Source organism: Dreissena polymorpha, unplaced genomic scaffold, assembly GCF_020536995.1.
Source record: "Dreissena polymorpha isolate Duluth1 unplaced genomic scaffold, UMN_Dpol_1.0 chrUn007, whole genome shotgun sequence".
In the NCBI taxonomy this organism is placed as follows: Eukaryota; Metazoa; Mollusca; class Bivalvia; order Myida; family Dreissenidae; genus Dreissena; species Dreissena polymorpha.
This window is the reverse complement of record NW_026273321.1, coordinates 420,387-708,744: the sequence shown is the minus strand read 5'-3', so window position 1 is coordinate 708,744 and position 288,358 is coordinate 420,387. Positions and strand designations below refer to the sequence as shown.

Sequence of the window (288,358 nt, the reverse complement as noted above, 5' to 3'; positions counted from 1 at the left end):
TTTAAATAAATGTATATAGTGAATTTTTCACGTCCTGTTAACAAGAGTGAAAGTACACGATAAAACATTGTGCATCCTAAGTTCTCCAAACTTCCAGTGAGGACAAGGAAAGGAAACCTATCACTACAAGTTCGATTTAGGACCAAAATCATTCTTCTTTAGAAATGCCCAAAACCATGTGATTCAAACGGTAATATGACATTTTCTTCGCGAAGCACACACACAAATGAATGTTTTTTTCTACATGCTACATCAACAAAACAAAAATAAGTATTGATGTGTCTAGGATATCAACAGATAGACTATGTCATCTTTAGACCTCTGAAACGACTGCGACTGGTCATACAAAAAATTAAAAAATGACCTCCAAAAAGCATTTTAACTGCATATCAGCTTACCTGTGTGTCCAATCCATATGCAATGGCTGCTGCTGTGGGCTCATTTATGATGCGCAGTATATTCAAACCAGAAATGGTACCAGCATCTTTAGTAGATTGTCTCTGAGAGTTATTGAAGCAAGCAGGTACAGTAATGACAGCATTTGTGACAGTCTGAAAAATGCAACAAGGCATTCACAAATACAAGCAAATTATCAAATATGCCACCTGAAAAATGACCTCATTTACATTCTATAAGTTAACCATTTTCAGAGTATTTCATGAACATTAAGAAAACAACATTTGGAACTATTTAAGATATCAAAGAAAGGAAGGTCTAAGCCATATTCAGGTCTTCTGCGGCGACTTCGAATGTGGATGACAATTTCCTAATAAATAAATTTAATATAAGGAAAACCAAAATGTTCAATATTAGTGATTGATTTATTTTTAAAAAGCTCAGACTCAAAAAATAACATCAATTCAGATCTGTTCATTTTTTTCTAATATTAATTGCAGCAATCATTTGATTTTGGTTAATTATTTCTGCATACCTTGCCAAGGAAACTCTCTGCAGTTTCCTTCATTTTGCTCAAGACCATTGAAGATATTTCTTCTGGAAAAAATGACCTCTTTTGACCCTTGTAATCAACTCTCAGCATAGGTTTGCCACCGTCGCTTACAACTTTAAATGGCCAGTGCTTTATATCAGACTGGACAGTGGGATCGTCAAATTGTCTTCCTATCAATCTTTTTGCGTCTGTAACAGAAACATTTAGTATAATTTCCCAATGTTAAATTAGTCATCTTTTATTAAACAGTAAGTGGTGAATATTGGCAATCAAGTTTGGCAAACATAGTATACACAACAGCTCTTTCAAGGCCTGAACCTAATTCATTATAATGTAAAATATTCACTCAAAATCACATTCAAATTACAAAAATGCAGGTCATTGGTATAAATAAGAACAATTGTTACACATACCAAATATAGTGTTGTTTGGGTTAACTGCAACCTGGTTTTTAGCTGCATTTCCAACGAGCCTTCCAGTGTCTGTGAAGGCAACATAGCTGGGGGTTGTTCTATTGCCCTGATCATTGGCAATAATTTCTACCTTGCCATGTTGGAACACGCCTACGCAGGAATATGTTGTGCCCAGATCAATTCCAATGGCTGGAGCCGCTGTCATTCTGAAATTTATTTAATTTTATTCAATAAAACTATTAAGAGGCCAATAAAGAAAAACATAAAGAGTTCTTTAACATAAACAAACTGCGGTTGTCTCAGTGGTTTTATAGCATAATCAACATAACAACTATAGTACTGTCAGTTTCTCACAAGTTACAAAACTATAATTGTGTGGTTTGTCTATGGTCTGTAGTACAGGGACATTATAACATTCTGTTAGAATGTAAACTTGTCTTTCCATAATACGAGGAACTTCAGCTAACATGTCCTTTAGTACTTACTAAACCTGTTTGTATGTGCAAAGCCAGAAAATATAAGAAGCGATATTCAAAGTTATGGTAGCCAGAACTTATCTTTCTATTGTTTACGAAGTATGATTTTCAAATATTTCCATCATTCGACATCATAAAGCAGTCTATTTATAAATATTCCACATACATTTAAAAAATAAACGGTGATTTTGATTCAAAAATAAAAAAATAGGCAACATATGAAGACTGTTTTGGTTGGTGGATTTATCAAATAATTAATCTCCAGAAACTCTGTCATTAGAGAAAAGACTTTTGTTATCCACTACTTTAATGAAAGGACATTAAATATAAAAACGATATGAATGAAAATAGAATAACCGCATTGAACCGGTCAATGAAAAGCATACATGATTTAAACCGGGTTCAGGCCATGTGGAATCTCACACTTAACCCAGAATTAATTACAAACTTAACGAACACCTAATACTATTTTACTCAAATGCACCTTTGGTAGAGTTTAATGATAATCGGTTTGCACACGCATTCCAACTCCTTCTGTTTGTGTTCATATTCCTCCTTATCAGCCAGCTGGTTGCTGTCCAGCCAAGCCACGATCGCGTTACAGTTGTCCAAGATGGTGTTCTTGTCATCCTCGCTTAACTTTCCCTTCATGTTCTCGTCCTCTACGGTGGTCTTCATGTTAAATGAATAGCTCTCCAGCTGGTTCTTTGCTGTGATGCGCTCCTTCTCTTGTTTGTCCTCTTGCTTGTATTTCTTGGCATCATTCACCATGCGGGCAATGTCCTTCTTGCTAAGTCGACCTGAATGAATTCAATAAAGAAAGGATAGTTTATAAGTATTATTTTAAATACAGTATTGTTTAGTGAAAGTTGTGGAGTAGATCAATTGTGTCTCAATCATTTAAAGGAAGGATTGTGATACCTTTTTGATCATGTGTTCTTCTGTTTAGACTTCGAATGTGGTTACATTACTTGAATAATCAACACGTGTCTTTTTTAGTTAGTGAACATTCAGTTAAAATCTTAGCTGTTTCAGTCGATTTTTACTCTTATTTATTACAAGTAAAACTATTGTGTAAACATATTGTTGAACATTCAAAAAACAAGAGCTGTGTTTGTGAAGCACAATGCCCCCTACTGCGCTTTGAAGCCGCACGGCAGCTATTTAAGAAGAAAAAAAACTTTGACCTTGAAGGATGACCTTGACCGTTTACCATTCAAAATGTGCAGCTCTATGAGATACACATGCATGCCAAATATCAAGTTGCTATCTTCAATATTGCAAAAGTTATGACCAACCTTAAGTTTTGGGACAGACACACACATACAATGACAGGCAGACAGACAGGCCAAAAACAATATACCACCGATCATTCGATCCGGGGGCATAATATTGCCACTTAGTAACTACCCTTGTCATTAGTGATGGTAATCTTGGTCTTATTGTCAGAGCTCTTGTCCGCTGCGGTGACATTGAGAATACCGTTGACATCAATGTCAAAGGTCACCTCAATTTGTGGAACACCCTTGGGTGCCGGTGGGATTCCGACAAGTACGAACTTTCCAAGCAGGTTGTTGTCTTTGGCCATGGCTCTTTCACCTTCGTACACCTGGATTAGAACATCAGGCTGGTTGTCTGAATAAGTGGTAAATATATGCGTGCTCATGATCGGAGTACGAGTATTTCTTTTTATTAGCGCGGTCATCACACCTCCAGCGGTCTCGATACCCAACGACCATGTGGCAACATCCACCAGAAGGATGTTAGGAACCCCTTCAGACTTGTCACCATGGAGGATGGCAGCCTGCACCGCTTCAAACAAACATACAAGTAAAATGTATGCAACGGTGTTGATTTATTTGCTGGGTATCCACCTAACAATTAACGCTTATCATATTTTAGCAGACTGATTGGTTTGGTAATAATAGGCACATAATTAATTGATATTATCTGAAGCAGGTTTCAGTCACGTAAAAGGGTATATACCTGCACCATAGGCAACAGCCTCATCGGGGTTGATGCTCTTGTTAAGTTCCTTTCCATTGAAGAAGTCCTGCAGGAGTTTCTGGACCTTTGGAATTCTGGTGGAGCCACCGACCAAGACGATGTCCTGGATACCAGCCTTGTCCATTCTAGCATCACGTAAAGCTTTTTCAACCGGTTCCAGTGTGCCTCTGAAGAGATCGGCATTCAGCACTTCAAATCTGGCTCTGGTTATGCTTGTGTAGAAATCAACTCCTGCAAACACAAAACCATTTCGTTTTATGCCATTTCATAAACCGTCAATAAAGGACCTTAACAGTATTCCAAGTTTTAAAATAACATATTGTGATATTTAGAAGTATTCAAGACACAAAGGGAAGGTCTAAGCCATTTTCAGGCAGTAACGCCTTCTGAAACGACTGCGAATGTGGGTTATTCATCAGCAAATACTTCTGATAAAAGCAAAACACAACATAAATTCAAAGGTTAACATCGTGAATTTAGCAGATTTTGTAAACACCTTTTATGCGCACCCTAAACCCTCTGAAATAAATAACAGCAAAGAGATAAAGCCTTTCATAGTTAACCAACCATCATATAGGGAATCAAGCTCAATGCTGGCCTGTGTACTGGATGATATAGTTCTCTTTGCCTTCTCACAAGCTGAACGGAGGCGACATACGGCACGCTTGTTGTCTCTGATATCCTTCTTGTGTTTTCGCTTGAACTCCTGGATGAAGTGGTCCACCATTCGGTTGTCGAAATCCTCACCCCCCAAATGAGAATCACCAGCTGTGGACTTCACGTTTAAAACGCCGTCTTCAATGGTCGCTATGGTCACATTGAAGGTTCCACCACCCAAGTCGACGATGAGCACATTTCTTTCACTTCCGTCCTAAAACAAGTAATTGCATATATTGTATGAGTATTAATGTTTCTACGACATCCAAGAAGGAATAAGCCATCTTTACACACACAAAAAGCGTTATGAAATGACTGCGAATGTCGATACTAATAATAATCTTTAACCACTAGCATCTTAACTACACACAAGCGTACATTTTTGCCCCATCCATACGTAATGGCAGCTGCTGTAGGTTCATTGATGATACGGAGCACATTCAAACCGGAAATGGTACAAGCATCTTTAGTAGCCTGTCTCTGAGAGTCGTTGAAGCAGGAAGGTACAGTAATCACTGCATTTGTTACAGTCTGAAATATTCAACAATATTCTATCGCTATATAAGCAAAGTATAAAATGTGAAACGTGCCGACAAAGACTCACATTTAAATTGCATTTATAAAAACTTTACAGAGTTTTATAAAAAGCAAATATTATACACCATGTTCACAAGTATTTCAGACATCCAAGGAAAGAGTAAGCCATCCTAAGGCAGAGGAACATTCCGAACCGACTGCGAATGTGGATAAATTCCTTATCATTTCCTCTGCTAAAAGCCTAACAAACATGCTCAATAAGTATAACTGATGTATTAAAGAATCTCAGGCTTAAAAAATAAGTGAGACTTGAAATTATTGTCTTACATAAATTTTATTGCAGCAATTATTATATATTGTTTGATTATATTAACATACCTTGCCAAGAAACGCCTCTGCAGTTTCCTTCATTTTGCTCAAAACCATTGAAGAAATTTCTTCTGGGAAAAAATACTTCTTTACTCCCTTATAATCAACTCTCAGCTTAGGTTTGCCACCATCGCTAACTACTTCAAATGGCCAGTGCTTCATATCAGACTGGACATAAGGATCGTCGAATTTTCTTCATATCAATCTCTTTACGTCTGCAACATTAAAATCATGTTTTATTTTCAACATATCATTTGTAAAACAGGGCGTAAATATTGTAACAAGCCAGCTTTACATACAGAGTATATTTTAAAGCTCTTCTAAGACATTTACCAACTAAATTCTGATATAAAGTATACACTCAAATTCACATTATTATTACTTAAAAGGAAAGTTTAATCTATAAAAAGAACAATGTTCTCACGTACGAAATAAGGTGTTTGTTGGATTCATCGCAACCTGGTTCTTAGCTGTATCTCCAACAAGCCTTTCAGTGTCTGTGAAGGCAACATAGCTGGCGGTAGTTTTGTTACCATGCTCGTTTTCAATGATTTTTACTTTGCCATGTTGGAACACGGCCACACAGGAAAAAGATGTGCCCAGATCTATACCAATGACTGGAGTCTTTGCCATGTTTCTGAAATTTTATGAAATTGTTTGTAAAGATAGTTATTAGGTTATTAAAAACATTAAAACAACATGCATAGTTCTTTATATAGACAAAGTAGTTAAATAGCATATAATACAGAATATTTGTTGTACTGGCTTTGTTCAGCAGTTTTACAATTGTGTGCTTTGTCTATTGCGTGATAACACATGTTTATGGAAATTTCAGGACTATGCATAAATTAAAAGTGTTTTACCATATCTGAAAAAGGTTCAGCGAACATGATTTACAATACTGACGAAACTTATTCTTCATGTCGCGCTAAGTAAGAAAATATAAAAAGCGGTCCCATAATGTTTCTCTTCCATATCAACTCAATCGAAGACCATAGAACCCTGCAAGAAGACTTTGACAATATAAACACGTGGCCACGGAAAGAAGTTATATCAACTCAGTACCAAATCCAAATCTACATTTCTCTACACTGTTGACAATGCAATGGTAAAAAAACGTAAAGGAAAACCCATACTTAAGAATTATTTTATTTAATGAGCTGATATGGAAGACCCATATTACAAACATCACAAAACGACCAACTATACAAAATGCTTCTTGGGACGTAACCTACTGCCACCAAAGCTACCGGAAAACCGCCCATCTTATTAAAGCTCGAGTACGAAAGTGTCTTTTGTGACCCATACCAGAAATGCGACAAGCTAAAATGTGTCCAACGATCTGCGACCCGCTTATTAACGTAGGATTACAATTCAGGACAAGATTGATGCATATCAGCCATGCTAGAGGATGTCAACCTCCCGACGTTACAAGAAAGACGCCACCACCAGAGTCTGACGTTCCTGTACAAGGTGGAGGAAAAGCAAGTGCGAGCTATCAATATTGAACATTATTTAAAACGTCTTAGACAGAAACACACTATGAGGTCTACCAATGGTCACACCAATGCGAGGAATTTATCCACCAACATATTTTCATAACATTAGTGAAAAATAACTCAAAGGGCTACCGTCGTCCCGATTTGATAAGATTTGTCCCGACACGCTTGAAAACGATTTAAGTTGTATGATTTACAATAACATCTGTAATTCAAACTATGTCAAGCTAAAACTTACCACCGCTTATCCCTTTTTCGCCCCCTAACAGCTCGCTTCTACAAATCGCATCATTCGCATGTTCCAGTTTTGTTTTGACCACTTATAAGCGATTTATCGGCAAATTATTGATTGTATCAGACATTTACACCGTTTTATGATAAGGGTTGCGCATTGACATCAATAGATATCCTGTGTATCAATCCACCTGAGGTTTAAACATGCATGCATAATCTTTTAAACGAGCTTTTTTATATCAAACAAATTGAATTCAACACAAATAAAAGTTGATTTTTCAAACATTTTTTCTTTCTGGTTTTCAGATAATAGTTTGTATCTAAATATAAATCGTGAGGCGACATGTCAACTAAGAAGTGTGATTAAATGTGAATAACATTGTCTCGATTTGATGTCAATAGAGACATACACTACCTTTCACTTTACGACGACACGCGCATGATGCACCTGTATTTATTTTCGGCAAAAGGAGAACGTTTTTTATGCCCCCGGATCGAATGATCGGGGGTATATTGTATTTTGCCTGTCTATCTGTAAGTCATTCATTCATTCATTCATTCATTGTGTGTCCCTAAACTTTAACCTTGGTCATAACTTTTGCAATTTTGAAGATAGCAACTTGATATTTGGCATGCATGTGTATCTCATGGAGCCGCACATTTTAAGTGGTGAAAGGTCAAGGTCATCCTTCAAGGTCAAAGGTCAAACATATGGCTTCAAAGCGGCCCAATAGAGGGCATTGTGTTTCTGACAAACACATCTCTTGTTTAATAAAATTATTAAACATATTTTTTGTTAATTTTGGTCCCTGTATTTATTTTCGGCAAATGGAAAACGCTTTTGTTCATGACATTTTTAGACACTTTTATCGTCAAAAAATCCGATTTTTTATAAGTATTTTAATCGTAAGAATTGCGTTTAGTGTGCATCAGGGACAAAATTACTTACAGCTTCGCGTTTATCAAACGTTGATCATAAACACCATATGGACCGCCGAAACTAGTCGGTATACGGTCGATCTGTACTTACAACAACGCTGTTGAAGGTTGACATAACCTAAATCGCAGATGGAGAGTAAGTTGGTTCCTTTTTCCTAGTTCCTTATTCCTTATTCGAATAAGGAATAAGGAACAGTTCCTTATTCCTTATTCACGATTCCTTATTCGAATAAGGAATAAACAACGGTTCCTTATTCCTTATTCACGCTTAACATATTTGACTAAGCTTTTTAAGAAAAATAATGCAAACAATTCTCAATTAAATCAAAGCTAAATAACAAGAATACATTTAATTTGTGTATAACGATACATATTCATGTTTCTTCTCAGCGTTTTAATAGGATTTTTTTAATAACCCGAGCCGGCATTATGTACTTCGAATTCTAACTTCAAATCAACCAAACCTTAAGCCTGTATACTTATTTAACATTTATGTGATATAAAAATGCAATCTAGTACATTTCCTAATTTTTGTTTTCATTTAAACTCAATTTCCTTTTTCGCGGCCGAATAAGGAAACGGGAACCAGTTCCTTATTCCGTATTCAAGCCGGATAAGGAACCTGCATTTTTTTACTTAAACATCAATGAAAATGATAAAAATTGTTCAACATATAAATGAACATCATTATATACATGTGTATACATAGGTTGGATATTTAAAATACGCATTGCAATACATTTCTACTAAGTTTTAAGTAATGATAAACCAGTTCCTTATTCAGTTTGAATAAGGTATAAGGAGCTGGTTCCTTATTCCTTATTGAAATCGAATAAGGAACTGGAATGTACTTACTATAAATAATAAATCAAAATCGAATAAGGAACGGCATTTTCTTACTTAAACATCAATGAAAATGATCAAAAGTGTTCAACATATAAATGAATATCATTATATACATGTGTATACATAGGTTGGATATTTAAAATACGCATTGCAATACATTTCTACTAAGTTTTAAGTAATGATAAACCAGTTCCTTATTCAGTTTGAATAAGGAATAAGGAACTGGTTCCTTATTCCTTATTGAAATCGAATAAGGAACTGGAATGTACTTACTATAAATAATAAATCAAAATCGAATAAGGAACGGCATTTTCTTACTTAAACATCAATGAAAATGATCAAAATTGTTCAACATAAAAATGAATATCATTATATACATGTGTATACATAGGTTGGATATTTAAAATACGCATTGCAATACATTTCTACTAAGTTTTAAGTAATGATAAACCAGTTCCTTATTCAGTTTGAATAAGGAATAAGGAACTGGTTCCTTATTCCTTATTGAAATCGAATAAGGAATTGGAATGTACTTACTATAAATAATAAATCAAAATCGAAAAAGGAACGGCATTTTCTTACTTAAACATCAATGAAAATGATCAAAATTGTTCAACATAAAAATGAATAACATTATATACATGTGTATACATAGGTTGGATATTTAAAATACGCATTGCAATACATTTCTACTAAGTTTTAAGTAATGATAAACCAGTTCCTTATTCAGTTTGAATAAGGAATAAGGAACTGGTTCCTTATTCCTTATTGAAATCGAATAAGGAACTGGAATGTTTTTACTATAAATAATAAATCAAAATCGAATAAGGAACGGCATTTTCTTTCTTAAACATCAATGAAAATGATCAAAATTGTTCAACATATAAATGAATATCATTATATACATGTGTATACATAGGTTGGATATTTAAAATACGCATTGCAATACATTTCTACTAAGTTTTAAGTAATGATAAACCAGTTCCTTATTCAGTTTGAATAAGGAATAAGGAACTGGTTCCTTATTCCTTATTGAAATCGAATAAGGAATTGGAATGTACTTACTATAAATAATAAATCAAAATCGAATAAGGAACGGCATTTTCTTATTTAAACATCAATGAAAATGATCAAAATTGTTCAACATAAAAATTAATATCATTATATACATGTGTATACATAGGTTGGATATTTAAAATACGCATTGCAATACATTTCTACTAAGTTTTAAGTAATGATAAACCAGTTCCTTATTCAGTTTGAATAAGGAATAAGGAACTGGTTCCTTATTCCTTATTGAAATCAAATAAGGAACTGGAATGTTTTTACTATAAATAATAAATCAAAATCGAATAAGGAACGGCATTTTCTTACTTAAACATCAATGAAAATGATCAAAATTGTTCAACATAAAAATGAATATCATTATATACATGTGTATACATAGGTTGGATATTTAAAATACGCATTGCAATACATTTCTACTAAGTTTTAAGTAATGATAAACCAGTTCCTTATTCAGTTTGAATAAGGAATAAGGAACTGGTTCCTTATTCCTTATTGAAATCGAATAAGGAACTGGAATGTAATTACTATAAATAATAAATGAAAAACGAATAAGGAACGGCATTTTCTTACTTAAACATCAATGAAAATGATCAAAATTGTTCAACATATAAATGAATATCATTATATACATGTGTATACATAGGTTGGATATTTAAAATACGCATTGCAATACATTTCTACTAAGTTTTAAGTAATGATAAACCAGTTCCTTATTCAGTTTGAATAAGGAATAAGGAACTGGTTCCTTATTCCTTATTGAAATCGAATAAGGAACTGGAATGTACTTACTATAAATAATAATTCAAAATCGAATAAGGAATGGCATTTTCTTACTTAAACATCTATGAAAATGATCAAAATTGTTCAACATAAAAATGAATATCATTATATACATGTGTATACATAGGTTGGATATTTAAAATACGCATTGCAATACATTTCTACTAAGTTTTAAGTAATGATAAACCAGTTCATTATTCAGTATTGTTTAGTTTACTTTTTCGCGGCATTATAAAAATTAATCACATGCATATTCAAACCGATCGGAGTATGCTTACTTTAACAGTTAACATATACCAAATCTGTTTTGGAATCATTTTATTTGCTTTCACCTTTTTAGTATGATTCTCTTTTTTTCACGTTAGTTCTTCCGTTAACTTCAGAGATTAAATAAACAACTCTTAATCAGTTATTTCTTAACATGAACAAGGGACAAAGTCCATGTCAATGACCGTAACCATTTCGACTCTTTATTTATAGCTGGCTTAGGTATCGACCATCCGAATGTGTGTTTCTGGAATACAGAAGTGGTATCAAATACGCAAGTAGTAAATGAAGTTTAGTTCTCAGGTGTGAAAGCAAAGCAGAGACGAGCCAAATTCTAGGTTGTTCGAGGTGGTTAATAAGTTATTACCTAGTATCTGCCAATTACAGTTAGAATATTAAAACGAAACATATTTTAATAACGTCTATTGATTTGCTTATATAACCAACTAACAAAATGTCAATTTACTTTCACAACGATGTACTGTGTGATTGACACTGTGACGTACCCATTTTAAATTATATTTTCCAATAAACAACAGTAAAATATAAAGGAAAATGATTGGTCACAAACAAAAATGTTTAATTGTTTCGGATGAAGTGTGGATAGCAAAATAATGATTTTTTTTCTTTAACTAATCAAAATTGTGTCGCATTTTATTACGTACTAAATATTCCCCAGATCAAGTGTTTAATTAAGTTTGTACGAACCTAGGCACACGATTATTAACCGAAGGATCTACAAAACGGAAATGGCCTCGATGGTGAACAGTTTTTCGCCGTTCTTAGCGTAACAGTTGCACTCTGTATTCGAACCGAGTAAGCAGATGGGTTATCATTAAATTAAACTTAGTAGAAATGTACTGCAATTAATGATTTTGATACCAAACCTACATTTTAAATGCTTTTCATTGATTTATTGGCTTCTTTGGTTCATTTATTTGTATTTTTTATTTAAAAAATGCCACTTCCTTTATTATTCGATTTGAATAAGGAAAAAGGAGCCATTTCCTTATTCATTATTCAAACTGAATAATGAACTAGGCTATCATTAAATAAAACTCAGTAGCAATTAATTGCAATAAATATATATTTTTTTATTTCCAACGTTCATCTTTATACCTTGATTTTCTTTGACAATTAGTATTCTTTGGTTTATTTTGATTTATGTTTGAGTAAGACGATGCCATTTCCTTATTATCGTCTTCATAATACTTGTTTTCAGTATCGTCAAATAGAATATAAAATAGAAATGTGACAGAATACATCCATATTACATAAGCAAGCTTAAATTACACACACAGCATCTAAAAAAATAAATATCCGAAAGTGACCGTTCGGAATATAGGCTTCCGAATAAGGAACTAACTTATTACTCAATTCCTTATTCAGATGCTTTAACTTCGGATAATTACATTCGGATCATTCCTGCAGAGCGCAGCTTTATGTTCGTTATTATTGGCTATGTTTATTGTAAGATTTTTTCTTCTATCTCTGATACAGTTCTTGAAGTTTTATGTGACCCCTTCCTTTTGCCAAGACTATACGGTATCTCATTACAAGGCATGTTTTAGACATCCCATTCTGTTCTCATACGTAAACGAATACGAAGGGATATTATTAAGGATGCAAAGAGATTTCAACACGTCACCATACAAGCAAGACTGCACCGGAAGCAGCGGTCCAGGTGTCTCTAGTAGACTGGAAAGTTCAATCGAGATGCCTCAACATTTTATTTTATTTAACATTCAAACACCTGCGCGCAAACTTGCTGTTATAGTGTTTTTTCTTCATAGATTTGTTTAAATGCGAATACGCGTTTTCTCGCTCGTGCAAACCAACGGTAAATACGGCGACCTTCAACCTCGGCACACGATTATTGACCGTGGTATCTAAAGAACGGCGATAGTCTCAATGGTTGAGAGTCCTTCGCCGTTTTTAGCTTTACAGTTGCGCTCTGTATTCGAACAGAATGCCAAAATTGCGAACAGCGTTGTCGTCAGTGCGACATCACTGACGTCACCATAAAAAATGTCTGCACCGGAAGGAGCGGCCCAAATGCCTCTTGTAGTCTGGAAAGTTTCGTAGGAATGCCTCCGTTTTTTTTATTCAATTTAAAGACAAATGCGTTCTCAAGCTCTTATTGAGTGTTTTTCTAATTAAATAGATTTTCTATCACTGAAAACGCGTTATCTCGATCTTGAAGCCAACGGTATATCCGGTGACCTTAAACATTGGCGCGGAAAATAAAGGTTGCGAGAACCAAAAAAAAATGGCGCTCGTCTATTTGATAACCAGTCCTATTTTTCCGATGTTAGTCCAACTGGTTACTTTTCCTTACTCGGAAGCAAAAAAAGGAACTGGCTTATCATTTAACAAAAACCGAAGAAGAAATGTTCTGTAATACATATTTTGATACGCGACCTATATTTACAATGATTTTCATTGATTAATTGGTCTCTTTGGTTCATTTTAATTGGTTTGTTTAGCAAGGAAATGCCAGTTCCTTATTCGATTTGAATAAGGAACAAGGAACCAGTTCCTTATTCCCTATTCAAACCGAATAAGGAACTGGGATATCATTATATAAAACTAAGTACAGATGTTCTGCAATTCAAGTTTTTGATACCCAACCTAAATGTAAAATGCTTTTCATTGATTTATTGGTTTCTTTGGTTCATTTAAATTAAGTTGTTAAATAAGAAAATGCCAGTTCCTTATTCGATTTGAAAAAGAAACAAGGAACCAGGGGACCGTTTCTTAAAACCACGTACGTTCAAAAATCATGCGTAAGTGCAAAACGTTCAGTTAGTAGCGTTTCTATAAACTTCGTAAAGTTACGTTTACCGTATTTTTGCACGTAAAGTTACGGGTGCTCAAAGGCTCACGTAACTCAGTAATTTAGCGTAAATATGGCGGCGTATGCACCGATATTTCGGAGAACCGAACGGAGACTACGAAATCTACGAGCGCAACATCATTTTAGTTAATTTAAACCTTTATCTATATTAAGATCTTGGTAGGGCATGGGAAGATACTGTAACGGAAATCCTGCGTTGATTGTGCAGGATCTATTGTGTACGATTGTGGATTGGAGTTTTGCTAAAAGAGAAAATTTTACATGTTCGAATCGATTGTTGTTATGATTTGTTCGATTTTCCTTTTGACAATTCATTCAACTTTCGTTTTAAACAAGGCTTTATCCAACACAAGACGCCAAGTTGAACTCAACGAATGTGGCGTTTGCTGAGTGATAGAATTGATTCCGGGATAAGTCTATTGCCATCGGTTTGCCATCGAAGTATTCGCATTACCAGCGTGAATAAGCGATCGCTTCGCTCACGTGACCAAGATATTAGAAAACCACTAGCAGACGACGCGCTGTATATTTTCCTTAAGTTGTGAAATATCGCTGCGTATTTACACAGTTTTAAAAGCACACATATTATATAAACCAAAATCGTATTAGCCTCAATAAACACGACTATAGAGTACGAATTAAGATTAAGCGTACATGTCAGGCTTCGAAATATGTTGACTATAGAGAAATCGAGCGTGAATCACGTTACTGTTACATATAATTAAATAATTTTTCGTATTAACAAGAGTCAAATTTTAATTTATAAAATATAAATAAAAACAATAGCAAATTAACCCGCGTTTTGTTGCATTGCCATAATAGTTCCGATATGCATTTAAGATTTTAATAAAGTGAACAGTATATTCTAATCCATGAATGAAAGTTAGATATACAGAATACCTTTCTAATATTTATATAATAGCGTAAATCGTACCTCTAGTTTCACTGCTAATATGATTTTCAATTTCTCCCGAGCTACCTTAACTTGCGATTTGGATCAATAATAAAACACACACGTAACTGGCTAAAGGTAAAACTGCGATTCATGCGATTTGCCAATCCAAAGTTTGCCAATACATAATGTATTGAATTGTAACATAATGGTCTTATTGTGTGCAAATATGCGTAGGCATTCACAATAAGTTGAAAGGATTGAAAAGAAATAGTGTTGAATTTCAAGGATCTAAATGCAGCTCTTTTATACGATGAATACAAAAAGCTGGCGGAAATAAACTGCAAGATATTACAACGTTGTAGATTCAAATATAAGGGAACATACCTTAACAAAGTATTGTTCATTGAACTATGAGATTGTATTCCCTTCGTAACAGCACAGTATAATTTGTATCTGAGGACTTCGCGATTTATTATTTTAATTTCAACATCAAGTTTAACTACTTAATACCAGCAGTATAATATAAATGCAACTATTTACAAAAACGTAGATTACTGTATACAATTTTAATTGATATGTCAACAGCGCTTCTTATAAATGTGTATACGGTTGTCACTTGATTGTTGAATTTGGCACATTTACAGTTTTAGGAGAAGTTCTGCATCAAGATCCATTTCATTGGAAATAGTATCATGCATAAATCATTTTGTCAAAACTGCGTAAAATAAAATATACTGCAGAGACTATGAGATACAACCTGTCGACATGTTAGCTAAGTTGAGTTAGATTGGTCTTTGTCAGCTCTGGTGCTACTTGAAAGTTCCCTGGGTACTATTATGTATGCTACAATATACCCTGGGTACAGAAAATATACTTAAACATACCCAGGAATACTAAGGCTAAATCTGCTGTTGTTGGCTCTATTTTCAAATTAAAAATGTTTCTGTTTACATTCTGTGAAATGGCCTCCGCGATGATATTATCGAAACTCGTACTCAAAAAAGCATATTGAGTTAGGTTTTGTTCAAAGAGGATTTTGTTTCGTATTTGGAAGTGCGTTTGATGACATCAGATTTTAGGCAGGAGTACAACTCTGTACCCAGGGTACATTGAAGTGTACTTAAGAGTACCCCGGGTACTTTTAAGTAGTACGGGGCCAACAATGACCAATCAAGCTTCAGTTGTTTAAGCGCTGCAATTATTAACTGGAAGTAAAGGTCAAGGCTCACACACTTGGCTAACTTTGCGCAATGGTTATTGTAACAACTTAAACTTAAGTTATCTGAATATTAATAATGGCTAATTTTAAAGTAGGTTTGAAAAGTTTTCACTGTATAAGTAAATTTACTGAAAACATGTATTGAAATGTACCAAATATGTCATTTTATACAAAAACTGTCAAAACACTATGACTTTTAAACCAATTAGGTTTGTTTTTGGTAAGTTACAGTTGTAATATGCTCAAAGTTGTTTTTTTAGCGAGGCTGTTTTCGGAGAGAGAAAACCCGAGCTATTGTCATAACCAGCTAGTTGTCCAACGTCTGCCCGTCCGCTGTAGGCAATGTGCTAAAACCTTAACATTTGGTTCTAAACTCAAAGTGCTTCCACCTTCAACTTTGAAACTTCATATGTTGATGCACTTTGATGAGTTCTAAACGCCACACCTATTTTGGGTCACTAGGTTATAGGTCAATGCCACTGTGACCTCTACAAAAATATAAAATTCTGACAAGCTTTCACAGCACAGCGTGGCACCAGATATGCGGTGTTCTTGTTTATTATCAGATGTCATCGGTAATCAATCATATTAATATCATATTGATGGCAAAACTTTGTTGTTGCTGTATGCTTTACAATCATTTTTTCTGAGTTTTTAGGTTTTTTACAAAGAAATTTTAGAACACAAACCATGGGGACAATACAAAATCATTTCATTTTGTTTTATATATGGTATATCAACATTCAAAACCTTTAATATTGTTATTATAAATGCAGTTGCCACGAAGAAGAAGTGTCACATTTTAACTAAGGTCATTGTTAATCTTTACTGTCTGAATTATTTAATTACTAATTTTAAGATTATTTTTTTAGTTTCCTATAAACCATATGGACACATTAAATGCAGTTTCATTGATATGTTCAAATAAAATTGTTATGTCCTAAGAAGTTATTTAGAACCTTTTTCTTTATAGGTGGTCACACAGATTGACAATCAGTTTTTTTTTCCAATATCTTTGAACACATTTCTTTAAACTCTTTACTGTGTTTTTGTACATACTGTAATGTCCATTTATACCATTTAAATTTCTATAATAATGCTGTAAACATTGCAAAACCCACTTCATTTTATCTTATATTGTGAAAAGCAATGCTGCAAATTTTCTTTTTTTTTACATTCAGTTATTATATACCTTTTTTGTTGGGAAATATTAGAATAAGGTATACTGTCTTTGTTATAATAAGTAAATGTATTTTTTTAATGTTTTAAAACCATTAACTTGTACAAATAAATAAGAAACATAAAATAGACAATGTTTGTGTTGTGAAGAGCATTTACTACCATTGCAATCAAATAATTTAAATAATACCATTTTGTTTCTTCACTTTTAACACCATAGTTATGCATAATATTCACATTAAGTTATTTGTCAAAAACATAACTTATAAGACAATATAAATTCAAAAGAAGTTGTTTGTTTTGCACTAAATAAAGCTTTTTGCGGACATGTATGGTGTCAGTGTATGTGTTCAAAAATCAATTGAAAAAAAAACCATCAAAGATTTGAACTGAATAAAACAACATATTTAACATATTCTCATAATTATGTATCTTTCCCAAACACATGAAAAAACACTTGAATAGCACATTTTTTACTGATTTAAAAAAAAATGTAATAGAAATTTAATATCAAGTATAGGGACACATATTTTTTAATAGCATAATTATTAGGAACTTGCAAGAATAAATTTTGTCATCCTGACATGATTCAACCAGTAAAATTTAACTTCATAAAAATAGGAATATTTAAAAATGGTTTGCTTTCTCCCTGTGTTTTGTTCATATGTACATTAAGCCAGATGTGTAAAACTTGTCCATGAATTTAAATTGATGCATTAGTTTCCATTAGTGAATGGCATTATGTTTAAGTATATTATGAGTGACTGAACTTTTTCACAAATATTTCAGTCATTGTGTTGGTAAAGCATGTAAAGTGATTCAGGTTTACGCAAGTGCCCGCTTGTCATACCAATTACCCCATACCAATGACCCAGGATGGATCCCAATTTCTCAAATTTTGTATTTAGAACTAATCACAACTGGTACATACCCTGACATATATTTTACCAATCCATGCATGTTTTTTAAATATTGAACAAAAAATATAATATAATTATATATGTGAAGAAGCATACTTTATGATAATTGCAAATGCCTATTGTCTCAAATTAATAGAAGCATTCATGGACAATGTTAATTTATCACAGAAAAAAGATTCTCATTTTAAATGAATTTATGAGTAAAAATCTGTTGTTTTTTTTAAATATTTTGCACACAAGTATAAATATAAACATGGTAAAAACATGATGTTGATTGTTATAAAAATATCTAGAAGTGCGACAAGTAAATACAAGCTACAGAGTTTGTTAATTCTTCTAAAACCATACTGTACTACTGTACATTATCATTGATCATTAAATGAAAATTAAAAAAATACTACCTTCTTTACAGAGGCCATTGCTGATGTTCTTCTTATTATAGGACATTCCATTTGTAATTCAGTGACGCACTAAACATAATCAAAGATACCCTTCCAGTAAATTGAATTCCTGTCAGGAAACTCCTTGATTATGTTTCTGTAAATTCAGATGTGTAAGCTACAATACACATGCCTGTCTTCTCAGTATTATCCATCCATTTTTTCCAGTGTGCTCCAGCGATTTCAGTTTGAAATATATCTGACTAACCTTCGTAAAAGATTTGCTTCAGAAAGAATCATCACTTCTGTTTTAACAAAGAGCATATCCAGCACAACAAAGAATGGCCACACTTAATTTTAAAAGAATCAACAGATTGAACTTTTTTTTACAGTTGACCCCTTTTTTCGTCGCAATTTCGCAAACAAGGGAAAGAATTTTGCTCTTTATAATGTACTTCTTAATGATAAATGTATAAATATTTAGTCTACCGAAAGTTTGTTCGAGAAAGCAAATTAAATCTACTTTATGAATTTCTTCAAATATTCTCTATAAGGTCCGCGCAATCACCAGACTTCTGTTTAGAGATTATTCAAACATAGCAACTAAGTTTTACGCTACGTTCGGTTTATAGAAACGCACTTACGCATTCAGAAAAGCGTACGTAACTTTATACGTACGTACATTTTCGTCCGTAAAGTTACGCATTGTACCAGAAACGGCCCCCTGTTCCTTATTCCTTATTCAAACCGAATAAGGAACTGGGTTTTCATTAAATGAAACTCAGTAACGATGTATTGCAATAAATATGTTTAATTTCGAACCTACATATACCATGATTTTCATTGACATTTAGTATTCTTTGGTTAATTTTAATTTATCTTTGAGTAAGACAATTCTATTTCCTAATTATCGTGTTCATAATACATGTTTTCAGCGTGTATCGTCAAAAATAATAAACAATAGAAATGTGACAGATTACATCCATATAACATAATCAAGTTTAAATAACACACACAGCATCTATAAAATAAAATACCCGAAAGTGATTATCCGAAATCGCTCTTCTGAATAAGGAACTAACTTATTACTCAATTCCTTATTCAGACGCTATACTTTCGGATACTTACATTCGGATCATTCTCGCATAGCGCAGCTTTATTTTCGTTATTATTGGCTATGTTTAATGTAAGATTTTTTATTTATATCTCTGATACAGTTCTTAAAGTTTTGTCTGACCCTTACCTTTGGCCAAGACTACACGAAATCTCTTTTCTAAGCATGTTTTAGATATCTCATTCCGTTCTCATACGTTAACGGTTACGAAGGGATATGATTAAGGATGTTAAGAGATTTCAACACGTCACCATAAAAGCAAGACTGCACCAGAAGCATCGGTCTCTTGTAGACTGGAAAGTTCCATCGAGATGCCTCAACATTTTATTTATTATTCAATAGCCTGCGCGCAAACTAGCTGTACAAGTTTTTTTCTTCAGAGATTTGTTTGAGTGCGAATACACGTTTTCTCGCTCATGCAGACCAACGGTACATACGAGGACCTTCAAACTCGGCACACGATTATTGACCAGGGTTCCTAAAAAACGGCGATGGTCTCGATGGTTAATAGTCCTTCGCCGTTTTAAGCGTCATAATTGCGCTCTGTATTTGAACCGAATGCCAATAGGTTGTACAGCGTTGTCGTCAGTGCGACGTCACTGACGTCACCATAAAAGCGGGACTGCACCGGAAGCAGCGGCCCAGGTGACTCTAGATGTCTGTTTAGTTTCGTCGAGATGCCTCTGTATTTTGTTTTTCAATAAAAAAAAGCGTACTCAAGCTGTTATTGAGTGTTTCTTTTTAAATAGACTAACTATCACTGAAAACGCGTTATCTCAATCTTGGATGCCAGCGGTATATCCGGTGACATTAAACATTAGCGCACGATTAAAGGTCGCGAGAACCAAAAGAATGGCGCTGGTCTTTTTGAAAACCAGTCCTATTTTTGCGATGTAAGTCCAACTGGTTACTTTTTCCTTATTCGGTAGCAAAAAAAGATCTGGGTTATCATTTAACAAAAACCGAAGAAGAAATGTAATGCCTTACATATTTTGATACCCAACCTATATAAACAATGATTTTCATTGATAAATTTGTCTCTTTGGTTCGTTTTAATTGATTCAATAAGCAAGGAAATGCTAGTTCCTTATTCGATTTGAATAAGGAATAAGGGACCAGTTTCTTATTCCCTATTCAAACCGAATAAGGAACCGGGATATCATTATAAAAACGAAGAACAGATGTACTGCAATTACAGTTTTTGATACCCAACCTACATTTAAATACTTTTCATTGATTTATTAGTTTCTTTGGGTCATTTGAATTAAGATGTTTAATAAGAAAATGCCAGTTCCTTATTCGATTTGAATAAGGAACAAGGAACCAGTTCCTTATTCCTTATTCAAACCGAATAAGGAACTGGGTTTTTATTAAATAAAACTCAGTGGCAATATATTGCAATAAATATTTTTATTTTCGAACCAACATATACCATGTTTTTTTTATCACATTTAGTATTCTTTGGTTAATTTCAATTTATGTTTGAGTAAGACAATTCCATTTCTTTATTACAGTCTTCATAATAATTGTTTTCAGCGTGTATCGTCAAATATAATATACAATAGAAATGTGACAGAATCCATCCATATAACATAATCAAGCTTAAATAACACACACAACATCTAAAAAATAAAAAATCCTAAAGTGATCGTCTGAAATACAGGCTTCCGAATAAGGAACTAACTTATTACTCAATTCCTTATTCGGAGGCTATACTTTCGGATACTTACATTCGGATCATTCTCGCATACCGCATCCTTTATATTCGTTATTATTGTCTATGTTTAATGTAAGATTTGTATTTATGTCTCTGATACAGTTCTTTAAGTTCTATCTGACCCTTACCTTGGGCCAAGACTATACGATATCTCATTACTATGCATGTTTTAGATAGCTCATTCCGTTCTCATACGTTAACGGTTACGAAGGGATATGATTAAGGATTTAAAGAGATTTCAACACGTCACCATTAAAGCAAGACTGCACCGGAAGCACTAGTCGACTGTTAAGTTTAATTGAGAGGCCTGAATATTTTATTTTATTTAATATTCAAACACCTGCGCGAATACTAGCTGTACTAGTGTTTTCTTCGTAGATTTGTTTTAGTGCGAATACGCGTTTTCTCGCTCATGCAGACCAACGATACATCCGGCGACTTTCAACCTCGTCACACGATTAATGGCCGTGGGATCTACAAAACGGCCGTGGGATCTACAAAACGGCGATGGCCTCGATGGTAAACAGTCCCTCGCAGATCTTAGCGTCACAGTTGCGCTCTGTATTCGTACCGAATGCCAATGTTTCGTACATCGTTGTCGTCTTTTCGACGTCTCTGACGTCAACATACAGGCGATAATGCACCGGAAGCAGCGGCCAGGTGCCTCTAGTAGTATGGAAAGTTTCATCGAGATGCCTACGTATTTTGTTTTTCCATAAAAAAAACAAATGCGTATACATGGTATACGAGTGTTTATATATTAAAATGCATTTTATATCTCCGAAAACGCGTCTTCCCGATCTTGGATGCATCCGTACATCCGGCGACCTTCAATAATGGCACACAATAAAAGATCGTGGGACGCGACAAAATGGCGCTGGTATCGGTGGTTACCAGTCCTATTTTTCCGAGTTAGTGCAGCTGGTTACTTTGTCATTTTTCACCCGCGAAAAAGGAACTGGTCATCATTACACATAAAAACTAGGTAGAAATGTACAAGAATACATATGTGCGATACTCAACCTACATTTACAATGATTTTTATTGATTTATTGTTGTTGTTTTTTGTAAGAAAATGGCAGTTCCTTATTCGATTTGAATAAGGAATAAGGAACCAGTTCCTTATTCCTTATTGAAATCGAATAAGGAACTGGGTTATAATGAAATAAATAAAAAGTAGAAATGTACTGCAGTTAATGTTTTGGATACACAACGTAAAAAACAATGATTGCCATTGATTTATTGGTCTCTTTGGTTCATTTTCATTTATTTTTTTATTAAGAAATCGCCAGTTCCTTATTTGATTTGAATAAGGAATAAGGAGCCAGTTCCTTATTCCTATATCAAACCGAATAAGGAACTGGATTCTCATTAAATAAAACTAAGCAGCAATGTATTTCAATAAATATTTTTTTACATGTACCATCATTTCATTGACATTTAGTATTCTTTGGTAACTTTTAATTTATGTTTGAGTAGAACAATGCCATTTCCTTAATATCGTCTTAATAATATTTGTTTTCAGCGTATTTCGTCAAATAGAATATACAATAGAAATGTGACAGAATACATCCATATAACATAATCAAGCTTAAATAACACACACACACATCTAAAAAATAAAATATCTGAAAGTGATTGTCCGAAATACGGGCTTCCGAATAAGGAACTAACTTATTACTAATTCCTTATTCAGAGGGCATAATTTCGGATACTTTAATTCGGATCATTCTATCATAGCGCAGCTTTATATTCGTAATTATTGGCTATGTTAAATGTGAATTTTTTTTTAAATTTATATCTCTGATACATTTTTTGAAGTTTTATCTGGACCTTACCTTTGGCCAAGACTATCCGATAGCTGAGTATCGAATAAGGAACTGGGTTATAATTAAATGAAACTAAGTAGAAATGTACTTCAATAGCTATTTTGTTATACCCAACCTACATTAACAGTGGTTTTCATGATTTATTGATCTCAGTGATTCATTTTCACTTATTTTTAATGAAGAAATCGCCAGTTCCTTATTCGATTTGAATAAGGAATAAGGAATCAGTTCCTTATTCCTTATTCAAACCGAATAAGGAACTAGGCTATAATTAAACAAAAAAAAGAAGACATGTACTATAATACATATTTGTGATGCCCAATCTACATTAATAATGATTTTCATTGATGTATTGAGCTCTTTGGTTCACTTTAATTTATCTTTTTTGGCAAGAAAATGGCAGTTCCTTATTCGATTTGAATAAGGAATAAGGAATCAGTTCCTTATTCCTCATTGAAAACGAATAAGGAACTGGGTTATAAGTAAACTAAAATAAGTAGAAATGTACCTCAGTAAATATGTGTTATACCCAACCTATATTTACAGTGATTTTCATTGATTTATTGATCTCTTTGATTCCTATTTATGTTTTTGTTTAGTAAGAAAATGCCGTTCCTTATTCGATTTTGATTTCTAATTTTTAGTAAGAACATTCCAGTTCCTTATTCGATTTCAATAAGGAATAGGGAAGCAGTTCCTTATTCCTTATTCAAACTGAAAAGGGACCTGGTTTATCATTACTTAAAACTTAGTAGAAATGTATTGATATATGTATTTTAAATATCCAACCTATGTATATACATGTATATAATGATGTTCATGTATATGTTGAACAATTTTTATCAATGTCATTGATGTTTAAGTAAGAAAATGCAGGCTCCATATAAGGAATGAATAAGGAATAAGGAACTGGTTCCCTTTTCCGTATTCGGCCGCGAAAAAGGAAATGGAGTTTAAATGAAAACATATATTAGGAAATGTACTAGATTGCATTTTTATATCACATAAACGTTAAATAAGTATACAGGCTTAAGGTTTGGTTGATTTGAAGCTAGAATTCGAAGTAGATAATGCCGGCTCGGGTTATACAAGAAATCCTATTAAAACGCTAAGAAGAAACATGAATATGTATCGTTATACACAAATTAAATGTATTCTTGTTATTTAGTTTTGATTTAATTAAGAATTGATTGCATTATTTTTCTTAAAAAGCTTAGTCAAATATGTTAAGCGTGAATAAGGAATAAGGAACTGTTACTTATTCCTTATTCGAATAAGAAATCGTGAATAAGGAATAAGGAACTGTTCCTTATTCCTTATTCGAATAAGGAATAAGGAACTAGGAAAAAGGAACCAACTTACTCTCCATTAATCGCAGGGCATAAATAGTATCAAACAAGTATACAAATAATAAAGGAATTTTCAAACGTGTGGTTATCCATATCGCGTAAGTAAACAATGCAATAACTTATAAATAGGATGTGTATTTATTACATATTCAATATTTTATTACATCTATGAAAACTATATTGAATGAACATATTATTTCAGACATGGTCCGTGTGGTCCGCAAATCTGCGTCGTTTTGAAAAAAAAACACTTGTGACATTAAACGACGCAATTACGTAAAAATATGTCGTGTTTTTGCAGCAACGTTGAATTATTATAATAATTATAAAATTTATGAATGCAATATTGAATGAACATGAAATAAATATACTTTCAGACATTTTTCGTATGGTCCGAACATGTGATCCGTACAGTCTGAAAATTTGGTCCGTATCGTCTGGTCCTCATGGTCCGTATCGTCTAGTCCTCATGGTCCGTATCTTCTGGTCCTCAGGGTCTGTATCGTCTGATTCTCATGGTCCATATCGCTTGGTCCCCATGATCCGTATCGTCTGGTCCTCATGGACTGTATCGTCTGGTTCTCATGGTCCGTATCGTCTGGCCCTCATGGTCCGTATCGTCTGGTTTTCATTGTCCGTATCGTCTGGTCCCCATGGTCCGTATCGTCTGGTCATCATGGTCCGTATCGTCTGGTCTTCATTGTCCGTATCGTCTGGTACCCATGGTCCGTATCGTCTGGTCATCATGGTCCGTATCGTCTGGTCCCCATGGTCCGTATCGTCTGGTCTTCATTGTCCGTATCGTCTAGTCTCCATGGTCCGTATCATCTGGTCATCATGGTCCTTATCGTCTGGTCCTCGTGGTCCGTATCTTCTGGTCCTCGTGGTCCGTATCGTCTGGTCCCCATGGTCCGTATCGTCTGGTTCTCATGGTCCGTATCGTCTGGTCCTTATTGTCTGTATCGTCTGGTCCTCATGGTCCGTATCGTCTGGTCCCCATGGTCCGTATCTTCTGGTCCTCATGGTCTGTATCGTCTGGTCCTCATGGTCCGTATCGTCTGGTCCCCATGGTCCGTATCGTCTGGTTCTCATGGTCCGTATCGTCTGGTCCTCATTGTCTGTATCTTCTTGTCCCTATGGTCTGTATAGTCTGGTTCTTATGGTCCGTATCGTCTGGTCCTCATGGTCTGTATCTTCTAGTCCTCATGGTCCATATAGTCTGGTCCTCATGGTCCGTATAGTCTGGTCCTCAAGGTCCGTATCTTCTGGTCCTCATGGTCCGTATCGTCTGGTTCTCATGGTCTGTATCTTCTAGTCCTCATGGTCTGTATAGTCTGGTCCTCATGGTCCGTATCGTCTGGTCCTCATTGTCTGTATCTTCTCGTTCCATGGTCTGTATAGTCTGGTCCTCGTGGTCCGTATCGTCTGGTCCTCATGGTCTGTATCTTCTAGTCCTCATGGTCCATAAAGTCAGGTCCTCATGGTCCGTATAGTCTGGTCCTCAAGGTCCGTATCGTTTGGTCCTCATGTTCTGTATCGTCTGGTTCTCATGGTCTGTATCGTCTGGTTTTCATGGTCCGTATGGTCTGGTCTTCATGATCCGTATCTTCTGGTCCTCATGGTCTGTATCGTCTGGTCCTCATGGTCCGTATCGTCTGGTCCCCGTGGTCCGTATCGTCTGGTTCTCATGGTCCGTATCGTCTGGTCCTCATTGTCTGTATCTTCTTGTCCCTATGGTCTGTATAGTCTGGTCCTTATGGTCCGTATCGTCTGGTCCTCATGGTCTGTATCTTCTAGTCCTCATGGTCCATATAGTCTGGTCCTCATGGTCCGTATAGTCTGGTCCTCAAGGTCCGTATCTTCTGGTCCTCATGGTCTGTATCGTCTGGTTCTCATGGTCTGTATCTTCTAGTCCTCATGGTCTGTATAGTCTGGTCCTCATGGTCCGTATCGTCTGGTCCTCATTGTCTGTATCTTCTCGTTCCATGGTCTGTATAGTCTGGTCCTCGTGGTCCGTATCGTCTGGTCAGACCATGAGGACCAGACGATACGGACCACGAGGACCAGACTATGGTCCTCATGGTCTGTATCGTCTGGTCCTCATGGTCCGTATCGTCTGGTCCCCGTGGTCCGTATCGTCTGGTTCTCATGGTCCGTATCGTCTGGTCCTCATTGTCTGTATCTTCTTGTCCCTATGGTCTGTATAGTCTGGTCCTTATGGTCCGTATCGTCTGGTCCTCATGGTCTGTATCTTCTAGTCCTCATGGTCCATATAGTCAGGGTCTCATGGTCCGTATAGTCTGGTCCTCAAGGTCCGTATCTTTTGGTCCTCATGTTCTGTATCGTCTGGTTCTCATGGTCTGTATCGTCTGGTTCTCATGGTCCGTATGGTCTGGTCTTCATGATCCGTATCGTATGGTCCTCATGGTCTGTATATTCTAGTTCTCATGGTCTGTATAGTCTGGTCCTCAAGGTCCGTATCTTTTGGTCCTCATGTTCTGTATCGTCTGGTTCTCATGGTCCGTATGGTCTGGTCTTCATGATCCGTATCGTCTGGTCCTCATGGTCTGTATATTCTAGTTCTCATGGTCTGTATAGTCTGGCCCTCATGGTCCGTATCGCCTGGTCCTTATGGTCAGTATCTTCTAGTCCTCATGGTCCATATAGTCTTGTCCTCATGGTCTGTATAGTCTGGTCATCATGGTCCGTATCTTCTGGTCCTCATGTTCTGTATCGTCTGGTCCTTATGGTCCGTATCGTCTGTTCTTCATTGTCTGTATCGTCTGGGCCTCATGGTCCGTATCGCCTGGTCCTCATGGTCCGTATCGCCTGGTCCTCGTGGTCCCTATAGCCTTGTCCCAATGGTCCGTATCGTCTGGTCCTCATGGTCCGTATCGTCTGATCCTAATTTTCCGTATCGTCTGATCCTAATGGTCTGTATCGTCTGGTCCTCATGGTCCGTATCGTCAGGTTCTCATGGTCCATATCGTCTGGTCCTCACGGTCCGTATCGTCTGGTCCTCGTGGTCCGTATCGTCTGGTCATCATGGTCCGTATCGTCTGGTCCTTATGGTCCATATCGTCTGGTCCTCGTGGTCCGTATCGTCTGGCCCTCGTGGTCCGTATCGTCTGATCCTCGGGGTCCGTATCGTTTGGTCCTCGTGGTCCGTATCGTCTGGTCCTCATGGTCCGTATCGTCTAGTTCTCATGGTTAGTATCGTCTATTCTTCATTGTCCCTATCGTCTGGTTCCATGGTCCATATAGTCTGGTCCTCATGGTCCGTATCGTCTGGTCCTCGTGGTCCGTATTGTCTTGTCCTCATGGACTGTATCGTCTGGTCCTCGTGGACTGTATCGTCTGGTCCTCGTGGTCCGTATAGTCTGGTCCTCATTGTCCGTATCGTCTGGTCCTCATGGTCCGTTTCGTCTGGTCCTCATGGTCCGTATTGTCTGGTCCTCATGGCCCGTATTGTCTGGTCCTCATGGTCCGTATCGTCTGGTCCTCGTGGTCCGTATCGTCTGGTCCTTGTGGTCCGTATCGTCTGGTCCTCGAGGTCCGTATCGTCTGGTCCTCATGGTCCGTATTGTTTGGTCCTCATGGTCCATATCGTCTGGTCCTCATGGACTGTATAATCTGGTCCTCATGGTCCGTATAGTCTGGTCCTCATGGTGCGTATCGTCTGGTCCTGGTGGTCCGTATCGTCTGGTCCGCATGGACTGTATCGTCTGGTCCTCATGGTCTGTATAGTCTGGTCCTCGTGACCCGTATCGTCTGGTCCTCATTGTGCGTATCGTCTAACCCTCATGGTCCGTATCGTCTGGTCCTCATGGTCTGTATTGTCGGGTCCTCGTGGTCCGTATCGTCTGGTCCGCATAGTCCGTATAATTACTAATTTTGCGGGACAGCCATACTTTGACGTGTTCCGACACTTTTTCTTTCCAGTGATTTGGAATATGCCTTTTTATTTGAAATTGTCAAAAATAAATCATGCATATTTGAATAGGTTTTATAGATGAAATGTGAACTGTAAATTAGAATTAGAATGAAATCAATAATAACTGGTTATATTCCTGTATTTAATGTATAACATTTTATTTTCAAGCACTTTACAAATAGCTTTGAATCACTCATTTAACCATAAAGCCTATTAAGTACTAGAAGAACTGTGTACCACTTAAAACCAGGGGAGGAATTTTCTGTTAAATGTAGATACGCTTATCTTTCAATGAAGGGGTCAAAGATACGCTAACTGTCCTGGGTACCGGTAATCTTTATACACATCTGTAAAATCGATGTAATGCCCATTTGTAATTAAAGAATGCAGAAAGGACGGTAACAACTAACATCATCAATTTTTCCTTAAGATTGTCCTGCTTTTATTGTTCAACAGAGTTTCTAGTTGACACATTACCAGCCATAAACTACCCATATAACAGTAAGTGAATGTGTCATGCTACGTAATACACTTGGATACGATCCAGGCACAAAGTTAACTTGGTGGCTAGAGTGCCATGCTAGTGTTCCGGCAGTCATAGCTTCGAGCTCACACAATCCGCACTTTTAATTCTAGGTTTACATTAATTTTGTCTGAGATTAACACCAGGAGTGTCTTGTGGTCGGCCTAAACATTAAACGGAGGATTGTTGTTTGACTGGGCAAAAAGATCAAATGGTAGATCACTGTTCCAATGTCGTGGGTTCGACCGCCGGACTGGGTGAACATTTCGTCCATGTTTTAGTTTATTTGCAATGATCCTTATACCGGTATTCTTTAGTATGTATTTATATGAATAATTGTCAAGTCAACGTTCTGAAAAATTGAGACTTGTAAATGACACCAACTGGTCCATTTTAATAATGTTCTAGAGACTCTGCTGTTACGTACTAGTCGCTATAGTTAGACTTTACTACAGTGACTATCATCATCAGAGACGTCAATGCCGAGACAGGTATTTTTCGTCGCTTTATATCATTCATTATTTGTGTTTAATTTTTAAACGCAGTGCAGCTTGCAACGTATATAAGTGGCCGCGTAAGGCTGGTCCTCACAATTGCCGATCTTCTACAGTCCAAGTTCGTGCGCTGTTCTCAATTTAATAATGCTTCCCTGCAAAGAAGAAACCAACTAAGTATACGAAGATCAAGGCCAATGCCCCAGCTGAGGATGAGGCTCTTCAAGCCACACAGGCCCATGTAACAGTCCATGCCCAGGCCGTGGTCTATGTTCCTCCTGCTGATGCTGCCAGTCTAGACCCTGGCTCTTAGGCTGATACTGACCATGTTGCTACTAGAGATGCGGAGGCTGCTGTTGATAATCAGTACATTTTATTTTAATCAATTCACTGTGTTTGTTACTTTCAAATATATGTTACAAATTTATATTAAGAAACCAAAATAAGGAACCAATAACTAAAAAAAATGTCACTTAATAAACTTATTTCTCATATTCAGGTGCTACCCCTGTCGCCATCCCTGCTCCTACCCCTCTTGCCACCACCATGACCTCATAGATTTCTCGCACAACCAGACTTATAGGGTTGTGGTGGACCCTCCAGTCATATTGCATCTCACGGTACTTGGAGCTAGATGCAAGGTGCTTCGAGGTGATAGCTACATTGAGTCCTGGTGCAAGGGGTGCTCTCCAGTTGGAGGTCTTCTAAGTTAGGGCTGGTGTCAGTCTCTGCACAATTCCACCGTACATCGCAGGATGCATCCTTATAAAGTTCTGAAATGGTCTTGTATTTTCGTATCGCAGCTCGAGCATGAGACAGTCGTAAAGCCCTAGATGAGGTCTCCTCGCCATGAATTCCCGTTATTCTATACCACCCTCATCATCCTCCTCCTTCTTCTTCTCTTAGAAGAATATCATGGCGTTGAAGGTTCATGATCACCCCTTGACATCTAGACTGAGAGTACAAACGCCTAAGAAAATTGGTTCTAATCACTGTAGGAACACGAATTATCACGTGTGTTTCACGCGTATTGCACGTCCTTTCCACGTGTATCCTCCGTTCTTGTGCGCGGTACAAAGTTTTGAGCAGTTCAAAGCTTTTTTTCCGCGTTCAACGCCGTTCCGAATTTTCCCCGCGTCCTGCCACGTCTGAACATCGACTTTAGTTCGTCGAAAACTCGACATCAACGCGAACAACATCGTCTGCTTCACGGATCAATATTTGAGAAGTTGTGGTCGTGATTAAGTCGTACATTGCTGTGTGACCGGGCCTTAAAGTCGAGTTATAGAGCGAATTTTATTTACACGAAATAAACTTACTTTATTGCTGAAAAGTGATCGGCATTAAAAAAATAATACAAGTGAGAAAAGGTATAAAACGGAAAAATATATGTATCGGAATGATCTTAACTATCACGTGATTACCCCCTCTGTTGATATAACCCAAAAATGCAATCTTTATCAGCATTAAAAGCGGTACATATCCTCCGCATAAGCAATGCCTATATTTCGGTTTAATTACAGTTTATTATGATTGCTTGCATATTAAAATTTACAGATTCTGATAAATAATATTTTTCGCGAAAAAGGAGCTATAACATGTCGAAGTTACGTCTAGAAGAGAAGATCCGTGAAGTCTTTGTTGATTGTGACATAAATTAACAATATACACTGTAGATAAATTACAGTTGGTTCCGTTGATTGTTGACTCTTTGTTGGACATCTCAAGTAACGAGTATTAAACATTATTTAATAGTACTTTTTTCTCATGTGGCGGTGTTCTCTATAATAGCGGTTTTCAATGCATACGTTAATTTACCCCGTTTTACATGATTATATCGATCAATGCCGTGGTTCAAGTTTTTACCCACCTTTAATATCAAATCTATATATCCACTGTGTTATTTTCTTTCTACTTATTTGTAGCTGAAAACGTTCTGCTGATAATTGGCTAAAACAGTCGCCGTCCAGTGAGTATTGTAATTCATCCAGTCACTTTCCGTCTCGCCGACCTGGGTCCGGTTTAATGAAAAACTACAAAACCCGACTGTAGTCGGTTTCGTGTGGTCGACCGACGCTCGTCGGCCACCAACTGACCACTCGTCGCGTTCAAGGAGCAAGTTGCCGGGACTGTGGTCGCACGACGGTGTGGTCAGTCGACTGCGGTCGTGGTAGTCGCTATTTTTAGGAAATATACCACTTGCACCATCAACATCCGACGGCGAAAATACACGCGAAAAATGAAAGACGAAGACATCAACGATTCGAGTCAGTGCCATTTGTGGTCCAAAAATAGATATCCTTTTAGAGCTTGTTATCGAGAACAAGAACCTGCTGCAAGGAAAGCACGGGCCATTGTTGACCGAGGCAGACGGAAAAAGTGGCAGGAGATTGTGGCAGCCATAAACGAGTGTGGGATGGCGTTGAGGACAGTAGACAAATGTAAAAATAAGCTACGGGGCATAAAGAGGAATACACTAGACTGACAACTCGTCGCGTTCAATGTACCAGCAGGAGACTCCCAGACAGTCGGAGACGCTGCCAAGACCGCCTTAACACCTGCAGGAGACTCCAAGACAGTATGCGACGGTGCAAGACAGTTTCCCAGACCGGAGGAGCATAAGCAGGAGACTCCCAGACAGTCTACGACGGTGTCAATACCGTCTGGGTACCTGCACTAGACTTCCATACAGTCTGCGACGGTGCCAGACAGTCTCTCAGACCAGAGGGGCACCTGCAGGAGACTCCCAGACAGTCTGCGACGGTGTCAATACCGTAAGAACACATGCAGGAGATTCTCGGACTGTCTGCGATGGTGCCAGACAGTCTCCCAGACCGGAGGGGCATATGCAAGAGACTCCCATATATTATTCGACGTGCTAAGACCGTCTGGGCAACTTCGGGAGACTCCCAGACAGTCTGTAACAGTGCCACACAGTCTCTCACTCCGTCGAAAACTGTTTGGGAATCTCCTTCAGGTGCCCAGACGGTCTTTGCACCGTCGCAGACTGTCTGTGAGTCTCTTGCAGCTGCCCCGATGGTCTGGGAAACTGTCTGACACCGTCTCTGGGAGTCTCCTGCAGGTGCCCGGACGGTTTTGGCACCGTCGCAGACTGTCTGGAAATCTATTACAGGTGCTCAGACGTACTTGGCATCATCGCAGACTGTCTGGGAGTCTCCTGCAGCTGCCCAGACGGCATTGGCACCGTCGCAGACTGTCTTGGAGTCCCTGCAGGTGCCCCATCGGTCTGGGAGACTGTCTTGGAGTCTAACGGCTGGTGCCCAGACAGTCTTGGCATCGTCGCAGACTGTCTGAGAGTCTCTTGCAGGTGCCCCGACGGTCTGGGAGGATTTCTTGCATCGTCTGGGAGTCTCCTGCAGGTGGCCTGACGGTCTTGGCACCGTCGCAGACTGTCTGGGAGTCTCCTGCTTGTGCCCCGACGTTCTGGTATATTGTTTGACACTGTGTGCGAGTCTCCTGCCGGCGCCAAGACGGTCTTTCCACCGTCACAGACTGTCTGGGAGTCTCCTACCGGTGCCCCGACGGTCTGGGAGACCGTCTGGCACCGTCTTGGAGTCTCCTGCAGGTACCAAGACGGTCTTGGCATCGTCGCCGACTGTCTGAGAGTCTCTTGCAGGTGCCCTGGAGGTCTGGGAGACTGTCTGGCACAGTCTGGGATTCTCCTGTTGGTGCCCAGACGGTCTTGCCACCATCGTAGACTGTCTGGGAATGTCCTGCAGGTGCGCCGCCGGTCTTGGAGACTGGCACCGTCGCACACTGTCTGGGAGTCTCCTTCAGGTGCCGCGCCGGTCCTTAAGATTCTCTGGCACCGTCGCAGACTGTCTGGAAGTCTTCTGCAGGTGCCCAGACGGTCTTGGCACCGTCGCAGACTGTATTGGAGTCTCCTGCAGGTGTCCAGCTGGTCTAGAAGACCTTCTGAATCCGTCGCAGACTGTCTGGGATTGTCCTACAGGTGCCCAGACGATCTTGGTACCGTCGCAGATTGTCTGGGAGTCTCCTGGCACGAGATTTGGGTGCCGACAAAGCGTCAAGCGACGAGAAGCCGTGGTGTGAGGGGTGGACTGCGGTCGCTCGACAGTATGTCGAACAACGCGCGGTCGACTGACGAGCGTCGCTCTCTATTAAACCCGATCATCATCGCACGACGATTATTCGCTGGTACAACCATAGTCGCCCGACCATGGTCGCTCTCATTAAACCGGACCCTGGGTGCAATCCCGACTACCGGCGCATCAGAGTTGTTTTTGTATTCACCATACTGGGTAGGTGGAGACTCCCACGGGTACCCCGGTTACCCCCACAACATGAGCCCACGCCAAATATCTTTTGCACGTATAATTCAAAATTCGCAACAGCATTTAAGAAGTCTAATAAATTAATTAGGTTTGAGTTCTTGAAACACTCCGGGTCCTCAACAATGAAGCCTCAGTGCGAAAAGAACCTCATAAACCTCAAAATACATGTACATTTCACGCACAAAACAAACAATGCCCAATCGGTTCTTTTTTTCCGACATTATTATTCAACACCTGTGCGATTTTCTTATAATACACAAGAAAAAGATATGTTATCACATTTATTACAAAATATATTAACTTAAGTAAACAAATCAATTAATACGATCATTCTTGTCTGTTTAATATACAGGTATCGTGTAAGCTATTACGTTTCGTAACATGTGTGTGCTAATTTGTTCAATGCGACGTCAACGTCAAGCATTGTGAAACGCTGTGATGTAAATTATGACAGTATCCAATACGCCTGACCGTTTGATGTAGCAATTGTGCTTTGTTTTCACGATAAAGTTCAAATGGTTACTTTGACATTCAACTTTTGTAGGAATACATTCTAATAAATAATGCCCTTTTTAAAGTTCAGATGAAGATGCAAAATGTATAATTATAAAACAAGCATGCGACTTATTCCTCGAGTGTGCGTGGATTTTAAGAACATTTGTGTATTCTTATGTATCATACTTTTGAAATATCTGTTCAGATCTTGTTTCGATTTATACTCGCTAATTTTTACAGATTTAATTTTATTTAAAACATGTGCAAGAGGTCTGATTATTCTTTAAATCGCTGTCGTTGTTATTTACTTCCCAAATTGTGCAATCCTCATCATGTTAAGTGTTTTTTATTATTAAACGTTATTTTATTTCAAAATCGCTCTAAACATGTTGAGTCCATATACTAAATTGCTGAGAATTAGTGCATATATCACGTTATATGTTTCCATATTAAATTCACGAACATTTCTTCCGAGCATTAACGGTTGAAAATAATACATGGAAATTCGGTATCAAAGTATTCAAAATGATAGAGTGTCCATCTAAAGAAACTAATGCTAGTACGTTTACAACGTCCTTAAAAACATTATTGCATCATTGTTTTATCATACCACATTTAAACATAATGGTGTCGTCTTCAATGTGAATATAAAACAACACGCCATAAATATTGGTATATATTCATGGAGCAAAATTAAAATGTCGATATCTTTTAAACATGTAAACATTTTCTTAAAACAGACTTCCATCACAATTATTATAAGTATACAATATGCAATATTATATATTACTACTATTATGTCTTACGAAGAATAATTTCATTTTATTTTATGCTTTCCGGTGGTTTATAGAGAAATATCAGTGAATTAAAACTGATAATTTCACTGTTTCAAACAATGAAAATTATCAGTGAAAATTATCGATAATTTTCACTGTTTATGTTAAATGACGTCATTTTTTTGACGAAATGACGTTATTTTTCCAGCGAAATTCTTTAGTTAAACTCTTTAACAATGTATATAAACTGTGAAAAAAGCATAAAATAAAAAGAAAATTTGTTGGGTTCGGTGGATTATCGATTTTAATTCACTCGTGATCGTATAAAATATATTTTTTCACTCGTGGCTGCGCCACTCGTGAAAACATTATTTTCTATGATCACTCGTGAATTAAAATCGATAATCCACCAAATTCCAGCAAATATCCTCTATATATTGTATTACTCGTGCAAATCTAGAAGACAGTATGTCAAGACAAATGAGTTTTCTGAGAAAAGCGCAATCAATAACACGTAGAATTTGTTACAATATTTGAATCTGGGCAATGCTTTACACATTTACAGTATAAAAACCTAGAAACACAAAACAACAAGAAGGGCCAACTTTCTTGCAGTTCATTTATTAAAATAATCGATATCGATATCAATAGATATGTTATCATATTCAAATATTTCAAAAGTGGAAAAAAAATTGAACGTCCATTATAACTATTCATCAAAAGCAGTGGGTCGAATGCATTGACACCTAACAAATCGCCCAACGAATGCTTTCACACTCTTTATAACGCGTCGAGGGCGCTTGAAATTCTGGGAAACGATTGAAACAAAGCTGGAAACGCTGCTTACGCCACCGTCAACGCAATTGGCCTCGTCGTGTGAAGCGTGAACGCATCTGTCGCAAATAGAGTATGGGTCCTCGTGGGGCTGGTAATAAAATATGAGATCATGTATCGTGATTGATCTATGTTATTGTTATACGAGTGTTTTCTTGAAAAAGGTGCGAAAATGGAGTGTACGGGTAACAAATGACGAGTTTCGAGGGCAAAGATCAGAGTTACAGTACAGGACTGTCACAAAATGAAGATGGCTTGGAATATGATAAGCATCCATAATACATGTAGAGGCTAATGCGTAAAAACAAACTTTTTTCTTTTAAAGTTACTGAATGACTGTGAGCATTTTAAGTTGGTACGGTTTGTTTTAACAAGCCAAAATAATATTCAATCGAAATTCAAAAGAAGCAATAGATTGTTTCATCCTTTACTTGTTTGTAAAGTTGGACAAGCTTATTACCTTAGTATTTTTACAAACGCGACAATACCAGTTATTCATTAGGACTTATTGGCCATTATGTTGGGAAATGTTAGTGGCTGTTGATAAATGCGAATAAATTTCAAAAACTAGATTAGATGGCTACGCAAAAAAATGTATATTTAGCATAAAGTATGAATGACTATGACCCTCTGTTCCATGTTAAAGTAAAAAGTACGATGTCCCCGCTGCATGCACGTGTCTTATGACTTTTGGCACGAGTAAACATTATTGCCGTGATTGATGTTTTACCTCGCTGACTTCGTTGTTGTCGCTGCCGTTGAATACGCCGTTATCAGTAACATGAGCGTCATTTTCGTTAGTCGACATACTGCTTTCGTCGGCGTCGTCCGCGTCAACGTCGTCGGCTGACGACCAGCCAGTGTCGTATTGGCGGGCCATGTCTTCACCGCTACCCCCGCTACGCATCATTTTATCCACATTTAAGTGTCTGCCACTTTCGTCGATATATCGATGCCAGCGCCCTGCGATAGAAAACAACAATGGCAATGCTTTTACAAATGTTGGTATTGAAACAATATTATATTGGCACTATTAAATCAAGTAAAATGTAGATTAAATGACATTTTACAGTAAAATGTTTTTATGTTTCTTATATAACAATCGTTATCCCAAAAAATATGTATAAGTACATAACGGTTTAATAGATTTGCAAGTCGAAAAAAATGTTTCCCCAAGTACCTGGTCGATACGCATTGAGAGTGGCTCGGTTGGAGACGCTGGAATGGTTGCCATTGTGACCATGGTTGTAAAGTTGTGCGCGCACGAACTCGTAGGTTAGGATTCTCCGAATGTCATCCCCGGTCTGGTGCGCGTTGCGACTGACAATCTCGTGCAGTTGACGGACTGTACGCGAGACTGACAAAATAAAATAATGATTATTGGTAAAACGACGAAAATATCCCAGCCAGTAAGTATTTAAATAATAAAAATAAACACAACTGATGTTGTGTAAGATAGCTTATACTTAATAAGTGTAATCTTTTAACACGACTCGTAGTTTATTGTGGCTGTTAAGGACCGATATCACATGGTTAGACAATTATGCAAATTAATATAAAAGGGACCTAGATTAATTAATTGCCTATACATAAGTTCGGACAAACTCTCTCCGCCATGTTTTAACACTCCACATATTTACGATGCAATTGTTGCATATTTTGCAGTGTTGTTTCGGTTCCATTTCTATTCTAAAAAGTGTATATATTTAACAATATTTAAACCGTTACAGTTATAAAGTCAAATCGTCGTATCGTCATTTTTTTCAATTTAGTATATTTATTAGAAAAATGTGTACAAGCCTTTTTATATGTGTTACCATTTTATGAAACGCTTTTTAATAGATGTTCCTATTTTTTTAATTTACTACAGTAAAGCGGTCGATAAGCCACACTGATCACATACAAAATGTATGTACAGTATGCACGCATTTGAATTCCGTTAAAACCGTATTACTAGTATCATACAAACATAAGCAAATCATCCAAAGCATAAACAATGTAAAGTTGATAGGCCTCACTGATTCTGTTCCTTTCTTCCGGGTCCGGAAAGTGAGATGCCGCTCGACGCAGCTGACGACGGTGAATTGAGTCCGGGTCATACTGCCCCTGCTCTTCTGGCACGTCGCTTAGCATGGCACTTAACCAATGTTGAAGACGATCTCGGTCAAATACTTGGTGGTGACTCATTACATTTTGCTGGCAGCGTTGCTACGGGATTTATAAATCGAAACAAAATAATTATGTACGAAAGTTGTTCAAGTATCATCCTAATCCAGGCTGGCATATGCGACTATGTACACAACACCCATTGATTTTATATATTTATTTAATGTAACAGTAAGTCAAAATTGTGCTGAAAAGCTGAGAGCCTTAGGTATGAAAATCCCACATCTCTAAATCACGACATTAAATTCGTTCTGATATAAACGTTAAGTATACGCTAGACTAAGCCGTAGCTAGCTCATGAATTTAAGACTGACACGAATCAAGTCGTCTTATGCGTGTTAAATAATTATATTAATACAATTTCAACGCTATGTTATTAAAAAAACTTACCAAAGCGAAAAGTGAATGAACGCTGATAATTCCTATATTTAGTGACGTTATGTTACCAATGGTTATAACGTTGAGGAATAGCTGTGACGTCGGGAAAAGCAAAATGTCGCGGCGTCGTTAAACGGGAGGCGGAAAACTACAACGGGCGAGGCATGGTCAGGGGTGATAACCCCCAAAAAGGGTTAGGGTAAGGGTTAGGGGTCGGGTTAGGGTTAGGGTTGGGTTTAGGCTAACCCAAACCCTAACCCGGCCCCTAACACTAACCCAAACCCTAACCCAAACCCTCTAACCCCCCCGCAATACCATACCATGCCTCGCCCGTTGTCGTTTTCCGCCTCCCTCGTTAAACGGCGTTGCGTATCGTTTTCAAACCTGTTTCCGCGTGTAAATCTTAACTCTTAGTAAGAAAGGGATGACATGGTTTAGTTTTCCATCTTCAATTCCATAAGTTTACGTGTGTCGATTTGAACAAATAAATGCTCATCTACCGTCTAGTGGAAAATGTACCATACATGGATGTAAACCGTTCCGATATTTCAATTTCTGACATTGTTCAAGACATATTTCAGTTTAACATCAAAACTGTGGTATGTCACATTCCTTATATGATGGGCATGGACCCGCACACAAGGCAGCATAAGCTTGATTGTTTAGCCTATTTGCGTCATATGCCAAATTGCAAAACAATAATTCCAAAACCAAGTAAAAAATACCAAACTGATTGTTGATGTTCACTCAAAGAGACGAAATGCCTAGAAATATAAATGTTTTGATGGCACAATATCCATTTTCCATATGTAAGTTTTATCATCAATATTTAAAATGCCCAATTTCATATGTCATATTACCAAAATGATAAGAAAAAGCCCTGCAGTCGGTTTTTATAGAAACAGATACAGATGTCCTTCTTTTAATGAAACAAAATGTTCCGTTGATTGAAGATGAAATTTTCTGTACCATATATGATGTTAACAAAACGAAAAATTTCTATTTTGGGACCAATTTCTTTTTTGTACAACTCTTCTACAGCTCAATACTTCAGACATATCAACACGCATATTCATGAATAAAATAGTTAAATCAGTTCACACATGATATTCTGACAATCTGCTTCATATTTTAAGTGCTTGATTCCATGCATATTAACTGCCAGCATTTTAGATCGATAAAATTTGAGCAACGTTAGATTGCGTATTTTCGACGTAAGGATATTTCCGAAGATCACACATTTCTGATATAAACACGCGTTTTGTGCATCCTCGGCAGAAGTCGTGTGTTATTTAATATGCATAAATAGTACATTCGGTAGATCTCGTAACTTAAAGGGACTGTCCAATGGATTATTTTCCTGAATTTAGCAGGCTATTATTTTGATATTAATTAATAACATTCGTTAATTTAAACCATATCCAACTCAACCTTTTGCTAAAAACTACAAAACTAAAGAGCAACAGCCAAATTGTATTACGACTTTTGCGTCTACCTTGGGAAATCCCTTTCTATTTGTATTTCGCGCTTCGTGTCACGTGATTCACACACAAACAAACAAAATGGCGGAGGCTTCGAAATCTACAATGAGCGTACCAGTAAGAAAATATGTTTTTTTGATTTAATCAAATATAATATATTAAGATTCCGATCTTATTTTATTTAATTCAACAAGATGAGTTTATCTGCCGTTGAATGTTAGCGGATTGTTGGTCTTTACCTTGCAATTCGACGCTAAATGTCGCTGGTTTACAAATTAGACGATAGTAGACGACTCCAATGCATGAAAATGAGAATCAATATAACGTATTTTGATTTTATGATTTTCTCGTTTTGACTTTTGAATTTTGTGTTGTTTATTTTGCAATGTACGTTTTACATTAACTTTTAAATTTTGCTAATAGAAGCCAGTGGATTCTTCCACAGTAAATTCGTGCCCAGATCCTAGAGCACAAATAAGTCAGTGTATTATTTATGTTTTTTTATTTAGGCCAAAACAGAGGGAGAGATGAGAAGAAGTAAATGCGTGAGACAGCCATCTAAGAGAATGTTGTTGTATTCTCAGGACACAGATTCAGTAAGTTTATTTTAATGCTCTTGTGTGTACACATTTTAATTATGTGCCAGTTATTCGATAAATTCTCCCACCTGGTCAACCGGAGGGGTATAGTGAATTATGTATATCTATTTGTGACCAGACGAACTAAGAAGAAATAATAATATCACCCTTGTCCGCTCTGTGTTGATAAATGCAGGTTTGACTATAACCCATTATGATTTACAAGTTAGAACTATTATTGTAAAGGCCTGAGAGTTGAACAGTCACCTTGGCTAAGAATAGTAGGACTTTTTGCTTTTTTTTTCACAATATTTAGGTCCGAAATCTGTGGATGTAGGCTGTGGTTGCAAATAACATGTAGTAAATCAAGAAATGCACTATAACTCATGTGATTAGGTCATGACATTGACATCATGATTTTGTCATTTTAGGGTTACTCTTTTTGCTATTATTTATTAGATTTTCTGCATTACTTGGTTTTTTATCAAATGCATGATGTTTTATTTGTTACACTCAGGATTCAAGTCTACAGAAGAGTTAAGGAAAACGTCCTGCCAGAAAGATCCAGAAAGTTGATACATTAGCAACAATAACTAAGTGGTGCTCTTGTCACAGATGCCCACAATACGAGAGAGTGGAAGATCGAGTTTGCTGTGGGATGGTCCCAGAATTATGCTCAAGTCACAGACCTGTGAGTAAGATTCATGTATTATGAGTTTCTGTAACTGAATATCTTAAGTTTTGCAGCGTCATATTGTGTTATAACAAGGACTAAGAAATGGGTCAATAATGTTCTACCATGCAAACCTATTAAATATCCCATCTTAAAAAATTAATCCTGCTATAAAGGCAATTTTGTCATGTGGGAAAATCATTTACTGAATCATTATTGGCTTATTAAAATGAATTTCAGCTAATGCCAACAAAGATGCTAAGTTCTAAGACATTGTGTAGTTGTTTGTCATCTTGCTAATTTATTCAATGCAATTTATGTTTTTACATGAGTAAAGAAAGGATTACTCTTTTTTTGCTTAAAAATTGTTAAGTTTGCATACCATTTCAATATTTTGTACTCCATTGATCCATTGCATTGATACCATAAACACCTTTCCACCCCTTTATATGAGTCGCGTCCTTAGAAAATTGGGCATAATGCATGTGCGTTAAGTGTCGTCCCAGCTTAGCCTGTGCAGTCTGTACAGGCTAATCAGGGATGACACTTTCCGCCTAAATTGGATTTTTGCTAAGAAGAGACATTTTAACGAAAAATGTCATAAAAGCGGAAGGTGTTGCCCCTGATGAGCCCGTGTGGACTGCACAGGCTAATCTGGGACGACACTTTACGCACATGCATTATGTCCAGTTTTCTCAGAACAAGGCTCATATAATCTAGTGTGCTGTCTCACTGACTGCTGATTGGAGTTACATTTGCAAGAAGTTTATTGTAAAATCTGTTACAATTTCTTTGTAGGAGATGACTCTTTCGGTGCTGGATAGGATGACCCTCTACAGTCAGCAGCAGTATCAACAAGATGTGTTTTCCTTTTATGCAGAGACACTAGAAGATGTCAATAAATCTTTTAGACATGCTGCATACAGACAATTTACCATCTTAATGCATGAGAATAACTGTCCCAGCATGTTGTGTTAAATTAATAAGGGAGAAGTTTCCTAGTCCTTAAGGCCAGTATACAGGCTTCGTACCAGGTGAAGGCCCAGTGTTCTAATAATTTTGCATATTTATGCCCCCCTTCGAAGAAGAGGGGGTATATAGTTTTGCACATGTCAGTCCGTCCACCAGATGGTTTCGGGATGATAACTTAAGAACGCTTAGGCCTAGGATCATGAAACTTCATAGGTACATTGATCATGACTGGCAAATAACCCCTATTGATTTTCAGGTCACTAGGTCAAAGGTCAGTGACTCGAAACAGTAAAGCGGTTTCCGGATGATAACTCAAGAATGCATACGCCTAGGATCTTGAAACTTCATAGGTACATTGATCACGACTGGCAGAGGACCCCTTTAGATTTTCCGGTCACAAGGTCAAGGTCACAGTGACTCAAAACAATCAAATGGTTTCCAGCTGATAACTCAAGAATGCTTACGCCTTTTGATCATGAAACTTCATAGCTACATTGATAATGACTGGCAGATGACCCCTTTTGATTTTCAGGTCACTAGGTCAAGGTCACAGTGACTCGAAATAGTAAAATGGTTTCCTGATGATAACTCAAGAATAATTAGGCCTAGGATCAGGAAACTTCATAGGTACATTGATCATGACTGACAGATGACCCCTATTAATTTTCAGGTCACTATGTCAAAGGTCAAGGTCACAGTGACAAAAAACGTATTCACACAATAGCTGCCACTACAACTGACAGCCCATATGGGGGGCATGCATGTTTTACAAACAGCCCTTGTTGCTATTCTTTTTCATTTATCAGACATAGAACTTTTCTTAGTTTTGATTATTTTTTGTTCTGGCTCCTTTTTTGAAACATTTATATTTATGCAAATCATTTGAGTTATGCTTAATCATTTGGATTTTTCAGTTCTATGCATTTTGTTTTGAAAAATCAATTTGTGTGAAATGTGCTAGTTTATTATTAAAACTTGCACAGCAGTTTTTACATTTGTATGCTTACTTTGGTGTCATTTGAATGAAATGCCACGAGTACTCTGGATTGTAAGATGAAAGAAATAAAAGAAGCAATGACATATTTCTTAAGAATACTATGTAAATAAACTAATTGAAAATCAAAATTCATTTCTTGTATACTTATTTTATTTTCTTGTTTGAACTTAATAGTTTGATTTTTACACTTTTTAGCTCACCTGAACACAATGTGCTCATGGTGAGCTTTTGTGATCGCCTTTTGTCCGTCGTGCGGCGTCTACATTTGCCTTGTTAACACTCTACAGCCGTAAAATAAAGATTGGTCTCAAGGATATTTTGGATGAGTTCAAAAATGGTAACGTTTGCTTGAAAAGACCGTTCATAAAAAAACAGTCAATAGTGTATTACCTGTTTTTATTTTTATTTTTTATATCTTTTGCTTTTATTCAATTTTAAGTTTGCATTTTGATTTTTTTATTATGCCCCCCTTCGAAGAAGAGGAGGTATGTTGTTCGCTCATGTCGGTCAGTCGGTCCGTCCTTCCACCGAATGGTTTCCGGATTATAACTCAAGAGCACTTACGCCTAGGATCATGAAACTTCATAGGTACATTGATCATGACTGGCAGATGACCCCTATTGATTTTAAGGTCACTAGGTCAAAGGTCAAGGTTACGGTGACTCGCACAGAAAAATGGTTTCCGGATGATAACTCAAGAACGCTTAAGCCTAGGATCATGAAACTTCATAGGTACATTGATCATGACTTGCAGATGACCCCTATTGATTTTCAGGTCACTAGGTCAAAGGTCAAGGTGACTCGACACAGTAAAATAGTTTCCGGATGATAACTCAAGAAAGCTTACGCCTAGGATCATGAAACTTCATAAGTTCATTGATCACGACTCGCAGATGACCCCTATTGATTTTCAGGTGACTAGGTCAAAGGTCAATGTCACAGTGACAAAAAACGTATTCACACAATGGCTGCCACTACAACTGACAGCCCATATGGGGGGCATGCATGTTTTACAAACAGCCCTTGTTTATTTTTATTTGGAGTCATTTTGTTTCACACTTGATATTTGTTAGATTAGGTTTCTTAAAATACATTTTAAACATGACATATGCTAATGCATGATTAAACATTTCGAAATCAATAAAAAAGCAACAAGTTGCTGTTGAAATTAAAAAAAATAGTATCTTATTATTGTTCAACCATGTTTTGTATATTGTGTGCTTTCTTTATGTAGTAACCTGTGCAGACCGTCTACATTTTAGCTCAGCCGATTTTTTCCTATCTATTAAATTGATATACAATTGAGGTATTTTATTCAGTGTGATATGAACTTGATCCATGCATTGAAGTTTGATTTTTTTTTTACAAATTTTGTATTATATTCATCTGGTGTCAGAAAATGGATCGAACTCAATACATGCACATAGAAATGTGACAGGAGTTGAGAACTCATTGAAGTTGGTTCGAGTGTATGATGCTGGCATTTAATTATGTAGGTGATTTGCATTTCAAATGAGTATGGCCATTAAAAAGTATTAAATGTTGATGTGTAAATAGAACACTGATGCATATCTGGATACACTATCACATTCATAGTATCGATAATTAAAGAGGAAACTACTCTCGAGGTCAATTATAAGAGGCTTAGAGACATTGACTACAATGGTTTATTAAATACAGGTAATAAAGAAGGCAATGAAAAACACATATCGATAATCAAACAAAAAACTAAACATTTTGTAAGAAAAATTGTGTTTTTTACATGTGTAACAAGAAACCGGTGTAGACTGGTGATGCTCCCCAAAAGTGTTTTTTTGTCACAATATTGTACTATATATTCAGATAAAAGGAAACGTCTTAAGGGGCATAACTGTGGACAAAATTATACGATGGATGGATTAAAGCTTCATTGAATTCCGGTCAGTAGTTGGGGAGAAATAGCCTGGACAAGAATTGCACTATATGTACAGTTTATAGAAAATTTCAAAGGGCCATAACTCTGTGAAAAATCATCCGACCAGAACCGGCTGATAATATGCACATCTCCTGTTGGTAGTGAAGCTTCCCATCAAGTTTCATTGAATTACTGTAATAAGTTGCTGAGAAATAGCTCGGACAAGCATTGCACTATATGTGCAATGGAAAATTTCAAAGGGCCATAACTCTGTGAAAAATCATCGGATGAGAACCGGCTGATAATATGCACATCTCCTCTTGGTAGTGAAGCTTCCCATAAAGTTTCATAGAATTCCAGTCATTAGTTGCTGAGAAATAGCCCGGACAAGAATTGCACTATATGTTCAATGGAAAATTTCAAAGGGCCATAACTCTGTGAAAAATCATCTGAAGAGAACCGGCTGATAATATGCACATCTCCTCTTGGTAGTGAAGCTTCCCATAAAGTTTCATTGAATTCCGGTCATTACTTTCTGAGAAATAGCCTGGACAAAAATTGTGCACAGACTGACACACGGACGGACAGACGAAGCGGCAACTATATGCTCCCCCCAAAATAAATTTTGGGGGAGCATAAAAATGTATTGATAAAAAACCCACAAAATATAACATAAAAAAAATATATTATGCTTAATTCAATATTAAAACTTCCTAAAAAATGTAATTGCATTGTACAACCAAGAGCATTCATTATTTATAACATAATGTAAGATTGTACATTTTCAAAACACTTCTAAAATTATATTTACACTAAAGATGTGAAACTTAATAGTTATCTAACAAAGATAACTTCTGCGTCAACTTCAAATGAATATCAAACACGTCTTGGGCAACAATTCATTTTTTCGCTTTTCTCAATCTAGAGACATGCTGATCTCCAAGTATTGATGTAGGTGGAGGGGTGACGGGGGCTATAGTTGACCTAATTCTTTTGGAGTCTTCAGGCAGCTGTTCACATTTGCCACTTATTCTTTTCTTGCCTATGGTGAATTCATTTATAACTTCAGTGATCAAACCGGTTATGTATGTTTTTTTCACAGGCCTTGTGCTCCAATTACAAGCAGCTTTTGAGTACACCTTTTTTCTCCTGAAAGATTGTTTTATAACTGACATGATGTTTGAAAAAATGAAATGACAATTGCTAAAACAAAACAAAAGAATAAAGATCTATAGACAATATATATGCCATAATATAAATTTACTGATTCAGTGCATACTTTGCTTCAGTAGTTCTTTTATGACAGGAGCATTGTTTGCAAAATGTATACTTATTATTCATATCACATGAATGTGTCAAATTTGAGCTTAAATACATCATGTTTGTAAATTTAATTTAATTATTAATAATAAAAACTTTCAATAAGTAATCATAAATCTGTAAATTGATCCTTACAATTCAAAATTTAATAAAAACAGGAAATGTGTTTGTCAGAAACACTATCTCCCCTACTGCGCCACTTTGATTTTTTTTTTTTATCATTTGGTAGATTCAGATGAACTCTTTAAAGCTTATTACTTCTCTTGAATTTGTTTTTTTTTACCTTGACCTTGAAGGATTATCTTGACCTTTCACCACTCAAAATGTGCAGCTCCATGAGATACACATGCATGCCAAATATGAAGTTACTATCTTCAATATTGCAAAAGTTATGGCAAAATGTTAAAGTTTGACGCAAACAAACACACAAACTAACATACAGGGCGAAAACAATAATATAAATACCTCTCATTTCCTTCTTTGTCCAACAAAATAGGACGATTCAAGTGTTTTGAATAATCTATTGCTGCTAACTGACACCTGCACAGCTGAAAAAAATAATTTTAGAAATGAAACTCAGAAAATATCATGCAACTCATCATGTGAAAATCTGCCTTTAGGACTTTGATGATGTTACACTAGATATGAACTAATTCAACACCAATGACTTGACATATTCATAATCAGAATTCATTTCTTGATTAACTACTAGTTGTTTAAACATCCTGTGAACAAAAATACAAAAATCCTGTTCATAAATAATTTTACTATCACATGATGAAACAAGAGCACCGCGTTACGGGTGCCACGCTAGGCTTCGAAAGCTTGTCATAATTTTTTTTTAGAGGTCACAGGGACATTGACCTTTGACCTTGTGACTGAAAAATGGGTGTGGCGTGTAGAACTCATCAAGGTGAATCCACATTTGAAGTTTCAAAGATGTAGGTGGAATCACTTTGATTGTAGAGCAAAATGTAAAAGTTTTAGCACGACGCCGGCGGACAACACGACAACGAGCAGCTGGCTGACGACACAACAACGACGAGCTGGCTATGACAATACCTCGGGTTTTCTCCGAAAACAGCCGAGCTAAAAATATATTCATATTTTAGTCATTCAGGCAGTTTATTACGAGACTTGTCACAAAGGGTACATCATTTTTACACTATTAAAATGTAAATTCTCAAAAAGAAAGAGCATAAATTCCTTTGTTCAATGACTGAGCATGTGTTCATAAAAAAAGAAACACTTTAACAAGTGTATTTTTTAAACATTTAACTTTTTATTTACCTAAAAGCATTTCGCTTTGGTTTGGAGCGTATCAAAAGATGATTGTTGAAGCTCTCTAGTTCAGAAGTAGTTCTGAAATTTAAAAGCATTGTACATTTCTAAAACACATCTTTTATACTTATAAGGGTGTGTGTGTGTGTAAGTCAAATCGTGTTCATTATATAGCAAAATAATTAAGGGAATTTATAGAAAAGTAGCTATGAAACACAAACTGAAAATGAAGAAGACTTACGCATCGATCAATATTTCCATCATTTTCTCGTCCTTTTCAATCCCAGTAGCTTCTTTAACTCTTCTCCATCGATCACACTGAATACCAATGTCTATTATCCTTTCCCTTTTATTACGCCTGTACCTTGCATCTCTTGTTTTTTTTAGTCTTAGCGCTAGCACTTGTTTTTGTCCGAACCATCTTGAATTCTTTTCGACCGCATATTCGTATTTGTAAAAAGTGATTTTCCAATAAAAATATTGATTTAAATATGAAGTATATTTTATTGGTTTATCAAAAATATTCAATGAAAATCAATTATTTGCTCAACAAGCTAAATCTCTTTCTTTAGAAATAATGTAATTTCTATGCCAAAAATAAATGACAGTACCATGTACCACGTGACTTGTCAGCTGATTTTCAGCTACATTTATTTTTAGGTCAAAAACGTCGAGCGGCGTTTTTGAAATATAATATGGAATTCCCATCCGCTTGGGCTTATGTGTTGGTTTGTGTTATACTTCCTTTAGTCTGCTTTGAGTTTTTATATCCTTAAATCAAAGGCGATAATCGTTTTTAATATCTAAAACAATAATTTTATATTTTGTTCAGACCATAATCCATTGGACAGTCCCTTTAAGTGTGCATGGCAATAAAAAAGATAAATAAATACACTCACATTTGTACACAATACTTTCCCTCAATTTCATATTGATTAGCATGTGAAAACATAATTCAAAACCTATTTATTTTAGCTCGATTGCATCGTAAGCATAGATAGGGCTTATTGAAACGCTCACGAATCCGTTTCCTTTTTTTCGAGGTGTGTGTGTGTCTGTGTGTGCGGGGGTCTAAAGAATGCTTCCGCCGTTAAGATCGAATTCATAACCTCCTGATCGCTGGTCGGGCACCGTATCCACTACGCCACGGCAAATTCAAATTTGAATCATTATTTATGGAATCCGAATGTTGTCATTTTGTCTGTTTTACACACAGAGAACATTCCAGAATAGTCACGAGATGCTTGTGTTTTAAGATTGTGTAGGAACATACAGTAATACGTATCCAGCGAAAAAGAAACAAGTGTTCGTACTGAAAGTCAAATACTAAACAGATATTAAACACTTGCAAGCCGTTCTATATGCCAAGGACCTATACTGATCAATATTCTATTTAATTTAAAAAAACACGATATTACATATTGTTACATAATTATTGATGAGTGCATAAGGCATTTTTTCAACAACCATTGCTATAGGTTTGCGTGATACATTCTTCTGTCCATTATGCTCTTCATAAAAACATATTAAATGATCATTGGAGGGCAATACACATGGGTATTATCGGCATCACTCTACACAGTTTTTAAGTAATATCGAGTTTCCAGTTCAATTTGTATAACATAGCGTTCTATAAAATTTTAAGAGGTGTGCTTGACTTGTTTGTTTGGTACAATAGAGTAAAGTTTGAAAGTCGAACGTATCCAAGATGACGTGAAAAACATGCGTATTCAGTGTTCTTTGTTTTGTTAAAATGTAAACACACTTTAACAATATTGTTTCTCGAACGTGTATTGTTTTTATCAAGCATTCGTTTTATTTATTTATTTTGCATTTATATATGCATTTATATATGCATATATATTTATATACTAGAAGTTTCACACTGTCGAAAATATCCATCGTGAGGATACCCTTTTCGCTTGAACCAACTACTGTACCATTTCATTATCTGTTTTCCTTTACAAACAAAATAATAATTATTCTATGGTATTTTGCAAATCATTCCATCCATGTACTAATTGACAATAACACTGACCCGTTTGAATAGCTGTATTAAATTTCAAATACGTTTGATACCATCCCTGGTTTACTTCATTTGTGTTCCGGAACGTACCTGAGATCATTGGCTTCGTGACTGTTTCGCATATTAAATCTACAATTTGATTAAAATGTACATGTCTAGTTGTTTTAGTAGCTTTCTGACTCTCTGATAAATATATGCAAATCATTGATAACGATTAAAAGCTTGTCATTCTATCGTAGAGGGATAATTGAATTGCTGAAAAATTTGCTTATGGATCGTGAATACTTTTTACAGCTCAGATAAGAGGTTTACACATTGACTCAGACATGTTTGTTAATAAGAGAGCGGTAAGAAAAAATATGAGTAGTTAGTAATTATATTGTTCTGCTATTTGAGGAATTTTCGCAAATAGTGATTCGACTTTACCATAAAAATACCGGATACATTGATAAACCATATAACAAGTTTGTAAAATTCCAATAGGTTTTGATAATCTTAAAACATCAACAATATTGTGGTACATTAAACACCAAATCACATTATAACATAAAAATTAAATCATCCTCAAGCAAAGATAAATAAGATTAGATTCTTATAATTAACATGTATTTACAATATGCCCATGGCCCATGTGGACCCTATTTTAGAACATGCAATATGATAACAACATAAATAACCATACCGGTACATATTTATGACAAGTACATTAATTATGATTAAGCGATTTTGTTTAAACATTATCAATTATACATACATAAGTAATATCAATCAATAATTACCAGCAGTGTATGCATATTTACGTAAGGGTACATAATATTAAAGAGGAGCAGGCAATACGTGTGATCATTCATTAATGCAGAAATTCACTCGTCGCACAAAACCATGATGAGGCGATAACAATAATACCACCAAGGTGCTGAAAATACAGGAGCTGCTGGACAACTCAAATCACATAGTGCACTTGTTAACAAATTAACAAATGGACATCTTCAGATGAGATTTATGATGAACGTGTTAGATTCTAACCACAGAAAAAATATATACAGTAAGCGTGTATTTCCCTTTAGAAAAAAAAAAGATGATTTGTGATTTGGTAGCTCTAATGTAGAATGTATGTTTCATATTTAATGCTTCTTGATAATGGATATGCAATAAAAATGTGGCATTTGTTTTATAAATAAGCAACGAATGTGGCGAGTCGTTATTCTTAATGTGGGAATGTCGAGAATTATCGAAATTCAAAAAAACGCTTATGTCGATAACAACTTAAATATTCGTATTGAAACAGGTGCTTTTACTGTTGCCCGGCTTTATAAAATGTGCTGTGATAATTTGTGTGCAACCAATATACAAATGATTTTTAACGTTTTAATCTAGTCTTAAGTACAACATTAAAATGTAATATTTAAAATTTTGCTCTTGATTTTCATGCAGATTACTAGTAATACAATTGCATTATTCACACTTAGAGTACCATCCCATCACCTGGCAGCAAATATAACAATATGGCGTCGAACGCTAGTGTTTAGTTTTACAATAGTATTGCGGTATGTATATATTTGATCACAGTTCCTGTAACAATCCAGTGAACTTTTGCTTTATTTGTTTAAGCTTTGAAACACTTAATCGCGTCTCTTGCGGGAAAAGTGCATCTCGTTGGGGATTGAACCCGAGAATGTCGCTGAACAACTTTACGTTATTCGTTGCAGTGTTTCTATAACACGCATTTTTTTGTATGCAAACAACTTATTCCATTTAGGCTTAGCAAATACTTAGATACCTCTCATCATTATCATTTTGTTAAAATTCGCATGATGATGGGTAAACAGAAGAACAATCTTATCAATATTGCCTTATTGGAACTAAATTATTCTAATTATGAAGGGTAACTGGGTATTCACTAGAACATATATCCTCCAATTACCTTGAGTCGAGCATGACCCAAATTCAATCACTTTGTTTACATTAAGAACACGGCTCTCGTGATGACGTCACACACATGCGCTCCGAATATTTGTTTTACTAACATTACTACGCTTGAAAATAATTACAGATACGACTAATATAAGGAAAAACCCAAATTAATTGTATTAAAAAAATCTTACTTCAACTAAAATAGTCCAAATTAATGACCATTTCTTGCATTTGTTTCTTGCACATAAATTGCAGACCACTGCCCTAGTTTAAACACAAAAAATAAATGTATATGATTTATTTGAATGAAAATTCTTTAATTTTATCAAGATTCCCAGAAAATGTTGCATGGAACAATCTCATTATCTGTGAACGCACATCACGAAAATAGGTTACATGACGATTTACACACTTTCAGTGGGTAAACCTTGTCCCGATTGGGTGATAATTTTATCAAATCTTTTAATAGTAACTTATATATGCCAAAATTTTATTTGAACAACTTGCAAACGTTATTTCTTTTTGAACTCTTGAGCACTTTTTCGTGTCAATGTTGCTCAAAAGAAGATCGACCGATCCAACAGAAACTTATTAAATTAAATGGTTAATAGAAGATATGGAAAAAATTAAATTAATCTTTCAGTTTTTCTAAATTTGTTCAGTAAATCTACTTTTCAAAGTTTTGTTGACCTTCTGCCTATTGCAATCAAGTACTCTCGCTTTTTGGATGTGACCTCTCAACTCAAGGTAAACAACGCACGTAGTGTATGTCATTTGCGGGTGTGTATGGAACTATCGGCTTTGCGTGCTTAAACACGCTGTAAATAAACAATTTTGACATTGGTTGAACGGGATTGAAATAAATCTTTAAAGGTACATCATTTATTGCGACATTGTTTGAATTAATTCAGAAATTATTTTAGTTGTTTTCTTAACTGCTCAACTCAAGGTAATTGGAGGATTAATGTACATATGCACCCTTTCATAAACACAATGGCAGTTCTGCACACAGATTTCATGCACATCACTAAACAGACGTTGTTCGTTACCAATTAAGGAAAGCGATGGATAACTTCAAAAACACATTAAATTTACCTGAATGATAGCCTACAGAGGTTATCCTTTGCATGCAACCTTAAAAACACATGACAATGTTTCAACACACTATTCTTGCTGACATTTACATTTAAAATTTGGAACAGTGTAAATATTCGACATCTGTTCAACATTGTAATCAACTTCGGTTTAATACTGGAAAATACACTAATCGGTAAATTACAAACGCCCTGCGGACTCTGACTTTGAAATTCAAGCGCCCAGGCGAGGGGCTGATATTAAAATGGCCTGTGGAAAGCATTGTCATTGACATAATGTGAATATCTCGGGAAAATTTTCCAGATGTTTTCTCTTTTTTTGATAAAATTAAATAGAACTTCATAAAATACCGTAATTGAGACTGTTATGCCCTAGCAATTATACCATGAATATTGCAGATCAAACAAATGTTCTGTATGAGGCAATTTTAATATCCTTCTTTCCTATAGTTTTATCCATTTATGCAGAATAATGTAAAGTGATTAAAAAACTAAAACATTCATAATCACAGACTATTAGAGTTGTTTCCTACTATAAAAATTTGGCATTGTGCAAAAGTTGTGGAATTCTAACATCAGAAATGGTAATTTCATATTTTACATTTGGATACCCAATTTTTAGCTTGGTTGTTTGCGGAGAAAACCTGTGGTATTGTCATATCCAGCTCGTCGTGTCGTGTCGTCCACTGTCTGCATCGTGCTAAAACCTTAACATTTTAACTTTTTGAACATTGGCTCAAAAATCAAAGTGCTTCCACCTACAACTTTGAAACTTCATTTGTACCTGCACCTTGATGAGTTCAACACGCCACACCCATTTTTGGGTCTCTAGGTCAAAGGTCAAGTTCATTGTGACCTCTCTCTCTCTCTATATATATATATATATGAACAACACCATATTTAAATGACCCTTGCCAAAAAACTATCAATTAGTAAAATATTTAAACTATTTTGTATTGTCAATACTAGCGAAGGTAGAAATTAATCTTGCGCAGTTTACTGTACTTTTCAATATAAAATGTTTAGATCTCTTGCGATGATGTTATTGAGTTAAGATGGTCAATAGCTATTGCCGTGAATCAACTAATCTGTGCAATATTACTTGACATTGTGGAACTTTCACCATCATTTGATACTGTATAAATCATGAGTGTAAAAGAAAAAAATATTTATATAGAAGTAGGTTCAGTGTGGCTGCTGATTATTATATAGGATTTATGATGTCTATCAAAGATAGTACTATATACATACAAGACGTCCCGATCACGGCGGGACAGTCCCGCTTTTGGGCCCTTTGTCCCGGCGTCCCGATATGAGACGATCTGTCCCGACATTCGTAAAAAACGATGTAAGGTCTATAGGTTCCCAATAAAATTCGCTATTCAAGCCCTGTTTCGCTAACACTTACCACCACTAATCCATTTATTGACCCCAATTAACAATCCAATTCTACTTCTCGTGTGTACCAGTGTTGTTTATGACACCTTATCAGCGATTTATTTGCTAATTATTGATTTTATCAGGCATTCACACCATGGTGGTCTTCAAGATAGTGGTCGCTTATTGCTATCGATAGTTGTATTAAAATGAAATAAATGTTGAAAATGTGTTTGTTTTTGTCTTTGTTTGAAACGGTTTACAAAACAATTGTTTTGTAAACATTAACTCTACGTCATTAATGGGTCTTTTACATTCACACATGTTTAGTTCCAAAATAGCGGGATAATCCGAATGTGCAATATACCAAAATCGCAACAAACAGTCCAATAAGTGATACCCATCCTGTCTAGTGTAATTGGGTGTAATTGTAATAAAAACAACGAGGTGCTATGCATGACAGTTTGACCCTACTCCAATTAAGCTAAAAACAACGAGGTGCTATGCAGGACAGTTTGACCCTACTCCAATTAAGCCGCGACAATTGACAAGTACTAGTAACAAACTGCGCATGGATAAATGCTTAAAAAGCATTCCGTGTCAAGCTGATGTAACTGTTCGGTAGATAGTTTACTGTAACGCGTATTTTCAGTGTACTGGATAGCCTCCCCTGCGTTAATGTTTGCCATTGAAAGTAATATAATGAGTATTGTTGTCGTAATGTTCCAGATTTTGTACTCTAAAAAGATGAATATTATCTTCATTGTTTGCTATTGTCATATTTAATAAAACTGTTATTGTAATGTTTTAGGTTTCATGCTTCATATCAGATGGTTTTTGTCTTGAATAAAAGTATCAAGAGTTTTTGTTAGTACTATACTGACTACAGTAAAGGTGGAATGATAGATCGTTTTAGGTGTCCTGCTTTTTGGTCAAATGTCCCGACAATTTTTTATGGAATGTTCCGCTTTGGACCTAAAAAATTCTGGCATGTATGAGTACTATGTGTGATAAAAGCATTCAAACATCATCTTTTGTAGTGCTGCATGATATGAAGAGTAGAATCCAGACATAATCAGTGTACATATCAGCCATGGATGACCGTTTGAAGTGGCTGGAGACGAGGATTAGCTCCTCTCTCAGACCACGAAATGAGGAGCTCAAAAACATGTTCCTCAACGATGAAAACAGGTAAACATTGCTCTTAATTTATTAAAATACCATTGTTTGCACATTGAGCCATTTTTAACTTGATTCAATGTATTTTGTTTTGAAAATAATTAGTATGCACTTCATTTAATGCCATTTCTTTCATATACTGATACAGTAGACTCTCTGTAAACCGGACGGTCTGGGGACCGGCCTGATCATCCGGTTTTCAGAGAGTTCCGGTTTACCAAGAGTATGCATATTGCCGAAATATACATTGTATGCATCGTGTACAAAATCATATAAGAATAAAGCAAACCAAATACATTTACATGTACCATGTGATAACTGTACTTATGTAAGGTTTATGTTTAAAGCATTCTTCAAAAAATGTGTTTTTATTCGATTAATAGCTAAAAACATTCCATACTGACTTGTTTTGATTAATCCCAAAGTGAGTGTGGTGCTTTATACATGTACATACGTGACATTTGTCATATAGGCGAGTGAGTTGTGTTCGAGTTCGCTATAAATAGCTCTGAATTAATTTAACCTTAAAGACAATTTTGAGGAATAACGATTTGAGAAGACTTGTAGATTTGAGACTATTAATGCTGAAGATGCATTTGAAATTAAGAAAAGGCAATGAATGAATTTGCAGACAGATGGATGCATATTTAACGGTCAAATTTCTCACAGTTTTATCTGACAAACAAACAAACAACCATTTAAGCATTAAAAACATGGCTATAAGATGTTTTAAACTACCCGAGAAGATAACAAGAAAGTGATCGTCGCAACGGCATGCATTAATTTTTGTAATTAAATTGTTTATCATAAGCTTAATAAAACGATTGAGTCAATCACTTTTTGGTGTAACTGCATGTCTATTGTAGACATTCACAGTTTGTTTTACATTATTTAATCGGACTTCTTTAGCGCGGTAACAACTTGACACCTTTATGGTTTGTTTAATCCGATTATCGATGATTGCGCGAGCAAAATGTTTGACACCGCTCGCGCTGTGCTGACTAGGTATTGTAATTTTCACGCCTCAGGCATGTTGAGAATTTGGACCGTCCGGTGTACTCAATGTATTTTACGTTGAAAATGACCAAATTCACGGAGATATCCGTTCGGTTTCCGGTTTTGAGAGAGTTCGGTTTATTCAACATTTTTTAACAAAGAAATAGAAGGAGAAAATACGGGACTGCCCGACCGTTCGGAATCGGGAGAGTTCCGGTATTCAGAGCGTCCGGTATTGGCAGAGTCTACTGTACAACGTATTTTGTCTTAGAACATCGTTAATATTATTTTAACCTGATAGCGTCAAATAGTGTTCGTCATAAACAAATGTAAGAATACATACATTTAGGGGTTTATTCATATTGCTTTTACTTTCAGGCTGGCATTTTATGAGTTCATCAACAATGAGGATGTACGAAGAATGTTTGTCTACATAAGACCTCCCAAACAGTTAATAGCATCCCTTCAGCCGCCACATGATTTAAAATACAAGTCTATATTCTTCCTAAAGTCAAACACTGGAACAAAGATTACAAAGGACAACATAAGTATGTTTAAAATTTGCTTACAACAAATGTAATAATATTTAGCTCACCGGAGCGTATAAATATCATAGGGAGCTTTAAGGATACCAAATTGTCATTAATTAACAAAGCGCTTATTTCAAAGGCATATTATTAATATGTTTGATACTTTGTTTTAGAAATTATACATACCATAAACCTTGGTTGCATAAAGCAGAATAATTATCAGTTGCAGCCATTGTTTATTACCGATGCTTATTAACCCTAATTGTGCAAATGCTATGGTCCACTGACTTCTGGAATACATCTGCTAGGTTTTTTGACCGTCACATGGTTGTAAAAACAAGTCTGACATGTGAACAGAATAATTCAAATGCATGAAAGTTTAAATCTGATAACATGCAACTGTCTGCAAATTGAGTGTCATTAAACTATTATTTTTGCTAAATAAGAGGTTGCCTGGAAACTTAGTTCGTCCAAAAACTAAAGTAATAAGTTACAGCCTTTAAGGTGTTTACAAACTTGTAAATCCAGTACAGACTGGATAAAAATTCTTAAAATGTATGGCACCAAACTGTTGTTATTGACACTAAAGTTGCATGAAAATTATTATTACAGATAATGAAAATGTATACACATTTGTATACATACATGCGCTTTTATTTAATGTTACCATTTTACTAGGGTTAGAATAGACTTCATTTAATAAAAACTACAATAAAATCAGAAAGTGTCATCTCTGATTAGCCTGTGCAGACATCACAGCTTAATCTTGGAGGACACTTCATGCCCAAACATTAAAGACCTTTTCACAAAGCAAGGCTGAATTAATAATTCATATTTCCCTCTTTGCAGTGGATGAGGTGTTCTACATTGACTGCACTAATGTGCCCCTAGAGCACCTGGAGCTGGTGGTACGGGAGGTGTACCTGCCCCTGATGTGCACCAACCAGTCAGTGATGAGCAGCACGGGGGGTGACAAGGTGTTGGACGTGCTGCACCGCCTCATGTCCTCTGTGGAGATCACACAGGGTCATGTAGAGGTCAGTGCCACTGGCCCATATCATGTGATGTACCAATTTGAGCTGGTACAATTTCAAAACTGTGTTGAGTGTAAGTAATGTAAAAAGTAAACCAGTGGTTGTAATCTATGATTGCCTGATGTTGCTGGTTTGTGGATTAAAAATGGATTTGCTGACTGTTGTGTGCTTTGGGTACTGGTAACATGGCGTTGATGTGACTTTGATCACTTTTAATATGGGTTTCGTGTAATATGTAAATAACAGGATATTTATCATTCAAATAAATAGGATTATAATTCTCAGGATAAATAGATATTTGTACAACCATTACAAGTTTTTAGTACTGGTCTTGATCAGGTTCACTTAATAATCACATCTACCCACGTTAACGAAATAACACTCAGTAAATTGATGTCATTTTGTTTATTATCATGATGTCATTTTATAATTAGGTATTGGTTTTTGTTTTGTTTAATTTTGAAACGAAGAGATTTTTTCACAAATTAATGATAGGGTAAAGAGAATACTCAGTCAGCGAATGTTTGCTGGTTTGTTCTAGGGAAGGATCATTCTTAGTTTGCCGTCCATTGAGGTGTTGGCGGAGGCAGCTGCTGCCCCAAACAGGCGGGGAGCTGTGCTTCATGTGCTTGAAACAACTGTGCTTGGATGGATCAAGCAGATTAAGGTATGCTTATGTCAATATTCATTAAAAATAATTAGTCTTCGCCTGAAGAACACATTAATGGAACAAATAATTTAAATTCAAAGAAACATTACGGGTTGTTGGTATTTATTTATCATTGATAATAGTTATGATACTAACATGTAAAAAAATTAGGGATTCAACAGGTTAACCAATAAACCTAACAGAACAATCAGTAAACAGATTATTTTTTGTGTAAAAGGTTAACCTGATTTTTGATTTATGTGTTTTGCATCGAATTACTCGTATCATTTTACTTAGTGCGTGTGACATACGGCCAACGCAGTCATCAGGTCTTGCTTAGGTTAAGTACCGGCACTGTATGTTTTTAAAAGAACTTAAAATTACATGCCCATTTTTGTTGTCTGAGATATAAAGAAATGATGCTTAATTGGTAAATAAGATTTTAAATAGCTTTTATAATCATTTGTCCTGTTAAATATGTTATATGTACTTCTTAAAACCCATTTTTTAAATGATTACCAAAGTGATCAAAACAAAATTAAAGCTACTCTTATAATCATTAATCTTTTAAACCATAAGATTGATGGAAAATCAACCTGTTATACATATTTATTCAGATAGAGGTTTTTGTTGTATTTAAGTTTTTTCCCCTATCTCTGTGAAAACAATGAATTGGGAACATTGCACAATTTTGGAAAATTGAGTTGCAAACTGTTTAAAATTGTGGAAGACAATGCTCAATTGTGAACTTTAGTGTTTGTGCAGAAGTATGGTGCAGAAGTATATAATAATATTTAACTTAATACGTATTAAAAGCAATATTAACATTTGCCATATATCAAAATGTCTTTTAATAAGGCAATAAAATCATATTTTTTTATTGTCTTGACACTTTTTATAAAAAAACATCTACATTCACATAATCTTTTTTTTTAAATTCAATATTACACATACAATGTATACATGTATATGATCATGCAACAAAGTGAAACCATGTAGCAGCAATAATGTTCAAAACATGTTATACAAGATATGCTAAGATATATTGTGGTTTTCTTTTGGTTTAAAAAAAGGTTAATATGTATTATTTTTCTTTGGTTGTTTGTGTTAGGTGTTTAAAAAAAAGAAAAACAACAGGATAGTTATGAATAAGGATGTGTTGCATAAAGAGGGTAGAAAGCATACTGGACTTGTTTAGGAAAGTTTAATGTGTTTCCATTTTTGTTTAAATATATAAAGTGTATCATTGTTTAGGGCAATTTCTTTTTCAATTGGAATCTTCAGTTTTAAATAATTGATTAACAGTTCATTGTGGGAATTTGTTTTCTGTTTTTCATGCTGAATATAAAATATTTCATTAATATAATTATGTAATTCACAGCATTATAAATATCTTGAATTTTGAAGGTATTTACTCCTAAACTGATGTCTAAGAGAGATAGTTTAAAACTTAATTGTTGTTTCTCTAGAAAGGTTGTCAATTGATTCCATAGAGATTGAGTGTGTTTACACTCCCAGAAAATGTGTTCAATTGTTTCAATATGTTCACTACACATATCACATAGATTTATGTTGGATAGGTTGCATTTAAAAAGATATTTATTCGTAGCTATTATTCTCTGGATGTGTTTATATTGAAAATTTCTTAGTGTGCTATCAGTAGTTGATTTGTATGGCATGACAAATATTTGTTTCCAATTCAATTCTTTTTCTCCATGAAGGTTTTGCCATTTAGTTTGAGCTTTAGAGCTTTCGGCTTGGTTTTTAATTTGAAGTGTGTAAAAAAAAATAATTTTTTTTTGCAATTATATTTTCTACGAATGTTTTTTGAGTGCATGGTGTGTTATTTGTATTGGTAACAGCTTTAATATGTATGGGTATACTTTTGATCAATGCGTCGTACATCAGGAAATTACTTGTAGGTAATCCAAATATGTAGCATAAGTTATCAAAAGAATAGAAGTCGTTTATTCTGTAGTCGTACAATTGATCTACATATTTTATGTTTCGTTCGAACCAATGTTTATAGAAAAACGTTTTATTGTTAGAAGTTATGTCTCTATTATTCCATATAATGACTACTGTTTATTTTGGTTTCTAAATTATGAGTGACTTTACACCATGCCGATAGAACATTCAATAGAAATATGCTTTTGGTTGAAATTTCATCTAAGATATTATTGTCGATATAACATTCAAAAAGTAAGGAGTCACCATATTTTTTAAGAATTTTCTGGTAGAATAATTTCCATTTACTCGTGTTGGTATTATCTAAATATCTTTTGACCCAACTGCATTTGATTGCATTCAAGAATGAATCTATATCCGTTAGTTTGATTCCTCCATATTCTACTGATTGAATTAATTGAGTTCGCTTAATTTTGTCAGGTTTACCGTCCCATATGAAATTAAATATTTCTGATTTTATATCTTCAATGATATCATTTGGTGGGTTTGGGAGAACTGTTAGTGTATAAATTAATTTGGGGAGTGCAAACGTTTTCAACACTGTGTTTTTACCGATTAGTGTAAGTTTACGATGCTGCCATGATTTTAAACAATTTAAAAAAAATTGTAGTTTAGGCAATATTTTTTTTAGAACTGTTTCATGTTCATTGTTTGTAAAGGTTATTCCTAACGTTGTTGCTTCATCTGATGTCCAATTGAATTTCATTTCTTTTTTAAGATGAATATTACTTTGTTTTAATTTACCTACTCGAAGCACAGTGCATTTACTCTTGTTTAATTTAAGACTTGATGTCCTTCCAAAAAGGGTTAGCGATTCTATAAGATTATTGAATGAGTCACTACTGTCATTTAAAAAATAAGTTGCATCGACAGCAAATAGGGACTGTTTAATTTCTTCGTCAGGTTCTAGTGATATTCACTTTATATGTTTTTGTGATTGGATATATTGTGATAGATACTCGATGCATATAATAAAAAGCGAGGATGAAAGTGGACATCCTTGTCTCACTCCTCGTTCGATGTTAAAACTGTTTGAAAAAAATTGTTAATAATTATACTGTTAATATCGGTATAAAATAGTTTAACCCATTTAATAAGACTTTCACTGAAATTCATATTTTTTAAGCAAGAGAACATAAACGAATGGTCTATTGAGTCGAAAGCCTTTTCGAAGTCTGCAAAGAAAATGAGGCCAGAATTGTTTGGTTGGTTGAAATAATTTATGCATTCTTGGATCAGACGTACGTTTTCACCAATGTAACGTCCTTTAATGAAACCTGATTGAGATCTTGAAATGATTTAACATTTTGTAATATTTTTTTAATTCTGTTTGATATACTTTTAGTTGCAATTTTATAATCATTGTTCAGTAAACTAATCGGGCGCCAGTTAGATAAGGATTCTAAGTTTTTCCCAGGTTTTGGAATGAGTGATATAATACCTTGTTTTTGTAGCGTAGTTAAGTTTTCGTTGTTAAATGAATAGTTAAGTGAATTAATTAAATATGTTTTAATATCATGCCAGAAAATTTTAAAAATTTGATTGTGTTGCCATCAGATCCTGGACTTTTGTTATTTTGCATTTCCTTCAGTGCCACATTCATATTCATTAAGTAATCCGTCGCACAGTAGTTTTTCCTCTTGATTTAAAGCATGATGTGTATTTTTAAAAAGGGTGTTATTTTCTACATGTTTTCGTTTATAGAGGGTTTGAAGAATAATCGTTGTTCTTCTAATATTTGAGTTCTGTTTGTTATATCTTTGCCATTGACTACTAATTTGTGTACAGTTTTTTTGTTCACTTCTATGTTTTTCGATGTTTGCGAAGTATTTTGTATTTTTTTCATTGTGTTCAACATGCTGTGCACGTGCTCGTAGTATAATTCCATTGAGATGTGTATGGTAAATTCCTTCTAATACTTGTTTGTTTGATGTTATTTCATCTTCAATGTTTTTGGTATCATTTGTGTTTGTTTCATTCACATAATCTTACCAACAAAATTCTCACAAGTTAATGCTATCTCTAATCATAGGAAAGTGTAATGAATGTTAATACCCAGTCTAGCTTATATGAACATAAACAATTTTGTCTATGTGTTGCCATTTGGTTTGAAACGTTACGTATACACAGAATAACAGTACTGTCGTGAGAAATGTAAGCCATTTATATTTCCGAGCTTAAAACCTTTGTCATCAATACTTTAAATAATAAATATTTACAAAGTTTGAACCTTTTATGCATTTTATGGGAATGCATTTAAATAAATTGTAAAACAAACAGATCACACTTGAAACAATATTTTAACAAATAAGAATAATAGGTCGACTCCACATTGGTTCAGTCACTACATTACTCGTGTGTTTTCACTGTCATCAAATGATTATTTGTAATTCAGTCCATGTCTGTTTAATAGTGCATGATTTAAAAGCAACTATGATTTCTTTAAAAGTTAGTCAAAATTAAAACAAATCATAATCCCTGTCATTTGCTTATTTTCATTTTATATATTTTTTAACATAGAGTTTTGCGACACTTTTTAATTATTTTCTAATAGAATGGTGTTTTTTATTTGTCGAGCCCAAACACCTATTTCACCTGTTTTAAAATTTTATGTGGATTAACAATTATGATCATTTAAATCAAGCATAACCTGTTCAATGAGTAGATAAATAGGTGAGATAAATCTGAATGAAAAAACAGTAAAATGAATAAACTTGAAACGTAAGTGTTGGTTTTTGACAGTTTTGAGCCCAAATAGTTTGTTTTTTACAGTTTACATGTGCTGTTTTCGTAGAATATTGTGGCCGTTTAAGATTTGTGAAATGTCAGTGTCAAAATTGTGAATATCCTTTCACGACCACTCTTAAAGAAGAAAAAAAAGCTGTGCCATGAAGATTTAAAGTTGCATAAATAGTCATTTATGCTGAATGGATTAACAATTATCAAACTATAAAACAATACAACTGAATCACGCTCTGTGAAAAGGAAGTTTAATGCATATGCATACAGTTTCTCCCCAGATTAGCCTGTGCAGTCCAAACAGGCAAATTAGGGACAACACTTTCAACCCAGATTGGATTGTTGTTTAGAAGAGGCTTCTTTCAACAAGAAATTCCATTAAAGCAGAAAGTGTAGTCAGGCTAATCTGGGACAGCACTTAACGCACATGCATTAAACCACCTTTTCATAGAAGGAGACAAAAAAAAATAAAACTTATTGCTACTCTACTGCAGGGTGTGTTGCGTCACGACCCGATCCAGGACCTGTTCCAACACTTCGGCCCGGAGCCAGGACCGCTGGACGAGATTCGTATGTGGGAGCGTCAGCTGGGCAGGCTACACTCCATCCTGCGCCAGTTGGAGTCTGCAGTGGCTAAGGACATCTTGAACAACCTGGAGCAGGCGCAGAGCCAGTATGCGCACTCCTTCAGTCATGTGAGGAAGGACGTGAATAAGGTGATACAAAGTGTTCTGTTTTGCTTTCTTATTAGCTCTAAACATTCCATTTAATTGAGAAAGGATGTGAACAAGGTGAAACAAATTACTCTCCCTTGCTTTCGTTTGGGCTTCTAGTGTCACATTGATTTAACTGAAGTGAAGTGGATATGGTTCCTCCCCTAGGGATCAGAAGGTCATGGGCTCAGTTCTCATTATGGGAGAGTTTTCATTCATTTTCCTTTAAAGTGGATATGCTGTCTGCCTATCAGTGAGGATGGCCCAAATTTAATCCCCATTCTTGAAACGATGTTAATACTTTGTAAAAATATACTAAGTTCTGGTCTTACCCAGGAAATGGACTTGAGTGTCTTATAAATCTTTGCTTTTGATAAAGTCAGGCTTAAAATAAAAGGTTTTATCTTAATGACACATTATTTCTTGCTGGCTTTCTTTCTTTTGATACCTAAGGGTCGCATTATTTGATGTATTTGACTTATTTCTCTGCTTTCTATCTCTTGAGCTTTTAATATAGATTTACTTTTGACTGTCAGTCCTTCCGTAAACACAAATAGAAATTTAGGTGTCTACATAAGTCACATTTGTTTGTGGAAGAAAATTTGAAGACTTGTGCAACTCCATGTTTTGGTTAGAATGATTTATAAACATAGCAGGAGTTATGTACCTTTTCATACCCCTGGCATCTGCTGGTGCCATAAAGCATGTAGTGATTGACCTGTATGTGAATCTGTCTGTACATAACTGGTTAACCCAAAATAATGCATTTTGTCGAACTTCAATAGTGCTTCTTCTAGAACGTTGGTACCTGCATATATGTTTTCTATTTACACTCTCAAAATACCCACATCACTTGACCTCATTTTGTCGTAGACATTGACCTACTTTTGGACTTAGACTTAATCAGAAAGTCCAAATTCTTGGTAAATTCAAAATGACTTATTTTGTCTAATATCAATACTGTTCATTACGAAGGATTCATACTAGCAAGAATGTTACATGTGACTTTCAACAAACCAACACCACCTGACCTCATTTTCACCATGACATTGACCTGCTTTTGGACTATATTCAGAAGGTCCCAATTCGTGGTGAACCCAAAATGATATGTTTTGCCTATCAAAATCACATAATGGTACAAAGTTTTGATACTTACTTGAATCGTATCTATAAGCGCTTTCAAAACATCCATGTCACCTGATATCATTTGTAATGACCATGAAAGTGATCTACTTTTAGACATTTTGTTTATTATCTATGAAGACTATCAACACACCTCTAAATCTCTTACCTCATTTTGACCTTCACATTGACCTATTTTTTTTACTTAAGACCAATTAAGAATTCCAAAATTCATAGTTATCCCTTAGTGATCTCTTTGAGCACTATTAACAATTCACATCACATAGCCTTATTTTGACATTGACATTAAGCTACTCTTGAATATAAACTAATTAAGAAATTCAGAACTCTTGGTTAACCGAAAATCTCGCAGATCATCTGATATTTTTAGTGCAACTGTAAAGCTTTGAAACTTGCATGGACGTTATCTAGCGACACTCAACACACCCACATCACCTGACCTTATTTTGGCTGTGACATGGACTTACTTTTAGACTTGAACTGATTCAGAAGGCAAGCCCAGCTGTGTAAACTTACTTTAGCTTGTCTAAAATATTCAAGTACACAAACACACAAACCTAATATTCTCATGTCTGCATAAATCTTTCTTATGATTGCTTAAGTTTAATCACTTGTTTATTGTCAGGCTGTGCGTGAGACCAACAGAATTCTCAGTTTCTTGAGCACAATGCGCTGGCTGCTCAATGAACTGCACTCTGCAGTAGAGCCCCTTGAGATGCTGCGACTGTTCAAACCACTCATGCAGGTGCTCTTCCTCGTCTGGTCCAACTCAACGTAAGTTATAAGCAGAGTTAAGCAGAGTTAATCATGCATTCATACATATTAACTGATGGTCATATGCAAGTAAGTTACACACAGAGTATATAATGTATTAATACATGTATATATATATCAATCAATGTTGTATCCACGTAAGTTGCACAGAGAGCCAATCATGCATTAGTACATTCAAATGATGGTCATATCCTTCGCATTAGTTACTCACACAGTAAATCATGCATTCATACATAATTACCAATTATCATATGCTCATAAGTTGCACACAAACTCATTATGTCTACCGATTGTCCTACCCATAGAATTTACACACAGAGTGAATCAAGCTTTCCTACATTCAACGGATGGTTTTATCCACGCAAGTTACACACAGAGTGATTCTTGCATTCCTACATTCAACTGATGGTTGCATCCATGTAAGTTACACACAGGGTCAATCATGCATTCATACATTCAACAGATGGGAATTTCCTCCACTTAAATTACACACAGAGTTGATCATGCATTCAACCAATTGTTGTATCCACATAAATTACACACAATCAATTATGAACTTGTACATATCAATCAATATAGGTATCCACAAGACTTCTATCAAAAAAGTTTAACCTTAGTTTAACTTAAGCAAACTTCAATTTTATTTTATTTTCTGATTTTTTTTTCATCTTCAATTATATCACCTTAGGAAACATTTGATTTATCCTTTGTGGGAATAATACTGCTTAAGACAAAATACCTTAAAAAAAACTATTATTTGACCATTCAATCTCTCGTATTTCAGGTACTACCACCAGATGGACAAGTTCCAGAATATTCTACGCCTCCTCTCTAATGAGGTGGTCCACAGAGCCATTGCCCTGGTCGGAGAGGACATTCTCAGGGAACCTTTGGAGGTAATACAGCAGTCCAGCATCCAAACCATTTTCAGCAACCCATACTTTGCTAAACCTATTCATTTTGGCTTGATTGCATCAAAAGCCTTAAGCTTATTGAAACACATTTGAGTCTGTTAAAAGGATAGAACGATTAGTTTGTGGACAATTGAAAGAACGATCAAACAGCAGGAATCAAACACATGACCTCCTGGTTGCAAGGAAAACACCATAGCCACTATGCCACGATGACCTTATTATTAGATTTAGATTTAAGGGGAATTTACTTAAGTTGAATTTAAAATGACAGATGAACAAATTATCAAGTGTTTGAAAAAACGACTAGTTCTTAAATGTTTGTCAAGAACAAATTGTCAAACGTAAACAAATATTTTTTTTGAGTGAGAAGGTACCAAGTTGCATAATGTAAGGACTGTAGGAATAGAATTCATTTTACTGGTTTATATGGAGTTTTGATGAAAGATGCCCGTGTTTTAGTTAATATTTTTAAATTAATTTTATACAGATATTTCATTGACATTTGGGAACCACTAGTATCATGTTTTTTTCCAATGTCAAGAGGGTAACATTATGAACTGTTACAGCCTTCCGCAACAGTTAAAAAACTTTGTTCATGAGGGAAAATTATTTGACAGACTATTTGCTTATGTCAATTTATAACAATGATATTATAATTATATAACCAGTTTGTTCCAGTCAATAAAACAAATTGGTTTTACAGTTTCAGCACTTAGCTACACATAGTTAATCTCCTAATTGATTCTAATGACAATAACCATAAACCCAGTGTCAAAACAAACATTTACAGAGGACACTTACCTGCAGTCGACAATTGATCTCTAATCCTCAAGAAGATAATACCATCCAATCCATGATAAGCTTTAAGGTTGCTTTAATGAGCAGCTTTTTTACATGCTGTCAAACGATAGGAAAACAGGAATATTTGAATATGATTTCATGACTTGTTCCCATCCCATCCCTAATTTAGGTAAATCCATATCCATCCCTAATGTATTTACATTGAACATTGTTTCACACCTATGGAAGAAAATATGCAATTCTTATTTGTGTTAAACTGTAATTTCACGTTCACATATATCAAACTGAAATCATGATGTTCCATGTAAGAGTTACCGCTCTTGTCCTGCAGTCCTATTCCAAGCTGAAGGAGGCACTGCGTGTGTGTGCTGGTTTCCGTGGCACCTACCTGGACTTCAAGGACAAGGCTGATGACCAAAACGCCAGAAATATTGCAGAGAATGCAGAGAGACTGTATGTACCAGTAGTGCTTCCTTGCTTAATCTTGCACGCCTAAATCACAACCATGGAGCATTGACGAGTTAAGTCTTAGACTGAATCTTAATTTTTAACCTATTGAAATAAATGCTTAAAAGTTATACCTATTTTCATTGGTCAATATTGTGAGTGAAGACAAAGTTTGAAACTGAGAGTATTCATAGTGGAGGCCCAGTTGTAAATTGTAATAATGGCAGATACAAATTGTCTGAATTTAATGCTATGAGTATATGATGGGTTTATTATAATTTAGTTTTGTATATTAGTTTGTCCCCGAAATAAATCATTGACAAGGGCACAACACAATTGATCTACACGTAGCATAAGAACTCAGATATGTCACATAAGAATGGCATGATGTTATTTTCTGCCCTACAACAGTTCTTCAATACTTACTATGTGATTAATTTTTGTGAAAAGAAATGAGAAGGGAGCATCATACACATTTATAAATAATACATAAATGAGCCTTGTTCTAGGAAAGCTGGGCTTAATGGCTGTGCATAAAGTGTCATGATAATCACAGGCCATGTTTTCCACTTGTATGGTATTTTTCATTTGAAGGAAGTCTCTTCTTAGTAAAAATTGAGCTTAGGCAGAGAGTGTTGTCCCTGATAAGTCTGTGCTGACTGCACAAGCTTATATGAGACATCTCTGCATTTACATGCATTAGGCCAAGTTTTCCCAGAACAAGGCTCAAATTATGACATAAATCTCAAGCGTACAAAGCCTATATTGTTTTATTGCTAGGGCATCGCGACCTCAAGCTGGCACCATATTTTTAACAAAGATGTACGGCCCCCATTCATTCACTCCGCGTTACGGACTGAGACACAGTGACAAGGACTCCAGCAATGGCTCCTTAAATGAAGATGAGTTGTGGACTGACAGTCCATGGCCACCTAGGAACGCACCATGTTTTGATTTGCTCAATGCATTCATGGAGAGGTAACTTGCTGCAGCTTTTACTTAATTAGATTAATTTGTATTGCTTACTATAATATATTTATTAGTCCCCTACCGGTTTCACCGGAGGGGACTTATGGTTTGCGCTCTGTGTGTCCGTCAGTCCGTCAGTCTGTGAGTCTGTCACACTTTTCTGGATCCTGCGGTAACCTTTAAAGTTCTTAATATTTTTTCATGAAACTTGAAACATGGATAGATGGCAATATGGACATTATGCACGTCATTTCAATTTGTTCCTACGTCAAAAATTCTGGTTGCTATGGCAACAAATAGACTAGAAATACTGCTGGAAATGGTGGTTTTCTGGATCCTGCGATAACTTTAAAAGTTCTTCATATTTATTCATCAAACTTGAAATATGGATAGATGGCAATATAGACATAATGCAAGTCATTTCATTTGTTCCTACGTCAAAAATTCTGGTTGCTATGGCAACAAATAGACTAGAAATACTGCTGAAAATGGTGGTTTTCTGAAACCTGAGATAACTTTAAAAGTTCGTCATATTTTTTCATGAAACTTGAAACATGGATAGATGGCAATATGGACATTATGCATGTCATTTCATTTTTTTCATACGTAAAAAATTATGGTTGCTTTGGCAACAAATAGACTAGAAATACTGCTGAAAATGGTGGTTTTCTAGATCCTGTGATAACTTTAAAAGTTCTTTTTTTTCATTAAACTTGAAACATGTATAGATGGCAATATGGACATTATGCACATCATTTCATTTTGTTCCTACGTCAAAAATTATTGTTAATATGGCAACAAATAGACTAGAAATACTGCTGAAAATGGTGGTTTTCTGGATCCTGCGATAACTTTAAAAGTTCTTCATATTTTTTAATGAAACTTCCAACATGGATAGATGGCAATATGGACATTATGCACGTCATTTCATTTTGTTCCTACGTCAAAATTCTGGTTGCTATGGCAACAACAAAAAATATTCTGACAATGGTGGAATTTCTGACAATGGTGGAGCCGGTAGGGGACTTTTATTGCTTGGCAATAGTCTTGTTTTTTATGGTATGTTCATTTTTCAGTCTCAGCATATCAAAACTTTTCTGTTAATACTTGAAATTTCAATTAAACGTTATTTAGATGAATTTTCACCTTAAATTAAGTTTGCTTAAGGACATTTAAAAATAAAAATGAATGTATTAAACAAACTTAAAAAATATTAAAATTTGTGTTTACTTTATTTATTTTTATTTATTGTCATTTATTATGCATTTGTTACCAAGATACATTTGAAAAGAAGATTTGTCTCCTTGGTATGTGCTTGTCTAGTTCAGTTGAAGGTTTTCAAAACAGGCTGTTTATTATGACCCTTGCTTCTTGAGTGTTTTTATACAAAATCACATCAGATCCTCATAGGTATGAGTGTGTGTGTGTGGATGTCCATCAATATTCATATCCAACCCCAGACATGTTAAGCAGAGGATTGACAATCAATATTTGTCTTCTATGACTATTTTGTCGCTAACGTATTCAGCATTATATGACTGCATTACCTCCAATGAATTCACAGCTATGTATTTCAGGTGCAATGACGTCCTGGAGCTGGTTGAGACCACACGCCACTTCCGCCTTCTGGCAGGCGCCGCAGAGATAGGGGGCGCTGGCAACATGAGTCTTGACGCACTGGTCAAGGAGATACATGAGAAGTACACACAGTCCATGGCAGACTTCTTTGCTGTTGTCAACAACGTGCTCAGCATTGATGGCTCACAGAACTTTGAGAGGGCATTCTTCCAGTTTAGGACAATTGTCAAGGTAGTTTAGGAGCATAAGGAAATGCTTGATGCACTTGTGTTGAATAATCATATTCATTAAAGACATGTTTTATATTACTTAATTGCTTTTAACTAACTTTGTATACCCCTAGCATCTGCAGATGCCTTGATGCAGATAGTGACTGGCCTGTCCATTTGTTCTTTTGTCTGTGTGAGGTTGAACAAATATGACATGTTTGGTATAAAATCATTTATGCTTCCCAGAAAGCTTTTATGGATGATTTCTTTCAACACACCCACATTACTTAACCTCATTTTTACTTTGACATTGAACTATTTTTGTACTTTTATAGAGTTATTCAGTAAGTCTGAAATCTTGGTTAATCGAAAATGATGCATTGAATTTAACATCAATATTGCTTTCTACAAACCTTTGATGACTAGATGTTATCAATCAATACTCTTAACACAACAACTTCACCTTACCTATTTTTAGCTCGCCTGAGCACAACGTGCTCATGGTGAGCTTTTGTGATGGCCTTTTGTCCGTCGTGCGTTGTCCGTCGTGCGCCGTCAACATTTGCCTTGTTAACTCTCTAGAGGCCACATTTATTGTTTAATCTTCATGAAATTTGGTCAGAAGATTGGTCTCAATGATATCTTGAATGAGTTTGAAAATGGTAACGTTTGCTTAAAAAACATGGCTGCCAAGGGGCGGGGCATTTTTCCCTATATGGCTATATATGGCTATATTAAAATCTTGTTAACACTCTAAAGGCCACATTTATAGTCTGATCTTCATGAAACTTGATCAGAAGATTCATCCCAATAATATCTTGGACGAGTTTGAAAATGATGCCAGTTGGTTGAAAAACATGGCCGCCAGGGGGCGGGGCATTTTTCCTTATATGGCTATAGTAAAACCTTGTTAACACTCTAGAGAGCACATTTATTTTCCAATCTTCATGAAACTTGGTTAGAAAATTTGTCCCAATGATATCTTGGATGAGTTAAAAAATGGTAACCTTTGCTTGAAAAACATGGCTGCCAAGGGGTGGGGCATTTTTCCTTATATGACTGTAGTAAAAACTTGTTAACACTCTAGAGGGCACATTTGTTTTCCGATCTTCATGAAACTTGGCCAGAAGATTTGTCCTAATGATATCTTGTATGAGTTAAAAAATGGTAACCTTTGCTTGAAAAACATGGCTGCCAAGGGGCGGGGCATTTTTCCTTATATGGCTATAGTAAAATTTGTTTTACACTCTAGAGGCCACATTTATTGTCTAATCTTCATGAAACTTGGTCAGAAGATTCATCCCAATAATATCTTGGAAGACTTTGAAAATGATGCCGGTTGGTTAAAAACATGGCTGCCAGGGGGCGGAGCATTTTTCCTTATATGGCTATAGTAAAACCTTGTTAACACTCTAGAGGCCACATTTATTTTCCGATCTTTATGAATCTTGGTCAGAAGATTTGTCCCAATAATATCTTGTTATCTCAGATGAGCGACTTTGGGTCTTTCAGGCCCTCTTGTTACCTTAATATTGGCCTGCTTTTGGACTTTGACTTATTCAGAAGGTCCCAATTCTACATGTATGTTAATCCAAAATAATGTGTTTAGATTATTATTAACACTGCAACCCAAAATGACGGGTTTAGTCTTGCTTGACACTTGTCTATTTTGAACTTCAGACTAATTTAGATGGTCTAAATTCTTTGTTAACCCGAAGTGATGCGTTTCCTCTTTTATCAAGACAGCTGAGTGCAAATCTTTGATTCTTGCATGGATGTTACCTATGCACACTCTCAACACACCCACAAGACATGAGCCCATTGATTTTGACCTGATTTGGACTTATTCAAAAAGTCAATTAATCTATATTGATTAGGCTTCCTCTTAGGGCATATGTTTGTTGAACACAGACTATTGTTTTAAATTACAATTGTTACAGACAGAATAAACATTTTGTATTAAAATATCAGTGATGTTTTGTATATGCATGATTAAAAAAAGTGCATATTATGGGAATGACCTGAGGCACATGGAAAATTGGGGTCCAGGAAAACAGCGGCATCCTGAAAATGACGTCTTCTCAATATTTCAAAGAGATTTAATTGGAACATCATGACACTCCATAATAATGTTTGTGGACATAATATCTAAGCCAAGTTTTATAATCAGCCGTATTGTGAGAAGTTTTTCACAATTACTCTTGAACGAAAAAAAAATGCAAATTAAACATTGTCTGCTTTCTGTCTCTAATAGCTTTAATTGTATCATCTCCAAACTGGGTGAAAATATTAATGGGCATATTATCTTGAGTAAGGTCCATAACGAGCTAGATTTCCTTATGAACTTCTTAATTATAGCCCTTTTATGGTCCCAAATTTGCCAAATTAATGTTTTTTGCTTTCTTATTAACCGTTTCTGTTCAATAAATAGTAAATATGAATAGACTGTTATTTTGAGATTATATTTGCGTGTTCTTATTTCTGCCCTCAGTCCCTAGAGAAGCGTCTTGCTGAGATACTGCGGCTTGCCTACAACCAGTGCCCTAATAATAATTTCTTATTTTTGCCCTCAGTCCCTAGAGAAGCGTCTTGCTGAGATACTGCGGCTTGCCTACAACCAGTGCCCTAATAATAATTTCTTATTTCTGCCCTCAGTCCCTAGAGAAGCGTCTTGCTGAGATACTGCGGCTTGCCTACAACCAGTGCCCTAATAATATTTTCTTATTTCTGCCCTCAGTCCCTAGAGAAGCGTCTTGCTGAGATACTGCGCCTTGCCTACAACCAGTGCCCTACAGTAGAGGCACAGTTGAGGCTGCTAGAGGTGTTTGAAGGGGTCAGTGGCAGAGAACTTGTGCAGGTAGAGAAAGAGGAGTCTTTTATTTTAACTTCACCATAGAAATAAGTTTTTTTGGAAAACTTATGTGCCTATTGAGACATTTTAGAGTTCCTTTTTGGGTAAAGGAGATTTTAAGTTGTTGTTCTTGTTGAACTAAATGTGTGACTATCTTAATTCATACCAAAATCACCACTGAAATAACATTTACTAACTTTTGAATTTTACCTGAAGGATTAGAAGCTTACAACATGCAATATCAGAAATGTTTTTCAATCCTTGGCTGGATAAAACTGACTCAATATGCAGATGGTTTAAATTAAACCTTTTTTACTTAGACAGGCACCTTGAAGTGTGTGTAGTCCCTTAGAAAATCAAATTAGATTTAAGACTTTTCTTAATAGATTCCAGTGTTTAAGGCTTCATTTCCAACCCTTAGATACTGATGATCAGCAAATGGCATCAAACCTTAGCAGACAGCGAGTTACTCGCATGCTGTTCTAGTTTTATGCTGGTTGCATTTAGCCATTTCACTTAGCTTCTGAGCCAGAAAGGGTTAAAATTGTCTAGCCATGCACTCATACTTGTTACAGACTCACCTAGAGGACAAGGACCGTGCTCTCGTGCTGGCGTTCAATGGGGAGCTGAATGACGTCCGTCAGATGTACGCCACAGGTCATCTGGACCCTCCCCCTCATGCCAACATGCCCCCCATAGTCTCCAAACTCATGTGGATACATGCTCTCAAAGAGAGGATCTCAGTGAGTAAACAGGGTTTTTATTTGCTAAAAGGATATAATGTTTGATTTATTGTATACATATTAAATTAACAAGGGTTTAAATACTTTTCATTTAAGCTATTAAACTTATCACGTTAAAGTATTTAAGTTTTTTTTTTCAGTCAGTTAACTGACATTAAATAGCAATAGTTTATCAAAAAAGACGTGCCAATGAGTGCCAGTACGGGATCTTGGACCGTAGATGTTTCTTTCCATGTATCCAATCCATCAGGGCTGGCAATTTCAGTTTGTAGATCACTTAACTACAAAGCTGATGATGAGAGGTTCGATCCCTGAAAATACTTGTACGGTCATTCTCCTTGTGCGTCTGATTCAGATAGGGGAGTTGTCAGTAGGTGCATTAGTTTATGCCCTTATAACTGATAAAACATGCATACTCAAGAAAAGTGGTAGAACTTCTAGAAGGTTAACTGACCGCCGTGAGATGACTGAAATACTGTTGAAACAGTGAAAAAGCCTAATAATCCAACACACTATATTAATATGTGTGGAGTTCTGGAAAAACTTGGCTAATGCAGGTGGGCAAAGTGTAGTTTCTTGGTAAGACTATGCAGTTCGCACAGGCTAATCAGGGATGACACTTTCTGTTTTTATGGTATTTTTTGTTTGAAGGAAGTCACTTCTTAGCAAAGCTCTAGTTTAGGTGGAAAGTGCCATCCCTGATTAGCCTGTGCAGACTGCACAGGCATATCTGTGATGACGCTTTATGCACATGCATGAAGCCTAGTTTTCTCAGAACAAGTCTCATATGATTTATTTGCATTCCCCTCCAGCGTCCCATGGAGAAGATGAAGCGTGTGAGCCCGCACTCCTTGGACGGGGACGCAGGCTGGCAGATGAAGACCAACTACCAGGAGGTGTACAAGGAGCTGGAGGAGTATGAGGGCATAGTCACCCAGGAGTGGCAGAGGAACATCACAGAGGAGCTCACCCTCAGGCTCAAACAGCCATTATTGGTGAGTTATAAGTGCAGTTGGCAATGCTTAAAAACTTATGCTCCATCCTATCTCATATTTGCCTGTGGTCTGGTTTTACCATCTTCCTTAAGGCGTCTAGGTTCTGAGCGAATCTGTCCAGTTGTCCGCACCTCTTGCCCTTAAATGCTTGGCAATGGACTATTTGTCTCACATAGTTGAATATTGGCATGCATTAATTAGATAGTATAACTCCATAGGTATAGCTTGATACAAGATCACTTGGAGGTATATTTGGACATTTTTATGCTCCCCCAAAATTTATTATAGGGATAGCATATAGTTGCCGCTTCGTCTGTCCGTGTGTCCGTCCGTGCACAATTTTTGTCCGGGCTATTTCTCAGCAACTAATCACCGGAATTCAATTAAACTTTATGGGAAGCTTCACTACCAAGAGGAGATGTGCATATTATCAGCGGGTTTTGGTCGGATGATTTTTCACAGAGTTATGGCCCTTTGAAATTTTCCATTAACTGTACATATAGTGCAATTCTTGTCTGGGCTATTTTTCAACAACTAATGACCGGAATTCGATGAAACTTTATGGGAAGCTTCACTACCAACAGGAAATGTGCATATTATCAGCTGGTTCTGGTCGGATGATTTTTCCATTTGAAATTTTGTATTAAAAAATTCTTGTCCCCCCAACTACTGTGCCCTCAAGACGTTTCCTTGTATCTGAATATATAGTGCAATATTGTGACAAAAAAAAAACTTTGGGGAGCATCACCCGTCTCCGACGGTTTCTTGTTTATATTTAATTGTCATGCATTGTAGAAACCAATCCAATATTAGACATTATTGGAAATATGATGTTTTATCACCACTCAAGCAGTGTTTCCAAGATCTTTTCAATGAACCCAAGTAATGGTTCATCTTACAAAAGGGGTCCAAAAACCTTAGGCTTTTGATATTTTAATGCCTTCAGGCTGAGATGAATTGAGTCACATTCTAGGAAACAGAGCCTGATATATTTGCAAACTGCACAGGCTAATCTGTGATGACACTACTCATACGCATTAAGCCCAGTTTTCTTGGCTCAATTTGATTGATGACATTTGTTTCTTGCTCACAGATAGCTGAGGAGTATGATGAGGATATTGAGGTGCGACCTCAGGTGGTGCACGTGAACCTTGACCCACAGCTACTGCTGCTGCTCAAGGAGACTCACTATCTGAGACAGGAGCCTTTCAGCATCAAACTGCCGGGTAGAGTACACTTCAGTGGTTGATTCTTCTTTCTATAACCCTTTACCACTCAGATATACACTTTGATGCATTTGTAGTCCGTTAGGAAATTAATTAAATTTAATACCTCTCTTGCTAGATACAAGTTTTAAAGACTTTATTTGCTACCCTGTACATACTGATGAGCAGCAAACGTCGTTAAATATGAACAGCCTGTTTTGGTTTTATGCTGGTTATGTACAGCCATTTTTACTTTGCTTCTGAATGGTAAAGGGTTCATCTGGTTCCTTCCCTTCTAATGTTTAGATGGCTTTATAAGTAGTTTAAAAATGGTTTGTTGTATTTTAAAGTGAAGAGGTTTGATGAGTTGTGTGCAAGTGAAAAATAGCATATATTCCTCTCATGGATGTATGTTACATAACACAGCTGTTACATGAAAGAGGTTTTCTGTCACATCTATGTTTTATGCTATAGTGGATGGATTGTTTTTATTTCAGTTTTTATAAATATGATGAGGTTGTATATCATTTTTTCTTTAAGAAATCAATTTTATTCTCATGTCCAAATGTCTACTGCATTTTTGTCAAACAGAATTATTTAACTTATTGCATTTAAATTTGGGCAATTTATTTGAACCTATTTGGCAAGAATGAACTCCTGTGCAGCAGATTTTCTTCAGTAACAATTCATTCATTTTTCCAGAGTCAGCAAAAGAGCTGCTGAGGAACAGTAACCCGTTTGAGTTGCGTGTAACCGCCACTCGCCTGGAGACCATCGTCTCCAAGTACAACACAATCATGAGGACTATGACACAGTTTGAAAAACCACTGTTTGAGAGGAAGCTCTCCAAAATTGACATTGTATGTTTAGTTAATAAGTCTTTTTTGGGGACAATTGGACTTAACGCATGTGTGTTGAGTGTTATCCCAGATTAGCCCATGCAGTTGGTGCAGGCTAATCAGGGATGGCAATTTTTGCCAAAGCTGGATTTTTGCTTAAAAGAGACCTATATATGAAACATTTCATAAAAGTGTTTGACATTTTACTCTTATGCACAAGACTAATATTGGCAGAGTTGTGCGTCGGTAGATAGATTGTAATGTAGTAATCAGTATTTGTTGAAGTTATTGTCTGTATGAATTTCAACTATTGGTATTGTAAAAACAATTTAATTACCTATTGTTATAAATGGTCAATAGTGCTGCAACAATACGCCAAAACGCATTTTGCAATATATTGTCAGTTCAAAAACCCTAATTGCAATATATCGCAATATATTGCTAACTTGTACCAGAATTATAACTTGCCAATTACCCGATAATCCTGTATATTCCAGTTTTAAAGCAAATTCTGGTAAATATCTACTATAAAAGTGCTCAAGAATTACAAGAAACACAAACATTCGCCAATTTTCTTAAGCATCAAATACATTTTGGCATTTGTTACTATTTAAAGATGTGATGAAATAACGTCCAATCGGGGCGTTTTTATTTCACTGAACACGCGTATGTTCCCGTTTGTATACAACACAAAATACACCCACACTTTCCATGCGACGTTCTACATGTCTGCATAATTTTCGCGCGCTTTTTATTGAGACAAAGGATAAAGCACTTTTTATTTCATGCTATAATTTTTTATTGTCGCGTTAGCATTGAAATTCGGAAGCGTGTTTCCGAAATTCGGATTACAAATTTAATAATGCTCATTTCATAATCAAACGAAACAATTCCAGTTGTGTGTAATTAATTCAACAATAATTTGTTCAAAAGCATCGAACGAATGCTCCCATGTAACAACGCTACTCCGTATAATAGACTTTTTATAATGCTATTTTTACGTAACAATTTAGTTTTACTAAACACCGCTTTTTTTTGTTTACCTTGATATCATTATTTCGGATGGCTTTTCTGGGCGAAATGTGGATGCATTTTTGTAAAATTTTCGTACCGGTATGATGAAAATCGTATCGCAATACAATATGCGGATTGCGTATTGCGATATATACCGATATACCGGTATATTTTTGCAGCACTAATGGTCAATATAGCAACACAGTATTTGTATAATAAATAAAGCTTTATTCTTATAAGTGTTTCAATATTTTTTTTTATCATTTAATGACTAACCTGAAATTGGCAATCTCATTACAAGAATCGCACAAGAAAGGTTTCCCCACTTTAACTCTTTTCATTTCAGAAGCAAATAAATTAATGGTTATATGCAACCAGCATAAAACCAGAACAGCCTGCAAGTAACTTGCAGTCTTTTCAGGTTTTATGCTGTTTTCTTCTCGTCAGTATCTTATGGTTGGAAATCAAGCTTTTAAAACTTGAATCTAGTAAACAAGATTTGTAATTTTATTTTATTTTTTAATCAGGCTTCCAGGTAATATTATTTTATTGTAATTTAATTTGATTTTAAATGTTTCAAAATGTGTATCTGAGTGGTAAATGGTTCAATATTTTCAGTTGTTTGAGCAAGGCCTCCAGGAGTTCACATGGAAGATGAAGGAGTCAGCAGACTTCATTGAGCAGGCGATGGCCCTCGTCTGTGTGGATGTACACCAGAACCTGGACATTGTGCAGACCAACTCTCACGAGATTGCTGAGATCACTATCTCCTGGTCCAAGGGCACCCTGGATGTGTTCTCAGGGAGAGACGCGGGCATGTCCTACTCCATGGAGGAACTGCTTGGCATGCAGGCGTATGTTGAGAACCATTTGGTTACTGTAGTTAATATCATGGCATCATAAATTCAGTAATATTATTATATTTATTACACTTTTTTAGTCATAAATAGCACATACTTAGCATACTCTTTTTATGCCCCCAGTAGGGCGGCATTTAGCAGTTGAACTGTCCGTCAGTCCGTCTGTCAGTCTGTGCGTCCATCCGAAAACTTTAACATTGGCCATAACTTTTGCAATATTGGAGATAGCAACTTGATATTTGGCATGCATGTGTATCTCATGAAGCTGCACATTTTGAGTGGTGAAAGGTCAAGGTCATCCTTCAAGGTTAAAAGTAAAAAATACAATCTAAGGGAAGTAATTAGCTTTAAAAGGGAGATAATTTCTAAACCTGCCAAATGAAATATAGAAATTGTATTTCAAGGCGCAATAGGGGGCCTTGTGTTTCTGACAAACACATCTCTTGTTTTAATTTTATTTTTATCTCTTTTTCAATAAGCAACTAGGATCAGAAATATTTTTTGGTCTTGTTTTTATCTTTTTCTGTGTGTATAGTGTCATACAACTTGAAAGTAATGTTTATTTGATTATACAAGCATTACATATGAGCCTTAAAGTACAACACTACGATTTTATTTTGTTTTGTACTACATTTCCCATATGACCTACATGTATTTCCCAATCACAGGCGGCTGACAGATGAGCATGAGAGCCATGTGGTGCCGTCAGGTAACAAGATCCATGCGCTGGTGCTGAACTCGTTTGAGGCGGTGCAGATCTCCCAGGCCTCGCCTGCCTGGCAGGACTTCATTGATTACATTGATGCCATCGTCCTTGATGGACTCAAGCAGGCTACCCTGACCAGCCTCAAGACCATGCTCAATAACCTCGTACAGGCCAACATGGCGGAGGTACAGTGTTTGGTGCATTGAATTTGACCAATTGTTAGGTTTCTAAATGACTTATTTTTTGTATTAGATATTTATTTGAAATATTTATTTGGGAAAATGGAGCTTAATGCATAGGTGCAAAGTGTCATTCCAGATTACCTTAAGCAGTTTGCTAATCAGAGAAAATACTTTCTGCCTTAACTAGATATCTGCTGAGAAGAGACTTTCTGTGAACGACAAATAATATAAAAGAAGAAAGTGCAGACTGCTCTCGCTAATTGTGGACAACTCTATGCATATGCATTTAGCCCTGTTTTCACAGAGTACTGCTCATATACAAAAGTATCTCAGTGACAAGTCTGTGCATCTGCACTAAATACTTGTCAAAGTCCATTATGTTCAATTTTGAGTGTAATAAGCTTTGAATGGCCCATGATAATTTGTTACAAGGAAAATTTATACAAGAACAGGAAACTTTTGTATCGTACATAAGAATGTTGAGCATATACCACTGTTTACCACTTGTACTACAATATGCTCTTATCATGATTGCGATGCTACCATTATTGCAGTCTTTACAATGCGACTCATAGTGTTAATGGTGATTCAGTGTGAAACAATTGTAAATATTTTCACTCCTTTTACAATATTTACAATGTCAACCATTATATATTTGCCTCACTCTAGGCAAACAGATCTCAAAGCATGAGTGTAGCGTCATCCAAGATTTAGGACAATGCTCTCCTTCAAGATTTGATTTCTGTTTAGAAGAAACTTTGTTTAAACAAATAATTCCATGAACGTGAAAAGCATTGTCCCTGATCAGCCTGTGCAGACTGCATAGACTAATCAGGGACAACACTTCAGGCACTAATCAGGGACAACACTTCAGGCACTAATCAGGGACAACACTTCAGGCACTAATCAGGGACAACACTTCAGGCACTAATCAGGGACAACACATCAGGCACTAATCATGGACAACACTTCAGGCACTAATCATGGACAACACTTGAGGCACTAATCAGGGACAACACTTGAGGCACTAATCAGGGACAACACTTCAGGCACTAATCAGGGACAACACTTCAGGCACTAATCAGGGACAACACTTCAGGCACTAATCAGGGACAACACTTGAGGCACTAATCAGGGACAACACTTGAGGCACTAATCAGGGACAACACTTCAGGCACTAATCAGGGACAACACTTGAGGCACTAATCAGGGACAACAATTGAGGCACTAATCAGGGACAACACTTGAGGCACTAATCAGGGACAACACTTCAGGCACTAATCAGGGACAACAATTGAGGCACTAATCAGGGACAACACTTGAGGCACTAATCAGGGACAACACTTGAGGCACTAATCAGGGACAACACTTGAGGCACTAATCAGTGACAACACTTCAGGCACATGCATTAAGCCTTGTTTTTCCAGAGCTTGGCTCATATTCTTTATAATCTGTAGGATGACGACTCCCTAATTCCGATATTGACAATTCGACTGGAGCTGATTGACCACCGTGTAGCATTCCGACCCCCGCTTGACCAGACAACGTCCGTGATCAGTGTACAGGAGCTAGTGTTGCAGTGGCTGGATGGATTCCTGGCAAGGGGAAGACTTGTCAAAATGCTGGGACCAAAGGTTTGCTAATCAAAGTATTAATTATTTGAGCTAAGAAAACTCAAATTGCTTTGATTAGGATTTTAACAGTTTTTCAGAAGTGGACCAAAAGCGTGCACTGATCGATTTTGATATTATTATTGCAAATGACAAAAGTTATGGGTTGATAATACATGTATTATGAATGTTACCTACCTCCTTGTACAGGGTACCTACCAGGACTACATCTCTGCAGATGAGGAGGTGAAACAGCTACTTATAGACATCAACAAACTGGTGGAGGAAAACAGTGAGGAATGCAAGGTAATTTATACTGTATTGCCAGGCTATACTCGATTATTTTTATTCTCTATGTTCTTATATTAATTGCATTTAAATGATTTTAGATCTTGAAATTGTAGTTATAATTAAGGAAATGTATGCCTTTGTCAAATGAAATTGATTATTTTATTAAATTTTTATTTCATCTGTTTAATTTTTTTTTGTGGAAATAAATTTTGTTCAGTTATCAATATGAAAAAACAGCTTCAAATAAGTTTGAGACATTTTTTTGTTTGCAATGTCAGTATTTATAGGTTTGTTAACTTGTATGACTATTTGATGCTTAACACTCAATTCATGTTTTTATTTAATTTGATTGAAAATATTTTAATTTATAAGGCTTTACATTCATTCATTATGTCCATATCTTACACAATCTGAAACCATGCCAAATACCCATGTGTTTTGTTTCTCTCTCACTTTCAGAAGCTGCTAGAGATCTTCAGTGACTATGCATTCCTGTGGCTACAAGACGTGAACATCACATTTGAGGAGTTCCTGCGGGGCAACCTGACCCCTAACCCCCTGCGCAGTCCCAACAGGGCACTGGCTGGTAGCATACGCCAGCAGATGGCTGAGAGGTCTCGCTCAGCATCAAGGTTAGCTTGTTGTTTGAATGAACTTATTATATTACTGGTATTATATTTTGAACAGCTCAGCATCAAGGTTAGAAGAATATGAATAATTTTTCTTTTATATGATTTTGCAAAAGAACTCATAAAAGCTTTTGAATAAAGTTATTTATTTGCATTGGGTTAATAGATATGTTGTTCACCTAGCAATCTGGAGGTCCTGGGTAGACCTTCTCTCTGTGGCATTTTCAGGATTTCTCAGTTAAGGCAGTAAGAACTACATCTACCCGCAAAGCAGACTCGAGAGTGTCTCAATAAGTAGGCAATCAAACTAAAATAAATATACTTAAAATAAATGAATAATGCATACTGAATCATGGTGCCATGTAATACTGTCCTGTCTCTCCTGTATTAGAGCCTCCACTGCCAGCAGTGTGAGGTCGGCAGCAGCCATGGGTACCGCTGAGCGGACGTTCCTCACCCCTAAACATGCGCAGGCTAACATGCCCTCCAATGTACCATCCCTGGATGAGTTTGATGCTGAGATTGAGATATATAGGGTATGAACATCACCTTGATACCATAGGTTGTCTTTGTTTTCAAAATAAGCAGTGCTATAGGAAAACGGGGTTTAATGCATGTGCTTAAAGGGTCTTTCCAGATTAGAGTGTGCAGTTCAAACAGGCTAATCAGGGACGTTTTTTATGACATTTTTGTGTAAAGGAATTCTCATCTCAACAATAATCAAGTCTACTCCAGACTGCACAGGCTAGTCTGTAATAAAACTTTACGCACTTGCAATAAACCCAGTTTTCCAGAGATTATTTTCTGCAGACAAGATTGGAAGATAGTATAGTAAATTTTCCTTATTTGATTAAGTCTGAAATAAATTATTATTTTTTCTTGTTATTTAATCAGTCAAAGGTTCTTTGAAGTGTGTGTTCACTGTATGTGATAGTGTCTATGTGTCACTCAGTGTGTCAGCCTGTGTTTCAGACTGCGCGAGATGAGATTCAGAGCCTGGAGGACTTCCACAACGTGGGCTGGCTGCGTGTCGACCTGCAGCCCATCAAGCAGGTCCTCACAACGTATGCCGCCAAGTGGATGTGGACATTCACCAAGTACCTCTCCGACCAGGTAACTCTAAATGATCTTTGCTCTTAATTTCAATTTTATGGTGTCAATAAAATGTGAATACTCACCAAGTATCTGTCTAACCAGATCACTTTGAATTTGTAGAACTTCATTTTGGCATATTTATAATGGACAGTCAGCAAGCCGCTCTCTTCTTTTCAAAATAAATCTTGTAAGCCCCCTCCAAAGGCATAGGAATATAGAATTGGTGTTGTCTGTCCGTCATTCCGTCCCCTTGTCTGTCTGTCACAAAAATTTTAAATAGAGGGATATTAATGCAACAAATTTGCTTGTTTATATAAAAAGCTTTGCTTTAGTACAAGTTTATTAAATATTTTATTTTCTTGTATGTATCATTACATAAATACAAGCATATGTACATAAATTAGCATATCTTTAAACATATTCATGTGTTTTATTTATATTGTCTTGTATTACACTGATGAAACATAAATGAAATTGCATTACATGTTAATAATTGCATATACAGTGAAAACTCGCTATTAAGACCACCTGTGGGACTTTTGAAAAGTGGTCATAATACCGAAGTGGTCGTAAAGAGAGTTTTTACTGTCTAACCAAGCAAAAGGCTGTATTTTCCTTACAATCAGTGACCTATTTGTTGTGTACCAATATTCATGTACTGCAGTTAAATTCACATGAGCCTTGCTGTGGGAAAACAGGGCTTAATGCATGTGCGTAAAGTGTCATCTGAGATTAGCCTGTGAAGTTCACACAAGCTAATCAGGGAGAACACTTTCCACTTTTATGGAATTTGTGTTTAAAGGAAGTATCTTCTTAATGAAAATCAAGTCTAGAGGGAAAGTGTTGCCCCTGATCAGCCTGTTCAGATTGCACAGGCTAATCTGGGACGACGATTTGTGCACATGAAATAAGACCCCATTTTCCCAGAGTGCAACTTACATTTGTTTGTCAGGTGACCCACATGTTGGAGAGACTGGATGACTTCTTGAAGCGTATTGAGCCGGAGATAGAGAGCATCACGGGAGAGGAGAGGGACACTGCCTCCTTCATGAAGATGATGAGGCTCTTCAATGAGGTATACTTAAACCCTTACCTTTCAATTACACACTTTGACTAGTTTGAAGTCCCTTAAAACAATCAAAGTAAATTAAAAACCATACCTTCAACTCCAGCCCTAAGATATTCATGAGCAGAAAACAGCATACAACCTGAACAGACTGCAGTTTACTTGAAGGCTGTTCTTGTTTTATGCTGGTTGCATATAGCCATTTTCACTTTGATTCTCTGCAGAAAAGGGTTAAGAGTCAGAAATAAAATTTTATTTTATTGAAAATTCAAATATTTCATCACCATGAAGTTTGTTGATGCCCAAAACAGATGCCCGATGGAGATACTCTACACATTCCTGAGTTTTGAGCACTTTAACATTGCTGACAATGCAGTGATTGGTATGAGCCTCCTTTTGGAAAAAGCTGGAAAATTTGACGTATATTTTATGGATATCAGCCAGGTACTGAGAACACTAGGCTTAATGCATGCTTGCAAAATGTTGTCGCACATTAGCCTGTGCATTCCACTTTTATGGAATTTATGGGTTTAAGAAGGTCTCTTCTAAGCAAAAATCCAGCCCACTGCACAGGCTAATCTGGGATGACACTTAACACACACACATTAAGCAAAGTTTTGGCAGAACCAGGCTCATGAAATGCCTGAATTGCTGCCTCCATCAGGTCTCAGCCCAGCAGTCCGAGATGGATGGGAAGTTTGCAGCAATGCACCGCACGGTGCTACTGTTGAAGAAGTACGGACAAAAGCTGCCAGACAAGACCCAGCAGCTGTTCAATGCTGCCCCAAGCCGTTGGAATAACCTGAAGACCAAGGTGTCCCTGGCCAAACAGAGGCTTGGACCCAGGATCCAGGAGGAGTCGGTCAGAATTACACAGGTATGAGAAGGGTTGACTTAGTATAACACAGGTATGGGAAGGGTTGACTTAGGATTACACAGGTATAGGAAGGGTTGACCCAAGATTACTCAGGTATGGGAAGGGTTGACTCAGGATTACACAGGTATGGGAAGGGTTGACTCAGGACTGCACAGGTATGGGAAGGGTTGACTTAGGATTACACAGGTATGGGAACAGTTGACTCAGGATTACACAGGTATGGAAAGGGTTGACATCGGATTACACAGGGATGGGAAGGGTTGACTCAGGATTACACAGGGATGAGAAGGGAAGACTCAGGATTACCCAGGTATGGGAAGGGTTGACTCAGGATTACCCAGGTATGGGAAGGGTTGACTCAGGACTTCACAGGTATGGGAAGGGTTGATTCAGGACTTCAAAGGTATGGGAAGGGTTGACTCAGGATTACACAGGTATGGGAAGGGTTGACTCAGAATTACACAGATATGGGAAGGGTTTACTCAGGATTACACAGGTATGGGAAGGGTTGACTCAGGATTACCCAGGTATGGGAAGGGTTGACTCTGGACTTCACAGGTATGGGAAGTGTTGACTCAGGATTACACAGGGATGGGAAGGGTTGACTCAGAATTACACAGGTATGGGAAGGGTTGACTTAGGATTTCACAGGTATGGGAAGGGTTGACTAAGGATTACTCAGGTATGGGAAGGGTTGACTTAGGATTACACAGGTATGGGAAGGGTTGACTCAGGATTTCACAGGTATAGGAAGGGTTGACTAAGGATTACTCAGGTATGGGAAGGGTTTACTCAGGATTACACAGGTATGGGGAGGGTTGACTTAGGATTACACAGGGATGGGAAGGGTTTACTCAGGATTGCACAGGTATAGGAAGGGTTGACTAAGGATTACTCAGGTATGGGAAGGGTTTACTAAGTATTACACAGGTATGGGAAGGGTTGACTTAGGATTACACAGGGATGGGAAGGGTTTACTCAGGATTACACAGGTATAGGAAGGGTTGACTAAGGATTACACAGGGATGGGAAGGGTTGGCTTAGGATTACACAGGGATGGGAAGGGTTGACTCAGGATTTCACAGGGATGGGAAGGGGGGACTCAGGATTACCCAGGTATAGGAAGGGTTGACTCAGGATTACTCAGGTATGGGAATGGTGGACTCAGGATTACACAGGTATGGGAAGGGTTGACTTAGGATTACACAGGGATAGGAAGGGTTGACTCAGGATTACACAGGGATGGGAAGGATTTACTAAGGATTACACAGGTATGGAAAGGGTTGACTTAGGATTAAATAGGGATGGGAAGGGTTTACTCAGGATTACACAGAGATGGGAAGGGTTTACTTAGGATTACACATGTATGGGAAGGGTTGACTTAGGATTACACAGGAATGGGAAGGGTTGACTCAGGATTACTCAGGTATGGGAAGTGTTGACATAGGATTACACAGGTATGGGAAGGGTTGAAAGGGGATGTAAGGGCTCATGTTTTGAAGGTTAATCATTATATGATTCAAAATGCTAAAATTATTTAGCTCATATAATGTTTGTCTCTGTGTCCGATCGGAGAATCATTAACATATTAATCAATGGTTTTGTAATTTAAAGACAAGCTTAATAACTCATTAGGCAAGAATATCACACTATTTTATCAAATGAATCCATTTATCTATAGTATTAATGAATTATCTAAAAAAAATCATTTACAAAATTCATTGAAACGTGTCGAAATATTCATATATTGTTGCCACATTGTTAAGACTTCTTTATTCGTATCTTCTACAATGCAGGATCTGGAGGCGTTTGGTCGCCGTGTGATTGCCATCAGCAAAGAGCTAGAGAATTCAGAGGTGTACAACCGCGAGTGCCTCATTGATGACGCCTGGAACAAGATAGACAGCTTCTCTAAGCGGCTCACCGTACTGGAGAATGAGGCTCAGGTTGGTACTGCGTGTCAAAATATTATCACCTCTTGGTCTGTATTAACCCTGCTGCCAAGCTTGTTACCACTCAGATTCCCATTTTGACGCTTTTGTATTTGTATAAAAACAAGTTAGATTTTAGACCTTCCTTACAAGATTCCAGTTGTAAAGGCTTTATTTCCAACCTTTAGGTACTGATGAACAGCAAACAGCATAAAACCTGAATGGTTTTATGCTGGTTGCATATAGCCATTTTCACTTTGCCTCTGAGGGGAAAAAGGTTAAGAGCAAAATTGCTTTAATATCATAAAATAAAACAATTTCAACTTGTGTTGAGCACTAGCAGTGAAGTACTGTGACGACTAGCAAACAATCTTACATACAAACTTACTTATATTGAAGGTTTTCTCTTCTTATGTATAGGATGAAATAAATGAGCTCTGGTAAAACAGGGCCTCATGCATGTTTGTGTATTATTATACCAGATTAGCCTGTGCAGCCCACATGGGCTTATCAGGGATTTCACTTTTTGCTTAGACTGGATTTTTGTTAAGTTATGAAGAGACTCCCTTTAAAAAAAATCTATAAAGCAGAAAGTCTTGTCCCTGAGCAACCTGTGTGGACTGCACAGGCTAATCTCGGACGTTATTTTTACCAACATGCGTTAAGCCCAGTTTACCAGAGCATTTTATTTTTTTCATTTCAGGACCTGATTGAGCTACAAGAATTGTTAGAGGCTTCAGTGGTGGACTTTAATACACTGCCAACGTGAGAAATGTTTCATTCTTTGCTGCAAAATGATCTCCACAAATTTTGCTTCATAAATTAATAATGTTGATAGTCATTATAAACCTCAAATACTGAACAATTGATAGCTTCCTACCTGTTTCTATAGTACAGATTAGTCACCAGATTTTCCATCTGTATATTTGTCCATCCGTCTGTCTATCCAAAAATAACATAGTAGTTTAGCTAGATTGATGACACTAGTGATATGGATGACATAGTAGTTTAGCTAGATTGATGACACTAGTGATATGGATAGAGGGCCACATGGAGAATAAGCTTGTTATTTCAGTTTTTTGGTCAGACACAAATTGTGGTTTCTATATTTACAGATATGTTTTTAAAATAAAAACTTTTCCCTGCGCTCTTCAAATAGTACTTAAGCTATGTTGATAAAACTTGGTAGGCCATGGAATAGAGGGCCATAGTAGGAATAAGGTTGTTATTTAGTTTTTAGTCAGACCAAAATAGTGGTTGCTATATTTATAGAAATAATTTAACTAAAATCTTGATCCTGCGATTACTCAAAAAGTACTTAGTGCTGGTCAAAATAGGATTATGTACAAAATTTAAGTTTTTTTTTTAAACAAAAATCTGGAACCTGCGATTGCTAAAAAAGAGCTTAAGCCAGGTTAATGAAAGCTAGTGTGAATAGAGGGCCATATGGAGATTATGCTGGTTATTTCAGTTTATTTTGTAAGACTAAAATTGTGGTTACTACAGTTTTGGAAATAAGTGAAAACTAAAATCTGGATCATGCAAAAGTTCAAAAAGTACATAAACTTGGGGATCCTGTTTTGACTCAAAAACATTATCTGGTAGGGACTGCTGTTTATAACTTCTTGCGTGTTGGTAAAAAAATTGTGCTTATTATATGATTTATATGTAAAATGCATACTTTTGTTACGGTTAACATTCCTGCTAATGTTTACAGATGCAGACATGAATTGAACAATCTGAAGCAAGTGTGGGAAACTGTCAGGTAAAATTCTATTCTATTGAATAACCTATAATACATATACAATGCTCATTCATGTATATTCAAATTAAACTTTTGATTTGAAGACTATGATATTTTTGGCTTGGGCTTAGTTGATATTGTGTGGCTCTTGCAACCGAGAGGGTGGGGGTTTCATCTCCAATCTGGGAGCAGTTCTCAAGATCTTTCCAAAGACATCAAGTACTGGCTCTTCCTGGGGAAGAGACTTGAGAGTGAACATACATTATTACTTTATTTATTTGAGCTCGATTGCATAGAAAGCCTAAGGCTTATTTGAAATGCTCTCGAGTCAGTTTCCTGAGACTAGATCAGTACTTGGTGTCTATTGGGGAAATCTAAAGAACGCTCCCACAGTGGGGATCGAGCCCATGACCTCCTGATTGCTAGGTGGACACCATATCCACTACGCCACTGCGACCTCAAGGGGAAGGCTTTTGATGCAAGCAAGCTGAAATTTGTAGTTTTATCTCAATTACTCAGAGATTGATGAAAATCACAAAAGAAGTTTACGAATGCCTAAGCAGTAAAAATGATTGCTTAAAGCAAAATATATTCTATAATGACTTAATATTATTCATCATGTAGAGCATATAGTTGAGATGCATTCTTGGAAAATTTCACGTAATGCATGTGCATAAAGTGTTGTCCCACATTAGCCAGTGCACTCTTCACAGGCTTATCATGAACATCACTGGGCTTTTATAGATTTTTTTGTTTAAACTAGTCTCTTCTAAAAGAAAATCCAGTCTAGGCAGAAAATGTTGTCCCAAAATAGCCAGTGCAGACTGCACAGGCTAATCTTTAGCAACACTTGACACACTCCCAGAACAAGACTTAGTTGTCCTTCTTATCATGGATATTAAGCGCATTTCTTACATACCTATGACATGCGTTGCAGAGTGATTGACGACCAGCAGGATGAGTGGAAGCGCAATCGCTGGCAGAAGATGAACACCAAGTTCCTGCGTGAGGAGACCAACAAGCAGCTGGAGATCGTACGTGGCCTGCCAGAGGATGTGTTCACCTGGGACATCTACATGGGCCTGCATGAGAGCATCACCAACATACAGGTAGGCTAAACTTATTCTTGAATGTTGAAGTCACACTGACAGAAGTCAATCAACACGAATGGGTTTTGCAGAGAAAATTCACAACTGTTTTTCAAAGATTAATGCACACACAGTATTGATCTAAAATCACCTACATTACTGCAAGCATTTTGCAGATCACTGGCAAAATGAATGTATTATTTTGTACAGTTGTTTCACTTGATAACCATGTTTCATCAATGTGCAGTCTAATTTCAATATAATTGACGTATGTGGAAGCATTTATTGACCACAAACATCCAGTTGATGTGGTAGTTTACTGGATAAACTACAGATTCTATGCACATTTTGCTCTTTTTATCCCATGTCCATCCGTCACAAAACTTTTTCGGCTATATCTCAGAAACTATGTACGATATCAATCAACATGAAACTTCAAGGGTGTATAGATATCAATGAGGACAAGTGCCATACACAAGAACAATAACCCTTCACTTCCTTCAGTAAGAGTTATTGTCCTTTGTTTTTTATATGATGTAACTTTTTAAGGCTATAAGTCAGATGCCATACAAGACTTCAACTTGAATTTTCATTGGTCTATTGTTATCAATGAGGTGATGTGCCATGCTTAAGAACCATAACCCTTCACTTTTTTAATTATGACTTATTGCCCTTTTTTGGTAAGATGTAACTTTTCAGGACTATATCTCAGATACAATGTAAGATTTTAATATGAAACGTCATAGGTGTGTAGAAATCAATGGGAAGAAGTGCCATATACAAGAACCACAACACTACACTTTCTTAAAAAAGAGTTATCCCCCTTTGTTGTTTTGGTATGATGTAACTTTTCATGGCTATATCTCAGCCACGCTATAAGATTTTAACCTGAAACTTCATGGGTGTATAAATATAAATGAGGAGAATTGCAATGCATAACAACCATTGCCCTACACTTCATTAATTTTTGAGGATTATACTGCATATCAAGAGATTTTCATCCATCCATAAACAAAATTTAATTTGCGGGGGATATCATTCAACAAATTTGCTTGTTAAACAGGCTTTCTATTTGTTATATATTATAATTATTCAATTTTCTATAAAAAAAATCTGTTATGAAACATCAAATCCTAGATTAAAGAATAAGAAATGCCTTTCATTGACATTATAAATATGATATTCAAATATCATGTCTTAAAGTACAAGATTATATCACTTGTAAAACATTTTATTTTATTCATCCAACACACTCAGCACTGTTTCAGGCTTGTCTGCCCCTGATTGACGACCTCAGTAACCCTGCCATGAGAACGCGCCACTGGAAGCAGCTTGTGAGGGTCACGGGAGAGGTCGTGCAGATAGACAATGACACGCTGAAGAGAATGACCCTTGGGGAACTGCTCAGTCTGGGCCTTCAACGTATGTGCTTTATTTTTCTTAACATATAACTTTTATAGCAATAATTAGGCCAGGTGCTGATAGAAGTTGTGTTCTGGGAAAACTGGGCTTAATTCATGTGCGTAAAGTGTCAGCCTGTGAAGGCCACAAAAGGCTTATTAGGCTAGCAAATATCCACTTTAGGTGGAGAGTATTGTCCCTGATTAGCCTATGCAGACTGCATGTGGATGTTCACAGGCATTAGACCCCGTTTTCCCAGAGGGTGGCTCAAGTATAAGTTTCACGGTTTAGTTACTTGCCATGATTTAAGTCAAGAGCCTTGTGATGATAATATGAGTTCTCTTTTGGTTGAAAAGTTTGAGTTTGAATTTTCGTACATTTTTGAGTGTGAAACTATTGGGTATGATTGGGAAATGCAAAGCAGATATACAAATTTCACACTTTGATATAATCAGTTTATTTTTGCTCTAGACAATTCTCTTATGCAACAATATCACACTGGACAATCATCTGTTGTGTAAGAAAATAAATATTTGGTTATAAATTTTACGTATTGTTGGAGTCAGTAGAAGGGAGATCTTAATTGTTTCATTGCACATTAAAGTCTTGCTCTTGGAAAACGGGGTTTAATGCATGTGTGTAAAGTTTTGTCTCAGATAAGCCTGTGAAGTCTACACAAGCTAATCTGGGATGCTACTTTTTGCTTACACTGGAAGAGACTGCCTTTAAGCAAAAACACTTTTACAAGTGGAAAATGTCATAATATATGAGTAGCGTTCTGAGCAAACTGGGCTACATTTATGTGCATAAAGTGTTATTCATGATTAGTCTATGCAGACAACTTGTAATGCACATGGATTAAACTCTGTGTTCCCAATGCAAGGTTAATATTTTATGCTCAATTTAAATTAGTTAAAAAGCTAGCGATCGCCAATTTGTATGCACTCGCACTGGCTGTCTTCAGAGCATGTGGATGATGTGCGTGCCATAGTGCAGCGCGCTGTGAAGGACCTGTCTATAGAGCAGTCCCTGAAGAACTATGAGGAGGTCTGGCTTAGCAAGGTGTTTAAGTTCCAGGTCCACATCCGCAGCAAGATTGAAAACTCTGGTGATGTCACTGTACATGTAGGTGGATATTGATCATCATGGACTTGACTGTCCTTAGCAAAGATAAATCTATATTTATGTCTACTAAATTTGAATAAAATATTTAATCAAACTTATATATTTAATTTTTGTATTGCTTTTTTATTGCAGTGCACTAGTGGTCATAGTGAAAAGTACACTGGAATAAGTGTTTTTAATTTCTAAATAACTTAGAAAAAAACTTGTGACCAAAATAATTGTTGTGTTTCAAATCTTCTGGAATTGGTAAGAATTGTTGTTTTATTACTTTTTTTCCAAACACTGACATTTACTAAAATTTCAATAATATAATCATCACTATCATGTGCAGGACAATCAGAGCGAGGTATCCCAGAGTGAGGCTGAAGGTCAAGGTCACCGGGCTGCTCCAAGCAGGAGTCAGGCCCGCACAACCAGTCGGGTCTCAAACCAGAGCTCCCATAGCAAGAACAAACGTAGCAGCATGGCCTCTTTACCCGCCTCACTTCTTAACCTGGGAGATGTAAGTGGAGGATTCTAGTTTATATCTAGCAAGCATTGACCTGATTCTGACCTCTATGCCTGCATATAGTTAAATAATGTTGTGATGTATTGTCCTTGCTCTACAAAAACAGGGCGTGATGCATATGAGTAAAGTATTTGTTCAGATCAGCCTGTGCAGGCTTATATGGGACAACACTTTCTTCTTATACTGGATTTATGTTTAGAACAGACTTTCTTTAAACTTATAATTCCATCTCGTGGAAAGTGTTGTCCTTGATCTGGGACAACACTTTACCAACATGTATTAAGCCCCATTTTCCCAGAGAGAGGCTCATTTAAATGCTTGTGTGATGCTTATACTAGTTTTTGTATTGCAATTAGTAATTTAGAAAGTAGATTAAAACAACAAGCTACAATACTATCATGGTGCAATTGTTCTTGTGAAAACATGCAAACTGACAAAAAAACTTTTCAATGAATATGAGGAACATTTCTAGAAAGTAATTCATGCTGATAGAGTTCAGAGCATCAGGTTACTGGTTGCGATCTATATGTCATATGTTTATGTCATTAGAGAACCCAATGATCCTATCAATAAGAATGTGTTCATTTAAGTAAGTGCCAGCTGTAAGCTCCTTTCGGATCATTAGAAACACATTTTGTACATTTTATGGGGGCTAGTATGTAAGTAGACAGCACAGTTGGTTTGCTGTTGTTAAAATGTTAAAAAACAATTTTCTTAACATTAAAACAAAATATTTGAAGAATTTCAAATGTGGTTTAATTGGGTAAAAATAATCAGCACTATGACCAACATTTATTTACTATTTAAACTTCTTAGTTGTTTTCATCTGCTCATAGACATGATATCCACTGGAATCTGATCTGAAAAATAAGACTTTGCCTCACATATACGAGATTAAGTACCATTGCAAATGACTCTTCTAGAACATTGGAATGCTCTACAGCCAAGTATATGCAATCTGTTTAAAGCTTTAAGTAAGCTTTCAGATTATGATTAGTTTGATATCTTGTTGCATAATATACATGTTTATATTGTCCTTATATAGTTGCAACATTTGTTCCAGACCAAAGCTTTACTGCAGGTAATTTATCACAAAGATTTGTATGCAGTTTCTTACTTCCCCTCCCTATTTTGTATTTTCATGTATATTTTTCTTGTAAGTATAGGGTTCATTTTCCTTATGTATAATTTAGTATTTTGTTGTGTAAACATACATATACTAATTATTATATATATGTTGACATTTATATAGAAGTAGCCACATAAACTCTTTTACTTCTTTATTTGTAATAACTCGCGCTTGGTAATTGTCATTTCGGGTACTACTTAAAGGTACCCCAGGTACTCTTAAGTAGACTTAAATGTACCCCAGGTACAGAAAATATACTTACATGTACCCAGTCAATTTAGCCTGTATCCCAGTTTTTATTCCGCCCATAATCTGATGTTGTAAGATGCGCTGCCTAATACGAAACACAATTTTCTTTGAACAAAACCTGTCTCATTATGCTTTTTTTCAGTAGGTGTTTTGATAATATAGAGGCAATTTTACAGAATATTTACATAAATATGAACATAGTTAATTTGAAAAATTAGCTGACAACAACCACATTAGCATTATAATTCCAGATACATTTCAGTATGTTTTCCATTCTTGGGGTACATTTAAGTATACTTAAGAGTACCAGGGGTTCATTTAAGTAGTACCCGAGCCAACAATGACCAATCGAGGGGTAATAAATAACCCAATGGATTTCAACTAATTATAATGGTTATACAAATTCAATCTTGTATAGTAAGAAAAACAATCCAGCAAGTGTGCAACTTAAAAGTTATTCATTCTATGGCTTTGAGTATTCTATTATATATAACAGTATTTAATATTGCATTAATCCAGTGTCTTATGCTAATCTATGTAGGTGAGGAAATTTACTGTCCACAACATGGAGCTTGTGTCAGACTTTAATGACAAGTGTTGACAGATGTTAAAAGTATCATGCCTCCCATGATTGAGTTTCAAAGTATTCTATCTATAACTCACATTGAATTTCATAAATGGGCACCTTTGATTAATAAGTTGATAAAACCTACATTTTGTGTACATCTTAGATGTATGTTTTATATACTTAAGTGTAGTGTTATAGCAAACACTCAGCATTAAATTATTGGTCAATGTCTGTATTTTGTTCCACAAATATCCTTTTATGGTATTTTATAATCATCCCTTTTGAAGAATGCATTATCATTTAGCCGTGCAACAAAAGGCACCTATACCAATACTGGTTTGATCATTAGGCTAGTGATATGTGATATTCTTGTTGTGTACTGACCAAACCTGCCTTGCATGCCCTTGGTATTAGTTAGCCAGTTGGAATCCTGGATTTGAAAGTAGAAAAAACACCATAGGAAGTATTAATGAATTTAATTTTTAGTCTACACCTTGAGGAGACAATACCTTACGTGTCACAAACATAATTATTTGGCTGGGGCGCTTTTTCATTTAATATTTCAACCAGTTTCTTTGAGTATTCTCTTTTCATCTCTTAAATGAGTTAAATCTCTTTCCTCTTTGTTTGTTTTGTGCACAGAAAATAATCTTATTTATGTGTTACAAGCAATTGCACAATTAAACGATAAGTTTTTAATTCATTCAATTGAGCCTTGTTCTGGAAAAACTGGGCTTAATGCACATACGTAGATCATCCCAGATTGGCCTGTGCAGCCTATACAGGCTTATCTGGGACAACACTTTCCACCTTAACTCAATGTAGTCTAAGAACAGACTTCTTTTAAATAAAAAAAAACATACACAGGGAAAGTGTTGTCCCTGATTAGCCTGTGAAGATTGCACAGGCTTATCTGGGGTGACACTTGACAAACATGGATTAAGCCCAGTTTTCCCAGAACAAGGCTCAATGATTTAATCATTGTCATTCCCACAAAATCTTTAATAACATAATTTACCCATAATTCCAACTTTACAGGAAACTGGTCACCATGTGCTTCTGGCCTACACAGATCCCATCTTTGAGGAGCTTGAAGGTCACCAGGTGACACTGCAGGCCTTGCAGGGCAACACCGCCGCAGGCAATTTCGTAGATGAAGTGGTTAAGTGGCAGAAACGACTGCAGACCATTGAGGCAGTGCTGTCAACTTGGCTGGAAGTACAAGAGAAATGGGTGGAGCTAGAGGAGGTGGGTGGGGAAATGGACACAAAATATTATTGCTTTTTGGAACTTTTGTATGGTCTTTGAATTTTTTTAAACTTAAATCAGGGAAAAAAAACAGGAATTTTCTCAATTATAACTCCTCCTCCCTGTTACAGTGAAGAGGGGAGTATACTGGAATCTCTATGGACTCAATCTGTAAGTTTGTCTATCTCTCTTCAGACATGAACTTGTCTGCAGGTGTTCTCATACAATTAACAATGTACAACAATAAAAATTGCAGGGTTTGTTCAGTATAATATGAAGTTGTTTCTGTGCATTTTTAACTGTCGGGCATCAAAAATAATAAAAGTGTTCCACTTTATATTTATGTACTATTATTTGATTATATTGTGCTATTGTTGCTGCTGTAGACATTTTTAGCAAAAATATATCTCAGGAACTAGAACATCCAAATGTGTTATATTTGGTAAGCAACATTGTGTATTGGCCCTCTACTTAGTTTCAACAAATCATGACTCTGAAATAATTTTCGCTGCAATAACAAAGAACAACAGATTAATATTAAAAATGTTACTGATTCTCTACAAAAATTGTTCTACAATGCCCCTGTTGTCAAAACTAGCCATGCCCTAGTGTCTTAAATATTTAGTGTTTTAATTTGCTACATGTTACTACATGCCGGCTTGGGTTATTCATCATAACTGTGAAAAGATGTAGTAGAACTTGTAAAAATATAAATAAACCTACTTGAAATAATTTATTGTAAACAAAAAAATTATCAGCGCAGCTGGTATAACATCTTTCATAAATTGTCTTTTATACTTCTCTGAACACCTTTGACTTTTACCTCTGACCCAACCCCACAGCTATCATATCAGTGGAATAAAGAAAATAAAGAATGTGACACAAATTAGTAATCTTCCCTGATCAACTGAAGCTCTCTGTTGACACATTTCATGTTATGTGATCATAATTTCATTTTATCGTCACATTTATATACACTAGTGCTGGGATTGCAGAGTGAAGCTTAAGTAATTCATTGACAATGATCACAATCCACATGATATTCATAAAGGGTAATGATAAACACCACATGCCTTGAAAATAAATGTAGATTTTTTGCAAGATTTTAAATGAGCTGCGCTCTGGGTAAACAAGACTTAATGCATATGCCTAAAGCATCATCCCAGATTAGCCTGTGCTGTCCGCAAAAGCTTATCAGGGACAACACATTCGACTCTTATTGTATTTTCTATTTAAAGGAAGACTCATCTTAGCAAATATCCAGTAAAAGCCTAAAGTGTTGTCCCTGATTAGCCTGTGCTAGCCTTTGTGGACTGTACAGGCTGATCTGGGACAACACTTTACGAACATTCATAAAACCCTGTTTTCCTAGAGCAAGGCTGAAATAAGTTTCATCCACTCTCAGGTGTACTCTAGTGCCGATGTCAGAACTGCCTTGCCCCACGATGCCAACCGGTTTGCGGTGGCCAACAGGGACTTCAAACTGCTGATGAGGGCCACAGAGAAAAACCCAAATGTCCTTCAGTGCTGCTCAAGGAAAAGTATGTGAATTCTGGTGGTCTGTCCATCCTGTTTTCTGTTTTCCAGATTTTTTAATGCAATGCTTTCAGATATTGAACTGATTTTTGGTATGTAAGTCTACCTACATGATCTACAAATGAATTGTTAGTTTCGTTCCAGTCCACTAATTTTTGGCAAAGTTATTGACCTTGGACTTAGAAATTTTCTCCAGAACAACCGTTTTTCAAAGAAATTGTACGCAAAGCTTCAGATATTGAGCTTATTTTTTATATGTGAGTGTACTTTCATGACATACAGATAATATGCGAGTTTCTTTCTGGTCCATTATTTTTTGGCAAAGTTATGGGTCTTGGACTTTTTTTGCTCTATAATAAAATTATTCCGGAGGTTTTTTACGCATCAATTTCAAATGTTTAGCTGATTTTTGGTATGTTAGTTTACCTAAATGACTTATAAGATGAAGTGTGAGTTTAGTTTCGGTCCATTGACTTTAAGCGAAGTTATGGGTATTTGACTTAAAAAATTTTCTCTAAAATAGCTGCTGTTTGGCTTCAAAGTGCAATAGGAGCATTGTGTTTCACAAATACAGGTCTTGTTTGTTTATAGGAAGTCTCTTCTTAATAAAAATCCAGTTTAGGCAGAAAGTGTCGTCCTAGATTCCCTTCAGAAAGTGTCGTCCTAGATTCCCTTCAGAAAGTGTCGTCCTAGATTTATGCATGTGCATTAATCCCCTTTTTTGCAGAATGCGGCCAAAACATACATTTAACCAACCATGACCACTATATTACATCATGTTTGCTGCAGATATCTTGACGATCCTTGAGCACATGAACCACAGCCTGGAGCACTGCCGCAAGTCCCTGCTGAACCACCTGGAGCGCCGCAGGCAGATCTTCCCAAGATTCTACTTCCTGTCCATGGAGGATGTTCTACATATTGTCTGCAATGGTGAGATATAAACCTTGTTATTATTTTTCTTTTTTTAATGTTTTTTAAAGCACTATTTTAGAGAATTTCTTTCTTTAATTTTCAGGGTTAGTATCCAAAATATTAGTTTGTGAAAAATTGGTATAAGATTATATGAACCTTGATTACAACTGCAATAAATTGAAACCATGAATAGGTGCTTAATATCTTTAATTTTAAAACAAAACAAAGCTTTGCGAGGAATTACAGATGGTCATTTTAAAGAGAAAAATGTTTCATCACATTGTTACAACCACTGGTTAGACATTATTTACACATATGTTCCTTGTTCAAGGAAAAATGGCCCTAATGCATGTGTGTAAAGAGTCGTTCACAATTAGCCTGTGCAGTCTGCACAGGCTAATCAGTTTAATCACTTTTCCATGTTTGAGAATCTTCTAAATAATACTCCTATTTCTTCAGGGTACGACCTGAGTCAGGTGAACATGTACATCAGCAAGCTGTTTGAGAACATCGGCAGTCTGATCTATGAGGAAGCAGAGGATTATGAGCGCTGCAACTTCATCATCACCGGTGTCAACAGCGCCCTTGGGGAGAGACTGGACTTCCAACAGGTAGCAACATGTTCTATATGAGCCTCATTCTGGGAAAACAGGGCTTAATGCATTTGTTGTCTTCATAGGCTAATCAGGAACAACACTTTATGTCTATACTGGATTTTTGTTTAGAAGAGAGTTCCTTTAAAGGAACAATTCCATAAAAGCCGAAACTGTTGCTCTTGATTCTGGGACGCCACTTTACACAATGCATTTAGCCAAGATTTCCTAGAACCAGGCTCATACGATAAGCACATTACCAGGCTCATATGATACATAGACAATAATAGGTTGGTGACGTGGATGGAGAATGGTTAGCTGGCAAGTCGGAGGAACGGCTCACCCGATAAGATCCTCCCACGAGCCAGATAACCATTCTCCATCCACGTCACCAACCTATTATTCTATTTATCCTGTCACATTTACAACATTCGTTGAAATGTTTCTAAAATATCTAGTTTTCGAGTATTTTGTGTTTAAATATTTAATAATTGTAAACATCACGCGCGAAAAAAACATGGTGACGTCATGTCAGGCAAAGCGCTTAGGCTAGCTTCCATCTTGTTAAGACACACAGAAATCGAGTTACTCGTTATTAATTCAATACACAAAGATGAAATTATGCTGTTTAAATAATAATGTTTAAACAAACAGTTCTTTACATGTATTTGGCATTTTATTAATAGAAAAAAAGTATATTTTATTAATAGAAAATAGTAAATGCATGCGCATGCGCGGATAGCAACTGACGGATATTTGAGGTCATGTGGTCATCTAGCCCAATATCTTTTGGGATATTAGGTTACCTGGTTATCGGGCTGATTTAAAGGCATGTGACAGGATAAGCACATTTATTAATGCAATACTATTGTCTGTGAATTTGAACATGTTGTGCAGATATAACATTTTCACACTTGATCTTTAGAGAGTGTAGTAGAATGAAAAAGAATGAACCGAGTAGAATTAGGTCATGGTCATTTTTGCAGTGAAAGGCTACAAAATGGCATACAGGGTATATTGTTAACCCTGTCCCTGTGTTCGTGTTTTTGCTATGTTTGTGTTTGAATGGGGGGCAATATTAAGTGTGTAGTTTCTATGTTGTATTTACATCATGTCTGTCACACAGCATCCATTTCCGTTCTGTATCACTGACATAAACTGTGGGCACATTTCTATTTTCTACCAGTAAACCAATAGTTTCTGTTTTTTTTTGACATTCCATATTCTTAAACACACCAACAATATCCCCAATTGCTTGATTGCAGCCTGTGGCGTGTGATGGTCAGATTGAGACATGGCTAACTAGTTTCCTTCAAGGCCTGAAGGGGGCACTGCAGTTTCAAATGGCCACAGCGATGGGCGTCGAGAAACCCACACAGAAAACTCGCACAATTCGCAGTGCTGGGTCGAGGAAAGTCACTGTGCCTGTCCAGGAATCCAAGTCTGCTACAAGAAGAGGTTTACCATCTTTTTCTGACATATAGCAAATATACATGTACACATTGTGCTCATAGAAACAGGAATCAATTGATCAATTTTGACAAGTTAATTTAAGGATTATGTTGACTAATTGTGGGTTCATATTTCTGTAGTAAATAATAGCTTATGATTACAAAATCATTATTTATTTTTTTAGACAAAACCCACAACAAACAAACACGAGAGCAATCTATGTTCATCTACTGGTTAATAGTGTGATCATTGCTATCTTTATGTGTGGTATTGCTTGCAGTGTACCATCCAGTAATTTTCAAGTTATTACCAACAGTCTGTAATTTTTTTTCCACACACAGGTCGAAACAGCAGAACAGGCAGCCTTGGGGGAAGTTTAGCAGGCAGCCTGGACAGTAAGGGTCTCCCAAAGGCCAAGGAGCCCAGGGACACTAGCCGCCCCGCATCTGTTGCCGAGCAACTGTTTGCCAATGACCCTGATGCTGACCCTCGTAGGTCGTGGACCCTAGATCATGTGACTGAGATTGTGTACCTGGCAACGCATGTACAGATGTTGGAGCAGGTGGAGACAGCCCTGCAGGAGTTTGGACAGGGGAAAGATGAGCCTTTGAGGGTACAGAGAAATTAATTGATGTCCATTTTTACATTCAAATCGCAACACATGCTGTTTTAAATGTTGGATATGCTGGTTTAAACCTATTTATTTAAAATTAGTGGTATCAAAAGCCTTGGGCTCATACAGGCACTCTTTAGTCCATTTTCTGGGACAAGACCTCCTGTGTACAAGGCCGACACAATATTTACTACATTATTGTTGTCTTGGATAAGGTATTATGTTTAAGTAAAAAAAAACCTAATACTTTTAACTTAATATTGGTTATAGCGTTTGTTAAAAAATAAGCTTCTTTTATTATCAGCAGTTCATCCATTGCATAATAATGCACAAGCATTTTCGCCAAGAAAACAAACAAATAGGCACTTTTGGTACCTAATAAATTAAAATTTAGATGGTATATTATTGCGTGACAAGAATGGCTATACTTCAGACTCGACTCTGCATTTCAGGGTGTTCTCAAGAAGATTAACGACAGTATCAAGGCTACAACAATCCTGCTGAAAGGTATGGAGGGTGACAAGGAAAAGAAAGCCAAAAAGAAAAAGAAGAAAGATGGGGAGTCTGACCTCCTGGAAGACACCAACTCCCTGGCGGGGGCGGGTACAGGCGTGAGAAGCAGTAATGCCCCCTCCCTGGGCGCCTCTAGGAAGGACTCCATGTTTGATATTGCTGGACTGGACACCACTCACTCACCCATCCCAGAGGAGGGCGGGCCTGGCAATGAATGTGAGTACTAAGTCTTCACCAACCCATTAGACTTTGACGCCATAAAAATGCTTCAGAGTTGAAAATATATTAGCTATAAATTGTCGGTATATTATTAAAATATTGTTTTTAACAAAGAATTAAATATTATAGGTGTTAACTGCCATACTTTACTTGATTTTCAGTCAGTTTTAGTACATGACAGTTTTAAGAAAAAAATTATATTAAGACTTTAATTGGTGAATACTAGGACCGGTTTCATTGATTTGACTTAATTAGAGAATGGCTGATTTTTAATGCATTATTGGAGAATAAGGCCTTTGCAGACAACTGGATAGAACAGTGACAATGTTGGATCAGTATGATGCTTTTATCCAATCTTGTCTGGACTGTTGTTTGAAAAGTAACGATAAGAGGTGAATTGTCAAAGATGACAATAAAGTGGTTATTTAGAAAATAAAGTGGTTATTTAGAAAAGCAGTGTGTAATTTAACATTCAATTAATATTTATTGAATGGGTTGAAAGCAAGATTTAGGGATTTGTGCTTCAAATGTGAAAATCATATGCAAAAGTTTTCACCGCCAAAGGTCAATTTTCCTATCTTTCTTCCAGCCCTCATTGAGCCCACGACTATGGAGCCAATAGACACCATGAATCTGGCAGCCATGTCGATGCCTACCATGAAGAAGGAGGGAGAGCTTGCTGCACTAGAGGTGGAAGCAGCGGCCGCCAAGTTGGAGGTCAGCGAGATGAGGCTCATGTTGTTCCCGAGCCAGATCCACAAGCTGTCCTGCCTTCTGGCACTACTGGCCCACTTGAGAGACTATGTGGAGATGTTGCTGTCACTCGAGTCCCCTTCTCCCATCACCAGCCTCGAGTGGAGATCACACCTGCAGTATCGCTTCAACAAGGAGACCAGGGCCGTAAAGATAAAGGTATGGTGCGGTTTGATTTTTGCTTGTTTTTATCCCCGCCGAAAGAATTTTCGGAGGGGATATAGTAATTGGTCCCGTCTGTCCGTCCGTCCGTCCGAAACTTTGTCCAGAGCATAACTCCAAATCTATTCGATGGATTTACTTTAAACTTAGAATATAAACAGATGGCAATTAGAAGTGCAGTGACCAAGAACTATAACTCTATCTACCTTAGCCATAACTCTATCTACCTTAGTTTTTGAATTATCTCCCTTTATTTAATTTCAAAGTAAATTTTTGTCCGGAGCATAACTCTAAATCTACTGAAGGGATTTACTTGAAACCTGAAATATAAACAGATGGCAATTTTTGTCTGGAGCATAACTCTAAATCTACTGAAGGGATTTACTTGAAACTTAAAATCTAAACACATGGCAAGTAGGAGAAGTGCAGTGACTACTAAGAACCATAACTCTATCTACCTTAGTTTTTGAATGATCTCCCTTTATTTAATTTCAAAGTAAATTTTTGTCCGGAGCATAACTCAAAATCTATTGAAGGGATTTACTTGAAACTTGAAATATAAACAGATGGCAACTAGAGGTGCAGTGAACATGAACCATAACTCTTTCGGCCGTAGTTTTTTAATTATCTCCCTTTATTTATTTATTATTATTTTATTTTTTATAATTATTTATTATATTTAATTTAATTTCATAGTAACTTTTTTAGCTTTTCAATTTTTAATATCTTCCTTTATCTACTTTTACAATAATTTTTTAATTTGAAAACTGAAGTATTCACTGTAAAATGAGTAGATGAGTTTAAGGAAAAATACAGTGATCAAGAACAGTAACTGTTTATAGCCTTTTTTAATTACCACCCTTTCTTTCAATTCCATATCTTTTATTCTCCACATCATAACTCCAACACTATAGAACTAATTGATCCTTGAAATATAAATTTATGACACAGGTGCCGTGTTTTACAAATATTATTCTACTCTGTAAAACAAATGTTGTCATACAAGCAAACACATTTCAGCGGGGATTTGGCACTACTGTGACAAGCTCTTGTTTTGTTTCTGTTTAGATTTATGTATAAGGATCTATCTTTGCACCTTAAAGACTTGGGTCTTAAAAGTGAACTGTATTCCTTTCAGATATTCTAGGAATATTATCATCATCAGAAAACTACTTTTGTTTACCCTTAAGAGTTCGCGTTTTGCACTTGTTTACATTATAATTTTAATATTAATATGAGTTTTGTTCTTGGTAAAAACTGCCCTTTATACATGTGCGTAGTGTCATCCTTTATTAGTCTGTGCAATAAGCACAGGCTAACAGGAACAACACCATCCACTTTAAAGAATTTTTTATCTTAAGAAAGTCTTGTCGAAACAGAAATCTAGTGTAGGCGGAAAGTGTTGTCCCTGATTGGCCTGTGCAGACAGCACATGCTAATCTGGGCCGTAACTTTTTGCACATGCATTTAGCCCCATTTTCCAAGGGTGTTGCTCATACATATGATCTTGCAGTGCCTGGATGTAGACATGGAGTATGGCTATGAGTACCTGGGCTCCAGCTCAAGGGAGGTAATCACACCACTCACTGAGCGCTCCTTTGTGGCTCTCATGCAGGCTGTCAACTCATACATGGGAACACTATGTGTTGGACCTATTGTAAGTTGAATTTGTCATTTATTGTTATCAGATTTTTTAATAAATATGTTTCATTGATGTTGTGAAACTTGTATTATGCTCTGACAGAATGGGAGGCATTACACATAACACCTTTCAATCTGTTTGTCCTTATGTTAATACTGAAGCTTGTGTTTTAAACTGCATTAATTTCTGGGTGGATCTTCCTCAAATTTTCTTTTTATACTTTGTAGAAAATATCATGGTCCCCTGAAGCTTGTGTTTAAAACTCTTAATTACAGAACAGAACTGAACTGACAGTTTGATCATGATCAACATTTCACAGTTTAATTTAATTTATGTTAAGAAATGTTTAGATTGTTAAGAAAGGAGTTTTGACTACTATGAGTGTTTGCAGAATTAGGCACTTGGCTTGCCTGTTTTTCCACTATAAAATATATAGTCCCAATTTTTTAGTTTTCAACTGCTCTTTAACTATTGGGTAGATCTTGCTCAAAGTTCACACTTAAATGAGCTTAAATGAGCTTAATTTGTAGATGATTGTAAAGATTGGAATTTGGGCTTCTTCTAGTTTTGGCAGCCTGAAGCTTCAAACCCTCTTTGAATATTGATTGGATTTCACTCACACTTTTACAGTTCAAAGCCCTTCATGTGTAAATGATCCTTAAGAGAGGAATTACAACTGCAACATGCTTTGACAGAATTTTGGCCCTTTGTCTGTTATTCCAGTATAGAATATATAAACCCAAAACTTTGTGTTTTTAACTTCCCTTTAACTACTTGGCAAATCTTTCTATATCTTTAAACATTTAATAACCTTCATGATTGTAAATAAAAGGACTTTGACTGCAACCAGTTTTGTCTGAATTAAGGCCTTTTGTCTTTCTGTACACTGTAGAATATATTGTTGATTGTCTTCATGCTAATATAAGTTGTGGCAGGCATCAGTGTCTGATACATTTCTAGTTACATTGCTAGTTCTTTTGAATCGTTTTTAGCTCATCTAATTTTTGAAATTTTTTTAAAAATTAAGAGCTATTGTCATCACCTTGGTGTTGGCGTCGGCATCCGGTTAAGTTTTGCGTTTAGGTCCACTTTTCTCATAAAGTATCAATGCTATTGCATTCAAACTTGGTACACTTACTAACTATCATGAGGGGACTGGGCAGGCAAAGTTAGATAACTCTGGCTTGCATTTTGACAGAATTATGTGCCCTTTTTATACTTAGAAAATTGAAAATTTTGGTTAAGTTTTGTGTTTAGGTCCATTTTATTCCTTAAGTATCAAAGCTATTGCTTTCATACTTGCAACACTTACTAACTACCATAAGGGGACTGTGCAGGCAAAGTTATGTAACTCTGACTGGCATTTTGACAGAATTATGTGCCCTTTTTATACTTAGAAAATTGAAAATTTTGTTAAGTTTTGTGTTTAGGTACACTTTTTTCCTAAAGTATTAAAGCTATTGTTTTCATACTTGCAACACTTACTAACTATCGTAAGGGGACTGTGAAGGCAAAGTTATGTAACTCTGACTGGCATTTTGACGGAATTATGGACCCTTTATACTTGAAAATTTGTTTAAGTTTTGTGTTTTGGTCCACTTTACCCCTAAAGTACCGTAAATACTCTATGTTTTCGGACACTCTAAGTTTTCGGACACCCCTTTTTTTAGCAAAAAATAATTATTTTCGTGACTCTTAATTTTCGGACACACGAGTTTTCGTCCATAATTAATGTCTCTAAGTTTTCGGACAGTATATTTTACAGCGCTATTTTACTAAATTTCAGTCTTGTTTTCGATATCTTATGACACTTCGATCATGGGGTTTTACAACTAGATTAACATCATCAAACATGGCAGGTGCATGCCTGAGGGCAACGGACCATTACATGTGCGTTATTGGGTAGTAAATAACCTTGTAAACCGGTATTAAACAATGGTTTCGCCGGATAGCATAAGCGTTATGACAATAACCAGGGGTAGTGTCAATTAACAGTTCAATTATCTACCGCAATGTTACTACCCCTTCTCAGTAAAATAACTTTGACAAATACTAAACGCTTCAAAGTGTGATGCACCCTATTGCATGTTTTACGAACAATGGAAGGTATTAGACAACAACTATCGGAAATAAACAAACGAATAATTCATAGTTTGCTTTTTTTATTGCGTTAATTACAGGTTCATACTAGCGAGTATCGGTACATCACATGCTCATTTCTGAACTTGTTGGTCAAAGTACAACCTTTTAGTAACTTTCTGTTAAATAAATTAAGCATTTAAAATTATTTAAAATGCAGTGCAAACATATATAACTGTAATTTTTACTATACGGCATGGTATTTTACAAGCGCGTTCTATTACCGGTAGTCATTGATACAATTGACGCTATTTTCGGACACTTTAATTTTCGACTCTAAGTTTTTGGACACCTGTATTTTGTGAATATTTTTCGTATCTAAGTTTTCGGACAAGAAAAAAATTAATTATTTTTAAGTGTCCGAAAACATAGAGTTATTACGGTATCATAGATATTGCTTTCATACTTGGAATACTCGCAAACTATCATATGGGGACAGTAAAGGACAAGTTGCATAACTCAGGATGTCATTTTTATGGAATTATGGCCCTTTTTTGACTTAGTAACTTTGAATATATGGTTACATTTTGTGTTTAGATCCACTTTACTTCTAAAGTATCAAGGCCATTGCTTTCAAACTTCAAATACTTTCATGCTATCATGAGGGTACTGTACCTGGCAAGTTGAATTTTACCTTGACCTTTGAATGACCTTGACTCTCAAGGTCAAATTATTAAATTTTGCTAAAATAGCCATAACTTCCTTATTTATGATTAGATTTGATTGATACTTTGACAAAACAACTCTTACCTGACATACCACAATAGACTCCACCCAAACCATCCCCCACGCCCCCCCCAATCCCCCCTCAATCCCCCCCAATATTTTTTTTAAAGATCATCTAATAAATGACCACCACACCCTCACACGATACCCCCCCCCCCCACCCCCACCCCAAAAAAATAATGTTTATGCCCCCGGTAGGGTGGCATATAGCAGTTGAACTGTCCGTCAGTATGTCAGTCAGTCTGTCCGTCCGTCCGAAAAAAACTTTAACATTGGCCATAACTTTTTCACTATTGAAGATAGCAACTTGATATTTGGCATGCATGTGTATCTCCTGGAGCTGCACATTTTGAGTGGTGAAAGGTCAAGGTAAAGGTCATCCTTCAAGGTCAAATGTCAAATTTATGGCGTCTGTCCGTCCGAAAACTTTAACATTGGCCATAACTTTTTCAATATATTGAAATTAGCAACTTGATAATTGGCATGCATGTGTATCTCATGGAGCTGAACATTTTGAGTGGTGGAAGTTCAAGGTCAAGGTCATCCTTCAAGGTCAAGGTCATCCTTCAAGGTCAAAGGTCAAACGATATTTTTTTTCAAAGTGGCGTTATGATGAAGCTGCACATTTTGAGTGGTGGAAGTTCAAGGTCAAGGTCATCCTTCAAGGTCAAGGTCATCCTTCAAGGTCAAAGGTCAAAAAAATAATAATTTCAAAGCGGCGTTCTCATAAAGCTGCACATTTTGAGTGGTAGAAGTTCATGGTCAAGGTCATCCTTCAAGGTCAAAGGTAAAAAAAACACAATTTTTTTTTTCAAAGCGGCGCAATAGGGGGCATTGTGTTTCTGACGAACACATCTCTTGTTTTTTTCAAACATTGTTAAAAAACACAAATATTTATTTTTATTGTTTTATTTTTTAAATACCGTCCAACCTTCCCACCCAAGAATCTCCCCCCCCCCCCAATTTTTTTTTATTTTTTTGCATTTTTTTTTTGCATTTTTGGAAGTTAATGTAATAAATGACCACACCCCACACTATACACCCCTCTCCACTCCACCCCTCCATCCTTTGTGATTGAAATTGAGATAGGTCCCTACACCTTTAAAAAGAAAAATAGATGAGCAGTCTGCACCTGCAAGGCGGTGCTCTTGTTTTACCATTTGTTTCCATGTACTTGCATTAACCCTTTCCCACTCAAAAGCAAAGTGAAAATGGCTATGCGCAAACAGCATAATACCAGAACAGCCTGCAAGTAACTCGCAGTCTGTTCAGGTTTTATGCTGTTTGCTGCTAATCAGTATTTTAGGGTTGGAAATGAAGCCTTTAAAACTTGAATCTAGTAAGAAAGGTCTTTTATTGAATTTAACTTTCTAAAGGGACTACAAATGGGTAAAAATAATATAAGCCAGGACAATTGTTTAGGATTATGAGACTGAGTACATTTATCAGGATGTGCTGCCTTTTTTCTTTTGGTAAAGGCCTTCTGTCCTTCTGCAAAAAAAGATATGTGTTGACATTTTGAAACTTTTACATATTAAAAGTGATGAGAGGATTATTCATAAACCTTCATTTCTGCAAATTACAAATTATTTGTTTGCTGTTCTAAAAATAGAATTTCACAAAATATTAGATTTTTTCTTTACTTTCAGAAATTACAATAATGAAATTTAGCATGCGCATGAATTACAATGTTACAGTAAACACATTTTTTTGTAATCCATTAATCAGGTGAATATTAAGAACAAATCTTAAAATTGCTGAGCTTAATGAACATTTTATATCATTATGGAACATAACAAGTGTACAGGTAAATGGCCATCTTCTGGTTAATGCATATTTATAATCGGTGTATGTTTCACCCAACCGGTAGGGGGTCCGGATTGGGTGCAATACTGTCAAAGCCTTTTTGTATTTGGTTGTATATCGATATGCACTGTTTTCATTGTCCCAGGACTGCGGTAAGTTTGAGTTGGTCCAAGAGCTAAGTCACAGTTTCGGACATGCAATGTACAAGTTCAACTGCACCAAGTCCATAGACTACTGCGGACTGCAAGATATTTTCCGTGGCATGGCCTCTACTGGATGCTGGGTGACCTTCAACAACCTCAACTGCCTGGATCCCTCAGTGCTCAGCGTGTTTGCTCAGCTCATGACCACTGTCATGGAGGCACTCAGGGCAGGAAAGGCTGCCGTACATCTGCAGGCGGACGATATTCAGCTGAATTCCTTGGGAGCCTGCTTCGCTCTGGTAGATAGCTCTATGCCCGTCATGGCAACCAACCCTGACAAGCTGATGATATTCCCGTCAGTGACTGCCACCCTGCCAGACTATGTTATCAGTCAGTTTAGGGTGGTGTCTGTAGCTAGACCAGACCTGAGAATGTGCCTCGAAGTCATGCTGTTTAGCCAAGGTGAGATCTTAGACTCTTCACAAAGTGAAGAATTTAGCCATGCTCTTGGAAAAACAAAACTTATATGGGTAAAGTGTTGTCCCAGATAAGCCTGTGCAGTCCACATAGGCTAATCAGGGACAACACTTTACGCCATTTTGGTATCTTTTGTATAATGCATAAGTTGAATCAGAAATGTTGTCCCTGATTAGTCTGTACAGACTGCACTGGCTAATCTGAGAAACTATTTGCACACATCAATTAAGCCCAGTGTTCCTAGAGCGAGGCTGAATTTTATTTGTTTGTGTATTATTTATAATATGTTTGAATGCTATTAATGCTTGATGCAGTTAGGTTGATCAGTGGTTTGTTGTTATGCATAACACTTCCTTAATAAGTCATTGAAGGTTTGCAATATCAGAATTTATGTATGGAATATCATATGTTCAGGGAGTTTTGTATTCTTTAATCGATGCATACGCACAACTTTGCAACATTGTGCAGAAAGCGTGTGATTTTAACTTCTCCTTGCAAAATTCAAAAAGCACATGGTGTTAGCAATTGTTTTTTTTTAATGTATTTATCAAACGTGCTGAGACTTAACTTGATGTCCGAATCTTACTTTACATTTTAGGTCTTTTAATTGAAACAAGGTATAATCCATGTTCATATGTTTCAGGTTTTATCAATGGAACAGAACTTGCAGAGAAGACCATGGTTCTGAAAGAGTTATCCTGCAAACTGCTTGGAACCAACACCTTTATTACTGAGAACCTTTCACTTGGTATGGCAGACGTCTCACAATAAAAATTTGAGCTTCGTTCTAGAAAAACTGGACTAAATGCATGTGATATCCCAGATTAGCCTGTGCTGTCAAATTAGGGATGACACTTTCCTCTTAAATGGTATTTTTTGTTTAAAGGAAGTCTTTCAGCAAAACTCAAGTTAAGGCAGAAAGTTTCATCCTCTATTAGTCTGTGTGAACTGCACCAGCTAATTTGGGACAATACTTTAAGCACATGCATTAAACCCTGTTTTTCAGAGCAAGGGAAAAAAAATCAGATTTAAAGAAATGGTCCTGCTGTCGTCTCCTGCTACATGATGTAAAATTATTCAAACATTAGCAAACTTGTAGGTCATTTAACATAATATTTAAGTATTTAGATTTTCACAATTATCCTCGTTCATTTTGACAATTTCAACACTGTTACATGTGTGTTTTAAATTGATATGCAATATTTTTCATTTATATTTTCATTCATGCAAGTTCATGTTGTAAACTTCCATCCACAGAAAAGGCTTGGACCGGTAAATTACAAGTTTTGTTTTTTCCCATATTCCAGTTGTGTTATATGTTGGAACCAATCTCAAATTCTCATAAAGGTTATATCTGCACATGCAAACTGACTAGATTTTTTTTAACATAAAATCCCAAATTTAACTAGTAACCTTTTTGTTGTCTTTTCATGCATTTAATTAGAACATTTGATGCAGATATGACCTTTGCAGAAAAGATGAAACAAGAGTTTTGAATGGTTCAAAAGTTGTGTTAACATGTCACTCAATAATGATACATTTATGTGTACATTTAATGTTAGTCTCTGTTTGTATCCATCTGATAACATTTTTTTTTTTTTTTTTTTTTTTTTTTTTTTTTTTTTTTTTTTTTTTTTTTTTTTTTTTTTTTTGAATTTATAGCGTTTATTCACCTCCATACATTTACGTTACAAAGTGTATCGTTAGTTTACATGTTATTTTGTTAGTATACATTAATATAGGATTTTAACAATTGAACGAGGTAAATAAAATCTATGCATTTCATTATATAGACACAATCATACAGTTCACACACACACACGCACACACAGACACATACACAAATGAATGCCATGTTATGATACAAAAAGGAAAAGTATTTGGACTTCAGAAAAACATAATCTTTAATCAAACATTTGGACTTCAGACAATTAAAAACATTTATCAAACGACCATGGTATTACATATTTTAAGCAAACAACGCAATTTACAATAACACTATTCTATTGATCTACAAAAAGTTTTACAATTGACCAATTAAGTAGTTCCTTTTCTTTAAATTTAGTATTAAATTGAATCTCCCATGCTACGCACAGATAATTATTCAGCCCTCTTACTGAAGGTAATGTACCCTTTCTCTTGCATACAAAGATATACTTTTTAATTTCAAGAATAAGAATATTAATATCAGTCATGTTAATACTTGTACAACCAAATAACATTGTTTGACATGAAATATCAGTACATTTTTGCACATTATGGGATCTTAAAAAATCTACAACATAATTAACAATTCTCTTTGTGAAAATGCAGTCCCAGAATAAATGTAATAGGGTTTCTTCATTTTCATTACAGAAGGAACATAAATTGTCATGAACAATGTTCATTTTAAATAACAAAGATTTGGTTCCTAGGATTCTGTGAACAATTCTTGTCTGGAACCACTGAGTGTATGTGTCTTTAGATATAATAAAAACAAGTGCGTGCACTTTTGTCCATTCAACGTTATTAAAAAGTGTATTCCATTTTAAATGGCAAGTTGGTATATCTGTATTATTGCTAAAACAGTTATAAACAAGTTTGTTTTGTTTATACCCTAATACTATGTTATTCAAGTAAAAAGATATAAATGCACATTGTGTATTTGGCTTTTTTATAAATTGAAGTCCTGATAATCTGATAAATGCATTCACAGTTCTAATTAAACCTTCATAAAAAAGGAAGTTTATTTTAACGCCAATGAGATTTTCTAATACAGATTGTTTTAGAAATTCTCCAGAAGTGCACATTATATCTCTTACATATCTAATTCCCCTGTCATACATATTTGTATTATATATAATATTCATACCTATCTTAAAATTGTGGTTATAAAATAACGGCATATCAAGAATATCTTCACACTTACTGACATTTTGTTTATTAATATACTCAATGTAACATGTAAGGACATCTCTCCAAAAACAATTTTTTAAACTTATCATAATTTTTTCTATGTAATTTTTTCCTAAATTAAACATTTTTTTCACATCAAACATAGAATATACTAGTTGGAAACATTTTCCGTTACTTGATACAATTTTCCTTAACCATGTCATTTTCATAGTTTTTTCAAAAGCATATATATCAGTCATGGCAACTCCTCCATCATTATATGATTTAATAGCAATAGTTTGTTTAATTTTTGATGGTCCATCCCATATAAAATTGGAAAAAAGGCTATTTATTTGTTTTAAAACTTTTTCTCCTGGGCTAGGGAGAGATATAAACAGGTGTGTAAAAAGGGGAAGTAGTAGTGATTTAACAACAGTTATCTTTCCTAGGGGTGTTAAAGTTCTCCTTTTCCAAAAATTTATGATATTGCGCAGCTTTTCAACTTTACTCGAGAAGTTTATTTCTATCATTTTCTTTAAATCAACATCAAATAATATTCCTAAAACTTTAAAGTTTGTTGTGCCCCAGACTAGTTTATATTTAGTTTTTATCGAGTGTATGCTATACTTTTTGGAGCCAATCCATATAAGATTTGTTTTGTCATAATTTATTTTTAATCCGGAACATAATGCAAAGTTATTTAAAAGATCAAGGGTAGCATTTAGGGAAACATCGGTGCCATCCAGTAAGAGAGATGTATCATCAGCAAACTGAGAAATTTTATATTCAATATTGTCTATCACTATACCTTTAATTGCATTACAATTTCTTATTTTAATTGCCAAAATTTCAGCACAAAGAATAAAAACATAAGAACTAATTGGATCTCCTTGTCGGCAGCCTCTTTCAATTGTAATAAATTCTGATAAAAAACCATTAATTTGAATTGCCGTCAAGGTATTATGTAGGAAAAGTGAAATCCATTTTTTCATTGTTGTACCAAAATTAAAATAATCTAATGTTTTTTCTATAAAATCGAACTCAAGGGTATCGAACGCCTTTTCAAAGTCTATGGTCATCAATAGTCCAGGGATATTGTTATCTTCTGTATATTTCATAATGTCATATAAAAGTCTGGTATTCTCACCAATATATCTGCCTTTAATAAATCCTGTCTGGTCTTTAGAAATAAGGGTATCAAGGATAGTTTTTAATCTGTTAGCAATAGTCCCAGATGCAAGCTTGTAAATTACATTTAAAAGCGTTAGTGGCCTTAGGTTTTTCAGAAAATGTCTGGGTTTATTATCTTTAGGTATACATGTGATTATACCTTGTTTTTGAGTAACTGACATGGTTCCAGAGGTAAAACCATAGTTGAGGCTTCTCACTATGAAGTGACCTAAATCTTTCCAAAATACTTTGAAAAATTCTGCTGTAAAACCATCTGATCCTGGGCTTTTGTCATGTTTCATGTTTTTTAAAGTAATTGATATTTCCTTAAGTGTTAGAAGACCTTCTAACGATTGGGATTGTTCAGTGTTTAATTTAATTGTGTTTATGCCTTTAAGGTCATCCTGTATATTGTAAGAGTCATTAATAACAGTCTTTGTATACAATGTTTTGTAAAATTTGGCAGTTTCTTTTAAAATACTATGATTGTCGAAAAGCCGTTGACCTTCATCGTTTTCAATAAAAGGGATGTTTTTACTAGATGCATAATGTGTTTCTAAATTACAAAAATATTTTGAGGGTTTTTCGCCTTCATCAATCCATTTTGCCTTGGCTCTAATAAAAGCGCCTTTCATTTTAATATTCCGTATGCCTGAGAGTTCGTGATGCAATAGATTGAGCTCTTCAATGTTTTCATTAGTTAATTGTTTTTCAATGTCTTCAATTGCTTTTAAAATATAATATTCTCTTTCTTTTCTCTTTTTGGATTTGAAGCTTGAATATGATATGGTTTTACCTCTGATTTCCATTAATAAAGTTTCTAAAAACAGTTGATCATTTATGGTAAACTGTATTAAATCATTTTCTATAGTATTAAGATATTCAATGTTATACACAGGTAAGACATATTGCTGCTTAATTTCTTCGATTTTTTGTTTCATACATTGAATATATTCTAGGTCATGAAGTAACGAATTATTAAATTTCCACAGTCCCTTTCCATGTTCTAGTTTGCTGAAATTCAATTCCAAAGTAATAGGGGAGTGATCTGATTTGTAACTTGCATGTATTTCCGATTTCCTGATAAACTGACTAAAATCATTAGTTGTTAAAAAGAAGTCCAGTCTGGCTTGTTGGACAGTGTTAGGCTTTCGCCAAGTGAAACATTTTGCATCACCGTTTATGGCTCTAAAAGTGTCTACTAGGTTTTTATCATTGATTACAGAAGATAACAATTCCCTTGACTTCTTATTATTATTCAATGTTTTATAGTTGGCATAATCAATGTTGACATCAAGAACTAAATTAAAATCTCCACATAAAATATAAGACTCATTTCCTATGGTCTCTATTACATTAAACAGTTTACTATAAAACAAAGGAGTATCATTATTTGGTCCATAAAGAGTACACAAAGTAAATCTATGGTCATCTATTGTTAAGTCAAGAATTAATAAATTTCCCTTTGTATCTTTTTCTTGATTGTGCACTTTAACATTCAGATTTGCCAAACATTTATTAAATAAAATGCATACTCCTCTTGAATTAGAAGTGCCAAAACTAAAATAGCATTCACCATCCCAATTTGAGTAGATTTGTTTTTTCCATTGAAGAAGTGAAATGGCAATCCTGTAAACAATATATATGGGCATTTAGACTTTTCAGATATTTAAAAACATCAGCTCTTTTCGAAACATCATTAAGACCACGACAGTTGTATGATACAATCTTTAAATTACTCATTTTCAATACAAAAGAGTACAGTTTTGTTAACATACCATAGACAACACAAGCCATTATCAATTACCGCAGTCAATACATAATACATAATCTCAGTCAATACACAATACAAAGTCGCAGTCAATGCACAATACATGGTCGCAGTCAATGTACAATACAATTTATCTTCGTCCAAACAAACAAAAAGGCAATAAAAATATGATAAAGTTCTGAAAACTTTCCTTAACCTAACACACAGCATGGCAAACATAAACATATTAACAGAAAAGGATAAAGAGAATGACAAGAAAAGTGAGAAATAAAACATATTCAGTGTACAAACGGTGCACGAAAATTGCCCTAAATATAAAACAGTGATGTTCGGTACATCAGGTAAAAAAAAACATGCTATAGATAAATATTCAATTTCTCAAACTGATCATTCAATTGTTTACCCACTAATTGTCTAATCCAATATTATTATAGGCAGCAATATTTAGACAACACACAAAAAGTCATAGCAAACATCGATAAATTATACAGTTATGTAGGCTGAGCAATAGTTCAATTAATTGGAGCAAACACGGGGTGTTTGTATCAACAAAAAGCTTAAATAGTTATTGTGTTTATTTAGATCTTTTCATTTTGTGGGTCGTCTCCAAAGCTTGTGCAGACGATGCAAATTGTAAAAACACTACAACAAGCGATATAACAAACAATTTCAACACGGCAACATGTTTTTTTTCCCATTATCTTTATGTGTTAGTAATATCTACTAATCTCATTTAGTATATTGTATGTTATGTCTTAAAAATCTATATTTTTTTGAATGAGTATTATTTTATGGTAGAAAACATGTTATATAAATTACCCTGATAACATTTTGTCTTCAGTGTATATTATTGCAGTTTGACAATATGTCCCACTTAAATTGACTGTAATGTAAGTTCTCCTTGTGAATTCCTTAACCTTAGTATCTAAGATACTATTAAAATTTTGTTTTCTTTGTCAAATTGTTCCTTTTTACTCGTTCTTGATAGGCAAATAAAATGGCACTTTAATAGCTACACATCTAAACTCATAATTGTTTATTGGCAAAAAGACGATAATTAAAAAAAAAATTTATTTACCAAATTTTTTTACCAATTTAAATAATACATTTTGTATTCGACCATACTAAACTTATGACAATGACTTCTTGTAATATTGTATATAAGGTTGTTGAATATGAAAAGTGTTGGTCTTTATATTCAGAAAAAGCAGTTAATATCATGTTAAAATTGGCTTTAAAAATGTGCCCTCTAAATCAATCATCCATTAAAAATTTGTTATTTGTGTACCATACACAGTTGATGAATGCTCTATAGATATAAGAAAGCAGTACTTCCATAGACAATAACTGAAATGAAATAAAAGAAAATATAATTATATACATACATTTGCAATACTCAGGTTATATTCTTTCAGAGCTTGGCTTTTCATTATCCAAATGAACAAAATTTTCTGAACAAAAGTCTTGTTTCGTCAGTTTTGTTTCATTAAAAAAAATTGCATGCTGCCTTATGCAAGAAAAGACATCTCAGAATATGACATACCTGTGCATGCTGCTGATGGTGGAAGTTGTTGTGCATTATGAATGTTGTTGGGGATAGTTGTTGATTTATATGTCATATGCATAATATACAGCCAATAGTTGTGTAAAGGTAAATCAATTATGTTTGTTACATCCTTGCTTTTATCAGTAAGTAACTACATGAACATAGTAAGGTCACTGCCAGACATAAACTAAGCTCATATCTCTATGAAACCTGCACTTGGCAAATATTTACAAAACGCATAAAGCATATCTTTAACATTAAAAAGCACTGATTTAAAACCGAATTTCAGACAATATTTATAGGTGAAATTGAACATTTTTTGCAAGGAAAAATGTAAACATCTCAGTAATATATGTTAATGAAAGAAAATCTATCATACAGTCCAAGACTTAAAATTTCATTTTTAAGATTTGCTTAATGTATTTATTAAGTTTTCCAGACATATCTTTGTCAATTCGGACAGGTATGTGTGTTCCAGCTTAAACACAGACCATTACTTACTGAATTTTATTACTTCTAACTTAAAGTTAGTACGGTTGTACCTACAAGTGACATGACAAGAATGAAATTAAAAAATGCTTTACTCCTAGAAGACCTGTATATTTTTTACCATGTATAGAACATCGAAAAAATTTAGGTGAGGAAGAGATGAACATTTTTTTAGAATAATGATGTTCTGTATATAAACAGTATTTACATGTATCTTTATTGATTTGTCCATCCATTTATAATACTTTTCACTTGACCCAACCCAATGTTGTTTTTAGATATGTTTGATAATTGCAAATTTCTAGTTTGTAGAGTAAATTGTAAGAAACCCATAAATATATATAAAATGGTCCAATATTATTGAAAATGAGGAATATTTTTGTTGAAATGTACAGCGTTTGAAAAGCAGTAGGGACTTGAGAGCTTCTTTGCATGTAAGCAGGTGACACCATCTAGTTTTAAACTGAATGTCATTTTTGCTATTCAAACACTAATGGAAACAAAATTATTATGCCAAACTAGTACATGTAACGGGTCAATATGGCAAGGTATGAGACAGTGGTCTGCTTGTTTCAGGGGTGGACATATCTGCTGGCTTCAATGGGTGGAGCCTGAAGACCCTTAAAGGAGTCGTGGCAGAGGCAGGGGCCCACCTGGAACAGCTCAACTCTGAGATGAGTGAGGATGGTAAGTGTGGCAGTGTGGGAGTTCAAGCACTTCTTTGGTATATATGAGCCACGTTCTGAGAAACTGGGCTTAATTCATGTGCGTAAAGCTTTGTCCCAGATAAACCTGTGCAGTCCACACAGGCTTATCAGGGACAACACTTTTCGCTTAAACTGGATTTTTGTTTAATATAGACTTCCTTTAAACGAAAAATACCATAAAACCAGAAAGATTCATCCCTGATTGGCCTATGCGATTTGCAAAGGTTAACCTGGGATGACACTTTAAGCACATGCATTTAACCCAGTTTAAGTGAGGCTCATATTGGTGTGAACAGGGCATTGCTAGTGATCAGTATGGTACAGTATGTTGCCCAATTAGTTTATCAAATACTTTTTGTAAATGGATAAATAAAATGTATTTTTTTCTTTGCCTGTATGTTAGGACATAGAGGAGGGGTGAATATTGGAGAGTTTTATCAGAAATACACATTATTCAAAATGTTTTCCCGTATCACGGGGTTCAACAATTGATAATAATAATAGATTGTAACAACCAATTGACTGAAATCTGTATTATTGCAACAGCACACTTCCTTGCACTATAACATGGTGAATGTTGTCTAACACTGTTTTCTCCTCCTGTTGTTTTCCCACCACCTTCACATTTGTACCTGAACACACAATAGGGGACACAGACCAGACAAATGATGGTGATGATGAGGAGGAGGATGAGGAGGAACAAGAAGTGGAGAAAAATAATTCAGAGCCAGGTAGTTGTCCCTTGTAAGATTTGGTTGTTTGTGATCCAGAGTAGAAATAAATGTAAAGTTTTTTTTTTAAAGAAAGATAGATTGGATAAACCTCAGTCTTTATTACACTAAATGGTGTTTCATGCAGTGAAACCTAAGAAGGAATCGTTTATAAGTTCCACAGTGTATTGTCAATTGTTAATGCTATTATATTGTGATTTTTAAAATTGATAACACACATTTGTTTACTGATTTAAAGAGTGATTAATTATGAAAGCAAAAGTTTTGCTGCTTAATCTTGTCAAAACAAGGACATTTTCACTTGTTTAAACAAATCAATATGTCGGTATTATTTAATAATAATTTACTAATTAGAAAGTAAACGTATTTCCACAAAAAAAGTGTTGGACATGTGATGTGTTTAATATTTTAATATTGTATATGGGCTTATATTCCTTTGCAATTGTAATGAATAAGAACACATTTATTTGTATTACATTATAATATAACTTCAAGATAATTAATTAGATAAGTATTGTAGATACTGCTGGAATGGGAAGCACAATCACCATATTTCACACGTGTTCCTTGTGTGTTTGTTTTTCACCTTAATATTGCACATGTGTCCTTTATTTAAATAATATTTGTTTGTCAATTAAGCCTCCTTCCTTACTTTTCACATTCTAAATGTTTACCTTTGAACAATATATATTATAAAAATGTCTCCTCCTTTGTGGTATTTCCTCAGTTTGAGCATCAATCTAAATAAACAAATCAGACTTACTTTCTTGATTTTGTTGGGATACAATAAGCTTAAGAGAACCCTTGGAGATTAAGTTCTCAGTTATTGATCAAAATCAGTGAGCACATGTGTATTCAAAGTGCAGCTTTTGAACTACATTATCAACTCAGCAAGTGTATGTTCAGGGTCTAGTTTGAGACAGTTGTGTCTGCTTACTACTAGAATATCAGATAAAATAGTTTCAAAATCACTTCTTCATGTTAACTCAACATGCAGCTTTTGAAATTAATTTAACTTTTAAATATAGACACAACATTTTGTCAGCTTGCTCAGTTGAAAAATGTTTAACTCTTTCCCACTTAGAAGCAGATTAAAAAATGTGCAAACAGCATAAAACCAGAACAGCCTGCGAGTAAATCGCAGTCTGTTTAGGTTTTATGCTGTTTGCTGCTCATCAGTATCTAAGCATGTGAAGTAAAGCCTTAAAAACTTGAATCTAGTAAGAAAGGCCTTTAATTAAAATTAACTTTCTAAGGGACTACAAATGCATGAAAATATGTATCTAAGTGGTAAAGGGTTATTTAAAAATCTGAGAATTGTGGGTTTGAATACCAGTCTTTCTAATAACTTGTGTATCGAATGGTCATTAACTTATTTCTACAACCATTCTCTGTGGCCTTCTTATTTAAGTAAGGCAGTTGAGTCTGGCATAAGTATATGTACTGGTAGACCAAATAACCCAGGAAAAGTATGAGTAGATTATCTGACTGCTCTTTTAAATCTAAACAACATTTTTAAACTATGAACAAGTCCAAACATACAAACAAACATACCTTTATTTCAGCTGAAAAGATCTTGGAAGGAGGCAAGACTCTGATGTTGGAGGAGAAGTCCCTGGTGATGGCCCTTAGGGACACGTTCTTGCCGAGGATGGTAGGAAGGGACGCCAGTGTGTTCACCACGCTGGTCATGGACGTGTGGCCCCATGTCGATATTCCGATGGTGTTCGGTGGCAACGATGATGGTATGGACAAACTTCCTGAGATCAACTCCAGGGTCAGCTCAAAGAGCTCGTCTCGCATCAGGACAGCTAAGAGTCAGAGTTCCACAAAGTCGGTGAAAGGTAAGACATGGCTTATTATGCAAGAAAGGTTTTTAGCATGCAATGTGTGATAACAGTTTTCTTAGTGTTTAACCCATTGTGTTGGACAAAATCTAAGGCTTTTGTATGAATAATTATGGACACTAAGATTATTTTAATTTGAAAGTATTGATGAATTATATCATTTCATGCATTGATTTTCTTATTTTAATAATTTAAGTATATTTTGCAATATAAAATTTGTTAATAAATATGTGGATTTCCTAAGCACAAAACTGCTTTATTACATCCACAATATTTCTTGGCATATTAAAAGGTCTATACTACTAAAGTAAACATAACATTGGTTAAGCTATCTTGTTAATGTAATTAATTATCCGAAATTAATTTCAAAATAACTATGTTAATTTGTGTGTGTGTGTGTGTGTGTGTGTGTGCACTAGATTTATAAATTTACCAAAGAATAAATTAGTTGTTTCAATAAATTATCTCAATAATAGTTTAATAAAAGTGAATTTCATTAAGAAATATGCTTTTTAGTGTAGAACATGTTATATTATCACTGGAAAGGGAAACAATAGATATTTGCATGCCAGAAAAGTTGTCATTGTCTCCCTTAGCAGTGCACATATATATATGCATTATCAAACTGAAAAATGTGAAGCAAATGTCATTGTGTCCTATGATATTTAGTAGTTTTACATGTATCTTGGCACAATGAGTGATACAAGAAATAATCCTTCCGATACGTTTTATATTTTTATGGACCCGAAGAAAGGGCATATAGTGATCGCAATGTCCGTCTGTCTGTCTTCTGTCTTTCCATCACAATTTGCGTTTGGGTTTCGAAAAATGCTCATAACTTCTATGTCGCTTCAGATGTTACCTTCATATTTGGTGTGCATCTGTATATGGACAAGGCCTTTCCATACGCACACAAATTTTGACCCTGTCACCTTGACCTTGAACTTAGGGTCCGTGTTTAGGTTTCGAAATCTGCGTTTTGGTTTAGAAAAATGCTCATAACTTCTATCAAAGCGTTTTTCGGGGGCATTTGTCATCCTATGGAGACAGCTCTTGTTCACTATAAAGCATAAATCAATATTTTCTATATTTCATTACACAAAATGAAATACATGTTATTGTTATCAATGTTCAAGACATCAATGATCAGAACTTATCTGACAAGAAACGCAAGAGCGTCTTACATGGCAAGTATTCAACACTGAAAACATTAAACCATGCTGTTTTCTTGGCTAGTGTAATGTTCCTTTGGATTGTACTCAGTTGATTTTTACAGCTTATTGAGTCTGTATTCTGTCACCAAATTTCTGAAAAAAATATAGTTATGTCTCCCTTTAAAAAGTGGGAGTTTTTTGCCTGCAACATGTCAGAATGATATCTAAAAGACTCTTTGACCAAGCGTCATTTAAGTTGGTATGCTGATTACTTGCAAGGAAAAAACACTTGATTTTGACATCAACTTGCTATCTATATATGACTCTCCTACAGTGACAAAAAAGTTTTCATAAGCAATATTCTGTTCTTTATTTTAAAACTGAAGTATCAGCTGAAGAAGCTAGTCTATAAAAATGCCACAAACATGAAATTGCAATGATAACTTACAGTGACAGAATGAAGATACAGTTTGAACAGTTGTATGTTTATTGAATGATACATGGCTCAGTGCTGCACCTTGCTCATATTGTATTCATCTTAATGTACCTGTAAAAAATTAAGCAAGTTTTGCTATTGGGTGTTCAAAAAAGGTTATAAAAAGACAGATTTATCTTCAAAAAAACAAGCAAATTAAAAGCCATTGGCTTATTTGTTACATTACAATGTACATAATTAGCCAAAACAAACATACTTTTCATACGGCCCTATGTTTACAATGTACATGATTAAAGAATTAAAAAAATCAGTATTTCATAACACCATATTTTTTTGGAGATTTTAAATGAGTCTGTTTTTAATTATCATAAACAATTAGTCAGTTTATGACAAGCAGTTTGATCTGGAATACGCAATTAATTGCTATATTATTCTGTGTTTGTTTGACAGAAACATCTCCCAAACTGTATGGCAAGTATCTGTCACATACATTACTTCTCTTAAACTGATCTTGATTGAATTATGTCCAAACATGGGATTGTATATATCTCAAGCAGTATATTACAGGACAAAATGGTTTAAATCCTTGTATTACCTGCACTTTGAGAGATTGGGTGGCAGTCAATATGGTTGATTTCTCTAAATGGCTCTTGATTTCCTTTCTTTTGCATATATAATATTGCTTTTTTTTCTATCTCAATAGCAAACAAATTTGTTGGTGGGCATGAAGCACCATGTTTGTTTTCTCATTTTAATTAAAATTAACATGATTATTGCTCTTTACTTGAAACTATGCTTTTGCTAGTCAAATATTTTAGTCCAGATATCCTTTAGGCACCTGGGCGATTTTTGCAGCGAAACGCTGTAGCGTATTGAAACGTATACAATTTTTCTCTCCTCAGAACCGGGGATTTTTTTAAAGGTAACACCTACAGCGGTGTTAAACGTACACGTTTTTCGCAATTTTCAATTCTGTAATGGATTTTCGCGTTTTTTTAATACATTTTACGGTTTACAATGAAAATCGGGCCTAAAATACAACTTTACCCGTCACAGTTGTTTATCGTCAAACAATTATCTGCTTAGATACGGTATAATTTGTTATAGAAAGGGATGCCCCATAGCCGTTTCTACCATATTTTTACGCTTTTATACAACTGAAAAATGACGTGCATGAGAATACTAAGAAGAACTGTAACGTATTTTTACGAACTTTGTCAATAGCAAATAAACCTCTGTAACATATAATAACGTATTTTTGAAAAAATCAATACAGATCAATAAATAATATTGCACATGATCCGTTGTATGATTTGATATTTTTTGCCAAAACGTTGTCATATAAACATTTGAAGTGCAGAACTTTCTTAAGTTTATACCATACACATGACAGAAAATCATGGTTTTCAAAATACCATTCATTTGCTTTTTTATGATGAATTTGGAAAATTTAAATATTTATTGATTTTAACTTTCAATTATTAACCATAAATGGTCAAAACTTTATTTGACAAGTTTATAGTAAACAGACTCTATATTGAACATTCGAATGTCGCAGTCTTTATTTAATTTTTGTCTTTGATTAAGTTTCAGTTTATTTACAAACATTGATAATTGTATTTTTTAAGAAAAAAAGTTTCAGGGTTCCTACGCTTAAATGGGGTCAGGTTTTGAAACAACGAAATTTGTATGCGTTCTATAACGTTGTAGTCGTTCACTGCACAAATCGCCCCGGTTTTGAGGAGAGAAAAAACGTGTACGTTCTAATACGTTATAGGTGTGCAAAGGATATAGAGGTTTTGCAGTCAGAAAACTATTGGCATTGTTCAATAACTACTGTTCAAAGCTGTTAACAAAGTCCCATTTAAATATTAAATGTAGTATTTCATATTCAGAACGTGTAAACTGGATAACTGGTTCATGTATCATCTTTAGGCTAGACATTTATGTAGTTTTTAACCAGGTTTTCAATAAAGTTGATAGTCCTTTTACTAGATTTGGTTGTAGCAGACAGACAGCTTCACACAGTGGTTTTCTGGTAAATTACTTTATTAGATTTGCAAAATCAATTTGTAATAAAAACCTTTGATATAGCAATCTTGCATGGCAAATTTGCTGGAGATTGTATTTGGAAAATGTTGGGTTATGGTAATGGTCAATGTTACTAAAAATAGACAAACAGCTTAGACTCAAGAACGCGAGATTGGATGGAGATAATGTACTTACATTTTGAGTCTAGGAAGCTGACATAGCCTGGGCTTTAACGGTCATTTAAATTGAATAAATAACTACAATGTTGAAAACCTGGTTTCATGGCATTGACATGTGTCTTCATATTCATAAATACTTAACTATGTTTATGTCTATATCAATCATTATAATATTGACCTTGTTAGTGTCTCTAATGTAAATAACATTTTAAAATTTGCTAGCTATAAAAAAATAACAACCATTGTGATATAATATTGAAACAATCAAGAATGAAGCAATATTTTCTCTATCAATTAAATTTCTCTAATGAACATCGCATCTCTCTACACCCATTACAAACGATGCAAAGACATTTAACTGTGCAAAGATAAATTCGTGTAAATGCAAAAAATGTATTCTCAAGTTAATGATGTGCAATACAAACAAGAAAAGTATGTACCTTTATATTGGCAACTGACTGGTCCATGTTCCCACTTATTTCAGACTCCATCAACCTGAATACGCCTGTTGTGAACATGACCACCGCAGACAGGTTCACCTATGTGGATCCCAACCAGAAGCAGATTCTTGAAGACATTCAGGACGCCATTGCCGTGGCAACTGGTGACCTTGGGCTGTTGCCAGGCGTGGCGTTCCAGGCCAGGGTGGCTCAGTTGGCCCAGTTGAATTCTGCTCATCAGACGGTAAGTACCTGCTTTATTGGTAGTTATTGACCAGTTGATGAACATCTTTTTTTTCAGAATAAATAAGCCATGCACTGGGAAGTTTGTCTAATTGCATGTGCTTGTCTTCCAAGAGTAGCCTGTGCAGAATCAGGGACAACACTTCTCCCTTTTATGGAATTTTTCTTTTATAGAATGCCTCTTTTTTTAACAAAAATCAAGTATAGACGAAAAGTTTTATTCCTGATTAGCCTGTGAAGACTTGATAGTCTGATCTGGGACGAAGCTTTACGCACATGAATTAAGCCTGGTATTCCCAGAGCAAGGCTTAAATCTATTTTGCAACCTTTATTAAGTATAATAAATTTGTCAATTATAATAGTATATACATAATTTAAATATTGATTTATGCAGAAGCTGTACCATGGTTAAATGTCCAAAATGTTGTCTATGAATATTTAATAATAAAGAGTAAATTTCGCTCTGAGAAAATGGGGCTTAATGTGAAGCATGTGCACAGGCTTATCAGGGACGACACTTTCCTCCTACACTGGATTTTTGTTTAGGAAAGAATTTGTAAAAATGAAAAAATCCATTTAAGTAGAGAGGGTCATCCCTGAATAGCCTATGCAGACTGCAGAGTCTAATCTGGGACAATACTTTAAGCACATGCATTAAACCCAGTTTTTTCAGAGCGAGGCACATATATTCTTCTCTCCCCAGATATTCGTTGTTGGTCCTGCCGGATGTGGTAAGAGTGAATGCATCAAGACGTTTGCTGTGGCAGAGCGAGAGAGGGGGAAAACTATCAGTGTACAGACAGTCTTCTCTAAGGCTGTCGAGTCTGAGGAGCTCATGGGATACTTTGACCCTAAAACAAAGTAGGAAGTTTGCTCAGAAATATTGCATTCATGCCCCCATTTCCTGAAAATTCTGTTTTAAAAGGATATGTTGACCCTCACTCTTGTCCTATTAAAATGAAGAGTCAATAAAACTTCATTGTAGAAATATTACAAAAATATATCAAGATTTAAATGAAAATTATACATAAAATAAAAAGAATTAACAATATTTTGTTCAACTACATCAATTTCTAAATTGTAATATGAATCAATTAAAAAGTGACCAAAGCAAGTCTATTTTTTAATGAAATTGGGCCTTGGTTATTGTACCCACATGCAAATTACTTAGTGTTCTGTTATGTTTTATAAATGTTTTAGCAGACTGAAAATATACCATATGTGTCAGCATAAAATACAGTAAAAATCATAACATGAAGAAGAATAAATAAACTGAGTTACATATTATATGTAACATACACTGTTCACTAATGCCACGCCATATCCTTTATAGTATGTGGCCCATAGTGTTTACTTTTTGTAATATGGAGTGCTTCTTAGAAGAAAATATATATGAGCAGTGTTTTTTGCAAATGGGAATTTATGTATGTGCGTAAAGTATCCTCTCAGGTTTATCCTGGACCACACTTTCCGCGTTTATGGTATTTTTTATTTAAAAGAAGTCTCTTCTTAGCAAAAATCCAGTTTATGCGGAAAATGTTGGAAAGGTGGACCACACAGACTAATCTGTGAAGACACTTAACGCACATGCTTGAATATTAGCCTCGTTTCCCCAGAGCCAGGCTCACACTTGAACTCTTCACCAGTACATGTGTGCATTTTCAGAGAGTGGAAGGACGGCCTGTTTGCGTCACTGTTGAGGAAGTTCTGTGTGCAGCCCCCCAACAACAACTACAGCACCAAGGTGAAACCTGTCATGAAGATCATGCAGCTGGATGGGGAGGTAAACCTGGCAGTTTATATGGGACATTGTGCTGTCCAAATGTTAAAGGGAAATTCAATGCCGTACAGTTCTGAAATGCATTATTAACTATTTGAAATTGTTGGAATTATGTGGAATGTTTCTCAATATACAGGATATCCACTGTTAATAATTATCTATTGCAAAATCTAGGTGTTTTTATATACCTTAGGTTTTGTTTATGTTGTTTTGGGGTAAAACCTTCATGTTTTCTTGCTCCATGTAGTTCAATAGGTAGGATGTAAATCCCATTTCAAAATGGAAAATAAGTGTGTTCTGTGCACTGTTTTACAAAAATTACAGAATGAAGTTGTGTTGTCCACTAACTTGGACTATTCAACAGTTATCAAACGTCTTATTTTCACAATCCTATTTGGTAAGGTCAACCCTTAACTTGTTCGTCAAAGTTGTGTGTTCTTTTTTGCAGGCTGACCCCGGTCAACTGGAGTTGTTGCACACTGTTCTCATGAACTGTGGCAGTGTTGTCCTTGGCAACAATGAGAGGATCACTGTCCCAGATACACTCAGATTCATATGGGAGGTATGGGAGTTTAGTATCGCCCTTTTACCAATTACATTTTATTATCACCCGCCATAGACGGAGGGATATTGTTTTGGCGTTGTCTTTCCATCCTTCTGTCTTTCCGTCCGTCCGTCCGGAGCCATATCTTGGAAGTGCTTTGGCGGATTTCATTAAAACTTGGTATGAGTATATATATGGATAAGAGAATGATGCATGCCAAATGGCATTGTACACCATCTGTTAATAGCGGAGTTATGGCCCTTTGTATCCTGAAAAAATGCATTTGTTTGTGTCCGGAGCCATATCTCGGAAGTGCTTTGATGGATTTCATTGAAACTTGGTATGGGTATGTATATCAATAAGTGGATGATGCACACCAAATGGCATTGTACACCATTTGATAATAACGGAGTTATGGCCCTTTGTATCTTGAAAAAATGCTTTTTGAGTGTCAAATATAACACTTGTCCAGAAGCATATTGGGGGGGGGATATCAATTCAACGAATTTGCTTGTTTAGTTACTGTGTGTTTGTATGCAGAGTTCACTTTATGAATGTATGTATTGCACTTTTAAGCACCAGTACCAGCACTTTAAGTTTAATAGATGTAATGTGTTTGTATGCTTGTTTTACATTCTTCCTTATATGTTATTAAATTATTTATTTTTTGTCAGCTACCTTTCTTAAAATGACATGTAGATAACAAGTTGTTATATCTTTACAATAAAACACCAATAACTTGGCAGCAGATTAATAACGATGAATTTAAAAATAAATCATTGAAATTTGGTTGGAGATCTCTTTGCAATATCGGCCCTGCCCAGCCGTCTATTATGGGTAACCATGATAAATAAACTCAACATATCATATACAATAAACTCTGTAAGACTCTGTCATTGTGTCCAATTCAGCTGGAGACGCTGTCCAACATCAGCCCGGCCCTGCTATCCAGTGTTGGGGTGTTGGTGATGTCAGCCAATGACGTAGGCTGGCAGCTCATGCTGGTCCAGTGGTTGGAGAGGAGACCAGATGTGGACAAGGATCTCCTCACAGGTCTCAGGGGATTGGATTTTGCATCTATTCCTTTGGGCCTGGTTTTATGTTCATTGCCTGACTTTCTTTAGTAGATTTGATTACCATGTCTTCTCTCTGTTTGTTTATTATCCCCCGCCATAGGCAGAGGGATATTGTTTTGGCGTTGTCCGTCTGTCCGTCCGTCTTTCCGTCCGTCCGTCTTTTCGTCTGTCCGTCTGGCACTTTTGTGTCCGGAGCCATATCTTGGAAGTGCTTTGGTGGATTTCATTGAAACTTGGTATGAGTATATATATGGATAAGAAGATGATGCATGCCAAATGGCATTGTACACCATCTGTTAATAACGGAGTTATGGCCCTTTGTATCTAGCTGAGTGTCAAATATAACACTTTTGTGTCCAGAAGCATATTTGCAGGGGATATCAATTCAACGAATTTGCTTGTTGTTATTAGCCCTTGTTATGCCCGAGTTGCCAATAAGTACAAAGTGGGATAATGTTGCTTATGCCATATGCTGCCAGTGAAGCTGCAGACAAGCAATCCCACAGTCTGGTCAGGTACTACCCTGTCCGCCATTAAGTCTGGCAATGTTTGGTTGCGGATACTCAGGCTATGCAGGAACTCTTCTTGCTGCATTATGGAATAAAACCCATTTTTGCTTAATACAAGTGATATATTACTGGTAAATTGTTGAAAGATTGTATAGTCTAATCATTAACTTAAAATGCTTTTTGCAAAAAAATATTCTGTTAGCGATGCTTTGGCAGTATGTAAATTGGAGATAGATGATGTACATTGTTTGCAAATTTTGTTTTAAACACTGTTTGCAAAATTTTAATGTTGTTTGTTTTTCCCTTAACCTGCGTTAGAAGAACTTATTAAAGTAGTAATTTGTTTTATAAATAAATACATATCAAGTAATATGCTGTGTTTTTTGTGTGAAAACTTTTGTATTAATGTTGTATAAATGCTTTCCTAAGTAAAAATGTTGTATTGCTTCATTTGTCTCTGCATTTTTTTCTAGGTTTCTGTGATGTGTACATTTACAAGACCATCAACTATCTGAACGAATGCACCAAGCCGCACATGTTCACCAGCCCGAAGTCTGCCATTCCACAATACAAGCGTGTCATCCACCATACTGTGGAGAACATGGTCCAGACCTTCACCAACCTGCTTGATGTAAGTGCTTTATGGACCTAACGCCTTTCTCTTTTAACCTTTACCAATAAGAAGCGCACCTTGTAATCCCTTAGAAAATAAAATCAAATTTAAGACCTTTCTTTCTAGATCCAAGTTTGTTTTCCAATCCTAAGGTACTGATGAGCAGCAAACAGCATAAAACCTGAATAGACTGGGAGTTACTCGCAGGCTGTTCTGGGTATATGCTGGTTGCCTATAGCTATTTTCACTTTTCTTCTGAGTGTAAAAGGGTTAAATTAAATAAAGTGAAATGTACATGCACAAACCATATTTCCACAAATTATTTTATACTTACCAGTTGTTTATGTCCCCCTCTCACTATAGTGGGGGACATATTGTTTTTGCCCTGTCTGTTGGTTTGTTGGTTTGTGTGTTTGTTTGCTCCAACTTTAACATTTTGCCATAACTTTTGCATTATTGAAGATAGCAACTTCATATTTGGCATGCATGTGTATCTCATGGAGCTGCACATCTTGAGTGGTGAAAAGTCAAGGTTATCCTTCAAGGTCAAAGGTCAAATATATAGCTTCAAAGCGGCGCAGAAGGGGACATAGTGTTTCTGACAAACACATATCTTGTTAAGCAATATTTCCATACAGTTGATATTTTCAATCTCATTGGAAAATTAACAAATGCAATGGCAGGCACAAAATAGTTAGTCCATTTGCATCCTTTCTAATTTAAGCCTTCAGTCAATTATGTGAGTCATAGAATTGAAAGAAAGCAGTTTATTTATCCAAGGAAATATTCATTTTATGTTTTGCATTCACACTTTTGGCATAATAGCTTATGTTTTAATACACTCTTTTATTGTGTTAATGCCATTTCATAGTTGTCTATAACATGTTCACAGTTAACTAAATGAGAGCAAGATTGAGAGAAAACTAATTATTGTCTTCAATTTTCTTGTTAATACTCCATTTTTAGCTCGACTATTATATATGAAATATATATAGTGGAGCTATCCTACTCACGTCGGCGTTTCCGTTTCCGTGCTGTTTCCGTTAGCGTGCAAATATTAAAGTTTTCGTACTACTCCAATTATTTGCATTGTCCCTTGACATATTGCTTTCATATTTTGCATACTTGTTTACCAACATGACCCCAACCTATAAACAAGAGCAGACAACTCTTTCAAGCAATTTTGTCATAATTATGGCCACCTTTTCCGCTTAGAATATGCAGCAAATGTTAAAGTTTGCGTACTACCCCAAATATTTTCAATGTCCCTTGACATATTGCTTTCATATTTTGCATACTTGTTTACCATCATGACCCCAACCTATAAACAAGAGCATACAACTGTATCAAGCATTTTGACAGAATTATTGCCCCTTTTATACCTAGAATATGCATATTATTGATAAATCTATGTTAAACTTTTCGTACTACCCCAAATATTTCCTATTTCCTTTGACATATTGCTTTTATATTTTGCATACTTGTTTACCAACATGACCCCAACCTATAAACAAGAGCAGACCACTGTATCAAGCATTTTGACATAATTATGGCCCCTTTTACACTTAGATAATTGAACATTTTGCTTAAATTGCCATAACTTCTTTATCTATGATAACATTTTATAATTACTTTGACAAAACAACACTTGCCTGAATACCACAATGGATTCCACCCAAACAATACCCCATGCCCCTACCCGGAATCCCTCCCCCCCCCCACCCCCCCCCAATTTTTTTTTAAACATCATCTAATTAATTACCACACCCCACATTTAATACGATTATACCCCCTCTCACCCCCCCAACCTCCCCTCCTAAAATAATAATATTTTTTTTAACACCATCTAATAAATTACCCCACCCCACATTATACCCCCCTCTCACCCCCCCCCCCCCCCCCCCTACTCCCCCCTACCCACCCAATTTTTAAATATTTTTTTTCCTTTTTTTATTTTGAAAGATTGTCTAATAAATGACCACAGACTCCACATTATACCCCCTCTCAACCCCCCCCCCCACAAAAAAAATAAATAAATAAATACTTTTTTTCACCTTTTTTTATTTTTGAAAGATCGTCTAATTAATTATTGAATATGAACAATTTCCCCCATGATGGCTTACGTAATACTGTCAAGCACTCGAACAGTCGAGCACGCTGTCCTCTGACACTCACTGCTCTTGTTACTTTTTACTATGTAATATTTGTGTTATAAGTAATATGGCTGAAGCATTGTAAATTTATAGATTACAAAATTGCTTTACACTTAATAAATCATTTGTTCAATAATGATAAATCTGTGAAGGAAATTGAAAGTTTTTCTTGATAATGAAATGGTGATCATCATTTGCAGAGACTGTTGATTCCATTGGTAATGAAATTTATGTAGTTTAACATGAACATCTTACCAAAACAAGTTCATGTGTTGTATGTTGACCATATAATCAGTTATTATCGTGTACTGTATGACCCTCATCATGGGAAAATGGGTCTTATGTGATAAGAGACCATCCTGTGTAGTTGCACAGTTTGTTGAGGACTTAGCCTGTCCACTTTTGAGACAACAAAACCTTGAGTGACTAAAGCAAACCGGGTTGCTTCTGACCAGTTTGTACTGATGAACAGGCTGGTCTGGAGCTACGCTGGCCGCATATGGTATAAGACCCATTTTCTCATGATGCGGATTCATATATAAAGTGTATGCTTATCCAATAGTTTAAAGTAGTACATAGATACAATATGTAATAAAATGCTTCAACACTCAGAATAATTTTGGCTGGATACTTTTTAGGACTGCTTTACAAAATAACAGTATATATTATTAACACATTCCAAAAAAACAATCCTTTTTTACATAAAAAACAACAACTGCATATCCTTTATTAACACCTATGTCAGGCCTCTTGCGCTATAATTTATCTCTCTATTTTAATGTCATGCAATTCTCACATGTTTAGCTCACCTGTCACGAAGTGAAATGGTGAGCTTATGTGACTGTGTGATGTCCAGCATCCGTTGTGTGTGCGTGCGTGCGTCAACAATTTGTTTGTGTAGACAGTAGAAGTCACAGTTTTCATCCAATCTTTTATAAAATTTGGTCAGAATGTTTATCTTGATGAAATCTGGGTTGGGATTGTATTTGGGTCATCTTGGGTCAAAAACAGGGTCACTAGGTCAAATAATAGAAAAACCTTGTGTAGACAATAGAGGTCACGGTTTTCATCCAATCTTCATGAAATTTGGTCAGAATGTTAATCTTGATGAAATCTAGGTTTGGATTGTATTTGGGTCATCTCTGGTCAAAAACAAGGTCACTAGGTCAAATAATAGAAAAACCTTGTGTAGACAATAGATGTCACAGTTTTCATCCAATCTTAATGAAATTTTGTCAGAATGTATATCTTGATGAAATCTAGGTTGGGATTGTATTTGGGTCATCTGGGGTCAAAAACTAGGTCACTAGATCAAATCATAAAAGAACCTTGTGTAGACTATAGAAGTCATAGTTTTCATCTGATCTTAATGAAATGTGGTCAGAATGTTTATCTTGATAATATCTGATTTTGGATCGTATATGGGTCATCTGGGGTCAAAAATTAGGTCGCCGGGCTAATTCTAGTAAATCCTTGCGTAGATGAAAGAGGTCACAGTTTTCATCACGTCTTAATGAAATTTTGTCAGAATGTATTAATTGATGAAATCTGGCTTGGGATTGTATATGGGTCTGATAAAATTTAAGTTGATGTAGCAAGGATAGTCAGGTGAGCGATTCAGGGCCATCATGGCCCTCTTGTTTAAGATTTTTATGATTTCGCTTAGGTCAGTAAAAAGATTTGACTGGGAATTTGAAATTGAAGTATTTATAAAATGTAGCACATACTTATTATGTCTTAGATATTCATGAGCTCATCATTACAGAATCTTAGTCATTTGTTGAGCTCTGGTATGGAATTACATAACACAAGACAAAATGTTGTCTTCGTAGAAATGATTCCAGCTTTCTTGCTGTAGTTCATGTTCAGCAATAGTTTATAGTATTCAACATGCCCAGACAGTTAGTTGTTAAAGGTTTTGGAGAGTGTAATAATTGATGTTTTAGAACGTATTTACTTAGTATTTCAAGAATATATTTAGCTTAGACAGTTGATTATATTGACAGCTATGAGTTTGTTTTGTCATCAAGATCTCGTTATTTCTAAATAATATGTATATATATATATATATCAGGAAAAAACATTTTAAATGTGATTTTGTTATATCTAAAACCTTTTTTTACATTTTGTCACATTTTTTGGTGAATGCTTTTCTTCAATTTACTTTTTAAAGAATATTGAAGTGATATAAATCTTTAAAAGTGAAATAAAATATGATACTGAAAGTAAATGTTTTTCTCTATTTGTTCTTTTCAGACTATGGTGCACCCGTTCCCAGACCTGAGTGACGTGGAGTTTGAGCGCTACTTCAACTTTGCCTGCATCTGGGCGTTTGCAGGCACACTGGAGGTGAAGCATCGAGAGTCCTTCAGTCACTGGTGGCGGGAATCATTTGAGGAGCACATAGACTTCCCAGAGGAGGGCATGGTAAGTGGCGTTAATCCTTTACTTTTTAGATGAGCATTGTAAACCATTTGTAGTATCTAGAAAATCAAAGTAAATTAAAGATTTGTCTAATAATAGATTCAAGTTTTAAAGACTTGATTTCCAACCCTAAGATACTGATGATGAGCAGCAAATAGCATTAAACCTGATTAGCCTGCGAGTTACTCGCAAGCTCTTCTGGTAAGCTCGGCTGTTTTCGGAGAAAATCCGAGGTATTGTCTTAGCCAGCTCGTCATGTCGTGTCGTCTGCTTTGTTCTAAAACCTTTTCATTTTATCAAGGTTTTGAACATTGGCTCTAAAATCAAAGTGCTTCTACCTACAACTTTGAAACTTCGTATGTAGCTGCATTTGATTAGTTCTACATGCCACACACATTTTTGGGTCACTAGGTCAAAGGTCAAGGTCAATGGCGACCTTTAAAAAAAAAAAAATTCTGACAAGCTTTCATTCATTCAAAACTGCACCCGCAGCCGAGCGTGGCACCCGTTATGCGGTGTTCTTGTTTTATACTTGTTGCATGTAGCCTTTTTATCTTTTCCTTCTGACGGTAAAGGGTTAAACTGTCCGTCTTTTCTCAAAGCCTGCAGAGTTTATTATGTAGTTCAGACCCTAGTAAAAGCGGTAAATAAAGAGCACATGGATATTCCAGATGAGGACACCGTACCTGTTGTGTTTATTATGTAATGTTTGCCAAAAATGGTTTAAAGAATGAATTTCCATCCTTTAAATACCTATTTAAAACATTTCACAAGGTTAAGTATTGTTTAAACAGATTTATTGTTTATAACATAAGATACATACGGACAATGAATAAGGTCTGAATTTGGATAAATTTGCATAATGTTGACATCTGTCAAACATATATTATATTTGGGTTTTTATTTAGGTAGTTATTACAATACTTTATCTTATGGAACAAAATAATTATTTAATCTTGGTGCCATTCCACTATGTTTCTACAGTAAGGACAAAACAATAAGGCCAGTTGTCAGTATGTACACTAAATAATGTTATACTGTTCAATACCACACACATCCATACAATCAATGAAAAATAAATTAGACATTTTTGCTCCATAATCGCAGGTGTTTGACTACATGGTGGATTCAGAGAGCCATGAGTTTGTACTCTGGAGTGACATCATCCCAACGTACAGCGCCACCCCCCACATTGGCATCCCGTCAGACGCGTTCGTGCACAGCCCCCAGATAGAGCAGGTGCTTACCCTGCTGGGTCTGCTAACGGACGCGGGCAAGTCCGTGCTGCTGGTTGGAGAGAACGGGTGTGGCAAGACGGCCATCGTCAATGAGCGCATACGAACAGTATGCTCCGGGGAGGTAGCTGAGGTCCTGTCCTTGACTGTGCAGGCTAACAGGTACCAACTGGCCTGACACACAGAGATGACATTGCTAAATTTGAGCCGGGTTCTGGGAAAACAGGACTTAATGCATGTGCATAAAGTGTCATCCCAGATAAGCCTGTGCAGTCCACAGAGGCTAATCAGGGACAACACCTTCGGCTTGTCTGGTATTGTTTGTATAAAGGAAATATGTTTTTATAGAAAATCTAGTTAAGGCAGAAAGTACTGTCCCTGACTAGCCTGTGTTGACAGGCTTATCATGGAAGACACTTGACGCACATGCGTTAGTCCCTGTTTTTCTAGGACGAGGCTCATGATTAGTAATGGAAATTTGAATGTTGCTATTGTAACCCAGAATTTTTTAATTACCTCTTTGAAATAAAATGATACTACCTGGCTGCCTATTGAAAACTGAGGATCTTAACATGACCAGTTCTAAATTTTTCAGTGCATGGCTCACAAGTGGTTATTGAGATCATTGAATTCCATTTGTTCTCCTTTATAGAAATTATTCTACATTTAGCGTATTATATTATCTTTTTGGAAATTAGATTGACAGGTTTGGAATAAACATAACCAATAAGGGACCTTAGTGCCTTTCCTATTATCTCCTTGACCATTAAGACCAAGATATGGAATCCATGGTTTTTATACGCCCGTATAAAATACGGGACGTATTATGTGAAACCCCTTGGCGGCGGGCGGGCGGGCGGCGGGCGGGCGGGCGGCGGGCGGCGGGCGGCGGGCGGAAGGCATCACTTTGTCCGGACTCTAATTCAAATTGTATTCATCCGATCTTCACCAAACTTGGTCAGCAGTTGCATCTAGTTGATATCTAGGCCAAGTTCGAATATGGGTCATGCCGGGTCAAAAACTAGGTCATAGGGTCAATAAGTGCATTTTCAAAGGGGCCACTTTGTCCGGACTCTATTTCAAATTGTATTCATCCGATCTTCACCAAACTTGGTCAGCAGTTGTATCTAGTTGATATCTAGGCCAAGTTCGAATATGGGTCATGCCGGGTCAAAAACTAGGTCATAGGGTCAATAAGTGCATTTTCAAAGGGGCCACTTTGTCCGGACTCTATTTCAAATTGTATTCATCCGATCTTCACCAAACTTGGTCAGCAGTTGCATCTAGTTGATATATAGGCCAAGTTCGAATATGGGTCATGCCGGGTCAAAAACTAGGTCATAGGGTCAATTAGTGCATTTTCAACGGCGCCACTTTGTCCGGACTCTAATTCAAATTGTATTCATCCGATCTTCACCAAATTTGGTCAGAAGTTGTGTCTAGATGATATGTAGGTCAAGTTCAAATATGGGTCATGCCGGGTCAAAAACTAGGTCACGAGGTTACTTAGTGCATTTCAAGCATTTAGCATGGTGTCCGCTCTCTAATTGAAGTAGTTTTCATCTGATCTTCACCTAATTTGGTCAGAAGTTGTGTCTAGATGATATGTAGGTCAAGTTCGAACATGGGTCATGCCGGGTCAAAAACGAGGTCACATAGTGCATTTCAAGCATTAAGCATGTTGTCCGCTCTTTAATTGAAGTAGTTTTCATCTGATCTTCACCAAATTTAGTCAGATGTTACATCTAAGTGATATCTAGGTCAAGTTCAAATATGGGTCATGCCGGGTCAATAACTAGGTCTTGAGGACACTTTCAAGCATTGAGCATGGTGTCCAAAACCTTCGAACGGGCGTATCTTGTGACAGTTTGGCACTCTTGTTTATGATTGTTTTTCATTGTAATAGTACAGAATTTTTTTTATGATTTCATAATAATGTTAACTATAGCATGTAGCAATAACAGCATTTAACAGCATTTAAACAAAACAAAAAAGATAAGTTTTTAAAGCATGTAGTCAAAGAAATTATCATAAACTTAATAATTTAAAAAGATTTTAGAGATAAATTTACAATTTGAAGTATATAAGGATCAGCGTTAAAACAGTAAACCAACTGTAAGGACCTACCTATTTCTAGTGAGAATTAGGTAATAAACTAAGGACTCTCATTAAGATGGTTTCTTGAACTTCACAACTTTTACGTTTCACTTTTAAGACCGAAAATATCATGCATTTCAGGGCTCATACATGATAACTCTTATGTTGAACAGATTTACAAATGCCAAGCTGCTATATGAGAGACTGGATGAGCGTCTAGAGTGGAAACATGGACGTACATATGTTCCCAAGGGCAACAAGAGACTGCTATGCTTTGTGGATGATGTCAACCTCTCCATGGTAAATGTAGCTTGTGTTGTTATTAAGTTAGAGTAACCTCATGAACATTGTTCATACATTTTAAGAATGTATGTATGCTATTTATGATAAGTTGTTGAATACATTTTGTTTCTGATTTAAAATAGTCTAAAGCAGTAAGATGGTACTAAGATGGCGTCATTGGTCCAGTTAAAACCTAGATTTGTTGTAGATTTTATTGTCTAAATAGGAATCACATGCAAGTCTATTTCCAGTGAAGAACAATTACTTGGTGTCTTGTGAGTACAATGTACCATGGATTATTTAAGTAGTGTTCAATAATGTATTCAACTTTCAATGTATCTAAACATAACTAAATAAAATGACATTTTTTGCAAATCCTTCATTTTGTATGTAATTTTTTTTTAATTCAGTCTGGACACATTTTTAATGTCTAAAGTTAAATAATGATTTGTTACCATAGTGTAAGAGATGTTGAGTGCCTATGGTTGCCACTATAGATATTTAGTTAAACTATGGAGATATTCGAATGATTTCTTCCAATACTGAACACCAACATTACTGTTACAGGTTGACAAGTGGGGTGACCAGACGGCCATAGAGCTGATTCGAGAACACATTGACGATGGAGGCTTCTACCATCAGGAGAGTCACGTCTGGAGATATGTGAAAAGTGTCACCTATGTGAGCACCATCAACCCTAACACCACAGCAAACTCTCCCAGAATGAACCAGCGCTTCCTCAGACATTTTGCTGTGTTTGGGGTGCCTTTCCCTTCGTAAGTGACTAAGTTATCCATTGCCATAGGCGGAGGGATATTGTTTTGGCGTTGTCCGTCCATCCGTCTTTCTGTCCGTCTTTCCATCCGTCTGTCTTTCCGTCCATCCGGAGCCATATCTTGGAAGTGCTTTGGCGGATTTCATTGAAACTTGGTATGAGTATATATATGGATAAGAGGATGATGCACGCTAAATGTCATTGCCCTTTTCTTGAAAAATGCTTTTTTGAGTGTAAAATATAACACTTTTGTGTCCAGAAGCATATTGGCGGGGGATATCAATTCAACAAATTTGCTTGTTTATATATAAGCCACGTTTTGGGGAAACTAAGCTAATGAATAAGCTCAAAGTGCTGTCCTAGATAAGCCTGTGCAATGCGTAAAGGTAATCAGGGACAATCCTTTCCAGCTTGAATTTCCGCCTTGATTTTCTGCAGACTGCACAGGCCAATCTGGGACGACACTTTAGGCACATGCATTAAGCCCAGTGTTCTCAACACACAGCTCATATTAACATGTTTGTTGGCCCTCTAAGGTAGGCATATGATATTAAAAATCTTATCACCTGTAGTCAATATGAAGTTTACATTAATATGGTAACATTGTTTATGTGTCAGTTATAGTGTTGAAGTGTATGTTATTATCAATTCATTTTTTTAATAATCATCGTTGTAGAATCACCTGTTTGCTTTAGAGTATGGAATGTTTGTGCATTAATTTTATTTTGCACAATTGCACTTATTATTAAACAAAGGTGAAATATTCTTAATAGATGTTAATCTGGTGTAACAGCTGTGTGTGTGAAGTGTCAACCCAGATAAGCCTGTGCAGTCTGCACAGGCGAATCAGGGATTTCACATTCAGCCTTTACTTTAATTTTTGTTTTGAAGAGATTTTCTTCAAACAAAAAATTTCTTCAAAGCAGAAAGTGTCATCCCTTATTAGCCTGTGACATTTGACACACAATGTTAAGTCCAGTTTTCCCTGATCAAGATGCACTTGAGTCACACAAGTATTGAATTGAACCTTTTGTCCAGGAACTCTGAGCTGCAGACTGTGTTCACAACCTTGACCCACACACACTTCATCACCCCGGAGACGGCCCAGGGAACACTGGGCACTCACCATAGCAACTATGATGAAAAGGTACAAAAGCATTTTATTTTTATGTCCTCTTTGTGTGCTCTGTGTGTATTTTGTTTAAGCATCAGTATGTAACAGTAACTAAAATTTGTATTTTTTTATCTTAGTTTTGTAGTCCAAAATGGAATTGTATGAAGTATAGATTGATTGGAAATAATATACACACAAATGCAGATCAAGATTGATTTTATTATGTTCACCTTTTCTTGTTACAATGGTTATTCAACAGCAAAAGGGACATTTGTCTTTTCTGTATAATTTCTGTATTATTGTGATAAATCTTATTTTAAACACTAAACCAAATGTTTGTATTATTACAACGAAACAATAATGTAAGCAGATGTATGAAGTTGTAGCTGGAATAAAGTTAATCAATACTTTTCATTATTTACCTTTGTATGTTGATAAGTATAACCATTATTTTGTTGTAGTTAATATTTCCTCGATCAAAATTTGTGAAAATTTCACATAGGGTACATGGATTATTCATAGTTACTGTTATTGTTAGTGTTTTGTGAGATTTATTCAATTTGCAAATGTTGGTGTAGTATAATTCTGTATCAACAATCCCAAATTATTTAAAGAAAGAAAATATAGCAAAAAATGAGTAAATAATCTATCTATGTGTGGATATCTTTTCTTGCATATTAAACATGATAAAAAAACTTAATTAAAAAATTTGGTTTTAACTATAATGTGTTTAAGTTATGACCTTGTTTTATTTATTTATTTTTAAATATGTCTTTATGCAATTTTGTGTTCACTGTTATTTTATTTAATAATTGTGAGTCAAGTTTTGACGGTTTTTATTTGCAATTATTATTGGTAGATTTCATTATGTTTTTTAATTCTGGGAATACATTACTGTTTGTTCTCTTACTTTATTGTGCAAATGATATATTTGATGAATTTGAAACTGCCTCTCAGGGGATCAACAAACAAGGTCACTAGGTCAATTTGAAGCATTAGCTTGTGAACATTCTATGGCCAAACTCATAGGCCAATGTTCATGAAGCTTGGTATAATCATTTGTCCTAATGACATTTGAGATGAGTTTGAAACTGGGTTATGTGGGGTCAAAAACTATGTCACCAGTTCATATTAAAAAAAATCTTCTGGAAGCTTTATAAGTCATAATTGTTTGTGCTGTTATATGGTTCCTGTTGATTGAAAAAAAACATGGCTGCCATAAGGTGCAGGGGCAGTTTTCCATATTTTGCTTCAGTAAACCCAATTAAGTTCACTTTTGAAGTCACTTTTTTGGCCCAGTCATCTGATATATTGGCTGAATTTGAAAATGATTAAAGGTTTGTTTTAAAAAACATGGCTGCAACATGCAAGGGCAGTTTTATTTATAAGTCAATTGTGAAATGTTTTGAACTACTTGCATGTCAATTTACTGGCTTGTAAAATTTTCTCAAGGAATAAAACATTGATTAAGAAGTGCTTGGGTGAACTGCTAATGGAGATGACAGTAAGATACTCACTGTGAAACTTTCACAATTTGAAAGGTCCCTTTATGGTACTGTGTGGTGCTGCGAGTATGGTTTTAAGTACTTTGAGAGTCTGGCACATGAGCTAGGGAGGTAAGAGACCACTCTCATCCAGACAACACCCTATTACCCTCCAATAAATACTTTATCTTCATAAGGGAAAATGGTGCTTAATGTATGTGCGTAAATGTTTGTCCCAGATATGAACAACTCTTTTCGCCTAAACTGGATTTTTGATAAGAAGAGACTTTCTGTAACTGAAAAATTCCATGAAAGCAGAAAGTGTGTCCCTTAAAAGAATGTGCAAACTGCACAGTCTAAATTAGGATGATACTTTGCACTCATGCTTTAAGCCCCTTTTACCCAGAGCAACGCTCATCTAGGGTTGGTCTATGTGGAATTTAATAATATCTTGAGTAATTATGTGCAGGCGGTGATTCGTCAGCAGGAGAATGAGGAGAGAATGAAGAAGCTGCTGTCCATGATAGTGCAGGTGACCACTGAGTTACAGGAGCGACTGCGGGCCATGTTTCTGTCCACTGCCCAGCGGTGCCACTACATCTTTACAATCAAGGACCTCTCCTGTATTTTCAAGTATGTGAAAGCATTGATGTTAGGATGTCATAGGGACAGTTTGTAGGATTTAGGACATAAGTTTTCAGTGCATTATGTGGATATACTTTAGAAAAAAAGCATTTACCCATGAAGTTTGCACTTAAATTGGATGATCTGGCCATGTGACCTGTTCTTCATACCTGGATGAAACCATTATGTTTGCGAATTGTTCACCTTTTTATGCTCCTCCAAATTTTTCGTCTGTATGTCCGTGTGTCAGTGCGTCTGTCCATCCCTCCGTGCACAATTCTTGTCCGGCTATTTCTCAGCAACTTATGACCGGAATTCAATGAAACTTTATGGGAAGCTTCACTACCAAGAGGAGATGTGCATATTATTAGCCGGTTCTCGTTGGATGATTTTTCACAGAGTTATGGCCCTTTGAAATTTTCCATTGTACATATAATGCAATTCTTGTCTGAAGTATTTCTCAGCAACTTATTACGTGAATTCAATGAAACTTTATGGGAAGCTTCACTACCAAGAGGAGATGTGCATATTATCAGCCGGATATGGTCGTATGATTTTTCACAGAGTTATGGCCTTTTGAAATTTTCTATAAATAGTGTTTTTTCCAGGAGGGAAAAGGGGCATGGCGCATTACTGTGAAAAAGGGCATTTTAATATCATTAATACGTTACCTGTTATCTCTAGCTTACCCCTTTCCAAGGGAGTTATTTCATCCGGAAAATATTCAAGCGCTGGGAATCGTCCACCTCTATAAGAATCCAAATCAGGTTAAACATAGTACAATGCAACCTAACAGGAAATCAAGAACCACAACTCATCTTTCCTTTTCGGATAAAACCATGTGCACGCCTATTTTAGGCTCAGGACTTATGTGTTCTTTTCACTGTGTTTTTGGCGGAGTTTAAAAGGATAAAGTTTATTTATCTTTTATTTGTATCATTCGGTTTATATTTCTATACTTTTTGTTGCAGTAATTGTCATATTTCTGCTTTTGCTGGGTTTCTTTGTTTGCATCGTCGCTCATGTACATGACGTCATGAGCACGTGAACCACGAGGAATTCGTGCCTATTCCCCAATAAGTAATTGAGGTCAATTGGACAGCGTTCTTTGTGTTTACATTTTGTGGTTTAACTTTTTATTTGAATTTATAATCATTAATTTGTCTTTTGTAGGTTCTTTCTGTTTCTTTTATTTCAGAATGAACTTACAGGATAGAGGTTCTTGTGGTCATATCAAAGCAAGGTGGGATTCCCACGATACTTGCTTGGCATGTACCGGTTGCACATTTAATAACAAATGTGCGGTTTGCGATTTGTGGGCTTACGACCTATGGACAAAAGCAGGTCGCCGGAGGACGTCGATCAGCCGCAAACGCAACGAACCTCCATCCGACGTTGATTACCCGGTGACTCCACTGGTCAAGGATGACCAGCGGTTTTGTCAGTCACTGGGTACCGGGCAAGATGGTGTTGTTGTCAGTCGATCGTCATCAGATCTTATGACTCACACCATGCATACCGGCGACACTGATCATGGAACAACTGGATCAATGTCAGACCACATGGCAGCCGCCATTCTACTGTCTTTGTCCGGTGACGTAACCGGTCATAATATAACCGGCCGGTCACCGGTCATGTGTTCGGTCCGGTCCGGTCCGGTCATGTCACCGGTCCGGTCCGGTCACCGGTCCGGTCACCGGTCAACAGTCATCAGTTGGGCCTGCCACCGATAACACCAATCGCCGGTCAAGAAGAACTCGGTCTTCATCATCGGCGTATTCTTCTACGTCCGATTCGTCGTCGAATACATCGTCTTCATCAAGGAGCGGACATTGGACACGCTCTTCTTCGTCGAGCAGTTATCATCGTCGCGGCGCTCATAAGCGATCACGTCGTCACTCACGGAGACGGTATTCCAAAAAAATCTCGATCTCATCGCAGCCGATCCACATCTCGACAGCGCAGCCGATCCAGATCTCGACATTGCAGGAAACGAGGACGTCGGCAACGTTCACGTAGACAGCATCGGACTTACCATACGTATAGTCGTTCACCATCGTGTTCCGTTATGGAATCGCATGTTTCCATGCCAAATGTGTCGGTTCCAACGTTGACTGCCACACGTATTGCATCTTCAGGAGCTCATCTCACTACTACGGCGTCAGTGTCAACACCACGGGTATCATCTACAGTATCTAGTCGTGTACCCCCTACAGCTACCCTGTCGAATCCTGATACACTATGGATACAAAATTCGGCGGGACATTTTGTACCGGTCAATGCTGATAATTTACCTTCTTCCGGTTTACATTATCAGTTTACTGACGTCGGGGATGATCATTCGCTGTTACCAGACAATTACAATCCGGTACAAGATATTCTCACTTCTGTTTCTGCTGATTCTATACAAACCGCTGGTGTTGTAGAGAGTGAGGCTGATTCAGATGCAGAATCTAATGTTGAGACGGATCAATATTTAGCTCCGATTGGTCAGATCTATGAACTGATGTTTCGTACTCTTGGTGAAGATTACTGTCCAAGACCTGCTGAACTGTCTTCAAATGCGACGATTTCTGTGACAGAACAACTTTTTCGTACATTTGATCCCAACAGGGTTATTAAGTCGACGGCTCGTCCTGACCCACGACTTCCCATTGGTTCTACTGTTCTATCTGTTCTTCAATCATTGGAATCAGCTAATAAGACTATTCCAAAACGAGGAGAAACATGGAAAATTCCTAAGGAACTAGCTGATCCAAAACACCAGGAAGGTAGTAAAAGTTACAAACCTCCTGTACCACATGCAACATCTGGGTTGGATTTTTCAAAACTTCCGGTTCCAGATCCGGACATAAGCAAGCTATCTCTTGTAATGCCAAGTGGTTCCAATTCAGTTTCTGTTCCGTTTTCAATGTTGGAAACTTGGAAAATGAGGGAACGTAGATCATTAGGTTTGACTAACCAAATTGACTTCATGCTAGCGACAATTTTACAAATGGTGTGTGATTGGTCGGAATCTGTTCCGGAGGAACTCCGTGATTTGTTAATTCATCTCTCACGGACCACACTGGCCTTATCTCACACTTCTGCTTCTTCAATGTCCGAGATGCTAAGGATTCGTAGAGATCTTATCCTTACTTCTTTACCTAAAGATTTTCTGTTGGAACCTGGTATCAACTCGCTCAGAACAGCTCCTCTCACATCAGGGTTTCTTTTTGGTGGAAGGATACAAGAAGCAATCACAGCTGACAAGGATGACCAACTTCATGCTTCTTTAGCTAGAAACAACTCTGGACAACGCCAAGGGGTCTTTAAGCATCCTGCTTCTAGGCCACCAGCAGTTCCAGCATTCAACACGGCTAAGAGAAATAACCTTTTCTCTAAAAAGCCTTCTTTTAATCCACGGTCAGGTCCTAATAGGCAGTCTTCCTATAACAGACCTTCTTTGTCACACAAGTCTTCTAATAAAGATTCTGGGAAAAAGGGCAAACCCAAGCCGAGACAGAGGAATTTCAAACCTTCTACCGGCAGGGGCGCACCTCCTGCTTATCAGCCCTAGGTCCCTTCCCTTTCTACCGCCACAACCTCCGATGCCGGAAATACCAGTCGGGGCCAGACTTTTCCACTTCTCAAATCGATGGCTTCAAATTACTTCAGACGCATGGGTTCATTCTCTTGTGACAAAAGGCCTGACTTTTCAATTCGAAAAAAGGCCTCCACTTTCTCGCGTCCCTATAGAGCTGGTATCTCGGCATCCACATATTCCAGAGTCCATTCTCGGGCTCTTGGAAAAACAGGCGGTAGAAAGGGTTCAAGATCCTTATTCTCCAGGATTTTACAGTCGTCTTTTTCTTGTTCAAAAGAAAAATGGTTCCTGGAGACCAGTAATAGATTTAAAAGTGTTCAACATGTATCTCCTCAAACCAACTTTCAAAATGGAGACTCCTTCTTTCATACGGGAATCCATCAAACCCCTGCACTGGGGGGTGTCTTTGGATCTGGAAGATGCTTACTTCATTGTTCCTATACATCCCAACTACCGAAAGTACTTGCAATTCGCCTTTCAAGGCCAAGTCTACCAGTTCCGGTCTATGCCTTTCGGGTTGGCGACAGCCCCACGAGTTTTTACCAAACTAATGTCGGCAGTCGGATCACACCTCAGAGTTCACGGGATTATTCTTCTTCAGTATTTCGACGACTGGCTCTTACACCAGCTCGATCGTCAATTGCTTCTGTACAACCTAGAATTCTCTTGGAAGGTGCTCCTCTCGTTAGGGCTCCTTCTCAATGCAGACAAATCAGACCTCATTCCTTCACAGGACTTTACGTTTGTGGGAATGAATTTCTTGACCCACATCAATCGGGTCAGAGTGTCTATTCAACGTATATCAGACCTTCTGATGAAGGTCAACTGGGTTTTGTCCCAATCTCATATAACAGCTCAAGAATTCCTCTCTCTCAACGGTATCCTGAGCTCAGTAGCAGACTTTGTGCAGTTGGGACGTCTCTTCCTACGTCCTCTTCAGCACTATCTCTCAGCTTGTTGGAAATGGTCTCCAGGCAATCTATTAACACAGATTCCAATCCTTCCCTCCTTAAGGTCTCATCTTCAGTGGTGGCTAGACGAGGAGACTCTGTTGGCAGGAGTACCCCTTCTTCCCCCGCAACCGTCATTATATCTAATAACGGATGCGAGCAAGGAAGGGTGGGGTGCTCACCTGGAACCTCTCAGTCTGATAATTTCAGGGTTGTGGTCTCATCAGGAATCTCACCTTCATATCAACAATCTAGAAATGCGAGCAGTATTTCTAGCTGTATCTCATTTCCAATCACATCTTCGAGACTCTTGTGTGATGGTGTCAACAGACAACACATCTGTGGTGGCTTACATCCAGGCACAGGGGGGAACACATTCTCAATCCCTGTATCTGGAAACCAGAAAATTACTTGTTCTTTGCAAAACACTCAACATTCATCTGCTGGCAAAATATATACCAGGTCGCCTCAACGCCCTGGCGGATGGTTTGTCTCGCAAACACCAGTTACTTCCATCGGAGTGGACACTTCATCAAGAAGTGACCAACCAGATCTTTTTCAAGTTCGGTTATCCCCTGGTCGATCTATTTGCAACCAGACACAATCACAGACTTCCTCTGTATGTGAGTCCAGTTTACGATCCAGCAGCGTGGGCAATCGACGCGCTTTCGTTCGCATGGGACCAACTGGACGCTTACGCCTATCCCCCACCCATTCTAATTCCCCAATATTGGGGAAAATCAGGGTGAGCTCTTGCAGGATACTCCTGATTGCCCCTTGGTGGCCCAGAAGATCTTGGTTCAACGATCTTCTCAGTCTCCTGTTTATCCCAGGAATCTTCCTCACAGGTCAGATCTTCTGTCTCAAAGCGGCAGACAACATGCGGAGAAGTGAAATTCATGCTCTTTCTATCGAGGATAGTCATCTTCGTTTTGACTCTTCTGATGGTTCTGTTACATTGTTGTGTCAGTCAGGATTCCTTGCTAAAAATCAACTCCCCTCTATGGCTTCCAAACCCTTCAAAGTTCCAAGTCTATCTAGAACTTGTGGACTTGAAGATGATGATAGACTCCTTTGCCCGGTCAGGGCTTTGAAGTTCTACCTTAAAAAGGTAAAGTCTATTCGAGGTTCTCGCAAGAGACTTTTCATTCCATTAAAAGGGGGGGGCGATGTGTCTGCGGCTTCTATTTCTCGTTGGATAGCCTCGACTATAAGGAAAGCTTATTCTTCTCTTTCATCGAGGGATTTATCCCTGTTTAAGATAAGACCGCATGAATTAAGAGCTCTTTCGGCTTCGTGGGCTTATATTAATCAGACCCCACTATCTGAAGTGCTTCAAGCTGCTTTCTGGAGGAATCCGACCACCTTCTCCTCTTTTTATCTTCGTTCTCTTGAGTGCCAACAAGACAATTTGTATAAGTTGGGTCCTCTTGTAGTGGCTCAAACTGTAGTTTCTTCTATGGCGTAAGTACACTGGTGACATCCGAGAATTAAGTACTATACTGTACTAACAAAGATTATAAGAGGACTTGATTCTACTATCTCTGGCTGTAAACCCTCTATATGGGTTTTGCTGTGATGGGAAAAAATATGCGAACCTTCCCGCCGCAGCTGCAAAATCAGCTAGAGATAACAGGTAACGTATTTATGATATTAAAACAAATTTTCTTAAGTAAAATTCATTTTAATTATTAAATACTTACCTGTTATCGGTAAGTCCCACGTCCCACCCCGCTCATCGCCTTTTTATGTTTGCGTAAAGGAAAGATGAGTCGTGGTTCTTGATTTCCTGTTAGGTTGCATTGTACTATGTTTAACCTGATTTGGATTCTTATAGAGGTGGACGATTCCCAGCGCTTGAATATTTTCCGGATGAAATAACTCCCTTGGAAAGGGGTAAGCTAGAGATAACAGGTAAGTATTTAATAATTAAAATGAATTTTACTTAAGAAAATTTGTTTTAACGCGCAGTTTAGGTAAAAAAGGGCAAAAACGTTCCATGAATAAGTGGTTTTGAGAAAAACATATACACATAAAAATATAAACAAGCACTTTTAATGGTAATTGGTGTATTTAACTTACTTTAATTAATATTAATACATTAACCTTGCTATATCTCCATTTAAGTTGCATTCTGTTGCAGTAAACTGTACAGAATGACAAACATAATAAAGCAATATGTGCATATGAATCAGATCCACTAACATATAAATGAAACCATGTTTGTCTTATCCCATTTTCTAACGATAATTTTGTCAGAAGTTTTGCCAGTAAAATGAGTAAACTGAACGCTAAAAATTTGCAAGCACTCGTTTTCATGACATGCATCAGCTGAATAGATTACTTATAAATTTGTTGTTGTTGTGTTTAACGTTTAATGCATCGTTTGTTATCACATGCATTTCAATAATCCCTTCTAAATATGTGATCTCCGTTAATTCGATCGTTATTTGCCATTTTTGCCGAGAGTCACAATTTATTTGCTGTATTGTCCGCTATCTTGTTAAAATGATAAGCGACAGGTGAGCATAGCAACGTAAACTCGTATAATATGTCCGCCTTATTTTCAATTCGCATTTTGTGTAATTAGAAAACGTTACAGTAATTCTGTCAATAATTAATTATCTAAATCTAAAATAAATGTGTTGATATTACTGTATTATGCACGAAATGCACATGGTCGTTTTAGCGTGGCGCTGGGCCATACTCTGATACTAGTTGGCAAAGTAGTTTGAACAAAGGGCTATTAAGATGTTATCAATAAGGGCGCGGAAAACAGCGGGTGCTCATGTCATGAAAAGGCAGGGCAGCTGCCTTTGAAAAGGGCAGCGTGGCCCTTAATGACTTTGAAAGGGGCAGCGTGGCGCTACAAAAGAAGGGCATGGCACAGCGCAATGCTAAAACGGCCTGGGAAAAACACTAATAAACTGTACATATAGTGCAATTCTTGTCCGGGCTATTTCTCCCCAACTACTGACTAGAATTCAATGAAGCTTTATGGGAAGCTTAACTACCTTGAGGAGATGCGCAAGTTATTTGTGGGTTCTGGTTAGATGATTTATTTAGAGAGTCATGGTCCTTTAAAATGTTTAAGTTGCTAAATCATCCATTGTATTATTTTGTCCAAAGTTATGCCCCTCAAGACGTTTCCTTTTATCGGAATATATAGTGCAATATTGTGACAAAAAAACAACTTTTGGGAGCATCATCCGTCTCCGATGGTTCCTTATTATTCATTTCCATACAACTTTTGCATTCACTAGATATGATAGATGTCATTGTTTGATGCAAGCATTTCTGATATCCCATAAGAGATAATTGAAGCTATAAAAGGATTCCTTCCCCTACTGCAGCAATTCATTTAAAGTCTTTCACAATTTTAATGACAGTATATATGAACTTTAATATGTAATTATAATAATGAGAGGTTATTATTAAGAAACATATACTTAGTTTGATTTAATACTCTGTTTATCATTTGATTTTATCCTCATTTGGCTTTTATTCTATTTCAATTGTTTATCATTGTATATATATTCACTGTTTGTATCACTATTATTACTGGTATTTTATTTCATTTAAAGTTATGATTTATAAATTTAACAGATCTAAAATGTGCTGCTCCCACTTCTGCGCCTTAATAAAACAAATTTGCACTTCTTGATCTGTTTTGTTCATAGCAGATACTTACTATTCACTGGGTGCATTCTGTCTTCCAGGAACCTGTGTCTGTCCCTCCAGCCAGGTGCCCTCAAGAAGAACCTGCTGTTGCTATGGCAACACGAGTGTTACTGGGTGTACGGACACAGAATGGTCAATGAGGTTGACTTCAAGCGCTTTAGGCAGGCTTTCAATGTCTCCGTCAAGAAGGAATTTGCTGATGATGAAACGGTGGGTCATCCCTTTCATAGATACTAGTTCCTTTTTCTTGACATATACATTCTTTCTATTTCAGGCTTATAATAACATCTTATTATTAAAAATAACATTAGACTTCAAAAATAAACATTGGCCAATTGAAAGATTAAACATTCTCCTTATGAAGTTATTTTGGTTATAGTGTACCTTAGGCTATACAAGGCTTTTTATGCCCCCGGATCAAATGATCGGGGGTATATCGTTTTTTGCCTGTCTGTCTGTCATTCTGTCACTCTGTCATTCTGTCTCAAAACTTTAACCTTGGTTAAAGTTTTGCGATAACTTTTGCAATATTGAAGATAGCAACTTGCTATTTGGCATGCATGTGTATCTCATGGAGCTGCACATTTTGAGTGGTGAAAGGTCAAGGTCATCCTTCAAGGTCACAGGTCAAATATTTGGCTTCAAAGCGGAACAATAGGGGGCATTGTGTTTCTGACAAACACATCTCTTTTTCTACTTATGTTAGGCTATACGAATCCCAAAAGTATATTACAAGTTTCAGTATTGAAGTATAAAGTATAATATAATATAACAATCCCATCTGGTTTTGCCAAAAGAAAATATTCAAAATTTAACATTTTGACAATTGAATGTGAAGAGTAATTTTTGTGGAACATTTCAATATAAGACACGAAAGTTTCACTTTCAACTCTCGATAATCCAAAACAGTGTTGACTGTGTCATATTTCCAGGTACAGACAATGATCCGTACCAGGCAGCCTCAGTTCAGTAACCTGATAGAGCAGGACAGTGGCATAGTGACCGCTGGGATGATTGACACTCGCCACAGCACCAAGGTGTCCGAGGCCGATGCCAAGACAGACCTGTTCAGGCCATTCTATAACCTCTCTGAGGTAAAGGACTTGATGACCAAAGGGGTTGAGGAGTACAACAAGATACACCCCAGGATCAAGCTGTCTCTGTATAAGGTAGGGGAATGGTATTGTTTCATTTTGGGTAATATTTCCTTATAGTAAAGCATAGTGTGTTTTGTATAATTGTTTTGTTGATATATTTGTATATTGCTCATAGTTATAAATTGATAGATCTACCTGAATTCTGATCAGAAAGAGAATACAACAAAAGCTGTTACTGTGTTAGAGTGTTTGGTTAATATATTTTTTAAACTTGATTTTTATGCTCCCCCAAACAATTTGGGGGGGAGCATATAGTCGCCGCTTCGTCTGTCCGTCTGTGTGTTCTCAGCAACAAATAACCTGAATTCAATGAAACTTTATGGGAAGCTTCACTACAAAGAGGAGATGTACATATTATCAGCGGGTTCTGGTCGGATGATTTTTCACAGAGTTATGGCCTTTTGAAATTTTCCATTAACTGTTCATATAGTGCAATTCTTGTCCGGGCTATTTCTCAGCAACTAATGACTGGAATTCAATGAAACTTTATGGGAAGCTTCACTACCAAGAGGAGATGTGCATATTATCAGCGGGTTCTGGTCGGATGATTTTTTACAGAGTTATGGCCCTTTCAAATTTTCCATTAACTGTACATATATTGCAAATCTTGTCCGGGCTATTTCTCAGCAACTAATGACTGGAATTCAATGAAACTTTATGGGAAGCTTCACTATCAAAAGGAGATGTGCATACAGTACAGCTCACGCAAAACAAACATATTCCGCGATCCGCGGAGTCAGACGCCATCTTGTGTTCGCGGAGTCGACTCGGAATCGACTATCTGGTCGCCGAGTAGCCGCGTCTGTCCGCCGAGGCCCTCCGCATCTCGTCTCCGCGACTCGCCTCGGCATGATGCCGAGTAATTTGTTGATGATGTCGAGTCATACGGCGGACAATCGTATTAATTATAATTTACAATGTACATGTACCTCGCATAGAAATGGACTCCGAGTTTCGCATCATAAAATTTATTACATGGAGCGCTACTACGTTGCGAAACAATTCACTACATGATACATTGACAATAAGGTTTTGCATCATCTGTCCAATTTATCTTTATTAACTGTTTCTTAACCCTTTCCCTGATAGATGCGTATAATCCCGAGTCCATCGTTTCCCCGATACATGCGTTTATGACTGTCATTATCGATTACCACATACATGTGAATTTTCCCGTCTCTATCCATTACCCGCTTATCACGTGTATTCCATTTTCAAATGCAAATTCTGATTTATACTGACGGGTAAAGTGCTCAAGAAATTTCATTAACACAGACATCCAACATTTTTCAAAAATATCAAATGAATTTCGGCATATGTTTCTAATAAAGATTTGATAAAATAGGTGTCCAATCGGGACAAGGGTAACACAAATAAATACATGTTTATGCCCATGATATTTTCATGTCCAGTGTTTGTCTAAAACAAAAAGCGCGCGAAAATAGGCGTGGGTGAATTTATTGATACACAAAACTACGTAGCGCAGACAACATTGTAAAACTTCGTAGTGAATTTCCATTTAAGTACCGGGGTTTCTCGCAAATGATTTTGACATTTTCCTGAATAAAATTAAAGTCAAAAACGCTGTATCATTTTCATATTTTAGTTCGTTCAATATTGCAACAATTACTGTATTGTATCTGATTGCACACAAAATGCCGTGTAAAGTTTATATTCTGTTACAACGACCAATAAACAGCGTCATCTATATTTAGATTTTATGCAACATGTATAAGTCATTTTCTGAAAATTGGGAGAAAGGTAAAGCGATTTTTCGAAAATAAACCAACGTTTTTTTTCCATTTAATTTGTCATAATTATTTATATTTTGTTTTGTGTGTGTATGTTTGATTGGTTCTCATTTGTTTTTAGCAAATCTTATGAAAAAAAATATCGTAATGGTAAATGTCCCGTTTCCGAGATCATATACGAGAATTACTTCGATATGTTTACTGATAAATTATGGTTTTGACAGACGACACGTGCTTATCTAAAGCGTGTGTTTTTGTAATACACGGGATATTAGATTATCGGTGCTTGATTGAGCAATAAAACAAAGACGCAGTCGGCGGTTTTTAGAAGGCCTTTTGTACTGACCAACATAATAATTAATAGTGCACGTGCTTATCTAACATTTAGGGATAAAACACACGGGAGACTAGACACTTTGTGCTTGTTTGGGCCATAACCGGTGGTTATTTTCAGTAGCACATGTGTATAGAAACTAACGAGTTCGGGTAATAAAGCACTGAGATTATGATCTGAAAACTGCATGGAGTCTGAAATGAAACAAAATGCCGACAAATCAAAAGATTAACCGCCTAATGTTTCAGTATAAAAAAATGCCGACAAATCAAAAGATTAACCGCCTATTGTTTCAGTATAAAATTCGATATTTTAAGGCGGGGTTCTCACTGCATTTCCTTTTGCATTCGCATACGCTTGTATAACTTGTTATATCCTCGTATATTCTCGTATCATTTGCACAGATTTATTAAAATTACAATGAAAATGCTCACGCTTTCCAGGCAGATAACGTTATATTACACAAGTCATCTTTATTTTCGCGCAATTTCTAAGAGAACAGCAGGTTTACAAGTGTATTTAATTGTCACAATAATGATACTGTTTTGCGTCGCAATATTATTTTGGTAGTCACATTTATGCCGAGTTTAATGTTTCAATATATTGCCCGATAATTTCGTTTATTAAATTTATATTTAGATGCAACATGTACATGGCCATTTCTGAAAATCGGGACGAAGTGAAAGTAATCATTTTTAAATATAAACGAATATAAGTTTTTATTAAAATTGTCAACATTATTTATATTTGTTTTCTATGTGTATAGTTGTTTGGTTCTCATATGTATTTTCGCAAATCTTATGATACTCAATATGTTATTTTCGATGTTTAAAGCAAATCTTGTTTCCGAGATCATGTTCGGGATTAAACTGTGTAAGGTTCATTGATATGGTTATAATGACCTACAAAATCATTATGTATGAAGTTCCGTATGCAGAGAAGCTGACCAAAGGTTTACACAATCACGCAGAAGTAAACATATCAACGTATTATTTGTATCTGTTTCTAATAATCGTTTAAGTAAAAAATAATTAACATGTGTTATAGTATATAATAAATATTTGTATTTTTTTCGGCGAACCGCCGGGTGTAAAGACGCGGCGTGATGCCGCGGATCGATGCCGAGGCAGGAACAGACGCGGCGTAACTCCGCGAATTATCGCGGAGTGCCTCGGCATGATGCCGAGGGAATACTCGTTGTGGATGCGGAGTAATTTCGAAAACGAAAGAGTGTGTCCGCGGCGTAGCCGCGGATTTTGTTGGTTTTGCGTGAGCTGTACTGTATTATCAGCTGGTTCTGGTCTATGGCAAGCGGTTTGACGCATAATCCCAAGAAACTAGGTTTCTCATGAGAACCTAAGTTTTCAAATGAGAACCTAGGTTCTCATGAGAACCTAGGTTTTTAAATGAAAACCTAGGTTCTCATGAAAACCTAGGTTCTCATTTGAAAACTTGGGTTCTTGAAGCCATGATGAATCTTCAAGCAAGAACCTAGGTTCTCATTCTGAGAACCTAGGTTCTCATGAGAAACCTAGGTTCTTGGGATTATGCGTCAAACCCAAGTTTTCAAATGAAAACCTAGGTTTTCATGAGAACCTAGGTTCTCATTTGAAAACCTAGGTTATCATGAGAACCTATGTTCTCATGAGAAAACCTAGGTTCTCATGAGAAACCTAGTTTCTTGCGGTTCAACGCATAATCCCAAGAAACTAGGTTTCTCATGAGAACCTAGGTTCTCGCTTGAAGATTCATCATGGCTTCAAGAGCCCAAGTTTTCAAATGAGAACCTAGGTTTTCATGAGAACCTAGGTTTTCATTTAAAAACCTAGGTTCTCATGAGAACCTAGGTTCTCATTTGAAAACTTAGGTTCTCATGAGAAACCTAGTTTCTTGGGATTATGCGTCAAACCGCTTGCCATAGATCCTAGGTTCTCGCTTGAAGATTGCACATGGCTTCAAGAACCCAAGTTTTTAAATGAGAACCTAGGTTTTCATGAGAACCTAGGTTCTCATTTAAAAAGCTAGGTTCTCACGAGATCCTAGGTTCTCATTTGAAAACCTAGGTTCTCATGAGAAACCTAGTTTCTTGGGATTATGCATCGAACCGCTTGCCATACTGGTCGGATGATTTTTCAAAAGGTTATGGCCCTTTGAAATTTTATATATAAAAATTCTTGTCCCCCCCTAACTACTGTGCCCTTAAGACGTTTCCTTTTATCTGAATATATAGTGCAATATTGTGACAAAAAAACCTTTGGGGAGCATCACCCGTCTCCGACGGTTGCGTTTTTTTTTAATACCTACAAATTTAATGTTCATAATATTAAACAAGTAAATATTGTTAGACGTATAGTATTCACCAGACCAAGAAGTTATGATTCCTCTTCAGAGCTTTGTGAACACCAGCTTAGACTACAACCCACAGCAATAACATCTTTAATGCTGAGATTAGTCTTATTTTTAATACTAAGTATTAATATTTCTGTTAGATGTGTGATTTCTCCACCTTTGCTTTAGATTTTTACCTTTGAATAAATGAATCTGTTATATAATAAAGACTTTTGTTAAACAATTAAAAGTGGATAGTGTATCTTTTTCCCTAAGGTGTTTCAAAAATTACAATTGTGGTAGACAAACATTAAGACAATCATTAAGTTAAGCAATGTTTCTAGTCAAGGTACCATTATTTCTGTCTGTACATGCCAGGTGGTGGTGGACCAGGTGTGCCGTCTGGCGCGCACAATCGCCTCCCCCCACGAGAATGCCCACTGTGTGCTGGTGGCAGAGGGGAGCCCAGGTCAGTCCACAGTGATCACCAAGCTGGCTGCCCACCTGTGTGGCTACACAGTCTACCAGATCAACCCCAGCCCCCTGGGGTCATCCACTGAGTACAAGATGGACCAGTTCAAGGCTGACCTTGTGCAGGGGTACACAAGGGCAGGGGCCAAGGTAGGCTCACAACACTTGCTATGATAATGTTAATTTTAATAATTTTAAAATATTAAAGAAAGGACAGTACAGGTGTATATTTTGTTCAGTAGAGTATACTGGGTACATGCCTTGTGACATGTTAAGCTATGTATAAGAACACAGTAAGTCACACATTTTGTGAATATTGAAACTGTTTAAAACAATGTTTAAAATTTCTTAACTTTTGTATAGATAAGCAGTTCATTCTTAACTGTAGCAGCATTGTATTCAACATGTACTTTATAATACTCTTAAAATTGTCATATTCATGCTCATCAGACTAATGCACACAAACCTATTGAATTCACACTTGACTATCTGTGGAATTTTCTCGTAAGTGTCGAATTCACACTATATGGTCAAATTCATGCTCAAGTGCTTATGCTCCTCCATGCAGAGGGGCAAGTCATATCTTAACAATAGGGGCAAGTCATATCTTAACAATAGGGGCAAGTCATATCTTAACAATAGGGGCAAGTCATATCTTAACAATAGGGGCAAGTCATATCTGAACAATAGGGGCAAGTCATATCTTAACAATAGGGGCAAGTCATATCTTAACAATAGGGGCAAGTCATATCTTAACAATAGGGGCAAGTCATATCTTAACAATAGGGGCAAGTCATATCTGAACAATAGGGGCTAGTCATATCTTAACAATAGGGGCAAGTCATATCTTAACAATAGGGGCAAGTCATATCTTAACAATAGGGGCAAGTCATATCTTAACAATAGGGGCAAGTCATATCTTAACAATAGGGGCTAGTCATATTTTAACAATAGGGCAAGTCATATCTTAACAATAGGGGCAAGTCATATCTGAACAATAGGGGCTAGTCATATCTTAACAATAGGGGCAAGTCATATCTTAACAATAGGGGCTAGTCATATCTTAACAATAGGGGCAAGCCATATCTTAAAAATAGGGGCAAGTCATATCTTAACAATAGGGGCAAGTCATATCTTAACAATAGGGGCAAGTCATATCTTAACAATAGGGGCAAGTCATATCTTAACAATAGGGGCAAGTCATATCTTAACAATAGGGGCAAGTCATATCTTAACAATAGGGGCAAGTCATATCTTTACAATAGGGGCAAGTCATATCTTAACAATAGGGGCAAGTCATATCTTAACAATAGGGGCAAGTCATATCTTAGCAATAGGGGCAAGTCATATCTTAACAATAGGGGCAAGTCATATCTTAACAATAGGGGCAAGTCATATCTGAACAATAGGGGCAAGTCATATCTTAACAATAGGGGCAAGTCATATCTTAACAATAGGGGCAAGTCATATCTGAACAATAGGGGCTAGTCATATCTTAACAATAGGGGCAAGTCATATCTTAACAATAGGGGCAAGTCATATCTTAACAATAGGGGCAAGTCATATCTTAACAATAGGGGCAAGTCATATCTTAACAATAGGGGCAAGTCATATCTTAACAATAGGGGCTAGTCATATCTTAACAATAGGGCAAGTCATATCTTAACAATAGGGGCAAGTCATATCTGAACAATAGGGGCTAGTCATATCTTAACAATAGGGGCAAGTCATATCTTAACAATAGGGGCTAGTCATATCTTAACAATAGGGGCAAGTCATATCTTAACAATAGGGGCAAGTCATATCTTAACAATAGGGGCAAGTCATATCTTAACAATAGGGGCAAGTCATATCTTAACAATAGTGGCAAGTCATATCTGAACAATAGGGGCAAGTCATATCTTAACAATAGGGGCAAGTCATATCTTAACAATAGGGGCAAGTCATATCTTAACAATAGGGGCAAGTCATATCTTAACAATAGGGGCAAGTCATATCTTTACAATAGGGGCAAGTCATATCTTAACAATAGGGGCAAGTCATATCTTAACAATAGGGGCAAGTCATATCTGAACAATAGGGGCAAGTCATATCTTAACAATAGGGGCAAGTCATATCTTAACAATAGGGGCAAGTCATATCTGAACAATAGGGGCTAGTCATATCTTAACAATAGGGGCAAGTCATATCTTAACAATAGGGGCAAGTCATATCTTAACAATAGGGGCAAGTCATATCTTAACAATAGGGGCAAGTCATATCTTAACAATAGGGGCAAGTCATATCTTAACAATAGGGGCAAGTCATATCTTAACAATAGGGGCAAGTCATATCTTAACAATAGGGGCAAGTCATATCTGAACAATAGGGGCAAGTCATATCTGAACAATAGGGGCAAGTCATATCTTAACAATAGGGGCAAGTCATATCTTAACAATAGGGGCAAGTCATATCTGAACAATAGGGGCTAGTCATATCTTAACAATAGGGGCAAGTCATATCTTAACAATAGGGGCAAGTCATATCTTAACAATAGGGGCAAGTCATATCTTAACAATAGGGGCAAGTCATATCATAACAATAGGGGCAAGTCATATCTTAACAATAGGGGCAAGTCATATCTTAACAATAGGGGCAAGTCATATCTGAACAATTGGGGCTAGTCATATCTTAACAATAGGGGCAAGTCATATCTTAACAATAGGGGCTAGTCATATCTTAACAATAGGGGCAAGTCATATCTTAACAATAGGGGCTAGTCATATCTTAACAATAAAAGTTTCATTCTCAACTGCTCATGCTCAACTACGACTAGCGAATCACCATTGTTGAGTTTTATTTGTTTCAGCTTGAGTTCCTTCTAGTCCTCCATAAAAAGTAGATTTTTGAACATTTTATATGAAATAAACAGCCTCTGGCTCAACCCTCAAAAGTCCCTTTTCAACTGTTGAGTATCCGAACCTATTTCTGAGAAAACTGGGCCTTATGCATGTGTGAAAATAGTAATCCAAGATAAGCCTTTCAGTCCTCACAGGCCAATCAGACAAGACTTTCTGCTTTTATATGATTTTTCATTTAAAGCAGGCCTTTCCTAAGCAAAAATTCAGTCTAAGTGGAAAGTGTCATTCCTAATTAGCCTGTGTGGACAGCACCGTCTAATCTGGAACAATACGCACATGCATTAAGCCCCATTCTCACAGATCATGGCTCATTTCTAGATCAGATTAATAGTTCCACGCTCAACTTTCAGAACTCCCTCTCCAACTGTTGAGTAATCCATTGATTTCAGGGTGAGAAGATGCTTCTGCTCCTCCATGAAGAAGAGCTCCTTGAGGAAGATTTCCTCGTGTTTCTGATTGAGTTCATCACAGGGGGCGCTATCAGCCACCTGTTCCAGTACGAGGAGCAGACGACCATCATCAACTCCATCCGCACCGAGGTCACGCAGGCTGGGCTCACCTACACCAGGGATGTGGCCTGGAACTTCTTCCTCAAGTGAGTGCAGTTTTGCATATGAGCTAAGCCCTGTGAAAAGAAGGCTTAATGCAATCTGCACAAGCTAATCAGGGGCAATTTTTTTTTTTTAAGAGTTCTCTACTAAACAAAAATCCAGTTTAGACAGAAAGTGTCATCCCTGATTAGCTTGTGCGGACTGCACAGGTCAATCTGGGACAACTTTTCACGCTTATGCATTTTGCCCAGTTTTCCTAGAACAAAGCTCATATAGACTGGTTTGGATGAAGGTGATGGTCACTGCTACTTTATAAAAAGGAACAATTTTTCTGGTTTCAAATGAATTGAATTATTGTAATAAAACTTCATGCTTTATTTGCCTTAGATCCAGATTGTGGGGAGAGTAGGTGTGATCAGAGTCTAGGTGGCTTGAGGGTGTATTTGCAAATTATAAAAACACTTCATTACCTAATTGCAAAATAACATACGTTAATTGCTTCCTAACATGCAAGCAGTTTGTTTAAAAAAAATGAAATTAAAGATATTTAAAAAAAAACACAAGAAAAATTAATAGGCTTTCCTCTAGCAGCTTTTGTTGAAGTGATGTTTGTGTCAAATCTGTAATATCTTTAAAATTGATATCATTTGTATTTTGTTATTCATAGTTACCTATTTGTGTCAATCTAATTTTGCTAAACAGGACAGTGAGGAACAATTTCCGGGTGTGCCTGATAGCGGGAGATGGAGGCACAAACTTCCAGCGTCGCTGTCGAGAGTACCCGGCCTTCACAAAGAGCGTAAACTTCATCTGGTTCCCGCACTGGTCCAAGACCCAGCTTGTAGAGCATGCCATGTATCATCTCAGTGGTAAGATGGAATACCAGTACAGAATGGTCTGTTTTGAACAATATGAGCCTCTAACTAGCAAAAACAGGCTTAAAACATGTTCATGAAGTGTTATCCCAGAGTAGCCTATGCAATCTGCACAGGCTAATCAGGGACAACACTTTCCGTTTTTACAAAATATTTTGTTTAATAGTAGTCTTTTTTAAATTAAATTTGAATGTAGGCGGAGAGTGTCATTTCTGATATCTGGGATGGCACTTTACAAACATGCATTAATTTCTGTTTTCTCAGAACAAAGCTTATATAGTTGTTGCTTGCTGAATTGTTTAAATCATTGTGTATCATAACTCATTGTACTGTCCACTGTTTAAAAATGAATATTAAAAACCACTTAAACAATAACTTACTGTAATTAAAATTATTATTAACCATTTAGATGTTAGAAACAAATTGACTTATGTGTGATGAACATATGTGTCAGTATTAGAGTATAAATCTTACCTTGAACGTTTTGTCATATAAAACATCCTTTTCACTTCAAAGCCTCAAAATGATAAGAAATTTGTGAAACTGAAATTTATGAAAAGAATAAAAATGTTTCTCTACTGCAGCTGTGACCTGGATGACTGACATACAGCGTGAGAACGTTGCGCACATGTTGGCCTCCATGCACCTGGTGCTGCGTCAACAGGACGGTCAGGAGCGTGACTCCGGAGAGTACCGCCATGTTACCAACACCTCATATGAGAAGTTTGTGGAAAGGTGAGACCCTCTGCCATATTGTGGTAATAAAGAAAGTGGCTTTGGGTTAATTTAGCCTGGTTCTTGAAAAACTTGACTAAATGCATTTGCTTTCATGTTTTCTCAGATTCTGCTTTTATATGGAATTTTTCGTTTAATGGAATTAGTCTCTTCTAAATGAAAATCCCTTTTTTCGCAAAAATGTTCTGTATAAGTTTCCAGATTAAATTTCATGACATTTTTATGCCCCCGGATCGATAGATCGGGGGTATATTGTTTTTGGCCTGTCTGTCTGTCATTCTGTCATTCTGTTCCAAAACTTTTACCTTACAGTAAAGTTTTGCAATAACTTTTGAAATATTGAACATAGCAACTTGATATTTGGCATGCATGTGTATCTCATGGAGCTGCACATTTTGAGTGGTGAATGGTCAAGGTCAAGGTCATCCTTCAAGGTCAAAGGTCAAAAATTTAAAACTTAAATATATTAAAGTTTTGCAATAATTTTTGACATATTGAACATAGCAACTTATTATTTGGCATGCATGTGTATCTCATGGAGCTGCACATTTTGAGTGGTGAAAGGTCAAGGTCATCCTTCAAAGTCAAAGGTCAAAAATTAAAAAATTTAATATAGTTAAGTTTTGCAATAACTTTTGAAATATTGAACATAGCAACTTGATATTTGGCATGCATGTGTATCTCATGGAGCTGCACATTTTGAGTGGTGAAAGGTCAAGGTCAAGGTCATCCTTTAAGGTCAAAGGTAAACATTTTAAAGTTTAATATAGTAAAGTTTTGCAATAACGTTTGAAATATTGAACATAGCAACTTGATATTTGGCATGCATGTGTATCTCATGGAGCTGCACATTTTGAGTGGTGAAAGGTCAAGGTCATCCTTAAAGGTCAAAGGTCAAAATTTTTAAAATTTAATATAGTAAAGTTTTGCAATAACTTTTGAAATATTAAACATAGCAACTTTATATTTGGCATGCATGTGTATCTCATGGAGCTGCACATTTTGAGTGGTGAAAGGTCTAGGTCAAGGTCATCCTTAAGGTCAAGGTCGAAAATTAAAAAATTTAATATAGTAAAGTTTTGCAATGACTTTTGAAATATTGAACATAGCGACTTGATATTTGGCATGTATGTGTATCTCATGGAGCTGCACATTTTGAGTGGTGAAAGGTCAAGGTCATCCTTCAAGGTCAAAGGTAAAAAAAAAGCGGTGCATTAGGGGGCAATGTGTTTCTGACAAACACATCTCTTGTTATTAATATTTTACGTAAAATTTTGTTTGTTAATAAAGTAAATTAAAACTAAATGAGATTTGTGATCTCACTTGGTGCACTGTAGTTGGAGTCAATAACACAGCCTATAATTTAATATAAATCATTCTGTATCATCTATACAATCTATACAATCATAACTTATTGGTCACTTGTGATGAATACTATTGTAAAACAAGATGACTGTAATGAAAGTTTCTTTTGTTTTGGTGTCTCAGGATTTTTTGTGAAAACACTTGCTGATTTGCTAATGCAATACACTGTTATGTTACAGGTTCATCTCGACAGCCAGCCTGCGCCACAAGACAATAGAGAAGGACCACGACGCAGTTGCCACGTCCCTGCAGCAGATACGTCGGGAGAACGAGGTGGCTACGAAACTTCGCAAGAACCTCGAGCATGAGATGACCGTACTGGAAGAGAGGAAACAGGTGAGGGGGGGGGGGTGTTTGGTGGGGATGTGCATGTGAGAAAGGCACAGGCTTATCTGGGTTTTTGCTCTTGCATTAAGCCCTGTTTTCCCAGAGTGATGATCATATTTGGTTTGTAACATCAGATAGTCGTCCTAGTGATAATATGTTTAAATTATGCTCCTGTTGTCAAAAGTAGTACCAAACCAAATCTTGCAAATTAAACCACTGAGCTATAGTTTGTCACATTACTGTTCAAAGATCATCATCATCATCATGTTTTAGGAATCATGATATAACCTCTTTGATTGGTAATGATTCAATGTACTTTCAATGTATTTGCATGGTAGACCTATACAAATTGAGGATCCTGTGGTCATATTGTAATAAGGTTTATTTGCCGTAAAAATAACATATATTACAGCAGTTTTACTATGAAGATCATTTAAGAGACATGGTGTGGTACTTATATTTCTGATTGAGGCTGTCATATATATGGAGCTCCAATAAATGTACAAGATCATAACTGTTTGTCTTTGCCAATTCAGGGCACAGTCAAGATTCTGTCACAGATCGGTCAAGACACTGCCATTACAGAACAACAGATCAAGGTGGTCCGGGCACAGATGGACAAAATATCCAAACTCAAAAAGGTATCAAGCTTTATTTTGGCTTCTTTTTTGTGAATCAGTATTTTTATTCTTTTCTGAAGAATTTTGTATTTTAATGTGCTATGTGCAAAAAACAACACGAAATAAAATGCTGTATTGGATTTCTATTCTTAAGAACTATTTCACTATCCAAAGTCTTAAAGTTCAGTAATATACTTTTTAAATAACAAAAAACTAAATAGTTTGCATACAAAAATACTACTTGTTTAACCATTCAATTGCCAAATTACTGTTTAATACACCTTTGCTTCAAATTTCATTGCAGTCCCTGCCAGAGTATCAGGTGGCCCATGAGCGTGCTGTGTACAAGGCCATTGCCATAGTAGCGGACACGAAGAAGGTCGTACAGAACATCAACATTGACAAACTGCACGAGCTGCGAGCCATGCAGAAACCCATCATCGATATTGAGGACCTCATGGCTGCCATTATCATGATATGTATGTAGTGAATGTTCAATGCTTCTTTATGGTAATACATTTTATTAATTTTAGATTGCTCTGGAAAAAGGTGCTTAATACATATATGCAAAAAGTGTTGTGCCAGATTAGCCTGTGCAGTCTGCACAGGCTAATAAGGGACAACACTTTTCACTTTTGCTGTATTTACAGTGTACAGAAGGTATCTTCTCAGCAAATATCCATGTAAGGCCTACTGTGCATACTGCACATGCTAATTTGGGATGACACTTTAAACACATGCATTGACCCCCATTTTCCCAGAGCAAAAATTATTTTATGTTTCCTGTGCCCTTACTGACAGATGAAGTTATTTTATTTTAGTGAAATCACCATCAGCTGACCTTACATGGCAGAAAGGAGCCAAGAGACAAATGGCCAACATTGAAAGGTAAGGTATCAGTGTATTGTCTGTAAATGCATGTTTTATCTTCCCAACAAATTTTATACCAGTCACAATTGTTACATGCTCATTCTTTTTTTTCTTTGCAATGCTAACATTTGCACATACAGGTTTATTGAGGAGTTGATGTCATTCGATGACAACCAGCTCCCAGAGTCAACCCTGAGTCTGGTGGAGCCGTATCTGAAGAAGCCCACGTTTGAACCTGACACACTAGAGAGGAAGACCAGTAACTCTGCCTGTGGCTCCCTGTGCAAGTGTGTCCGCGGAGTGGTCAGGTGAGGTTTGGAAGGAATTCAGAAATAAAGTGCGGCGCTTTGCCAAAACGAGGTTTAATGTATGTGCATAAAGTGTCGTCCCTGACTAGGCTAATCTGGGACGACACTTTATGCACATACATTTTCTGCCTAAACTGTATATTTGCAAAAAAGAGACTTTCTGTAAACAAAAAATACCATAAAAGCAAAAAGTTTTGACTCTTATAATCCTGTGCAGACTAATGTTGAATGACATTCTAAGCACATTCATAAAGCTTTTCTTGTGTAGGAGCATTGCTCATATAGTAAAGCAGCACTATTGCTATGGGTGTTGCTTTTGCCTTTCAACTTTGATGTCGACCAAGTTTTATCATGTCATACTGCTGTATTTAAACGTTGTCTCAAAAAAGTTTGATACTAGTTTTGTGTTCAAATATTTTTATGCTTACATTAAAGCACAGGGTAAAGCTTTCCTTTGATGTCAGGAGTAAAAGTAAAAAACTGTTTTATTAATAAAATGTTTCTCATTAGCAAAATATGACTGGCCTTTTAACACAATGGCTGACATTTAAATTAACTATATGAATGTCCCATAACATGTGTTTACTGCAGGTACCACAGAATGATGATCTCTAAGGTGAAGCCGTTACACCAGAAGGTGGACGAGACGACACAGGCTGTGGATGACGCGGAGCACAAGATGTCCACCCTAGAAAACAAACGCAAGAATCTCGAGGTGCGACTGGCAGGACTCGCTAAAGGCTTTGAGGAGGCGACCATAGACAAGAACGAGCAAGAGGAGAAGACCATCAAGATGAAGAAGATGTTAGAGACTGCAGGGCAGCTCAGAAAGGTACCTTGTTTATAGTGGTGGGGAGTGTTTTTAGCTCTGAAGTAGCTCTGATATGGGTGGTGGCATGTGAAAATGGATCTTATTCTATAGGCAGCAAATATAGCTCCCGACCAGCCTACCCAGTAACTCAGTCTGGTCAGGAGCTACCCTGTCTGCTAATGAGGCCATGAAATTTTGAATGACCTTATAGCGGACGACATAGCTCCAGACCAGACTGTGCGGATTTGCAGCCTGATTTGGAGCTAAGCTCGTTGCATTTCATTTTCGAATGATATGGGTCAAATATGGAGCCTATTTAATGAATGTGGATATGAAGTGCAGAACACTTTGTGTCTCCCTGGAAGGTAACATTAATTATATATTTTCTTTCGATTTTAGATTTTTTTATGGTAAAAAAACAGCAATACTGTAACAATTGATTTATGTTATTCTTCTTACAGTTATTATACCCCCCTCCAAACAAATTTGTGCGGGGGTATACTGGAATCTAATCTGTTAGTTGGAAGGTTGGTTGGTTGGTTAGGTCTGTCCCACTGCACATGTGTAATCTTATGTGTCGCTAACTAGTCACTCTGTCTATCAACATAAAACTTTATAGATAAGATATGTTGTTTATACTATTGTAGACCTGCAATACATGGTTGTTTTGAATGTCGTGCTATTCTTTCCTTATTTATGTGCCCTTGAACTAAGGCAAGTGATTAATACCTATATCGTTCTACATGTATACTTTGTGTTGAAAACAGTTTTTTTTGCGTCATTAAACTTGATAAAGCAGTATTGTTTATTCTATGTAGGTTGAAGCTTTTTCTGATCAATGTGAAAAAGTGAACTTTAACATTATTGAGATTAATTTTACTAATACTTAAAAAAGTTTTGCATTCTCTTGAAATGATCATTGCAGGAAATGTATCATCTTCAAGGACTGTTCTAGTATTTTTCTGCTACAAATAAATTTAACATGCATTTTAGACATCATATAGACTTATTTGTTGAATAAAACTTTTCAAACACATCATTTAAGCATATCTATAATTGACTTCTGATTTTAAAGACAGGCATAGATTTACTCCAGCTAACTTCCTCTATTTCTAAGATTCTGAAAGGAGAGAGGCTGCGTTGCCAGCAGATCTTCGACTCCCACGGTCGCAGACTTGTCTCAATCCCTGGCGGTTGTGCCATGGCGTCCAGTTTTGCCACCTACCTCGGTCCCTACCACCACAGTTTCCGGCGCACGATGCTCACTGTGCACTGGCCCAACTGCCTGCGAGAGAGAGGCATCCCACTGGTCATTGACTCTATAGACGGGCTCAAGGGGCGTGTGATTGACTGGTCCATTGACTTCCTGAAGACTGCGTCAGGGGCCAGTGAAGTGTATGATGTAGACTACACAGCTGCCCTACTGGCAGAAGATCAGGCCAAGAAAGCCAAAGTAAGCAGTGAAAACACATTTTTCAACCAAATTATGATATTTGGACATGATGTTGATTGGTTGATTTATTGGTTGGTTTATTTACATTAAATAATGTAAATTTATGGATAAAAATTCATCCAGATTTTTCTGGCCGTTTAGTATGACCTGTTGAGTCTTTAATCAATTTTGTTTTACAAAACAAAGCATCATAATAGTTCATACAAATTCAATAATTTTGTCAGGATCTTGGTGACATAGTTGAGGAGGGGGAGCATCCTGAAATGCCTGAGGGTGGGGCAGAGACAGAGAGGACTGAGGCAGGGGAACAAGCCACTCCCAGGCAGGAACCAAAGAAAGCAGACAATCAGGAAGGTATGTACCCACTTGAGTTTGTGTCTGCAGCGTTTGAGAGACATATATAAAAATAAAAATATGGTAGAATAATATGGCAGAGTTTACATTGAAATCAATCTTATTTCTTTTGTTATGATTTTTAAAGTTTTAATTTTTTTGCTCAAGTATTAAACATGCTATTTTTATTTTGAGCTCACCTGAGGGAAATTTTCAACACAAAATGTGTTCAACCTTATGAAATAAAGTTGATAAAAAACTGTGCAGTTCCTTAGCTGAATTACCACCAATGTCCAACCGCACAACAAGATCTCCACCGATTTAGTTCTGTTTAGATGGTGTGGACTCCCCAGTGCTGGAGGAGAGACCTGTCTCCCAGGACGGTGTGGCCCCACCCCAGGGGCAGGAGGGGTTCCCCAGGGAGGGGGATGAGGACTCCCAGAGCCAGTTCACCACCAGTTCTGGTCCCATGCTGACCTCCACACAGTACAACAAGTACATCAAGTCACTCATCAAGATACTCATCGGAGAGGCCCTTCTAAACACATGGCATAAACAAGGTTTGTACTGTATTCCTTTTTTGCAGTAATTTTTATAAAATTCGGGGTAAGATATTTTAGAGTAAGAAAAAGTTTCAAGTTGAACTTTCAAATTATGTCAATTATGTGGAAAAAAACAGAAATGTATTTTTCTTTTTAAAATACATAAAGATAATATCAGGATTTTAACTTTTATTATGATGTTTTTTTTATCGAATAAAGAGCTGATATTTTTGTCTCCTAATTTAATATAGAAATTGAATTTCAAAAGTCCTCACCTGACTGTTTTGTAGTTGTACTGTAACCCCAAACACAAGTCTAAAAAGTTGGCAAGTTATTGCTTGAAAGTGAATATAATTTGTGCTGCTTTGTTCTAGACTTTGGTCCCCGTCAGATAGAGAATGCAGCCATTCTTTGTTCATCGTGGCAGCGACCCCCGATGCTGATAGACCCCAATAATGAGGGCGCTGACTGGCTTGGTAGACTCAATTCTGTGATGAACAACCGCAAACTTGTGTCCCTTGACATGGAGACCAGGTCAGTTATTATTGTACTTGCACTGCTGTGTGGGGTATTACTTGTGTTTTGAAGAGTGAATGTTGCAAGTTATTTAATACTGTTTATGTTTTAAATTGGGTGTATGGTGTATTTACAGTAAAATTATTGTTGAAATGTAAATTTCTGATCACTTTACCCACACAAACAAATTGTGAAGGGGAATATACTGGGACCACAATTATATTGGATTGTCCTTTTTGTATTGTGGTTTATATATTGCATGGTTTGTTGGCATTTCTTGTCCTGTCTGCTTCTTCAATTAATGTTTTATTAAGAAACTTCTAATGCTTCATATGCAAAAAGGAGGTGTGGTATCTGACATTTTTCCATGATAACATTCAAAATTGTTGGTTGGCAGCCATCTTGGATAAAAAATGAGTTCGTCAATGTGTGGTCAAATTACATAGTAGTATTCTATATTAATAAAGTACTATGAGCTTGAAATTGTTAATGCTTTAAATATAATTATACAGCAGCTGTTTTTGTAAGATTTCAGTTGATGAACATAATGCATTTAAACATTTTGTGTCTGACTTGAATTGCATAGGGCAGACTGGGGGCCATTTTGGCCAGCAAAATTCTTCTACATAGTTTGGCAGATTTTCATTAAAATTTATAAAGGCATTATTCTCAATGAAAAAACTTAGGGATATGTCTTAAATAAAACATTTCTAAATCGTTTTCCATTTCGACCCTTTGTAACATCTGTGTCATAGTGGTAGTGGGGGAATTAATCAGACTCAATGATAGCTCTGCATGTATTTACAGTTCATTGAAGAGCAATGGCTTGTTTCAGTAATATAATAAAATAAAAGGCTGACAGTGAGTTCATTTGGCTTTAAATTGCTTTTAATATTTTTGTCACATTTCAATTGATGATATGTGTATGTATATGTTTGCTGGTTTACTATGCAAATAAATAATGTTATTATGTGTATTTCATTACCAGCAAGCTCAGATTGAAATTTAAGTGAGTTAGTTTCTTCGTTTCCAGGGATTATTTGAGATTGGTGGAGTTAAGGCAGGAATTAGTGGATTTTTTACTTTCTTTTTTTTATCAATAGAAATAATAAGAAACTGTTCTCTAAGATGCGCACTTAAATTCTTCTCTCCATTAAAGTTTTTTTTAAATATTTATCAGTCTGCAAAACTAACTGTTTTGTCTTCATAGCCAATGTGGCTATGAAACTTTGAAAATGTCATAGCCAGAGGGAATTTTTCATAGCCAGACAAAAATGAATTCATTACAGTGACATTATCATGAAAGGACGATTCAACAACAGTCGTTATTTAAAGTTCCATATAGATTGCAATTGGGGGGTTAAGATTAAAGGCTTATTATATAAAGCAGTGACCGAATAAACTAGTTAATCTCCGGCAGTAGATCACGCGAAACAGACAATAATTAAATAAATAATAGTATAGTAAACTGTTTTTACACTCTAATGGCTTTGCAATAACTATTAATTAAAACCCTGATCTCGTAGTCAACTTGTATTGTGATATGAATGATCAGTCCTTCATTTTAAACTACCCCGCCCACATCATGGCATATTCGAGAAAATGAAAAAAGTACAAGCGCGTCTTTATCCTTAGCCGCCTACGAATAGGACTAAAAGTGCAACATACTTGCTGCTCATATTTCCTGCGTTTCGCTACAGTCTCATCCGTTGGTGGTGGCAACTTCTTTTTTCCAGGGACAGAACTAGATGTCGGCGCTTTAAGCTTAAACATTTTTGACCTTAGCAGACGAAAAAAGTGTAATTCTCGGCAGCAAGTATTTACCAGTACAAATTCAAAGCCGGTGCTCACGGGTATCGATCTTAATCATATGAATAATAAACACTGTTACGGTTATTTCGTAATTTCAAGGCTATTAATAACATACATTCAACCGTTTTACTTAATTTATAAAAAAAACGCACTATTATTTCATTTATCGGCGTAGAATGGAATTTCAGTTTACCAAAAGTATTACGACATTTTAAATATGCGAGCCGGACTTTACACTCTCTATAACATCTAAGGGAGATCACTAACGATAGAAAACTAAGGGAAGTAACCAAAGCGGTGTCACTGTAAGAATTTACACCTGAAATGCGTAAATTGATTATTTATTGGTTTATTTTCTCTGATTTTTTTTTCATCGCAATTCAGGCGATCTATATTCATTTTTTACATCGCCAGAGCTGAGATTTCATCGCATTGGCGATCAGGCGATGGGTTAATTTTGCAGACTGTATTTATATTTACGTCTAACATGGTATGTGGTATGTGGAAAGTTTCCTAATATTGTAACACTTTTTGTGTGTCTTTCAAATCTTTCAATTAAAAAATACTTCTTATTTGTTGATGTTATGATTTGTTTCTGTGCAACAGCTTATCTAATATTACAGTAATATTTTTATTAGGAGTTTTAAACTGTCTTAAATAACTAATGTTAAAAAAAAAAAAAAAAAAAGAAAGTGACCCAATATTTCTCTTTATTTCAACATTCAGCAATGGGTATGTTTCATATTTACATTTCTTGTGAATAGTAAATTTTGTAAACACTGATGTATTTTCTGTCAAACAGATGTTTCCAGTAAATGTGGCGTGTTTCCATATATGTATTGTTGCTTGCCTTTGTGTGATTGTTTTTACTTTTGTAATTAAGTTTAAAAAGTCATAGATAACAAAAGAAAATGCTTATTTTATATGCTTACTTAGATTGTTTACACTAACACAGTATTTTGCATAGTTGTTTCCATTTCCAAATTGAAGACATCTTGAATGTATTCAAAAAAACTTTGTTGGAAATAAAATCTGTACTTTTTCTATACAATTAACAACTACCAAACTCACTTCCATAAAGCTCTGTTAATTGATCTCCAATCTAACATTTTCAACATAATTGTTTAATAATGATGATACTCAAAATTGTGTTGGGAACTTTTCTTTACATATTTTTTGCAGTATTTGATATGGCTGCCTCCGGAATGTTTGATTACATAAGCAAAATTAATAAGAGACATGGAAACTTTTATGTTAATGTGTCAGCAGATTAATGTGTCAGCAGATAATAGCATGCATTGCCTAACCCTTAAAATCCTTTGTAATAAACTAATGCATTGTATTTTGTTGTTGTTGCGGTTCCTGCTACTGATGTTCTTATCGCTGATGCTGCTTATGTATGACTTTGAACGTCGTCTAACATAGATGGTAGGTTGAAATATGGTCCTTTTCAAATACTTTATCTTGAAAATTAACAAAGATCAAATGTGTCATAAATAAGACCTTATATTGTTTTATTTTAGAAATTAGGATTAAAGTTGAAAAAACAACATAAAATTTTGTCCATGGAAAATGCATGAATGCAAAGTAATCATAAATGTAACAATGGAGTAATGATCATAAGTCCACAATTTGCTACTTCTTGGTACATATATATATATTAATTTGATTTTTGTCGAGCCAGCTTGCCTAAAGCTTAATATAGCAGTCACAGTCACAATAGTGAAGTGTATGTGCATATTTTCGTTCTTGTGTGTGTCTAAGTTTGTCTAGAATATGAATTTCATACTGCAATTTAAGATAAACCTATCATATATTATCCCCATTATAATACAACATGTAACATGTTTCACTGATCTTCCTACCTGGATGTCAAGGTCACAGGGTAAAGGTAAAATTTTACCATAAAACAGTTTTCCATCATTTATCACCATGAATAGACAGCATGCTGCTCTGTTTCTCTGCCTCAAAGGTCAAGGTCACACTTAGAGGTCAAATGTCAAATTTGGTCTTAATGCAGATTTTCCAAACTGTAAATGTACAATTTATTGTGCATCGAAAAGAATGTACAACAAATGTCCAACATAAAAAGATGATGTGTTGCATCTAACATATGCTTGCCAACCCCAAAGGTCAATGTCTTACTAAAACGTCAAAGGTAAAATTTTGCCAAAAAACAAGTTTGTGAATTCATCGTTCATCAGGCAATTTTATGATAATATATGGCAACTCCTCACCATGTGGAGGTGCCCCTTGGACAAAGGTCAAGGTCACATTAAAGGTAAAAAGTCAAACATGTGCATTTTGCATCTTGTTTAATAAAAACAAGCATTATTGAAAATGGGCCTTACATGCTGCAAACAAGCGTCTTGTATAAAATGGCAATTTAATTTATTCACATACTAGATTGATATGATTTAAATAAGCCAACAAAGGTGTTTACTTTAAGAGACATAAGCAAACACAAAAACATTATATTACTGTTATTGTTACAATGCTTTTGTAATTAAGATATATTTAAGAGAATACTCATGTAAATGTGCAGGTCTGACCCCCACATGATCCTGACTCTTGAGAAGGCAATCATGCGCGGGAAGCCAGTGTTGCTTAGAAACTGCCAGGAGCATATTGACAACATCATCACACCACTCATGCATCATCGCAACACTGCCAACGAGGATGATAAAAATGAGGGTACACTTTTAGAATTGTTGGTTGCAGGAATATTTTATAAAGAATAATTATGTTTGCTTGATACATGATTGTATAATCCAGAAAATGTCTAAACATTCAAATAATGTTGCAAACAAACTCTCTATGCTTTTCGATTTGATTTCATCAAAGTACGGTTCTGTTGTTGTGTCAGGTGTGTTTTGAATGAGTTGTGTTGCTAGAATGGGGATTCAGAAACGAAATTAACAAGAAATACAAGTTTGTAAGGAAGTATGATACTGACAGTTGACAAAGTGCATTTACTTTCAGAGCCAAGGATGATCAAGTTCTGTGGCAGACGAATACTGTGCCACCAAGATTTCCGGTTCTATCTCTCCACACCGCTGCCAAAACCTAAGTTCAACCCAGAGATTGCCTCCACCACGACCATCATCAACTTTGGCGTCTCCCACGATACCCTGACAGAAGACCTGCTGTCACGAGCTTTCGCTCGCATTCGTCCCGACCTGTATAAGGAGAGAATTCTCGGGCTGAGAAACGTGGAAGTTGAGCAGAAGACACTTCACCACCTGTCAGTCACTGTCAGGGACAAGGTTTTGACCAATCAGGAAGCCATCATGGGCAGTGCCAAGGCTGTGAAGTTTATAACTGATTTCACAAATGCTAAAGTTGATGTAAGTTATGTCTTACAGTATATACTGTTCCATTTTACAGGGTTGTTATTATCAAATGATTTTTATATAGACTGAAATGATTTGGAAAGGGGTTTAGCAGGCTCCTCTGTTGATATAACCAATGACAGTGTCTGAAAAATGTCTTGAAACAATGAATTTGATTGGTTTCTTATGACAACTTTGGTTTCACAGAAAACTAAGTTCATCTAATAGTCCAATAATACCAATGGCGGTAAACAGTGATGTGATGTAATTATTTAAATGGTAAGAAATTTGCTTGTTGAAGAATAATATAGATTGATTTATTTTTGTAACAAGTCTTTACATAAGAAAACTAAAATATTTACATACATTTTGCTACATTAAGCCTTTACCGTTACACTTTAGTTAGTTTAAAGGCACATTGTTAAATGAAGTTATCTTTTGGCAGCTGTCCAACCGTCTCCAAGAGATGCTGGCCCTGATTGAGGACCTTGACGCCCTCAAGGATGAGTTGTATCCCTTGGCTCGGCGGGCGGCAATGTTGTACGCGATCTGTCGCAGTCTGCAGAGTGTGCACAATGAGTACCAGTTCTCCCTGGCCTACTTCCTGGCACTGTTTGATGAGGCAGTGGGTGGGGAACTGCCTGCGGAATTTAACCAGGGCACAGTTGCTGATGATGTACGGGAAGTTTTGTTGTTTATAATGATGTTGTTATCTTATCAAGCATATTTGCTCTCAGTGAATATTGAACTAACCAGTGATTTTTATCTTCTTACCATTCATTTCTTCAGCAAAACACTTACATCATAATTATTTGTCCTGTTATAATATTTGTCAAAATTGCATGTTATTTAAAAAAAAATCCTCTTTGTAGAATTTGCAAGTAAAATTTTGGAAAAGTGCTGATGATATTTATTTTTTAGTATTATCAATCAATCATTGTTAAAAAGAGAAAGTGTCATATTTTAGCAAGTGTTAGACGAAACTTTTTATGCTCCCCGAAAATTTTTGGGGAGCATATAGTTGCCAGTTTGTCCTTCCTTTCTTACTTCCTTCCGTCACACTTTTGTTACAGTTTCTCATAGCACCTTCAATACTTTACCGATCTCTTTCATATTTGGCATGTAGGTACCTTGCATGAACCTCTACCTTTTGATGAGGTTTGAGATCACTGGGGTCAAGGTCAAGGTCACCGAGGCTAATAATAGATTTTTCCGTCACACTTTTGTTACAGTTTTTCATAGCACCATCAATACTTTACCGATCTCTTTCATATTTGGCATGTAGGTACCTTGCATGGACCTCTACCTTTTGGTGAGGTTTGAGGTCACTGGGCTCAAGGTCAATAAGGCTATTAATATATTTTCTGTCACGCTTTTGTAACAGTTTCTCATAACACCTTCAATACTTTACCGATCTCTTTCATATTTGGCATGTAGGTACCTTGCATGGGCCTCTACCTTTTGATGAGGTTTGAAGTCACTGGGGTCAAGGTCACCGAGGCTAATAAAAAAATTTTTAGGTGGTTATTAACACATAGATTGACAAAACGCATTATCGGGGAGCATCTATCAGTTTCACTGATATTCTTGTAAATTGATAAAATGTTCCTGTGTCTGACATACACTACGCGACCCGTGATTTTTGCCGCGATTCTCGCATCACCGCAATCGATACAACATGACAAATTGCGGTGATTCCGAGGGACAAGAAAATTTGGGTGATGTCTCGGTGACCGTCGCGCGATGTATCTCGCTGTTACGCAATCAGCGCGAATCACCGCAAATCACCGCGAACCGCCGTGGTTCACCTTTTTAAGAGATTTACATTAAGGGTTACACTACATTACATGTACATGTAACATATATGTATACACTTACATTATACATTGCAATAATAAAGCTTTTGTTGTTGTTGTATGCAATTGGCGTATTAGCTAAAATACTCCCGTTCCGACATGAACGTGATGAAGTAATGTCGGAAGCTTTAACGGCTCCAAATTAATATAACAGCGCAGAAGAATGATCATGCAATAATTATTTAACATAACATGTAAACATTATTTAACTAATTGCATTAGCAGAATGTTCATCAAAACTTGCAATCAATTATATTCCAGGCCCGAATACACTACCACTGTTCAAATTCCATATTGTTGAAATAAACATGTAGCGTAGCACTGTGTAAATTGAAAGTTGCATAGTGTTTCGTCATTGGTCGGTTATAAATACCTTGTTTCTCTACATGGTATTCGATTTCGACGAAACTAATAATTTGGTAATTTACGAGAAATATGATATAAGTTTTCCATTTAAACTTTGATCTTACCGTGTGTGTTAATTGACGTTATTAATTATGTTAATACTTATTTTTGCATTTCATTAAGAATTATTACGTGTAGCCTTTTTGTTAACAGTGTTTAGCAAAATATTCGCGCCTTAAGACACGGGAAATTGTTTAAGTAACACTTTCATTTTAAGGTTAAATGTAATCGGTAGATTACATCTAATTATTTGGACTAAATATGCTATACTTATTTATTTTCTGTTTCAGGCTCCAATGCAGATAACTCGTGTTACTCGCGTTACTTTCCGAGCGTTGTACATACATTCACAATGCTTGATAAGCCGGAAATCGGAAATACATGATTACTGTTCTATTTTTAAGTACATGTTATTATGACATCGTGGTAAATAATTTGTTGTTATTACATCATTGCCTATATATTAAAGCCGTTAAACATTGTGTTTGTTTTGCTGAAAAAAAAACACGAGTATATCAATGTAGCACTTAGCGTTCGCAGAGTTCAATAAATTTATGATGATGTATAATGTACATGCATTTCTCTGGGTTTTCACGCCAAAAACAAAAAAACCCTCAACATTTGATTATTTAGTGTGTACTGTCCAGCGGGTGATAGTGTTTGTTCAAGTGTCTAATTGGCACTCTTTGTACGTGTTCAAACTGTGAAAAGATGTGACAATCACAGAAACAACAGGATGGCGCTGCCAATTAAGTGCGATAATGGATCAAAGGGCATTGACAAAAAATAACAGTTTGGATATATTTTTCGGCGTTTACTCAGATGGTCTCTCACAACAAAAAAACTATACAAGTCAAGGTATTATGTTTTACTTCTATCAGTAACGATACGGATACGGCGTGTTTAATTTGAATTGACTTTAAAAGAAAAATCAAATTGTTGGCGATATAACTGTTTTAAAAATACCAAAGAAACATTTAACCGAAATCAACAGAATTCAATGTTCTCTGCGCTACGCAGTTTGTATAAAAAATCAATACTTGCACACTCGTATACCTTGACCTTGTACACTGCCGCATAATTTTCGCGCTCTTTTGTCAGGAAATATACATGATGACTATATTGAAAGCATTTGTAAACGTCGTGTTAACATTAAAACATTGGAAGTGTGTTTCGGATTATAAATTTTTATTCTCATTTGGGAATTTAACGGAACATTTATACTTATGGTATATTTGTTTTGAATTGTATATTAATTTGTTACAATGCTTTACGTGTGAAAAAAATGTTTTGATAATATTATGCATTAATAGCACAATTTCCAGGAGGAAAAAGTTTTTTACATGAAGGCGTATGACGCAATAAAACGTTTTTTGTAAGATCATATTGTATCAATATAAATTTAAATACGCTCGTCCAATGAAAGCTTTGTCACACATTATGCGCTGTACTCTTTACACTTCTGAAAAAATGGCGTAGTCATATGGTTGTTTTAATGAAATTCTCAAACATATTTACCGACATAAATGTTCAAGATTATTTTTTTGATGTTGGATTATCGGATAATTGTGAACATTAGAAGCGTAATGTACATGTATAAAGTTATCGATACGATTCGGTTTCTATGCATGAATTGACGAGTCATCGTTGTCACTGCGATCATGGCGATTTGCGGCGAATCGCAGCGAATCACCACAACACTGAGGGGATTTAGCGCGAAGATTATCTTGATCTCGCGCGACGTCTGAGTGACGAGTCACGTGAAATCGCGGTGATTTTCCACCCAAAAAGCAAAATGCCCGCCTTGACTTCGCAAATTAGGCAAAAATCACGGGTCGCGTAGTGTATTGTTGCTACACCAAATGAGATTTTTTTGGTAAAGTCAAATTTGCCTCATTGTACAATCCATGTATCTCAATCCCTAAACAATTTACCTGCCTAATGTCATTCTTGAATAAGGTGTTATATCAATGTAATAATAGTTTTGTACAGAAATACGATGTTTTTCAGTGTCAGTGTTTTTGAATCCTTAAAATCAAATTAATTCTTAACGGCATGATCAAATTTAATTGTTGAAGTGACAACAACAAATGCTAGCTGTAAATAAACAGTGTTTATGTATTTTGTGTAAATCCTTAGTCGCGCTTAAATGCGCCCAAAAATAATCCTGCATTTACAAAGTCACATCATCTGCAATGATAGGGTGGGTGTATTGATTTCAGAAATAAAAAATATGAAGCGAATATTGAGATTTTTACTTGTGGTTGAAATTTGCTTAGTGCATTTCAACAAAATTTTATTTAGTTGTTTTGGGGACTTTGACATTTTATCTGAATTAAAATCTAATTAACTAGGCTGTATCTGCAGTGTTACTGTAGTTCAAATAGGTCATTAAATATACTATTACTGTATTCACCTCATTTATCCTGTTTGTTGCCTTAATTCCTACAGGCTTATGAAGATGATGACGATGAGTCAAGCAGTGCAGCAGACCGGAAGGGGCGAGTGGGAAGTACCTCCTCTCATGGTTCCCGTGAAGATACTGGGGAGAAAGCTACCGACAAGCAGACATCTGGAACCAAACCTGAGGGGCCTGCCACTGTAGACCTAGAGGAGGGAAGCAAGCTGGGACAAACTGAAGGTGAAATAGAGATGAATAGTCATCATTTTAGGTCAAATTGTTTTTAACATTCAATGTATTTTAATGCTTCAATTCAGTTCTGTACGTCGGGAAAAATGTTAGTTTAATTCATACATTTCACCATGTTTGCATAAAATTCTTCAAAATGTCTCAGTTATTGAAATGATAGTTAGTGGCAGTAATATAATGTCAGCCTTGTACTTTAGAGGCCCAAGGCCCAAATTATTTTTCTAAAATACAAAAAAAGTACTTGTTTTACCCATGAAAGAGATTTGAACAAGTTTTAGTAGGCCCTAAGCCCTAACAACTATGCGTTATCTTAAGCTGAATCTTAGTAAGAATCTTAAATAGTATACCAATCAAACTTCCTATGTAACAAGTGATATCATTGGTCAGTATTATATGTAAAAACTAAATGTGGCAATCAAAACATTCTTAGTCATAGGGCCTTTTCTTCACAAGAAACAAACTTAAAGTAATCTCATGAAGCCAGGGGTTTTTCTCACAATCAATAATTAAGACAGACAGACAGTTTATTCAGACTTATACACAAGTACATTGTCTTTAATTTTAAATATACACATTATTTTCTGTCACGTTATTAAGTATAACAACATAACATTGCATAACACGATCAATTGTAAGAATACATAAATTCTATGGAAATGGAATTTACAATTTTAAACAGCATTATTAAGTATAGTATTTCTTATTACAAAAGTTACTGATTGAAATTACTGATTTGTCACATGAAACTATATAACATTTGGAACTTGTATACAGATGGTTTTTCATAAAATAAACGGCATTTTTTTTTTCTTATATCAGTGTAACACCGGCATACATGTATAAATATAAAGTGGTATATGTCTTCTAAATGGAAGCCATAACAATGAAACAATAACGTTCATTTTATAGTATGTTATTCTGGGCATATCTGCCAGTTTGGGTTCTCAACGGGTGTGCAGAGTCTTAATCTTACCCAAAATACATTTAGAAAGAAAGTCTAAATATTTTATAGATTCCAATCTGGTTTTAAAATCTTTATACATATCCAATACAGAACTGTTATTTATTTTTTACTTATCACTCTTATTTAAAATTGTCAACAAGTCTACTTTTGAACTCACTAATAAAACTATTAACATGCACAACGTTTGGATTTTCAAATACATAACCAAATCCATAATTATTTAACATGTTCTTAATATTTGAGACCCACTTTGTATAACCGTTTATTACAATCAATTTAAGCTTGTTTGAAGAACGTTTGGATTTAAATATTTAAATAAAAATAAAATATAAAAATATATAATATAATAATTAAGCTTAATGCATGTGGGATAGTGTTGTCAAAGATTAACCTGTGCAGTTTGCTCATGATTGTATGGAACGACACTATGCAATGCATTAAGCCCCGTTTTCCCAGATGATTGTCTGGAACACCACTACGCAATGCATTAAGCCCCGTTTTCCCAGATAATTGTCTGGAACAACACTACGCAATGCATTAAGCCCCATTTTCCCAGATGATTGTATGGAACAACACTACACAATGCATTAAGCCCCGTTTTCCCAGGTGATTGTATGGAACAACACTACGCAATGCATTAAGCCCCGTTTCACAGATGATTGTATGGAACAACACTACGCAATGCATTAAGCCCCGTTTTTTCAGATGATTGTCTGAAACAACACTACGCAATGCATTAAGCCCCGTTTTCCCAGATGATTGTATGGAACGACACGACGTTGTCCCAGAGCATGGCTAAAATAATTCAAAATGATCATTTTCTTCTTCAGAATCTGTTAGCACGGGGGCGGCCCGGAAGTTGATAGCAGGCACAGAGTCAGAGGAGTTGCCTGCCCTTGAGCTGCCCCAGACAGCCCCACTGCCCTCAGAGGGCGTGGAGTACTCCAACTTCTCTGCCAACACCATCAAGCAGCTCATGGACAAGCTTACTGGGCTCGTCTACAGGAGAATCAGGGAGTAAGTGGCGCGTAGCGTTCAAGTATCACATGGCTGGAGTTTTATAACCCAGCTGTGTGGGAGCAAATTGAAGTCTGACGGCAATTGTCATTGGCTTTGTCGACTTTATTGTTTTAAGTATATGGATCCATGAGTCTTTCTAAATTTTTGAAAGGCTAAGGGGTTTTGCGCCGGTTTTATATATCAAGGACATTTAAACATTAACACTGGTGGATGCTTAATTTAAATCATATGGATGTTGCGATGTCAAACTAGTTGTTTTCAGCAACATTCCGAAACTTTTTTGTCCATGAAGATTTAATTTTAAAGAAAGGGGATTCATGTCGAAACATTTTGTATGATGTTTATTCTCATCTTTTTATCTGTAGTTAAGATAGGAAATACAAAACAACGAAGAAAACATTTTGATGTCAAACAAATGTATGCAAGAACAGATTATTTAGGACACACTATACTGGATTTTCTAAAAATGTCTGGATTATAGTTGTTAATATTGTAATTATTAGTTTTAATGGTTTAGTTTTGGTTTCTTTTTTGTAACATTTAATTATACAGTAAAAACTTTGATATTTAGTCAAAATGTGTGAATTCCCAATTTTTTTTAATTTTAGTCGTATTTTGTGAAATATGAACTGAAGGAAGTGCTTAATTTATTATAAACCTGACCTGTTTCTTGGATCTCAATATTCGAAAAGCCTGGGACTGTCCCAGACTTTGATTCACCCAAATTTTATTGCACATTAACCTTTTACCTTTCAGAAGCAAAATGTAAATTTATTTATGCAAGCTGAGCCTGCGAGTATCTTGCAGTCCGTTCAGGTTTTATGCTTTTTTCTGCTCATCATTATCTTAGGGTTTGAAATGAAGCTTTAACAATTTGAGACGATTAAGATTGGTCATTAATTAAATTTGATTTTCTAAAGGACAGCTTAAAGGTCTAAATGCCTATCTGAATGGTAAAGGGTTAAGAAAATACAGTTTATGCTGTATAGATTCAAGTCAGTGTTGCTGTTTGCTATGCAGGAGTCTGTATGAGGAGGACTGCCTGCTGTTTGCCACCCTGCTGTGTCTGAACATCCAGGCAGAGGGCGGTGAAAACTTCACCAGTGAAGAGATGTCACTCCTACTCCAGGGTAAGCTGTGGGCAATCACTTACATGTTTACATTTTAATGGAATGTGTTGGATTGTGTCGATAATATTGTTATATGGTAATAGGTTTGTTGGAATTTGCCACCATAACTATAATTTTAATGAGTATTCTCCAATGACAAGGTTTTGGTAGCCTAGGTTTACTTAAGCAATTGTTAGCTTGGCTATTTTCGGAGAAAACCCGAGGTATTGTCAAAGCCAGCTGGTCGTGTCGTCCGCCGTAGGCGTTGTGCTAAAACCTTAACATTGGCTCTAAAATCAAAGTGCTTCCACCTGCAGCTTTGAAACTTCATATGTAGATATATATGAGTTCTACACGCCACACCCATTTTTGGGTCACTAGGTCAAAGGTCAAGGTCACTGTTACCTCTAAAAAAGTAAAAATATTTCTGACAAGCTTTCATTCATTCAAAACTGCACCCGCAGCCGAGGGTTTGCACCCGTTATGCGGTGCTCTTGTGTTGATATTGGCCCAGTGGACAATTTCATTTGATATCTGCATAAATTACCTGTTCATTAAATTTTTTGTATACATTTTATCTGATTTTGAATTTACGATAATCATTGTTTAAGCATGAAGCTGCGTTGTTTGGAATAATTTGTCTTGTTAAGGTATGCTGCTGCCTTTGTAAGATATGCATCTGCTTGGTTTGTTATGCAGCATCATGTTTGTGTCATGCAGTTGCTCTGTTTGGACGTGCATTTGCTGAGTGACTTAAAGCAATAAAGCAAATAATCACCAGCTTAGTATTCAAAATGTATTATTGTTTCAAGCTTGCTGGTTTTGTTTTCAGGCAACCCTGGTCTGGGCATGCAGCTGACGCTTGCTGATTTTGACTGCAAGGACGAACCGCCAGATTGGATGCCCCAGGAGAAATGGGAGGACATCCTGGCTCTCTCTGTGCTCCCAGGACCCCTCGACAGCCTGTGTGTGAACTTCGCCATGAACTCTGATGCGTGGAAGGCCTGGTACAAGGCTGACTACCCTGAGAGGGAACCACTGCCTTTGTCCTTGACTGGTGCTGGTACATCAGTTGGTAAGTACAGGAACCACTGCCTTTGTCCTTGACTGGTATTGGTACACCAGTTGGTAAATACAGCCTTTGCCTTTGTCCTTTACTGGTGCATGTACATCAGTTGGTAAATACAGATTTTGCCTTTGTCCTTGACTGGTGTTGGTACATCAGTTGGTAAATACAGCTTTTGCCTTTGTCCTTTACTGGTGCCGGAACATCAGTTGGTAAATACAGCTTTTTCCTTTGTCCTTGACTGGTGTTGGTACATCAGTTGGTAAATACAGCCTTTGCCTTTGTCCTTGACTGGTACGGGTACATTAGTTGGTAAGTACAGAAACCACTGCCTTTGTCCTTGCCTGATGCCTGTACATCAGTTGGTAAATACAGCTTTTGCCTTTGCCCTTGACTGGTGCTGGTACATCAGTTGGTAAATACAGCTTTTGCCTTTGTCCTTGACTGGTGCTGGTACATCAGTTGGTAAATACAGCTTTTGCCTTTGTCCTTAACTGATGCTGGTACATCAGTTGGTAAATACAGCTTTTGCCTTTGTCATTGACTGGTGCCTGTACATCAGTTGGTAAATACAGCTTTTGCCTTTGCCCTTGACTGGTGCTGGTTCATCAGTTGGTAAATACAGCTTTTGTCTTTGTCCTTGACTGATGCTGGTACATTATTTGGTAAATACAGCTTTTGTCTTTGTCATTGACTGGTGCCTGTACATCAGTTGGTAAATACAGCTTTTGCCTTTGCCCTTGACTGGTGCTGGTTCATCAGTTGGTAAATACAGCTTTTGTCTTTGTCCTTGACTGATGCTGGTACATTATTTGGTAAATACAGCTTTTGTCTTTGTCATTGACTGGTGCTGGTACATCAGTTGGTAAATACAGCTTTTGCCTTTGTCCTTGACTGGTGCTGGTTCATCAGTTAGTAAGGATAACATCTGACTTTGACATTTACTGGTGCTGGTACATCATTTCGTAAATACAGTTTTTGCCTTCCTCCTTTACTGGTGCTGTACATCAGTTGGTAATGCAGCCTTTGCCTCTGTCATTGACTGGTGCTGGTACATCATTTGGTAAGTACAGGAACCCCTGCCTTGTTCTCGACTGCTGCTGTTACTTCAGTTGGTAAGTATAATAGTTTCTTAGATGAAACCTTTGTCATTGTCTTCGACTGTTGCCCATATATATCAGTTGGTAAGTACATAGTGTGTATAATATTTTGAAAATTATTTATTGATTTGAATTTACATTTAACATGTCTGCAATGTTTTCATCATTCAATATTCCTATATGACAGTTTCACAGATTTGTTTAATACTAGCATTGATAAGTATTGGATGCAAGCAGTATCTTTAGTTCAGCTGACTACATTCAAATAACAAGCTGAATATTTAATGTGTACATGCTATTATCAAGACCAAGAAATTACTATGTAATTAATGTTGTTTTATTTGTGATGTGTGTATACTGTTAGACTAAAATACCATACCAGTCAAACAAAAACTTCTGACTTCTAGAAATGCGCCCCGGTTCAACAGAGAGCACAAGGAGTGAGAAGGACCATTCCAAGTCCCCGGACCTCGGCCCCATGACCGAGTTCCATCAACTGCTGCTCCTGAGAATGCTGCGACCTGATAGGCTGCCCATCGCCATGGCAAAGTACATCAACAAGTACCTGACTCTCAATCTACCTGGTATGTACCCCATGGTTTCTATCTAGCATTATGTGTTAAGAAAAACAAAAAGTTTTAATTCATCATGAGTTCATGTAAAGAATGTATATAAAAGCAATATAACAATGTAATAATCAGCAAAATATTACGCTTACAAATATTTTTTTTACATTCTGTAATTTTAGTAAACAGAACTAATGTGTTAATATAATCATCAATTTGGAGTCCTTGTTTATAATAATTAAGAATAAGCAATGTTTTTGTTCACATTTGCAATCCATCCAGTCCTTACAAAATATCCCATAGCTAGTTTCAATGTTGTGTGTCTATGAAGATAGACAGTTCAACCTGCAGGACATGCAAATAGTCCCCACATTATGTGTCTATTTGCAGACCAGATAGAGTTCAACCTGTAGGACATTCTAATAGTCCTACATTATGTGTCTATTTACAGAGCAGATAGAGTTCAACCTGCAGGACATTCTAATAGTCCCTACATTATGTGTCTATTTACAGAGCAGATAGAGTTCTACCTGCAGGACATGCTAATAATCCCTACATTGTGTGTCTATTTACAGACCAGATAGAGTTCAACCTGCAGGACATTCTAATAGTCCCTACATTATGTGTCTATTTACAGAGCAGATAGAGTTCAACCTGCAGGACATGCTAATAATCCCTACATTGTGTGTCTATTTACAGACCAGATAGAGTTCAACCTGCAGGACATTCTAATAGTCCCTACATTATGTGTCTATTTACAGAGCAGATAGAGTTCAACCTGCAGGACATGCTAATAGTCACTACATTGTGTGTCTATTTGCAGACCAGATAGAGTTTAACCTGCTGGACATTCTAATAGTCCCTACATTGTGTGTCTATTTACAGAGCAGATAGAGTTCAACCTGCAGGACATGCTAATAGTCACTACATTGTGTGTCTATTTACAGACCAGATAGAGTTCTACCTGCAGGACATGCTAATAATCCCTACATTGTGTGTCTATTTGCAGACCAGATAGAGTTCTACCTGCAGGACATGCTAATAATCCCTACATTGTGTGTCTATTTACAGAGCAGATAGAGTTCAACCTGCAGGACATTTTAATAGTCCCTACATTGTGTGTCTATTTACAGAGCAGATAGAGTTCAACCTGCAGGACATTTTAATAGTCCCTACATTATATGTCTATTTACAGAGCAGATAGAGTTCAACCTGCAGGACATGCTAATAATCCCTACATTGTGTGTCTATTTACAGACCGGATAGAGTTCAACCTGCAGGACATGCTAATAATCCCTACATTGTGTGTCTATTTACAGACCAGATAGAGTTTAACCTGCAGGACATTCTAATAATCCCTACATTTTGTGTCTATTTGCAGGTCAGATAGATTTTAACCTGCAGGACATGCTAATAATCTCTACATCGTGTGTCTATTTGCAAACCAGATAGAGTTCAAACTGCAGGACATTCTAAAAGTCCTACATGATGTGTCTACATGTATTTACAGAGCAGATAGAGTTTAACCTGCAGGACTTGCTAATATTTACTTGATTGTGTGTCTATTTGCAGACCAGATAGAGTTTAACCAGCAGGACATGCTAATAATCCCTACATTGTGTGTCTATTTACAGACCAGGGGCCGTATTCCAGTAGCTTCTTAAGTTAAAAAATAACTTGAGTTGAAATATTGCGCAATATTTTTTCTTATCTCCGCCATTTTTCTTTAAACATAAGATGTCACTTAAGTTAAATTCTGGTAGCTTCATAAACTTAATATTATTTTTTTACTGTGAGTATTTTTTCTCATATATTTAAAATTAAGTTAACTTCCTTTAACTCTTAAAGGAATTTCTTTAAGAGAAATACTAAGCGTCTCATGTTTTATTTTTTACATTTCAAATTTAACTTAAGAAATTTATTTAAGAAATATCTTAACTTAGGTGAATACTTAAGAAGCTACTGGAATACAGCCCCAGATAGAGTTAAACCTGCAGTACATTCTAATAGTCCCTACATTGTGTGTCTATTTGCAGACCAGATAGAGTTTAACCTGCAGGACATGCTAATAATCCCTACATTGTGTGTCCATTTGCAGACCAGATAGAGTTTAACCTGCAGGACATGCTTATAATCCCTACATTGTGTGTCTATTTGCAAACCAGATAGAGTTCAACCTGCAGGACATTCTAATAGTCCCTACATTGTGTGTCTATTTGCAGACCAGATAGAGTTTAACCTGCAGGACATGCTAATAATCCCTACATTGTGTGTCCATTTGCAGACCAGATAGAGTTTAACCTGCAGGACATGCTTATAATCCCTACATTGTGTGTCTATTTGCAAACCAGATAGAGTTCAACCTGCAGGACATTCTAATAGTCCCTACATTGTGTGTCTATTTACAGACCAGATAGAGATAAACCTTCAGGACATGCTAATAATTCCTACATTGTGTGTCTATTTACAGACCAGATAGAGTTTAACCTGCAGGACATTCTAATAATCCCTACATTGTGTGTCTATTTACAGACCAGATAGAGTTTAACCTGCAGGACATACTAATAATCCCTACATTGTGTGTCTATTTGCAGACCAGATCGAGTTTAACCTGCAGGACATGCTAATAATCCCTACATTGTGTGTCTATGTGCAGACCAGAAAGAGTTCAACCTGCAGGACATGCTTATAGTCCCTATGTTGTGTGTCTATTTGCAGACCAGATAGAGTTCAACCTGCAGGACATGCTCAAAGACTCCAAGCGCCACCTGGGGGTTCTGCTGTTGCTGCCGGCGCGCATGGACCAGCCCAGCGCCAACCCTGTAAATCGCCTGCGCCTCACACACCCTCCAGTGGAAGTGCTCCTTAAACTAGCCAAGGTCAGATACCAGCAGACATAATAAGGGCCTTGCTGTGGGGAAACCGGTCATAATGCATGTGTGTAAAGTGTTGTCCCAGAATAGTCTGCACAGACTAATCAGGGACGACACTTACCTCCTTAACAGAATTTTTGCAAAGAAGGGACTTCTTTTAAATGAAAAATACCATTTAAGCAGATAGTGTCTTCCCTGATAAGCCTGTGCAGACTGGACTGCAAAGTCTTATCTGTGACGACGCTTAACACACATGCACTATGCCCAGTTTTCTAAGAATACAACTCACATATAATTTTGTTCTGTTCAACTCATACTATCTTAACTAAACTTTATAACATTGTGTCTTAAAAATAACAATGGCCATGTTTGTTACAAATCAACTCACCACAGGTTTTGGTTTTGTCAAGTCTTAGTTGGCCTTTTTTGAGCCTCTTCTACTATCAGTTATTTCTGCTAATGTTAGTCCAAAACATGTTACCTGATTATCACTTAACTTCACTCTGTTGATTATTTTTATTGTTTGAGAGTTTAGCATATAAGCCAAGTTTTTAAACGATTCTACATTAACACAGGTACTATTAATTTATCTCAAGTTTGCTTTTAACCTGTGTCTTTTTGCAAGTCTTTTGCAGTTTCAATGTAATAACAAAAGAATACACCGCAATTTTTTGTGCTTGTTGCTAAACGCATATGCATAAAGTGCTTGTGCAGTCGAGACAGGGACGACACATTCCGCTTTAATGTTTTTTGTTTGTTTTAAAGAAAGTCTATTATTAATAAAAAAGCAGTTTAGGCAGAGATTGTCGTCCCTGATTAGCCTGTGGGACACTTTACAAACATGCATTAAGCCCAGTTTGTGTATGTTTTTCCAGAGGTTCGGTGTAGACGTGGAGCATGCCCTGATAGGGGAGGGCAGTGAGGTGTTGGTAGAGGAAGCAATAGACACGGCTGACAAGAAGGATGGCTGGGTGGTCATCCAGGGACTGCACCTGGCTCCGGAGAAGTTCTTTCACCAGCTCAAGAAACACCTTGTCAGGGTGTACAGGAGCAGGGAGAAACTCAGAGGTATGTTGTCACATGAGCCTCGAGGCTAGAAAAGCTGGACTTGATAAATGTGTGTTAAGTGTCATCCCAGATTAGCCTGTGCAGTCTGGAAAGGCCCCTCTTGGACAACACTTTCAGCTGTTATGGTATTTTTTTGTTTGAAGGAAGTCTCTTCAGTATACAAATCCAGTGTGGATGGAAAGTGTGGTCCCTGATTAGCCTGTGCTGACTGCACAAGTTTATCTGGGAAGACAGTATGCATTTAGCTCAGTTTTCCCAGAATTAGGCGCAAATGAAGGCCCCAGGGCTTCAAAGCTACCATGACTATGAACTTGCTCAAGCTTAATTTTAGTCTTAGTCTTACACATTCAGTTAATGAAAAATCAAAGTCAAAATTCTTATTAGGCAAACTTTTTCTTGAGATTAATGTAGTCTTGCACATTCAGTTAATGACAAATCAATGGTAGAATTTGTATCAGGCAAACTTGAGATTAATGTTGAGATTGCAAACTTTTTATTGTCCTGGCCAATGCATAAGTGTTTAAGAATATACATTTGAACAACGTTATTTCAAAGCCGTTTGAACCTTCAAAAATAGTTTTGAAACAGAAAAGTTAAAATAGCAATGTTCTATTTTGTACTTCTATATTTTATTGTAGAGCATGCAAATTGCTGTATATATATAAGTTGAAATAGTTTGGATGTTAATGCGGGAAAATACTATTGTAGAGACTATAGAAATAGAAAAGCTCTATAATTATTTGGTTCAATGTGTACATACTGAACATATAAAGATATCAAAGAAACAAGTATTATTTTACTAGCATTCCTACATGACTGCTGTTCCAAATATGCATAATATTGCATAGGTTTTATTAGTCCCCTACCGGTTTCACCGGAGGAGACTTATGGTTTGCGCTCTGTCTGTCTGTCTGTCAGTCTGTCCGTCACACATTTCTGGATCCTGCGATAACTTTTAAAGTTCTTAATTTTTTTTCATGAAACTTGAAACATGGAAATATGGCAATATGGACATTATGCACGTTATTTCATTTCGTTTCTACATAAAAAATTCTGGTTGCTATGGCAACAAATAAACTAGAAATACTGCTGAAAATGGTGGTTTTCTGGATCCTGCGATAACTTTTTATTAAATTCTTAATATTCTTTCATGAAACTTGAAACATGGATAGATGGCAATATGGACATTATGCACGTCATTTCATTTTGTTCCTATGTAAAAATTCTGGTTGCTATGGCAACAAATATATTTTAAAAATCTGGAATTTCTGACAATGGTGGAGCCGGTAGGGGACTTATATTGCTTGGCAATAGTCTTGTTCAATCCTGATATGTATGCCAAAAAACAATTTAAGACACAAAAGATTATTGGGCATGACTTCATTTTTAGCTTGGCTGTTTTCGGAGAAAACCTGAGGTATTGTCATAGCCAGCTCATCGTCCACTGTATGCCGTCCGCGATGTGCTAAATCCTTAACATTGGCTCTAAATTCAAAGTGCTACCACCTACAACTTTGAAACTTCATATATAGCTGCACCTTGTTGACTTCTACATGCAACACCCATTTTTGGGTCACTTGGTCAAAGGTCAAGGTCACTGTGACCTCTAATATAAAACTTTAACATTTGCCCTAAAATCAAAGTGCTTCTACCTTTCCTGTCTTCATTTTCTTCTGACAAGCTTTCATTTATTCAAAACTGCACCCACAGCCGAGCATTGGCACCCGCTATGCTGTGCTCTTGTTAAATATAGCTGCTGCTTAGATGCGACTTTGAAATAAACATTGATTATTAGTTATTGATTATTAGGTAAGAAAAACAATAATGAGACCTACCTTTTAGATTTAAAAAAAAGATGCATCAAAATCAATAAATTATATTCGGAGATGTATATTTTAGTTAAATAAGTTGTTATTATTAGTATTGTAGTCTATCTACAATTAAGACTACCTTGTTGTTTGGTTTGATATTGTATTTGTGTTTCTATAGGATCTTTTTTGCTTGTTTTAGACTGTGTACAAGACATTAAAATTATTGACATAAAATTTTTGTTTTATGTTTATATATAGGTAAAAAACAAACATAATCATATATGCCTGTTTTTTTATTACAAGTTTTTCCTTGAAACTAAATCCCTGTTTTTCAATCACCTTCACAGCCAGCAACGCTGAAGAGAAAGCAAAGACCAGCAAGTTCTGTGTGTGGATCACAAGTGAGCCGTGTTTGCGCATCCCGAATTTCCTTCTTCTCAACCTTCATAAGGTGGCCTGGAACCACATCACGATGGATGTCACACAGCCTGACATGGCGGAGGCCACTACAGAGAATACTGGGGAGGGAAGCGAGCCACCCCTCGCCATCAACTACAAGTCTCCGGGCACCTTCCTGCATTCTGGTAATAGCAGTAGTCATTGAACCTTGTTCTGGGAAAAACTGTGGTTGATGCACCTGCGATTCGACCCAAATAAGCATGTGCAATCGTCAAAGACTAATCAGGGATGACACAGTTGGCTTTTATAGAATTTTTTGTTGTACCTTTTTATCAAGAATCCAGTTTAGGCGCTGGTTTGGTCTCTGATTAGCCTGTGGGGACTGTTTTCCCAGAGCTAAATTCAAATACTCATTTGAAATGAAAGCATGCCTGCCCTAGACATACACACGTAACCCCAGATTTTACTGCATGTCAGTAATTGTAGTAGTTCTTGAAATGTAAACAGTAAACAAATATTAAAGTGAAATGAGGCAACACAACTGGTTGCTATACTTGATTCAGCACCAGTTTATAACTGTTTTTATTACTGATAACTTCTTTCTTGTTCCATCACTTAACTGCTTGTATAAATCTCTTCCAACATGCTGGAAATTGTAACTAAATTTTTTGAACGATTCCTGCATTTTTTTGGAAATGAAAAAGTTCTTGCATGTTCATATGAAACTTATAAAAAAAACTAAAGTACATAACTACTCACACAACTAATCACAGTCTATCCTTTGTTGGATTAATAAAAAAAACTAGTCTTTATTTGTTTCAAAATATTATTTTGCTGATGCCAATGACAAGAGCATCAAGGCTAGCAAACTTGAAGCAAAGTTTTACAAAAGAAGTAAGAGCATAAGGTAAATTTGTAAAAACTCAGAGTGTTAACATTAAAAACTGTGTTAATAATTGAACAAAGATTAATTGTGATTTGTTGGACATGATTTGAGTCATATATTGGTATGTCACTGTTTTCAGCCATTGTGACCACCATGAAGCAAGTGCCTGCCAAGGTGTGGGAGGCAGTACTCAGTGAAACACAGGGCATCCGCAACATTGCGTTTGCTGTTGCCATCATTCAGGCCATGCTGGTTGGGAGACAACTGTTTGGTGCTCAAGGACTCACACAGTACTACCCTTTTTCAGGTAATATTTTAGAAAGTGAACATTAAATTTTGATCATTGATGTTCTTCCTAGGATTTTTAGATAATACTTTAAACATTATTCTTCTGAACTTCAGTTTACTAACACACAGGTTATATTGCCATCTTGTGTTTGCAGTCTTAAATATTGTGTACAATTTTGAATGATCATATCTATTGTAAATAAAACAATGATATATGATGTCATTTGCAGCTTGAGACAGTAATTGTATAACAATTATCTATTTCTCCAGCTCCTTATTGTATTTACAGCTAAAGGGTACCAAACAGACCTGGTGGAGATACTTATGAGCCATGCTCGTGAAAAACAAGGCTTTCTGCATGTGCATAAAGTTTAGGCCAAGATTTATCAGGGATGACGCTTTCTGCTTTTATGGAATATTTCTATTAAAGGAAGTCTCTTCTCAAGATAAATCCAGTCCAGGCGGAAAGTTTCAACACTTTCTGCACATGCATTAAGAACCCGTTTCCCAGACCATGAATCAAAAGTGTGTTTTTTAGTCTTGTTCTAATCTAAGTCTCTATTCCAATGTTCAGGTGTGCAGACGGGCCAGGCTATCTCGCTGGTATTGAGCAGACTGCTGCGCCCTGCAGACGACGCCACAGGAGAACCTGACAAGCAGAAACTCACTCAACTTATATCGCAGGTGACATGTATATGAGCTGCATTCTGGGAAAATAGGGCTTAATGCGTGTGGATTAAGTGTCATCAGAGACAAGCATGTGGAGTCTAGGCTTATCAGCCTGCACATGCTTATCAGGGACAACACTTTTCGTTTTAACTGATTTTTGCTAAGAAGAGACTGCAGTTAAACGAAAAATTTCATAAAAGTGGAAAATGTTGTCCCTGATTAGCTTGTGTGGACTTTACAAACATGCATCAAGCCCAGTTTTTCCAGAGTGTGTTTCATAGGTAATGCACAGCATGCTTTCAGACTGTGTGTGCTATAAGAACTTCCATCTTAATTAACTGTCCAACCCTTACAACTACTGCAAGTAAAGTGGGTATACTAGACCCATTACGGATGTCGGGAATCTGTAGACACAAAAATGTTCAATGAAGTTTTCCTAAATAATTGCATGCCATGTTCCTGCTACATATTATGACATGTGGCGTTGTGAGGTATTTATTTCTTCTTTGTCAAGCTTGTATAATAAACAATAAGGTATTTAACTAGTTAAATAAAAGTGAACATTCAACCGCAAAAGAATCGAGCCAGAAGTTATTTGTTTGCAATTGTTTAATAAGAAAGAATAAGAATCCATACAAATCAATCTAGCAATATTTGGTTCTGATGTACCTAGTTGCATAAGGTTTTCAGCTTGTATCTTCCCATTGTATTCGTTGTCAATAAGTACGGTGTGCACAAAGTATTTTTTTATACCCCCACAAACGAAGTTTATGGGGGTATATAGGAGTGAACTTGTCTGTCGGTTGGTTGGTCCGTATTAAGAGTCCGCTCTCTAATTCAAGTTGTTTTTATCCGATCTTCACCAAACTTGGTCAGAAGTAGTATCTACATGATGTCTAGGCCAAGTTCGAACATGGGCCTTGCCCGGTCAAAAACTAGGTCACGGGGTCATGTTGTGCGTTTTAAACATTCAGCATATTGTCCGCTCTCTAATTCAAGTAGTTTTCATCCAATCTTCACCAAACTTGGTCAGAAGTTGTATCTAGATGATGTCTAGGGCAAGTTTGAATATGGGTCATGCCGGGTCAAAAACTAGGTCACGGGGTATCTTAGTGCGTTTTAAAGCTCACCATGTTGTCCACTCTCTAATTCAAGTAGTTTTTATCCAATCCTCACCAAACTTGGTCACAAGTTATATCTAAATTATCTCTAGGACAAGTTTGAACACGGGCCTTTCTGGTTCAAAAACTAGGTCAAGGGGTCACTAATTGCGTTTTAAAAATTGAGCATGGTGTCCGCTGTTTTTTGTGAAGACGACATGCAAAATATTATGTGTCAATGCGGCATGTGGGGGTATTTGTCACGTCTGTGACAAAGCTCTTGTTTTAATTAACTTAGTGTTACATGTAATTATGCTTGTTTTTTATGTAAGTATTTATAATTTATGTATGTCCTCAATTTATGTTTCCTATAGCATGCACTATGGTCATCTTGCATGTATTGTTGCCATGCAGGTGGTCTATGAGAACACAGCCTACAGCGAGTTTGACCGGGACTATGTGATTGCTCTGGTGAGGAATGTTCTCCACAACATCTACACCGACTCGTCTGGTACACTCGTACTGGGAACTGTGGCTGTGCCTACACCCCCAGCCAATGTTGGCAAGTATTTGTATTGAGGATTAAGTGTTAGGATAGACATGGTTTCCCGGATGTGTCTTTACCTTGAAACAGACTGTTAATGATGCTGGGAAATAATGCCATTATTTATAGGTCATGACATAACAAAAAATGTGACTTTTTCCAATGAAAATTTTAAAAAGGCTTAACAAACATAAATGACAATGTGCTTGATTTCAATGTGATAACTCTGAATAGTATTGCTGGAAAAAGGAAACGCTTGACAAACTTAAATATTATTCATATAACCATCAACGAAAAAATACAATTGTCTTACTTTCTGATGATGATATTATACATGTATATGGAACTGGCTCTGGGAAAATGGGGCTGATTGAATGGACTCAAAGAGTGTCTAATATTAGCCTGTACACAGGCTAATATGATACAACTTTTATGCACATGCATTAAGCCCCATTTTCCAAGAGCAAGGCTTATCAACCACCAAGGAGTACTGCTGCCATGGCAAAACACTAAGCAACAGTTTTATTTGACAAATATACTCTCTCCAAGAATGCAGCATTTAGTGTAATGTCATATAATGATTAAGGAGTTCTTTTTTATCAACCTTTCTTACGGTACATAGGTAAATTGTCCTTGCATGTGATATTTCAGTTGTCCACAGTATTCAAACGTATTGATTGCCAGTTTGCAGAAAGACAAAAAGAAAACCACAAGGTTTAAAATAAATGCGTAATCACACCAAATACATCTCGGTATCCTGTATTTAGATTATTTTGCTTCTATTTTCCACAGACCCCATTGCTTTAAGTGTCTTCCCAGATTAACTTTTGAAGTCTGCTTATGCTGATCAGGGACGACACCCTGTGCTTATATCCAATGTTTTATCTATTATTCACAGAGCCCAGTGAGTATGCGTGGTGGTATGAGAAGAATGTTGATGAGGACTTCACATTGGCGGCCCTGCAGCTTCATACAAGTGTGGAGAGAGAGGCCTGTGTGGCTAGGTGAGTCCTACATGTATAAAGCTTGTTCTGGGAAAACTGGGCTTATTGCATGTGCATAAAGTGTCATCCAAGTTTAATCAGGAAGGCCTCTTTCAGCTTTTATGGAATTTTGACTTTAAAGGGAGTCTCTTCAAACATAAAAATCAAGGCGGAAGGTGTCGTCTCTGATCAACCTCTATTGTGTCCCACTAGGTGTCACTTCTCAACAAATCTGGGTGATATTGCATGAGTTACAAAAGAAAATATGCGTTTTTCATTTCATGTCAACTTTAGCTTTATAAATGATCACTAAACTTTAGCAAACATTACAAAAATAGGAATTTCATGGAAGTTGTTGAATATTCAGTTTATTAATGTTACAATCAAAATAGTACTTGAATTATCCTTGTTAATGTGTAAATGAACACAGATTATGCTCAATGCACTCTTTGTGTTTGTCAGCTCAACCCAGTTCATTCAGCACATGGACCAGATGTTCGAGACACAGAACATGGAGGCTGGAGATATTGCCACTTCGCAGGCTCACGTGGTCAACGTCAAGCGGCTGCGTTCCGCGCTGGACATCTGTGTTGAGGAGTTGCCTCCCCTGCTGGAGCTCGGTCAGGTCCCGGACATAGCTACCACAAGGGACTATGATTTCCCGTACCATCGCCCCAGTGTGATCAGCATCGCCACTGCCTCTAGTACCATGATGCCCGAAACTCTTGGATATGTTTTACTGCAGGTACTCTGTCTCTTTTAGATAAGCATTTATGTAGTTGGGAAACTCTTGGACATGTTTAACTGCAGGTATTTTTTCTCCTTTGGATAAGCATTTATGTGGTACGGAAACTCTCGGATATGTTTTACTGCAGGTACTCTTTCTTCTTCCAGATTTTATTTTTTATGCCCCCAAGGTGGGCATATAGTGATCCCATTTCCTTCCGTCTGTCTCTCTGTCTGAAAGTCCATCACACTTTGCGTTTAGGTTTCGAAAAATGCTCATAACTTCTATGTTGCTTCAGATGTAACCTTCATATTTGGTATGCATGTGTATATTGACAAGGCCTTTCCATAAGCACACAAATTTTGACCCCTTTTACATTGACCTTGAACTTAGGGTCTGTGTTTAGGCTTCGAAAAAGCGTTTTTTGGGGGCATATGTCATTCTATGGTGACGGCTCTTGTTCTGGAAAGCTTTTATGTCATATTATTGGACAATAATTACTTCATAGTTGACAGGGTAGCTCCTGACAAGAGTGGTTGCGCAGACTTGGCACAAGCTACACCTGGCATAATAACCATTTGTGCATTTCCCAAGTCATATCAGCTCATTACTCAATATAAACTGTCGATCTTTTTGTGAATTTAAGTCTATGATTTTGCAAAAGAAGTAAACATGTATGTCCCTTTGTCTGTGTGTGTCTGCAAAATACTGTTCCACTGTGGGAGCGTTCTTTAGATCTCCCACATAAACACCAAATTTCAATAAGCCTTAGGTGTTCCATGCAATTTAGCTAAAATAAATAGGTTAAAACTAACTCCCCTGATTTATTTCTCCCCCAGGAGTGCCTATGGCTGAACTCCCTGCTGTGTCACATCCGCCAGCAGATCAGCCAGCTACAGGAGCAGCTGCTGAGCGGCCCCGAGGCACTGCCCCGTGATCACATGACCTCTGTACTCAGTCTGCAGGAGGAGCATGTGCCTGTGTCGTGGATACACCCCAACTCACAGCCCTCCACGCACTCCCTCGTGTCATGGCTACAAGGTATGCATGTTTGGTTTTCTTTTTTGAAGAATAGTGCTCATTTTAATTGTTTGATATTTTTCCCAAAATAATCAATTTCTTAAACAAGTGAGAAAAAATGCTTTTTTAAATTATTAATGTAAGGAAAGTAAATGAAAAATATCGATTAGCCAGAAAAAGCACTTCATATTTTCTTTTGAAAAGTCTGTGAAATTTCTTATCAAATGGGCAAGTACTCTTGAAGTTATGTTACGTTAGAATTGCAGAATCTCTTATAAGTATGTTTATTCCCTTACACCCATCTACTTGCCTCTACTGCAGACATTGCCAAGCGCTACAGCCAGCTGCAGACTTTTGTGAAGTGTGGGATGGTGCCCACGTACACTGATAATGGCATCACAGAGAACCCGGTGATAGGTCACGGGCGACTGAACAAGCTCTGGCTGGGAGGACTTGTGAATCCAGAGGCCATGCTCACTGCCCTGCGCCAGGAGAAGGCAGTTGTCAGCCAGTGTAGCATTGAAGATGTAAGAGACTTCATATTTATTTGGTCTGGTATTCATTGTTTATTGATAGTAGAAATGTTAAATCAAATTGTGCATACACTTGTCTGTTTTTATTTCCTTACTGGACATTACTTACAGATGATACACCTTTCAGCTTTTCAGTCCTTATTGGGTATAAATTATACATGAAATATAGTACACATTTTCTTGTCTATACTAAAAAAATTAATAAAGGATGTTCTAAACAAATATAAACTTCAACGCTCCATTCATCTAGATCAGTCTGATTCTGTACCATAATTTTTGTTTGCAGATTGTGTTTGAGTGTGTGGTACTGGACACTGACAACACTGCAGAGTATGATGTAGACGAGGGCGGCATGTTCATCACCAACGTGCACCTGCAGGGGGCAGCCTGGGACTACGACAACGACTGTCTCATGGATGCCACGTAAGTACGACAATGACTGTTTTATGGATGCCACGTAAGTACGACAATGACTGTCTCATGGATGCCATGTAAGTACGACAATGACTGTCTCATGGACGCCATGTAAGTACGACAATGACTGTCTCATGGATGCCACGTAAGTAAGACAATGACTGTCTCATGGATGCCATGTAAGTATGCCTACGACTGTCTCATGGTCGCCACATAAGTACGACAATGACTGTCTCATGGACGCCACGTAAGTACGACAATGACTGTCTCATGGACGCCACGTAAGTAGGAAAATGACTGTCTCATGGACGCCACGTAAGTACAACAATGACTGTGTCATGGATGCCATGTAAGTATGACGACTGTCTCATTGATGCCAGGTAAGTACAACAATGACTGTCTCATGGATGCCACGTAAGTACGACAATGACTGTCTCATGGATGCCATATAAGTACGCCTACGACTGTCTCATGGACTTCACGTAAGTACGACAATGGCTGTCTCATGGACGCCACGTAATTACGACAATGACTGTTGATGCCAGGTAAGAGGTCCAGCTTGGATGGTTCTCATATCTAAATGGGTCTGGCTTTTTGAATAGGGGGCTTAATGCATGTGTGTTTTCCCAAATTAGCCTGTGCAGTTTTTCTTTACACCTTTTGCAACATATATTTAAAGATTTTCAAATAACATGGCACAAAAGATTACTATATATAACTTAGTATTGCATGCAAGGACTGTATTGCCATCTTCATGGTCAATTTGACACATTTAAGATCAAAATACAGCTAGCCTATTCACCCAATAGTCCAAACTAAACTACTCATCCAAATGTTGGTGTCTGCGCATTTGGTTAAGGTAAATGTGCAACATCTCCGTATAACTTTTTCTTCTTCAGGTATTCATTTGAAGGTTAGGATTACTGACAAAATTACATTACACTGCCATGCAATTTAGCATGATTATGCCCCCGTTTGTGCTTAAAAAGTTGCTTATGGTAAACGTGCACATCTCTATACCAACGTTTCTACTACAGTTATTATGTTAAAAATTAAGTAGTCACTAAGCACAAATATCTGAACCACAAGCCAAGGCTCGTGGTTTAAGTTTTCTAAGCCCCACTCAATAAATGTATCTGTATTCAACACAAACCTTGCATTCTATGTTTATCAGACCCCAAAACACAGCTCTTCAAAGAGTGAAATTCTTGTTTCAGCGGGTCCCTGTTTGCCATTCCAAGTATCTACCTAAAGCCGGTGTTGCGCACCGAGTCCCCTGATCCACAGACTCAAGAAAACAGGAGTAAGAAGATCTACAACTGTCCAGTCTACATGAACAGGGTAAGGCAATCTCACATTTGATGCACCATTATTTTATTATACCACATGGTGTATCATTCTTGAATAAAATATAGCAGCAATGGAACTTGTAAGTAATATAAAATAACACAGTTAATATTTTTCATGTTATAAAATCAAGCTATGATGTGCATTTTTGTTATCAAAATGTAATCCAATTGTTATTGATATTGACATACTTTTAGACCAAGACTTATTAAAAAAAGGCCAATGAAAAAAGGACAAGGCTTCCACTAGAGGCATATGCATTTATAGGGGCATCATCTTGTTTTGCCGTGTTTAAATAAAGAAATATGTTTGACTTTATAAGAATGACATTACATCATACATGCATTTTTTAAATATTTATTATCATACCAGGTAACTAGAGAAAGCGCATTGTGATTTTTCATTTTGACTTTTATGATTACATCATACAATCAATAAGAGATTCTATCATTCAGAGCCGTCAATACAAGATCACAGAACTGCAACTCAACTGCCCGCCCCCAGTGGACACCTGGTATCTGGCTCGTGTCGCCCTGGTACTGGACGCAGGTCTGCCTGAGGATGGCGTAAGGAAGTCACGCTCATACCTACTAAACTTGCGCCAGCCTGCCCTGATGGCCGAGGAGTCTGAGGGAGAATCTGAGGAGGCCGACGAGGAGCTGGAAGAGCTGGAACCCGATGAGGAGTCAGACACAGAAGAGATAGGACACTCTGAGCCTTCACAGCTCTCCTACAGGTACATGTTGGTCTAGATAGGACATTCTGAGCCTTCACAGCTCTCCTACAGGTACATGTTGGTCTAGAAAGGACACTGAGCCTTCACAGCTCTCCTACATGTACATGTTGGTCTAGATAGGACACTCTGAGCCTTCACAGCTCTCCTACAGGTACATGTTGGTCTAGATAGGACACTCTGAGCCTTCACAGCTCTCCTACAGGTACATGTTGGTCTAGAAAGGACATCCTGAGCCTTCACAGCTCTCCTACAGGTACATGTTGGTCTATATAGGACATCCTGAACCTTCACAGCTCTCCTACAGGTACATGTTGGTCTAGATAAGACACTCTGACCCTTCACAGCTCTCCTACAGGTACATGTTGGTCTATATAGGACATCCTGAGCCTTCACAGCTCTCCTACAGGTACATGTTGGTCTAGATAAGACAATCTGAGACTTCACAGCTCTCCTACAGGTACATGTTGGTCTAGATAAGACACTCTGAGCCTTCACAGCTCTCCTACAGGTACATGTTGGTCTATATAGGACATCCTGAGCCTTCACAGCTCTCCTAAAGGTACATTTTGGTCTAAATAAGACACTCTGAGCCTTCACAGCTCTCCTACAGGTACATGTTGGTCTAGATAGGACACTCTGAGCCTTCACAGCTCCCTTTCAGATACATGTTGGTCTAGATAGGACATCCTGAGCCTTCACAGCTCTCCTACATGTACATGTTGGCCTAGAAAGGACACTGAGCCTTCACAGCGCTCCTACAGGTACTTGTTGGTCTAGATAGGACACTCTGAACCTTACAGCTCCCCTACAGGTACATGTTGGTCTAGATAGGACACTCTGAGCCTTCACAGCTCTCCTGCAGGTACATGTTGGTCTATATAGAACATCCTGAGCCTTCACAGCTCTCCAACAGGTACATTTTGGTCTAGATAAGACACTCTGAGCCTTCACAGCGCTCCTTCAGTTACATGTTGGTCTATATAGGACATCCTGAGCCTTCACAGCTCTCCTACAGGTACATTTTGGTCTAGATAAGACACTCTGAGCCTTCACAGCTCTCCTGCAGGTGCATGTTGGTCTAGATAAGACACTCTGAGCCTTCACAGCTCTCCTGCAGGTATATGTTGGTCTATATAGGACATTCTGAGCCTTCACAGCTCTCCTACAGGTACATTTTGGTCTAGATAAGACACTCTGAGCCTTCACAGCTCTCCTGCAGGTACATGTTGGTCTATATAGGACATCCTGAGCCTTCACAGCTCTCCTACAGGTACATTTTGGTCTTGATAAGACACTCTGAGCCTTCACAGCTCTCCTGCAGGTACATTTTGGTCTATATAGGACATCCTGAGCCTTCACAGCTCTCCTACAGGTACATTTTGGTCTAGATAGGACACTCTGAGCCTTACAGCTCCCCTACAGGTACATGTTGGTCTAGATAAGACACCTTGAGCCTTCACAGCTCTCCTACAGGTAATGTAGGTCTAGATAAGACATCCTGAGCCTTCACAGCTCTCCTGCAGGTACATGTTGGTCTAGATAGGACATCCTGAGCCTTCACAGCTCTCCGTCTGGTACATGTTGGTCTAGAAAGACACTCTGAGCCTTCACAGCTTCCTTTCAGGTACATGTTGGTCTAGATAGGACACTAAGTCTTCACAGCTCTCCTACAGGTACATGTTGGTCTAGATAGGACATTCTGAGCCTTCACAGCTCCCTTTCAGGTACATGTTGGTCTAGATAGGACAATCTGAACCTTCACAGCGCTCCTACAGGTACATTTTGGTCTATATAGGACATCCTGAGCCTTCACAGCTCTCCTACAGGTACATGTTGGTCTAGATAAGACACTCTGAGCCTTCACAGCTCTCCTACAGGTACATGTTGGTCTATATAGGACATCCTAAGCCTTCACAGCTCTCCTACAGGTACATGTTGGTCTAGATAGGACACTCTGAGCCTTCACAACTCTCCTACAGGTACATGTTGGTCTAGATAAGACACTCTGAGCCTTCACAGCTCTCCTTCAGGTACATGTTGGTCTATAAAGGACACACTGAGCCTTCACAGCTCTCCTACAGGTACATGTTGGTCTAGATAGGACACTCTGAGCCCTCACAGCTCTCCTACAGGTACATGTTGGTCTAGAAAGGACATCCTGAGCCTTCACAGCTCTCCTACAGGTACATGTTGGTCTATATAGGACACTCTGAGCCGTACAGCTCTCCTACAGGTACATGTTGGTCTAGATAGGACACTCTGAGCCTTCACAGCTCTCCTACAGGTACATGTTGGTCTATATAGGACATCCTGAGCCTTCACAGCTCTCCTACAGGTACATGTTGATCTTTATAGGACATCCTGAGCCTTCACAGCTCTCCTACAGGTACATGTTGGTCTAGATAGGACACTCTGAGCCTTCACAGCTCTCCTACAGGTACATGTTGGTCTAGATAGGACACTGAGCCTTCACAGCTCCCTTTCAGGTACATGTTGGTCTAGATAGGACACTCTGAGCCTTCACATCTCTCCTACATGTACATGTTGGCCTAGAAAGGACACTGAGCCTTCACAGCTCTCCTACAGGTACATGTTGGTCTAGATAGGACACTCTGAGCCTTCACATCTCTCCTACAGGTACATGTTGGCCTAGAAAGGACACTGAGCCTTCACAGCTCTCCTACAGGTACATGTTAGTCTATATAGGACATCCTGAGCCTTCACAGCGCTCCTACAGGTACATGTTGGTCTAGATAGGACACTCTGAGCCTTCACAGCGCTCCTACAGGTACATGTTGGTCTAGATAGGACACTCTTAGCATTCACAGCTCTCCTACAGGTATTTGTTGGTCTAGGTAAGACACTCTGAGCCTTCACAGCTCTCCTACATGTACATGTTGGTCTAGGTAAGACACTCTGAGCCTTTTCTGAGTCTCTTTCTTGGCCTTGTGTAAAAGCAGACTCAAGTCTGGAAAAAAAGTAGGGATGCAAGAGGTTAATTAAATCATTAACTGGTTAACCTTTTTCCATAACTGGTTATTAACCGGTTAACCAAAATGCCTTAAGTAGTTAAAATGATTAAAGTACGTAAAAAATGTCATACCGCTCGAACTGCTCTTTAGAAGTAAAAGTCATTTCATATTAAAATCGCTTGCCTTGATAACATGGCAGTTTCTTAATAAAATGTATTATATCATTTATTTTAATAATTTTGTAAATGTTTGCTATATATTTTATTTATTTTTCCTGCATAAATGCAAAGGAGTAAAAAATTAAAGAACTACACAATGTTCATTTTCACGTGTTATTAACTTATTTTTGGTTGGGCCGCTTATATAACGTTTGCGTCGTTTCGCTCACAAAAATGGTATGTTCCTTCTTTTTAATTTTTGAATCTCAAATTAGGTTAATATAGAAATGTTTTTTCCCTTTTGATTCAACGTAAAGTGGGTCATGTGTGTTCAAGGAATCCGCATATCTTCTTATTCCATATTTGCATATTGTTGTTTGCATTTTAGCGTCTGTAGCCAAAGTATTATGGTTTGATGTTCATTATACAATTACAAAATGTGGGTAAAATCAGGGACCTATATTGTTTGTATAGGTCCCTGGTAAAATAAAGGACAGGAATGCAAATTAAATTAATTTTGAACAAAATGTAAGTTGAATATTTTATATAATCAGTACATTTATTTTATAGCGAAGTAACCAAGTATTGTGATCGCAAATACTGATAGTTACGTATGTTTGTTAACGTACCTTAGCGCGCAAATATTAAGCAATAACACAAATACTAATTCAACGGGTTTTTTTTGTGTTTTTTTTTAATATTTATGCCCCCCTTCGAAGAAGAGGGGGTATATTGTTTTGCACATGTCGGTCCGTCCACCAGGTGGTTTCCAGATGATAACTCAAGAACGCTTAGGCCTTGGATCATGAAACTTCATGGGTTCATTGATCATGACTGGCAGATGAATGAGATGATCCCTATTGATTTTCAGGTCACTAGGTCAAAGGTCAAGGTCACAGTGACTCAAAACAGTAAAACGGTTTCCGGATGATAACTCAAGAATGCTTAGGCCTTGGATCATGAAACTTCATAGGTACATTGATCATGACTGGCAGATAACCCTATTGATTTTCAGGTCACTAGGTCAAAGGTCAAGGTCACAGTGACTCGAAACAGTAAAATGGTCTCCGGATGATAACTCAAGAATGCTTATGCCGAGGATCATGAAACTTCATAGGAACATTGATCATGACTGGCAGATGACCCCTATTGATTTTCAGGTCACTAGGTCAAAGGTCAAGGTCACAGTGACTCGAAACAGTAAAATTGTTTTCGGATGATAACTCAAGAATGCTTATGCCTAGGATCATGAAACTTCATAGGTACATTGATATTGACTGGCAGATGACCCCTACTTATTTTTAGGTCACTAGGTCAAAGGTCAAGGTCATAGTGAATCGAAATAGTAAAATGGTTTCCGGATTATGACTCAAGAATGCTTACGCCTAGGATCATGAAACTTCATAGGTACATTGATCATGACTGGCAGATGGCCTCTATTGATTTTCAGGTCACTAGGTCAAAGGTCAAGGTCACAGTGACTTGAAACAGTAAAATGGTTTCCTGATGATAACTCAAGAATAATTAGGCCTAGGATCATGAAACTTCATAGGTAAATTGATTATGACGGGCAGATGACCCCTATTGATTTTCAGGTCACTAGGTCAAAGGTCAAGGTCACAGTGACAAAAAACGTATTCACACAATGGCTGCCACTACAACTGACAGCCCATATTTCATTCATTGTATGTGTGTCCAAAAAACTTTAAACTTGGTTAAAGTTTGATTACTTTTGCAATATTGAAGATAGCAACTTCATATTTGGCATGCATGTGTATCTCACTGAGCTGCACATTTAGAGTGGTGAAAAGTCAAGGTCATCCTTCAAGGTCAAAGGTCAAATATAATTGTATTTTTCTTTCCTAAAACTTTAACCCATTTATGCCTAGTGGACTCTCCCAAATTGGATCAATTTATCATGACTGGTAGATGACCCCTATTGATTTTCAGATCACTAGGTCAAAGGTCAAGGTCACAGTGACAAAAAACGTAATCACACAATGGTTTCCACTACAACTGACAGCCCATATGGGGGGCATGCATGTTTTACAAACAGCCCTTATTTTAATTGATGTTTAATTTTTAATTAATGTAAAGTTAATAATTTACTTTCTTAAATAAAACTTGCATGGGACAGTAATTGTGGAATCGTTGAACGTAAATTATAATAATGATATTAATTTCTGATAAACAAAAATGACATTAACTGGACAAGATTTTAACTACGAATGCAATTCCTGATAAAATTGTTACTTATAAACACGGTATTTTCGCGAGCAATCAGTGTTAACAACTATCAAAATAAGTCATTCAATGTCTCAACTGTTTTTTATTGTGAGTTCAATAAACGTGTCAATTGCGTCTTCGCTAATAGCTCCCACTCCCCGCAGTTCGCTAGTTAAATTTTCGCGAGTCAAACACAACAATAGTGTCAGTTATCAAAACGTACCCCCTATTTGTTATAAGAAAGGTATTGATTTATTACTTTATTACTTTGATTGTTGACACGTTAATTATTACCGTCGATGGTGCGTCATGTTGTTCTAACTAGTTGCCAGCGCAAGTTGGCAGTATGTCACGCGCAAAAAGTAAAATTGTACGAATTATTCCATGAAAAAAGCATAACCAAATATTTTTTCCAGGTTAATCTTTTCTCGAAAATGTTATACGGTTAACTGGTCATTTCGGTAGGTTAACCTGTTAACTGGTTAACCTCTTGCATCCCTAAAAAAAGTCAAATAGCTTCTGTTATGCCTTCAATAGATCAAGCATTTCACTATGTTTTCAAGAATTCTACTGGACTTCTTGCAGTTATACCTATTTAAGCTTGGCTGCTAGGAAAATGAGGTTTCATCCAAGTGAGTAAGTGTTGTCCCAGATCAGCCTTCGCAGTCTGCACAAGTTAATTATTGAAGAGAAGAAGAGACTGAGAAGAGACTCCTTTCAAAGAAAAATACAATATAAGAAAGTGTCATGCTTGTGCAGACTGCACAGTTTTATCTAGGATGACACTGTACACATGTATTGAACCCCGTTTTCATCAAACTTACTGATATATCTTGTATACAAATGTCTGGTATTTTCGTATGTGTATTTCAGACCGATGAGTCCCAAGGCTCCCCCACTTCCTCCTGGTCTGGGCCTTCTACGAGAGAGGCACATGGAAGAAGATGAACCAGAGTCTGCAAAAACAAAAGGAGGCAAAAAGACACCCACCCGCAAAACACCATCCCAAACCCCCACAAAGACCACACCAAGAAAAACACCATCCCTACCTGCATTCAATGAAAATGGAAATGCAAAGCAGAAAACGCCATCCCCTGGCCCAGGAAAGAAAACCCCATCACCAAAGGCAGGGTCTCCTCAAGGGCAAGAAAGGTCAGCCCCCTCCCCTGGTGGGCGACTCTCAAAACAGGGGTCAAAGGGCCAAGTGTTCAGGGGCTCCAATAAGGAGGTGAATGTGTCACAGGAAGAGGAGCCCAGGGCTTTCTCTCAGGCACATGAGGACCCTGTTACCCAGGTGGAAGTGGAGGCAGATGCTGATACCGACCAGAGATAGAAGAAAAAATACACATTTGCAAATGAGCCGTATGTGAGGAACAGGATTTCTGACAAAGAAGAAGTTGTAGAAATAATAGGCAAACGCCTGATTTATTATGACACTAGATAAAAAAGATTTGATTTTGTGGGAGGAACTTATGACATTTGTTTGAGACTATTTTAACAATCCCAATCCCTATGTTGGGAATGAGACTCTTAGATCCAGACTTAGAAGAATTTTATGAATCATGGGTTTTGTTGGGTTGCGGTGTATGAACATTACACAATCAGAGGTGAATGTTAAATATGTTTAAGATGTTTTTATGCTTTTTTGTTTTCATTTTGTGCTGATGAATTCTGTGATTTCTTGCTGCCAATGTAAGATTTTCGGTTCACTTCTCATCAAAAAGACATCATAATGTTTCAGTCATGTATTGAATATATTACCACAATGCTGTGAGATTATTGACTAATTTGTGTTGGTTCACCAAAAATATATCTTTGATACTGTATTCCCGCATTTTTCTGTTTTGCCCAAAGGAATAAAAATACATTATAACCATAAGAACTTTTACATTCATTTATAATGTGTTTTTTTAGTATTTTCAATTAAATTTATTTTAACTATGGACTGCTGATATTGCGATATGATTATCATATGTTCTAAAAATCTGTTTATTTAACAATTACACCATGATATATTTTTTTTTTATTTACAATTTTTGAGAATAATACTTCAATGTTTAATTACGTTATCCAGAATAACTCATGATGTTATAATGTTGTATTTATACTTATGTGGAATTGTAATTTATTGTGTTATTGATTTAAAAACCAGTAGAAGCATGATTATTGTGTGCCAATATTATGTTAGTAAGAAAGCTAAACTTGAAATGCTTGACCTTTCACAACATTCCGTCCAGTTCATTGAATTGTTAAAGGATATTAGTGTGAATTTAGATATTTGCAACAAGTTACTTTATTACGTGTTATTTTGTGTAATAAAATTTTTAAAAAAGTGTACTTTTGTGTTTCATGGAAGTCTATATGTGCCTCATTCTGGGAAAACAGGGCTTAATGTATGTGTGAAAAGTTCTTCAGATCAGTTTTCCGAGAACATGGCTCATGTGGTACAAAGGCAAATTCAGGCAAAACTGAAGAAAGGATATAGCAAATATTTCTGCAAGATGTTCAGTGGTATCTCAGCGCAAAGGTTGCCAAATTACACAAACTCAACCAAATAGGTTATATTACAGTAATTTATTGAGAGCCTCTAAATAAATCAACACAGTTGACTAGAAGACCTGTGTTCAATTCAAGACATGATATTCTTTTTTACATAATTAGAGGGAAAGCTTTGATGTTTAACTAAGAATAACAGTTATGATTAAAAAGAGATTTGTTCACAGACATGTCATTACATGTCTTAAATAGCTAGATTTAAATATAAGAACATATGAGATCAAGTATATTAACTCAAAAAGAATTTAAGAAACAAAGGAAAAAAGTCAGGCCCCCACCACCATCTCAAACTCCTGATGATGGTGGGCATAAGAAAATTGGCCATAGGGTGGGAAGACATGCATATTAACTTCATTCAGGGACAAAGGATATTAGGGCAGGGTGGGCCTTGGCTAGTACTTTACATATTAGTTAAAGCAAGCCAGGTATTTAGCCGTTCACACATTTGTACAAGCAAAGAGCATGTAACACATGTTAGCACAAGCCGACAAAGCAGCCATGGATTAACACCGTCATACAAGTAAGCCAGGTATTTAGCCGTTCACACATTTGTACAAGCAAAGAGCATGTAACACATGTTAGCACAAGCCGACAAAGCAGCCATGGATTAACACAGTCATACAAGTAACATCTAGCGTGTAAATGAGGCAGACACATACCTTTAAAAGCCAGGCAGTTGGCCAGTGCTAAACACACAATTAAAAGCAAGCCAGACACCAAGAGCCTAAAACATAGAATAAGTATTAGTTGAAGCGGCCCAGTGTGTAACATAATTTTAAATGTAGCAAGGCATCCAGCAATAACATATAAATTTGTAAAAGCTGGTTCAACAGCCAGTGCGTAACACTTAAGTTAAAGCCAGTCAGGCACCCAGCACATTTATTAGCAAAAAGTCCAGCTCGTAACATATCAGCATATAAGCAAAAACTGGCAAGGTGGCCAGCACATAACACATATAAACAAAAGCCACATGAGTAAAGTTGGCCTGGGGGTAATAAATTAGTTAAAGGCAGCCAGTCTGTAATGTATTTTGCTAGAAATCAGCCGGCTTGTAAAAACATAAGTTTAAAAACTGTATGCAGCCATTATATAACAAATATCAGAAGATTCTGGCCAGGCAGCTTGCTAATAATACATATAAGTACAAGATAAGTATTAACCTGCTTATATATTTAGAAAAAAAGTAACAATAATGTATATTTCTATATTAAATTATTATTTAAGGGATAGTATAAAGCTGTTTTTATTGTATCAAAATCAGTAATATTATAGATATGATTTAATTAATACATTAAGTCACTAAATTACAATTATATGCACACTGATTCATCTTCTGTAGGAGTAATACAAATACTGAATATTCAGTTCAATGTCAAATCAATACATATACTGAATATTCAATTCAATCTCACAGCAGCACATACTGAGTATTCAGTTCAATGTCACAGCAATACACATACTGAGTATTCAGTTCAAGGTCACAGCAATACACATACTGAGTATTCAGTTCAATGTCACAGCTAATACACATACTGAGTATTCAGTTCAAGGTCACTGCAATACACGTACCTAATATTCAGTTCAATGTCAAATCAATACATATACTGAATATTCAGTTCAAGGTTTAAGCAATACCCATACTGAATAATCAGTTCAAGACAAAAGCCATACACATACTGAATATTCAGTTCAGTGAGGGACAAAAATGGGAGCATACTGTTCTTACCGCATTTCGTACTTCTATTATAAGATGCGAAGAAGTGGACGCCCAATGACGTCTGGTAAAAGAAAAAAAGACCATCCTGACGAAACAAATTTAGGAACGCTTTGGACCCTCTGGGATCGATACAGTGACCCTATATAAGTATGTAAATAAAAAAACAATAGATTGTATCATTTCGTAAGGGTTATCGATTTTCAAAATATGTAAATGAAACCATTTTCGTGAAATTTCAGTTTCCATTAAATTGTCGATTAAAAAAATGTTTGTAGTAAAAAATAAAGGAAAAATGATTCTTCAAAATATTATTGAATGTGTTCTTTTATGTTACGCACAAATTTTACACTTATATGCATAACAAATGCATAATAATGAGGGGTGTATCGTTCAAATCAAATCAAATAAATTTTATTTTGAGTCGGCAAAGACAGTAACAAATAACATAAGCTGCAAAGCTTTTGCAGAACCGAATATACAACAAATGTAAACAGTAAAACAAGGGTAAAAAAGCTAGATATAAGAAAGACACATTTACATGGATATAGAAATACAAATACAACATCAAACAATACAGTTTAAGGCATACAATCTAATTTACTTGACAAATTTCTAACTTTCCTGCTGGTATTGCACTAGAAGGGGAAATGAAAGACATTGTACTATCATCATCATGGCACGCATGTGGTTAAATATATTTAAAACAGTTAAATATAAGTGTATAGATTTGCTGGACCAGCAGCAGAGTCAAATGCAAAAGGTTATGTATAATGTACCGGAAGTAATAAGGCATGAATTGAGACCAAAAGCAATATGCATATACAAACACAAATAAAACATATGAAAGTTTAAAAGCTGTGAAGGAAGCTGCTGATCTATTCCTGTGGATAGGACTAAAAACTGCAATAAGAGCTAGGAATTAAAAAACTGAGCGCAAAAAGAAACACAAAAGTGGGACAAGATAAAATGTATCTAAGAACGAATATCACCTCAAATCAGATTTGGGGTGAACTGATCAGCAGCTTTCTCACCATAAAACAAGTAACATTGCGAAAAACAAAACAGCTGTGAGCACAAGTAACATAGCGACAAACAAAACAACTATGAGCAGGCACAGGCAAAACCAATATTCTAAAGCAAAAATAAGATAAAGCACAAAAATAAGGACAGCACAAGAAACCAATGAACAAAGCAAACCAATATACTAAAGCAAAAATAAGATACAAAAGCAAAAAAATAAAAATAAGGATAGCTACAGCAACCATAACAAAGCAACAGAAACAGTGTGGCATGCCGCTCCAGATCTGTGTGCCAGGTATGCGCGCCTATGTGACGTTGCATGCTGAGCATTTACATTCTTTGCCATTCCAGTGCGAAATAAAGCTCTTAAATTGATTAAAATTACTTGCTTTTCTGAAGCTTTCTGGCAAAGAATTCCACAGAACTGGAGCCGCATGCCAGGAAATGTTGCTACCGAACTTTTTATTCAATTTTATCTGTATTACTTTTACAGCAAAAATGCCAAGTTAGAGGGCAAAAACTAAAATTTGATAGAACAAAGGAATGAAAAATGGTCAGTCTACTTAAGCGACAGAGGTTTTTCCCTATTCTTTTCAAGATATTAAGTTGCTGCGCTGCCTTACTGCATATACTACTAATATGATTATCAAAATTTAAGTTGGAGTCCAAGTTTACACCAAGAAGTTTGACTACATCATCACATTTTATATTTGCATTTCTTATATTAAAAGAGGGATTTTTTGAAGAAGTTCTTTTCCCTACAGCCATGGCTTGAAACTTGTCGTGATTGGCTTGCATACAGTTAAAAGTAAACCAATCTATTAGAATATTGCTCTCTTCTTGTAAAACTTTGACAAAATTTGAGGTACAGTACGAAAGTGTGTTGTTGTCTGCATAGTTATAAAGTGTACCCATATGAATGAAGTAAAATATATCATTTATAAATTCATTAAATAGAAGAGGCCCAAGTATAGAGCCCTGTGGCATGCCCTTGATAATGTGAGCCCATGAACTTACCGAGCTACCAATTTGATTTGTTGTTTTTTATGGGACAGGTAAGATGTTAAAAGGTCAATAGAGGATTTGGACAGGTCGTAACATTTTAATATACATAAGAGAATATCATGAGATAGGCAATCGAAGGCCTTCGATAGGTCCATGAGAACAGCAGTGACATATTGGTTAGAGTCTCATGCATATTTCCAATCCTCGACAAGTTTCAATAGAGTGGTTTCCATGCCCTTTTCTGAATGCACATAAGAATTTATTGAAAATGTTATCAAAATGTAATGTAAGTTGATTTGCAAGAACTTTTTCATTTTTTTTTTGAAGGAGCTGGTAGGATGCTCACAGGTCTATAGTTGGACTTTTCAAGGGGGTCGTTTTTCTTGTATACTGGAGTTACCTGTGCTTGCTTAAGTATATCCGGAAAAATTCCGGTATCAATAGAGTTATCTATAAAATGTGTATAGAAAGGGACCAGTGACTGCGAACCTAATTTAAGTAGTTTAATAGATATTTTATCAATGCCGGTAGCTTTTTTAGCATTAAATTTCTTTAAAATACTTGAAACTGTGGATTGTTTAACGTGCGAAAAATTAAAACAATCTTGAGAGATATTCTGTCCAAGAATTTTATTGATACTAAGATGGTTATTTTCATCAAAAATAAAATCTTTTCCAATATTTTTCCCAACATTTATATAAAAGTCATTGAAAATATCAGCTACTTCACTGTTATCTGACAAAGTTTTTTGGTTTTCATTCAATATAATTTTACTCCGATTATTTTTTGACTTATTTGACATATAAGGCTTGATTGTATCCCAAAAGTCCTTAGATTTGCAGCCACCAGTACACCTTTCATGAAAATAGTTATTTATAGATTTACGTTTCAATTTGTTTACAAGATTTCTGTGTTTTCCATACTGTTCCCACGATTTTGAACTTTAATCTTTAGAGTATTTGTGAAAAGACATTTTTTTATTGTAGATATAGATTTCCTTAATTCTTTATTCATATAAGGTAGCTGAACAGGTTTTCTGTATGATTGTTTGAATGGAGCATGTTTATTCATAATTTCAACAACATCATTTTCAAATGTGCTGTACACTGAATCTAAGTTTTTCGAATCACATGCATATCTGCCAATATTTAAATTACAAAGGTCTTCATTGTATGCTTCAATATTGAAATTTTTGAAACTCCTGTATGTAATTTTATGTTTTTCATTCCTAGGAACAGTATTGTTAATGACAGTGCTTATCATATTATGAAAGTCACTAATGCTAGTTGAGAAATTTAAAGTTTAATTACATAGCTTTTTACTGTTTGTCAGAATGACATCTAATAGGGATGGTGTACAGCCCTTTTTAAAACATGTAGGATTTTTTATAATATTGGTCAAGTTAAAAATTTCTAAGATATCTGTTAAAAATTTGCTTTTGGTTTCACAGCAATCGTTAAAAAATAAGGGGCGAGTCCTTATGAAATAAGACAATCTCTTGCACGACGGTAACACAGGTATTGGGCGCGTGGCCGAGTCACTTTAACACTATCAATATGTCTTAAAAATAAAAATAAAAAAATAAAAAAATCTGATATAATATATATTAACATTATATCAGATTTTTCGGCTTAAGCTGTATTAAGCCAGCTTTTCACCCTGACTTGACCTTTGTAAGTGTCCAATAATATTCAAATAAAATTTCCCGCGGCTAGGTACGAATGAATACACTTCATTTATTCCATTGGCTGATTTGAGTATAACACCAGAACATTGGAAACATATCCGCGTCTTTGTAACACTGTTTTACTGCATGAAACAATTTTATCTCTAATTAAAAGGCTCAATAGATAGAAAAGTTTTACAATCAATTTTCGACATAAATACAGTTTGTGCGTTCACCTTTTATTTTCAGAGAATTTCCAGCGCAAAAGCGTTTATACTAAAGGCTATATTCTCATATTTAGACTTACTTGCATTGCATTTCAACCCGCGAGGTTTCGGGTCAATTCGCGGCCAGTTTGTGAAAGTCATAGTTTATATACCGTTCATCACCGTAGTTGGCAGAATGGGTTGCGATCTTTTCATTGAAGGAAAAAATTGGAATCTATGCTATTTTTGTCTGATGGAGTAAATAGTTCGTTTAGTCGCTTTGTCGATATATCAATATTTTAGTCACAGCTGTTGCCTTGGTCGTGTACAGTTGGCGTAAACAAGCCGTCGTTTCAGCAGCAGAATTGTTACCTAACTTTAATGCATTGCATTCCAATCCGCAAGGTATCAAGGTCAGTTTGCGGTCAGTTGCAGAAATCTTTACATAAACGCCGTCTCGTAAACTTTGTGCACTTGAAGTCTGTTTTGATCAGAAAGATACTAAATAAAGATATTCGGCGATATTATTGTGGTATGTCAATCATCGATTTTTAATATGTTTTCAACATTTGCATGATCAGGACCAATTTTGATAAAATTAATTAGAAATATTTATCCATTTAGACCAGTTTATTAAGCATGAGCACAATCACAGGTGGTTAGCGTGTGGCTATGATATTAATTAGTGAAAACATCATTTTGAATGATAAATAATCATATTATAACGAAAAATTAACTTTTCTGAAAAAAAATATTTCACTATCAAATATATATATAACAAGGTATGCAACTCAAAATCAGCCCAAAACGGGGTGCATCGCTTTGAACAGCCATATCTTCATCAATTTTGCAGCGATTTTCACGATCTCGGTCTTATTCAACGCAGAAATGAATTTCCTTTCTGGAAATGTATATGTCTTGCAATATTTTTACAAATGCTGGGTCAACTTTTAAGAAATAACACGATACACAACACGCATGACCCAGTTGACAGTGATCATGTATTCTTTATGAATGAAATCTCCAGTTGTAAAGACACACCTCCGCATTGGACCAATGAAATCACTCGTATGTTTAAAATGTCAGTTAGTTGAAATGTATGTAAACAAAGGTTTCAAACGGCGCTGGACAGTTAGTCTTGATGCAGAATGTAACGACAAGAACGGTAATAATGTTTTTTCATACGTTTTATTGAATTATGGTATCGAACTACATGAACTTTATAGGGAAGTTGCCCTTTACTCCGTGAAGATTTCAGTCTTAAAGACAGCATGATCACTGTCAACTGGGTCATGCGTGTTGTGTATCGTGTTATTTCTTAAAAGTTGACCCAGCATTTGTAAAAATATTGCAAGACATATACATTTCCAGAAAGGAAATTCATTTCTGCGTTGAATAAGACCGAGATCGTGAAAATCGCTGCAAAATTGATGAAGATATGGCTGTTCAAAGCGATGCACCCCGCTTTGGGCTGATTTTGAGTTGCATACCTTGTTATATATATATTTGATAGTGAAATATTTTTTTTCAGAAAAGTTAATTTTTCGTTATAATATGATTATTTATCATTCAAAATGATGTTTTCACTAATTAATATCATAGCCACACGCTAACCACCTGTGAGCACAATAATTCACTATACTATAATTATGCAATTAAATAAGATTCGAGTATTGCCGGCTGACCTATATGCACTCGTTTATTTTCATGTTTCTTGTGTTTTTCTATTCTGTAAATATAGATATCTGAGTAATAATAGGCCAGTTCATTGTTATTGTTTTGATTCCTGATTTTCGCGCATGCGCAATGCACTGGTAGTCAAAAGCATTGCTCACACCTAACGCAAAGCATATGGATAACGAGACTTGTTTAGTCAATAAATCGGAAAGAAACTAAAAAAAACAACACCTAAATAATATTTAACAAATATAATATTTAGTGCCAAAATAATGCATTAACACATTTATTTGCATTTTAAAAGAACGCGTCATTAGCATCAAAGTAATTAAGATTGTCTGAAGACTGAACGACAGACAATTCGACACAACAAAGAGCTATATGCATTAGCCGTATAATTATTCGCAGAAAAGCTTCAATAAAAATAATGATACATATAATTGTAAAATTATAATAATTGCATGCGTAAACTAGAGTAATAAAAAAATAGTGATAGCTAGAATGTGTCAGTTTTCATTGAAAATAAACGTACTACAAAGTCCTATTAAAAGCGAAGTTCATGACGGTATGTACATGTAATTTTAATTTGGATGGGTGTTGTTAGAGAAAGACTTGAGGAATATTAACATTCAACTGAAAAACACAACCTCACATGATGCAACTTGAACTGTGTATTCATGTATTTTGTAAACTCGTTACTAGTGATCGAGTATGAGTGACAACTATCTAACATTTAACACACACAAACACACACAACATAATATATATACATATATAATATAATATATACATATTGTTTCATTATTATTTACCCCCATTGATGTCAAACGTAATTTCTTGTTTTTATGATGTATTTCGTGCATTGCCGTAACATTACATCTTCATACGGAATGACGTATTTATAATTAACCGATGCCCGCTAAATACGTTAAATATTTTTTATTTACATTGTATAATTCATAAATACTTTATTTTTTATAAATAAAACGGGCTTGTATCTTTACTGTGTTCAATTTCCGATAATCTATAGACTTCAAATTTGTACAATAGGTACCGTTACATATCTAATTTAAGCAACTGTTAAGTATGTCGGCGGTAAATTTATTCAACCAAATGCCTAGTTACTTAATACTACCAGAATGAAGACATGGTGGCATCATCAATTGTGTTTAATGACCAGACTGCCATCTGCCACCTAGTGTTATTTATGACACCATGTTGTTAGTTAGGTCTGGACAATATCTGATCAAAACGAGATAATCGGATTAGGCAGAACAAAGGGGCAATTAAACACAGGAATACAAAGGCTTAAACGATTTTAAGATTGATGCAAACAATCAAATGAAAACTATTGCATTTTATTTAATTAAATGTTTATTTAATGTGTCAACATGTTAGTTTTCCCGGACCAGGGTATAGGTCCCTGCCCAGACAAATACCATTATGGTTAATTTGTTAATGTTTTTTATTTGGAATTGATCTATTTATTCATTGTGTTCAATCTTATTTGTTTCAGTAACGTAAAACAACTTGTTGGCATGTTGAAAAATAAAATCTAAATATAATCGCTTAAATATAACCGATCACGCTCTATTTCTCCCCATTGATTGTATCTTTCTTTTGACTACCAATATAGCCCGGATGTAAACACGCAGGTGCGCGTGACGTCACGCGTGAACTGGTCTATATCGCATAAAGCAAAATAAGCCACGAAATCTGGCGCAACACCCCGTAATTGATTTGCTTGTGATGTAGCTAAGAAATGCGCAGAAAAAAGGCATCCGCTACTTTTTATATCATAGAGATAACTTTTGATCGTTCATAAACATCGACCACAATCAACGCCGTATATCTTTTTTAAAGATATTTCTTGTTTTAAATATTTTTTTCATGAAAAAGTTGCTTTATGACATATTGTTAGTGTTAAAGTGACTTGGCCACGCGCCCAATACCTGTGGACGGTAACAGTCCATTACATTCATGTATGCGAGTGTAAAGAACGACAACGCAAACGGGAGATTGTGACGAAGTTCTTGAGCAGACAAACTGGAAATTTCATTTTAAATCGTGTATTGTAACCTATTTGCAGACGGAAAAATCTTTAATCTCAAACATAACAGAGCGTTTTGATATTGCCGATCTTTTATTTTATTTTATTACCTCATGATAAAAGCACAAATAATAATTGAGTAGTTGCTGAAAATTCAAACTTTAATATTTGCCACAAGTGAAGTCATGCGGTCGACGGTTTGGGTTAGAGACTAATAACAAAAACATTAAGGGAAAGATGGCCGCCGTAGAAGGTCGGCTGTCACCTTCTTACATCAAAGAATTTGAAGAAGAAGCTTTAGATCCGCGTATCCAGGTGCTTTTTATACTTAATTGATTTAAATAAGCGGATATTTCAGATCGGCCATGAGACTTGTTAAATATAAGCAACAATCTTTTCAAGCAAATGTAAATCGACGAAACCAAGTCAATAATCATCAACTAGCAACCACCAGATATTTTTAATGTTAACATAATCAATGGCAAATTATACATTTTCTTAAATAATTAATGAATACTAATCAAAAATATACACTTTGTACCCTACACGTTAAAGAGTAAACGTTTAAATATAGAATAAAAATTGCAAAATTCAGGGGAGGTAATGAATGGATATACATTTCTGAAAGAAAATCTTAACCCCATATTAAAAAGTACTATATATTTGTTTATATGACAGAATTAAAGATTGCATTAACATATTTTACATATATTAAACATTTCACACAGAGAAGGAAACCCGGTTGGCTGCAACAGTGCTGTATACGAGTTATTTAGAACATTCCCCTTCTGGATTGCACGCTGTAATGAATTGAAATGCACATTTTTTAATGATAATAATGAAAAATATTGTGTCTTTTTTGCAAAATAAATACATCATTAAGAAAATATAATGTAATAATATAATAATTTTAAGTGCATAATTGTCTTATGAGTATGTAATTTATTATACCTGCACAATGTAATTTCATGACATGAAAGTTCATTTATATGACATTTTGTGACAAACCATTTTTTCAAATGGTTATATATGTACAATAAATAGCACATGCTAATCAGGGAAGATGCTTTCCGCTTTTATTGTATTTTTCGTTTAAAGATCTCTCCTCTTAACAAAAATCCAATTTTGGTAGAAATTGTCGTGCCTGATGAGCCTTTTCGGACTCCACAGGCTAATCTGGGAGGACACTATGCACATGCATACAGGGTTTTTTTGGCCCGATTTTATAGCCGAAATTCGGCTATGTTCCCAATCCCAAAAAGTATACTTTTTTCCCAAAATGTGGCAAAAAATTCCCAATTTCCAAAAAAAAAAAAAAAAAAAAAGGATTTTTTTTTTAGAAAGTGTCTAATGCGTATTTTTATCTTTATTTTAATTCAATTACATCTAACAAAGTATTATATGATTTTGTTCTTTTAATTTTAATGATTATAAAGAGTTATAGCAAATTTAGTATTTCCCTAATCAGTGGACTTTTCATTTGGAATAAAAAGGCTAATGAATTTTTTTTCCCAATTCCAAAGCCATGGGCTATCTTCCCAAAAAGTGGGGAAAAAACCCTGGCATAAAGCTCATTTTTCCAGATTGAGGCTCATATAAAAATTTTTTTTAAATAATAACATTGTGTACATAATTCGAAAAATGGGACTGTGAAAATACTAATGTAAATAATATACACTAAATATATCTATATCAATAATACCTCATTTGTCTACACTGTTTCTTAGTCTCCGATCACCATAGGATGGAATATAAAAATAATAATCCTGAAATAGAGATAAAAATTAAATTATACATGGTTTTACTTTATCCCAAAGTACTGCTGCATTAATTATGATTACAAATATTGAAAATGAAATAAACATTTAATACGTTTCGATTCATTTAAATACAATTTAAATGCAATAATTATAGAGATGAAATATGTATAAGCAATACTATATGATTACCAAATACATGTATTTGCAAACAATGACATTGAAAAACAACCATAACCTTATTTTGCATTATTTAACAAATTGAACTGTGAGTTTAATGTTTGTTGATGATAGTTAGAAAGAATGAAAAAGGCATTTATATCATGTGAATGTGAAAAATGTTTATCCATTTCAGTGCTTAATTGCTCCAATGAGACCACAATACTGATGTTATTGCTGTGTGTTGATGAAAATGAAGTGAACATTGATGTAGTCTTATAATAACTTGTATGATGGCTTACAATCTGCAATCTGCTACTCCTTCCATTGACATTCTATGTAAAATATAACCTCAAAGCACAGACATTTGAAAAAGTATGACATACAGACGGACATACAGACGGAAATGCAATCACTAGATGCCCACCTTGGGGGGCATAAAAATGTAGTCCTGTTAAAAATCACTTTACACTTTTAAACATGTTTACCTTCACCATGGCTTACAAAATATCCTAATGGTGACTGGGACCATTCAACTTCCTGACCACATTCCTCCAGAGGTGGCTGTGTTTCTTTGTCAGATGGCGGCAAAGTTTCGTCTGAATCTGAAATCTTTATTTAAAAAAAGTATTATAACATTGTAATAAATGTGTTAAAACATATGTATTTATTGATAGTTATTAGTTGTATATAGTTACTTTAAATAGTATGAAAATGTGCATGATAATTTATTTAATGTACATACAAGTTATTGTTTCATGTCAAACACAAACAAGTCAATGCGTTAAATAATTTCCTTTCATCTAAATTATGCCATATTTATGTATTAATGTTATGATCAAATCAATATCTTATTTGCTCATTTAATTAAATTAATAATCTTATATCTTTTAAAGAATATAAAATAATTATACCTTCCAAAAATATATATTACATTAATTGTATTGCTTTTCAAACATAGCACTTATACAAACTGTTAAACTATTTAAATTATAAAACAATTTTCTCAAATAATCCTTGCTTTCCCCTTGCTTGCCAGTGTCTGTACCTCTATAACTGCATCACTGCCATCAGTTCCTTCAGAATCATACTCATACAGGTCTTCACTCATAGTTCATTAGTGACTGTGTAATCTATAAAGTATACAAAATTTCAATCAATAGGTATGACTATCTGTATCAATGTCATTTTCAATAATTATGTAAAATAAATGAAATTTGGTACGAATGAAGTTTGGTACAAATCGTCAAATTTTGTTTAATAAATAAAACAGTTATATTCGATTGTTATCCTTAATGTTTACACAAAAACAAGTTCAATGGGTTCAAACAAATAAAAAAACATACACAGGTGTAAGTATTATAATTATATTATTAAACAAACCAATAAACTTCTCAAGTGTTACAGCCAAGTTGTTGTTGTTTGTTTACAATTTAACAGTTACCTCCCTTGTTGTATTTTACCAGGTAATTATAAAATAACAAACATAACATATACGCGCAAAATATTTCAGAATTTTATTTTTTATTATGTAAAGTATACATTTTTCTTCTAAATAAAACTAATAAATACGTAGAATTCGTAATATAACAAATAAATAATTTAAAATGAAAACTTACCATAAAAAATCGGCAAAGAAATCAACGCGATCGCAAAATATGTTGGTCAAATTCTTCAAGTTTGTTCATCGTTTTATTAAATCCACGTACTTTTTATTTGCTAAAAATAAGTTTTCAACGAGTAATTGACGCGTATTTCGGCAACCTACAGTGGGGTCGGTTTTCGTGAATATACAAAAAACTTATCTCCCCTGAATTAGGTAGGTGCGGTGGTTGCTATTATTATCCTCCACTCGACCACTGACCACATATTGTTATATTTCTAGGTTGTTTCATCTCTGAAGCCATAAAAATACCGACCAATTAAGATAAGCTGTAACGACACCAACAATAATTGCAGTTATCACCATTACATGCCTCTTTGTGGCTGTAGCCATGCTCAATTGATTTCAGCAGTATTGCTTACATCATTAGAATCTACAGCATATAGTTGCAATAATCCAACTCCCAGCTATTAACCCTCTGGGTTGCTGGGAGTTGCAACTGCTTACAGCATTTTCCATGTCAAGTCTCCCGCCCGAAATCTGGGCGGTACTTTAATAGGTAATATTAGCTACATAAACTAATCTGGCATAAATTAACACAAACATCATATCACTAATGCGCAAATTAAAACAACTTACGTGAAGTGGTGTGCTCGCATAATAATGATATTAATCCAAACTTAAAATTTCAAAAACATCAACAGTTTATGAAAATGTGTAAGTTTTTGCAATTGAAAAAGCCGAGTATTCCGAAAATTTTGAATTCAAAAATATGCTATCGATTATCTCCGGAATCCCCCGCGAGATAGATTTCCTGTATAATCAATTAATTGTAATACACCAACTTTCTACGGAACCTCCGTAAGATAGATTGCATCGTCAATTCAAAACTTCGACTTTCGGTTTGATAACGTTTTTTTATAAGCTTTAAGTTTTGAGCATTTATCCACAAACAACACACAAATTGATATCAATGGTAACAGGTATTGTGTTTGTAACGCTGTTTTAGGTTGATTGAATTCGAATTTATAGACAAACTTGAGACTTTTTTTGACATTGAATTTGGTTTAGTCAAAAAGAACGATGAGCTGTACGTATGTACCCATAAAAGCTCAGAGCATTCAAGAAGAACTACTACGGCATAACAACTGCTGTAAGAGTCGCAGTAGTGTAGTGGATATGGTTCCGCCTAGCGATCGGGAGGTCATTGTTCTATCCCCATTGTGGGAGCGTTCTTTAGATTTCCCCCATAGACACCAAGTACTGGTTTTAGTCCCATGAAACGGACCCAAGAGCGTTTCAAATAAGCCTTAAGATAAATGGAGCTAAAATAGGTTTAAACTAACAACTGCCGTAAAGCAGCTGGCAAACAGAGCGTCATCACGAGAGTCTCGTTCTTAATATAAACAAAATCGTTAATTATAGATCCCTATCGATAAAAGGTCACTGTATGGTATCCTACGTGTAATTTCAGAAAATATGGAAATTAAACTTTGCTGCAGCCAGCAAGAACCATTTTCATATCAGCAAACTGTAAAAAGAGAACCTCAAAAAGTTATAATTCTCAGCAGTTTTCTTTGCTTCATTGGGAAGAGGCCCTAGCCTATGGATTTTGGGAAATTGCTCATTTTGGGAACAATTCTCTCTAAAATTACTGCTTTGGGAAATGAAAAAGCTGGTGTAAGTTAGGATTTTTGGGAAAACTGCATGATTTTAAAGAAATTTTCAATTGGGAAGGGGCCTTTAAAGGGATCTTTTCACGCTTTGGTAAATTGACAAAATTGAAAAAAGTTGTTTCAGATTCGTAAGTTTTCGTTTTAGTTATGATATTTGTGAGGAAACAGTAATACTTAACATTAACCATGCTCTAATATAGCCATTATATGCATCTTTTGACGATTTTAAAACCTAAAAATTATAAAGCGTTGCAACGCGAAACGATTGAATAATTTGGAGAGTTCTGTTTTTGTCGTTAAATTTTGTGAAACTACGAAGATTGCTTATATAAGGTATAAAATACGTCAAAATGTGTACTCGGCGGAATAGCTCAGTCGGCTAAAGAGTTTTTACTTCAGGACTCTGGCAGGACTCCAGGGGTCACTGGTTCGAAACCTGCTCCGGGCAATGTTCTTTTCCTTTTTTTATTTTTTTTCTTGATTTTTCACTGGAGCTTTTATGATCCAATGTTTACATTTATCAATATAAAGCATTTAATGAATAAGTTAAAAAAATGCCAAAATCTGTGAAAAGGCCCCTTTAACAGGCCCCTGTTATATAAGGCTGAAAACCCCTGAATTCTATAATTGCCTTTATACCGTATCTTAATGTTGCAGGAAGAGCTGGAAAAGCTGAACAAAGCTTCTGAAGAAATCAACAGACTTGAATTAGAACTTGATGTAAGTGGCCTGTTTTAATATTGGAGGCCAGTGTTTTTTCTAAACCATTTTGGGAATGGGGCCAGGTCTCTTTGGGTTGGGAAAAATCTTGGTGTTTTGACTAAAGTTGGGAAATTAGTGTTGTTGTTTTGCTAAGAATTGCTTCAAAATTTTGAATAAATTTGTTTAAATATTATATTTAATACATTTAATTTAAAGAGCTGGATGGGAGATGATCTAAATGTTGAAATATATAAAAACACTTTCAATTGAGAATTTTTAGATCCCATTTGGGAAAAATAAATACTATTTTCTACTGGGAATGGGGCTGTAACCGGCCCCAAATTTAAGGAAAAAACACTGGAAGCATTACCTTTTGTGTAACGTTTATTCATTTTAATGGTGTACAATTGTGTAACAATAATACACATTTTTGTTATAAGATTGTTTCGAACAGTTTTTGTGTGAGTTAGTGTAATACATGTACTTAGCTTGATGATGCTGCTCATTTTGAATGACATTTTATTAACATTTGTAATTTTATCAAAATGAAACCTTTGTTATGTACAAGTGAAGAGTTAGCTACTTCTGAGTCTGAATAAGCAGATAATTATCCTCAATCCCACTAAATTGTTATTATAAATAGCCTATTTTAAATTTGGAAAAACTGGGCTTAATGCATGTGCATAAAGTGCTGTTCAAGAGTAATCAGGGACAACTGTTTCTGCCTGTAGACACTGGTTTTTTTATGAAGAGACCTCCTGTAAACTCAAATGTTCCCTGATTAGCCCATTAGATTGCAGCAATACTTTACGCCCATTAATTAAACCCATTTCTCAGAACGAGGTTCATTTTAACAGTGAGCACCAAATTTCACTTACTGGTGGTGACCTATCACTGTATTTTTGTAGGATGCTCGTGCAGCTTTCCGGCAAGTGCTTACAGAAGCAACGCACAAGCTAGATGGGCTAGGAAAGCAGCTGGGATCCTGTGTTGAGAAAGCAAGGCCATACTACGATGCAAGAGTTCGTTCAAAAGAGGTACATACATTTTAATGTGATTTGTTCCTAGTGTAAGAATGATAATCATTACATGTGTGCAGCAAACTAATTTGATGAATACTTTGGTTGCAATTTCCTTTACATTAAATTGTGTGTATTCTTTAAATTAGGCATATTCCTTGGGTTGTAGATTCATGGATTTGTAAAAAATGCATGATATATGTCTTCAGATTTTAATGTTCATGAAACATTTTTAGAGCCTTCCAAAGTTTTTTTGTTGCAATCCAGCCTTGGAAGAGGTTGGTTTTTGGGTGAGTGATCCCCCACCTAAAATATTACAATATACCGGTACTTTCCAAATGATGTCTTCTTGCTTTTATAGCTCTTTAAATATACATTTACTGCATATTTTTGTCTGAAAATGTTTGTATTTTTCTTTGATTTAAATGGACCAATATTTGCCCATTTTAGACAATTATTCTAATTTAAACTTGTCTTTAATCAGGTCTTTTTTCAGTCAAAATTACTGAATTTACTAAGCTGGCAATACATGGAATCATTTAAAGCGTATGGTCTCAAGCTACACATGTTTTCCATGTGTGAAACCTGATGTTGTGAACAGCAGCACAAACTTTTTGCGCACTTATTGAAAACCAGGGCTCTGTCTGGCATACATGTACACTGAATGATGTACATCGTAGGTAAGGCAAAAGGAGTTGTAGCGTGTACATGTAGAATCACAATTATACATTGACTGTTGAAAAACGCTGTTAATTAATCAGTACTATAAAGTGGCATGACGAAATATGCATGTGCTGAAAATAATTTTTAACAGCATTACACTTGTGGCACAAAATACATGGTCAGTTAAGGTTAATGTATCCAATGTGCCTTTAAGAAATTAGACGATTAATGACCCAAGGGATGAACACATCTTTTTTATGTCCATAATCCTCAATGAAAAGCGCGTGTGATGTTAATGGTGAATGGCAGCGTGACTGTTGTTCCGAGTTGTCATTCATTGAATCATTTCATCATGAAGGTAAACTGAGCGTTTAAATTTGCAAATTTTGATTTTGCTATATGAGAAAATTTTTCCTTTGGTTTGCTGCTGCATGGTGAATTATATGGACTGAACTGTTAGTTGGTGAGCTATTTTTAAGGCAAAGGTTTGTTCAAAATGTGTTGTGTTTGAACTGCCTTGGGAAGACCGTCTTTTGGTTTTTGTGAGCAGACCCATAAAAATGTGTATTAGACAAATATAACATTGGTTTCAAAGAATTGCAAAACATTAAGGTTATATTATTGCTTCTTTGATGCATAATACATTCGTATTACATGCAAAGTTTGCTTTTTTCATTTCTGAATTATTGTCTTATTATCAGGCGTTTGTAATGATTGACTACTGCACCTGATATAGAAATGATTAGAAGCTAAAATGAGCCTTGCTCTGGGATAACATGATTTAATGCATGTGCGATAAGTGTCATCAAACACTTGCTAATCAAGAATGAAACACACTGCTTTTATGGAATCTTTTGTTTGAAGGAATTCTCTTCTAAACAAAAATCCATGTTCAGATGAAAAGCCTTGTCCCTGACTAGCTTGTGCTGGTTGTGGACGACACTTTACTCATATTCATATCAACCAGTTTTCCCAGAATGAGACTCAATTAGTTTCATGCTTAGCCCTCACTCTGTGTTTGCTGTGCCAGGTTCAAATAGTTCCATGCTTAGCCCTCACTCTGTGTTTGCTGTGCCAGGTTCAAATAGTTCCATGCTTAGCCCTCACTCTGTGTTTGCTGTGCCAGGTTCAAATAGTTCCATGCTTAGCCCTCACTCTGTGTTTGCTGTGCCAGGTTCAAATAGTTCCATGCTTAGCCCTCACTCTGTGTTTGCTGTGCCAGGTTCAAATACACTTCAACACCGTTATTTCGAAGTCGTCGGGACCGTTAAAAAAACTTCGGATTAACGATAATTCGAAATAAACATTTGACAGACGACTTCTTTGATTCTGTAATAATTAAACTTTGTGGAATTCGCATGGTTCGGTAACACGCTACTATTAATAATTGTTTTTCTTAAAAACTAGTCAGATTGCAATAGATTTTATATTTTCTCTAAGTACAGAACATATTAAATATAATGAATATGCACTAATTATCAGAACATATAAAATATAACGAATAGCACAAATTATTAGACCATATAAAATATTACGAATAGCACAAATTGTCAAACATGTAAAAACAGATGAATACATTTTCGGAAATGAATTAACATTTTTTTGTAAATAAGACGCGATGTCTCTCTGAACACTGGCCTTAGCAACACTAAACTGGACGCGTGTAACATATTTCTCCAATTTGTCAAGGGCATTGAAGAATTCACTTCGGCCCGTGTTTTGCTTGCAGAAGGTAGACTTTATATAAGATGAATTTCATTGGACCACATTTACTTAGACCTAACGTGACTCGTTTATTTGTTACTAAAGAATGCAAAACTACATAAATAGTATTTATCGGCTTTTGACGACATTATAAAATTAACACCCTACGCGCATACGACAAAGGTGTAATTATCAGCTTTTGATGCGCCACGCCCAGACGACACAGGTGTGAAATTATCCTCAGCGTTTTGCTGCTTTGACTTCGGATTAAAGATTGATGATTAGGTGCGAATTATAGTGTTGGGACTGACAGAATCACTTCCAATTAACGATTTTTTCGGTTTAACGAAGTTCGGATTAACAATGAAATTTTACATTAAACAAAGAAGAACCAAAATCGGGACCGGAAAAATACTTCGAAATAACGGTGACTTCGAATTATCGGTGTTCGAAATAACGGTGTTGAAGTGTAGTTCCATGCTTAGCCCTCACTCTGTGTTTGCTGTGCCAGGTTCAAATAGTTCCATGCTTAGCCCTCACTCTGTGTTCTGAACCTGTCCCAGGTTCAAATAGTTCCATGCTTAGCCCTCACTCTGTGTTTGCTGTGCCAGGTTCAAATAGTTCCATGCTTAGCCCTCACTCTGTGTTTGCTGTGCCAGGTTCAAATAGTTCCATACTTAGCCCTCACTCTGTGTTTGCTGTGCCAGGTTCAAATAGTTCCATGCTTAGCCCTCACTCTGTGTTTGCTGTGCCAGGTTCATGTGGAGACCCAGAAGGCTGCGTACATGTTTGAGCGAGCCTGTAGCATGCACGAGGCCGCCAAGGAGATGGTGATGCTGGCCGAGCAAGGCTACATGCAGCGGGAAGACAACTCTGACCCAGCCTGGCAGGAGATGCTCAATCATGCAACCATGAAGGTCAGTACTCAATCATGCAACCATGAAGATCTGTACTCAATCATGCCACCATGAATGTCAGTACTCAATCATGCCACCATGAAGGTAGTGGTCATTCATGCCCCCATGAAGGTCAGTGCTCAATCATGCCATCATGAAGGTCAGTGCTCAATCAGGCCTCCATGAAGGTCAGTGCACAATCATGCCACCATAAAGGTCAGTGCTCAATCATGCCATCATGAAGGTCAGTGCTCAATCATGCCATCATGAAGGTCAGTGCTCAATCATGCCATCATGAATGGTCAGTGCTCAATCATGCCATCATGAAGGTCAGTGCTCAATCATGCCATCATGAAGGTCAGTGCTCAATCAGGCCAACATGAAGGTCAGTGCACAATCAAGCCACCATGAAGGCCAGTGCTCAATCATGCTACCTTGAAGGTCAGTGCTCAATCACTGTTCTTGATTATATTGCTACTTATAAACACTTTATTTTCGAGAGTATTCAGTGCTGGATATTATTTATCAAAACATCCAAATAAGCCTTCCAATGTCTCAACTAATTTTTATTACGAATTAGATAAACGTGTAAATTATGTCTTTGCTAATAGCCCCCACTCTCTGCAGTTCAGTAGTTAAATTTTTCGCGTGTAAAGCAAAACAACATTGACAATTATTAAAATGTAAAACCTGTTTCTTATCACATAGGTACTGATTTATGGCTTTATGACTTTGTTTGTTGGCATGTTATTTTTAGCTCCACTGGCCAGAGGCCAGCGGGGCTTATGTCATGGTACTGTGTCTGTCGTGTGTGCGTGCCTGCGTCCGTGCGTGCGTCCGTGCGTGAACTTTTTCTTTAAACATCTTCTTCTCCTAAACTACTGGTCCAATTCTGATGAAATTTCTCAGGAATGTTCCTGGGGTGAACCTCTTTCAAATTTGTTCAAATTATGCCCCTGGGGTCAAATTTGACCCTGCCCCGGGTGGTCAAAAAATTGAAAATTTGCTTATATAAGGCCTTTTTGTGAAAACATGCGAGACAACTCTTCTAAATATTGCATTTAAGTTTACAGTATTTACTCCCCTTTGATTATTAATGTTTTCATAATTATACAGTGTAGTTGTGTGTATCATTTATGTGTTAATTGTAATTAGAGGTTGGGTGTTTTGAGCTCCACTGGCCAGAGGCCAGCGGGGCTTATGTCATGGTCCTGTGTCCGTCGTGCGTGCGTCTGTGCATGCATTAACTTTTCCATAAAACATCTTCTTCTCCTAAACTACTGGTCCAATTCTGATGAAATTTCTCAAGAATGTTCCTGGGGTGAACCTCTTTCAAATTTGTTCAAATTATGCCCCTGGGGTCAAATTTGACCCTGCCCTGGGGGTCACAAAAATTGAAAATTTGCTTATATAAGGCCTATTTTGTGAAAACTTTCAAAATCTTATCGTCCATAACCATTGGGTCTAGGGCTATCAAATTTGGTATATAGAGACATCTGATAGTCCTCTACCAAATTTCTTCAAATTATGCCCCTGGGGTCAAATTTGACTCTGCCCGGAGGTCACAAAATTGAACATATGCTTATATAAGGCCTATTTTGTGAAAACTTTCAAAATTTTCTTGTCCATATCCATTAGGCCTAGGTCTATCAAATTTGGTATAAAGAGACATATAATAGTCCTCTACCAAATTTCTTCAAATTATGCCCCTGGGGTCAAATTTGACCCTGACCCGGGGGTCACAAAATTGAACATATGCTTATATAAGGCCTATTTTGTGAAAACTTTCAAAATCTTCTCGTCCATAACCATTTGGCCTAGGGATATCAATCTTGGTATGTAGAGACATCTAATAGTCCTCTACCAAATTTCTTCAAATGATGCCCCTGGGGTCAAATTTGACCCTGCCCCGGGGGTCATAAAATTGAACATATGCTTATAGAAGGCCTATTTTGTGAAAACTTTCAAAATCTCGTCCATAACCATTGGGCCAGGGCTATCAAATTTGGTATGTAGAGACATCTAATAGTCCTCTACCAAATTTCTTCAAATGATGCCCCTGGGGTCAAATTTGACCCTGCCCCGGGGGTCATAAAATTGAACATATGCTTATAGAAGGCCTATTTTGTGAAAACTTTCAAAATCTCGTCCATAACCTTTGGGCCAGGGCTATCAAATTTGGTATGTAGAGACATCTAATAGTCCTCTACCAAATTTTTTCAAATAATGCCCCTGGGGTCAAATTTGACCCTGCACCGGGGGTCACAAAAATGAAACTTTGGTTATATTAGGCCTATTTTGTGAAAACTTTAAAAAATTTCTCGTCCATAACCATTGGGCCTAGGTCTATCAAATTTTGTATGTAGAGACATCTAATAGTCCTCTACCGAATTTCTTCAAATTATGCCCCTGGGGTCAAATTTGACCCTGCCGCGGGGGTCATAAAATTGAACATATGCTTATATAAGGCCTATTTTGTGAAAACTTTCAAAATTTTCTCAACCATAACCATTGGGCCTAGGTCTTTCAAATTTGCTATGAAGAGACATCTTTTAGTCCTCTAGACTACCAAATTTACTTCAAACTATGCCCCTTGGGTCAAATTTGACTCTGCCCCCGGGGTCACAAAATTGAACATATGCTTATATAAGGCCTATATTGTGAACACTTTCAAAATCTTCTTGTCCATAAACGTATGGCATAGGGCTATCAAATTTGGTATGTAGAGACATCTTATAGTCCTCTACCAAATTTATTCAAATCATGCCCCTGGGGTCAAATTTGACCCTGCCCCGGGGTCACAAAATTGAGCATATGCTTATATAAGGCCTATTTTGTGAAAACTTTCAAAATTTTCTTGTCCATAAACGTATGGCATAGGGCTACCAAATTTGGTATGTAGTGACATTTAATAGTTCTCTTCTTAGTTTGTTCAAATTATGCCCCTGGGGTCAAATTTGAAACTGCCCCAGGGGTCACAAAATTGAATATATGCTTATAAAGGGCTTATTTTGTGAAAACTTAAAAATCTTTCTGTCCATTACCATTGGGTCTAGGGCTACCAAATTTGGTATGTAGTGACATCTTATAGTCCTCTACCAAGTTTGTTCAAATAATGCCCCTGGGGTCAAATTTGACCCTGCCCTGGGGGTCACAAAATTGAACATAAGCTTATATAAAGCCTCTTTTGTGAAAACTATCAAAATCTTTTTGTCCATAAACATTGGACCTAGGGCTACCAAATTTGGTATGTAGTGAAATCTTATAGTTCTCTACCAAGTTTGTTCAAATTATGCCCCTGGGGTCAAATTTGACCCTGCCCCGGGGGATCACAAAATTGAACATATGCTTATATAAGGCCTATTTTGTGAAAACTTCAAAATGTCTTGTCAATAACCATCCAGCCTAGGGCTATCAAATTTGGTATGTAGTGACATCTTATAGTCCTCTACCAAGTTTGTTCAAATTATGCCCCTGGGTTAAATTTGACCCTGCCCTGGGGGTCACAAAATTGAACATATGCTTATGTAATGCCTATTTTGTGAAAACTTTAAAAAATGTCTTGTCCATAACCATTGGGCCAAGGGCTACACAATTTGGTATGTAGTGACATTGTATAGTCCTCCACTTAGTTTGTTCAAATTATGCCCCAGGAGTCAAATTTAACCCTGCCCTGGGGGCCACAAAATCGATTATATGCTTATATAGTGCCTATTTTGTGAAAACTTTAAAATTCTTTTGTCCATAAGGCATAGGGCTACCAAATTTGGTATGTAGTGACATCTTATAGTCCTCTACCAAGTTTGTTCAAATTATGCCCTTTGGGTCATATTTGACCCTGACCCTGCAGGTCACAAAATTGAACATTATATACGCTTATATCTTGCTTATTTTGTGATAACTTTTTAAGATACAATTGTTCTTAACTCTAGGACCTATGGCTACCATATTTTGTATGTACATGTAGTGAGATATAGTAGTCCTCTGCAATGTTTGCTCAAATTATGCCCCTGGGGTTAAATTTTACCAAGCCCAGGGGGGTTACAAAAGTGTACATGTGCTTAAATAGGGCCTATATTTAAGTATTTGCACATGCAGAGAATATTCGTTTCAGCCTTTTTTTTAGCAGTGGAGCGATACAGGGCCATCATGGCCCTCTTGTTGTTACCGTCGATGGAGCGGCATGTTGTTCTAACTAGTCGCCCGCGCAAGTAATCATGTTGCGTGTAGAACGTACACAATTGTACGAATTTTTCCATGAAAAAAAATAATGTGAACCTTTTCCCTAAAATGTTACCGGTTAACTGGTTGTTTCTGTAGGTTAACCGGTTAACCTTTTGCAACACTACTTTTAATTGGCTCTCTTATAATACCTAACTAAATCTTTAAATTCTTTTGCTTATTTCATTCACTTGTTTTGAATATTACAATCAACAAGTTACCTAACTCTGCATGCATGCTGATGCCCACATCATGTTACAGGTGAATGATGCCGAGACTGAGAGACATGAGAATGAGAAGGTCCATCAGCGTATGACCATGCGCTTCAAGGAGGCAGAGGATCTTGTACAGAGGCTCCAGAGGGACCTCAAACGCTCTATAAACAAGTCTAAGTAAGCATGCTGCATGTTCCTGCCTCCGTACCTTTCTTACCTACCCCTTACCATTCCTACCTGCCCTTTTCCACCCTTTTAGTTGCTTTAAAGTTTGATGAATTTAATTCTTGCTGCTCAGAGGTGTAATTATTCTTCTAACAGCAGATTTAAACCTTTATAACACACTGACAGCATTGCTTTTCAAAATTTAGCTATAAATGTGAAACTTTTCGATCTGCTGTTCATTGCTATCAGATACAATTGTTATTGTCTCAGTGTTAAGAATTGTTTTAGACTTGACTGAATCGTTTTCATGCCCCCGGATCAAATGATCAGGGGTAAATTGTTTTTGGTCTGTCTGTCATTGTATGTGTGTGTCTGTGTGCCTGTCACTAAACTTTAACCTTGATCATAACTTTTGCAATATTGAAGATAGCAACTTGATATTTGGCATGCATGTGTATCTCATGGAGCTGCACATTTTGAGTGGTGAAAGATCAAGGTCATCCTTCAAGGTCAAATATATGGCTTCAAACGCGTCACAATGGGGGTCATTGTGTTTCTGACAAACACATCTCTTGTTACATTTAAATTTGTGTCCACCAAGTATTTTTTGTTTAATCTCACCCTTTATACTATAGTTGTTTATGTAGCATTATTTTCCCATTTTTCTTCTTAAGATACAAAAAAAAAAGAATTTTTTTATGCTCTAAGACATAAGTATATATTAAGGCATATATATTTTGAAATAGAAAATATTTTAAGGCATTACTGAAGTCGCCATGTGTGCAGATCTGTTGGTAGGTTGTTTTGCTTTATTTCTTGTCCTTCCAAGTTCTTCATCAATGTTGTTGATGACTCGGCCCCATTAAAAAAAAGATTAGTAGTGTGTGACTTTTTGTTTTCCTTTTTAAAATTTAAAATTGCTAACAGCACTTTGTCATAAGTTATCTCTGCATCTATGTCACCAAAGTGTATGAGAGTATTAATCACCTTCACCTTATCTCTAGTTATTGTTGTTTGGAATGATATTTTAATAAAATGTGATGTTCTTTGTTTAATTTTGGCATGTGGCTTTTGCTTTATCAGCAGTTTGTTAAGTGGCATTGTAAAGGGTAATATACACTTCTGAGACCTCTGTCTTACTTTGCCTTACAGCCTCACATCAAACATCCCAATATGTAAAGGTTTTGTGAGTCTGGATTGTCTTAATTCTGTGTCAATGTATTTGAATCCTCATACAACAAACACTCTGGACTGTTACATTCCTCTGTATCCATAGAAACAATACTGTCCTTACCATATGATGAGTCCATAATGGATTGATGCTTAGTGTTTTAAGTAGCTATCCAACAAGATTAAGTGCAGTCTGGATTATTTTGAACCTGCATAAACATATATATTGACCTCTATATTGTAAAAATGTATGCCCCCTTCGAAGAAGAGGGGGTATATTGTTTTGCACAGTTCGGACAGTCGGTCGGTCTGATGGTCGGTCGGTCCGTCCACCAGATGGTTTCCGGATGATAACTCAAGAATGCTTATGCCTAGGATCATAAAACTTCATAGGTACATTGATCATGACTGGCAGATGAACCCTAATGACTTTCAGGTCACTAGGTCAAAGGTCAAGGTGATAGTGACTCGAAATAGTAAAATGGTTTCTGAATGATAACTCAAGAATGCTTAGGCCTAAGATCATGAAACTTCATAGGTACATTGATCATGACTGGCAGATGACCACTATCGATTTTCAGGTCACTAGGTCAAAGGTCAAGGTCACAGTGACTCGAAATAGTAAAATGGTTTCCGGATGATGACTCAAGAATGCTTACGCCTAGGATCATGAAACTTTGTAGGTACGTTGATCATGACTTGCAGAGGACCCCTATTGGTTTTATCTGGTCACTAGGTCAAAGGTCAAGGTCACAGTGACTCAAAACAGTAAAATGGTTTCAGGATGATAGCTCAAGAATAATTAGGCCTAGGATCATGAAACTCATAGGTACATTGATCATGACTGGCAGATTAACCCTATTGATTTTCAAGTCACTAGGTCAAAGGTTAAGGTCACAGTGACAAAAAACGTATTAACACAATGGCTGCCACTACAACTGACAGCCCATATTTGTAAAATTGTGTTGTGTTGAGAGAAAGTTTCATGAAAAAGGGCTTTCATATGTTTTTTTGTTGATAAGACACAGACTCAAGCATTAACTCAGGCAAACACAGTTAATGCAGTGACTCTTTAACAAGAACAACTGCATGATGTGATGACTTGCTATGATATAGATAAAACAAACAAAAATATGCAGGAAAGTCAATAAAAAGGTACATTGTTATCTTCTTGTTTAAATTTACCATAACATGTATGTGTTTTGATTTAAATAAATCCCTTTAAATAAATATGAAATTGATATGTATGATACATATAGTTAAACCCATATATTCTAATGTTTTATAATAATGTTGAATGTATGCTTAATTTGGCTCATTTCAGTTACATGTGAGACTTATTTTATTGCATATGCATGGAAATACTTATTCTCAAAAACTCATCATTCACTTGCATTTGAGTTTTACTAGACTGTTGCATTTAATTTATTTTGTAGTGCTATATTGTTTGCAAACATCGCCTGAATAACAAGCAATAAGCAATTTATTTGCAATATTGACATCTGGTGTTTCATTTCAATGGAGATTATACTTAAAGTTTTGTAAATGTCATGCTCGGTAAATAAAATTACCATTGTGTTTGTAATTCTATATCACTAGAAAATAACATTGTTATCTTGTGGTTTACATTTACCATCACATGTATGTGTTTTGATGTAAATAAAGCCCATTAAGAAATATTACATTGACATATAAAGAAAAAAATAACATGAATGTCTTCCATAAAATTTGCATTGTTCATGCTTCTATCCATACATTTCACTACCACTTTTGATTCCAACAGATGGTCTATCTGACGAAGCTTCATGAGACTTCTATATCACTAAAAAAGTACATTGTTATCTTCTTGTTTACATTTACCATAACATGTATGTGTTTTGATTTAAATAAATCCCTTTAAATAATATTAAATTGACATATAAAGAAACAAATAACATGAATGTATTCCATAAAATTCATATGCTTCTATCCATGCATTTCACTCCTACTTTTGCTTCCAACAGATGGTCTATCCGACGTAGCTTTATGAGGCTAACTGATATTGTAAACCAGTTTGAAATAGAACTTTTGTAAGTTGTTGTACAGTGTATAGTCGGGTTTTCTTGTTTAGATATTTTTTTAATCTCCAACTATTTAAAGAGTGTGATTTATACCCATAAATAATGCATGGTTTTGAAGTCATTTTTAGGATTTCTTTAAACAAGTGTGGTGTAAACTGAATATCATCTATAGGCTTATCTCATCAAACAATCAAATGTGAATATAAGGCCAATTAAAGTCTCATAACTGACCCTTTTTGCTCTTAATCTTAGGTTTTTTTTCTCTCAGTGTTATCTGTATGTTTTCAGAAGCAAATATTTTGCAGATTAATGGCTCCCTTAATGACTTCTTGCTGATAGAGTATGTGGAAAAATAATCCTTACTTAATTAAACAACATTCTCTATGGTTATCGGCATAATGTATTTCTGAAGTTGTTAAACAGCAATACATCTATATATCTGTCATATCATCTGTGAATGTCCTTTTTTTAGCTCACCTGATTGCTCAGGTGAGCTTTTGTGACCGGTCTTTGTCCGTCGTCCGTCCATCCACATTTGTTTGTAAACACTCCAGAGGCCACATTTATTTCCTATCTTTATGAAACTTGGTCAGAAGAATAGTCCCAATGATATCTCGATCGAGTTCGAACCTGGGTCATGCTATGTCAAAAACTAGGTCACTAGGTCAAAAAAAAGGAAAAACTTTGTATACACTGTAGAAGTCACATTTCATGCCAAATCTTCATGTAACTTTGTCAAAACGTTTGCCTTAATGATATGTTGGTTGAGTTCAAAAGTGGTTCCTGTCCGTTGAAAAACATGGCCGCCAGTGGGCGGGCAGTTGTCCTTATTTGGCTTTAGAGAAACCTTGTAAACACTCTAGAAGTCACAATTTTTGCCCAATCATTATGAAAGTTGGTTAACACATTGGTTTTATTGTTTTCTCGGACGAGTTCAAAAATGGTACAGATCGGTGAAAAAACATGGCCGCCAGTGGGCAGGGCATTTTTCTCTATATGTATATAGTGAAAACATGCGAACACTCTAGAAGTCACATTTTTGGCCTAATTTTCATGAAATTAGGTCAGAACATTTGTTTCCTTGATACGAGAATTGAGTTAAAATATTGTTCTTGTCAGTTGAATAACATGGCTGTCGGGGGTGGGGGGCAGTTTTCTTATATTTATATAGTAAAAAAAACTTGTGAACACTCTAGAAGTCAAATTTTTTGCCCAATCATCATGAAACTTGGTGAAATGATTGGTTTTATATATATCTCAGATGAGTTCGCAAATGGTCCCGTCCCGATCGGTCAAAAAACATGGCCACCAGGGGGGAACAGCTTTCCTTATGTGATCGAACACTCTAGAAGTCTCATGTTTTGCCAAATCATCGTGAAACTTAGTCAATACATTGGTTTTATTGATTTCTTGGACAAGTAGGAAAATGGCTTAGATTGGTGAAACACACTTTTTAGCTCACTTGATTGCTCAGGTGAGGTTTTAGAATTGGTCTTTGTCCGCCGTCCGTTCGTCCACATTTGGTTTGTAAACACTCTAGCATTCACACTTCTCAAGCATTCTGTATCAAAGTTGCTGAAAGATCTCAGTCAAGTTTGACAATGAGCAAAATCACATAATTAATGCCATAATTATTGCCCTTAGATTGTCCAAATTTTCATTATGTTTTACAAAATCCTTGTAAACACTCTAGAGGTCACAATTTTGTTTCAGATTTTATGAATCTTGGTCAAAATATTTATTTTTGTAAGCAAAGTTTGATGTTTGGTAAGGGGGGTCAACTCAAAATATAGGTCACCAGGTAAAATCTTACAAAAACAAAAACACTCCATACGCCAGAGTTTCGGTTCAATAATGATGAAACTTGACCAGGATGTTTGTCTGGACAATATCTAGGTCAAGTTTGAAGTTTGGTAAAGATTAAATGAACCAACTCCTCTCAGGTAAGCGAACTAGGGCCATCTTGGCCCTCTTGTTTTATGCATTAGTTGAAGTTTCTTTGGTTATAGATCTTTGTCCAGACAAGAATAATGTGGAGACATGATACTTTATTTTGCTTTTTTTTATTTGTTTCAGGCCATACTTTGAAATGAAGGCCAGATTAAACCAAATGATGGAGGTTAGTATTCTTTCTTGACCCTTATAGTTACATGCAGGTTACACATGAAATGACCCTTTCAAATTAGAAAAATAAAAACAAAGTTTACATAAAACATTACATGTTTCAACACTGCATATGATTATGTTTGTATTTTCCTAGGACCGCAAAAAAACAGTCATCAATCTAGAAGAATCTGTGTCCGCTACAAAGAAGTCATACTCAGACGCTTTGAGAAACCTTGAGGAAATAAGTGAGTCAATTCACCAGAAGCGCATAGAGATGCGAAACCAGGCTGAGCTAGGGGAAAGAGGCAGTGGGGTGGGGTCAGAATCCCCCTCACCCCCGCCCATGAGGGGAAAGGACCATGTGTCAATTGACGGCAAATCAGCACACATTGTGAGTAGTTGTAACATTGGAAACAGTGGCACCACAGTGACTTCAGCTCAGTTCAGTGCAGGCAGTTCTAGTCATGAGTTTAGGCCTCCGTCCGTAATTTATTCCTCACCTGAAAAAGCGCGCAGTGCAAGCTACCGACAGGCTATAGAAGCCAGGATAACTTCAGAGCAAGATCTTGATAATATTAGTGAAGACATGAGTGTGAATCTATCTGATGAGTTTATGGCTTTGCCAAGGACTAGCTCAGATGAGGCTGACAGTGTTTTTGCAAACAAAAATCAAAATAACAATGGTGATGCAATTCATACGCGCCATCTGCAGTCAACAAAACCCAAAAAACCATCATCCAAACTTAAAGGCCTCATTCTCACACCTGTCAGTGCTGGATTTGACCCTCTTCAAGCCACGCTGAGGATTTCATCTCAAAGAGCCACCTCACAAGTGAACCACTCAACACAGCGACCTGTCACTTACCCATATTCTCACAATGAAAAAAACACTAGAGTGCTCCCCCTTGAAAATAGATCTTCAAATTTGGAGGCAGGATTAAAACAACATCACCCCTCACCAGTGATGGAGCTGAGGTCCCCTGTTGACCTTCCAACCCCTGGATCAGGCACCTCCGGGAGGAAGTTGTTGAAAGTTCCCTCAATGCAGGACTTTGATGAGGGATCCATCTCTGACAATGATAGTATCACCAGCGGCACAATGCTGGATGATGACCAAGTGGAATTTCTCACCATGGAGTTTTCTAAGCAAGATATGCTAGATGATGAGAGAAGATCAAATGATTTGAATTTTAGGAGATTAAGTCTTCCACCTAGTCTAACTCATTTAAAGAGTCATTTAAGACAGTTTTCCGAAGAAAAGATAGAAAATAACCAAACTAATACTACCTAAATTTCTAGACATTTACTACTTTAAGAGTATATATAGAGTATGATTGTGCTAATTGTGAAATCAATTAAAAAGACTGAATTGTTGTAAAAAACAATGTTTTTAATATGATAGCTTGTAAATTATACTTGAGGAAAAGTAATCAGAAATGCTCAAATGTATTTCTGTTCAAATGTAGTTCCTCCTCTGCATTTCATCACTGAGAGGTTTTCTTTAAGTAAATACTCAGATTCTGTCAGTTTTTAAATGTCAATGCCACTTAAGCGCATCATAATGGATTGAATTGACCTTACTCTTAACATCATTATTTATAACTCATTTTTAAAATCATTCACCACAATTTTTTTACCAAGTAGAGAAGGTTTCAAACCTTGGGCAAAGGTCACACTAATGGTCAAAAGTCATTATGCATGATTTCAAAAGGTATGTAGTTATTATCCTTGTACAAAGGTTATGAATTTTAGGTCAATTATTCACCAAATAGTCCGAACTATACTACTCATGCCAATGTCTTTGTCAGAAACTGCTTATTCTCCGGTTAAGGTAAACATGCAACATCTCCATATCACTGTTTTTACCACAGGTATTCAATTGAAATGTTACACATTTGTTCAGGGTCATTATTATAGGAATCTAACAGATTTATAACTCTAACCAGCAATTTAGCAGAATAACTTTCCCTTTTTGTCTTAAATAATTAAGTAATTAAGGTAAATTTTTTGTTTTATTTTATTAAATGTTCACCTTTAAATTTAAACTAACTATAAGTACTGCAGAAATGCAACATGGTATATCTTTTTAAGGGTTACATGTATATCAGGTGACTGGCAGGAAATGTATTTTCTACTATTTAAGTGAAAGGAATAGTGTAGCATATTGCAAAGGGACAGCTCATATTTGTATCACTTGCAAAACTAAGTTTCAAATGTAATTAAACCGTAACTTTTTCTCTTGTTTTCCCATTTTAAAGCCAGTGTTTATTGACTTGTTTCTTGAAATGTTGGCCAGTTTTTGCGTTTATTGTTTTAAATTGCATTTATTTTAATTCTTGTGTAAATGAAATCATTGCTTTCACATTTTTGGTAGAATTTTTTTTATTTAAGTAAGTTACTAGTATGTTTTATCAAAACATTTCATAACCTTTCTTAAGTGTAATAGATATGAAATAGATTGTGATACTTAAATAAACAAATGTGTATTTACAAAGGAAATCTTGGATAAAAAGAAGTGTTGCATGGTGCAGATCAAAAAGACAGAAAAGTCTTTTGGTACTGTTTTATAACATGTTAAATTTGTGGTATTTATCTGTTAAATGCTTCTAAATCAAAATATAGTATCAAAAGCTATTCACCCTGTTGCGTGTTGACGAAACCAGAGCAGGGCTCGAAATTAACTTTTTTTTCTACTTGCAAAACATTGCGAGCTGCTTTAATACCAACTCGCAAAATCAAAAACAGTCTCGCAAATTTTGCAGGAAACATAAAAAAGTTCGGACATTAATTTAGTACTATTAAAACAAAATCAAAAGTTCTTAACATACACATTTTATTTCTGCAATCATACAAATATATCAGTTCCTTGGACCATAAGGGCATTGTTTTCGAATATAAGTGTGTCGTGTTCACTCAGAAAACAAAGTTTAAGTGTCAGTTTGGGATATTTTTAATGGGTTTAAAACTTTTCAAATATTGAAAAAAATCAGCTATGATATCGTGTGTTGAGTGCGACGTCACCAAAATACAAATCAACAGTTAACTTTACTTCATCTTTCGTATTTTTTTTCTGTCTGTAGGCAAAAAGAAACTAATTATGTTTGGCTTCGACGCCATGTCTGTTCAAGTTCAATGAACAAATGTGAATAGTCAACTGTTTCACGTTCTTTGTTCCAATACTATCCTCGTATCTGTACTATAAGTATACCAGTCTACATACAAGGTGTGCGCTTCCGCATACAGGTATTCAGACGTTCTTTAAATTGACCTACGCAGGGCTCGAATTTAACTTTTTTTTCTACTTGCAAAAAAATTGCGAGCAGCTTTAATACCAACTCACAAAATCAAAAACATTCACGCAAATTTTGATGGAAACATAAAAAACCCTTGGTTTTTAGTTTAGTTCTATTTAAACAAAATAAAAGTACTTAACATGTATACACATTTTATTTCTGCAACCATACAAAGATATCAGTTCCTTGTACCACAAGGGCCCACATTAGGTTGATTGACCATCTTCATCTATAACAAGTTTTAGTCTTATTTTAAGTTAATTTTTCCACTAATTCACTGTTTTCATAGAAGGATTTAAAATCTGTTTTTTCTAACTAAACGGTTAACTTTGCTTTATCTTTTGTATTATGTATATTTTGTGTTATTTCCGTCTGTGGGAATAAAGTGACAAGTTATTTTTCGCTTCAATGAACATGTGTGAATAGTCGACTGTTTCACTTCCTTTGTACCAATACCATCCGCGTGTCTGTATATACCAGTCTACATACAAGGTGTGCGCTTACGCATAAGGGTTCTTGGGCGTTCTATAAATTGACCTAAGATTTAGTGATCATGTGTCGAGCAGCATTATACCTACTCATTTCTTTTCACTATTTACTTGCAAAAAAATACTAGTGGCTTAAAACTTGACTCGCATTCGGTATTTTTTACTCGCATTTTGCGAGTGTGCGAGTGTTAATTTCGAGCCCTGCAGAGGAGCAATAAAGGCAATCAAAACATTAGATTCAGCATCCTCTCAGTTTGTATTGGACGATTCAAAGTATTCTATTGCCTTTTACCAAATCTTGATATTGTTTATAATGAGAATTTAATATAGATTGTTTCCGAGCTATTTCTTATAAAGCTTAGTCTTGCACTCCATATTTGTTTGTACGTTTTAGCTAACTTTAGCACAACAAGGTCATGGTGAATTTTTGTTAATGTTTTCTGTACATCTTACATTGTGTGTGGTCAATATTTTCGCCCAACCTTCATGAAATTTGGTCAGATCCAGGTGTAAAAGAAACTTGGTTACATTTATTGAACAAATATTGGGTAGGCAAATCAGGTCAGATAAGGTTCTCCCTGTCTAACTAAAGTTTCCCAGGTCCTTTTGTTATCTAATATTCTAACAAATGATTTTATAATATGTGTGTTTGAAAAAGGTTCATCTGATAATGATTATGGCCACCAAAGGCAGAGGATATAAAATTAGAGTTGTCTGTCCGTCAGTCTGTCTGATGCCAAAACATCAACATGAAACTTCATAGGTGAATAAATGTACAAGAACCATAACCCTACACTTTCTTAAATGAAAGTTATTGCCCTTTGTTGTTTGTTTCTTCATTATAATGGAACTTTTAGGGCTTTATCTGGGATACATACAAGATTTCAACATGAAACTTCGTGAATGTTTTAATATTATTGAGGAGAAGTGCCATGCTGAAGCACCATAAGCCTTCACTTTCTTAAATAAGAGTTATTGCCCTTTATTGTTTGTGTATGATGTAGCTTTTCAGAGCTATATCTCAGAAACCATATAGTATATAGATATCAATGAGGAAAAGTGGCATGCATACAAACGAAACCCTACCCTTTCTTAAATTAAGATTTATCACCCTTTGGTTTTGTGTATAATGTAAATTTTAAGAGCTAATATTTTAAGACCCGGATACGATATTGGATTTCAACATGATACTTGATGAGTGCATAGATTATAATGTGGAGAATTGTCTAACACAAGAATCATAACCCTACACTTTTTATGCACCTTCGAAGAAGAGGGGAATATTGTTTTGCACATGTCGGTAGGTCTGTCGGTCCGTTCACCAGATGGTCTAACGCTTAGGCCTAGGATCATGAAACATCACAGATACATTGATCATGACTGGCAGATGACCCCTATTGATTTTCAGGTCACTAGGTCAAAGGTCAAGGTCACAGTGACAACAAATGTATTCACACAATGGCTGCCACTACAACTGACAGCCCATATGGGGGGCATGCATGTTTTACAAACAACCCTTGTTTTAATGTGAGTTATTTCCCTTTATTTTTTTGTATGATGTAACTTTTTATCTCAGATACCCTTCAAGATTTAATGGGTGTATAATTTTTAATAAGAAGAATAGCAAATGTATGAAAAAAAATTACGCTGTGCTCAATTATTATTTTTAGAATCATTCTGTTTACATGTATCAAGGGCTTTGCACCCATTTACATGTATCAAGGGCTTTGCACCCATCCAGAAACAAATTTTTTTTTGGCAGGGGATATCAATTCAATGAATATGTTTGATTGTCATAAATTAAGGGTTTTTGCATGTGCCAGAATTCTTTTTTCGAAAATGTAATCATTTAGAAAATATAACCCACAGTGGTTAGCAAGATAGGTCCTTGATTCTTACGTGTATGGTCATTGACAGTTTTTAATTAATCAATAATTAAAGTAAGTTTACTATAGTAAGTTGACTATCATTGTTGGTAGTTTATGTTGTTTATTTACTTTAATTTTGTAGTAAATGATAACCATTCTTTAACAAAATTATGTGGAAACTACATATAAGATTATTTAAAAACATACTTTGGACGTGGTAATTTATTTTTGTGTAGAATGTTTAGCTTCATTTACTTAAAAGTGTAGAATTTTTAGGATTTCTTATTACACTGTCATGTGAAGCAGCCATTACTGATAATTATGTATTTTTAATTATTTAATTTGAATATTTTAAATCTTTTTTAAACATGTACATTGAACGTGTTATAGAGAAAGATAACTCGAGTGAATAACAGTAGAAAATACTAGTCATTTTGTTCTTTATTATGTATTTTGTACATGTATCTGTAAAAAGTAATGAGAAAATCTCATTATGTGTACAAATTGATCTTTAATCATGCATAATCAATAAAACCAAATATCATAAATTATGCTCTCCAGCATAGTTTTATATAAAAACGAAACGCAATACCACTTGCAGCATAAACTTTTTTAGCCCGTTTTCTTCAATATACGCATGCATTTAACCATTTGCCCAAAGATCTGCGAAACATATCTGATTTGTCCTGAACAGTTACGTTGTTGTTCACACCTGCAATGATTGTTATTCTTATACAATAATAATACCTGCAATGAAAGATTCAATTGTATACGAATACTATTAATTCATAATATTTTTAGACCATTGGAATAGATTGAATGTGCTTTGAACTTCATTTATTAAATTTAACACCATCATGCTAAGTTTGTATTGATATTCTATTGGGACCCGGATTAAATATTGATATTTTATTGGAACCCTAATTAAATTATTTTGAAACTCACTTGATATTGTTTTTGTGTGATGTTATTATTTCCTAGAAAATAGTTGAATAAACTGAAATACAACACAATTTATTTGTTACTATTGATGTTGATGTTACCGCGTGTTCGGTTCTCAATCTACACAGGTTGGTATCTGTTTTCTTTTTTAGTAGTGATTTCTTTCTTTTCGTCAAAGTCCTAAGCGATGTGACTGCGTTATTACTGCGATCCCTAGGCGTTTACGCGGCCACGGTTATTGACGTCATGGCGTCCACATTTCGTTCTTGGCGTTCTTCCTACGTCTCTTCTGCGACCTTGAAGTAAGCATAGCGACTGCACTATGACCTTTCAGCGTTCGCGTTGAAAGAATCTAAATGTTTTTCTCCTTAAATTGTCGTTCATGTCTACGCTTAAAGTTGTGAAGGCTTCATTAGATTTAAATGAACATTGCTCAGTTGTATGCCTAAGTTAATGGGTCGTGTGTGTGTGTGGAAAGGTGGTGAGGACAACTCTTGGAAGAATGCTCATGGTCGTTAACATCGTTTCAGTGCAACACGTATAAAGAGTCCAGGCAAGGGACACACACACAGGTCAGGAGAAACCTGAACCAACCGGCACTATGGTGTATTTTCTCAGAGAACACCCACCATTCTAGGACAAAAATCTAGTGTCATGCAATGATCAACGAAATGAAGACGTCCTCTAAGAAGCCAAGCAGGCCACAGCTTTTTACTAGGATGTTGTTATACTGTCGATAAGATATCTGTCCATCCGAAAAACATATGTAGGTCTGGCGAATCTATCATTTGCCCCATTGCAGTGTCCAAACTACGACCTTATTGTGTCTTCAACGACGCTTATGCGAACTTAACGTTTACTTCTTCGTCTATAACGTAATCAGGGCGATCCTACAGCGTTCTAGCCATGACGCCGTGAGACCCGCCATGCCTCGGCGTTTACTTTGATTATGTCCAAAGAAGTTGCCGTAAAATCGCCTTTTTCGGCGAGCTTGACATTTGGACGCCGTCTTCATACTTTCTGATGACTTTCTGACGGCGTCTTTGTTAATGCTACCGCTCCTGGATCCCCGTTGAAACGCAGTCCGAATGTCAGTCTGGTGTGACGAGGATATATTGTAGTAGCAGTACAATGTTAACGACGTGATTATAGACGATACATAAGTTATGACTGTGGTATTGCTTCAATTGGTAACATCGATATCAGATGCTGTTTTATCGGAATCTATATCCCAACAGAAACCCATCCTAACCTACTGGTACTAATGCTTACCTGATTTATAGGTCTCTGATGTTTATATATCTCCCATCAGACTGCAAGAGGAGCACGCACCGTCGCAAGGGCTTGTTTTTCAAGAATTAGAGAGAATAATCGCTTTTGTAGTTTTAATAATGTCAACAATTAATTTTACATGAGACTAGTCAAAAGATGAAACTTATATTCCAAAAACATATGCTTGGCTGATGAAAGCAATTCCACAAAGATGACAATGCCCGACAAATAATCGACTTCTAAGGCTCTAAGTGCGAGATTGATTTCATCACTAGAGAAACATATGGCGCGTGGATCCATAACTAAAGGGATGTGGAAATATAACGAGTAGATCTATACTTGCATGAAATAGAATTATGTAGAACGTCTTGTGAAACATTGCACGACAAATTATAAGTACGATGCAAATTATTAAAACGTATTTTCTCAAAGCACCTACCTCAATCATGTGTTTATTCATGTAGAGCTATACATACAGCTTGTCAGAGTATTCGGTTCAATCTTTCTGTTCCGTCTCCTTTATGTGTATACTGTTATAAATATTTATTTATTGCCCACGAAAACATGTAGTCGTTACTTAAATATGTCGTTATATATTTTACAATACCATGCCAAGACCGTGTTTGACGAATCATATTGTAAATTGTGGCCTTTACCTTTGATAACAAAGACGTCACTTCACGAGATAGAGTAGAAGCAATGCAATAATAACATACATGCATATTCCAAAAAGTAATTTTTTAATGGAACGTGAACAAACAATGATAAAGAATGGACATTGATTTTGCGGACGATAATCAGATTTGCATACAAAATATCGTCTAGTAATCGGATATAACTAGTTTACGTTAATTATAATCCTCAAATCCATTAAATATCTACAGATGAAACAAAATCGCGACGGACAGACACGGAAAAAAACATTAACAAAATCATGCATCCACCAAAACACCTACCAAAACATTCACCCAAATACAAACAAAACCACCCACCGAAACACGCCCCAACCATCCTCCAAACAACTCACCTAAACTCTCATCCAACTACCCACCAAATCACCGACCTAATCTCTCAATCGAAAACCCACCGATCACACAACCATCTAACCAGTAGAGGGTCGAGAAGAACGGTATTAAACATGAATATTTTAGCTCAACCACCGAAGGGATGGACATATTAATACCATCGTCAGTCCCGCTTCTTTTGCGGAAAGGAACTAAAGACGTATGTTACACATTTATGCCTAGTGGACTCTCCCATCCTTCTAAATTGGATCAATTAATTTCCAAAATTAGGGATGTCTTGTATATTTATTTCTATATTTAGAATATTTCTTGCAGAAATTCCTTTAAGCAAACAGCGCAGACCCTGATGAGACGCCGCATTATGCGACGTCTCATCTGGGTCTACGCTGTTTGCCAATACCTTTTTTTGTAGACGCTAGGCATAAATGGGTTAGAGGATTCAAATTAAATATAATGATAGAGTGCACTAAAGGAATGTGCAGAGTGAAGAGGAAATATACTCTCTCATGATGTTTTACTTAGTTATTGCGGTTTTGTAATGCGGAGCATTACTCTTTAAGTGTTGAACAAATATTTGTAAAGGTGGTTAAAACATTGATAATGAACTGTGGTTGAGAGATCAAGAACTACATTTCTCGTGTCGGTATTTTTGGAATCGTTTTCCTTTGTTTTTTTTATATTTTATAATTAGTTTTTTGTGCCAGTGCCATGTACTCAAATTTACGGGCAATAGTCATGGATTCAAACGAAACTTTATAGATTGATTTAAGGCTTTATAAGCAAATTCAGAGTAAAGGTGCCATACCTATTTCTTAATCAGAGTTATTGTTCTACATAATGCTTTGGGTTTCAATAAACCACTAAAGCGGGGTTGCTTCTCCTACTCTGAAGGTCAGATTAATTCATTTGGTTTAAACAATACTATACTAGTATATGGCATGCTTGTCCCCTGAAACCCATCAAGCTCTCTGAGTCCTCCATAGTTGACGTAATTTCGTTCGTTCTTAAACTACAATGAGACGTTAACCGTGGCTTATCTGCTAAAGTTTATATACAATAACATTTTACGATTTTAAGATTTAAAGAGGCCTTTTCACGTTTTGGTAAATTGACAAAATAAAAAAAAATGTTTCAAATTTGTATATTTTCGTTGTAGTTCTGATATTTGTGAGGAAACAGCAATACTGAACATTAACCATGTTCTAAAATATCCATTATAATTATATAAATGCATCTTTTGACGATTTAAAACCCTGAAAAGTATTCAGCGTTGCAACGCGAAACGATTGAATAATTTGGAGAGTACTCTTGTTGTTATATTTTGTGACAATACGAGGATTGCATATATAAAGTATAAAATTCCTCACGCATTGTATGTGTACGGATGTCCGAATGGTCTAAGCGCTACACGTTTACTCCATTGGTCAGTGGTTCGAGCCCAGTTCAGGGTTACTTTTTTCTTTCTTTAATTTTATTCTTGTTTTTTACTGAAGCTTTTTCAATACATGCCAAAATCTTTGAAAAGGTCCCTTAAATGGTTTGTTGCACAGAATGATGTGAAATTGCGTCAACACTAGTTCAAAGTGCGAGAAGGCTAGAATACTAGAGTTCAGTGCTTGTCATTCACATGAATTGATTTAAACGGCATATATAGGATGCATTAGCATAATAACAGCGTTATTAAATATTTAGTGAAACTTTTGTATTCGATGGATCGCTGTCATTCTCAGCGTGCACTCTAAGACGAACAGCTAACGCATCTGTAACATGATTACTAACTTCAAATTTTGGAAGTGTAACATGTACATCATTTTAATATCTCATTGAAATATATTTCGAAACTTTGAAGTTATGTAATTGACGTTTACAATGTCTTATACAATTTTATCCCATTTTCACCGCGACATTGACGGTATAACACGTTGTGGAATATACTTGCTTGTATTCAACACTGTGGAATATACCTGTCGCGTGCACGGACTACTTTTTAAATGACGTCATGCGATATGCGCTAAAATTAGGTCGATATTGTTTGGTTCATTGATCGAATTTTAAGGTCACCCATTAGAAGAAAATGTGCATATTTTGCAGAAAAATATATATATGACATATTCACCAAAAGAACTGTTGAAATAAAATATAAAATTACACGATTTTTGTTTTGTTATTTTTTTATTTATATTTACTTTACCACTGAATGATTTTTCATAAGAAACAAAGTCGACAAAACTTAAGCTTCAAAATTATACGACCTTCAACCTTTAAATCTAGTCATATGACATAATTTTTCGCCATCCGTATAATGAATCAGCTGATTGATGGCGTCATAAAATGACATACTTATTGCGTCATTTCCCCCATTTTTTTTGACGATTTATTATAAACGCGACCTATTTCACATGTTTTCTACATGTACTGTATGTCGACATATCTGAATTGTCAATTGATCACATTTTCCTTATTTCGTGTAATGTGCATTGTTTATAACCAAAGCATATACTTTTGACATTTAACTTAAATATTAAGAACGTACAACAAGCCATACACATATCGCACAGTTCATGAATAATCTGCTATGTTTGCTTTCCTATTTAATTCACGTTAGGCATAGAGCTGTGTAAAGTATAAGCTGGTAAAAATAGCACCACACTGGAATTGGGAACGTCCCATTTTGTACACGGGTATTTTCTACTCATTTATCTGTTGTGTACTGGAATGTTTTCCATTCTTTGTGTATTTATATATTAAATTATTTTCTCGTACAATAAGGGCATATACCATAGATAAATAAAACATTGTGCAAGTTTAAACATAATTATGTTTGTATGCAGAAATCTGCAAATGCAACCGAGTTTACCAACGGCTATTATTAGATAAACTGCTCCGGTTCATTTGAACAGCAGTAATGTAGAGTACATGACGTAGCGTGTGACGAAGATAGAGAATACTAGGTTAGCGTTGAATACAGAGAAGTTTATGTTGCGAGGCTTAGAACGCCGGAAGCGCGAGCCTTGGCGAGCGCTTTCGGTGTTCGAGCCGAGCAACATAAACTTCTCTGTATTCAACGCTAATCCTAGTATTCTATTTATCCCATTTGATTTTTTCAACGTGACATTTAACATAAATAGATCTAATAACCTTAACAATAATTTTAATTCAGTCATAAAAGCGCTTAAAATCTAACAAATGTAACCATGCGTAGTGATATACATGTATTTGTTCTGGTACGCAAAATAGTCTTTAAAAAATTCACACACAAACTGTAAAACAAGTAAAAAATATCACCATATGCCTACATTCAATTTTACGCAGTATGCGAATTTTAACACATTACGACCGCGAAAAGAAGATTTTACTTTACTATAATTCATTTTATTTTCGAAAGAAAATGATCAAATCCAATATGGCGGCGATTGCTCCTGACAAAATGCTGTCAATGTCAACATACATGTACACCATCGACGACCTAGTTCTGGCTACCATAACTTTATGTCGCTTTTTATGATTTTTGACTGGCGCGACTTTGTACAGGTCTTTCAATACTAAATAAACTGTACGCTGAAGTTTCTTTAGCTATCGAAGACCTTGACAATTTTGACGAGTAAACAGACAATTGCAGCGACTGACACTTTATTTGACAAAATATACAGGGCAATACGTTTTCCGACTTCGGACGAATTTAAGGACGCGCAGAACGTGTTTTTTATAAAATGTTATGGGTATGCCGTGTGTGATCCGATGCATCAATGGCGCCCATGTTAAAATCATTTCCCCGAGAACAGGGAACGACAAAAGTACAAACAAAAATCAAAACACGTAAGAACTAGTATCTTACCTTTAATTATCCTTTAAAATCCATCTAATAATCCATTTAACTCAATAATTGACGATTTTGCATCTAGGGTCTTTAATAATTATTTTAGCATAGTTAAATAAAGACCCTTATGCCATTCTATCACTTTATTCAAATGAGTTTATGAACGCGATAAACTTTCTTCTTCGTCACACGCTACGTCATGTACTCTACATTACTGCTGTTCAAATGAACCGGAGCAGTTTATCTAATAATAGCCGTTGGTAAACTCGGTTGCATTTGCAGATTTCTGCATACAAACATAATTATGTTTAAACTTGCACAATGTTTTATTTATCTATGGTAAATGCCCTTATTGTACGAGAAAATAATTTAATATATAAATACACAAAGAATGGAAAACATTCCAGTACACAACAGATAAATAAGTAGAAAATACCCGTGTACAAAATGGGACGTTCCCAATTCCAGTGTGGTGCTATTTTTACCATCTTATACTTTACACAGCTCTATGCCTAACGTGAATTAAATAGGAAAGCAAACATAGCAGATTATTCATGAACTGTGCGATATGTGTATGGCTTGTTGTACATTCTTAATATTTAAGTTAAATGTCAAAAGTATATGCTTTGGTTATAAGCAATGCACATTACACGAAATAAGGAAAATGTGATCAATTGACAATTCAGATATGTCGACATACAGTACATGTAGAAAAAATGTGAAATAAGTCGCGTTTATAATAAATCGTCAAAAAAATGAGGAAAATGACGCAACAAGTATGCCATTTTATGACGCCATCAATCAGCTGATTCATTATACGGATGGCGAAAAATTATGTCATATGACTAGTTTTAAAGGTTGAAGGTCGTATAATTTTGAAGCTTAAGTTTTGTCGACTTTGTTATAAATAAAAAAATAACAAAACAAAAATCGTGTAATTTCATATTTTATTTCAACATTTCTTTTGGTGAATATGTCAGATATATGTTTTTCTGCAAAATGTGCACATTTTCTTCTAATGGGTGACCTTAAAATTCGATCAATGAACCAAACAATATCGACCTAATTTTAGCGCATATCGCATGACGTCATTTAAAAAGTAGTCCGTGCACGCGACAGGTATATTCCACAGTGTTGAATACAAGCAAGTATATCCCACAACGTGTTATACCGTCAATGTCGCTGTGAAAATGGGATAAAAGAAAGTTTATCGCGTTCATAAACTCATTTGAATAAAGTGATAGAATGACATAAGGGTCTTTATTTAACTATGCTAAAATAATTATTAAAGACCCTAGATGCAAAATCTTCAATTATTGAGTTAAATGGATTATAAGATGAATTTTAAAGGATAATTAAAGGTAAGATACTAGTTCTTACGTGTTTTGATTTTTGTTTGTACTTGTGTCGTTCCCTGTTCTCGGGTAAATGATTATAACATGGGCGCCATTGATGCATCGGATCACACACGGCATACCGGATACCCATAACATTATATAAAAAAACACGTTCTGCGCGTCCTTAAATTCGTCGTTCGAAGTCGGAAAACGTATTGCCCTGTATATTTTGTCAAATAAAGTGTCAGTCGCTGCAATTGTTTTGTCTACTCGTCAAATTTGTCAAGGTCTTCGATAGCTAAAGAAACTTCAGCGACAGTTTATTTGTATTGACAGACCTGTACAAAGTCGCGCCAGTCAAAAATCATAAAAAGCGACATTTAAAGTTATGGTAGCCAGAACTAGGTCGTCGATGGTGTACATGTATGTTGACATCGACAGCATTTTGTCAGGAGCAATCGCCGCCATATTGGATTTTGATCATTTTCTTTCGAAAATAAAATGAATTATGGTAAAGTAAAATCTTCTTTTCGCGGTCGTAATGTGTTAAAATTCGCATACTGCGTAAAATTGAATGTAGGCATATGGTGATATATTTACTTGTTTTACAGTTTGTGTGTGAATTTTTTAAAGACTATTTTGCGTACCAGAACAAATACATGTATATCACTACGCATGGTTACATTTGTTAGATTTTAAGCGCTTTTATGACTTAATTAAAATTATTGTTAAGGCCATTAGATCTATTTTTGTTAAATGTCATGTTGAAACAATCAAATGGGATAAATAGAATACTAGGATTAGCGTTGAATACAGAGAAGTTTATGTTGCTCGGCTCGAACACCGAAAGCGCTCGCCAAGGCTCGCGCTTCCGGCGTTCTAAGCCTCGCAACATAAACTTCTCTGTATTCAACGCTAACCTAGTATTCTCTAATTTTGCTCACAATAGAGGCATTTAATTGACACATTTATACCTTGTTAATGTTGTGGATCTCTGTTGGCAGATAATTGGAGGTTAGTCTTGACCGATAATTAGGTAATTATGTGCACTGTCCATAAGTACTCGTATGTCTTTTTCCGGATCTTGTTATACTATTATTTGCCATACGATCCTGACCAATCTTCGCGAACATGTGTATGGGTATAACTATAATTGATGATCACATAGTAACTGCATGTAATTTACTTGTGGACAATTTAGATATTTTCTCAATTTTTCTGTAAAAAAACAACAACAACCGATTCCGATTGAAAAACAAATAATTTCATAAATAAGCCATTCTATATTACTGTCCGCACAGAGGATATGATTAAAGGCAAGCGAGTTTATTTGTCAACAATTTATTATTTCAATCAAGATATAAAACAAAAAAAGTTTAGAAACATAATTGATTAGGTAGTCCTTTATGGGTTTAAAATACGTAATTATGTGCATGAACATATCAACCATTACAAAATGTGTATTTCATGTAATCGATTACAGAATTACACAAAGATCCATTGCGGTAGAATTTTTCGCAGAACGATTAATGTGTCAAACAAGCTTGTCGTCGTAAACAATGTGTCTTTACATTTTTTTAAAATTAACTCGGCTGAAGAAATAACGACAAACACCTAACACAAATCCATTTTTTCTCGTATACCTAATCATGATTACTCAAGAACTATTTCGTATTTAAACAGGTTGTACAATTCTTTAAGACAGATGATACAATTATAAAGCACTAGCGAGGTACATGGAATGGTCTGAGTGTCCAATGACTTCACCAAAGTGGTGGACCGAAATACGAAAGAATAACCGAAACGACCAATTGAAGTCCTCTATACATGCAATCTGCTTTCCATTGCCTTTACGTCCGCAAAATATGTATACCGTACTAAAGAAAACTGTTATTTTAGTTACGCATGAACTATATACACGTAACATTTCTACAAATCGTCGAAATTAGGAGCCAACACACCTGAGTTAAATAACATGACAATACACAATAATATTATTAGCATAGACTATAAGTATCACAGTCGTATAAAGACTTTACTCTTAATGGACAATTTTTACAAAATGCCTAATCCATAAGGGAGTAAAATGCCGTACCAATGTTCATCAATGATAGACACTCAAAAGTAATGTTACTGTATGTAAAAGTTGATTTTTCCACCAGTGTGGCGGATGGTGAAACTATCACTGAACTTCATCATACTATACTCATACAATAAACCTAATTGAGCAAACAATTAAACTCTCTCGGAAACCATTCATAACAACTTATTTGTAAACAATGAGTTCATTGAAATGTCAGTGGTGAGTGGCGGATCATTACGATCGTCTCATCACTAAACACTGAATAATTAATTACGAAATATCGCGATAATCATGCATATTTAAACATATGACGGAGCTTAAACGCGGTATTGTTTATGATTGTAAAGAAAATTGTTGCGAGAAACAAAAAACAAATGTTTATCGAGTTGCTAATTGCTAATCAAAATAAGCTCTGGGTTAATGATCAATGCAAAAAAAAAACACACACCAAACGTTTCCCGTTTTGTCCATAGCAAGACAAGTGTATTTCATTTGTTTTATGTGAACGCCGTTTATTTAAATATTATGTTTACAACAAAAAGCTGATATTGGTACACACATTTTAAAATGCAAAACGGGTTTCAGATGCCTTCTTGTGTCCTTAAAATGCAATTGTTCACACTCACCTAGGAGACTTTAGAATGCACCTGCTTTTGTTTTAGTGCTTTAAATGCTTTCTCCTTCCTGCGAACATTCGATGACACGCAATTTAATTTACAACACAGTTCGTATTGGACTGGTTTGTACAAAAACCTGTCGAGAGCTTCACCATCTGAAAAGGTAAAAAAACGATGTTGTTTGTCGTAGTCAATCATCAAGAAACCGGAAGTTTTGTCTTCGATGATGTCATAGGAACGCGGGAAAACGGTCACGTTCCGGGCCGTCTGTATTTCTCGAAACAATTTCATAATCCTAAGTTCTCTTATTTCTTCCTGAAAAGCAATAGAATGAATTGTTAATGCAAAGAACAATAGCAAATCACATGTGATACGGTTTGACTCTTAATTGTTGTTTTTGCTAATAAAATAATGTGTTACATAATTTATTATTTATTTGTTTCCTTGTTCTTTTTTAACAATAAATAGAGGAAAAAACAAATGTTATGTATGGATTAATTTAATTGTTTAAGTATAAGGGTATTTAAATATGCTAAAATATTTTAATTTAAATAGCTAAGGAGCCATTGTGGCCATTATGGCTCACCTGATTAAATTTTATCTTGGACATATAGAAAAAAGAGACCATGTCTACTCACTTCATGAAATAAATGCAATCACTTTGAAATAGACACATTCAAAATTATGCCTGTGAAATAATGATGTGATCTGACAAATGTAAATACAAATGTATTTATCAATTCCCATATGAGTTGACATGGCAACCGGAGCTCCACTTATACCAAAAGGATTGATATAACTCGTAGAGGACCGGTCAACATGAAATCTGATAAATTTGTCTTAGCTAGTTTAAGGGAAGATTTTGTTTAATATTTCAATCCCAAGATCATTTTCTTTGCACTTGTTGCAACAAGGCAGAACAATTTATTAACCTCATATAGGAACACCTTAACATTATCTCTTCAAATATTTAGTCTACTCCAGAATACATTAAAAGTTGTTTAGAGGAAGCTGTTGTTGGAAATTTTCACCAGCCTTTGCAGCAGACCATTTTGATTTAAATTTAATCTTTGTAAAAGTTTGATTTAAATTGGCCTGGTGGGTTTTGGAAGACGTGTTATATAAAGAAACAGTGGATGCACGAATTGCGATGGACGACGACGGACAAAGGCTGGTCACAAAAGCTGGACCCGGAGACTTCGTGCTCAGGCGAGCATTAAATAAAAAAACTGAATAAGTACAGACACGATGTTTAAACATTTAAAGTTGTAAATTGTATTTAAATTTTCACTTTTACTTTGAAGAAAAAGCTGTAAGTCGAGCGATTTCAAAATTACACACATTTTGATACATGCATAATATATGTGCGAAATTGAAAAAAGTGCGAATATATATATATATATATATATATATATATATATATATATATATATATATATATATATATATATATATATATATATATATATATATAATATATATATATATATAAATGTACTTATATTTTTTAATGTGTGTTCTTTAATATAACAAGAAGAATTTCATAGATTTCATATTATTTTGTATCTTACCGACGGTTACTGTAAAGTTGAGTGCAAAGAAAGAACTTACTGGAATTTAATCTTCGACATGAAAGATGTATACACATATAGTTTTGCACATTCATTCATGTACAATACATATAGCTTTATATTTCAGGAATTTTACGAAAACCTAACTTGCACATGCATAGTTTAGATGTAAGCATGTATATCACCTACCTGTATACAAGTGCACATAAGAAAGAGAACTAATGTGCTTTATTGAAACGTGTGAACTACACTGATAGTGCAAACTTATCTACATACTGATGTTATAAACAATACTATATAGTGTGTGTTATGATTAATAATGCTGTTATAACATATGTCTGCAAATGTTTTGACAAGAGGCCAGTTTTGTATTGCAGTTGATACATTGCAAGCTTCTGTTTCATACTATTTGCATGTCAAAATCTTGAAGGACTTCTGCGATTTCTCTGACAATGAGATACATACCGTTTAGTTTTGAGGCACACATGGTGTATATCATTCATTTTTAAATGTGTTATTCCAAGAAGTAGCTCATGGCATGTCAGCTGACTAAGTAAGCTTGGTCAACTTCAAGGGTTAACAGCAAATCTAACAATTTTCAGCGTAGATGGACAGCGCCTGAACAAGTGCGTTATGTTTTCCTCTTGATTGATGAAGAATGTTCATATATTGTTGGTTACAATTTTCATTTGAAAATTAGAGCTATTGTTCCCAAGATTCTGTAGACTATTCTACACTTGACAATCTGATGTATGTATCCTAATTATAATGAACACAAGAGCATTACGTTTTTTCAATCATTACTTACACATTATTAAGTCCATTTTGTTTGACTAGTTGGAATGCCATTGTTTTCAGTTAATAATTTATTTATGTATTTTTTTTATCATCAGAACATATTACTTTTTTCTCCATGTTAGTTGGCAATATAGACGCTTAAGTATTTTTGTCTAAATTTGTATTGGAAATTGTCACTATATTTTCATGATGTGTTCTTATTATGCTAATGAATCCTTCTTGCAATAGGAAATTCACACTTGCTCCGGCATGTCATTCCAAAGTTACTTTGGAAATAAAAGTAATTCTTTTTGTCATCAAAATACTCTCACAAAACAAATACCTCTTCGATTAAGATGCTTGTACATTTCATTGACCATACATTGATAGGATTTTATGTGAATAATTGATGAAGCAATCGTTCTGTTTTAGACAAGTATAGTTAGGCTCGATTTGTCATTGTCGGTTCGGGTACTGCTTAAATGTACCCCGGGTACTTAAAGTATACTTAAATGTACCCAGAGTAAGGAAAATATACTTACACGTACGCGGCCTGTTTAGACTGTACCCGAGGTTTATTCCCGCCTAAAATCCAAAGTCGTAAACGCGCTACTGAAATACGAAACAAAATTCTCCCTTTGAACAAAACCTGCCTCAACATGCTTTTTGAGTAGGATTACAAAATAATAACATAAATATTAGCCGACAATGACCAATTTAGCGTTATAATTCCCGGGTACGTTTCAGTATATTTTCCGTACCCGGTGTACATTTAAGTATACTTAAGAGTAGGCCTACCTGGGTATATTTAGTAGTACCCAAGCCGACAATTACAAATCATCAAGCTAAAGTAAGTGTTCCATTAAACAAATAATGATATAAATTACATTTTTACAGTTAGAGCAAGGTTCTAGTAGCTATTGCTTAGACAATAGTACAGCCTTATGTTCAGAAAATGATAGATCTGAAATAACACAAATAGAAAGTGATGAACATGTGCACATGCATTATGCGTGAATTTTACCCTTATAATAAGAACTTCTTAGAGACTGTAAGTTGTCACTTTTTAAAATAAGAACGCTTGAAGTGGAATGTGACGTCATGTGTACGTTATTACCGGGCTGCAAGGAAACGTGAAAATATGCGTAAATAAGCTCAAAATCAATTAAATTTATATGAATAGTTACAAGAGGATAGTTAATTCAGACAAGAAGTAGCCTCGCGCGATCAAACTATACTATGGCGCAGTTTTGTTTTTCTTTCGATTGTTTAAATTCCAGCTAAATAAGTAAGACGACCTAGACACATCAGTAACATTATTAAGCGCCGAATAATGAAGACAAAACATGAGCGAGTGATTCAGATGCGTTTATGAATTAAACCCGTTGATGAGCTATCGACATGAACAATATAGTCAGCTAACATAGTTTCCTTTAAAATGACGGAAGGGCGCTAGTTTGTGTCGCGTTTTGAATATCTGTAGATATGTATTATCCGGATCTCAACAAATTTGGGACACACTCTAACCCGTACATACACACACCATTGCCATATTGAATCCACCGATGAAAGTTTCATTTCTATAATACAGAACAGAACAGAATAATAATAACGGTGTATACGGCATGTGATTTTAAAATGATTTTAATTGTTTCAGCTGTGTTTGTACCCACAGATTACACGAGTTTTGCATCATATATCCAATTAAAGGTAAGTCTATAAGCAGCTAAGCATTTCCCTAATCTGTTTGGACACTCCTAGAGCAGTGGCAGTACTGCCAATGGCGTATCCGTTTTACAAATAGAAGAAAAACGGTTACTATAGTGCTCATTGGTGTTTCAATAATCGTATATTGTATCGATACAATCAAGAGTGATCTAGTTTTTTAGTATCGATTATGCATAACTAGTATTACATTGTATACCTGTTCATACTCTAATTGCGTTGATTCACACCGCTGGGTAAATATTGGAAGGGATGTTAAGTGTTTCAATAGCGTTCTTGGTAACCTAACATATCGATGTTGCCATAAGCACAATAGAATCACTATATTGCACAGAAAAACAAACATTACTTGAGTACATTCAATCACTTGATAATGACAAAAGAACTCATGTTCGCAAGATACTTGATACCTGAATCATTGAATAGATTTCCTCCTTTACTGATTTTTTTGTTAAAGATGAACCATTATATACATTGATCAGAGAATTTATTATCAACGTGCAGCAACACTACATGTAAAACCATTTCTATAAATTATACAATTCAACACATTTCTTATCACGATTGCCACAAAAGGAACGACGTGGATTTTCTCGCAATAACGCATGGCCTGTACCCTGATACTCCTAACCAATTTAACCCATTTATGTGTAGTGTCTAGAAAAAAGGCCTTGGCAAACAGCGTAGACCCAGAGGAGACACCGCATGATGCGGCGTCTCATCAGGGTCTGCGCTGTTTGCTCACAGGACTCTCTGTAAGAACTATTCTAAATATAGAAATAAATATACTAGACATCCCTTATTTTGGAAATAAATTGATCCAATTTAGAATGATGGGAGAGTCGACTCGGCATAAATGGGTTAATATAACCTAACGCAGTTCAAGATTGCGGAAACAGAGACTTTGTTTCGGTTATGTTTCGTTTTTTTGGTGTCCATTTTCATGTTTGTAAGCGTTGGTCAGATTGTTATCCATTTTAAAAAGGCAGTATGTTATTATCCAGCAATAATAAAGGTTTTTATCAATTTTCTCACAGCTTCACGGCTTCGACGTCTTTTATGGTAAAGTAGTATAAAAACAACTGTTAACGAGCCGTCAAAGCAGTTCATGTCATAATATTCGTTGAAAGAAATAACAAGTATACTATGTCTTTCTTGTCGCAATGCTATAACTGCGTTAGGATTTGGGAACTTTGGTAGGATTATTTGTATTACAGACCGTGTACCATTTCATTTTCAAAGCGCCAAAGTTTTATACCGAATGCGAATGTATCTTTACAAGATAAATCATGTGTGGGTATTGAACTGTGTGTTTACTTGATTGCAGCGATATTATACGTACAATTAAGAATAGTGAAGCAAATACATATGTTAAAGTAAAAATATGAAGCATGCATTGCGCACTACCGATGAAAGTAAAACATAAAATGACACTAATTACGTGAATATGGTTTCTTGATTGATTGGTATTTTACGAGTTTTGAACCCTCTCTGTACATGTACAATCTTTTTAAAAGTGGCATTTCCTGAAACCAAGAATCGGTAAAAATCTATATTATTTTTATAACCGGATAACTAGTTAAATCATCTCATCTTCGCGTCAATAATTAAATTGACACACGAATCACAAACATGTTCGAATATCAACCATATGTATACTGCGTAATTGATTTAGAAAAATACCCCGAAGGTGATCATTATTCACTATAATCCTCGACGTAATAAATCTCTTGTAGTAAAAAATGTATCAATATTGATTTGTTCTTTGTAAGCCACTTAGACCAAATTGAGACACCAATATTGAGCGACATATTCGTCGATGACGGTGCATATCATGGTAATTGTATAATGCTTTAAAAGCGCGTTACATCTGTACTGAGTGGATTGGCACGGTATACTTATTGTGCAAACATGGGGAATTTATACTGTTTTCTACACAAAACGTTTTATTGACTTTATATTAAGGCAATTCAATTTTTTATGTTTTACGGTCGGTCCGTATGATATGTCTTTTAAAGTTCTTCCCGCGCAATCTCTTCCATAATTTTTTTCTTTTATTGACAGTGGCAAAGCATTATGTCCAGATCTATTATCAGTTATGGAAATTTAATAAAAATCGATTTGCTATTCAACAACATGCATATGTATACACAATTAGCATTCCACATATTCAACATTATTCCTTTTGAACGTTTCAATCAGGTCAAACAAACACTGTATGTGCAATTCACTATTACATTTAACCCTTAACTTATCGTCATGGCGTCGTATTTTCCACTTATATTTAAATTACTGAAATCGTATACAACATTATTTGTGTTCACTTAGATCGCATAATGTAAATTATCTTGTACGTCTGAATAAAACATTAGTCAAGACCGTGGTTAAAAACCCGACACCAAAGCAGTACAAGTTTAATTTGCTAAAACTTTAGATATGGTTACACATTCCAAAAGCGACAACTTTATAAAATCATAACAATTGCTAATATATGCATGTTTTCGTATGACAATGATGTTCCAGTTGTAAACGGTAAGTTCGGGGAACAATTCACCTAAATATCCTGATGCACAATTTCACATGATGGTAATTATGTTGATACATTGAGTCACCCTAGCAAATATAACGTTGGAGAGAAGTCATTGTTTTCCAACAAGGGCCATAACTCAGGTGACGTCGGAAAAATGCAACAAACTGCCCATGTAAACAAAGTCAGGTGCTGGTTGATTTGAATATCGGCATTGATTATTTGAAATATGCTCACCTATGACCTACCAAGGAATATTCATTTAAAAGATAAATAAGCCTGCCTCTTATAGTTTTGAAGTTAGCCATTATTGTAAGAATACGTGCTTTCCATTAACATTACGATACCTTTCCACTCAGTAAAGTCAGTAAAGTAACGCATTTGCTTAGTCACCAGTATACCGTGACCCTATGCACCTTTAGTAACATGACAGCCTCACAAAAGTGTCGTTATGCATAGACACCTATTGCTTCTTTTAATGTGAATTTGTGACCTAGCGTACAAAATACCAGACATCTAAGCTTTTAATTCATACGTTTGTATTATAATAATATCGTAAAATGCTGAATCTGTATTGTTTTCGAAATAAGAGGTGATATTTTTCAGAAATATGTTGACATTTCTCTTTCCAAAAATATATTTGGCACCCTTTTACCTTCCACACAGTATGATTAAATAGCTACTGGCAATATTGACACGTTTGTGAAAGGTAAAATTACCTTGAAGATAAAAGATGTCAGTCTTTTATGGATATGTTTTAAGCAATATGGGTTCCATTACAAAAAGTCTATTATTTAACATATTCAGCATCTTAAATCTGAAATAAGTAGTGTTAAGTCAATCTAGCCCTTACCGAATGAACAGCCCCGTTTTGATAAAAATTCTTCCTGGAATCGACAATCTTAGACGCCACATCTATTCCCAGATTAACTTGCCTCGATTTGCTTTTTAGTTCCGAAATCGAGCTGTTATCAGACAAACGCGACGGGTTTTCTTTACTAGCAAGGTCGCTGGAGGAATGCCCTGTCTTTGAAAAACGTCTGCGGTTCGTTTTAGGTTGCGCAGTACTGATTTTGTCTTCAAAAATATTTCCTAAGATAATACCCGAGTCAACACTTTGTCGCCCCGTTTGAATACTGTTTACCATGTCATTGTTGTCTGAGTCAGAAGCGATAGCGCCGTCTTTGTTTGCAACTTCTGATTTGTTTTCATGGTGAAAACTTTTTCTGGTCTTACTCTTTGAAATAACGTGTCCTTTATGTTGGACTTGAAACTTTCCATCAAGATTCTGCGTATTGCCATTTTCTTGTCGTCGTTCCCCATGATTTTTATTGGTTTTACGAGGCTTATCTCTATGTATAACATCTCTTTTTGATATCTTAACAGTCTTGTATTCTTCTTTACTATTTTTATCTGAATTTTCGTTGACAGTCGCGCTTGACAGACTATTTTTAACTTTAGTACGATTGACATGTGCGTATTGTTTTACGGTTTTCATTCCGGGTTTGTCGTCCCCTTCCTTAGACTGGCTTTCTTTCTTATGGTTTATATACTTTTGGGTGGTTTTCACTCCAGCTTTAGACTTTGTATTTAAGTCACATTCATTTTCGACAAGAACATACTCCGTGGGGTTTAAACCTTTTGCTTCATCTTTAAATACCATTGAAGTCTGTGAAGTCTTCATAATGTGTAACTTTTGTCGCAACAGCCTAAGTTCTTGTTCTACTTGTGAGTTGTTCTCGACACTGGAATCACTACCGTTCTTCTCCTTAGTTGGTCGTTTGTGACGCTTATGTCCCGGTGACCACTTTGAGATTACATGAGATTTTGCTGCCTTTTTTATATGCGCAATTATTTCTCTATTTGGATCAGTGTCTATCTTATGTCCTCGTCTGGTCAAATAAGTTTTTTCTTCGTAGTCGTCAGCTTCAGATTCTGTATTCGATTTTTCAATTATTACAGCGGGCTCTATAACTAACGTATCTTCCGGAGTCTCTTCAACATTACTTACCCCTTCCACCGGAAGCGTGTTCTCTACATGTATATCAGACATTAAATCTGAGTAAATGGTCTTCATGTCTGATCTACAACTTGATAGAACATTTAGAAAACTCCCCTGACTTTGAATTGCATTGTCGTTTATCTGTTTCAGTGCTTGGTTCAACAAAATTTCTCTTGCTGCTGGACTCATTCCACTCATGCTGGAAGCCGACATGGAACTTTTCTGAAGATAATACGCGTATTTTGTGTATGCCGATATCAAAACATTAACTGCTGAATTATATAAATGTAATCAGAAATAATAATTCAAATGGCATCCGATAATATTAGCGAATGTAATAAAATATGTTTCACTGAATGCATTGAACAAATAAAAAACATTAAAATAGTTTAAATATGAACAAGCTCAAAATAATATCGAATATAAGTGTACACATGTGAAATTTTGAAGATCTTATTCAATTAAGGATGTTAGACGGTGATTCTGTTTCGAAATCGATGTTATTTTATAATGAAACATTATTTTGTCATTTAAAAATACACATGCAATATATAATTATATTAAACGAGGATGCTTTTTAATATACGTTACATATTTTTTTATACCTAATAGGATTGATACAAACGATAATATAAACGTATTCCTACCATACAATACAATACATGTACATAGTTAACATATTCCGGTACACGCTTTTCTGATATATACATAAAAAGTGCTGCTGCAAGCTTATGCGTTAAGTTACGTTTTACCTTATGATTAAATTCTAATTTACCTGATTCTTTTCTGTAGCCTTGTTTGATATCCTCATAGGAAAACTTTTTGAACTCATGGTCTCCATTGACTCAGTTTTTTCGCTGCCATTCCTTTCTTGCATATTACTGATGACATTATTTGAAACTGACTTATCGCTTGCGACAACGTTTGGTTTAGTATGAGTATCTGATTTGTTATGTTTATCGTTCGTGCCTCTATCTTCATTCATGTTCCCCAAATTCGTTTCAGAAGTTACCAGAAGCTCCGGTGGTCGTTTTTTACGTTCAATATTTGTAATTGCTATTCCACTTGTTAGCCAATCGTCTTTCATTTCAGTTTTATTTGTTGATGTGTTTAGCATATTGCTATTTTGAAAATCGCCAACTTTAGAAACTTCAGTAAACTCTGAAGAAAGGGTCACATATGAAGTTTCTCCATTTACAAAATCGTTTTCTGACTGTTTATTTTCATTGTGAAACACGGCATCCAATTTGAGTACATCAGTTTTGCTGTCCTTCAATTCAGGCGAGTGATAATCATAATCGTTTGAAACTTTTGTGCACTCTGATGAAACGGTTTCAAGTGAAGTTTCTTCATTTATACCATGTTTTTCTGACTGTATGTTTTCCTTTCTAAGCACGTTCTCCGATGTGTATATATCAGTGTTGCTTTCACTCAGGTCAGTCGTCTTCTGCTCAAATGACACAGGAGCCGTACTAGCTTGTGAATAATTAAATGTGCCGTCAGGAACGAGTTCATCGATGTGCTCTATAACGCCTCGTGCATTATTCATCAAGTCATTATTAGTTTTCAGTTGGGATTCAAAACACATATCAGATGACATTGGGTCAGAATATGAACCACGTCGTTTATCACTATCGGTGTGCTCTATTTCGCTGTTAGTGTCCTTCAAAAGCGACGCATCATGCTGTGTTCTTGTGGAATTATAAACATCTTTTATTTTATATGTTTCTGCACAGTCGTGCTGATTGTTATTACTAATGGATATTGAATTTTCCATTCTTTCGTTACTTTGCGATTTTTTATACTCATGTTCCATTTTTAAAAACGATTCTTCTTTCACTTTGTATAAAACGAGCGTTACGTCTCCGTCTTTAATTTTTACTTCTTCAATTACATTTTCTTTTTCGTGTTTGTTGTCACTGTTATTGCGATTTTGTTCATTTTGTATCATATTGTCGTACGTCTTTTTCGTTACTTCGACGCCGTCTGACATTTTTTTTGCCGTAAACTGTGGGTCTGCTAAGGGCATGCCCTCAACGAAAGTGTCTCCGTTTGAAGTGTCGGAATCGTTTAGAAGGGGAATCAAATTCCCGTCCATGGTATCAGTTGTTGTAGAATCACCTGTACTCGTAGTGTCACGATCTAAATTCTGGTTTTCTGTCAATAGTTTTGGTTCACTTTGTCGATAACGTTTGGACCTATTGCGCATACGAATTTGAAGCCAATCCTCCGAAGATATTTCACCTTCTGGTTGAATGATCTAAAAACATTATAATATCAATTCCGCTTTGAAAAACAATCAAATATTTATCAAACGAAAAAAACACAAAACACCATACGTATACAGTTGCGAAAGAGAAAAAAATTGTATTACTCTATTGGAACGGTCATATATACCAGCTTTTGATGTGTTTGCATTGTAAAAATAATATAAAACTAGGCAAACAATTTATCCGTCAAGGCTATTGATTAAAACAACCATTATTTTAAAAGGTATTAACATTTATTAAAGAGAGAGTAATGATCAATCAGTTTTACAATTAAAACCCTGTTAGAGATATGAACTATTTAAATAGATAATAAAAGCATGTGCGTATGTGTAATTAATATCGTGCTATCGTAATTTTTTTTTATGTAGCCGCCTTGTCCATTTCCGTCACATTCTTCGTTTCTGCGCAAAATCCGAGACCTAAATGATTCAAATTTAATTATGTAGCATCTCTATATGTATGACTCGCGCATATTGTAATATCGATCAGCTCCAATAATTGTACAGTTTGTTGTTGTCCTTTGATTAATCATTTCACATTTTCTCAGAAATTGTTCGTTTGATGATCTCATAAACTAATGGACATGATCAGCTGAAACTTTATACTCAGTATTATAAAGCCGAAGTCTCACTATTGCCGGTAGAGACCCGGTCCATCCCGGTTTGCGAACACCGGTCGACCGGCGAGAACCGGGATGATTCGTAGAAATATTTTAACGCGATCACACTATTTCCCGGTGCCGCCCCGGTTGAAGCCGGTCAACAGCCCTGCAGAGTCCCGGTCAACCCCGGACTGGCTAGGGTTTATTCCGGCGAAGCCCCGACAGAGCCCCGGTTGTCGCCCCAGTTGAGCCCCGGTGAAAATCATGCTGTGTCCCGGCATAGCCCCGGTATACCGTAACTCCGCCGGCACTCACTGGGCCTATACAGGCATCAGACCCCGGCAGAGCTACGGCAACGCCCCGGTTTAACCCCGGTCGTCGCCGGTAATGCCCCGGCGGAGCAACGGTGAATGCCGGTGGCGTCCTGGCAGAGCGCCGGTTTACTTATATACCGTAGCTATACCGGGACTCTGCCGGCATTCACCGGAGCTCCACCGGGGCATTGCCGTAGCTCTGCCGGGGTCTGCTAGGGCCCCGGTGGAGCTACGGTGCCGTCCCGGTTGTTCCCTTGTACCGTCCTGGTTGTTCCCGTTGCCGCGCCGGTCGTTGCCGGTCCTTCCCGGTGACTCCCGGTTCATCTTGGAGGTATGAAACATTTTCATACTTTCCCGGTGGAGCTCCGGGTGTCACCGGTTCATCCCGGTCGTCCCCGGTGGAGCCCGGTTCATCCCGGTAGAGCCCCGGTTCATCCTGGTAGATTCCGGATCACGCATCGGGGCTCCGCCGACATCATAGTGAGACTGGGCCTTAAGGTTATGACACGTGCGTATTTTCAGCTTGATACGCCGCAATGACTTTTCAGTTACTTATCAATAGATACCAATGACCGGAATTTATCGAAACTTTATACGAAGCACCCTTATACAGGGTGCAGGATCAGCGGGGTTCACAGGGGTTTACACACGGGCTGGACAGAATGTAAACACCCTGTTTAGAACTTTATTTTTAAAAATATCTCAAGTTATTTAAAAACATTAGCAAACATCTTAGTGCATAAAAGACAGTTTTTCATGCAATTTGTGCCGATATCTTAAGATTTAAGAATAGATCATTGAATACGTCTGAAATCGGTGCCAAAATTTCACGATGAGTTCAGCATTACCGTGTATATGAATACGTTACACATAGAATTTTGGAAATGGGCACAGGCTTTAAAAATAAAATGTAATTCTGATGTATTACACATTGCCATAAGCAGCATAATAAAATGGAAGAAAACGACCACATAGCGGTATGTTTACATCCATAGACATTCAATTGTGAACCCCACACAGTCATGTGATCCTTCACCCTGTTCTATATAGGGTGGACTTGTGTGTTTTCCAGTTATTTGGTATTCATTATAACCGATTCTAATGAAATGTTCGTTTCCGCACATTTTTTTAATTTGATGCAAAGTGTTATTAAATATCTATATTTAGTTTCTGTATGGATATTGGCAAGATCGTCCAATGGAAATATTTCAACGAAGTTATTGCCCTTTAATGAAAAGAAGGGCATTTTTGGTTTCTGCTTAAAATGAGTATTTTCAAATCCCAAATAGACTGTTTAAGAGTGAACAAGCACGTATTTTCAGGTCTTTCTATGGAATTATTGCTGTCATTCAATGTGTTTATTGCTGAACAGATGTTATAGACTTATAATTTATTTAACTTACATTTTGAGGCATTCCTACCAAGGGACCATAAGCATATTTTTAGGTTCTTGTGGTCCATTGATCATTTATGGATAAATTCCGTATTTTATTGTTACCAAGCTTTCAATTAACAAAGCGCATTATCACGGCGCGGTTACCACTTCCACTGATATTTGTGCGACAGACTGTAAACACTGCATATACAGTATTTATGCGCTTTCATTTTTAAAACATTTACAGACGTATACATATTAACAGCTGTCGTTATATTTCTTACGGATAAATGTGCATGTTGATGGTCAAATTGTGTTCATGTATCTTGACTAAAACTAGATTGGTTTAGTATGGGTGAACTAGCGGTAGATTGTAGTTTTAATGGTAAGAGTTCCTCAGATGGGTCTAGTTAATACGGTAGCCTTGACCTTATTTGGCTGTCATATGCTTAAACGAGCATTAGTTTGGCTGTAGCTTATTTTGTAGCAGTGACCTTATTTTAGGTCATATGGTAAAATGAGACATAATTAGATTGTAGTTTATTTTAAAGCCGTTACTTTGTTTTGCAGTCATATGGTAAAACGAGACATAATTTGATTGTAGTTTATTTTGTAGCCGTGACTTTGTTTGGCAGTCATATTGTAACACGAGACATAATTTGATTGTAGTTTGTTGTGTAACCCTGACTTTGTTTGGCAGTCATATAGTAAAACGAGACATTATTTGAGTGTAGTTTATAGGTACTTGTGACCTAGTATGACAGCCAAAGGATGAACTGAGACTCATTTTGGTTGTAGGGTCTACGGTGCCTTATACTTTGCGTTTCAGTCATATAATAAAACGAGACTCAGTTTGGGTATATAGTTTATGTAGTATATACGGTAGCCATGTCCTTGTTTGGTAGTCATATGGACACGAACATGAGTTTGGTTTTAGTGAATACGGAATCCATGACTTTATTTGGCGACCACAAGGTAAAACGAGGCTTAATTTGTCTGTACTGTAGTAAATATGGTACATGTGTCCCCTGACCTGGTTTATACTGTAGAAAAGACTGTTTGGTATTCCTATGGTACATGCAACTCGAGACTTTGTTTGGCTGTAGTGTATACGGTAGCCATGATTTTGTTTTTCAGTCATACGGTTAAACGAGACTAATTTGTCTTTAATTTATACGGTACCTGTGACTCAGTGTGTCAGAAATACAGGAAAAGAAGATTTCGTGTTGTTGTAGATATTGCGATACCCTTGACTGTGTGTGGGGTCATATGGTTACCCGTTCTTGGTTTAAATTTCGGTCATAACCTTACTTAAATTTACTTTACGGCACCCGGGTCTTAGTTTAAGATAAGCGAGACTTTTGTCCACTTAGTTTAGACTTAGAGATGTAGTTTAGTGCAGTCTGCATATTACCCGTGGTTTAACAATCGATGTTGGTAAAATACTGGTAAAAAAATGTTAAAAATCGGGTCATACAATAATCCTAGCGCTTCCTCAAAATGGCAATATTTCGATTAACATATATTTATATAACCGGAACATCGCTTGATTATCAAAAGCAGCGAATAAACACATTGAATAGCTATTTATTATTACTGCATCACATTTAAATTGTAGGATACCTTCTATTTTGAATGAACAACATGCATTTTGCGCTTATTATTTTCAGAATCGCGTAAATAATGTAACCAAATTAAGTTTTATAAATCACCATACATATGAAGCATATGTTAGTGATTACCGGCTTCCGTAGACGGGATGATTTGGCCGTTGATGGCTTGGAGCTGTCGACCACTAGACAGCCATTTCTGGTTCCGGTTGCAAAAGTTCCTGAACTGGACACGGACACCTTCGACTGCCTCCGCAGAGGTTTCGCGTCTGAAACGTGAACCTTTGTGTTCACGATGTCAACACACATCTCTCGTTGTAATTCTTCTATCCTGGCCAAGTCCGACACCGGAACATTCGGCACGTCATTGAACACTTGCTTTCCTTCATCGCGGCACGTGGAGATCATATCCGCTAAGGATTTCTTGCCGTAAGTTCGCTTCCGTTTCCGGCGAATCCTCGCTAAAGGGTGTTCCTCTGGATACTGATCACTTTTATGCGGTTTCTGGTGTGCATCCAATTGTTTCTGGTTCGGTGTTTCGTTATTAGCCGCTTTAAACGGTTCTTCTGCGTTATTTTTGTGCAAGCCACCGTCGCGACACACTTGTAAAATGGCTGCCAATGACGTCAATTTTCCTGATTGCAAGGCGTTCGAAATATCGTCCATAGAAGATTCACGATGCTCCATTTTTCTACTTTCACTATTATTTACTCAAGTTGTTTCTTATCATACGCACCTTTAACTGGATGAAGTCTTAAATAAAAAAAATCATAAAAATATCAAAATGTGACGGGCCTTTTAAACTACAAAAAAATTAACACGTATTTTAATTAAAGATTTTTTAGCATAATTGAGCGACATATTACTCAATATCAAGATACAATTAGTTATTCTTGAAATTGACATTTTACAAGTTAATTGTGTTCAAATTTAATATATTATGATTTCTCTGGAGTTGCTGACTTGCACTTAACATTTAATTTGTATGTAGATTAACGTTATCAAAGTATCGTTATATGTCGCGTGATTTAATATTGTTACTAGTAACCTTATAGCTACCACTTAATTACGAGTCGAGATTGAAATGTGCGTTGACCCGGATATGAAATCATAAATAGTATTCATTAAACATTACTAGTATAACGTGTTCACGCCGTACATTGTATTTTACACTTAGTACATATCGTCTACTGGTGCATTCCCGTTATTTCTTACTGAGATTTTTCATTGAAATACCATTTTTATATCACTGACATTATTTAAATTCCACAAAATCACTGAATTATTGTTGCAAAAATGTATACACGATAAATATTCAAGTAAAGCGTCACCTATATTCAGACGGACTAAGTGCCTATACATTAATATTGTACTGCACATACTTGGACCATGCAGGTGACACGTCTGAATATGCAATAACAAGTCATTATCAAATGCTTTATATATTGGTCGCTTTTTAGAACCCTTCTTACCACCAAGCTTGTGTTGTTATTAGGACATTTGATAAGCATGAACTTCACAACCACTGTCACTCTTTCATTCACTTCCCAATTCCGTTATATTCCACGGAAAGATTTGTGGTTGTTCCGTAGCTCCGTTCGCGTGTTGTTGTTGTTGTTTTCCTTTTATTGTTATATCTCAAGAAATTCACACCTTTTCGACAGTCCTGATTTGCCGGCTGTTTGCTATATCTGCTTTCTAAGCGTTTAAAGTAAGCCCTACCTATCACCGGTTAGTAGATGTACTTGTCCATCTCTTTGTACACATGATGATTAGCCCCATAACGACTCAGAACAACTCTCGGACAAGAATCGCCCACATTAGTGCACGTTCAAAACGATTGAAACTCACTCGTCTTTATATATTATTCACCCTTGAGACAGATTCGATTTTTGCGAGAAATTATTGAAGTAACCATGTTCAACAATTGTGACTATTTTGATAAGGCAACAAAGGACAATCGTGTACATAATGTCGCGAACATTACTTTATATCAATATTGTGTGGCAATTAAATTAGCGCGGACTTGATGTATTTGGTTTGTTAGAAAGACGTCCTATTGTGCCAAACAATAGGTAGTCGTTATTTCTGCGTGTTCTGGTTATTATCTACAAGAATTCAATTGGAACTTCCGGATTTAATCACAGTAGGTAGGTGCGTTGTTTTGTCCCGCGGAAATGCCTTCTCAGCGACTAAGTGCTTTCTATTTAAATTCCAATAAAACCATAGATAAGTAACGTGGTATTTACTTCAATTTACTTCTCAAACGTACTTGATTAATCTATTAACATTAATTGTATTTTGACTATGATAAAATCAATTTTCCAAGCTCGTTTAAATCGACTGGTATGTCCAGAAAAATGGACGAACAAACATTTTACCTACACACGAGAAATACATATAGGTGTTTATTTTTCTGAAAACCATCAAACACCACATTGCCTAAACTCAACACAATTATGACCTTATGAGGTACAGGCGGACTATGTTGGCCAAATTTGAAGCTATTGTTCACCTAGCTATAAATAATATCGGTCTGAAATTCTTTTCTGTCATACGAATGCAGAATGATCTGTAGGTTGAGTTCTGATTGACTAGCTCGTTAATGTTTTATACAAGTTCTATGTAGGAATTCTCTTGTAACTATCGTTTTGTTTCCCCATCTGACAAACATACAGGAGTTAAATTAATAAGTTCAAATAGTTCAGGCTTATTGACAATTATTTACCGAGAATGCTGTCGCAAACGTTCCAACCGAAGAATAATTGGGTTGATGATTTATAACATTAGGTTTACCATTTTAGTGCACATGCTAATCAGGGAGGACGCTTTCTGGCTTAACTTGATTTTTGCTAACAAGTGACTTTATTTAAACGAAAAATATTATAAAACGGAAAGTGTCGTCCCTGATTAGCCTGTGCGGACTGCACATGCTAATGTGGGACAACACTTTCTGCACATGCATTAAACCCCCTTCTCACAGAGCATGCCCAAATATGATTCTTTTTAAGTGCATGTATTCAATTGACCAATTAAATGCATTGGCAGAGTTAATATAATTATGTGTATATATAAGTATTTACCGGTAATCCTAGAAACGTCATATGCTATACACTTTGCCACATGTTTATGGCGTCTGTATGTACATCATTAGAAGCATGCGGGGAAAATTCAAAACATACGCAGCTTAAATCAGATTAAATTATCTATATTTGACCGGCAACCCCGCCGAATAAGTACTGGCTACATTTTTTAGCAAGATTGCTTAAACAATTTACCATGTTGAAATATGTATCTGTTAACATATTGTCTCAAATGAACTGTAAAAAAATGTTAATATCTTCCATCAATTGACACACTTATCTTTTCAATGGCGTCGTGCATGTTTTTTAAATGTCGACTACGATAACATGGCTGTTATGTTTTGTAATTCATTCATTTACAGCTATTATGTCAGATTTTAACGCTGTACTCTTTATTTTCATATATCATATTTATGACGTTTGGACCTTCTGTATTTTTGATTTCGTAGGGAGTCTGTTTAAGAGTGACAAAATGCATGTCAACCAATATCATACACCATTTATTCAATACATTTTGTATTGCTTTTTTTATCTACAGACACCGTGTCAGAATACATTTTAATATAAAAGTGTACTTTAACAAGAGCCTTTGGACTGCCTGATAGCTAGGAATGCATACTCTCATTCAGCGTGAACCGCGTAAACTTATTTTTGTAAATTTATAACAAGTACAAAGTTATGTGCATATAGTATAATGCATTTACATATATGATGCCATATGATTCGTTTTACTATTGACACTGTGTTCAATTACACAATATTATCAAAATGAATATGGTTGTTTGTTATTTATGTTCTAGTAATAAGCAGTTATAATTGATAACGTTTCACATTCAATAAGCCAACAAAGTCCAAATAGAAATAAAAATCGAAAATACACATACGTAGGTTATCTTAGTGAACATGTGGTGTAAGTAGAAAAAAATAAAGTGACATGAAAAGTAACGCTTGCTTAATGAATTGCCATCCAATCCGTGTATATGCGTTGCATTTACGGGTTTTAAAGTTTGTGTGACGACACGAAAATGCAGCGTTAAAATGACTGCCGGTAATTTGTTTAAAAAATTTATCCGCTACATTTTTTTTGTTAAGTGGGTATAACGCACTCATCATGGACATCTGTTCCTCTGTCTGTCCGCCTTTATGTCTTTAGACCCATATCTCGTAGGCATTCTTCTACATCTTTCAACGATAATTTTCAAACTTGCCGATATTTTTACCTATATGTTGGTGTGCATGAGCGATGTTTTCATTATACGTTAACAATTTCAAAAGTAATACCTTTTTTACTTATTCATTATATAACATCAGGTTACACATTGTGTCGACCTGAAACTTGATTTTGGTATTCGAGATTTTTCTTAACGCTCCTTGAAGAAGAGACTATATAGTGAAAGTAGCAGTGACCTCAACATGCCAAAAAGTATTGGGCTCCAAGTCGTACATCCATTAAGAGAGGATATCAGCAGAGGTGCTTCAGAAAAATGAAGAAAGTCGAGAAAACGGGCAAGTGTCAACAACAGGAGAACACGTGCCGCAAAAGTGAAAGCAAATGCAGAGTATACCGAAGCAATTAGCAGCGTCAATTTAAGTATTAGAGCAGACGAGCGGAACTACGTAGAGACCCTTGCAACAGAGGCGAAGAGAGGAATACTGCATGCCATTGCATATGTTTCTATAAAAGTGGGAATCGTAAAATGTACACGAAAGCCAGCTGTCTTAGTGTTGATTAATGGAAACCAAAATTATTTACCTATAACTAATTAAAAGGTTCGCTGACATCATATTATTCTTTTTATAAGGAAGTGTTATTTCAAGTGATAAATAATATTTAATGCACCATTTACTAATGTGCTGTTTCTTATCTATCTTAGTGTTGAGTAAGTTCGATAGCAAAGGTACGTGTTCGTATTATAAGGCTTTTGTAAGTCAATTGCGATATATACGTTGACTAACTTTGCTTTATTTTATATGTCACTATGTCATGTATATTTTCGAAGAGCCAATTTTCCCATACATTTTGTGTGTGTGAAATATGGATTTGCGTTCTTTAAGAGATCAACATTTTAGCGACATAGTAAAGTAATAATACAGTAATTACGATTGTCTATTAACAAATATTTATACGAGTAAATGCGGTATTTTTTTCGTTTGTCTTAGAATTTCAATTTGTTTTGTTATAAAATAATTTTTCTCTATAATATCTTAATATTACCATTCATTTTTTATACCAATCTTTGTATTCTGTATACGACAACAAATTAATCAGCTGGTCAACTGATTTTGGCCCAACCGATTTGGAGAGGTCAAGCCAAATGAAAATAAAAAGAAATTTATAAAAAAAACGGTATCATCACAAGCGAGTAAAGGGAATGACAAAATACATTTTATTTTACAAATTCATTGATCGTTCATCTGTAAAAAATATTGAAAGCTTTATACATTGCAAATAATAAACTCTGAATACAACAGCTTGCCCAGTTTATTTCCTAAACGTGAAAACAACCCAAGACAAAGTGTTATTTCTAGTGTCACAAAACTAAAGGTCAAATATATAGTACTTGAACCAGTTATGTCGGTATGTTGTCCCCAACGGTACGATATTTTTCTTTTAAGATTCATCTTTTAATTTCATGCACAATTTGCCACAATATTTGAAATGATTTAAAGGGACCTTTTCACAAATTTTGGCATGTGTTGAAGTTTGTCATTAAATGCTTTATATAAATAAATGTAAACATTGGATCTAAAAAGCTCCGGTAAAAAACAACAAGAATAAAGTGAAATAAATAAATAAAGTAACCCTCAACTGGACTCAAACACTGACCCGTGGAGTAAAAGTCTTTCGCTCGGCCGTACGTGTTCATACAAGGAGAGGTGTATTTTATACTTAATATCAGCTATCCTCGTGGTATTACGCAATATATTGGACAACAACAGAAATCTACAAATTATTTAATCGTTTCGCGTTGCAACGCTTTATTATGTTCAGGTTTTTAAATCGTCAAACGATGCATATTATGGATAATTTAGAGCATGGTAAATGTTCAGTATCACTGATTCCTCACAAATATCATATCTACAACGCAAATTTGCGAATCTGAAACATATGAAAATTTTTTTGTCAATTAACCAAAACGTGGAATGGCCCATTTAAATGAGCATTTAATATGAATGCCATCATCTCAGTTTATTTGAGGAAAATAAGTACGCTAATGTTAAAAACGATTGAATCATTAAATATTTAGATGTTGCTGTACACGATCAACAAGACACTCTTCGAACGGTCCCATTATCAAAAATCTCACGATTCCCTGATGGTCACTATATCAGTAATTCCTTTAACCCATTTATGCATTGAGTCGAACAACTGATACATTTGTTTTGGCATTATCGATGTTCAGAGACATGTTTAGAGAGAGAGAGTTTAATAAAATATGCATTCATGATCAAATGCTTGCCTTATTTATGCCTAGTGGACTCTCCCATCCTTCTAAATTGGATCAATTTATTTACAAAATTAGGGATGTCTAGTATATGTATTTCTATATTTAGAATATTTCTTACAGAAATTCCTTTAAGCAAACAGCGCAGACCCTAATGAGACGCCGCATCATCCGGCGTCTCATCTGGGTCTACGCTGTTTGCCAAGGCCTTTTTTCTAGACGCTAGGCATAAATGGGTTAATGTATAAATATCAATATCGAACAAGAAGCGTACATCTACACATGCTTAAATTTATTGAATTTCCTTTTTCCCTTTTCCTGATTTTGTATGATTTCAGCATATTACACATTTTTCAGGACTGTATCGTTTGTAGCCACAGCAGCTTCTTTTTATGTTTACGGTAGATATATAGCTGTTTAAGACGATAAAAAAGAAACACCCATTTTTTAAGGGAAACATAATAACACCGCGGAGAACAACATATTGGTGCCGTGTGTTTTTAACTCTATTTAGCAGAATTATTCTATCACAATATTTCCAAACTGTATGATAGCTGCAGAATGCATGCATAATGATATTGCTATATGGAACACTGATTTTTATAGGATAACTTTATGTTACGAAATACTTTGCAAACTATACGTTGTTTTTGAGTATTTATGTTATTATAAGGACAAATTAATCAGGTTTAATGTGAAACTATCCATACAATCTATACGTCATGGCTATTGATTAAAATAATTTATTATCTTAAAAAGCATTATAATGTCATTAAAAAGAGAGTAATGGTCTATCAGTTTCACAAGTAAAACCCCGTAAGAGATATTAACTATTTAAATAGGATGTGTGTATGTGTCATGAATTACGGGCTATCGTTAGTTTGATGTAGCCGCCTTGCCCATTTTTCCGTCACATTCTTCGTTTCCGCGCGAAATCCCAGACCTTGAAGAATCGAATTTTTTAATGTTGCATCTCTACTCGCGCATATTGTAATGTCGATCAGTTCCAATAATGGTACAGTTTGTTGTTGTCCTTTGATTTATAATTTCACATTTTCTCAGAAATTGTTCGTTTGATGATCTCAGTAACATATCAATAGATACCAATGACCGGAATTAGTCGAAACTTTATACGAAGTTCCCTTATACAGGGTGCAGCATCAACGGGGTTCAGAGGGTTTTACACACGGGCTGGACAGAATGTAAACACACTATTAAGAACTTTATTTTTGAAAATATCTCAAGTTATTCAAATACATTGGCAAACATATTTAGTGCATAAAAACAGTTTTGCATGCAGTTTGTGCCGCTATCTCAAGATTTTAGAATAAATCATTGAAAACGTCTGAAATCGGTGCCAAAATTTCACGATGAGTTCAGCATTACCGTGTTTATGAATGCGTTACACATCGAATATTTGGCCATGAGCACAGGCTTTTAAAATAAAGTAATTCTGACGTATTTCACATTGCCATAAGCATCATAATAAACTGGAAGAAAAGGACCACATAGCGGTGTGTTTACATCCATAGACGTTCAATTGTGAACCCCACACTGTCATGTGATCCTTCACCCTGTTCTATATAGGGTGGACTTGTGTTTATTGTTTTCCAGTTATTTGGTTTTTATTATAACCGTTTCTAATGAAATGTTCGTTTCCGCACGAGATCTAAAAAAAAAGTTTGTTTTTTTAATTTGATGCAACTTTTTATGAAATATCTATATTTAGTTTCTATATGGATATTGGCTAGATCGTCCAATAGAAAGATCCGCGAAGTTATAGCCCTTTAATGACAAGAAGTGCATTTTGATTTCTGCTCGAAAATGAGTATTTTCAAATCCCAAATAGACTGTTTAAAAGAGAACAAGTACAGTCAAGTTACTATTACCGGATCATTACCCATAGCGGGTCACTTTGATGTTCAAGACTGCGTATCGCGATAAATAGATGACATTATTAGATGATATTTTGCATACAGCATCTTGAAGGTCTTTTCTTTAAAACGCATTGATTGAATCGTAATAGGAGCCTCTCTTTGTTAATCATTTCGGTGTGTTTTGCTGACATGTATATACGACTTTGTTGACTTCCGTCTCGTTTCCAAATCGAGGTTGGGCATTTTTTGCGGCCACATGCTATACCTCTGTTGGAAAGTAAGAAGTTTACGCATTAATTTAAAAGCCATTCAGTAGTCTTTCTGCCTGCAAAAGTCCATTTCAGTTTTGATTCGTGTTTAAGATTTTGCAACACCTAAAATGAAATGAAGAATTAGGGCAATAACGGATCAAGCGTGATAATATGCGTTTTGATAATATATGAAAATGCATGCAATTCTTGTTGATTCTTACAATAAATGATCTCAATTTTAATGTTTTATTTATGTTCCATGTTCAATATCGATGATTAGATATGATTCAAACAATTAACATGGTTTTTAAGATGCCCATATCTTTTCGATCTTTTTAGGATTTTCAACACATAATTCATACAAGAACACCATGCGTAAAGTGTGGATACAAGATCACATATAGAAAACAATTAATATTAAAAACATGAATTTAATTTATAACTGGCAATTTAACTTGGTCATTGTAAACAACACATTTCATGTTTCGACAGTTCAAATACCGTGTGAAATGGCACCCTGAGTTAGTCACGTGATCCGTTATGGCTTCAACTGATCGGTTAATGCATGAATTGTGCGGCGAAAAAAAGATATAACAAATACGTTTTGCCTGCGTTTAAAAATAAGACTATGTGCTGAATCTGTAAGAAAAGGTAATATTTAATTAGAATGGTGTAAAAGAAGTCTCAAAATAAAACATTTATTGCTTTTCACCAGAACAACTAAGTTACGCTACTGATCCGGAAATGGTAACTTGACTGTATTTTCAGGTCGTTCCGCATTCAATGATTTCTATGGAATTAGTGCTGTCATTAAATGTGTTTATTGCTGAACTGATGTTATAAACTAATAACTCATTTAACTTACATTTGAAGGCAGTCCTCCAAAGGGTCCATAAGCATATTGTTATGTTCTTGTGGTTCATTGATCATTTATGGATAAATTCCGTATTTTATTGTTCCCAAGCTTTCAATTGACAACGCGTATTATCGCGGCGCGATTACCACTTTCACTGATATTTGTGCGACTGACTGTAAACACTGCATATACATTATGTATGCGCTTTCATTTTTTAATCCATTTACAGCCGTATACATATTTACAGCTCTGGTTATATTTCTCACGGATAAATGTGCATGTTGATGGTCAAATTGTGTTCATCTTCACTGAAACTACATTGGTTTAGTATATGGTGAACTAGCGGTAGATTGTAGTTTTAATTGTAAGAGTTCCTCAGATGGGTTCTAGTTTATACGGTAGCCAGGACCTTATTTGGCTGTCATATGCTTAAACGAGCATTAGTTTGGCTGTAGCTTATTTTGTAGCAGTGACCTTATTTTGCAGTCATATGGTAAAACGAGACATAATTTGATTGTAGTTTATTTTGTAGCCGATACTTTGTTTTGCAGTCATATGGCTAAACAAGACAAACGTTGATTGTAGTTTATTTTGTAGCCGTGACTTTATTTGGCAGTCATATTGTAAAACGAGACATAATTTGATTGTAGTTTATTGTGTAACCCTGACTTGGTTTGGCAGTCATATAGTAAAACGAGACATAATTTTAGTGTAGTTTATAGGTACTTGTGACTTAATATGACAGCCAAAGGATGAACTGAGACTCATTTTGGTTGTAGAGTCTACGGTGCCTTATACTTTGCGTTTCAGTCATATAATATAACGAGACCCAGTTTGGATATATAGTTTAACCGGTAGCAATGAGTTTGTTTAGCAGTCATATAAAATAAGACTCAATGTGGCTGTAGCATATACGGTAGCCATGTCCTTGTTTGGTAGTCATATGGACACGAACATGAGTTTGATTTTAGTGTATACGGAATCCATGATTTTATCTGGCAACCACATGGTAAAACGAGGCTTAATTTGTTTATACTGTAGTAAATATGGTGCATGTGTCCTCTGACCTGGTTTATACTGTAGAAAAGACTGTTTGGCATTCCTATGGTAACTCGAGACTTCGTTTGGCTGCAGTTTATACGGTAGCAATGCTTTTGTTTTTCAGTCATACGGTAAAACGAGACTTATTTGTGTTTAATTTATACGGTAACTGTGACTCAGTGCGTCAGAAATACAGAAAAAGAAGATTTCGTGTTGCTGTAGATGTTGCGATACCCTTGACTGTGTGTGGGGTCATATGGTAACCCGTACTTGGTTTAAATTTCGGTCATAAACCTTACTTAAATTTACTTTACGGCACCCGGGTCTTAGTTTAAGATAAGCGAGACTTGTGTCCACTTAGTTGGGACTTAGATATGAAGTTTAGTGCCGTCTGCATATGACCCGTGGTTTAACTATCGGTGTTTGTAAAATACTGGTACAAAGTTTGTTAAAAGTTGGGTCATACAATAATCCTACCGCTGCCTCAAAATGGCAATATTTCGATTAACATAATTCGCCCCATTGGTGCAAATAGGTACCATGTGGTATTGAAATTTAAAAGCACATGGTGCCTTTTTGCACCAATGGGATGATATATTTATATAACCGGAACATCGCTTGAATATCAAAAGCAGCGACTAAACACATTGAAGAGCTATTCATTATTACTGTATCAAATTTAAATTGTAGGATACCTTCTATTTTGAATGAAAAACATGCATTTTGCGCTTATTATGTATTCCTTAAAATTTGCATTGTTCATGCTTCTATCCATGCATTTCACTACCACTTTTGATTCCAACAGATGGTGTATCTGACGTAGCTTTATGAGACTTCTATATCACTAGAAAAGTACATTGATATCTTCTTGTTTACATTTACCATAACATGTATGTGTTTTGATTTAAATAAATCGTTTTAAATAATATTAAATTGACATATAAAGAAACAAATAACATGAATGTATTCCATAAAATTCATATGCTTCTAAGCCTTCTATCCATGCATTTCACTCCTACTTTTGCTTCCAACAGATGGTCTATCCGACGTAGCTTTATGAGGCTAACTGATATTGTAAACCAGTTTGAAATAGAGCTTTTGTAAGTTGTTGTACAGTGTATAGTCGGGTTTTCTTGTTTAGATATTTTTTTAAATCTCAAACTATTTAAAGAGTGTGATTTATACCCATAAATAATGCATGGTTTTGAAGTCATTTTTAGGATTTCTTTAAACAAGTGCGGTATAAAATGAAAATCATCTATAGGCTTATCTCATCAAACAATCAAATGTGAATATAAGGCAAATTAAGGATTCATAACTGACCCTTTTTGCTTTTAATCTTAGTTTTTCTTTATCTCAGTGTTATCTGTATGTTTTCAGAAGTGAATATTTGGCAGATTAATGGCTCCCTTAATGACTTCTTGCTGATAGTGTATGTTGAAAAACAATCCTTACTAAATTAAACAACATTCTCTATGGTTATCGGCATAATGTATTTCTGAAATTGTTAAACAGCAATACATCTATATATCTGTCATATCATCTGTGTATGTCATTTTTTTAGCTCACCTGATTGCTCAGGTGAGCTTTTGTGACCGGTCTTTGTCCGTCGTCCGTCCGTTGTCCGTCCATCCACATTTGTTTGTAAACACTCTTGAGGCCACATTTATTGTCCGATCTTTATGAAACATGGTCAGAAGAAAAGTCCCAATGATATCTCGATTGAGTTCGAACCTGGGTCATGCTGTGTCAAAAACTAGGTCACTAGGTCAAAGAAAAGAGAAAAACCTTGTAAACACTGTAGAAGTCACATTTCATGCCCAATCTTCATGTTACTTTGTCAAAATGTTTGCCTTAATGATATGTTGGTTGAGTTCAAAAGTGGTTCCTGTCCGTTGAAAAACATGGCCGCCAGTGGGCGGGGCATTTGTCCTTATTAGACTATAGAGAAACCTTGTAATTACTCTATAAGTCACAATTTGTGCCCAATAATAATGAAAGTTGGTCAAAACATTGGTTTTATTGATTTCTCGGACGAGTTCAAAATGGTACAGATCGGTGAAAAAACATGTGTTTTTTTTTCAAATTGTTTGTCTTTATTATATGTTCGTTGGGTTCAAAAGTGGTTCTGGTCCGTTGAAAAACATGGCAGTTTTCCTTATTTAGCTATAGAGAAACCTTGTTAACACACTAGAAGTCACAATTTTTGCCCATTCGTCATGCAAGTTGGACAAAACATTGGTTTTATTGATAATCTCGGACGAGTTCGTAAATGGTCCAGATCGGTGAAAAACATGGCCGCCAATGGGCGGGGCATTTTTCTCAAAATGTATATAGTGAAAACATGTGAACACTCTAGAAGTTACATTTTGGCCCAATTTTCATGAAATTAGGTCAGAACATTTGTTTCCTTGATACGAGAGTTGAGTTAAAATATTGTTCCGGTCAGTTGAATAACATGGTTGCCGGGGGGGGGGGGGCAGTTTTGTTATATTTATATAGTAAAAAAAGCTTGTGAACACCCTAGAAGTCACATTTTTTGCCCAATCATCATGAAACTTGGTGAAATGATTGGTTTTATATATGATGAGTTCGCAAATGGTCCCGTCCCGATCGGTAAAAAAACATGGCCACCAGGGGGGGGGGCAGTTTTCCTTATGCGACTAGAGAAACCTTGTGATCGAACACTATAGAAGTCTCATGTTTTGCCTAATCATCGTGAAACTTAGCCAATACATTGGTTTTATTGATTTTTCGGACAAGTAGGAAAATGGCTCAGATCGGTGAAACACACTTTTTAGCTCACTTGATTGCTCAGGTGAGGTTTTAGAATTGGTCTTTGTCCGCCGTCCGTTCGTCCACATTTGGTTTGTAAACACTCTAGCATTCACACTTCTCAAGCTTTCTTTATGAAAGTTGCTGAAAGATCTCAGTAAAGATTGATAATGAGCAAAATCACATAATTAATGCCATAATTATTGCCCTTAGATTGTCCAAATTTTCATTATATTTTACAAAATCCTTGTAAACACTCTAGAGGTCACAATTTTTTTCAGATTTTATGAATCTTGGTCAAAATATTTATTTTTGTAAGCAAAGTTTTATGTTTGGTAAGGGGGGTCAACTCAAAATATAGGTCACCAGGTAAAATCTTACAAAACAAAAACACTCCATACGCCAGAGTTTTGGTTCAATAATGATGAAACTTAACCAGGATGTTTGTCTGGACAATATCTAGGTCAAGTTGGACGTTTGGTAAAAATTAAATGAACCGACTCCTCTCAGGTGAGCGAACTAGGGCCATCTTGGCCCTCTTGTATTATGCATTAGTTGAAGTTTCTTTGGTTATAGATCTTTGTCCAGACAAGAATAATGTGGAGACACGATACTTTTTTTTGCTTTTTTGATTTGTTTCAGGCCATACTTTGAAATGAAGGCCAGATTAAACCAAATGATGGAGGTTAGTATTCTTTCTTGACCCTTATAGTTAATTGCAGGTTACACATGAAATGACCCTTTCAAATTAGAGAAATAAAAACAAAGTTTACTTAAAACATTACATGTTTCAACACTTCATATAATAATGTTTGTATTTTCCTAGGACCGCAAAAAAACAGTCATCAATCTAGAAGAATCTGTGTCCGCTACAAAGAAGTCATACTCAGACGCTTTGAGAAACTTTGAGGAAATAAGTGAGTCAATTCACCAGAAGCGCATAGAGATGCGAAACCAGGCTGAGCTAGGGGAAAGAGGCAGTGGGGTGGGGTCAGAATCCCCCTCACCCCCGCCCATGAGGAGAAAGGACCATGTGTCAATTGACGGCAATCAGCACACATTGTGAGTAGTTGTAACATTGGAAACAGTGGCACCACAGTGACTTCAGCTCAGTTCAGTGCAGGCAGTTCTAGTCATGAGTTTAGGCCTCCGTCCGTGATTTATTCCTCACCCGAAAAGGCGCGCAGTGCAAGCTACCGACAGGCTATAGACGCCAGGATAACTTCAGAGCAAGATCTTGATAATATTAGTGAAGACATGAGTGTGAATCTATCTGATGAGTTTATGGCTTTGCCAAGGACTAGCTCAGATGAGACTGACAGTGTTATTGCAAACAAAAATCAAAATAACAATGGTGATGCAATTCAAACGCGCCATCTGCAGTCGACAAAACCCCCAAAAAGCATCATCTAAACTTAAAGGCCTCATTCTCACACCTGTCAGTGCTGGATTTGACCCTCTTCAAGCCACGCTGAGAATTTCATCTCAAAGAGCCACCTCACATGTGAACCACTCAACACAGCGACCTGTCACTTACCCATATTCTCACAATGAAAAAAACACTAGAGTGCTTCCCCTTGAAAATAGATCTTCAAATTTGGAGGCAGGATTAAAACAACATCACCCCTCACCAGTGATGGAGCTGAGGTCCCCAGTTGACCTTCCAACCCCTGGATAAGGCACTTCCGGGAGGAAGTGTTGAAAGTTCCCTCAATGCAGGACTTTGATGAGGGATCCATCTCTGACAATGATAGTATCACCAGCGGCACAATGCTGGATGATGACCAAGTGGAATTCCTCACCATGGAGTTTTCTAAGCAAGATATGCTAGATGATGAGAAAAGATCAAATGATTTGAATTTTAGGAGATTAAGTCTTCCACCTAGTCTAAGTCATTTAAAGAGTCAATTAAGACAGTTTTTGAAGAAAAGATAGAAAATTGTGAAATCAATTATTAAGACTGAATTGTTTAAAAAAAAAACAATGTTTTAATATGATAGCTTGTAAATTATACTAGAGGAAAAGTAATCAGAAATGCTCAAATGTATTTCTGTTCAAATGTTGTTCCTTCTTCTCTGCATTTCATCACTGAGAGGTTTTCTTGAAGTAAATACTCAGATTCTGTCATTATTTAAATGTCAATACCACTTAAGCGCATCATAATGGATTGAATTGACCTTACTCTTAACATCATTATTTATAACTCATTTTTAAAATCATTCACCACAATTTTTACCAAGTATAGAAGGTTTCAAACCTTGGGCAAAGGTCACACTAATGGTCAAAAGTCATTATGCATGATTTCAAAAGGTATGCAGTTATTATCCTTGTACAAAGGTTATGAATTTTAGGTCAATTATTCACCAAATAGTCCGAACTATACTACTCATGCCAATGCCTTTGTCAGAAACTGCTTATTCTCCGGTTAAGGTAAACATGCAACATCTCCATATCACTGTTTTTACCACAGGTATTCAATTGAAATGTTACACATTTGTTCAGGGTCATTATTTTAGGTATCTAACAGATTAATAACTCTAACCAGCAATTTAGCAGAATAACTTTCCCTTTTTGTTTTAAGTTATAAAGTAATTCAGGTTAATTTTTACATCAGACAACTTTTATTTCTAGTTGATCAGCACATCTAGCATATGGTTGCAATGGGGGCAGGCTGAGTCATGGTCACTGTTGCTTACAATTGATGTTTGAACTTAATAGCTTTAAGGAAGATGGAGATAAGGTGCTGAAAGTTTTTTGTGTATGTAGATTACAGGCTGTTCGAGGGATTGCATTGGGGACTGTGGAGTCAAGGTCACTGACAACAAATAGAAAAGTGGTTTTCACTCAATTGTGCTTTAATATTGTTTGTAAGTAGGTTTCATGCTGATCTAGGGTGGGATTGATTTGGGGTTGGTTGGGTCAAGGTCATTGTAACTTAAAATAGAAAAACCTTACATTTAATGAAGGTATTGTCCTGTAATTGTGTCTGTTAATCTGCTGTTATTTTGTTTTTATGTACGTAGATGCAGACATTGCATTCAAAGTTAATTAAGTTCAACCTAACGCATTGGTAAAAAGTTGAAAATTAAGTTTCTTAGCTTCGAAACATTTTTTGTTTTATTTTATTAAATGTTCACCTTTAAATTTAAACTAACTATAAGTACTGCAGAAATGTAACATGGTATATCTTTTTAAGGGTTAGATGTATATCAGGTGACTGGCAGGAAATGTGTTTTCTACTATTTAAGTGAAAGGAATAGTGTAGCATATTGCAAAGGGACAGCTCATATTTGTATCACTTGCAAAACTAAGTTTCAAATGTAATTAAACCGTAACTTTTTCTCTTGTTTTCCCATTTTAAAGCCAGTGTTTATTGACTTGTTTCTTGAAATGTTGGCCAGTTTTTGCGTTTATTGTTCTAAATTGCATTTATTTTAATTCTTGTGTAAATGAAATCATTGCTTTCACATTTTTGGGAGATTTTTTATTTATTTAAGTAAGTTACTAGTATGTTTTATCAAAACATTTCATAACCTTTCTTAAGTGTAATAGATATGAAATAGATTGTGATACTTAAATAAACAAATGTGTATTTACAAAAGAAATCTTGGATAAAAAGAAATGTTGCATGGTGCAGGTCAAAAAGACAGACAAGTCTTTTGGTACTGTTTTATAACATGTTAAATTTGTGGAATTTATCTGTTAAATGCTTCTAAATCAAAATATAGTATCAAAAGCTATTCACCCTGTTGCGTGTTGACGAATCCAGAGGAGCAATAAAGGCAATCAAAACATTAGATTCAGCATCCTCTCAGTTTGTATTGGGCGATTCAAAGTATTCTATTGCCTTTTACCAAATCTTGATATTGTTTATAATAAGAATTTAATATAGATTGTTTCCGAGCTATTTCCTATAAAGCTTAGTCTTGCACTTCATATTTGTTTGTATGTTTTAGCTAACTTTAGCACAACAAGCTCATGGTGAACTTTTGTTAATGTTTTCTGTACATCTTACATTGTGTTCGGTCAATATTTACCGCCCAACCTTCATGAAATTTGGTCAGAACATTTCTCCAGGTGTTTAAAAAACTGGGTTACATTTTTTGAACAAATATTGGGTAGGCAAGTCAGGTCAGTCAAGGTTCTCGCTGTCTAACTAAAGTTTCCCAGGTCCTTTTGTCCTCTTCTTATTTAGTTTTCACAAGTATTTTCTTTTCTGTACAAAAATGTTTTCTAAGTATTGTTTGTTATTATCAAAAACATAGATTTTGTTATCTAATATTCTTACAAATGATTTTATAATATGTGTATTTGAGAAAAGTTCATCTGATAATGATTATGGTCACCAAAGGCAGAGGATATAGAATTAGAGTTGTCTGTCCGTCAGTCTGTCTAATGCCAAAATATCAACATGAAACTTCATAGGTGAATAAACGCACAAGAACCATAACCCTACACTTTCTTAAATTAAAGTTATTGCCCTTTGTTGTTTGTTTCTTCATTATAATGGAACTTTAAGGGCTTTATCTGGGATACATACAAGATTTCAACATAAAACTTCGTGAATGTTTTAATATTATTGAGGAGAAGTGCAATGCTGAAGCACCATAAGCCTTCACTTTCTTAATAAGAGTTATTGCCCTTTATTGTTTGTGTATGATGTACTTTTTCTGAGCTATATCTCAGAAACTATATAGTATATAGATATCAATGAGGAAAAGTGGAATGCATACAAATCAAACCCTACACTTTCTTAAATTAAGATTTATCACCCTTTGGTTTTGTGTATAATGTAAATTTTAAGAGCTAATATTTTAACACCCGGATACGATACTGGATTTCAACATGATACTCCATGAGTGCATAGATTATAATGTGGAGAATTGTGTAACACAAGAATCATAACCCTACACTTTGTATGCCCACCTTCGATGAAGAGGGGGTATATTGTTTTGCACATGTCGGTCGGTCTGTCGGTCCGTCCACCAGATGGTTTCCGGATGATAACTCAAGATCTCTTAGGCCTAGGATCATGAAGCTTCATAGATACATTGATCATGACTTGCAGATGACCCCTATTGATTTTCAGGTCACTAAGTCAAAGGTCAAGGTCACAGTGACAACAAATGTATTCACACAATGGCTGCCACTACAACTGACAGCCCATATGGGGGGCATGCATGTTTTACAAACAGCACTTGTTTTAATGGGAGTTATTTCTCTTTATTTTTTTGTATGATGTAACTTTTTATCTCAGATACCCTTCAAGATTTAATGGGTGTATAATTTTAAATAAGAAGAAGAGCAAATGTATAAAAAAATTACCCTGGGCTCAATTATTATTTTTAGAATCATACTGTTTACATGTATCAAGGGCTTTGCACCCGTTTACATGTATCAAGGGCTTTGCACCCATCCAGAAACAATTTTTTTTGGGGCAGGTTTTTTTTCAATGAATATGTTTGATTGTCATAAAGTAAGGGTTTTTGCATGTGCCAGAATTCTTTTTTTGAAAATGTTTTCATTTAGAAAATATAGCCCACAGTGGTTAGCAAGATAGGTCCTTGATTCTTACATGTATGGTCATTGACAGTTTTTAATTTATCAATAATTATAGAAAGTTTATTATAGTAAGTTGACTATTATTGTTGGTAGTTTATGTTGTTTATTTACTTTAATTTTGTAGTAAATGATTACCATTCATTAACAAAATTCTGTGGAAACTACATATAAGATTATTTAAAAACATACTTTGGACGTGGTAATT

At 36.1% G+C, this 288,358-nt stretch overlaps 4 protein-coding genes and 4 long non-coding RNA genes across 11 annotated transcripts in view; 3 read left to right on the top strand and 5 right to left on the bottom strand.

The window, feature by feature from the left end:
* LOC127863410 (heat shock-related 70 kDa protein 2-like) overlaps positions 1 to 7,328 on the bottom strand; it is a 10,390-nt gene extending 3,062 nt beyond the window's left edge. Inside the window, 11 exon segments of the mRNA XM_052402933.1 lie at positions 399 to 551; positions 932 to 1,137; positions 1,363 to 1,568; positions 2,323 to 2,638; positions 3,249 to 3,650; positions 3,825 to 4,076; positions 4,413 to 4,716; positions 4,881 to 5,033; positions 5,418 to 5,623; positions 5,837 to 6,045; positions 7,146 to 7,328. Coding sequence (XP_052258893.1) covers positions 399 to 551; positions 932 to 1,137; positions 1,363 to 1,568; positions 2,323 to 2,638; positions 3,249 to 3,650; positions 3,825 to 4,076; positions 4,413 to 4,716; positions 4,881 to 5,033; positions 5,418 to 5,623; positions 5,837 to 6,041 — 2,403 coding nt within the window. The 5' untranslated portion in view covers positions 6,042 to 6,045; positions 7,146 to 7,328.
* A 28,312-nt stretch (positions 7,329 to 35,640) lies between these two features.
* LOC127863396 (uncharacterized) lies at positions 35,641 to 38,556 on the bottom strand. 2 transcript variants are annotated; one of them, XM_052402917.1, is made up of 5 exons: positions 38,429 to 38,556; positions 37,891 to 38,080; positions 37,053 to 37,229; positions 36,603 to 36,835; positions 35,641 to 35,963 (listed from the first exon to the last, which is right to left on the bottom strand). In XM_052402917.1, exons 2-5 carry the CDS (start codon positions 38,057 to 38,059, stop codon positions 35,748 to 35,750), a joined length of 795 nt encoding a protein of 264 aa, XP_052258877.1. In that variant the 5' UTR covers positions 38,060 to 38,080; positions 38,429 to 38,556; the 3' UTR covers positions 35,641 to 35,747. The 2 variants fall into 2 exon arrangements, with proteins under 2 accessions (XP_052258877.1, XP_052258878.1); XM_052402918.1 differs by having other exon boundaries at positions 36,612 to 36,835.
* Positions 38,557 to 39,874: 1,318 nt separating this feature from the next.
* Positions 39,875 to 43,200, top strand: LOC127863397 (uncharacterized). Its single transcript, XR_008041045.1, has 4 exons — positions 39,875 to 40,014; positions 40,407 to 40,493; positions 40,993 to 41,166; positions 41,947 to 43,200. It is a non-coding gene; the product is annotated as an uncharacterized LOC127863397 (long non-coding RNA).
* A 1,566-nt stretch (positions 43,201 to 44,766) lies between these two features.
* Positions 44,767 to 48,466, bottom strand: LOC127863398 (uncharacterized). The gene is made up of 4 exons (XR_008041046.1): positions 47,854 to 48,466; positions 47,622 to 47,693; positions 46,797 to 46,879; positions 44,767 to 46,160 (listed from the first exon to the last, which is right to left on the bottom strand). It is a non-coding gene; the product is annotated as an uncharacterized LOC127863398 (long non-coding RNA).
* Positions 48,467 to 51,049: 2,583 nt separating this feature from the next.
* On the top strand, positions 51,050 to 208,072 carry LOC127863384 (dynein axonemal heavy chain 11-like). 2 transcript variants are annotated; one of them, XM_052402894.1, is made up of 100 exons: positions 51,050 to 51,185; positions 55,064 to 55,214; positions 56,577 to 56,746; positions 57,578 to 57,765; positions 58,304 to 58,429; positions 63,613 to 63,834; positions 65,600 to 65,748; positions 66,533 to 66,644; positions 67,795 to 67,916; positions 68,691 to 68,888; positions 70,457 to 70,688; positions 73,404 to 73,523; positions 74,093 to 74,260; positions 75,073 to 75,255; positions 76,349 to 76,481; positions 77,163 to 77,320; positions 78,932 to 79,167; positions 79,842 to 80,064; positions 81,519 to 81,695; positions 81,882 to 81,977; positions 82,422 to 82,594; positions 82,983 to 83,127; positions 83,564 to 83,704; positions 84,639 to 84,761; positions 85,417 to 85,629; positions 87,426 to 87,575; positions 88,264 to 88,325; positions 89,278 to 89,325; positions 90,242 to 90,413; positions 91,661 to 91,814; positions 92,758 to 92,918; positions 93,250 to 93,420; positions 94,490 to 94,507; positions 96,411 to 96,620; positions 98,026 to 98,161; positions 98,946 to 99,089; positions 99,531 to 99,682; positions 100,930 to 101,122; positions 101,458 to 101,729; positions 102,182 to 102,458; positions 103,051 to 103,373; positions 104,890 to 105,033; positions 109,835 to 110,294; positions 110,953 to 111,057; positions 111,567 to 111,581; positions 118,736 to 118,846; positions 119,514 to 119,597; positions 121,163 to 121,441; positions 122,581 to 122,631; positions 125,729 to 125,928; positions 126,631 to 126,788; positions 127,593 to 127,710; positions 128,156 to 128,269; positions 129,163 to 129,304; positions 130,310 to 130,467; positions 134,859 to 135,029; positions 136,134 to 136,423; positions 138,532 to 138,658; positions 139,208 to 139,416; positions 140,454 to 140,562; positions 140,991 to 141,032; positions 142,483 to 142,646; positions 150,893 to 151,064; positions 151,787 to 152,023; positions 156,803 to 157,045; positions 160,185 to 160,390; positions 161,049 to 161,215; positions 161,806 to 161,956; positions 163,501 to 163,657; positions 164,185 to 164,289; positions 164,573 to 164,747; positions 165,090 to 165,156; positions 165,279 to 165,446; positions 166,038 to 166,278; positions 167,375 to 167,710; positions 167,935 to 168,064; positions 168,379 to 168,603; positions 168,960 to 169,119; positions 173,459 to 173,607; positions 173,896 to 174,260; positions 174,691 to 174,921; positions 178,958 to 179,147; positions 180,951 to 181,137; positions 182,161 to 182,270; positions 183,082 to 183,324; positions 184,823 to 184,999; positions 187,700 to 187,860; positions 188,730 to 188,922; positions 191,081 to 191,317; positions 192,158 to 192,325; positions 192,881 to 192,990; positions 194,490 to 194,637; positions 195,518 to 195,623; positions 196,065 to 196,347; positions 197,169 to 197,370; positions 197,671 to 197,876; positions 198,169 to 198,305; positions 199,514 to 199,637; positions 200,099 to 200,379; positions 206,609 to 208,072. In XM_052402894.1, exons 2-100 carry the CDS (start codon positions 55,117 to 55,119, stop codon positions 207,066 to 207,068), a joined length of 17,208 nt encoding a protein of 5,735 aa, XP_052258854.1. In that variant the 5' UTR covers positions 51,050 to 51,185; positions 55,064 to 55,116; the 3' UTR covers positions 207,069 to 208,072. The 2 variants fall into 2 exon arrangements, with proteins under 2 accessions (XP_052258854.1, XP_052258855.1); XM_052402895.1 differs by lacking the exon at positions 94,490 to 94,507.
* LOC127863385 (uncharacterized) lies at positions 185,779 to 187,525 on the bottom strand. The gene is made up of 3 exons (XR_008041040.1): positions 187,469 to 187,525; positions 186,256 to 186,317; positions 185,779 to 185,821 (listed from the first exon to the last, which is right to left on the bottom strand). It is a non-coding gene; the product is annotated as an uncharacterized LOC127863385 (long non-coding RNA).
* Positions 208,073 to 217,856: 9,784 nt separating the features above from the next.
* LOC127863391 (SH3 domain-binding protein 5-like) lies at positions 217,857 to 287,212 on the top strand. Of its 2 annotated transcripts, XR_008041042.1 has the most exons (8): positions 217,857 to 217,947; positions 223,485 to 223,547; positions 224,438 to 224,566; positions 227,671 to 227,832; positions 232,294 to 232,424; positions 237,719 to 237,761; positions 237,903 to 239,459; positions 284,902 to 287,212. XR_008041042.1 is itself a non-coding variant. In XM_052402904.1 (7 exons), the coding sequence occupies exons 1-7, from the start codon at positions 217,870 to 217,872 to the stop codon at positions 239,037 to 239,039; spliced, it is 1,743 nt and encodes a 580-aa protein (XP_052258864.1). In that variant the 5' UTR covers positions 217,857 to 217,869; the 3' UTR covers positions 239,040 to 244,410. The 2 variants fall into 2 exon arrangements, 1 of the variants encoding a protein (XP_052258864.1); XM_052402904.1 differs by lacking the exon at positions 284,902 to 287,212 and having other exon boundaries at positions 237,903 to 244,410.
* On the bottom strand, positions 219,335 to 221,104 carry LOC127863392 (uncharacterized). Its single transcript, XR_008041043.1, has 4 exons — positions 220,932 to 221,104; positions 220,597 to 220,681; positions 220,053 to 220,160; positions 219,335 to 219,398 (listed from the first exon to the last, which is right to left on the bottom strand). It is a non-coding gene; the product is annotated as an uncharacterized LOC127863392 (long non-coding RNA).
* Positions 287,213 to 288,358: the final 1,146 nt, after the last annotated feature.

What these genes read in the sequence shown, in the direction of transcription:
- LOC127863396 (XM_052402917.1), bottom strand. Translation starts at nt 38,059, where the DNA reads ATGAGTCACCACCAAGTATTTGACCGAGATCGTCTTCAACATTGGTTA. An exon ending in GGAAGAAAGGAACAGAATCA is followed by an intron (nt 37,230 to 37,890) that starts GTGAGGCCTATC and finishes TTATTTTGTCAG; the next exon opens with TCTCGCGTACAGTCCGTCAA. An exon ending in ACAACAACGAAGTCAGCGAG is followed by an intron (nt 35,964 to 36,602) that starts GTAAAACATCAA and finishes TTTTATTACCAG; the next exon opens with CCCCACGAGGACCCATACTC.
- LOC127863384 (XM_052402894.1), top strand. Translation starts at nt 55,117, where the DNA reads ATGGATGACCGTTTGAAGTGGCTGGAGACGAGGATTAGCTCCTCTCTC. An exon ending in AATGGGTGGAGCTAGAGGAG is followed by an intron (nt 96,621 to 98,025) that starts GTGGGTGGGGAA and finishes ATCCACTCTCAG; the next exon opens with GTGTACTCTAGTGCCGATGT. An exon ending in TGGTGCTGGTACATCAGTTG is followed by an intron (nt 183,325 to 184,822) that starts GTAAGTACAGGA and finishes TCTGACTTCTAG; the next exon opens with AAATGCGCCCCGGTTCAACA.
- LOC127863391 (XM_052402904.1), top strand. Translation starts at nt 217,870, where the DNA reads ATGGCCGCCGTAGAAGGTCGGCTGTCACCTTCTTACATCAAAGAATTT. An exon ending in CTTTAGATCCGCGTATCCAG is followed by an intron (nt 217,948 to 223,484) that starts GTGCTTTTTATA and finishes TTAATGTTGCAG; the next exon opens with GAAGAGCTGGAAAAGCTGAA. An exon ending in TCAATCATGCAACCATGAAG is followed by an intron (nt 227,833 to 232,293) that starts GTCAGTACTCAA and finishes ATCATGTTACAG; the next exon opens with GTGAATGATGCCGAGACTGA.